The following is a 288,358-nucleotide window of genomic DNA, read 5'->3' as shown; positions in this document are numbered from 1 at the left end:
TGTTATTGGCTGACAGTTGGCCACAAACCTCCAACAGGAAGTGGCAAGACCACAGTTTTAATTGCGAGCAATTGCTGATGACCAGAAAATTTGAACCAAGGTTTCATATCAGTGACTCTTCATTGTTCCACTCTACAAGATAAAGCCTGACATGCTGAACATTTCCAGAACAATCTGTTTTATTACAATATTGTGTGGAGGCTGAACATTTGTTCTTGTATTAGCTCAGAATAGATATTGGACGAAATGTTTGTTAAGTGTAATCATTTTTGTTGTTGACTAGTATGAGATGCAGTGAATGCAATAAACATGCATTAAATGTAGTCATTATGAATGAGTTCTTGAATCCATGATGATGTAAGTAACACTTAAGTACACCATGCTCCCATAATGAACAATAATTAGTCGTAAGTTCAGTCCCTTAAAGCAATGGATCATTTAGGCAGTTTTTTTCTTTCTTATTTATGATAATTGCATGTTCAGAGTATTTTTAACTGAACATCAAAAGAAAACAACAGTGAACACTACTTACAAATGTTATCATTGAATATACAGTGCATTTTCTGATCTTTTCACCCCTTTGTACATTGGACTTGAGGTGCAGAATCTTAATGCTCAGAGAAGCATCTGTTTTATATGGTCAAAGAGTAGGGATAAAATGTATTGGCCAGTATATCCTGGATTACTTCATAATATGAAGTAAATTCTGCTCATTAAAGGATATTTGGCATAACAAGCAGTGTGTTTCCCTCCATTTTGATATAGTTCTCTCCCCTTCTCCCTACATCTACCTCGCATTTTGTGGTCTGCAACGCCCTTAACAGGCTTAAATTAATCATTTAAAGAACAGTGATTTATTGGCAGTGGTTAATAGATGAAAAAAAAATACACCCCTGTGAATTGGTGAAGGGGGAAAGATATACAGTTATGTACTTTCTGAAGAAAGGTCCCAACCTGAAACGTCAACTTTCCTATTCCTCTGATGCTGCCTGGCCTGCTGTGCTCCTCCAGCTCTACACTGTGTTATGCCTGACTCCAGCATTGGCAATTCTTACTATCTCTCAGTTATGTATAAGAACACTTCTGATAAGAAAGAAAAATTGTAAAAAAAGTTTTTAAAAAATCAACAGTGAGAGCTTTGTGGTGTGAGGTAATGTCCCTACCTTTGGATCAGAAGGTCCAAGTTCAAATACTACCTTTCCCAGAGGTTTGTCATAGCATATCAGAACAGGTCGCTCAAAAAAAACTTAAATTTAGAGAGTTATTGATAAATTAAGTGAATAGAAAAACTGTTGGATCGGTTGGTTTTCGACATAGGCCAAGTTGAAGTCATTCAGTGGACCTGAAAGATCTGGAACAGTGCACTTTCTAAATAATAAAAAAATTATAAGCCGTGGAGATTTAAACCCTCTTGATCCAGGTACTTTGATTATTAAAATGTCATGAAGAGGTACAGAAACTAATCAAAAAGGCAAATGGAATGCTGGCCTTTATTATGAAATGGCGAGAGTGCACGTGATAGGAGTTACATCTCAGCGTTTTTTTTAAAGCATAATCTTTTTCAGGATGCCAGATTACCCTGCCAGCTGGTCTTATTTTGTTTATCAGTCCTTCATCTTGCAGAAAGTAGCTGCCCTGCAGAAATATTATGCTTAGGGTAACATTAATGAATTCAGAGTGGGACTCCCACTCCCACCTGGGATGCTGTCCTGCCTTTGAGTGTCGCCGGCCAAACAGATTACTCCTGGCTGGTGGGCTGCCTAATGCTTTGCCTGTCCATCATAAATTGGGAGTCAGTCCCTGGGTGGGTATGAAGGTGGAGGCAAGCTACCTGTTTCACTTTACAAGCCTCAAACATTCAAATACACCAGGGGGCTGTTATAGGGATCAGTCCCCAGAAGACCAGTACCAGTTCTGGGTCTCATAACTTAGAAAGGATATTTTTAAGATAATACATTGTGGAGCTGGATGAACACAGCAGGCCAACAGCATCTCAGGAGCACAAAAGCTGACGTTTCGGGCCTAGGCCCTTCATCAGAGAGTTCTCTGAAGGATATTTTTAGCTTGGATGGAGTACAGCATCAATTTACTAGAATAGTACCTGGAATCCAAGGGCAAGGCCACCATTAAAATAGCAGACCTATCCATGTCAGGAGTAAAATTTGAAAACACTCCTTCATGCAAAGGGTGGTAAATGTTTGAAACTCTGTTCTGTGCATGGTAAGTTTTACTAAACAAACAGTGAGTCATAAAAGTGATAAATTCCTGTTATTTTCCCAAATTATTAAAGGATATGAGGCCTTTGGATGTATGTGGAGATAGGTTGCTAAATGACTATAATCTCACCAATTGAGAGAACAGATTCAAGGGGGTAAATGGGCTATTCGTGTTCTTGTGCCCCTACCAGAAGAAAGACTGAGCATTTAGTCATGTTCTGGAAACCTCAGAATGACAGGAGGCATCAATGGGCATCAAATAGTGTAACCTGGAATGAATCATGATTGCAAGAAATCATTTTAAGCAGTAATATGATTGAAAGTGATCACAACATGTTAAACGATTATGAGTGATCAAAAGTGATCACAGCTTGTCATATCTGTGTATCAGGCATACAGCCATCAAACACAGCTCCCTATAGCCTATGATAATAACAAAAGTAAACAAATCTTACTGAGCATTTTCAATTTTCATTGGCAGCAGGTTCTGTCACCCCTTCCATTTCCACTGAAAAAGTTACCCTTCTTTATGATCAATCTCCAGTGCCCATTGCCCACTCCATTAGGTTTATCACTGTACCCATACCACCAGAATGACCCCCACATTCCCACTCTTCCAAGATGACCAACTCCGAACAGAAAAGAAATACAAGGATACTTTGCTAGAGCAATAGGCCATACATAAATAGTCATCAAAATAAATGTGCCGAGGTTGGGGAGATAAGAGAGCAGAGGTATTAAATTTAACAGTATATGATGAAAAAATTAAAACCAGCAACTCATCAACTCGTCAAAACTCCTTCGACAGTATCTTCCCAAACCTTGACCCCCACCAGTCGAGTAGGACAAAGGCAGAAGATCCATGGGAAACACCAGCCACTCACCATCCATTCACATCAACATTCATTCGCTACTTGGCTTCTGTTCCCAGGTACCTGAACACTGAGATTCTGGAGCTCAGGGGCCAAGATAATCCAAGATGAGGATAGAGGCCCACTTAACTCCCACCACCTCAAGCTTGCCAGGCATAATGACAAGGAGGTTAATAAGCTGCTGCCAGGAGTCACCATAACCCAGAGTGTGGTCCTGCCCAATATCTAAGCTGTGCTACTGTCCAATAAAATCTAACTTCCAAGCAAAGCTTACACATAGAGGAGCATAGCAAGAAAGTGGTAAGAATACATTGTTAATAAAAAAGAAATTGTTAAGTCAAAGCTCTACCACCCAATGAAAGTCTCAGAACCACAATCTTACGGCTCTCCTCAACCTTCTAAATCTCTGCCAAACCCCTTTTCCAAAGTGCCAGGAGCCTAGACCATCAGACCACCCAAAACTCATGCTGGACCCCATAAGGTCTGCCAGGAATGTACTGGATTACACCTGAATGCCTAAACCCCCACCCAACAGCCCACAGGTCTAAGGGACACACCCACTGCCTCAGGTTCAGGGACACAAGCATTCCCTCTGCCAGTTTCAGGGTTAACAACTGTCCCCTTTCTCATGAGGGGGAAGAAAGGGGAAGGTGTATAGTCAAGAGAAAAGGGAGGGTAGAGAGGAGCATGGAGAGGGGATTGGAGTCAAAAAGAGAAGAGGATGGTAGGGGCAGCAATGGCATGGGGAGAGAGTAGTGTGTGGTGCTGGGAATAGAGGGCAGGCAGGGCACTGGAGGACACTGTATGGAATGGCATTGTTTGAGAGAAGTGTGGAATGGGTTCTGTTGGAGAAGGGATAACACGGAAGAGAAAGGAATTTGGGCAAAAGGGAACAGGCAGGAAGAGAGGTGAGGGGGATGGAGGTATGAGGACTATAACAAGATATATGACAACAGTATATTACAGTATAATGACAAATTGTAGTAATTACAACAACCACTATAACTAATACTCATATTGCTACAATGAACATTTTTGTGATTTGGCTCTGTTAAACCATCATCGTTGCAACCAGGGACTTCGCAAAATATTTCAGAGTTGTCTGAGTTCTTTCTTTCTTGTGAGACAATCCTAGTTTTTTGTAACATTCTTCTCCCTGCGTTTTTCCTACATTTGATGGTTTCTAAACCAATCAAGATTTTATTTCAACTTTCTTATTTTGCAGTTGATTTACAATGATTTCAATTGAACAATGGTGAGCAGAAGCAATGGTGGAAGAGAGAAACAGAGAGTGCTGGGAATAGAGGGGAGCAGATAGTACTGAAGAATCCAGGACCAAGTAGAGTAGGATGAGGCAAGGGTGTAAAGAAAGGGACTGAGGAGCAATTAAGTAGAATCCAACTCAGTTGAATACTGTTGAGAGTTTTAAAAGGAAATCAATGTTTGCAATTGATGAGCTTAGAGCACTACATGATTTAATTGCATGGGCATTAATTTAAATAGATCACTTCTAGACATCAAGCAATGACTTAATGAATATTTTGGATCACCACAATAAAATGTGACTAAACATTGTTGAGTCTGGAATGCTGTCATTTTTTTCTGAAAGGAGTGTCCCTACAACACTTAACTCCTTTCCTGAAGACATTGTCTTAGCCTGAAATATACTGAACATAGAACAGTATGGCACAGTACAGGCTCTTCAGCCCACAATATTATGCCAAACTTTTACCCTAAGCCTAAGGTCTATCTAACCTCCATGCTGACCTTTCATTATCATCCATATGCCTATCCAATAGACACCTAAATACCCCTAATGAGACCGACTCCACTATCCTCCCCGGGCAATGCATTCCATGCCCCTACCAATCTCTGAGTAAAGAACCTACCTCTGACGTCTCCCATATTTCTACCTCCACTCACTTTAAAACTATGCCCCTTCATAATAATTACCTCCACCCTAGGAAAAATATCTCTGGCTGTCTACTCTATCTATACATCTGATCATTTTGTACACCTCTAGCAAGTCACCTCTCATCCATCGTCATCCTAAAGAGAAAAGCCCTAGCTCTCTCAACCTTTCCTCATAAGACCTTTCCTCCATTCCAGGCAACATCGTGGTAAATCTCCTCTGCACCTTTTCCAACGTTTCCACATTTTTCCTGTAACGAGGTAACCAGAACTGGACACAATACTCCAGATGTGGCTGAACCACGCTTTTGCATAGTTGGAGCATAACTTCACAGCTCTTGAACTCAATCTCTCTGTTAATGAAAGCTAACACACCATATGCTTTCTTAACAACTCTATCCACCTAGGTGGCAGCTTTCAAGAACTGTGAACATGAACCACAAGAACCCTCTGCTCCTCCACACTGCCAGGTTAACCCTGTATTCCACTTTCAAGTTTGTCCTTCCAAAATTGATCACTTCACACTTTTCAGGGTTAAACTCCATCTGCCACTTCTCAGCCCAGCTCTGCAGCCTATCAATGTCCCATTGTAACCTAGAACAGCCCTCCGCATTATCCACAACTCGACCCACCTTCATATCATCTGCAAACTTACTAATCCACCCTTCCACTCCTTTATCCAAATCATTTATAAAAATCACAAACAGAAGAGGACCCAGAACAGATCATTGTGGTAAACCACTCATAACTGAGCACCATGTTAAATATTTTCTGTCATCTTCAACAAGTCAGCCAATTCTGAATCCAATCTGCCACATTTTCCCCTATACCATGCCTCCTTACTTTCTGAATGGCCCTTTTCCGTCCCTTGTTTCTCAAACCTTACATAAGCCTCCTTCTTCCCCTTAATCAGTCATTCAACCTCTCTTGAGAACCAAGGGCCCCTCACTTGACCGCATCTTCCCTGCCTGCTAGAGATGAACATATCGAGCACACACAGTATGCATTCCTTCAATAGTCCTCTTTCCTGATAGCATCTGTTCCCATGGGGAACCTTATCAAATGCCTTACTTAAATCCATGTATACCACATCGACTGCTCTACTGTCATCCACGTATTTGGTCACCTCTTCAAAGAATTCAATAAGGTTTGTGAGGCATGATCTACCCCTCACAAATCAATGCTGACTATCACAAATCAAACTGTGTCTGCCCAAGTGATCATACATCCTGTGTCTCAGAGTCCTTTCTAATAATTTGCCCACCACTGACATAAGACTAACTGGCCTATAATTTCCGGGATTATCCCTATTCCCTTTCTGAACAAGGGAATGATGTTTGCCTCTCTCTTCCAGCACTATACCCACGGACAGTGAAGACAAAAAGATCATTGGCAAAGGCTCTACGATCTCTTCCCTTGCTTCCCATAGAATCCTTGGATGAATCCCATCAGGCCTGAAGGATTTAGCTATCTTCAATTTCAACAAAATTCCTAGTACATCTTCCTTACTAACATCAACCTCCTCTAGCCTACCAGATTGTTTCACGATGTCCTCCTCTACAACCAGGTCCCTCTCAGTTGTGAATACCAAAGAAAAGTATTCATTAAGGACATTGCCTATCTCTTTAGTCTCCGTGCACAAACTCCTTTTACAATCCTTGATTGGCCCTACCCTTTCTCTGACCATTTTCTTATTCCTCACGTACGTGTAAAAAGATTTGGAGTTTTCCTTGATCCTATCTGCCAAGGTTTTCTCATGCCCTCTTATCGCTCTCCTAAGCCTTTTCTTCAGCTCTTTCCTGGCTAACTTGTAATCATCTAGAGCCTTTTCCGTCCCTTGTTTCTCAAACCTTACATAAGCCTCCTTCTTCCCCTTAATCAGTCGTTCAACCTCTCTTGAGAACCAAGGGCCCCTCACTTGACCACATCTTCCCTGCCTGCTAGAGATGAACATATCGAGCACACACAGTATGCATTCCTTAAACAATTGCTATACTTCAATAGTCCTCTTTCCTGATAGCATCTGTTCCCATTTTATGTTACCCAGTTCTTGCCTAACAGAATTGTAATTACTCTTCCCCCAATTATAAACCTTACCCTGCTGTACGTGCCTATCCTTTTCCATGACTATTGTAAAAGTAACAGAGTTAAGATCACTACTACCAAAGTGCTCTCCTACCAACAGGTCTAACACTTGGCCTGGTTCATTGCCAAGCACCAAATCCAAAGTGGCCTTTCCTCGTGTTGGTCTATCTACATACTGTGTCAGGGATCCTTCCTGAATGCACTGGGCAAAAGCAGCTCCAACTAAACTGTTACAACTAAAAATTTTCCAATCAATATTTAGAAAGCTGAAGTCACACATGATTGCAACCCTGCGACTTCTGCACCTTTCCAGTATCTGCCTCCCAATCTGCTCCTCCTCTTCTCTGCAACTATTAACGGGTCTGTAAAAGACCCCCAACAAAGTGACTGCTCCTTTCTTGACTTAAACCCAAACTGACTCTGTAGACATATCATTCTCGAGCTGCTTTCAGTAGCTGCTATACTAGCCCTGATTGACAACGTCAATCCCCCTCCTCTTTTACCACCATCCCTATTTCTTTTAAAGCATCTAAATCCCGGAACTTCCAACAACCATTCCTGACCCTGAGTTATCCAAGTTTCTGTAATAGCCACCCATGCTCTCAGTTCATCCGCCTTATTTCTTCTAGCATTGAAGTACACACATCTTAAACCATCCCTATGTCCACAATTACGCTCAATCGACCACACTTCTTTGTTAACAACCTCATTCCTTGTAGTGTCTGTTGGAAGGCTGAATGCTTCATCCTCTGAATTACAAATCCAGTTCCCCACCCCCTGCCAATCTAGTTTAAACCATCCCGTATAGCTCAAGCAAACCTCCCTCCCAGGATATTTGTGCCTTTCCAGCTCAGGTGCAACTCGTCCTTACTGTACAGGTCCCACCTTCCCCAGAACGTGCTCCAATTATCCATATAGTGGAAGCCCTCCATCCTACAGCAGCCCTGTAGCCATGTGTTTAGGTGCACTCTCTCCCTATTTCTTACCTCATTATCACCTGGCACTGGTAGTAATCCAGAGATAACTACCCTGTTTGTCCTGGACTTCAGCTTCCAATCTAACTCCCTGTACTCGTTTTTCACATTCTCAGTTCTTTTTCTACCTAGGTCACTGGTACCAATGTGTATCATGACTGCTGGCTGCTCACCCTATCCCTTAAAGATCTTGAAGATATGATCTAAGACATCGTGGAACCTGGCACCTGGGAGGCAACATACCATCCACTCGTCTCGTTCGCGTTCACAGAACCACCTGTTTGTGCCTCTAACTATTGAATCCCCCACTACAACTGCTCTCCTATTCTCCTCCATTCCCTTCTGTGCCACAGAGCCAGACTCAGTGCCAGAGACCTGTCCACTATGGCCTTCCCCTGGTAGGATGTCCTCCCCAACAGTATCTAAAAGGGTATACATATTATTGAGGGGAACAGCCACAGGGGATCCCCGCACTGTCTGCCTATTCCTTTTACCCCTCCTGACAGTCAGCCAGCTACCTTTTCTCCAGTACCTCGGGTGTGACCACCTCCTTATAACTCCTCTCTATCACCTCCTCAGCCTCCAGAATGTTCCGGAGTTCATCCAGCTGTAGCTCCAGTTCCCTAAAGCGGTTTGTGAGGAGCTGGAGTTGGGTGCACTTCTCGCAGGTGAAGTCAGAAGGGACACTAGTCATGACCCTTACCTCCCATATCCTACAACAGGAGCATGCAACCGCCTTAGCTTCCATTCCCTCTGCTCTAGATTTCCACAGGAATAAAAAAAAAGCCTGACCTTAGCGCCCCTCCACACAGCCTTTTTTTGATTTGAGGAGGAGGATGTGTGGGAGACACTACACGTGTAGTGTTTTGGATTTAGACAATGCCCAAATATATTAGATAATAAAGTGTGAAGCTGGATGAACACAGCAGGCCAAGCAGCATCTCAGGAGCACAAAAGCTGACGTATCGTGCCTAGACCTTTCATCAGTGCTCCTGAGATGCTGCTTGGCCTGCTGTGTTCATCCAGCTTCACACTTTATTATCTTGGATTCTCCAGCATTTGCAGTTCCCATTATCTCTAGCCCGAATATATTAGTTCCTTCCTGGCTCGCTTTTTGTACACACCCCCGCCGCTGAAAGCAAGAAGGCCACTACTGCACAAGGTACATCCTTATACAGAAAAAGCCTTACCTTCCTGACAGCACCTTGGCTCTTGTCCTCACCACTCCCGCCACTGAAAGCAAGAACTACTCATAGCTATCTCCCAATGTCTGCATCAGTAGCAATTTTTCACAATCTTAATGGTTACCAGATTATTGAACAATGTGGGCCTTGTGTTTTCAATAATCAACTGGAAATGCTCACTTCTGGTTAACTGTTGTATCAAGATTTGAAACAGACAAATTTCACTCTGTGAAGTTCATGAAACTTTATGTGAGTTCCCATATGTTTTATGGGTGAGAAAATTAAACACTACCAAGATCTTATTTCTTATTTCTTGGTCTAGATTGTTTAGAGTATTTGTAATTAATGTAAATTCCACAAAAACGATCATATGTGCATGCAAATTCAGAGCCAGTGTAGGTCATTAGGCTACTTGATCCTGCTCTTCCATCTTACAAGACCACTACTGAAGAATAAAATGTATTCAATCAAATTGCCTCTTGCTGTGCTGAATCCAGTGAATACAAACATAGACTATCCAATCTCTTCACTTAAGACAACTCACACCTTACAAATTGCAGTGTAGTAAATGTTCTCAATCAATTGCAATTACTACTTATTTATTTCCTTATTTAAATAAGAGGATTAATACTGCACACAGCATTCTAGAGCTGGTCTCACTCAGGACCAGGGGCAGAAATCAATTTCTAGCCCAGGCCCATGGAACTGGTGCATGTGGCTAATGTTGCAGCAAAAGTAATAGATGAATGCTTAAAACCAGCCAAGTTGACTTCTATCATGGATTTTAAAGAAACACATTTTTGAGAAAATAATTCACAAGACTAGTAGAGATCAAGAAGGTTATTCATCCATTTAGCCTAATTAGAAAAGAACTATACTGTTTCAAAATCCATTACTAATCATACTTTAGCAGCAGTTTCACATTTCTGTGATTCAATGAAAGGATCGTACTCTTGGAAAGTCATTACAAGATCACATAACTTGTGATTTTTCTATTAATCAAAATTGCAGCTTGTTGCACCCTCTGGCAGATTCCAAGATGATAACAGAGAATAGCACTGAGTCATAATGTGAAACTAACTTGATAACAGAAACAGTAAGATGGGATAAAATCAATGGTCTCAATTTTTGTTCAGGTCAGGCGCATTAATGTAGAAAAAGTCTGGTTCCACAAAGCCAAACTTTAAAATGAACATCTGTTCTTCCCATTTTCAGTTCTACAAGATGAGCGCTGGATTGGAATTCCAGCCAGTGACCTTGCAATAACAGAAGATTTTTTACTTACCGTACCAATATGCCTAGAATCTACCATGCCGTGATCTCAGGACCAAAGTTCTTCAGTGTATGATGATGAACTCACTATTTTTATTAAAATCTACTCTCAATAAAATCCTGGTCAACATATTTAAATTTCTTTAAACAAATATAAAAATAATCATTGGAATTCATTGTCTCATGGCGGTAAACCACATGGAGGAAAGGATGGTGTACTGGTAATATCACTAGACGAGTAAATTAGTAACACAGGCCAATGTTATAGGGATATGGCTTATATATTGAAATTTCTTTAAACAAATATAAAAATAATCATTGGAATTCATTGTCTCATGGCGGTAAACCACGTGGAGGAAAGGATGGTGTACTGGTAATTTCACTAGACGAGTAAATTAGTAACCCAGGCCAATGTTATAGGGATATGGCTTTAAATCCCACCATAGCAGATAGTACAAATTAAATTCAATGTATAAAATTTGGAGATTAAAGAAAGTAATCAGTGATGACCAAGATCATTGATTATTATAACAATTTTTTAAAAAGTATCTTCGGTAGTAATGTCGTCAACAGAAGGAAACCTTCATATTGGCTGATCAATACTGTGGTTGACTCTTAACTGTCCTCTGAAAAGTCTGGCAGGATGCTCATTTCAGGATAATTAGGACTGGACAACAAAAATTGACCTTGTCAATGATGCTCACTTCTTATGAAAGAAAAGAAGGCTTGGAACTGACAATGAAATTGACAGGCTCCCCGCTGTGATGTTGAAAGGCTGTGAAATCAGTCATGAGACAGCAATCCTGCCATAATGACCCTCAGGCTTACATAAGTAGACAGTGCAATAGCAAGCACCATTTTGTAAACTCTACACACAGTCTTACCAAATAATTAAACAACTGGAGTTTTTAATGTGTTTACAGGTATCTTTGATAACTGATAACAGTTCCTTTCAACAGACCCCTGCAATAGCTCCCTTTCCTGGCTCCACTTGACAATTCTGTTCAACAGCATTGTTGATAGCTCACTTAACAATTCTAGTGGCTTGACAGTTCCAGTGTGCTCATGTTTTCTGAATGCATGTTTATACCTACATTTAACATTTTCAAAAGGCATCTGACTTGTGTAACCCCAACTCCACAATAAAGTATTTGACTCTTAACCACCCTCTGAAATGGCCTGGCAGGTCATGTGGTTCAGGGACAATTAGGACTGGACAACAAATGTTGACCTTGCCAATGATGCCTACTTCACATGTTAATTGAACAAATTGTTGCAGTATTATGAATGTCTCATTGTACATAGGGGGCGGCATTGTGGTTCAGTGCTTAGCACTGCTACCTTACAGCACAAGGGACCCGTGTTCAATTCCACCTTTGGGCAACTTTGTGGAGTTTGTACATTCTCCCCACATCTACATTGATATCTGCTGGGTGCTCCAGTTTGCTCCCATACTCTAAAAATGTGCAGATTAAGTGGATTAGCCATGGGAATGCTAAGGTAGAGCAGTGTGTCTGTGGGGGATGCCTTCAGAGGGTCAGTGTAGACACATTGGGCTGAATGGCCTGCTTCCACATTCAAAGTGGTTTACCATCAACTTTAGGGGATTTTATGACTTCCCCGACAATGTACTGTGATGAGGGATGATCTCTCTGAAATGCTGCCCTACCTTGCCAAAGAATCTCAGCACCTTTAGAATTTTGTCTATTAGGTCTAAGGTGCACAAGTCATGTTTTAAATAGCTCATTAGCAAAGAAACACATGAGTGAGAGGCAGTATCTTAACATGTGCTGTTGGCTCTAATAACCATGGATGTGAAAATTAGAATCAGCCCCTAATTTCCCACATTCTTAGAAAATTGTAATGTTGAACAAAATTTATTCAGGGTTGGGACTCCCAGATTTATGCTTCCACCCACATTTACCAGCTAACAGAAAGGTTCACCACCTTTGTGAAGATCCATAGTGAATTATAATTTTGTGCCAAAATGGCATCGAAAGCACCAAAGCCAGAAATGATTTAGAAGCACATTTTTGTGGCTGTCGTTCCTTTTATGCCTACTCAGTAAATCACTGTTTGCTTTAGCAGATATCTTCTGATAGCTTCCCGAGGGAATATTGTAGTTCTTCATCGCTGATGGTAGGGTAACTCCTAATTGTATGCTTTTTCTTTTGGTGCCTCAATAATTTCTACTTCCTATCACTCCAGTTCTGTTTAAATGTTAAAGGACATACTGGAATGCCTTTAAAGATTTTGCACTATAATGTGTCATGAGAAAAAAATGGTAAAAAGAAAGTTTTGTTAGATTGTGTTAAAAAGTAACTTGTTGAATCAATTCCTGGCAGCACAGCTAAGGAAAGATACTGCCAGCAATGCCAAACTCACAGTCTCACCTTTGATTCAGAAGGTTTTGATTTAAAATTCAATTCCAAGGCTGACAAGTGTATTGGAGGACTGCCTCTGAGATGATGGCTCTAATATTCAAATGGCTGGCAATCGCCACTGGAGTACCACTCCATTCTTATGTTATTCCATTATGACCGAGCTCTACATTTCCATCAAGGAATTCTGGTCTTAGCTCCTTTGGAAATGTGGAATATAACTGAAATCAACCCCTATTGATCCCCTATTGTGCAGAATACTCAAGGGTGGTCAAACGAGAGCCGATTGTGAGACTTCAATGTTCTAGCAGCATGAGCAGACACTTTGAAAGCTGCTGTGAAAAGGTGAACATGTAAGGTGCATTTGGAATTAGTGGGGCATTATGTTAAGTATTTAGGGGGCTATGTAAGTAACACACGAGTTTCCAGATAAGCAGGGTGCTCGGTTGGTAGGGTGTCGAATACATTGAGGGCCAGTTAAACCACCTGACAGGCAGGTGGGTTACTAGGTAGGTAATGGAGAATTTGGGCTAGCACTAGGGCTCAGTATGTCAATGTCAGCTACAGCTGCGGGTATGTAGGGAACATCAGCAGGAGGGGCGTTGTGTCCCAGAGGTTCATGTTGGTGCTGAGATGTTGAGGGTGGGGTTTGGTGCCAGGTCCAAGGATTCAAGCTGGGGTATGAGTAAAGTATCCAGGCTGGCATTCAGCAGGGGGACATTGTCAGATCCTTGGGGGTTCGTGGTGGTGGAATGAGTGATGCTCCTTAGGGTTGCAATCGTAATCTGTAGGGGTTTCTAATCTGGAGGGGGAGCAGTGTGGTGTTGTTGTTAATGGTCTTAGAGGTGCCCTGGGTAAAGGGAGGTTTGGTTGGGGAATGTATGTTACGTTGATTGTCAACATATTCGTTACCTAGAGATTAGACAAGGTTATTAATTGTTTAATCTTTCCTGGGTAACTATTAATGAAAGTTGAACTTTTTGATGTCTGTGATGTTACAGTTTTTTGACGGTTCCAGACTCAATGGAATGGGCCATGAGAATGGGCAACTTTTGCTGAGTCTGGGATTCTGAGGGATCCCTTACATGCAATTACATTCTGTACTGTTCCAGCTGTCTGAACATTGGCGTAGCCAGGCCATTGTCTTACAAATGTGACAGTAAATCAAAGCCACATCTACCTGTTGGGTGGATATCACCAATCCAACTGCACTATTTTGGAGAAGATTCTTATGCCCTTTGTCCATTTATCCCACCATTTATCCCTCAGTCAAAAAATTTCAAACAGATCATCTGTTCATTATCAGATTGTTGTTAGTGAGAGTTTGCTGTGTGCAAACTGCTTGCTGCAGTTTCATGACAGCGAATAGATCAATGAAGAAGTCACTTTGAGACAAGTTGTGGGTGTGAAAAATACTACATAAATGCAAATCTTTGTTTGCTCACTAAATCTATAGCACAGAAACAGATTGTTTGCCATAACCATTCCATATCTATATACCTCACGAGTTTCTTGAGATGCTAATTACCGCTTCCTACTCTGCTCCAAATAAATCTGTCGGTGCCTCACACTTTCCTACAACTTCTTAATAGCATGTGATCTCATTCTTATAAATTAGAAGCCTATTCCAGTAACTCCTCCTCCCAAAATATCTTTATTGCTCTGGACAGGCAACTTATTGTAGGCGCAGTTACAAATGATTTGAGTATTTGGAGTGCTGGCAGTTTGACCTGTACTTCAGGCTTGAGTTTATTACAGCCATCAGGGCACACAACTGGGCTGCAAAATACTATCTGAAATTACCAGTGAAAACAGCTACCATGCATGAGCTGATCAACACTGTAAGGTGGCAATTCAGCCAGAGTTTGTGGAAATTCAATTCTGAGGATGCAGCCATTCCTTGATTTAACCAATCATGCAGGAAACGTGAAGTAAGTTAGAATTTTAGCACTGTTTTTGTTTTCATTGTCCTGACAGTTGTAGTTAAGTACCACTTTTACAGTGGGAATTGTTTCTGTCAGCATTCAGTTTAAACAGAATTGTATTCAGTGTTTTACAACAAGTCCAAATTAAACCCCAAATACCATACATCTACTTCAAAACCACAACATTGATTTTAGTCAGTCAAAACTTCAGGATTTTGAGCTCCTTGCTATCTAGTTTTAGTAACAACGGTAAATATTCTGTGGGTTACATTGGTTGTTTCTTTGAAGTGACAGGATTGGCTGAACACTGATGCTTATGTTTAGATTTCCGTCACTTCATCCTTAAAAGTTTCAAAACCATTCAAAAAAACTCTTTTTTGTTCCTCGGGTGAAATACTGTAGAGTTAGTCTCATAAAATTAATCTGCTATTGATCAATTTTTATCTAAAACTTTGTAGTTCTAAATCTTAGATAACAAAGTGTGGAGCTGGATGAACACAGCAGGCCAAGCAGCATCTCAGGAGCACAAAAGCTGACGTTTCGGGACTAGACCCTTCATCAGAGAGGGGGATGGGGGGAGGGTTCTGAAATAAATAGGGAGAGAGGGGGAGGCAGATCAAAGATGGATAGAGGAGAAGATAGGTGGAGAGGAGAGTATAGGTGGGGAGGTGGGGAGGGGATAGGTCAGCCTATGGAGGATGGACAGGTCAGGGGGGCGGGATGAGGTTCGTAGTTAGGAAATGGAGGTGCGGCTTGAGGTGGGAGGAGGGGATGGGTGAGAGGGAGAACAGGTTAGGGAGGCGGGGATGAGCTGGGCTAATTTTGGGATGCTGTAGGGGGAGGGGAGATTTTGAAGCTGGTGAAGTCCACATTGATACCACTGGGCTGCAGGGTTCCCAAGCGGAATATGAGTTGCTGCTCCTGCAACCTTTGGGCAACATCGTTGTGGCACTGCAGGAGGCCCAGGATGGGCAGGTCTAAGGAATGGGAGGGGGAGTTGAAATGGTTCGCGACTGGAAGGTGCAGTTGTTTATTGTGAACCGAGCGGAGGTGTTCTGCAAAGTAATCCCCAAGCCTCCGCTTGGTTTCCCAACGTAGAGGAGGCCACAACGGGTACAGTGGATGCAGTATACCACATTGGCAGATGTGCAGGTGAACATCTGCTTGATGTGGAAAGTCTTCTTGGGGCCTGGGATGGGGGTGAGGGAGGAGGTGTGGGTGCAAGTGTAGCACTTCCTGCAGTTGCAGGGGAAAGTGCCAGGTGTGGTGGGGTTTGAGGGGAGTGTGGACCAGACAAGGGAGTCACAGAGAGAGTGGTCTTTCCGGAAGGCAGACAACGGTGGGGATGGAAAAATGTCTTTGGTGGTGGGGTCGGATTGTAGATGGTGGAAGTGTCGGAGGATGATGTGTTGTATCTGGAGGTTGGTGGGGTGGTATGTGAGGACGAGGGGGATTCTGTTTTGGCAGTTATTGCGGGGGCAGGGTCTGAGGGATGAGTTGTGGGAAATGCGGGAGACACAGTCGAGGGCGTTCCCGAACACTGCGGGGATGAAGTTGCGGCCCTTGAAGAATGAGGACATCTGGGATCTTTGGGAGTGGAATACCTCATCCTGGGAGCAGATGTAGTGGAGGCGAAGGAATTGGGAATAGGGGTTGGAATTTTTGCAGGAAGGTAGTTGGGAGGAGACGTATTCTAGGTCGCGGTGGGAGTCGGTGGGCTTGAAATGGACATCGGTTTCTGTATGGTTGCCTGAGATGGAGACAGAGAGGTCCAGGAAGGTGAGGGATGTGTTGGAGATGGTCCAGGTGAACTTGAGGTATGGGTGGAAGGTGTTGGTGCATTGCTGGTTAGTTATACTTTATGTAAATTACAATATTGCATCTTTTATGATTGCACATAGGCCCATATCTTTACTAACAGGAAATAATTTTAGGTAAAATTTTTTTGACGAGTTTCAATTATTGGGAGGTAACTAGACTCACAGCAGGTAATAAACATGATTCAACATTCAATAAACACGTGAGCAAATATATAACATGTTTATAATAGTCTGTCTGATTAATAAATGACGTTATTTTGATAAATAAAGCTTTCAGTGTCCATTCAGAGTCACATGTATTACATAATCAAGTTAAAGAACTGAGGCAATGTTTAATATCAAAGTCTAATCTATTCCATAACCTGCTGTACAGGAGCCTGTTTATAAATTGTTTGCTCTGCAATTTATCACCAATGTTATTTGGTGAATTTCTAAGATTTTTTTATATAGATTATGTATTTCTACCTCTTTTTGTAAGAAAATCAATTATAACAGTACAATCAGGATGTATTTTATGTCTGTCTGCATGAGTAAATAGCAGCATTAAGCTCAACTCCTCTCCCCAGATAATTATCCTATTCTACTCTTTTGGTAAGCATCTTAAATTGGTAACAAAGACAGAAATTGCTGGAAAAGCTCAGCAAGTATGACTGCATCTGTGAACAGAAATCAAAGGTAACATTTTGTGTCCAGTGACCCTTCTTCAGAACCCTAAATTAGTGTTTCTGATTCTTGACATTCCATCAACAGAAACAGTTTCACCTTATCTACTCTATCTCCTTATTAAGTTAAAACTATCTAAGTTTTTGCATTAAATCTTGTGATTTAAATATAAGAGCTTGTTATTTTTATATGATCTCAGAATTTTAGTTTGCTTCTGTTCAGTGTCCAGCTGTTGTAATTTTAAAGTATAAAATGTAGAATGATCATTTGGTCCATTAAGCTTCCTCCTACTGTTTTCTGCATATACAACATTTGTAGGGAATGAAATACCAAAGTAAATTGAAGGAAATCTTTAGGATATCAGTGCTTCATTGCTTACAATCAGTTGTGTGTCACAGTTAAATGTTTTGTACCCTGCAGAATTGGAAGTATCAAACTTCAGAATATTTGACCATGAACTAGAGTTGACATCTGTGATTAAATTATTCCTGGAGGTTTGATCATATGATTTGCCTGCAGGCTGTAGTCAGTCTTCAGCTAAAACACCCACCTCATGGACACACTGCGTTCCCATGCCAATCGGAAGATGAAAAAAAGACCCGTGCCACAATTGGAAGATTTTTGACAGTCATCCAAGCAGCCTTTCTTTCTTATTTTTAGTAACTCGATATCTGATCTATGAAATGTTAAAAAGAAAATGATTCTAAAGAAATTCTTTTTTAATGTTTTGATGATTTCTATATTGCAAATTAATCTCCAACTCCTAGCGAGTGAAAGTGATTCCTAGAGTTTGGCAACTCCACCACCAATATCTCTTTCTAAGCTGACAGAGCCATTCATTTGTGCAGGTTCTGTTGAAAGACTCTCTCATTGCACCAGTCATCATTTTGTGAAATATGCAGTTTTCTCTCACCAATATTTTTCCATCTCCTGAGGGCACATCAATTCTATTTCACTGTTCACTTCTTGCTGCCTCAGTCAAGCAATGATTATTCATGCAGAGTTGTAAAGATTTACAGCACAGTAAAAAGGACCTTTAGCCCATGGTGCCTATGAAGGTCAAAAATAATGATCTGTCTATTCTATATCTCATCCCACTTTACAGCTCTTGGATCATAGCCTTGTATGGCTTGACATCACAAAGTGTAAAGCGAGCAGTTTCTGCATCACGTGCAAGCTACAAGATCCTGGAAGGTGACTGCTACTTTAGAAATAAGGGTGAATCTTTCCAGATTGCAATACAGTGCTTCCGCACTGCAGCCTTTATTGGCATTGATTCCTGATGCCACATTATGTGGTCAAGACTCTGTGGTGAAGAGGATTTATACTCCACACAGCTGGTGAATGCTTAAATTCACGTAGCATGTAGTGCCCACAGATGTCTTTCCGGTCTATGGTTTGGATTTGTGCGGTACTGCTGCCTGTTACAGGATGTCAAATTGCTTGACATTGAAGCCTCCTTGCTCCAGAATGAAACACTCTCCCTGATAACGAAGTGTGGAACTGGATGAACACAGCAGACCAAGCAGCATCTCAGGAGCACAAAAGCTGACGTTTCAGGCCTAGACCCTTCATCAGAGAGGGGGGTGGGGAGAGGGAACTGGAATAAATAGGGAGAGAGGGGGAGGCGGACCGAAGATTCGGTCCGCCTCCCCCTCTCTCCCTATTTATTCCAGTTCCCTCTCCCCACCCCCCTCTCTGATGAAGGGTCTAGGCCTGAAACATCAGCTTTTGTGCTCCTGAGATGCTGCTTGGCCTGCTGTGTTCATCCAGCCTCACACTTCGTTATCTTGGATTCTCCAGCATCTGCAGTTCCCATTATCACTGAAACACTCTCCCTGCCCACTCTAGATGTAGTGGCAGCCATTTTCAGCTCTGTTACACAATTGTTATTTGGGATGAATGGAAACTGTTGTGCTTCATGCAGTAAATCGCAGGCTCAGCCTTTTACCCTTGGTGAGCTTCCAAAAGTTGGTATCTGGTATTCTTTCTTGGTATTCCTCCCCACTGATATATAGAATCCCTACAGTGTGGGAACAGGTCATTTGTCCCAACAAGTGCACACCGACTTTCTGAGGAGCATCCCACACAGACTCGCTCCCTACTCTATCCCTTGCATTTCCCATGACTAATACAATTAACGTGCACATTGCTGGACACTATGGGCAATTTAGCATGGCACATCTTTGGACTGTGGGAAGAAACCAGAGCACACAGAAGAAACTGACACAGACACAAGGAGAATGTGCAAACTCCACACAGGCTGTCATCTGAAGGTGGAATTGAACCTGGGTCCCTGGCACAGTGAAGCAGCAGTGCTAACCACTGTGCCCCCCTGCCAATCCCATAGGTTTTCAACTTTCCCACCCGAGCTGGTTACCTTGCTCTTCATCTCCCTATTTAACTCCCCCAGCCCCAGGAATGTCGAATCAACGTACCAGGCATAGAAGCTCATTGTTCCGCTCCACCTCAATCAAGTCAAGAGCATGACCGCTGACGATACTTCTCCATCATCATTGCTTTCTCTTCAATGTTCTAACGTTCTCACCTCTTTCACAATCATCTCCCCTTCAGTATTCCAAAATGCTGCTTCCAATCCATACGATTAATAACCCGAGCTTCTCTCCTACAACAGTGGGCCTGATAACCACCTTTGACTTTTGTGGAGATAGATCCTGAGGACTGACCATAGTTCATACCCTTGACCATCTGGAAGGAAACCTTACACAATCTGATGGCTGGCCAGACTCCTCACTGGCTTGTGCATAGCTCCCTGACTGACTCATTGTGATTCCTCAGAACATTGTACTGGAGGTACAGGACAAACTACAACCCAATCCTGGGCCTCAAAGATATGGACTCCTGATCTGGAATCCCCAAAGTAGCCTACTCACTATACTCTAGCAATGGGCATAATTCCAAGGCCACTGAACTGGGACTCCAGACTGAAGGTTTTCTCCTTTGAGTTGACTGAGGATTGCTTCATGTAATCCTGTATGTGATTGTAGACATTCAAGTATGGCCATTTGTTTGAAGCACGATCAATGCGTTTGCTGCTTCAGCTGCTGGTGGGCGTAAGACAGGCATGGCATTGTGTCATAGAGCAACTTGTCCACCCCATTGAGTCATCATTGCTGCCAGTCATTGTGTCTGTACTAAAATGTAAGCGAGAAGTCCTGTGAGAATATAAACTCTGGTGGAGGTGGTAAATCATCAAGGCAAAGCAGAGATACTGTGAAAATCCAATTCGTGATGAAGTGAATAAGCTTTGAGAAAGCCTTGAGTTACACTCCAGTCAAATCCATGAGTTGGGTACCTGTCCTTGCGTGAAAAGTGTCCAATCAGCAACATTCGAATGGAAGGTTCTGGTGTACTCCAAAGTGCAGCAATAAAGTGCTAAACTTTACTGTAAGTGGGTTAGAGATGTATCATGAAGGTGCAGTGAGGCTGGTATGTGTCATATGTCAACATCTGTAGACATGGTGTTCATGCAGTTGTTAGGCAAGAAGTGTGCCCTGAGATGTTGGTGTCTTTTGTCCAAGATGTGGTGTGGGATAAATGTGGGGCAAGCTGGATTTGTCATGCATTCACACTGACATGCGTGTTAGGAATTGTTACTGCCTAGTTTCTTTCCAGCAAGGGAGACAATAGGAAGCGGTACATTAATGAGGTTAGATTCAGGGATAAGGAGATGTTAATGCATGTATTTTTAGGAGACCTGTAACCAGTAGTGTTCCACAGGGATCTGTGCTGGGACCACTATTGTTTGTGATATATGTAAATGATCTGGAGGAAGGTGTACGTGGTCTGATCAGCAAGTTTGCTGATGACACTAAGATTGGTGGAATAGCTGATAGTGAAGGGGATTGTCAGAAATTACAGCAGAATATAGATAGATTGGAGAGTTGGGCAGATAAATGGCAGATGGAGTTCAATCCGGGCAAATGCAAGGTGATGCATTTTGGAAGGTCAAATTCAAGGGCGAACTATACAGTAAATGGAAAAGTCCGAGGGAAAATTGATGAACAGAGAGATCTGGGTGTTCAGGTCCATTGTTCCCTGAAGGTGACAACGCAGGTCAACAAGGTGGTCAAGAAGGCATATGGCATGCTTTCCTTCATTGGGCGGGGTATTGAGTACAAGAGTTGGCAGGTCATGTTGCAGTTGTATAGGACTTTGGTTCGGCCACATTTGGAGTACTGTGTACAGTTCTGGTTGCCACATTACCAAAAGGATGTGGATGCTTTGGAGAGGGTGCAGAGGAGGTTCACCAGGATGTTGCCTGGTATGGAGGGTGCTAGTTATGAAGAGAGGTTGAGTAGATTAGGATTATTTTCATTAGAAAGATGGAGATTGAGGGGGGACCTGATTGAGGTCTACAAAAACATGAGGGGTATAGACAGGGTGGATAGCAAAAAGCTTTTTCCCAGAGTGGGGGAGTCAATTACTAGGGGTCATGAGTTCAAAGTGAGAGAGGAAAGTTTAAGGGAGATATGCGTGGAAAGTTCTTTACACAGAGGATGGTGGGTGCCTGGAACACGTTGCCAGCAGAGGTGGTAGACGCAGACACGTTAGCATCTTTTAAGATATATTTGGACAGGTACATGGATGGGCAGGGAGCAAATGGACACAGACCGTTAGAAAATAGATGACAGGTTAGACCGAGGATCTTGATCGGCGCAGGCTTGGAGGGCCGAAGGGCCTGTTCCTGTGCTGTAGGTTTCTTTGTTTCTTTGTTTAATACAAATATTCTTCCTATTGAATCTGAAAGAGAAGCATTTTGCTCTAATCAGACACTCACTGCAGGAACAGCCTCTCCAGAAATAAGCAGATAACAAATGCACAAGTGACCATAGTGTGCATGAGTACGATTCAAAGATCTTGATGCTTTAAAGAATATATATTAAATACATAGGCAGAGATTGATGAAAGTGGGAAAGTTTAGCATGAAGAGAGATAGTGGGAACTGCAGATGCTGGAGAATCCAAGATAACAAAGTGTGAAGCTGGATGAACACAGCAGGCCAAGCAGCATCTCAGGAGCACAAAAGCTGACATTTCGGGCCGAGACCAAATGTCAACTTTTGCGCTCCTGAGATGCTGCTTGGCCTGCTTGTTCATCCAACTCTACACTTTGTTATCTTAGTTTAGCATAAATACAACTTTTGTTTATATGTTATTTTTCCCTATATACCAAGTATTTTAGATAACGTGGCAGAGAATGGCAATGCATGGAAATTTTTGTTTCGGTTTGGAAAGGGGCATATTTGAAGAAATGCATTTGTAAGTGCATTGTACATAATGACTTGCCACATTTATGTGATCTCTCATGGAAATTCTTTCAGTTTTAGAGAAATAAACTTTAAAAGCCATCACACAAAGCAATTATAACTTACACCCATTGATCCATTGTCCATATATATGCACTTCTAACAGAGATTACAGGGTTGCCATCAGGATCAGGGAACCTAGCCGAACTCGTCCTCACCCTCAACAACTTCTCTTTCGATTCCCCCCACTTCCTACAGACAAAGGGGGTGGCCATGGGTACCCGCATGAGCCCAAGCTATGCCAGCCTCTTTGTAGGTTATGTGGAACAGTCCCTCTTCCGCACCTACACTGGCCCCAAACCACACCTCTTCCTCCATTACATTGATGACTGTATCGGTGCTGCCTCTTGCTCCCAAGAGGAGCTCGAACAGTTCATCCACTTCACCAACACCTTCCACCCCAACCTCAAGTTCACCTGGGCCATCTCCAGCACATCCCTCACCTTCCTGGACCTCTCTGTCTCCATCTCAGGCAACCAGCTAGAAACTGTTGTCCATTTCAAGCCCACCAACTCCCACAGCTATCTAGAATACACCTCCTCCCATCCACCCTCCTGCAAAAATTCCATCCCCTATTCCAAATTCCTTCGCCTCCGCCGCATCAGCTCCCAGGATGAGGCATTCCACTCCCGCTCATCCCAGATGTCCACGTTCTTCAAAAGCCGCAACTTTCCCCCCACAGTGGTGGAGAACGCCCTTGATCGTGTCTCCCGCATTTCCTGCAACACATCCCTGACACCCTGCACCCACCACAACCGCCCCAAGAGGATCACCCTCGTTCTCACATACCACCCCACCAACCTCTGGATACAACGCATCATCCTCCAACACTTCCGCCATCTACAATCCGACCCTACCACCCAAGCTATTTTTCCCACCCCACCCTTGTCTGCCTTCCGGAGAGACCACTCGCTGCATGACTCCCTTGTCTGCTCCACGTTCCCCTCCAACTTCACCACACCCGGCACCGTCCCCTGCAACCGCAGGAAGTGCTACAATTGCCCCCACATCTCTTCTCTCACCCCCATCCCAGGCTCCAAGATGACTTTCCATATCAAGCAGATGTTCACCTGCACATCTGCCAATGTGGTATTTTGTATCCACTGTACACGGTGTGGCTTCCTGTACAATGGGGAAACCAAGCGGAGGCTTGGGGACCGCTTTTTAGAACACTTCAGCTCGGTTCGCAATAAACAACTGCACCACCCAGTCACGAACCATTTTAACTCTCCCCCCACCGCCCCCCCCCCCGCCCCTCCCCCCCCCCCCCCCGCCCCCCCCACCGCCCACCCACCGCCCACCATTCCTTAGACGACATGTCCATCCTGGGCCTCCTGCAGTCCAACAATGATGCCACCCATAGGTTGCAGGAACGGCAACTCATATTCCACTTGGGAACCCTGCAGCCCAGTGGTATCAATGTGGACTTCACAAGCTTCAAAATCTCCCCTTCCACCACTGCATCCCAAAACCAGCCCAGTTCTTTCCCTCCCCCCACTGCATTCCTAAACAAGCCCAGCTCGTCCCCTCCACCCACTGCATCCCAAAGCCAGCCCAGTCTGTCTCTGCGTCCCTAACCTGTTCTTCCTCTCATCCATCCCTTCCTCCCACCCCAAGCCGCACCTCCATTTCCAACCTACTAACCTCATCCCACCTCCTTGACCAGTCCATCCTCCCCGGAATGACCTATCCCCTCCCGACCTCCCCACCTATACTCTCCTCTCCATCTATCTTCTTTTCTCTCCATCTTCAGTCCGCCTCCCCCTCTCTCCCTATTTATTCCAGAACCCTCACCCCATCCCCCTCTCTGATGAAGGGTCTAGGCCCGAAACGTCAGCTTTTGTGCTCCTGAGATGCTGCTTGCTGTGTTCATCCAGCTCCACACTTTATTATCTTGGATTCTCCAGCATCTGCAGTTCCCAGTATCACAGTTGCCTCAGGCTGGAATTGAACCCAGGTCCCTGCTGGTGTGGGGAAGCAGAGCCACTCACTAAACCACTGTGCTGCCGTCTCTGCACAGTGAGACATTCATAATACTGCAACAATTCACTCAATTAATCGCTGAAGTGGATATTAGGATAACGGCATTCCATATCGAGTCAGAAGATTGACAGAATAGTGAGGGAGTCTACCATCTTTACATCAGCTGGACATAAATTAGAACATAGAACATAGAAAAGTACAGCACAGTACAGGCCCTTCGGCCCATGATGTTGTGCGGGGAATAATCCTAATCCAAAAATAAAATAACCTAACCTACATTCCCCTCAATTCACTGCTGTCCATGTGCATGTCCAGCAGTCGCTTAAATGTCACTAATGACTCCGCTTCATTGACTATCACAGATAAACTATTCCAAGCGCTCACAACTCTCTGGGTGAAGAACCCCCATCTGACGTCTCCTCTATACCTTCCTCCTAACACCTTAAAACTATGACCCCTCGTGGCAGTCAATCCTGCCCTGGGGAAGAGTCTCTGGCTATCGACTCTATCCATGCCTCTCATTACCTTGTACACCTCGATCAGGTCACCCCTCTTCCTCCTTCGCTCCAGAGAGAAAAGTCCGAGCTCAGTCAACCTTTCCTCGTAAGACAAGCCCTCCGGTCCAGGCAGCATTCTGGTAAATTGTCATGATATTATTTGAGAATCTGCGCTTATCAATGTTCATTCAATACGTATCCCTGAAACAACATCATTGAAACAGGTTATCATTTCATAATCAATTTGCTGTTAGTGGGACCTTGCTGTTGCTCAACTTTCATGTTTCCCGGGACATATAATGACTGCATTCCAAAAGCATTTAATTGGTTGTAAATCACTTTGCAATAACCTGAAGTTTCGAAAGGTGCCAGATAAATGTAAGTATTTTTAAGCATCTTTTATTGAATGGAATTGACTTTTTTTTAATAGCTTTTGGTGTCTTGCCAATAACGGGAGTTTTGTACATTTTAATGTTCCTTGCACTTTATTTGATAGACCTTCAATACTACAGTTGAAAAAATCTGGATACTCCATGTAATTGAAAGCAACTTATCATTCTCATGGGAACATTACAATGTTTTAAACAATGATGGCCTTCGTCATCTAGGGTCTTCATGCAGTCTGAAAGTACAATATGTACTGCACTCACTGCTTTATTTAGTAAGGGCGGAGTCTGACACAAAAGTCAATCATCTGTACTCAAAAGGGTTTGTCTCTCTCAGACATGATGAACTGACACAGCAGAAATGGTGGGAAAGGAAACCCATTATTAAACTTCAAAACTCCACCAAACTATTTTAATCCCTGGCCAATTACATCATAGGTTCACAGGAAATTAGCAGCGAAACGTAAAAAAAAATGCATTGCGCAGATTATAAAAACAAGGTGTACGAGAACAAGAACAGCAGTATTCCTTTTGTGGGCATTTTCATCTCCTCTCTTGTCAGCACCTTATTTGATGTGGCCCAGACTTCTTGCAATGTGACCTCAGTTGCTATTGTATATTAACTGAGGCTGGCCACTTAAATCTAAAAATAAACTTTTATAATGCCAGATCAACAGTGATAAACATGGATATGGGACTTTTTCACTTAATAACCAAAGAACATATTACTAGTTTCAGTTTTATTTTTAAAATGGCTTTATTTCACATCATCCTGCATTTTGTTGCTTTTCTGATCCTGCTTGTTTGCAGTAACCACGGTACAATACTTCAAGGGATTAAAGTTGTGTCTTTGGATCTAGGCCAATAGTTCAATCAAAAAACCACTTAATATAAATACCTCGCTACAAGGCCAGAGTAAAAGCTTATCTGCTTTTGGTCTTAGCTAATTTAAAGCTCTATTCCACAAAATTAATTTTACTTTGTGTGAAATTCAGGAATTTGCTTGAATCAGAATACAAAATATTGAGTAGTCGGTATAGCTGGCTGCATTTAGCAAATAATAGTTTATTTTTATCGACTAAAGAGCACTTTTCCAGAATGCAAATACTTCAATGTATTGGTGATCAGATGGCGATCCATTGCTCCAGATATCACTCTTCCATCAACTGATGATGTGAAAAAGAATTCCATAAAAGGCACAAAATTCATGTTGCTCTTGTCATCTTTGGAATACTTGTTAGCCGACAAAAAACTTTTCTCTAAAATACTCCACAAGCAAAAGACTTAAAATGACAATGGTCAGTAACATCTTAAATTTGATATCTGTGCTAATCTAGCTAATCTCAGCCGAAGGGTTAGTATATAAAAAGCATCTGTCAGTTTACCTGTTTCTAATTAATATTGGCAAGAAATATGAGAAATTTCTTGACATCAGGAACAACCTGTTAAGTTTACAAGCAGAGTTTTAGGCATTGAGAGCAGTTTCTAGCCAGGAAGCAATGAGATGTCCATTGAAATGTATTATTGCTTATTGTTGGTCTCATTAATTGCAAATCACTCCTTACGCGTTTGCAGCTTTGTACCCTACTACCTACACAAGGAAACTAGACAATAACCACTCTCGACATCCAAGTCGAAATGGGCACCTGGTGACTTCAGCTTACCACTTGCTCCTCCGGACTGCCACCTTAGACACATGGCAGCCACATCTTAGGGCATGCTTCAGGGCATCATCTACACTCATCACTCCCCCAGACACAAGTGTCTGACACCAACCTCTCAGGACTCTCATGTCACCTTTTTGATCTGCTTGGAGGATGCCTTCACACTTCGAGGTTGCACTTTGGGGCATACTCTCAACTAGCATTGATTAACTGCTGCAAAGACATATTGAACACAAGGAAAGGTGCCCAGCTCATGGACTGGACCAGGCTGCATCTCAGGACTGTTCTCATTTACATTCTTAGCAATCAATCATTTTTAGCAGACCTGAATGCTCACAGCATACCCCTGCTCCCTGACAGAGCCACCAGGCTCACATTCCCCCCATCTTGCCTTGTCGTGTGGTGCAGACTCAATTCCCGGGAGATTACCATGGTTATCAGCCCTTGTCAAATCAAGGATGATAGCCTTTGGTTAGAGTGTTCTGACTCAGTAAGTCAAGGGCACCTTCCAGTATCCTTCCAGGGGCTTAGATATGGTCAATCAACAAATCAGAGTCAGAATAGTTTCCATGCAAGGGGAGAGGAGTCTTCAGTCAGTGTTCCAGCATAGTAAGTCACGGCAGCCTCCATTATCAGCCCATAGTCTTGGCCACTCAAAATGGTCAGGGTCAGGGTCCTCTCCTCAGGGGGTTGAAGAGCTGAATGTCAGGCAGCCTATAACCCCACCCTTGGCTCTTTCTGCTAAATTATTGGCTGGAATGAGAAAAATGGAGGGATTCAATGAGATGAAAATGAATGGTACAGCAGCTGTTAGTGCTGGTACTGTTGGAGGTAAAGTGCTAAAGTGAGTGAGCATGCAGCACAGAGGCCAGGCAGAGTTAGAAGAGAGGGGGATTAAGGTGGTTGAGAGTGAATGTGGTAGAGATTACCCACCATAGTTTTTGGTAGGAAGTGGCAGAAATAGAGTGAGGATAAGGGAGCAATAAAATAATTATGCACTTCCTTCACTGCTGGACACTCCTCCAGACGGCTGAGACTGCGATGACCTGGGCGGCAAACTTGGGCCAGGCTGGCAGGTTCTGATGAAGTGGTGCCCTTTTTCAGTCCTGGTGGAGGAGTAGATCTCTGCCCTGTACCACCTTATCCACCAGGCATCTGCAAAGCGGGGTATAAATTTCCCCTTATTTTCCACATTTGGGGCAAATACCATGAATCATGCATGGCAACGCAACTGACAATGTATGAGCAAAAGTGCAATGGCTTTTAAAGAACACATGGATAATAAGAATAATGGGTTATTCTAGGATATCCCAGCAGTGGTGAGTTCTTCCAAATACAACAGGTTTGTAGAATCCAGCTAGGATCAGACAAAAGGGATGCTGCAGGGACATGGTGGATAATTAATCAAGTGAGTTTAGAACAGTATGGTGGGTAATCCCTCTAGGCCTCAATAAGAAAAACCCTCCATGAAACCAGTGAAATTGAGACAAAACATTTACTCCGTATACACCGTGTAAGAATTTTGTACATTTCAATGAGATCACCTCTCACTCTTCAAAACTTGAAAGAATGCAGTACCGGTTACATCAATGTCAATTTGTTCTGTGGGAGGGTCACTGGAGCCAAAACATTAAATCTGACTTCTCTCCACAAATGCTGCCAGATCTGCTTGATTTTTTTTCCATCACATTTCTGTTCTTACTTCTAATTTCCAGCATTTACTGTCTTTTTAATGCACCAAAGTTTCCTGGGTGGAACTTTTTTTTTGTCTTTTTTTTAGGCATTATCTTGAGACTGGAGAAATGTTGCAGTGTCTTTTTTTTAATTGGAGGAGCCACGGACACGGTTTGAATGTTAATGCATTTAAAGTGTTGCTGACATGTCCTTTCCCTGCAGCTCAAAAGTTCAGCTCATTCAGTCTTGACGTTATGTCTGTAAAGAACCTGAAGTTGAACAACCACACATTGTCTGACAGCTCATTTGTCACTTTGTACTTTGTGACAATTTCAGGCATCAGATCTAAGAATCTTTGCAGGATGTTCCCTTGACTTAACTACATCACATCAACATGGGAGATTAGTTCACTATAGGCAGCATCTGGTTGTTGTGTAAGAATTTAAACAAATATTGCTGAAATGCACTTGCTTGAATCACGTTTACAATCTTAAACGCTTCCATTACAGGACTTTGCCATAACTTTACTCCTAATGGTGGTTTATACAGTGGCAATTGACAAAGGAGGGGAAATCAGGATAACTTCTGCAAAACTTTTGGACCAAGTATGGCTCATTCACCATCAGTTGCAGTGGAAACCAGATTATTGATTGGAATGTTTTTCTCAAGTACATACCTTTTGAATTTATTGTAGATATCCTCATCCAGTGTTCCATATTTAAGGGGCAAAAAAGTGAGAATATCTTTGTTATGTCCTTAAAACACTATGTGCACAAAAGCAATCAGCTGTGCTGTGTTGGCCATGTTGATGGCTTCTCGAACTGCAGTGCGAAAAATTATCACTGCTGTGTTTCTTTAATTACTTCACCATCTGGGAACGATTTGTTGAGTTTTGTCAGAAGATGGTAAATGCAAAACAATGCTTCAATGCCAATTTTACCTTCAGCTGCTGTTTTCAAAAAAGTGACTGTTGAGCTTTCAAAACTGCCTTCAACTCATCAACTTTCTGCATCTGAAAAATGCCGCTCATTGAAGACTTCCTTGAATTTATTGTGCATCACCGTGTGGTGTTGTTCCAAATTCCCCTTTTACCTTCTTGATGTACATTTGTGTCAAATGAGCCAAATTCTTTCACAGTTGTCAGCATAAATTCATTTTCCCATTCTGTGTAGAAGTTGTACATTTTTGATTTCCTTCTAGATTATTCGGTTCATCACTCATCACTGTTGCTTTACACTGCACTCTGTGACATCATTCTGCTGGCTGCGACTCGATGGGTAGGGCTCTTTATCTATGTCTCTGGGTCATTCAGAATGTTGCTAGCTGCCTTCAAGTGTGCATTTACAGGGCATCACTTCTGTGGTAATGAAATGTTTTCTAGGGTCTCTGGTCAGCTTGCATTACTTGGATATTAGATGTGGGGCATGGCAGCATTCCTGTTTCTTCATCCTGGAATGTTTGCAATATCAAAGATGCTATACGAATGCAAGTGTGAAAAATAGAGTTGGCAGGTTCTGGGGATGGAAATTAACCTGGTAAAAAAAACACTTTGAATATATAAGAACCACTACAAAGTATAGCTAGGAAATAAATTTACAAATTGAAACCAAATCATTTAGCTTATTCAAGCCTAGATGGGATTTATCCCTGCCCCTGGGCAAAGAAAGCAGTTAATGCTGAAATGTAAACATAGGGCTTGACCAATGTTCAGCAATAGTCCAAGTTTTGCTCCCAAGGCTCACAATAACATCTTAAAAATTGCTTAGAAATGTTGATCCCTATGTTGTCTGGAAGATAGCATGTGTTGCAGTTTTGTGCATATTCCATCCTCTCCTAAACAGATTTGGTTTCAATCCTTGCCAGCAATTTACTCTTATCTCAATTATACTTCCATTTTAGGCCACTCTTTTTGATTACCTGGTCTCATGTAGTGAATTCTAATTCAAGAGGGCAGACTGGCAATCAACTTCAAGCCTTTCATAAGTCGTCAACCGTTCTGTAATCAGCTGTTAGAGAGTTTGTGAGAACAACCGAAAGATGACTCACTTGCAGACTCTCATTTCTTCTTCGCTGTGGACACATACCTTCTGCAGACAGCATGGACAAGATCTGAGCTTCAGGATGTGGAGATAAATAGCAAACATCCATACTATCCCCCTGCTGTACCACGTCTTGAAATATCAGTATGCAACATATACCATACCAGCTGTTATCCAACTTCCATGACAACTTCTCCAAAAGGTACAATTCACATATCTCAATCTTCAATTCCAGTTAATAATTAATTATAGAAATTTCTATAATTAATACATGTGGTTCCAGGAGGTAGCATTAATTACAGAACCAAGATTTTAATGCCCAATTCTCTAATTCACAAATTCACACAAAAGGGTAAAGGTTGATGGCAACTCACTTGCCTTACTCAGAAGTATTAGAGTTCACTATCATTTATGACCCAAGGGCTTATCATTCTACTGGAAAATGTTGTTGAAATTACAACAACAATATCCTGCCTCTGATGTATTCTATTTATGTGATATGTATCTTTCAAACAACCTGTAGAGAACTGTTGCAACAGAAGCAAATGGGGTGTGAACCGAGGCCTCCCAACTCAGAGGCAGGGACACTACAATTACATGAACAGCTCTATCTCTAGCTATATATTTATACACAATTCATATTGAACTGTTTAAACTATGTGTAGTAGTGCACAAAACAGAAAATACTGCAGAAGTTCAGCAGGTCTGACGATGGAGAGAGAAACAGAGTTAACGTTTCAAGCCCAGTACAACACTTGAATCATTCTTAGATTGAAGCATTCTGCCTCCCGTAAAAAAAAGAGTCGGAAATGAAAAATTTCAAACAATTGAATGTTTAGCAAGCTCAATAGCTTGTTAATTAATATGTTTAAAATGGTTGGCAGACTTCTGATTCCTACAGTTACTCATTTCCCACAAAAGCTGAGACTCACATGTTAATGACAGCTTGCTGACCTGATTTCATCATGTCATATTATACTGTCAGGAAGGGAGTGGTGGGGGAGCCAGGCTGAACCAAGACCAGGTTTAATGCAAGTGTTTAATAAATAGAGCCTGCTTCTCACAGCTTCGTCTACATAAAGCTTGCTTTATCCTACCTGCTACATAATGTAAATTGTTTCTAGGAGAGCACAATACAATCATCTGGCTTCCAGCACATTTCAAATTGACATCTTAACAAATGACAATTTTGAAAAGATACTACAAATTAAAACAACAATCCAAGGAACAAGCTGTTCCAAGTAAATAAATTATGAATTATATCTATCATAATACTATGCATTTTAGTCTAAATATGAATTGAGTTCAACCAGGAACAAAACAAGATGCCCTATTCCATGATAATAAAATGTGAGGCTGGATGAACACAGCAGGCCAAGCAGCATCTCAGGAGCACAAAAGCTGACGTTTCGGGCCTAGACCCTTCATCAGAGAGGGGGATGGGGGGAGGGAACTGGAATAAATAGGGAGAGAGGGGGAGGCGGACCGAAGATGGAGAGTGAAGAAGATAGGTGGAGAGGGTGTAGGTGGGGAGGTAGGGAGGGGATAGGTCAGTCCAGGGAAGACGGACAGGTCAAGGAGGTGGGATGAGGTTAGTAGGTAGCTGGGGGTGCGGCTTGGGGTGGGAGGAAGGGATGGGTGAGAGGAAGAACCGGTTAGGGAGGCAGAGACAGGTTGGACTGGTTTTGGGATGCAGTGGGTGGGGGGGAAGAGCTGGGCTGGTTGTGTGGTGCAGTGGGGGGAGGGGATGAACTGGGCTGGTTGAGGGATGCAGTAGGGGAAGGGGAGATTTTGAAACTGGTGAAGTCCACATTGATACCATATGGCTGCAGGGTTCCCAGGCGGAATATGAGTTGCTGTTCCTGCAACCTTCGGGTGGCATCATTGTGGCAGTGCCCCAGGCGGAATATGAGTTGCTGTTCCCTATTCCACTGTTAATGTTATGAAATATAATTTAATGAAAACATGAAATTATTCTTGTGCTGATTGTGATTTAAAAATTCCCCCGAAATCAGTGTGATTCAAGAAAGGTAATCTGTTAGGTATTTAAATTCAAATTAGCAAAACACTGTGGTTCAAGTGCTAATGTCTCACCATTATCAACTCCTTAGGATCATGGTTAAAAGGATCTACTTAGATTTTGTGATGCACTTGGTCTTACTCTGCTTCTGTGCTAGATGGTTTTGGGTTCAAGGACTATTCTCAAAAGAATACCTCATCTATTGAGTAGGTGCTGCTCAATATTTCAGTCTGTTTTCTTTTTCTTTACTGACATAGTTTTTACTCACGTTATTTCTTTGTTCCTGCTTTCATCGTTGTTCATTATCCAACCATTTACATATTCTTGAGACAGATAATTTTATCGTTGTTTGTTTCTTTACCACTCATTTTGACCCAAGACCATCAATTTTTGTTACTTAATCTCCCTTGTATTTTGCTTGATCAGAGAGCTTTCTTTTTGTCCTTTTACCAGTCTCCCACCATTCTGTTGATCATTATCTATTTATAGCTTTGGTCAGTTCTTTTGAAGGACCATTGGCCTGAACCAATGACAATTGCTTTCTCTTCTCAGATGCTGCCTGACATAGCTGTGTATTTTCAGAATTTTCTGTTTCTTCTTCAGATTTTCATCATTTGCAGTGTATAAATAAGCAGTGTCATTTCCTATGTTACAATAGTGACCTCACGTCAAAATCGCTTCATTGGTTGTAACATACTTTGCAATATCCAGTGGTCATGTAAGGTAGTGTATAAATTAAAAGCCCTTCTTTTAGTTTTCAAGCTGGAAAATATAGCAACTGGAAAATGTACAGACATTGTATTGTTACACACTTTTCTAATTTATTGAACAAATCTAGTAGCAATTTCATGATGGAAATATCACCTACCTTTTTATTCACTAGTAGAACATGGGCATCACCGGCTGGTTAGTATTCAATGTCCATTCCCTTGTTGCCCTTGAGAATGTGGTGGTGAGCTGCCTTCTTGAACCATTGCAGCCCGCGTGCTGTAGGTTGACCAACAATGCGATTAGAAATGGAATCCAGGATTTTGACAGCAACAGCATAGGCTATATACAGCAAACTTTGTTTTAAGTGGCACCTAATGAAACAGCACTCTTGCTAAACTGGCAAAAATTATATATTTGAAATACCAGAGGTTTACTGCATTATTGTGGCTTCCATAATGTCCAAAGCATTACTTGGGGGTGTAAGCGAGAAAGCTGTCTACTGGTAAGTTTTATTTAAGGCAAAGTTGCATCACTATTTCAGTGATTTGTGCGATAAGTAAAATATAACAGTAATGTGCATATCCTCTGCATTATGTTTCTATTATTTAGTGTGCATTTTTCCATTGATTATGTGGATGTTTCGATTATTCAAAGTATTTGATCAACTAGTACACTCCTCGTCCCATACGTGCCAGGTAATGAAAAGTTTGCTATATTTCCAAGTCAGGATCGTGAATGGTTTCGAAAGGTACTGGCAGGTGGTGATGCTCCCATGTACCTGCATGTCTTGCCCTTCTAGGTGGAAGTGTTCATGGATTTGGAGGTGCTGGTGAATTTCTGTGATACCTGCTGCTGCCACTCTAGTAGTGGAGAGAGTGGCTGATTGTAGATGTGGTGCCAGTAAAGCAGGCTGCTTTGCCCTGGAGGGCATCAAGCTTTTCCAGTGTTGTTGGAATTCACTCATTTGGCAAATAGGGAGTAAAATGGTGGTCAAACATTTGGGTGTCAGGAGATGACTTACTGAAGTATTCCTAACCTCTGACCTGCTCTTGTAGCCACTGTTTATGTAGCCAATGATAATCTGATCAATGATAATCCCCAGGATGTTGACAGAGTGGGATTCAATGATGGTAACACACTGAATGGCGAAGGCCCATGTTTAGATTGTCTCTCATTGGAGATGGTATTTGTGTCATGTGGTTATTATTTGCCACTTGTTAATTGAAACCTGGGTATTGTCCAGATCTTGTCCTGGAGCTGAAATGACTGACCTCCAACAACCACAACCTTCTTCCTAAGTGCCAGCTATGACTCCACCAGTGGAGAGTTTGTCCCCTGACACCCAATTATTTCAGTTTTGCTAGGGCTCGTTGATGTCACTGTTGGTCAAATGTGGCCTCGACATCAAGTTTTTCACTCTTACCCCACTTCTGAAGTGCAGGTCTTTTGTCTGTGTTTGAATCAAGGCTGTAATGAGTACAGGAGCTAAGATGGTTTTCATCTAGGTCACATTAATAACCACTGTTCTAGTCCCACCTTACTAAGATACAGGCAAATAAATTATCTTGCTCACAGGGATTTTCTTTTAGTCATACATTGAGTATAGTTGTATCTGGCAAAGTCAATATTTGTGCCCACTCTTAGATGCCCTGTTGCCTTTTGTACTACTGCAGTTTTTGTGACAATGGCTTTTTTTTTTAAGGGAGAGTTCCAAGATTTGACTGAACTATAGTGAAGCAAAGGCAACTTATTTTCAAGTCATGATTGGAGAGGAGCTTATATGTTGTGGTGTTCCCATGCATCTGCTGTCCTTCTCCTTCCAGCCAACAAGGAGCCTTAGGTTTTGGAGATGCTATTGAAAGATCCTTTGCAAATTGACACAGTTTATCTTGTAGATGGTGCATACTGCTGCCACTATATTAAAAAAAAATTCCAATGGTAGAAGAAGTGAAATTCAAGGCAGTGGATGGGCTGCCAATAAATGGAATGTTTTGATTTAGATGGTGTCAAGATTCTGAAGTGTTGTTGAAGCTGCAATATTGCAGACATTTGGAGAATATTCCATCATACTCCTTATTCATGTCTTGAAGATGATGGACATGGTTTGGTAAGTTAGAAAATCATTCACTCCATGGTGAATTCCCAGCCTCTGAACTGATATTGTATCCTCCACTTCTTTGTGGCTGGTGCAGTTTAATTTTCTGGTTAATAAGGCACATAGGATTTTAATGATGAGAGAATTTAGCAATAGTTATGAAAGTCAATGTTAAAGGAGGATGGGTAGGTTCTCTCTTGTTGGCAATGGTCATTAATTGCTTTTTGTGCAGCACAGTTTACACTTTCCAGTTATGAGCTCAAGTCTGATATTGTCTGGGGCTTGCTACATGTGGGGATTGAGAGCAATTGAAGTAGCAAACATTAAATTGTCTAAGTTTGATAAAGCATGACAGTCATTGAGAAACACATTTTTTCCAAATGATAACTCATAAGACTATGTATATTTATCCAATATAGAATTAAGGATTAAAATTCCAATTTTGTCCTATAGTTCTACGCAAATTATTATGTCTCCTAATGACTGAGCTAATCTGAGGTCATATATTCTAAGGAAGTGTCACTTGACCCAAAAAATTAAGACTGAATTCTCTCTACAGATGCTGCCAGACTTGCTGAGCTTTTCCAGCAATTTCCGTTTTTGTTTCTGATTTAAAATATCCGCCGCTCTTTCAGTTTTTATTGTATGTTCTGTGTTTGGTCTATGCTAAATTAATTCTACCTGGGCTACAACTGGTATCAACGTCCTTGGGCTGGGAGAGAAATATGTATGTAAAATGAGTCCGTGTTACTGATTCTGTCTCACACCCTCGGAGAGTGTACGTAGATCTTGTCATGTAAGGATAGGATCAGGCTCAGCTGTGTTGGTGAAAAGCCCAGTAATACTCAGTGACATATATCATTAATATTCATATGGAAAAGGTACTGGAGCACCACTGACATCCATAGAGATGTACTTCTGCAGGATCCAGCACCTTTAGTTTATCAGAGACAAAATACTTGCCTGCCATTTTAAAAATGTCAAATTTATAGTAATTGCTGGAACTTGCCTAGCTTTATTGAATGGCTCTGCAAAAGAAATTTCTTAGCCTTTTAAAATATATTGCCTCTCTGTTCCAAATGATGGCATTCATTTCTATGATTTATTTTAATCATTCAATTTTATTACCAGTTTTAGAACTGTTTATCAAAGATTAGTACACAATATTTCAAGTGTCAAATGAGATTCATTACTCCATAAGTTCAAAGGGGTCAATCCCTTTTGGTTGCACGATGGCGTAACATCATCTCAATTAAAAGAAAAATTGGGCTAGAATGTATTAAATTCAGCTTTGATATTATGTAGTCGTCTTTGAGCCCTAAAGTAAAACTAACAGATTAATATTAATCTTCATTTTTTTGTTGACTTTGTAGACTGAGAAGGTGGAGTTGTTTCAGAAAATGTGTTGCTCTGATAAAAAGGCAACTCTTAATTTTTAGATAAAGATGGTTGTGTTTGCAAATTTACATATATTTCTGCATGTAGTGTGAAGATACAATACTTGAGCAGAGGCCATTCAATGGAGCATTAAATACTGCTTCTTCCAAATGATATCCGCTGTAAAACTGAGTTATTTTTGACATTTAATCATATTAATGTGATTAAGTAAGTTGGGATTATATTAACTTCTGTATAATTATCGTTATTTGGTGAACAGTTTCAGCAAAGAAGAAGACAAATGTCTTGGTCAAAAGAAAAGGCATTGGTTTATAACTAATTTGTCTTACGGCTCAGGCTAATGCACATTAGAGTAACATATGTGAGAATGTTTTCAGCAAAGCATGTTTTTATCCAAAGAATATCTATTTTCAAATGGTTCCAGTTTGTAATTTACAGTAAATATCAGGCCTAGAGTATTATTTTTTGTGTTTATATTTTATTTTAATTTGTTTTAATTTGTTTTGGGCACTAAAAGTCAATGTGTAGTCAGACATAGTTCCTGTCAAAGAGTCATTAAGCAGAGAAACAGGCCCTTCAGCCCACCATGTCTATGCTGACAACAAATACCAAACTCCATTTATCCCATTTACCTGAACTTGATCCAGAGCTGACAATGCCCTGCCATTTAGAATATACTCAAACAGATGCTTCTTCAATGTTGTAAGAATATCTGCCTCCACCTCCCCTTGGGCACTATACTGCATTTGTTCCTCACATTATGCTATGTGCTCTGGTCTTAGGCATGTCTGCTATGGGGAAGGGATTCTCACAATCTGCTTTGTTCATACCTGTCATAATTTTGTGTACCTCAATCAAATTCACCCTCAGCCTTCTCTCTTTCAAGGAAAACAAACACAACTGATCCAGCCGCTCCTCTTGACCGAGCTTTTTCATCCCAAGCAACCTCCTGGGGAAACTCCTTTGCACCCTCTCCAGTATAATCACATCCTTTCAATAATATGGGCACCAGAATGGCACAAAGTATTCCATAAGAGGCTGAACAAACATTTCATAAACTTGTCACAAGACTTTCTTGCTGCTACATTCTATGGCCGGGCTGATGAAGGCAAGCATCCCATATACCTTCTTCACCACCCTGTCTACCTGTGCTGACAACTTCAGGGTTTGTACACAAAGGTCCCTCTGTTCCTCAGTACTTCCTAGGGACCTACCATTCATTGTATATATTCTTCACTTATTAAACTCCCAAAATTGCCTCACCTCATACTTACCAGGATTAAATTTTGACTGCCATTGCTCTGCCCAATTTACCAGCTGATCAATATCAGATCATTGCCTCTGACTACTACTAATACTTTTGTATCATCTGCAAGCATAATTATACCTTCCTCATTCACATCCAAGTCTCTAACGGACATAACAAACAGCAAAGGTCCCAGCACTGAACCCTGTAGCACACCACTTGTCATGGGCTTTGAATCATAAAAGCAACCCTCCACCATCACACTTTGCCTCTTATTTGCAAACCAACTTGAGATCTAGTTTGTCAGCTTGCCTTGGATCCCATTGGCAGTTACTTCATAGATCATTCTGCCACGTGGATACCTTGTCAAAGGTCTGAGAAATGTCTCTGTAAACTACACCAACTGCACTACCCTCATCAACATATTTCATCACCTTTCCAAAAAACTCAACTAAATTAGTCAATTAATCAATCTAACTACTACTCTATGTTAACTACTCTTGATCAGTCTCTGGTTATGCAACTATTGATTAATCCTGTCCTTCAGAAATTTTTCCAATAATTTCCCTACCATCAATGTCAGATTAACTAGTTAAAAGATTTGGACGTATTTTGATGAATATTCCGATCTCCTGACTGGGATATTTGGGATGTTAGTTAATCACTAGGAAGAGTTACTACATAGTTTAGCAGATGCATTAAAAGTTCACCTATGTCCTAAGACCTTTGGAAAAGGTAAGATATGAGGGACAAACTGTTATAAAATGGACAATCTTTTGAAATTATTTGCATGTTAAAGAATAACTGAGATTGTTGGACATTATGCTAGCAAGCCAATCATTACATTTGAAGAAACCAGTCACAAATTAGGCACAAACAATCTAGCAATTCCAAAAGAACTCTTGCGGTTTAGTTATGGTTTCCCTACCTCTGACCCAGAAGGCTTGGATGTAAGTCCCACTGGCTCCAGAGATGTGTAACAATATCACTGAACAGATTGAATAGAAATTATCTGCCTTATCAATCCAAGATTGACCAGGAACTGACCATGTACCGATGAGCCAATTAGAGTTCCAGATTAATCATGCACAGGCAGTAATCAGTAATGCGACCAAAGCTTTAGTGGTTTTGATGCATGAGAAGGAAGGATAAAGACAGATGAAGGACTTCAGAGAATAGTACAGGGTAAAGAGCCGAAACAAAAACTGGAAGAACTGCGGATATTGTAAAGTAGCAACATGAACAGAAATTGCTGAAAAAGCTCAGCAGATCTGTAGGCACCTATGGAGAAATATCACAGTTAAGGTTTCAGGTTGAATGACCCTTCCTCAGAACTGGGATAGGAGAAAAAGAGCCTCTACCCAGTCAGCTGGTGTCACAGACTGATATCTGAACATGGATCAACTGCCAATGGCTGTTTTTATTGTGTCATTTCTTTTGTAATTTTTTTAATGGAAAGCTTAATTTCTGTCCAGTTTGGGAAAACATCTTTTTTTTACTTGGAATGGGTCCTTTTACCAATCTCAATTTCAGATTATGACTGCAAATGATTTATTTTACTTATTCACTTAAGGGAAGCAATTAATGACATCCTTTCACTTCAGTATATTTTGTAAACAATATCCCATATTGCAAAGATGATATACTCTTAGACATCAAGCCCTATGTTGCTACTTTAGGAGTGAAACTAATTTTGCCTGGTTCAACCATTATTTATCCAGCCATCTCCAGACAATCATGATCAAAGGGGATTTCTCTCCTTACTCCTGAACCAACACTTCTGAAGTTCCCATAATGATAAAAGCTTAGCCCCTTAATTTCCCATCTTTGATAATATTATCTGAAATCACAACATTGGGTTCCACATGTGGACTGATGACACCAGGCTGTCAAATGCTATATTATCACCAGTTCTGAAGAAGAATCATATAGGACTTGAAATGTTGACTCAGTTTTTCCCTCGGCCAGGGCTGCCAAACCTGCTGGGCTTCTCCAGCATTTGTGTGTTTGTTGCACTATCACCACTGCTGATCACTCCACTGCTTCTGATTTATCACACTGCTTGTCCAGCATCCTGTTTCGCCTGAGCAGAAATCTGTTCCAATCAAATGTTGGGAAAACCAAAGCAATTGTTTAAGTACCCTCAACAAACTCCCACTCTCTGGACCCCAAGTCCATCCACTTCTGAGATAATGGGAACTGCAGATGCCAGAGAATCCGAGATAACAAGATGTGGAGCTGGATGAACACAGTAGGCCAAGCAGCATTGTAGGAGCAGGAAAGCTGATGTTTCGGACCTAAACCCTTCATCAGAAATGATGAAGAATTTCTGATGAAGGGTCTAGGCCCGAAACGTCAGCTTTCCTGCTCCTAAGATGCTGCTTGGCCTGCTGTGTTCATCCAGCTCCATACTTCAGGTTGAAGCAAACCACTTGCATCCCTAAATCTGTTTGAACTTAGGTTGGATTTCAGACCACATATCCTCTCGATCATTTAGCTTACCTATCTCAAAATATTGCAGTTCACCCTGCATCAGCTAATTTACTCCTGAAATCTTTATCTATAATTTTACTACTTTTACACTCTTAAATTCTAAACATTTTCTTGCCAACCTCCCTACTTTCACTCTTCATAAACATAGGCTTATCTCAAACTCCTACCCCATCTCATATCAGGCCCTATATACTTATTTGTCCAGTGCTCACTGATCAACTAGGAACACTTCAAATTGCAAATTCTCAGTCAGTCACTTGTCATTCATCATGCCTGTCCTGCTCTGACCTTTCTCTCTTTCACCTATTACATTTTCCTAATTAATTTCATAGGAAGCTCCAGGAATAGCAACTTATCTTTCAGTTAGGCATTTTACAACTTTCTGGTCTGAACAGTAAATTCAACAATTTCATATCTTGCTTTTTTCACTTTCTTTCTACAGTAGTTGCTGCTAATGGCATTTTCAGCTTAGCTAAACTCATTTCTTGTTTCTGCTATTTTCTCAGTGTTGTCATCTCTGCCTTACACCATTATCATTGTCAACACAGTGTGGAGCTGGAGGAACACAGCAGGCCAGGCAACACCAGAGGAGCAGGAAAGTTGACGTTTTGGTTGGGACACTTCTTCAGAAATGGGGACGGGGAAGGGAGCTGGGAAATTAATAAAGGGAGGAGGGGTGGGGCTTGGGAAAGGTAGGTGGGATCGTGATAGGCGGATGCAGGTCGGAATTGGTGGGGATTGGTCAGTGAAATGTGTTTTTCACAATTTATGTTCGCTGCCTAAGTACTCGCTTAAAACCTATTATATGTGGTAGCCCTGATCAATGTCATATTTTGGATGTGTCACTTTCATCAAGTTTCCTGGAGGTTTTCTCTCAGCGAGGCCTGGTGCACTTTCTTATGCAATCATCTAAACTTGCCCCATTAACTACCTATTCCCTCGTAAGGCACCTATCTCACCTGATGCTAGCTGGATTGTACCATTCTAATCATTGGCCAGATATCCTAGGACAGACAGTCATTGTTGTCATATTTAAAAGGCTATTGTCAAGGTGGGATTCAAACCCATAAGCTTGAAGTCCCGGATTATTAGTTATAGCAGCACTGTCATTATGCTTAGGCCTCCCTATTGGTCATGATTGCCTACACCAATCTACTGTTGGTGCAATCCAATCTTTTTAACGTCCCTTCTTCCATGAAATCTTACGAAAAACAGCAATGATTTAAATCTTCATAACTTTGAATTGCAATTAATTTCTGTTAAAATAGTGCAGTTTTAAGAAGTCCCTATCTTTTACCCAGAACATAATTAATGTCTAAGATTACATGGTGTAGAGCTGGATGAACACAGCAAGCAAGCAGCATCAGAGGAGCAAGTAAGCTGACATTTTGGTACCAGATCCTTCTTCAGAAATGTCTAGTTATGTCTATTTTTAATAAACAGACAGCTTTAAGCAACAGGATTTTGCATGTTGGCCAATTAATTGTTGACTTGCATAAATATAATGAAGCCATTGCACATTCTATTCCACATGACAAAGAAAAACCAGTGAATCACCAGGTCATCATTTTTCAATGTTGTTTACCTAGTCATCTGGTGATTTTACTTGTGCAAATTCTAAATCCTGCTCACCCTTTACACAGATTAATTCCCAGTAGCTAGGATTTTTAACTTAAATTGAAGAAAATTTCAACAACGCACATGTAATTCATTTGTTTGAACTGTTTTAAATAGACGTAATCTATTTACTTTTCACATTACATAATTATTTAAATCCAAATTCAATTGAATCTGGCTGAACAATTTTCCAAATGAAGTTAGGAATATAATGTCTGGCTGGCAGTGAGCATAAAGATTCCGAACCAGTAATTCTTCAAAAGGGCAGGTATGAAATCTGAAGTTTGGACACCAGCCAAAGGCAAATGACATGTGTGATTACGTTATATTCTCTCAAACTCAGGGGCACTGGCTGCAGAAGTCCAATTAACACTGTAGCCTCCTTTGTCATTGTTTCAATTCTAGGAGCTATTAAAAACAGCCATTTAAAAATTCAGTTACATTTTATTTCCTCCAATAAATACTTGAACTGTACACCCAACCCATGTTTGAAATACTAAATTAGAGGTCCTAAACACATTCAATGAGGGGACAAAAACACTTTTCCTACTGCTAGTGATCCAATGGCTTCAACTGGATGTGCATGCATGCAGACATTACGCAAGGGTAGGGTTAGGAATTATTGTAATGTCTCCTCCCTAGCAATGTGACAATATGATAAATGCCAGATATATGCATAAATAATAGCCACTTGACAACAGCCCAGAAGTAAATGATACTTATGCAACCTAGGGAAACAAAAAACTCTGGCTGAAACCAGTGCTGCTGCCAGGAATGGAAAATGTGTTTAATATATTTTATTGCATCAAAAAGCAAAGGTCAAATTTCCAACATCAGTGTGAAAGGATTTGGGGAAAAGCAATAACAGGCTAGTGAGTTGGATAATCAGCCATGACAAAAATGAATTACAGAGCAGGCTTGAAGGGCTGAATGGCCTACTCTGGCTTTTATTTTCAATGTTTCTCATGAACAACGTATTAGTGAGATATTAGCATTTGAGAGTGACTGCCTTGGAGATGCCACACGTGCCTCCACAAGAAAAATCCAGTGGCACAGAATTCAGTGCCATTGTGTCTTTTAAAGCTCCAGCTATCAGATTGCCACAAGTTCATGAGGACATGATCTTCCTGAAGGAGCTGACATTGCTGAGCAAAGGAATCCCATGATATCCTCAGCTACCTCTGACATTTGCAGATAGTATATTAGGGTGGTGATAGAATGAAAGCATATTGAGTTTCCTGATGGCAATTGATGGGTGGGAACTTATTTTGAATGCATTAGCACATCATACACCTTCAGTAAAAAAAATTATGTCATTGGATTAAGTGAAACTTTATGATTAATCCTGCAGTAAACAAGAAACATAAGCTTTCAGATTCATGAGTGTTTAAAGATGGGGTGTACAGCAGGCATAGTGATTTTCCTGGTGGGTTTGGGCTTGATAGAAGCAGGATTTTTTCTTCACAGGCAGGTTTTTTTTTGGACTGTGGGTGAGTTGGGCGGCACAGTGACTCAGTGATTAACAATGCTGCCTCACAGCACCAGGGATCCGAGTTTGAATCCATTCTTGGGCGACTGTGTGCATGGAGTTTGCACATTATCCCCAAGTCTGTGTGGGTTTCATCCAGATGCTCCAGTTTCCTCCCACAATCTGAAGATGTGCAGGCTAGGTGGATTGGCCATGCTAAATTGCCCATAGAGTTCAGGGATATGTAGATTAGGTGGGTCAGAGAGGAATGATTCTGGGTGGGATGCCCTGAGGGTCAGTGTGGACTTATTGAGCCAAAGGGTCTGTTTCCACACTGTAGGGATTCTGTGATTTATTGTGATCAGGTAGTAGTAGTGCAAGAGAATCTGGCCCTGACTGAGCGAAGGAGTGAGCATGGAAAGGGAGAGTGCTGCCTACACAGGAGGATCAGAATATGGCTGACCAAGGGGGCGAACAGTGGTGCTGATTCTGGGGAGGGTGGGACCATTGATTGACAGTGGCGGGGATGTTGAGGTTGGGGGATTCAGTGCAGGTCTAAGATGAACAATAGTTGATCAATGGTGATGGTGGATGGGTTAGAGGTCAGAGCAAAGGTGATGGAGTGGGAGTGGAAGCTGAAGGAAGGAAACAATTTCAAAGTTATCAAAGGAAAGCAAGGTAATAGCTTCCAGTTTGAAGGCTATTATGGGAGTATCCAGAAATATAACTGCAACAGCAAGTGATTGTTTCAGGAAAATAGTCAAGGTTGAAAATATCCATTATCAGGTGTACAAAGACCAGGGTCAACACCATGGAATGGCTCACTTTTAGATCAGGAGGGGCGCATAGAGATTGTGTTGACTAGATTTTTGCCTGCACTGTCTACCATTCACCTCATCAACACTAAAAGACTCAAGTATGTTTAGTGGTTCTACTGGCTTTGGCATAGCAGCAGAGTAATCAGCTGAGTTTGGCCCAGGATCAGGCTCAATGGCAGTCAGATGCCAACAAGAGAACCGGCAGAAGATCCGACAGCTCAAGATGATAACAGCCAGGGGTCAGGGAGACACTGAGCAACAAAATATAACTAGACATACTGCAGGCAGTATAATTTCCTGCAAATGGCAGAGTGACAGTGTCAAAGGGAGCTGAGGATGTCATGGGATTCTATCACTTTCTGATGTCACCTCCTTCAGGAACACCATGTCCTTGTTGACTGGGAGACAATTCAATTGAAAAACTGGGACTGTAAAAGTCACAATGACATTGAATTCTGTGCATCTAGATTGTTTCTTTAGAGACATGTGTCAGGCCAGTCAGTCTCAAATGCATTAGGGGATCACCAATTATTGTTCGCGAGAAAATAGAAATTAGGAGCAGGAGTAAGCCATTTGGCCCTTCAAGCCCTCTCCGTCATTTACAATGCTCATGGCCGATCATCCAACTGAAAAGCCTGTTGATGTTGTTTCCCCTGTATCCCTTGACTCCTTTATCCATTTTGACCCCAAGTGCTATGTCCAACTCCATCCTGAAATTATACAGTGTTTTAGCCTTGAATGGTTTCTGTGATAGTAAATATCTGGGAGCAACAAAAATTCTCCTTAACCCAGTCTTAAATGGTACATGTACCCTTAAACTGTAAACCCTGCTTCTGCCCTCTCTCATGCTATTAGGAAAAACCTGCCCACATCTACCTCCTCCAGTTCTGTTAAAATTTTACAGGTTTCTGTGAAATTCCCCCCTCAGTATTCTTAACCTCAGCAAATATAATCCTAACTGATTCAACATCTTCTCATATGCCAACCCCACCATTCCAAGGAATCAGTCTGGTAAATTTCCACAATACTCCCTCTACAGCAGAACATCCTCCCTCTGTTAAAGAGACCAAAACTGCACACAATATTCCAGATATGGTTTCACCAAGATGGTCATAGCTGTAGTATCAGAGATAATGGGAACTGCAGATGCTGGAGAATCCAAGACAACAAAATGTGAGGCTGGATGAACACAGCAGGCCAAGCAGCATCTCAGGAGCACAAAAGCTGACGCTTCGGGCCTAGACCCTTCATCAGAGAGGGGGATGGGGTGAGGGTTCTGGAATAAATAGGGAGAGAGGGGGAAGCGGACCGAAGATGGAGAGAAAAGAAGATAGGTGGAGAGAGTATAGGTGGGGAGGTAGGGAGGGGATAGGTCAGTCCAGGGAAGACGGACAGGTCAAGGAGGTGGCATCCCACCTCCTTGACCTGTCCGTCTTCCCTGGACTGACCTATCCCCTCCCTACCTCCTCACCTATACTCTCTCCACCTATCTTCTTTTCTCTCCATCTTCGGTCCGCTTCCCCCTCTCTCCCTATTTATTCCAGAACCCTCACCCCATCCCCCTCTCTGATGAAGGGTCTAGGCCCGAAACGTCAGCTTTTGTGCTCCTGAGATGCTGCTTGGCCTGCTGTGTTCATCCAGCCTCACATTTCGTGGTCATAGCTGTAGCTTGCTCCTGTAATCAAATCCTCTCACTTGTCTTTTTTGCCACCTGCTGCGCCTGTCTGCTTACCAGTGACTGGTGCATGGGCAGCATGGTGTTTCAATGGTCAACACTGCTACCTCACAGTGCCAGGGAACTAAGTTCAACTCCAGCCTCGGGTGACTGACTGTGTGGAATGTGCATATTTTCCACATGACTGCATGGATTTCCTCCCACAGTCCAAAGACATGCAGGTGGGTGGATTAGCCATACTAAATTGCCCACGGTCTCCAGGGATGTGCAGGTTAGGGGGTTAGCTATGGGAAAAGCAGGGATAAGGGATGTGGATGGGTCTGGATGGCATGCTCTCCAGAGAATTGGTATGGATGAGATGGGCCAAATGGCCTGCTTCTCACTGTAGAGATTCTGTGATGACACTATCTGGCGTGCATCTGCCCAATCATTCAGCTTATCCAAATCACATTGAAACATCTCCTCATCCTCCAATCTAGCTTGAGTCATCTGCAAGTTTGGAGACATTATATTTACTGCCCTCAGCAATTTGGTAGCATATAATGTGAATACTGGGGTCCTAGTACTGATCCTTGCAGTACACACACACACACACACACACACACACACACACACACACACACACACACACACACACACACAATGCAAGTGGTCCAGCTTCCTCAAATGAAATGTCTTCTTTATACCCAGTCCACATGTTCTATCTGGAACTCAAGTTCCAGCCTGGTATTCCTCTCCATACACATACTTACATTGCTTGATTGCCACTTGGTATCCTTTCAAATTGCAGGGTGCTATTCACTCCTTTGTGACATTTCACCCAATTTTTCTTATGAGCCCATGGCTGCTAATCTCCACTGCAACCTCCATTCAGCTCATCTTGGTCTGTGGAGAACAGGACTTCCCAGAGCTCCCAAATAGGCATGGCTAAACCATGGAACCATTCTTCACCTGTGACACAGGACATTCCCCACGGCTTAAAAAAAAAGATGTTTACTTCCAGTGATCAGAATTGATAGTTTCGGGGTTTAAGGTTTATTTTCCTTTATTCATTCATGGGACGTTGGTGTTGGTGTTGCTGGCTGGACCAGCATTTATTTCCCATCCCTAATTGGCCAGAGGGCAGTTAAGAGTCAACCACATTGTTGTTGGTCTGGAGTCACATGTAGGCCAGACCAGAAGAGGATGGCAGTTTCCCTACCTAAAAGGGCACAAAGGAACCAGATGGGTTTTCCCCAACAAATCATGGCCATTGTTAGACCCTTATTTCCAGATTTTTGAATTCATGGCAGGATATAAACCCAGGTCCCCAGAACATTGGCTGAGCTTCTGGAATAATAGTCTTGTGATAATTCCACTAGGCTGTTGCCTCCCCATTGTGTTGGAGGGATCAGTGGATAACAGGAGTCCCTGGGATTCATTGGAGACAGTTGAATAATGGGAGTGGTGACAGCAGTTTCAGGGTTCAAGGTTGAACGATTGAGAAGGGAAGGGAAACAGAACAAGAACAATTATGATGTGAGCTTGCGGGGAGTAGTTACCTGTCTGGATGCCAGAAATGTAGATAAAATAGTCGAAATCCTAATCATCTGAAATTGCTGCTAGAGTGCACTCAAACTGAGGAAAAGTAATTGCTGTGAGTGTATCATTGCAAGGATGTAGCTGATATGATGATGTAATCAGCTACTCAAATGTTGCTTATGTCACAATTAATCAAGCTCCTGCATTGTACATTAATGCACAGACTCCCACATGCTTTTATGATTTTGTGAGAACAACAGATGTGATTAAGTGAATTCTTTTATCGTTTTTAACATGTTAATTGGAAAGTTAATAAAAGTAAATTTAATAGTTTCTTTCAAAAGCTAGTAGGATTTATATTTGAAAAAGAAAATATTCCTACGTTCTAAGGAAAGGGCTGAGGAGTGAGACTAAATGGAAACTTAATTCGAAGGACTGGCAGAGAAACAATGTGCCAAAAGGCCTCCTTGGGTAGTATAGTTCTACAATTTTAAAATTTGTGTATGTTTTTGCATTCACCTGCTTCAATGGTACTTTTTCTTAAGAGATTTCCTGTTAGATTATTGCCAGAAATTGGATCTCCCATTATTAACATGTTAAATTTTCTGTCTGATTCCACATAATATTAGTTTTCTGCAAAATCCTCCAGTTAGCTAAACCATCTTTGGTTCATGCAACAATATTCCAGATTTCATTCCTACTGTTGTGTTATGTTTCATAGTCAGTGTGTCACTATACTTAGAACATAGAACATAGAACAGTACAGCACAGAACAGGCCCTTCAGCCCACGATGTTGTGCCGACCATTGATCCTCATGTATGCACCCTCAAATTTCTGTGACCATATACATGTCCAGCAGTCTCTTAAATGACCCCAATGACCTTGCTTCCACAACTGCTGCTGGCAACGCATTCCATGCTCTCACAACTCTCTGCGTAAAGAACCTGCCTCTGACATCCCCTCTATACTTTCCACCAACCAGCTTAAAACTATGACCCCTCGTGCTAGCCATTTCTGCCCTGGGAAATAGTCTCTGGCTATCAACTCTATCTATGCCTCTCATTATCTTGTATACCTCAATTAGGTCCCCTCTCCTCCTCCTTTTCTCCAATGAAAAGAGACCAAGCTCAGTCAACCTCTCTTCATAAGATAACACCTCCAGTCCAGGCAGCATCCTGGTAAACCTCCTCTGAACCCTCTCCAAAGCATCCACATCTTTCCTATAATAGGGCGCCCAGAACTGGACGCAGTATTCCAAGTGCGGTCTAACCAAAGTTTTATAGAGCTGCAACAAGATCTCACGACTCTTAAACTCAATCCCCCTGCTAATGAAAGCCAAAACACCATATGCTTTCTTAACAACCCTGTCCACTTGGGTGGCCATTTTAAGGGATCTATGTATCTGCACACCAAGATCCCTCTGTTCCTCCACGCTGCCAAGAATCCTATCCTTAATCCTGTACTCAGCTTTCAAATTCGACCTTCCAAAATGCATCACCTCGCATTTATCCAGGTTGAACTCCATCTGCCACCTCTCAGCCCATCTCTGCATCCTGTCAATGTCCCGCTGCAGCCTACAACAGCCCTCTATACTGTCAACGACACCTCCGACCTTTGTGTCGTCTGCAAACTTGCTGACCCATCCTTCAATCCCCTCATCCAAGTCATTAATAAAAATTACAAACAGTAGAGGCCCAAGGACAGAGCCCTGTGGAACCCCACTCACCACTGACTTCCAGGCAGAATATTTTCCTTCTACTACCACTCGCTGTCTTCTGTCGGCCAGCCAATTCTGTATCCAAGCAGCTAAGTTCCCCTGTATCCCATTCCTCCTGACCTTCTGAATGAGCCTACCATGGGGAACCTTATCAAATGCCTTACTGAAGTCCATATACACCACATCCACAGCTCGACCCTCATCAACTTTTCTAGTCACATCCACAAAAAACTCGATAAGGTTTGTAAGGCATGCCCTACCCCTCACAAAGCCGTGTTGACTGTATTTGATCAAGCCATGCTCTTCCAGATGGTCATAAATCTTATCCCTCAAAATCCTTTCTAACACCTTGCAGACGACAGACGTGAGACTTACTGGTCTATAATTGCCGGGGATTTCCCTATTTCCTTTCTTGAAGAGAGGAATTACATTTGCCCCTCTCCAGTCCTCAGGTACGACTCCAGTGGAGAGCGAGGATGCAAAGATCTTCACAAGTGGCGAAGCAATTGCATTTCTCGCTTCCCAAAGCAGCCGAGGACAAATCTGGTCCGGGCCTAGCGACTTGTCAATCTTAATGTTTGACAAAATTTTCAGCACATCAGCTTCCTCTATCTCTATCCATTCCAGCATGCACACCTGCTCTTCAAAGGTTTCATTCACTACAAAGTTCGTTTCTTTTGTAAAGACAGAAGCAAAAAACTCATTTAGGGCTTCCCCTACCTCCTCAGGCTCCACACACAAGTTCCCTATGCTATCCCTGATCGGCCCTACTCTTTCTTTGACCATTCTCTTATTCCTCACATAAGTGTAAAATGCCTTTGTGTTTTCCCGGATTCCTTCTGCCAAGCCTTTCTCGTGCCCCCTCCTGGCTCTCCTCAGACCATTTTTGAGCTCCTTCCTTGCCTGCATGTAATCCTCTCTAGCTGAACTTGACCCTAGCTTCCTCCACCTTATGTAAGCTACCTTCTTCCTTTTCACAAGAAGCTCCACCGCTCTCGTCATCCAAGGTTCCTTTATCTTACCCCTTCTTGCCTGTCTCAGAGGGACATATTTACTCATCACTCCCAACAACTGTTCCTTAAACAGTCACCACATGTCTATAGTTCCCTTACCATGGAACAACTGCTCCCAGTCCATGCTTCCTAACTCATGTCTAATCGCATCATAGTTTCCTCTTCCCCAATTAAATATCCTCCCATTTTGCCTAATCCTCTCCTTCTCCATAGCTATGTAGAATGTGAGGCAGTTATGGTCACTATCACCAAAATGCTCTCCCACCACAAGATCTGATACCTGCCCTGGCTCGTTTCCGAGCACCAAGTCTAGAATGGCCTCTCCCCTCGTCGGCCTGTTAACGTACTGCGTTAGGAAACCCTCCTGAACACACCTTACAAAAACAGCTCCATTCAAATCTTCTGCTCGAAGGAGGTTCCAGTCACTTCTAAAAGACTTTTTCATGACATCGCCACTGCTTATGACCTGACGGTAAAAAAGTCTCAAACTATGTCTTAACTTGGGCCCCCAAAACATGACACACTAATGGAAGCATATTACTCTTTGTAGCTGAATAGCTTAATATTAGCTAGGCATATATGTACCTATAATATAACATTTGTATACATTAGAGTGATGTAACAAACATTTGTTGGATCTTCCAATCTTCCCATCCCATGTTACCCATCATCTACTTTCTTATATCTCAAAGGGTAACATCTGCATTGCCACAGAGAAACCCTGCTGTATTTAAAACACAAATCATTAAAAAGTCATTTGTCAATCTTACCTGGAGCTATACTAACAATGCAATATATTGCTATACAATAAGATAACTAGGTCAAGAAAATTAGCCACATGTCTACTCTGATCTCTAATCAGTGACTCCAGTTGAGGTATAAATGTTACAGCAAAGCAATGTATTCCTACCTGAAAATTGATATTGATTTTTCTTGCCTTGCTTTTACAAATAGCACAGTTATTATTTTCTCGTCTGGAATGAATGGCAGAATTCAGAGACACAGATATACTACCGAAAGCACACAGACTACAGCAATTCAAGAAGGCAGCTAAACACCAATCATCTCAAGGGCAATTATAGAGTCATACAGTATGCAAACATACCCTTCAATCTAAGAGTCAATGCTGACTATATTCCCAAACTGAACCTGTCCCACCTGCCTCTGTGATGGGCAATAATTCTGACACAGCCAGCAATGCCTAAATATCATAAATGAAAAACAACAAACTGGTAGGCACATTATATACCACTTAATGGTATTAAAGCTTTCAAAAATATCTATAACCTTTCAATTAAGACATTGAAACCTTTCAAAGTAATTGAAAATAAACTCTCAAGGAAGTTCTTAAATACATCAATTGAGATCAAATGCAATCAGAAACCTCTCAAGCTTAGTGATTAAATGAGTGTATTTGAATAGCTCCTTATTAAAACTGAGATAGGTGTGATTTCTTCACCAGAGCAGCCTTCAATGGAAATCTCCAATGTTCAAACCATCTCAAATGAACTCTCTTTCTGTCTTTTCTTTCCCTGCCTCTCTTGCTCTGCTTCTGTTTCCTACAATTTTCTCTTATCATTCCTTTCCTCGCTCTATTTCTCTCCTTTTCTTGCTCCTCTCTCTTTTTTCTTGGAATTTATTTCTTCTTTTTTTCCCTCTGTTGAGTATCCAGTTCTAATCTACCTGTTCAAATCTTAATTGATCAGTTTCACTGTCCTCCACTTCTATCTCTAGATATATCACTGCGCCTTTTAATATCTGTTTTCTGAATATCAGGTAGAACTCATCAGAGATCTTAGCTCCTATTTTAAATCTATTCCAAGAACAAGCTGTAAGTTTTGCATAAATTCTTTCATTCCAAATCAGTGAAAGCATTAAGATCAAGTGTTATCATTTGAAATAATTTGAAGTTTTACAAAGTCAATAAACCTTTTATTGCCACCTTTTTGATGTCAGCTTTTGTAGGAATAATTTATCTTCCCACTCTAATTCTGTTGTCCACCTATAGGAACTTACCAGCCAAGTTCCCAAATTTGTAACGATCAAGTGAGGAGGGGTCAACTGGTTTCCTTTTTATCAACTACCTCAGTTACTTACAACAATGTTTTTGAAGAGTACATATCTATCTCACTTCAATTAGAACTTAGCCCATTCAATCAAAGTGAAGACATTAAATACCAATGCTTTTTGAAAATGAATGGAAGAGGAATTTCATTACTACTAACACAGATATAAACTCTAAAAATAAGTGAATTCTGATACGAAGGTAACGTCACGAATGTGCAGTTTAAATAAAAAGATGTTAGATTACTTAAACTGTCAAATTTAACTTGAAAGGCTCTGTTTAAAGATGTTTTATTTCAGCAGTAGTGGAAACTGTAATAATCCTTGATGTTTCAGCAAATTGTTTCACCAATTTGCTTTATCACTGTGTCCAGGTTTTTGAGAGGCTTGAGGAAACAGGTAGGGAGGGTGAAAGTGAATCTCCCAGTTCTGATACAAATCCATTTTTTCCTTCTGGGCCTTCCTGCTCAAAAATAGCCACCGAAATGTGGTTTGCTTATATAATCCTAAATCTGACATGGTCTTTACAAGCTGAATATTAGTAACAAACTTAGGTATCTACCATGTGCAATTCTCGAACAAGTTTTGAATTAAAACAAGATGCTGATGCTGATTCGGTTGCCTAGTTTATTTATCTGTAGATAAAATGGTGATTTCAGTGTAGATGATTTTGTTTATTCCACATTGGTCTCTTGGACTTGCTTCAATCGGAGGCTAGATGATCATTTTACATCAGTAATTGTATTCTTTATTTTATGAAAATTTCATATAAGGGCTCAGATATTGAAAGCATGATAAAAGGTACAGTTGATTGATTTTTTTTTAAACTGCTAATATAACACAGCACCCACTGGAGATCCAAGACATAAACATCAAACGTAGAAACACTGAGCAGGTGACATTTTAGGAATGGACTATTCCTGAAAATTGTTGCAAATCAAAATATATTAATGAAAAAGTATTTTCATGTCTTTTCCGTAAATGCTCTCTGACCGGGTTGAAGATTTCTAAGTCTTATAAATTCTCAGAATTGCTATAGTACAGAAGATGGCAATCCAGCTCATCATGTCTATACTGGCTCTATTTATAATTGCCAATCTCCTGTCTTTTCCCCATATCCCTGCACACCATTCCTTTCCAAATAATCATCTAGTGCCCTCTCAAACACCCTCAACTGAACATATCTCCACCACGTTTTCATGTAATGCATTCCATACCTCTAATTACTTGCTGTGGAATGAAGTATTTCTTTCATACCCATGCTTCTTTTGTACATCTTTTTAAAACTATACCTAGTCATTCAATTTTCTTTAACAAGCAGAAAGTGCCTCATTCTAATTACTTTATCCCACCTGTTGATAATTTTGAAAACCTCTGTCAAATCTCATCTCAGCAGTCTTGAATCCAAGAGGAGCAATCCCAACTTTCTCAATCTATCCTAGTGCCTGGAAACATTCTTGTAAGTTGCTTCTGCACTCGCTCCGATGTATTCTCGTTTTTCCTATTACGTGGTGCTCACTCTGTACAGTGCAGCTGAGGTCTAAGAAGTGTGTTGTACAAGGTCAATGCCACTTCTTTGTTCTGGAATTCGATGCCTCTATTAACAAAGCCACGGACACTGTGGCTGTAGCTGATCTCTCCACCCGTCCAACCAACTTTGATGACCCGTGCACATTATCTGTGTTTATTACGTAAATGTCATTGTTCTTGAATAACATTTCCTTAAGCCGTAAGAATTAAGGCTTTAACACACTACAACAAGCTGCACAAGTTATCACAATGCTCACTCCATGGCTCTAGTGCAGAACAAATATATTTTAAATATAGTCGTTGCTCTTTCTAATAGATACTAATGATTGAATTTGGATGAGTAATTAGTTAATCATTTAAATCAATGGGGATGAAACCTCATTACTCAGAACCTGCTGATCTAGGTAACAATATTAGCAACAAGAACTTCATTCCAGAGAGATTCACTGCAACTGCTACAGAGAAAATCCGTAATATATGTTCAGTGAACTTCAAGCTATTTGTTTCCAGTTTGGCAGATGTGGAATTATGTGGCTGTGTGAGTAATGTCAAGGGCTTTACATCTGGAAGGCTGGAACTCCCAAGCTATCTTCTTCCTTTCTAAGCAACATTTTTGAGAAAATCATAACTCAGTAGTGGCTCAAATGAATGAATAAGGCAACCACATTGGAATACTTAAATTCTGTTACCGAGGCGTCATCAAACTTGTGTTTATACAGAAGTTTTAACATTCAGATCGCACTAAGATTTTGTGAAGCACACAGAAGATAATTCATTCACAGCAATTCCATCAGGTATTTTAGTTTCCAGGGTATTTTTTTTCCTGCACCCACGGAAGCATCAGTCGTTGGGATACAGTAAAAACAAAAAAAACTGTTTGAGAAACTCAGCAGATCTGGCAGCATTTGTGGAGAAAGAATCAGAATTAATATTTCATGTCTTGCAAAATGCATTTTCAGAAGTTGAATGAATGATTTATTGTCACAGATATTTAGGGAGATACAATGAAAAGTGTTCTGTCGCCACCAATCCAGCACCAGTTTGAAGTATGAAAGAATAAAAAGGAAGTACTTAAATAGAGTTTTAATCAGCCGGGGTCCCAAATATGGCTCAGGACTTCTGCAAGTTCCCTGTTCTGAGCCTGTAACAGCCAGGAGACCCTGTTCCAGGCACTGACATCACCACAGTTAACAACCTGCCACTGCCAGAAGAGTCCACGCTCCAGGTCTACTGCAGCCATGAGTCCCTGGTCTGCCATTGCTGCAGCCGATGCCTCGCTGATTCTAGGAGTCCATACATTGGGCCTGAGAGGCCAGGAATCCCAGCTTCAGTATTGCTACAGCCAAACCCTGGCCTTTTCCAGTTGTCCAAGCATCAGGCCTATGCAGCCAGCAGTCATCACCAACACACCAATCGGCCTCACCATAACTTCAGAAAGATGAAGAAAAAGACAAAGAAAGATGAAAAGAAGAGAGAGAAAAATAATGTGGCCATTCTGGAGCAGATGGACTCAGCCCAAGCTCGACCTATCGTGTCGGCGCCACCATCCTGAACCTTCAGTTTTATGAAATAACAAGGTGTGGAGCTGGATGAACACAGCAGGCCAAGAAGCATCAGAGGAACAGGAAAGCTGACATTTCGGGCCTAGACCCTTCTTCAGAAATGGGGGAGGGGAAGGGGGTTCTGAAATAAATAGGGAGAGAGGGGGATGCGGATCAAAGATGGATAGAGGAGAAGATAGGTGGAGAGGAGACAGATCGGTCAAAGAGGCGGGGATGGAGCCAGTAAAGGTGAGTGTACCTTCATTAAACCTTCACTTTTATGATTTTATTTGAGTTGTTGGGCTTCTGGTTTGATATAAAGGAGCTTTCCTGGTCTCATAGTATTTTGGAGTGGAAACTTTCTAAACCATATCCTCTAAAATCATTTTAAATTTATGGAAATTAATGAAACCACACAAAAGTGGATGTGATAGAGAAACAACTTGTAAATTGGACACTTTAACATTCAAGTGATAAACTAGGATTATTTTGTTTCTGTGAGTTATTTACATAAAGTACTCGGATTGGTATGTTATCTTTCAGCAGACTGGTGTCTCTTATTTATACCTTTTTAAAATTTAATACAGCTTTGAGTGTTTACAGAACATAGAACAGTACAGCACAGTACGGGCCCTTTGGCTCATGATGTTGTGCCAAACCATTATCCAAAACCTAACCGCCATCCCTACCTTATAGTATCATCTATATGCCTATCTAATAGCTGCTTAAAAGCCCTAATGAGCCCAACACCACTACTCTCTCTGGCAATGCATTCCATGCCCCTACCACTCTCTGACTAAAGAACTTACCTCTGACGTCTCCCCTATATCTACCTCCACTCACTTTAAAACTATGACCCCTCGTAATAGGTACCTTCACCCTAGGAAAAAGTCTCTGGCTGTCCACTCTATCTATACCTCTGATCATTTTATACACTGTTTGTGTGTTGAATCATCCAAATGATAAGCAATGAGATGACAGCAGAGACTAGAAAGAGGACATTTGGGAACTGATGGGGCTGAAGTAGATGGATATATAATAATGCATTTTTGTTGGCACCATCCAATTCATGACACTTTTCAGGAAGGCTAGGTCAGGGGAATCTTCCATTTATCAGGGAGGGCCACACATCATGGCCAAAACATGGCCAGCTAAACAAAGTGACCTCCCAGTGGAAGATGGATTATATTTCATATCACTATGGGCAGACCATCATCCTTCCACCCCTCCACCACCACACCCCAGCAGCAAATGTAATGCCTACTGGACATCAACTGAAATCACATGCAGTTCAGTGTTGGAGTGACCCCTTCACAATCATGGTTAAGCAGCTCTGCTCTCCAGAGGACACAGCTATTGTGAAATGCTGCTTTGTAGGTAATGGAAATCTCTGCCTTGTTTAGTGGGATTGCCAATAAGCCACTGTTGGAGGGCTTCTGCTTGTCTCAGGATCTGTCTGATCACCTTAGTTAACTGCACCTTCAGGTTGTACTACATTTATAAGACAAATTTTGTGCTGCCTCAGCTACCTGACTGTAACATTACTCTAGGTGTGGCCCAAGTTGCTGGCTGCCTGAGGAATCAGCCGGGGAGGACAACCAACATTCATTGATATAAAAGCGAAAGAACTGTGGATGCTACAAAACAGAACCAAAGCAGAAGTTGCTGGGAAAGCTCAACAGGCCAGGCAGCATCTGTGAAGAAAAATATCAATACGATATCGCCAGTTCTTTTACGGGGAGCTGTATTCTGTGGAAGGGAACTGCTGTAGATTGGTCGCACTGACACTGGCTTCATGTAAGTGCCAAACAAATGGAGCATCACAGAGGAGAGCTAGCTTCCAGGATAACCAATGCCATTAGGTAAGTAATTCCGGGATTTTTGTTCTTTATCAAGTCAGGGTGAGGAGTGGCCTGGAGGGAAGCTGCAACTGGTGGTGCGACCATGTACCTTCTGCCATAGTCTTTCTAGAATACGCTGGTTGTTAGTTTGTAAGGTACCTATGGAGCCTTCCTGAATTACCGTAGTGTAGTGTATCTTGTGGGTGATGCAAACTGCTGCTATTGTGTGTAATTCGGAGAGGGAATGAATGTTTATGGATACAGTAACAATCAAGTAGGCTGCACTCTACTGGTGGCATCAAGCTTACTCAGCATTGTTGGAGCTACACTGATCCAGACAAGTGGTGATTCACTCATCACTTGAGCCTTGTAAATGGTGGACAAGTTTTAGGGAGCAAACTTCTTTCTGCAGGATTACCTTTCTCTGACCTGCTTTTGTAACAATTGTATTTATAGGACTAGTCCAGTTCAACTTCTTCCTGTTTTCTTACATGATAAGCAAGCTTTCTATCACTTCCGTGGCCCACTAGTCCTGCAGTGGGGCTCAAACCCAGAGGCTCTGCCTCAGAGGCAGGGATTTTACAATCAAAATTAATCTTTAAATTATTAGCAGAAGGACATTTCACACTTTTTTATCTCACTCCAGACATCACATTACTGCATACATGGGCTAATAGTATACCTCATATATATTTAAAAATCGAGCAGCACTGTGATTAGAGACAGAAGAAGGGCAATCACCAAGACTCACCTTTATCCTTTGCCTATCTGTGGAGTCAAAACAGTGTGTTTTAAAAACATGTTTTAAAAAACTCTTGGTTTCTGCAATTGTCAAGTGTAGGCAAATGACAGCTTTGCGCAAGTTCTAAAAGAAAAATAAATATTTACTGTTCCATACCTAAATATGTGCAACTACACCTATGTTAATACTCACACACATACACACACTCAGCAAAAACTGCAACTACAAAGGTAGTATTCATAATCTCAAGTATTCTTTGTTATATTTGCTTTACTCGAGAGTGAAGCATTGAAACAATGCCTGCCTCTAACAGATTTTGGCAATTGAAGTAAAGCTCAGATAGTTTTGAAGAGTGAGTTCACTCTTTTATGTTTGCTTTAACAGATTGCTCCATACATCAGTCAAGGTATAATATCAGAACCCTGGTCTGGTTTCTCAGTGTGAAGTTAAAAGTTAATTCGAGCCACAGTCTAGATGCTGCTTACATGCTTATATTCTTAGACTAAGTCTTTTTCCTTCATTGGCTTGAATGTTTTTGCCTTGTTTGACTAAAATGTATTTTATAAAAATACTTAAATCAGAAATCTTGACTCTGACGTGACCAGAACATTTCTTCTTATTGTATTCATAAATTATTCCTGATGATTAATTAGTCGTTAGACAATGGAATGTGGATAGCATTCATCCACATACTGCCTTTGATAAGTTAGAGCTTTTCACACACCTTGTTTCTCGAATTCGAGTTTGGAATTGTACCAGCTGCAACACACCAGTAAACAGTTCATTAACATGAATTTCTTAGGTACCTATCAGCCCAATGTAATTTTTAAAAAACCCAGAAGGAAGCCCACAAAAGCTGCCTGAAATTTGGCACAACTGTCTGTAAAACTGGCAGCTCATTTGGCTTTCAAAAAAGTAGGTGTGTGTTTGGAGGCTACCTGGACTTACACAGAGTAGAGATGATTCGTGAGCCCTTCGAAAATGGCAGGAATTCTGATTCTGATTCTGGGATTGTATAATGCATGGACATGTTTTTTTCCATGCACAGAGCTCTCTGCATTTTGTTTAACACTGCTACCAATCATTGACAGCTGGCAAACAATCAGCGCACTCATATGGTACAAATATTGATTACCTTTACATTGGTATTTCTTGTAACTTGCCCTAATGAATCCAAAATAAAACACTTTCATGAATTGTGCATTTACTTTCATGAATATTCAAGTCTGTACTCTATGATCAAAACTCGTCCAATCGTGAAAACTAGTATAAACAAAACAGAAATTGCCTGAAAAACGTTCACTCTGCTTTCTCTCTACAGATGCTGCCAGACTTTCTTCAGCTATTTCTGTTTTTTATCAGGTTTCCAGCATCTGCAATTCTTTGTTTTATTTTAGTGAAAACTAGTTCAGCATCCTTAAAGTACCATATGTCCACAGGAAAACAAAACTGTCAATTGACTTCTCAACTTCATTGTGTGTCAAGTAAAGTTAGCATTTTAGGTTTATACTTCATAGTTATTTATAGTTTATAGGTTCATATTGTGAAAGCATGATACTGCTACCAAAAGAATCCACTAAACAATCAAAATTATTCACAGTTCTGTCACTTACATAAAATGCTCAATGATCTTAATTTACCAGAAGTACATATTTATCATGCCTTTCATAGTCCACTTCATTTTTGTATCTTAAGCATGGCATTTCCTGCCCAACTCCATTCCAAAGTTCTCATCTGCTAACAGGCAAGTAAGGTAATTGCACAATTATTTTGCTGCTGGGTTATTCTTTCATGCTATAATTAGGAAGCGTACCAATGTAACCTAGCTTAAGCTTTATACATTATTTCACCTAATTGTTACTTGAGAGAAGCAGTAGAAAAATCATGATATGTTAAACAAAAAAATTGAAACAGATTGGAGTAAATACAGCAGTACAATATATAATGGTAATTGAATTTCTTCTTTTTGAATTGAAAAGTGCTTCCTTTAAATCTTAACAACCTTTCGTTTATCATTTTTTCCTTTGCTCTCTCGAAGCCATTAAAATTGTGATGGCCATCGTAGGCAAAAGAATCCAAAGAATTCCTTCCTTACATGGCCAGTATTCCCATAGATCAGAAGACTGTGTGCTATTAATCTAACAGCTAGGTCTCATCCTAACCAGAGATCTGTTAACCTTTCCTTCCAGTCAATGACTATGGTCAATTTCTCCTTTTTAAGCCAGTTCTAATGTGAAGTGTAAGGCTTCAAACTTCGAGTTGGACTTGAAACCAGCTGTTGGTGACTCAAAAGGCACAGCAACATTTTATTTCCTTGTTTCTACTTTTTAAAACAAAAATCTTCCAGCAATATGACAGTTTGGTAATGGTAAATCCTCAGGAAGTGAAGACTTCAAGCTTCCTACAAAGATATTAAACAGAAACTTGAAGCATTTTGATAATGTCCTTTTTCTGAAGGAAGGTCTAGGCCCGAAACGTCAGCTTTCCTGCTCCTCTGATGATGCTGGGCCTGCTGTGTTCATCCAGCTCTACACCTTGTTATCTCAGCATTTTGACAATGTTGTGTTGAGTCTTGCAAGAAATATGCAGTATACCTTTAAGGGGCTTGCTTATGATGTCATCACTATATCATGACATGTGACCAAAAAGCATGAAGTTCTTCACTTCCATTTTACTGAGTCCTCTTGAGGCATGATACAATGGAAGCAGGAGGAAAGGCAAAGGGCAAAGGGCACTACTACACAACTGGGAATTGCTGAGTTGACGCCCAGTCATGTAACTGTCTGTGTTTGTAGAGAAGATATGTGGATTCCAGCAGCTGTAACAAAAGTTCATTGAATCTTTTAATATTACTGGTCTCACAAGTCACGTTTGCATTCTGGCAGCGAACATAAGACTGTATGATCATTGCAGATCATTGGTATATCTCACCGCCACAAATCAGTTAATTTAATTTCAAGTCAGGATTCTAAGTGAATTGGTAGCAAACTTGGAGATGATTGTATTTCAATGTAGCTGCTGTCCTTTCTCCCTCTTGGTGGTGGAAGCACAGAGTTTGGGTAGTCTAGCTGAACAGGTCTTGGTATTGTGCTGCAATGTTTCCTTGTAACTTAATTCACCATAGTCACTATACACTGTTGGAGTGAAAGGATGATAAGATATTGAATTCGGTGTTGTTCAAGCAAACTGCTTTGTCATGCTTTGATATTTAGTCAAGCAGTTTCTTTTTAAAATGCATTGAATATAAAATAATTTAAATGGAAAATATGTTGGCTCTGGAAGGAACCACATAATTCCGTATCAGTTTACCATGAATTGGATAGAATCCAAAGTAGAAGGAAGCAGGTCTGGTTAAAGCAGCAAGTTCATGCACCAACAAATACCACATAAATTAGAAAGCATCAAATATCAGCCATATAAAAAGATCAACTGGTTTGGTTAAATATTTTCAAAGAAAGCTTAAGCGTTTACTTTCATCCGGTAATGTAATACTTAATTCATCCATATAAAGTTCTTGAAACATAATACAATAACATAACTTAACTTGAGAAGATTCAATTAGTCTTTTATTAGACCAATTCTAAGGTTATAACCAGTCTTTACAGGGTCATAGGTTTTACAGAACGGGATGAGGCCTTCAGACCATCGTGTCCATGCCAGTCGTCAAGCAACTGTACAATCTAGTCCCATTTTCCAACTCTTGGTGTGTAGGCTTGTATGCTGTGGTACTTCAAGTAATCATGTAAATATAGAGTGATGATTCCAACTTTTGACTCTTTTTAGGTAGACCAACCAGCCTTTGCATGAAAAACAAAAATTAAATCTCCTTAAACCTCCTACTCCTTATCTTTAAATGGACCAAATGCAGGTAAATGGAATTAGTGTTGTGTGGTGTTTGTTAGTTAGCATATACATTGTGGGCCGAAGGGCTTGTTTCTATGTCTTGAAGGCTGGGTAGTTTGCTGCGAACAATGGTGTGTTTAAGGTTTGGTAGTTGCTTGAAGATGAGAAATAGAGGCGTGGGGAAGTTCTTGGCAAGATGCCCGTCGTCATTGGTGACATTTGAAGGCTGTGAAAATCAAAGCATTGTTGCTCTGCTTCGGGCAAGTACTAGATAATGAAGGTATTCTATCGGTTGTATCCTGAGGAGTTCATTGCGGTTTTTGGCTGTAGCACATCAAAACTGACAATCGAAGAGTCAATGTATCCCATTCTTATGAGGGCATCCTTCAAAACCTTTAAGTATCTGTCACTTTACTCCTCATCTGAGCTGATCCTATGTACGCACAGGGCTTGTCCAGAGGGGATGGCTTCTTTAATATGTTTAGTGTGAAAGCTGCAGAAGTGCAGCATCATGAGGTTATTTGTGGGCTTGTGGTATAGTGAAATACAAAGATGTCTGTCCCTGATGGAGACGCATGCATCCAAGAATGACACTGATTGACTCTAAAGAGTAGTCCATCGTAAGTCTGATGGTGGGATGAAACTTGTTAATATTGCTCTGCAGTTGTTTCAGTGATTCCTCACTGTGTCCAAAAGGAAGAAAATGTTGCCAATGCATCTGGTGTATAGCACTGGTCAGAGGTCCCATGAAGTAATGGAGTCTTGCTCGAGCTTGTGCATGAAAATGTCGGCATATTGGGGTGCTAATCTGGTCCCCATGGCTGTTCCATGTTTCTAGATGAAGAACTGGCTGTCAAAGGTGAATACGTTGTGGTTGAGGATGAAGCAGATGAGTTGTAGGATGGCGTCTGGAAATTGGCAGTTGTTGGTATTGAGTACTGAGGCTGTTGAAGCAATGCCATCGTTGTGGGGATTACTGGTGTACAGTGCCAAAACATCCAATGTGACAAGGAATGACCCTGTTCGACTGGTTTGTGGGTACTGAGTTTCTATAAAAAATCTGTGGCGTCGAGAGGGAAGCTGGTGGGTTCCTTGTACAATGGGTTTCAAGACTTGGCATAGCCAGAGAGGTTGTCACACAGGGTCCCATTGTCTGATATGATGGTAAGTCCAGGTATGTTGGGTTTGTGTATCTTTCGAATGCAGAACGAGAGGACACCTCTGTATCTCACTCTACCACAAGCCCATTGATAACCTCACCATGCTGCACTTCTCTAGTTTCCACCCTAAACGTATTAAAGAAACCCTTCCCTACGGACAAACCCTATGCATACACAGGATCTGCTCAGATGAGGCGGAATGCAATGTATACCTAAGGATTTTGAAAGACGCCTTAATAAGACTAGGATACGATGCTCAACCCACCGATTGCCAGTTCTGATGTACTGTAGCCAAAAACCATAACAACCACCTCAGAAGCCAGACACAGGAAACTACCGGTAGAGTGTGTTTTGTCATCCAATACTTCCCCGGAGCAGAGAAACTACACCACTTACTTTGCAGTTTTCATCATGTCATCTATGATGATAAGCATCTTGCCAAGATCTTCCCTGCACCTCCACTTCTCACCATCAAACAACCACCAAACCTTAAACAGGCCATATTTTGCAGCAAACTACCCAGCCTTCAGGGCAACATCAACCACAACACCACACAACCCCGCTATTGCAAATCTCTGCAAGACATGTCAAATTATCGACATGGATACTTACATCACTGGTGGGAACACCACTCAACATGCACATGGCAGATAATCATGTGACTCGGCCAACGTTGTCTATTTCATACACTGCAGACAAGGGTGCCCTGATGCATGGTATATTGGTGAGAAAATGCAGATGCTGTGACAATGAATGAATGAATACCATACAACAATCACCAGACAGGAACATTCCCTCCACTTCAGTGGTAAACGGCATTCAGCATCCGATCTTCAGGTAAGTGTCCTTCAAGGTGAATTTCGAGATACTCAACAACACAGAATCACCAAGCAGAGACTGATCGCCAATTTCTGTACCCATGAGGACAGCCCCAACCGAGATCTTGGGTCCATGTCACGCGGCGTGTGACCCCACCACACCGGTCTACTGTCCTTACTGTCCTGTTTTGATAGCATCACTTTGATAACTTGTTATGATTTATTTACCCAAATTAGTTTGTACAATTTTGAATTACTTATTACTTTGGTAGCCCTTTGGCATGTGACTCTTATACCAATCATGTTATTCCAGTCATTTAGTTTGCCTCCAGCACCACCTTCTTTTTAATTTTTTGTAACTATCTTCCTACCTCACCTAATCGATTACAGGTCAGCCCTTCATTGGCTATTCAGCAGTTGACACTTTACTCATTGTCTGACACTCTTGGTCACTTGCAGAGACTTATTATCTGACACTCCACTCATACCAGTTGTATGATCTTTTGATCTCTCAGCCCTCGATCTCTCTGCCTATAAACTCTGTGCCTGTGTGCCCTGCTCTCTCACTGCACCTGACAAAGGGGCTGTGCTCCGAAAGCTTGTGATATTCAAATAAACCTGTTAGACTATAACCTGGTGTTGTGTGACTTCTGACTTTGTTCACCCCAATCCAACACAAACACTTCCACATCACATCGAAACACTCGAGTGAGGACAGTTGCTTTAACTGCCTCTGAATGACATGAAATCACCTCCTCCGATAGAGTGATTTAATTAAGATTGATAAACACTTATTGTATGGAACGTTTCCATGATGAACTAGAGTTGAGGAGACACTGAACAAAGGCACACCTGCTCTAACTATTCTGCTGATATATAACTTTGTCAATTTTCAGATCAATAGGAGCAAAACAAGATATAATGCTGAGTTTCTGGTAGATTCTGTGCTGCAGTAATATTGTGTGTGTACTCATGAGATTTGCTTGTGATGCAGAGTTCAGCAAGATATTTGGCAGTAATCCTGTTTAAACACCAAGCCCAACACTTTAAACATTATTAATGTTTATTAGTCAAACACACCTTCCCAATGCAGAATGATATTCTCCCTGGAAGCTTGTGGGACTGATTCTTGTTAATTATGTTGTTCACAGCTTGAGGTGAAGTATCCAGTCCAGAGGTCAATTCAGATCATCACATTTCACACTTATTAAACTCTAGTTTATCACAAAAACCTAGAAATTGAGTAAAGCATCCCATGACAAATGCCATGAATTGGACTTTTACCTCATCCCTCAGATTGTATTATTTTTGTGTTACAAGTTTCTTAACATGTGCATTGAAAACCATTCAACATCTTCACCTGCTCATCTGATATTTCAAGACTGTCAGACCAAAGGCAACTCCTTAACGTATTCAATTTAACTGTAGAAAAGGAAACTCCTTAATTTAGTACATCTGTCCAGACGTACAAGTGTGAAAGACATGACAAGAGCATAAACTAGGTCATTAACAAGGCCCTTACAATATAAACTACTTGCAAAAATGTATTATAGAAGCAAATCAGGTAATTTTCTGGCACAGTGGACAGAAATCCAGCACGATAGTCTCATTTTCAGTTTTATTGAGGCCAGCAGCTGAGCAACAGAAATCATGAGCACGTTCAAACAAAATGGAACAAATAATATGACAAAAATCACAAAAATGTAATGCCAGAGAAGGATGCCATTCAGCTAATTGTCTGGTGAATTAGTAATAGGGAAATAATAGTTAGGAGCACAACTGTTCATGTTGTATATTAACAATCTGGACAAAGGAACTGGGAGCATTGTTATTATGTTTGCAGATGGCACAACGATGGGTGGAGGGTTAGGTAATGTTGAGAAAGCAGGGATGCTGCAGAAGGACTTGGACAAACCTGGTCAGTGGACAAATTAGTGGCAGATGGAATACGATGTGGGAACGTGAGAGGTCATGCACTTTCGGAGGAAGAATAGGGGCACAGACTTCTTTTTTTAAATGGGGAATAGCTTTGGAAATCTGAACCACAAAAGGACTTAGGAGTCCTAGTTCAGAACTCTTAAGGTTAGTATGCAGGTTCAGTTGATAGTTAGGAATGCAGACGCAATGTTAGTGTTATTTTAGAGGGCGAGATATTAAAAGCAAAAATGTAATGCTTGGGTTGAATAAGGCTCTGGTCAGACCACATTTGGAATATTGAGAGTAGAGCCCTGAATCTAAGCAAGGATATACTGCCCTTGGATATAGTCCAGAGGAGGTTTACAAGAATGATTCCAGAGATAAAGGGCTTGTCATTTGAGAAGCAGTCGAGGACTCTGAATCTATGGATGTCATTGCCACAGCAGACTGTGGAGGCCAAGTCACTGAGTGCATTTAAGACAGAAATATATTGGTTCTTAATTAAGAAGGGAATCAAAGTTTATGGGGAAAAGGCTGGAGAATAGGGTTGAGAACAAATCAGTCTTGGTTGAAAGGTGGAGCAGACTCATTGGGCTGAATGGCCTAATTCGGCTACTATGCGTTATGGCCCTTCTGTGTCTTCCACGGGCTCTCTGAGCATTTTAAGCCAATATCAATTGCCTTTTGTACTGCTGTACCCCAGACATTAAATGATCATTTAAACAGCAATAACGCCCCTCTGAATAGCTCAATTGATTCTGCCTCCAACAAACTTCCTGGTATTGTAGTCTGCACCCTAATTATTTGATATGGTAAAATACTTTTTCTTATCTCTCATTTGCAAATTGTTTTAAAACTGTGACCCACATAATTGATCGATTTACTAGTGGGGAAGGTTTCTTCCCATCCACTCTGTCTCATGATCGTGGAAATTTCCATCCAATCTCCTCTTAGTCTGCTTTTTTTCAAAAAAATCAGACCTGACTTCATCAATCTTTCTTCATATTTGAACTGCTGCATCCCTGGAAACAGGGGTGGCACGGCAGCACGGTGGCTCAGTGGTAAGCACTGCAGCCTCACAGTGCCAGGGACCCGGGTTCAATTCCAGCTTCAGGCAACTGTCTGCGTGGAGTTTGCACATTCTCTCTATGTCTGCATGGGTTTCCCCTGGTTTCCTCCCACAGTCCAACAATGTGCAGACTAGGTGGATCAGCCATGCTAAATTGCCCGTAGTGTTCTTGAGTGAGTGGATTATAGGGGGATGGGTCTGGGTGGCATGCTTCAAGGGGTGGTGTGGACTTATTGGGCCAAAGGGCATGTTTCTACACTGTAGGGAATCAAATCTAATCTAAAATTTTTCTGCACTACAATGCATTTGTATCCTTCCTAAAGTGCAGGGCTCAGAAATGTACATGATTGACTAGCTGAAGTCTAATATTATATCATAATATCCCTGCCCTTGTACCACAGGTGCCTACTCACACAAAATAAAATTTTCACTGTACTTAAGTACATGTGACAATAGTAAATAAAATCAAATAAAGAAAACACAATACACTGTTTTAACAGCTCTTTTGACTTGACCTGCCATCTTAAATGACTTACGTGCACATTTGCCTAGGTCTCTCTGCTCTAGCACACCTTTTAGGATGAAACCCTATATCTAATAATGTCTCTCCTTGTTCTTTGTACCAAAGTGCATCATCTCATGTTCCTCTGTGTTGAACTTCACCTGCCATCCATACCCCCATCCCCAAGTGTCAAAGTCCATTTGAAGTTCTACACTGTCTTCTTCACAGTTTACAATGTTCCCAAGTTTTTCCTCACATTTGAAATTATCCCCTGCGTACCAAAATATAGAACATTTATACATGAGGAAAAGGTTGGATTCGAAATCAACTAAATAAAAACCGAAAGAACTGCAGATCCTGTAAATCAGAAACACAAACAGAAATTGCTGGAAAAGTTCACAGGTCTGGTAGTCTATGTTAAGAGAAATCAGAGTTAACATTTCAGATCCATTTCTGGCTGCAAAAAAGATCCTGAACTTCCAGTTGCCTGCCACTTCAACACACCACCCTTTTCCCTGGTCAACATCTCTGTCTCAGGTTTGCTGCAGTGCTCCAGCGAAACCCAGCACAAGCAGGAGGAATAGCACCTCATTTTCCAATTGGGAACTCTTTGGCCTTCTGGACTCAATATTGAGTTCGACAGCTTTAGAGTTTGAACTCTCCCATGTTCTTACCCATACCCCCACACACCAGGCCCTGTTTATACATAGTCTGTTATTACACTTCACCCATTGTTAGCCACTAACAGTCCCTGCTGTTCACTCTTCTAGCCAGATTGTTATCACTCATTTGTCTGTCCAACTGTTTTTCTCTTCCTTTGGGCTCTATCCCCACCTATCATTTACTCTTTACCCCCTCCCCCACCCCTTCTTCCACATATAAACTGACATTTTCCTAGCTACCATCATCCTGAGGAAGGGTCACTGGACCCTTAACTCTGATTTCTCTTCACAGATGCTCTCAGATCTAATGAGAGACAATGGGAACTGCAGATGCTGGAGAATCCGAGATAACAAAGTGTGAAGCTGGATGAACACAGCAGGCCCAGCAGCATCTTAGGAGCACAAAAGCTGACATTTTGGGCCTAGACCCTTCAGATCTGCTGAGCTTTTCCAGCAATTTCTCTTTTGGTTCCAATACCAGCCCTTAGGGGATTCCAGGCTGAAAAACATTCATTATCCATCACACTCGATTTCCTATCCCTCAGACAATTTTGTACCAATGTTATCATTGTCCCTTTCATTATGTGACCAATAACTTGCTCATCCCTGTTCGTTGTCTCACACTGTATCAAACACCATTTGTAAGTATCTGTTACTTATATTTGCTTTTTACACACAAATAATCGCAGGCATTGTCAACTCAAGATTATTCTTCCGACAGTTTCTGGGTTAACATATAAAGTAAATTCAGTCCAGTGCAGTTCATACACACAGAATGCATTCTTAATTTCAAAATGCCCTTTGGCATTTCAGTGCTGCAATGTAAAACCACCATGTACTTATCCTCAATGTATAATTAAATATTCTCAAAAGAAAAACACCAAACAAACCCAAACCCAGCAACATAGGAATTAACACCCATGAAAAATATGTTTTCACAAGCACAAGACTTGGAACTGAGCTATAGCCACCTGACACTTCTAACACTTTTTTTTCTTTCACATCCCTTGTGACTACAACCTCCAGGGCTGTAGCAGTGGAAAACATACTCAAGGGACGGGAGTGGAGAAATTCCTCTAGCAACAGTTTTTAGCAAGCAGGTCACCATATGTATAAAACAAACATTCTTACAAGATATTTGACTGCAAGGATAAGAAAGAACACATAGTATGTGATGTAGGATTAAATCAGTTCTCTTTTTGAAAAACATCAAGCCTGTTTTTAAATACTAGAGATTACTAGCTCAGCACTAAGTTATGTGTGCTGATGTTTCGTAAAAGTATTTAGTCTTACTGAAAGTGAACATCATTTGTGTTGTGTGGGTCAGCTGTTATGCTGATATACATTACGTTAAAGTTCATTTACATCGTTAGACACACAAATTGAAAATTTATGTCCTTTTCATGTCAGTGCTGTGCTAGTGAATATAATGATTAGACATGGGCTAGTAGAATATTTTACTTTTCTAATAATTTGGAGGAAAAATATATGCAGGAATACCATATAATAAAGTGTGAAGCTGGATGAACACAGCAGGCCAAGCAGCATCTCAGGAGCACAAAAGCTGACGTTTCGGGCCTAGACCCTTCATTAGACCCTCATCAGGCCATATAGGCCCAAAACGTCAGCTTTTGTGCTCCTGAGATGCTGTTTGGCCTGTGTTCATCCAGCTTCACACTTTATTAAATTGGATTCTCCAACATCTGCAGTTCCCATTATCACTGCAGGAATACAATGACGTTTAATCCACCTTTCAGTTTGATCCCTGCTTTATGAGAAGAAGACACTGTTTACTGCATGCAATTTTCATTCACCTATGTTGTCCTGTGCCCACCAGAGGGTAATTTGGTAAATTCTTCATACTTTCACAACAATGGATTACAACCTGAGATCACCCATGGGGATAGCAAACTTTAATTAAAACATGGGTATTTTAGAAGTGGACTAATACAGCCAATGAAACTGTAGTTGTAAATTTAGTGGTTGTCAGGAAAGGATATCCTAAAATGTCACACCTGAAGATATGTCAAGGAAGTTTCAAAGAGATGGTCTTAAAAGGCAGAAATACATTTCTAGCTGAACTGTCATCTCCTTGAAATTGTCTCAGCCTGTGAACATAATGGGAGAGAAGATAGCAGTCTGGGTGAGAGACTTGTTTTGTGTCTTTCCCTTTCAAAGATATACAAGAACAGAGGTCAAATGTCAGTTCAACCATAGTCTGTGTGTGCTGATGGAAGAAGGTGAGCTCGTGGTCTGACATGTTCATGTGCACAAACCTACGTTCAAATGCTAGTGTGCAGTGAAAGTCACTGTAAAAAAAAAACACCCATTGCAAACTCTGGTAACTGTCTGTGCGGAGTCTGCACATTCTCCCCGTGTCTGCATGGGTTTCCTCTGGGTGCTCCGGTTTCCTCCCACAGTCCAAAGATGTGCAGGCTAGGTGGATCGGCCATGCTAAATTGCCCGTAGTGTTCAGGGGTGTGTGGGTAATAGGGGGATGGGTTTGGGTGGGATGATCCAAGGGATGGTGTGGACTTGTTGGGCCGAAGGGCTTGTTTCCACACTGTAGGGAATCTAATCTAATCTAATCTACTCTACTCTAATCAATACAGATAATGGGGCTCCCTCACTCAGAGTATTAGAAGCCAGGCAGTCAGTCAAAAGGACACAGTATAAAAGAATTGCAATCAATCTGTAAAACCACCAATCCCAAACTGAAGCGTTCAATTATTAAAATTCCATTATAGTCACACTTCCTGAATAACCCATAGAGACTGTCTTTGTTTTATACTCACTTTTCATTTATGGCCTCCTTGTAAGCATATTGTGTTATTATTGCTTCTGGATAAAAAAGTTCCCCTGTGAGCTTGTAACGTGGTGCCAGATTGGAGCTCAGATGGGGTGCAGAGGAGTTGTATAGAAGCATGGCTGCTAAAAAAAAAATGCAGGAATACTAAAATTTTCCAAGCTGGTAATAGCAAAAGCAAGTTCATCCCATCTCATCAGGAGCTTGACAATTTGAAATATCCTTTCTTAAAAGTAATGCTTTGGGCAACCTTGGCCAGATCTTCTTGTAATAAAGTAGTAAAGATCAAATCTGCATTCTCTAAATTAGCCCCCAAAGGACCAAATGAAAAATAGAAAAAGGGCCTAACATAGATAATCAATCTACATCAATTTAAGCAAAAAGTAAGATTTATAAACAATTTGGTTGCAACATCTGAAAGGAGATAATCATCAAAACTGTTGCAATGCTAAATCCAATTAGACTTTTAAGGCCACCAAGGCAATGCATGAGTCTGTACTCTGCATAGATCCACCAAACTAGGACTCCATTTCTAGTTTGGTGGATCTAAAAGAAGAAAACGGGAATGTTCTAAGCTGGTAAAAGCAAAAGCAAGTCATGGATGAGGAAGAAATAAGCAGTTGAAAACACTGGGTAAGCTTCAATGGCTTTCCTCTCCACTGTGATTTGAATTGGAAGGTGATAGAATCAACACAGGTAGCTTTTACTACTCTCAACAGCAAAATTACAAATTATGACAGATTTACTAATCTGACCAGAGAGTGGTAATTTATAATTAAATTTTTCTTACTGCGGGGGAGAGACTATTACAAAGTTTATTCCAAAGTTTACTGTTTCGAATGTCATCCTGGATAGTATCTTCTCAGAATAGACATGTGTGTAAAACCACTTCAAGGTGAAATGGCAGAAAGTAAACTTTCATTTTGATAAAACCTCCAAACTGTTGCCAGAGCCAAGCATTGGTGAGTCATTCAGGGCACAAACCTTCAATGCTATCAACAAGACCCAATCCAAGTGGCAACTTGGTTATTGGGTGTTGTAACTGTCACCTCTACTGTACACAGTAAAAATGAAAGACCAGATAAAATGTCACAAGTGCAGGCACATAGGCATGGCTGGAGAGGCTGTTGCTCACTAGCAGGCAGCCAATCAGGAAGGTGTGCACTCAACATCTGCACAAATCCGTGATCAGCCCCTGCATTCAACATTTTGCTAGTATGAAAATGAGATGTTTAGTATATAAAGACAATACAGTGCTAATGTATCTCCTGGCTTCTAGTCACATGTTGCCTACCATGAAGTACTCATTGCAGATGTTTAATAGCCAGTTCAAGTACAGACACTGCACTAACTAGGCCGTTGTCTCATGAGCTAATAATAAGCGCTCCCTGCTACAGATGCACCCCCTGCCCCCGACCCAGTAAAGGAACATCGCCCAGAGAGGCGGGCTGGCTGCAAAAGGCATTCTTGGTTTAAATTTTATTGTGTTGAAGACAGGGTGCTTTTGTTTATAAACACCATCTCTTTTGTTTACCTTCTATTGGAGTCTTCTGTTCTTCTCAAGCTGGAAGGACTTTGATTAGCCCTCTAGCTGTCTTTAGTTGAAAGCAAGTCCACCTTCTGCCTATTAATTGGTCTCCATGGGAAAATCACAATGAGTTATTGTTCTACTCACATATGTTTCTTACACACATTTCAGTCAAACAGTAGGGCTCAGAAGTCCACAAGTAAAATCTTGCCTCATTTGTTTTTAGTGCTGGACAAAAAATGCCGATATTATAATGTTTATGTAATTTAGATAGTACAGTAATTCTCCATAAGGCCAGCCTATGTTTCTCTCCATTGTGAAGGATCGTACTTGAAAAGTGTGATCAGAGATAATGGGAACTACAGATGCTGAAGAATCCGAGATAACAAAGCGTGGAGCTGGATGAACACAGCAGGCCAAGCAGCATCAGAGGAGCACAAAAGCTGATGTTTTGGGCCTAGACCGTTCATCAGAAAAGGCGGATGGGGAGAGGATTCTGAAATAAATAGGGAGAGGGGGGAAGGCGGACCGAAGATGGATAGAGGAGAAGATAGGTAGAGAGGAGAGTATAGGTGGGGAGGGGATAGGTCAGTCCAGGGAGGACGGACAGGTCAAGGGGGTGGGATGAGATTAGTAGGTAGGAAATGGAGGTGCGACTTGAGGTGGGAGGAGGGGATAGGTGAGAGGGAGAATGGGTTAGGGAGATGGGGACAAGCTGGGTTGGTGTTGGGATGCAGTGGGGGGGGGGGGGGGGGGGAGGGGAGATTTTGAATCTGGTGGAATCCACATTGATACCATTGGGCTGCAGAGTTCCCAAGCGGAATGAGTTGCTGTTCCTGCAACCTAGGGGTGGCAACATCATGGAACTGCAGGAGGCCCAGGATGGACATGTTGTCTAAGGATTGGGAGGGGGAGTTAAAATGGTTCGCAACTGGGAGGTGCAATTTCTTATTGCTAACTGAGTGTAGGTGTTCTGCAAAGTGGTCCCCAAGCCGCTGCTTGGTTTCCCCAGTGTACAGGAAGCCACAACAGGTTCAGCGGTTGCAGCATACCGCATTGGCAAATGTGCCGGTGAACATCTACTTGATGTTGAAAGTCATCTTAGGGCCTGGGATGGGGGTGAGGAAGGAGGTGTGGGGGCAAGTGTAGCACTTCCTGTGGGGTTGCAGGGGAAAGTGCTATTTGATTATCAGTTAAGCATGTTGAGATGTTCTGAGGTCATGAAAGGTATGCAAACATGAGACCTTTTTTGATCTTGGCTCTGTAAAATGGTAAAGGAGTGTCTTGAATCTGAATGATGCAGCTGGGAAAAAGAGTAAAAATAAGTAGGAAGTGAAAATGATATTTTATGAACCAAAGAAAACTACAATATACTTCAGTGAAAATTTGGGCATTAACATTAACCTCCCGCCAACAGAAATTTCAGTGCATCTTGGATGAATTGATTTACTTTGATACCTTTCAATTACTAGCCTTTCAACACAAATTAAACAAAAGAAATGGTGTCCCTTTAAATTCCAAACATGGAATGGATTTCAAGATTTAGGTCAGTTTTCACAAAGTTGGACAGGGCACTGCACTTTAAAGCAACTACTCCAAAGTATGCTCTATTAACAAGCCTTTCTGCATAAAAAAGTTAGTCCATACAGTATAGTGTTGCTCATAACTCTGACAGATTTTCAATACTATATATACACCAGTAGCACGTTGTTCATTAAATGCAAATACCACAGCTTGTAAAGCCATTGCTTTTACATGGATTACCTGCCCTACTTCCTGCTCTTATTTTTGGAAAGCAATCAACTTTATCTGTCCCCTCAGCACCTGGATAATTTCATGATCAGATTATTAGGGATCCCTGTCTTACTTTTGGCTAAACTTTTCCCCTTTAATTCACCATTTCTATGATCTACTTTGTAAAAGCCAGGGAAGCAGAGTTTTGAGAAGAACAACATCGACACATGCTTGATAGGAAAGCAAAATCACAATATATAAGCAATGATCTCTGAATACCATATAGACAGCTACTTTAAGATAGTTAATCATAAACTGAAGGCTGTTAATCCAATTGCATGTACAAAGCATTTTTGCTAAATAGTCAAGCAACAACCATGAAAAGCTAATTTTATTCCCGATTCCCTGCATACATTGTACATTTTGCAGGAAAATGGGTATGGTCTATAGGCATGTGAAGGAGCATGCTGAAAAAAAATTACAACCAGTGTATTATACCAGCATGTGAAGAATCCAAATCAGTAACTGGAAGGCCCTTGCCGAAAGTGCAAAAGAATTTGCACATCTCGTAAAAGAAAAAGAAAAAAAATAAGGCTGCAAAGTGGAAGAAAGGGCATATGCACACAAAAGACGGGATTTCAGACAGAGGTTGTACACTCTCTGAAAACAAGAGGGCAAGTGCACCTTTGCTGGCCTTGGAATTCATGACCATGTTTTATTTGTTTCAGGCAATTATTCACACCCTTCTGAGGCAGGATCTCCCACCTACAGGGACAAGCAGTCAATCAGTTGGCTGGTAGCTTATCATTTTTCAGTAGTTCCATTAAGAGTTTGTTCAATGAGGAGGCCTGAAGTAAAGGCAAGTGAGGTTGGGGCTTGCAGGGGCAAATTAATCAAGCCCCAGTCACTTGGATGGAACACAACTGGCTCTTAATCAATAGGCTATTGAATGTTTTCAACGGACTGTTCCTTCATAAGGCATGGAACATTATAAGAGGAATCCACATCTTATTCCAATGGAGAGGATATCAGGTTTTCCAGTTGGCAAGCTGCTCGCTGGCCCCTCTTATTTTATTAGCAACCATAGGAAGATTCCCTGAGCTGGCTATAATCTGCCCATTTATTAATTAGAGTCGGCCTAAGGTTGGATGGGCCACCCAGAACCAATCCTATCTTTGGTAAAATACTAAGGTGTGTGGAAGGTGGCAGCCAGTAACCCTTGGCATCTCAATTAATTTTACACCCACCCACTGCCTCCTAGTTCTCTTGTAAGAGTGCAGGAAATTCTGACCAAAAGATAGATTCAGGAAATAAAAATATGCAAAAGCATTGACATCACACAGAAACGTTTCAATTTCTGTATTATTCACCACTGTGAGTACATTTGTTACACTTAACCTAGGGTTCACTTTTGACCACGCGTTGCGTCTCAGTTTAACTCCCCTGACATAATATCTTCATGATGGAAATTTAAAAGCCTTAATTCTGGGATGCAACATGAAGTGGTTTGCCTTTCAAATGAAATTGATGCAATACAGCTTCCATCCGTTGTTTCCAAACCCTGTACACCATAGAAATCAAAATTTACTGGAGAAAGACAAGCTAGTTTTGGTGTCCTAGTTGTAATTGTTCCTTCAGGATTATGTTTGGGACATGATTATTTATTCAACATATATAATGTTTCAAACTTTTTTGTCATAGTATTTGTATTTTATAACATTAACTGAGGGCATTTTCCCCTATGAAGCTGGCTTCATTTTACAGAAAAGCAAAGTATGGGCCATGGGAAATAAAGGTTTCCACATTGCCTGTTCTTTTACTCATTAATCCACTATCATGGCAGAACACTATTAAGGTCATCCAAGATAAAGAAAGTCACAAGTATTCAATTAAAAGCAAAATGACTTGTAAGCTATTTTACCAGTTTAAAAAAAAAACAGAAATATGTTACAATGCAATTCAGATGCAGGCCAAAGTGGCTTAAGAACATTTTAAAAAAAATTGTAACTGAGTAAATGCTGCAGTAAAAGTGAGGTTGTCAGACAGCACAGCATATTTTCATAATGCAATGGTCTAAGGATTTTGGAAGACCTCCTCCATGTTTACACAATATGTACCGAACTCAGTCGTGCAGATCAGCTCCCATGTGAAATGAGCCATTATCATTTAATTAAATGTTCAAATGTGATGACTAAAGTAGGTATTGTAACAACTAAGGAATTCAATTTTAAGCCAACTCTGCTGATTTGTTGGGTCAGCTAACAAAAATTGGTGCCAGATAACGAGCTTCAAGTAAAACTAGATCTCCTTCAAAAGGGGATGCCAGCTGTTCACTGAGATGCTTCATCAGTACAATATGCTAACTGGGTGGACTACACCCTTAATCTGATCGTTTTTGACTCAAACAACCTGTTCTACTTTGATTGTCTTACCTACATCAATTTCTACTTGCAAAACCACCTCAATTATTCATACCTTGACAACATCTCAATTTTTTCTGTTATAGCCTTTGAAGCATTCATGTTGCTATCACTTCAACAAGAGACAATTTAACTGTCATTTCTTACCATTATCATCAGATCCCCCACACCAACAATCTGGGGTTTGTTGCTGACCTGAAGCTGGTCAACCCAGTCATATGAAGAAGGCCTAAGGCTCTGAAAGCTTGTGTTTTCAAATAAACCTATTAGGATATTACCAGGTGTTGTGTGATATCTGTCAAAGCCCACTTGGATAATGTCCACCACTCTGCCTTCATCAGTCTTCTTCTTCGCTACTTCAGAAAACTCAATCAAGTTAGAAAGATATCATTTCCAAACACAAAGCCATGTTGATGATTCTAAATCAGTCTTAGCCTTTCCAAATACATGTAAACCCTGTCCTTTAGATTCACCTCCAAAAACTTACCCACCATTGATAACAGGCTCACTGGTCTATAGTTTCCTGGCTTTTCCTTACCATTTTTCTTAAATATCATCAGAGACAAAGCAGCCTACTTGATTGGCATCTTATTAACCAATTTAAACAGTTATTGATGTACCATGGTAAAAGCCTGTACTATCTACAAGATGCCCTAAAGAAACCCACCAATCCTCTTTCAGCTGCACCTCCCAAACCCACAATCTATTTACCTGGAAGAACAAGGACAGCAGATGCATGCAAACACCACTATCTGCAAATTACTCTCCAAGTCATGCACTATTCTGACTTGGAACTAAATCATCACTTCTTCAAGTTTGAAGGATCTATATCCTGCAACTCCCCACTTAACTGCAGTTGGACCTCAATCATATACATTGCAGCAATTGATGGTGACAACTCACCATCATCTTCTCAAGTGCAAATTAGGAATGGAAAGCAAATGCTGGTGTACCCAGGGATGTTGATACCTATCAACGAATAAGACAATGCAGCCACATCCTGTTTTCCAATTTATATATTATTTTGCTTCCTCTATTGGTGCTTGTTTTCATCCACCAATTTCCAACGTGCTGTTTGATGAACAATCAAGTTCCCCAGATATCAAAAATGTGACCATTGTTTCTCCTGATGTGCATAAATGATCTACATCTCGATATGTAGAGGACAATTCCAAAGTTTGTGGATCACAGGATTATGAACTGAAAGTGTAGAAGTTCAAAAGGTCATTGCCAGATTGGTGAAGTCAGTTACTAGGTTGCAGATGACGTATCATGTGGAGAAGTGTGAGATGATGCACTTTAGTACAAAAAAAATTGAAAGGCAATATACCATAAAGGGTGTGCAGGAGCAGAAAAATCTGCCTGAATATGTGCATACATCATTAAAGGTGTCTGGACAGGTAGAAAGAGCTTTTAATAAAGCATGCAGTATTCTAGGCTTCATAGAGTACAAAAGCAGAAGTTATGTTGAACTTACAGTTCTGGGCACCACGTTATAGGAAGATGTGAATGCATTGGAGAAACTGCAGAAGAGATTTATAAACGTGCTTCCATGAATAAGGCACCAGAGCTCCGTGGAAACATTGAAGAATTTGAGACTGTTATCTTTGGAGACGAGAAGGCAAGAGGAGCTCTGATAAAGAACCAACTAGACTCGAAACGTTAGCTTGGTCTGTATCCATGATGTTGCCTGACCCGCCATGATTTCCAGCATTTTTTTTGTTTTTCAGTTCAAAGCTAAGAGGAGTTTTTTTTGAAGTTTTCAAAATCATGAGATCGCTGGACAGAAAAACTCTTCCTGCTCATAAACAAATCACGAACCAAAGGGAACAACTTTTAAGTGCTCTCACTTGCTTCTTTTGCAAAGATGAGACACAGTGAGTAATCAGGGTCTGGGCTGCACTGCTTAGAAGTGTAGTGAGTGCAAGTTCAGTTGAGGCATTCAAGAGTGTACTGAATGATAACTGAAATAGGAACAATATACAAGTTAAAGGGAAAAGGCAATAGATTGTCACCAATTTATAATGCTCATTCAGAGGACTGATGCAGACACAATGGATTAAATGGCCTCCTTCTTCCCTGAAAAATTTCTGGGATTCTGTGAAGTGTTTGTGTAATCTCATTTCTTGTATACTATGCTCTTTGCTGAGTAAGACTTACTGCAGTTTAACAGGAGTTTTAAATGTCCTAGAAAGCAAGATAAGGTGGGATGATGTACAATATATATGAGCAGATGATACAAGTTTCTTGAACTATAACTATAACCCCTGATCAAAGTCCAAAATTCAAAATAAAGATGTTCCATTCAAATTATGAATGGAGAAATAAAAATGTATACCATATGTGCTGAGTATTTGGCACCATTACACATTTGTTATGAACTTACAGGATATCAGACATAACACACCCAACTGAACAAGTGGACAATTAAACCACACTTTTTACACCATGGTCTGTGATGTATGTGCTATTTGGTGAACTGTTGAGAACAGAGACATTTTTTCAGCTTAAATTAAGTCAATTACCATCTGTGCTGTCTAGAGTAACAAGTCAGCACTGACTTCCCAGAAGTTAGATTTTACCAGGTTTGGAAGGGATTAATTGTTAGTTGTTTATTCTTCATTGTGGATAGGGTGCTGATCACGTGAATGGCATTTATTTAGGTATCCACTATGCCATGAAAAATTTGACTTGTGTTTAGTAGCTGAGGGACAGCTGTTTGGAACTAAGGAGGCAAGTTACTCACAACAGAGTTCTTTGGCACTGACCTCTATAGCCACACTATTTATTTGGATAATCCAATCAGTTTCCTGGTCATAGTATTTGAGGATGTTGTTTGATTGGAAATCAGCAAGACATATGCTTTTGACTGTCCAGAGAAACTGTTCAAATTCCCTTCTGTTCAGGATGGTCATTACCTGGTACTTGATTAGTATGAATATTAGTTGTTATTTTAGCCCAAGCCTGGATGTTATCCAGGTATTGTTGCATACTTATATAAACTGGTTCATTATCTGAGGAATTGCAAATGTAGTTGAAAATTTTGTAATTTTTAAGCATATATATCTTTGTTGGAGGGGAAAGCTATTGATGGAGTAGCTAAAGATGATTGGATCTCAGACATTGCCCGAAATGAATCCTGTCAAGATGTCCTTGGCCAGAAAATATTAGCCTCATATACTATAACTGCCAGCAATTACTCCATATCCCTACTGATTTCAATTTTAGTGAAGCTATTGGTGCCACACAATTAAGTGTTGTCTTAATGTCAAGGGCATTTATTCATCTCACCAGTTGAGAATTCAGGTCTTTAATCCATGTTTAGATTGTGTTCTGGAGCTAAGCAGCACTAATGGAACCTGAACTCTGCATTGGTGAGCAGATTGTTGCTGTTTTGGAATGTTGGTGATTAACTTTACTGATGGGTGGATGGTAATCTGCCAGATCACAATTATTCTGCTTTTTATGGGCAAGACAGTTATTTATTTTATTGGTTGGATTCCAATGTTGTAAATGTGCTGGTTTGATACAGAATGGGCTGGTTGTCTATTTCAGAAGGAAGTCGAGGGTCTTCAACAGTGCTTTGAGTCTAGAACCATATGTGGCAAGACTGAATAATGCTCTTTCAGAAAAGAATCCTGTTACCTTTAAAGAGCCACTTAGGTTGTTAAAAGACAATGCAATAGCATTGTAGGCACCATTACTAACACTAGATGTAGTAGACATAGTAGGAACTGCAAATGCTGGAGAATCTGAGATAACAAGGTGTAGAGCTGGATGAACACAATAGGCCAAGCAGCATCAGAGGAGCAGGAAAGCTGACGTTTCGGGCCTAAGGGTCTAGGCCCGAAATGTCAGCTTTCCTGCTCCTCGGCCTGCTGTGTTCATCCAGCTCTACGTCTTGTTATCCCATTAGCTGTTGTATTCTGGATTTATTTATTTATATGAATTCAAATTGAAAAATACCACTTTTTTTTAAACCTTTGGACTGCGCACTGAAAAGGGAGAAATATTTTTCATAATCCTTTTGAAGTGCAGAATGTGCAAGCAGTTGTTTGCAGCTTGGAAAAACAAATGAAGCTAACTAAGATGACAGGGTGTGGAGCTGGAAGAAAACAATCAGGCCAGACAGGCTCTGAAGAAGGGTCTTGACCCAAAACGTCAGCTTTCCTGCTCCTCTAATGATGCTGCCTGTCCTGCTGTGTTCCTCCATCTCCACACTGTGTTATCTCTGACTCCAGCATCAGCAGTTCTTACTATCTCTGAAGCTAACTGTTGCATATGAGACAATGTTAGTTTCTAGGGACAGTGTTCCCAGGCAAATTGGCACTGTTAGTTCAGGAGATCTCAGCATAGTAATAATCCTCTAACTGATCTGGCTGCAACATAACACAGCGAAAAACACAAACAAAAAACTCCAGAAGAGGGCTGCATCAATATCTCTGTCTCATTTCTCTGTAAAGTTGCTATCTTCAAATATTTGTTGAAAGAATAGGAAAATTAAATCACAGGTACTTAAACAAATAATTTCAATATCCAATGGAAAAGACCCTGCTTCCAATCAATCAACTAATGAATTGTGGGCTCATCATCATTGGACCTAGGATAGTGCACAACCATCTTCATCTGCTTCATCTTCAACGTTTCTTCCATCATGTAGTCAGGAGTGGAGATGTACACTTAATTCACAATGCTCAGCACTATTTCTGATTTCTCAGATACCAAAGCAATTTATGTTCAAATGCAGCAAATCTTGACCAAATCCAGGCTTAGGCTGACAAGTGGCAATTACATTCATGACATACAAATGTCATGCAAAAGATCATCTCCAATAAGAGAGAGAATCTAACTGCTGCCTTTGACATCCAATGGTGTTACCGTCACTGAATCCCTCACCATCAACATCCTTGGGGTTATCATTGATCAGAAAATCAACTGGACTTACCAAATAAAGTGTGGCTACAAGAGTAGCCCAGAGGTTTGGAATACTGCAACAAATAACTTACCTCCTGGCTCCCCCAAAGCCTGTCTATATGCTACAAGGCACTACTCTTTACTTGTCTGGATGGGTGCAGCTCCAACAACACACACAAAAGGTTGACACCAACCAGGACAAAGCAGCACACTTGATTGGCATCACAACCACAAGCATCCACTCACTCCACTACTGAAGTTCAGTAGCAGCAGTGTGTACTAGATACAAGAAGCACTGCAGAAATTCAAAGATCCTTAAACTGCAACTTCCAAACCCACAAACACTTCCATCTTGGACAAGGGCAGCAGATACCTAGGAACCCCATCACCTGCAAATTCCCCTCCAAGCCACTCACCATCCTAACTTGAAAATATATCATCATTCCATCACTGTCACTGGGACTAAATCCTGGTATACCCTCCCTAAAGGGTATTGTGGGTCAACCTATGTGAGTACACACTCCCAAGCAAATTGTGAAAAAAAAAAATTAGAAGCCTGCATGGTGGATCTTAAATTTACGTCTCTAGATTATTTGCCAAGCTTTCAGTAATGTAATTATGATGCTACAGTACTTACCAATGTTAAATGTCAGAGTGACAATAAACTATATTTTACAAAGCTCATCTGAAACACGGAGCTTTATATAAAAACAGATTATCATATTACACCAACACTATTTGAAAGAATCTACAGAATAGGCTTCATATGTAATTATGTTATCAAACCATACAGTACAAGATGTGGAGGTGCCTGTGTTAGACTGGGGTGGAAAACGTCAGAAGTCATACAACATCAGGTTACAGTCCCAGAGATAATGGGAACTGCAGATGCTGGAGATTCCAAGATAATAAAACGTGAGGCTGGATGAACACAGCAGGCCAAGCAGCATCTCAGGAGCACTCCTGAGATGCTGCTTGGCCTGCTGTGTTCATCCAGCCTCACATTTTATTATCAGGTTACAGTCCAACAGGTTTATGTGAAATCACAAGCTTTCATCAGGTGAAGTGACACCACCCATATGGCATAAAACAAAAACTCAAATCCATTTTGAGGGATACGACAGTCAAGTCCTACAACTTAACAACAAATATTTATATTACTTGACAAAAGAGTACCTTTAATCACCTTTGAAACATATCAAAGGAAATCCCAGGGAGCAAGCAAATTCATTGCAATCACATTGCTGGAGAGCATCAAATGTTGATCTTTGAATGCATTATTATGGACTTATTGCTTAGATACACTCATTCAATAGGGACCTTACTAATTTTATTAGAAGATTTGATGATATACATTCTAGTTCAATCAGTTTAAATGTAGGTTCACAAAACCTAGATTTTTTTTTTGAGGACAATACTTGCGCAGCTACTTGAAGGAAAATCAACAGCACAACAATTTCAGAGGGTTCAAATAGAAAATGGGGCAACAACAGGCCCAACATGTTCATTTTAGGACGTAGAAGCAACAAGCACAGATAACTTTGGATGTCTCGGAATATTCAGGACTGGCTAAGAAGGAAAAGAGATTCTTTGTCCCTTTGCACCTGCTAAAAGCAACAGAGGCCCTACTGGAGTGTAGAGAAAGTGGAGAGAGAGCTTAAAGAAGCAATTAGGAAAGCAATCTGCGAGCATTAGGAAAAACACTGAAATGTAAAGTTACGGAGAGTCCTAAGATATTCTATAATTATATTAAGGGGAAAGAGATAATCAGGGGCAGAGTAGGGTCTATTAGGTAGCAAGGGGGCAATGGAGTCAGAGGAATTGGTAGAACATTAAATGAGTAATTTACTCCATCTTCACCCAGGAAAAGGAGGATGTAGGTACAGAATTCAGAGGAGGAGGATGTAGGTACAGAATTCAGAGAACAGGACTGTGAGGTTCTTGAACAGTATGACAAAGGGAGTGAGGTGATATTGCAGAGTTTGTCAGGCTTAATAGTGGATAAATCCTCAGGTCTGGAACAGTTGTACCCAAGACTGCTCGGAGGCAAGGGAAGAAATTACAGGGGCCATGACCCAAAGTTTAGGTGGGCTAGACCCACTCATTTACACTCTCCTTATATCTCTGCATTTTCCACCTAGCCTGCATATCTCTGGACACTATTGACAATGCTAAATTGCTCACACACCTAGCCTGCACATCTTTGGACTGTGGGAGGAAGCTTGAGCACCCAAGGAAACTTATGCAGACACAGGAGACTGTTGGAAAATGTCACCAACACAGTCGCCTAAGGCTGGAATTGAGCCCAGGTCCCTGGTGCTGAGAGACGATAGTGCTAACTATACTGAGGCACTGTGTCGATTCCTCAACAGTACTCAATATTTAGTATTTATTGTGCAGCAAGAAACCTTGTTTGCCTGTGTGTTAGTGTTAAGCAGCCGTCTACAAAGGTAAACAAAGAAATTTGTCGGGCACCACGTTCCCTTAATATGAATGCTGTACTCAGGAAAATAGAACTGTTTGTTGGTAGAAGGAATTAATACTAGCATTCAAAAGAAAGTAGGCAAAGGAACAGTGGTCATTGACAGTCATGAATAGTAGCCCATAGTCATTGGCCACAAAGATTCAAATAATTGATTGACACAGCGTAAGCTTCTAGGAACTGGATACATCAACAAGCATTTAACAGCATAGAGCAGTCCTCACCACATGGTCCTAGCAGGCTGCAGCAGTTCTCAAAGGAATTATCACCTCTAGGTGGAAGATGTACCAGAAGAGGAAGCCAAATATATAGAGAAATGTTCCCACCATCTTCAATTGTCATGGTTGCGTATTGCCTTTGGGTAATGGGCTAAAATATTCAACCAAACTGCTGCTTCTTAACAATTCAACATACTATCTAAAAACTGTTTACAAATGATCTGCTGTTGCATTAGGTAACTGTGATCATGAACCCCCAAAATCAATAGACAGATATTGTGAAGAAAAGTAGTAAATTATTTGGCATAGACTTCCTAATCTGTCCTTCTCTTGTCGCTACTTGGTTAGTCCAATCCAGTTCAGTTTCTGGTCAATGGTAACTCAGCAGATATTGATAATAAGGGATTCAACAAAGGTAATACCGTTGAATGTTATGGGACATTGATTAATTTCTCTCTTGTTTAAGATGGTCAGTATGCTCTTGTAGCATGAAGCTTGTCTAATTCACATTGAACATAGTATTTGAAGGGCCACAAATTACGCTATTACTTGCAATCATCTTTGAACATCCCCACATCTGACTTCATGACAGATAGAAGGTTATTATGAAGCAGCTGAAGCTTGTTGGGTCTAGGAGGTCACCCATAAGATCTCCTGCAGTGATGTTCTTGGCCTGCTACGATTGGTTGTGATTGTTGGAATTTCCTTTATGCTATCTAAGAGTCCAGTGAGCAGAGTGTTTTTTTCCCCCAACTCCCACAACTCCAGTTTGGCTCAGATTCATGGGTGCTATGCTTGGTTAATTGCTGTCTTGGTGGCAACAACAATCACTTGCACCTCAATTTAACCTCACCTTAATTTTGATGTCCTTGTTTGGACCAAGACTGTAACGAGACTGGGATCCTAGTGATGGTACCCGAATGACAAAACGATAAAGAATTCCTTCAATCACTTAACTGAAAGACTGGCAGCAGACTGATCTCATCAATTGCATTTTGTTAGATTTGTCTTGCTTCTTGTGGACAAGTGATACCCGGATAATTTTCAATATTGCCAGGTAGGTGCCAGCATTGGAGCTGTACTGGAATAACTTGACATTGAGCCTGGTTAGTTTTGATGCCGAAGTCTTCACTGTAATTGTTGCAATGTTGTCAGGGCCTTTGTAGTATTCAGCGCCTTCAGCCATTTTGTTATATCACATTGGAATGAATTGCATTGGCTGAAACCTTACATCTATAATGCTGGAGCCCGCAGGAAGAAGCCAAGTCAAATCATCAACTCAGCATTTCTGGCTAAAGATGGATCCAAATACTTCAACTTTGCAATTTGTAAAGGGCTTCTCCAACTTTGAGGATGCAGATATTTGTGCAGACTCTTCCTCCTCTTTAAATGTTTAATTCTCGACCATTATTCACAATTGGAGGCACCAGGATTTCAAAACTTAAATTTATTTGTTAATCATCACATTACTTAGCCTTGTCAAATAATATATGCTGTTTGACATGCAAGTAACCTTGCTGTAGCTTTAACAGTTTGGCAAGAGTAGCCATCCAAGAGGGAGATAGAGATATTTTAGAACAGATCAGTTTTCACAAATAAGGGACTACAAATTCCATACTCTCACCCTTTGTGGAAGTCAAAGGTCATATAGAGTAGGAGAAGGCGATAAAAGGGAATTTTGTCAAATACGGATCTCTCTCTAGAGTGGAAAGTCTGAAGGGGGAAAGAGAATGCAGAGAAGAAATTAGAAAAGGAAGTTAGAAAAGCAAAAGAGAAGGTATGATTTAAAGAAAACTAAAAAAAATTAAGTACCTCAGGAGCATGAAGATAACTGACAGTAGGACCCATGAAAAATCCAAAAGAAAACTTGCGTCTGAAGGCAGAAGACAGAAGTATTTTTTTGACGAACAGACAGCATAGCTGTGCTCAAGAGTTTTTGAGTGATAACAAGAGGCAGACAAATAGTTTACATAGATTTTAGCTAGTGCTTTTTTTTTGAAAAACATACCAGGATAATTTGGTTAAAAAAGAGCACAACAGTATTTAACAAATTGGATCTAAATCTAAAAGTGGCAGGAAGCAACAAGTAATGGTCAAATGGTGTTTTCTATTGGGGTTTCACAGGCTCAGCATTTAGTCCCTTGCTGTGATTTAAACCCGATGATGAAGTATAATTTAAAAATATGCAGATAATGAAAACAATGGTCATGGCGTCTTGGTATATCTTGAGGAAGACAGTTGTATTCTGCAGGAAGACAAACGTCTGGTCAGATGGGTAGAAATATAGCAAATAGATTTTAATCCAGGTTGAATGTGACATAATGCATTTCGGAGAACAAACATAAGGCAAAGAAATACATAATAAATGCGAAGATTTTAAAGAGTACAGAGGAATAGGGGAGCGTTTGAATCAACAGGTCTATGAAGTTAGCAGGACAGGTAGTCAACTGGAGTACAGGGCACTCTAAGTAGTACGCATAGAAATGTAAAATTAGATAGATAATTTTAGAATTAAACATTAGGCCACAGAAAAATACAATATCAGTTCTGGTTGCCACTTTATAGGAATATTGTGATCGCATGAAAAAAATATTGCCAGGTTTGGAGAATTTTAGCAATAATGAATTATTTATTAGAAACAGAAGAACAGATATTTTCAACCAAGCAACATTTAGGCTATCACATCTAGGAATAAGAAAACTGAATATGGATTTCAACAAGTAAAATCAAAGGGCAGTTTTTACTTTGGCTTTATACAAAAACTGCCAGACACATGTTGAAGTGGGATTAGGGTAATGAGCAGCAGAAAGAAAATTCTTCTAAAGCTGAAAAGGGAAAACTAGATACAGAACAATACATTCAAAAATGAAAACAGCAGCACAGCCTAAATCAGAGATAATGGGAACTGCAGATGCTGGAGAATCCAAGACAACAAAATGTGAGGCTGGATGAACACAGCAGGCCAAGCAGCATCTCAGGAGCACAAAAGCTGACGTTTCAGGCCTAGACCCTTCATCAGCTCTGATGAAGGGTCTAGGCCCGAAACGTCAGCTTTTGTGCTCCTGAGATGCTGCTTGGCCTGCTGTGTTCATCCAGCCTCACATTTTGTTGTCACAGCCTAAATCATATGGCTTTGTTGTATTTGCTACCAGAAAATTAAGGGAGAGGACTTTTAACAGCTATTTGCTGGAGAAATTTGCCTGCAGTTCAGATCACAGAACTGGCACAAATTCTTGCCATTACATCAACAATGACTTGGGAGTCCTCTGACTGATTGTTTAACTTCCATAACATTAAAGCCACAATCAACTTTTTATACAACCTCCTTTCCCAGTATCTGTTGCTCCTTTCCTTCCTTCCACAAGTGTTTGGATGCAGACAGGAAGTCAATGTTTCCAACTTCAACCACAACTGTCAGACCTTCAAACACAATTCTTCAGAACAAAATAACCTTTTCTCTACAAAAATGCAAAGAAGAACAACAAAATAAAAAAATTTATACATCAGTTTTAAGTTACACTGGCTTCTTACATTTTTGCTTTCTTTTTAGAACCCCTCAGTTCATGGGTGTGTATGATCTGGACTCCAATATAAACATTGGGATATTCAGGGACATTTATATAACCCTTTCCAATAAATAAACAAAGACATTCAGCTTTAACTGATGTTCAAAATAAAACAAATTTTTGAAGAACACTGTTGTGAACTAATACGCCATGATTTTGACTCCCAATGCTGTATTTACATAATGTACAGGTCTCCTCCAGTGACAGTATGGTCCAATTTTAAACCATTTCAATATGCTAAAAGCAGCATGCAGATTCTCAGTTGTTACAAATCAGTTTCAGAAATTTGTTTCTATCATCATGTAATTCCAAGATGAAAAGCTTATGTAAAACAAAGCATCTTGCTACATGGCTCTATTCCTTGAACAGATAAGTTTCACAAAATATAAATCTGATCTCTTTTCTCAGTCTGACTTGTTGGAACATAAAAGAAATTCCTATCGCATTGAGTTGTCGCCTTCCCTTAACTTAAAAGGTACAAAACAAAAGATTTTGAAATTGCAGTTTGAGATGGGTTCATTGTTGCCCGAGTGATTTGAATGGAAAACTGACAATTTATTCAGAGTTGTATTTATTAAGTTCCAACATTCATATAAATATAAAGAATTTTTCCAATCAATGACAGCAATGCCACTAGTGCAGGTGGAAACACTTAACCAAAGACAAATCCAATAGAGATCATTCAATTCTTAAAACAAGTTATTAAAACAGATGGTGCACAAAGCTGTTGATCTTTAATGAACACTAAAGTGCATTTCCTGTAGCCACTGTACAAGTCAAAAACAGAAGATATTTACAGTGTCAGAATCAGTACAGTAAAATATTGACAACAGCCTTACTTAATCCAAAGGAAGTCCAGATGTAAGGTCACTGAAGATAGAAAATAGTTTGTAATAGCATCAATTACATTTTTCCTTTAAAACTGCAATGTCAGGCCAATTGGCTTGCTTTTGTTACTTTTCTGCAATGATGAGGTTTAATAATGACAAACTAAATTAAAGTGAATTGACCTAGTTTTTTGAATTATAGAAAACACTGGAAGTAAGTAAGCTTCTATAACCCGCAAGATATTGCACAGTCATTTGCAGGTCATAAATGGTCTTTATTTTTTTTAAAATGCCAGGGCATCGTCCACATTCAGACCATCTAGGTTTCAATTAATTTCAAATGTGAAAAGATGAACACAAGCTTCTGTGCTTTATACACAAGAAAATGTTTGTCTCAGTTGTTTGCACAAAAGTGCAGGGTTTCAATTTCTTTCAAACCTAAAGAAAGTCAGGGATAAAAAACATAGGAAACATCAAATGGACATTTACAAATATGTCAAGAATTTATAGACAGTGAGGTTGTAACTTAATTGCAGAAAAGTGGTGTAGGAAAATATAGCCAATCCACATCTTGTGTAAAGAACAATCCTCTCTTTACAATGCTGTTTTTCCTCAGGTGGTGAACTTTGGTTAAACATTTTTTTAAAAAAAAATTGCTCATCATCATCTCAGGACACACAGGCCTGAACTTTAAATGTTGAAAAATTAACAATAATCTAATTTTAAACAAATATATTGCTATCAGCATTCCAATGATCAAATTGGTATCACTTCTCTGAAATTTCAGAAAATTTACAAGTATATTTGTGATTTCATACTTGTAATATGAGGAACGTAGTCATAAGATAAAAAACAAACAGATGGCTTAACAGATTTAAATATTCTATAAATTCTTCTAGCATGTTCACATGCAGAATGACAAATTCTACAATAAATTACAGGTTGAGAAATGACCTGCTGTGATCTTGAATGCTGAGGAGAATAATCAACTAAAAAGGTTGCGCATGAATTTGGAATAACTTTGAATTTTTGCAGATCGGTGTAATCTGTACACACCCATCTAAATGACCCTAACTGGGAAAGCTAGGTTTGGGTTGCCAGCCAGTTGTCGTTTCATTAGAATGATACCATCCCTTTATGAGGCAGTAAACAAATACATTATTATTTGCAGCAAGAATGAACAGTTCTCAAATTCTTCTTGAGACCACTAGCCAAAGAGTGGCTACTTCCAAGCATTAATATATACAAAGATTTCACAACCTTTAAAAGAAAATGAAATATAACACGAGCTCCACACAGAGAAACTCATAAAAAGATGGCACCAAATGCTACAATTCATGGCAAAGCTTGCCTAAATAGCATTAACAGGAACATTTTATAGTTGGAAACATATGCAAACCTAAAGGTTTTAATTTTCTACCACATCTCAAGTCACAGCTTATATACGGTAAAGAGTCTACCTCCCAAATGTTAACACTGCTTAGAAATGAGGCTTTGCAGCAACTTTTAACGTGAATATCAGTAACAAGAACAAACTAACGTGATTGCTACATTCCTGTCTATTTAAAAAAAAGCTCTCAGTAGACAAAGTTCAAGGTCAGTTAAACACAGTGTTCCAGGTTTTCCCTCCTCTCTCCCCAGAGATCTCTAGTTCTGACACCACACATTTTCAACTGTTTTATTAAAAGAAACATGCTTGCCAACAACTCTAACACTACAGATAATATAGTTGGAGCATTTTGTGCCTTCTTCAATTCCAGTAGCATTTCATTTTAAATAGTCTCTAACCACTACCTGGCCAAAAGGTAAGAAACAGCAACGAACTATAGTCTGTGTCAGCCATTTTCTTCTCCATGTAATTTTGGTAGATATTTCCTGATTTGAAACAGTTTACATCCAAATATTTATAGTGTCCAATTTTGCCTAAAATATTTTAGAACTTGCTGTGCAGGTACCTTGTCTTGCAGGCCTCAAAAGTGGAACACATCACACACACACAGACACACACAAACAGGCATTAGAAACTTAATGAAAAAAGACAAAACACTACAGATTTGAATATATTTCGGTCTAATAATAAAGGATGCTGACAGTTTTATGCCAGTATAACTGCTCTCCATTCTTAATTATCATATCCACTTCCACTGTGATCCCACAAATAAGCTTGGCCTTAGATCTCACTAGACTCACATTTTCAACATAAATGTTGTCAAAAGGCTAAAGGTGTAATGACCAGTGTAGCAATATTTCAGCTTTTAAAAATACAAAGCATCTTCAACCTCTGTACATTCATCTCTTCTTTTTTTGCTGTTTCAACATTTTCCGCCTTTTAATGATCATTTCATAAAGTTTTTCCAGTCCCTCTCTAAGTCCATCTCCTATTATGGCACAGGTAGGTTGAAGGTGCCAGGGGGTGGAAGAACTTATTTCACTCAAAGCTAACAGTTTTTCCACTTCAGAGAGCGAGAGGCAATTCCTGAGATCTTGTTTGTTGGCAATCAAAAGTACCGGCACTCCTTGGTTCTCAGAGATCCTGGTTATTTTGTGCAATTCAGTTTTGGCTTCCTCCATTCTTTCCACATCTACCGAGTCCACCACAAAAATAATACCATCTGTGCAGCGTGTATAAGACTTCCACAGTGGTCTCAGTTTCTCTTGACCACCGACATCCCAGAAGTGGAAAGTCACTGCTTTCGAGTTACCCAAAGTCACTCTGATTTTTTCAGTATTAAATCCTTTTGTTGGAACAGTGTTGACAAATTCATTGAACTGTAATCTGTACAAAACTGTAGTTTTACCAGCACAGTCTAAACCCAGAATAACAATGTGGAGAGACTGAAAAGATGGAAAATTTGACAAAATAGGAGTTTGATCTGAAAGTCCATTACCCATCTTGGATTAGAGGCAAAACAGGAATGTAGTGATGTCCACACCGAAACACAGTTAATTCCAAACAATGCTGATCATTCCAGTCTGCAACGAGAATCCAGTGTATCTTAGATATTGATATCTAAATAAAAATAAAAAAATCTCAATACGTAACGTACTACAGCAGGAAAGTACATGAATACAACACAGATTGATTGGTTATATTTTAATACTAGGTCATATCTGATATAAGTAACGAATTCCAGCTTTCATTTTTAGGGCAAAAGATCCACTCAGGAAAACTTCCTAAAACGTGCCATGTAACATACTGAATTATCGCACGCAGTAAATTTTCTGTGGGTTGATTCAAGTCCTGAATAAAATTGCACACCAAATCTAGACCGACTCTGCGACCGTGACCAGGGTCGCCAGATTCAGTCTATCAATCGTACTACGGTGGGCGAAAACAGATCTCCATTTCAAAACAGAAAATTAGGATCTGAAAGAAAACGATAAAACGTTTACATTTAACAACAGCGTGTTAAATTGCTTCAAACGTCCGGCGTGACATGCCTGGCACACTGAAAAACCAAATCCCTGAATTACTTAGGGCGTTTACCAACTGACTAAAGTCACGAACGTACAAAACCACAACGTTGTAATATAAATAAACTCAATTCTTGTAAAGCATCTGCGCTTCCTAAGCTTTGCTCACATCCAGACAATTTTAGCTGCTTTAATTTCCTACAGCTGTCTAGTTACACTCAGCTCAGTCTGGCCGACTAACCCACAACACAAAAAAAAAGGATCCCCTTATGAAACCAATAATTCAATAGCAATAAATTCAGAGCAGGTTCTCACTCACTTTAGCTGAATTCAGGCTAGTCAAGTTAGCCACAAGCAGCAAACAAATGTTAACTTTATATTTTACCTTACGTACGTTCTCATATGGTATATTTACCTCCTTCTCACATTGAATCACGTCGTATAAAATTATCGCTGCAGTAACTCATTTGTGTCAAAACATTCTTCTTAAACTCACTTTCACAAATACACAATACAACCTGCAAGCCGACTGTTCAACAAGTCTTTAGGACAAACCTTGCAAACGTGCCGGTATGGCCATTACTATGAAGGTGAATGAGTTGCCAAGACCTTCAACCGCATGAGAAAGCTGGCCCATGCACCATCAGAAGAAGCAGAAACTATGCGGTTTGTTTGGTTTTTTTTGGGGGGGGGGGAAGAAAGACGCTTGCTAACTTTGGAGAGGACGAAAACCGCCAGCCACCATGCAGCTCCAGTTTGATTACTTGAGAGATTAAACACCCACCCCAAAAGCCGAGTGCATGGAGAAAGCTGGCTCCTCAATGTCAGTACTTATTTCTCTCACACACAAAAACAGACACTCGCTCCAACACGATCCACATGAACCACTGACTCCACTCAGTCTGAGAACGCGCGACTGGAACCCAGAAACGGCCGAACGCCGCGACGGCAGCAACATTCCATTTCGGACCCGCCCCTCAGCTCCTTCTCCTGGCCCATTGGCTGCTCCAGCCAACCCTCACAGTCCATGTCGAAGCCATGGCAGGCCCCGCCCCCGCACTCCATCTGGCCGCTGACACCCCACACCATGGAACCCGCCCTGTGCCCCATCACTAAGCCCCGCCTCTGCCGTCAGTCTCACAACCCCCTGCGGCAGGTGTACAATTTCAAAGAGTTCACCAAACACCCGCGAAGCCGTTTTATATCTCAATTTAAAAAGGAATACAAGAGGAGTTAAATCGAAATGGGCAATCGAGGCCACCGCCTTGCCCACGTAAGGAAAAAGAGAGTGAGCTGCTCACCTCAGGAAGCACAGCGGCAACTGCCTGTTTCTTCGCCAGCTCAGTTAACGGCTCTGCGGAGACCCCTGGCGGCTCCGCGTGCTGCCGCAGCCCCGCGCACTCGCCCTCTCCACTCTGATTGGCTGTTCGTTTACTGGTCACCAGGAGACCATAAACACAATCCGTTTGAAAAACAACAGCGACAGCCCGAGGTCGCAGTTCGTCTGAAAGAGCAGTGTATGAAATAACGAGGGGTACAGGCAGGAGTTACTGTGAAACAACAGTGTATGAAATAACGAGGGGTACAGGCAGGAGTTAGTGTGAAACAACAGTGTATGAAATAACGAGGGGTACAGGCAGGAGTTACTGTGAAACAACAGTGAATTAAATAACGAGGGGTATAGGCAGGAATTAGCGTGAAACAACGATGTATTAAATAATGAGGGGAACAGACAGGAGTTAGTGTGAAAACCAAATTCTCCGTGAAAGTGTTTGTGAGATTGTGGCCATGTCTGGGAGAGGAAAGAGCACTGGTGGGAAAGCTCGCTCCAAGACGAAGTCCAGGTCGTCCCGGACTGGCCTGCAGTTCCCGGTGGGCTGTGGTCACAGGTTCCTGAGAAAGGGTAACTATGCTGAATGTGTGGGTGCCGGAGCGCCGGTCTATCTGGCTGCGGTGCTCGAGGATCTGACGGCTGAAATCCTCGAGCTGGCTGTTAATGCGGCCCGGGACAACAAGAAAACCCGCATCATCCCCAGGCACCTCCAGCTGGCCGTGCGCAACGACGAGGAGCTCAGAAGCTGCTGGGAGGGGTGACCATCTGCTGGGTGACCAGCTGCTGGGAGGGGTGTGCTGCCTAATATCCAGGCTGTGCTGCTGCCCTAGAAAACCGCTGCTGGGCACGCCTCTAAAAAGTGAAGAGACCGTTCTTTAATCTGACAAATTGTATTAAATAATGAGGGGTACAGGCCGGAGTTAGTGTGAAATCACAGTATATGAAATAATGAGGAGTACTGGCAGTGTGAAACAACAGTATTAAATAATGAGGGGTAAAGGCAGGAGTTAGTGTGAAACAGCAGTGTGTTAAATAGTGAGGGGTACAGGCAGGAATGGTGAGAAATCACAGTGTATTAAATAATGAGGGGTACAGGTAGGAGTTAGTGTGAACCAGTGTATTAAATAATGAGGGGTACAGACAGGAGTTTGTGTGAAATGACAGCGTATTAAATAATGAGGGGTACAGACAGGAGTCAGTGTGAAATCACAATGTATTAAATAATGAGGGGTACAGGCAGGACTTTGTGTGAAACAACAGTGTATTAAACGATGAGGGGTACAGGCAGGAGTTAGTGTAAAATCACAGTGTATTAAATAATGAGGAGTACAGGCAGGAGTTCGTGCAAAATCACAGTGTATTAAATAATGAGGGGAACAGACAGGAGTTAGTGTAAAATCACAGTGTATTAAATAATGAGGGGTGCAGGCAGGAGTTTGTGCAAAATCACAGTGTATTAAATAATGAGCGGAACAGACAGGAGTTAGTGTGAAACAACAGTGCATTAAATAATGAGGCGTACAGGCAGGAATAGTGAAAAATCACAGTGTTTTAAATAATGAGATGTATAGACAGGAGTTAGTGTGAGGCAACAGTATATTTAATCACGAGTGGTACAGGCAGGTGTTATTGTGAAAAATTTGTGTATTAAATAATGAGGGGTACAGCAAAGAGTTCGTGTATTTAGTAATGAGAGATAGAGACAAGTTATTGTGAAAGGACACTGTATTTAATAATGAGGGTTGTGGATGTGTGTTACTGTATTTAATAATGAGAAGTACATATGAGAGTTTGTGTGAACTGAATGTGTATTTAATAATGATGGACACAGATTGGAGTTTGTTCGGAACAACTATTTACCTCATAATGATGTTTGCAGACAGGTGTTGGCGTATTTAATAATGCGAGTACAGGCAGTATACACAGAAAAGTCATACAAACTGATCAAGCACTGAACTTCAACAGTTACCACCCTAATACTCACAAACAAAAACACTATTTAAACAAGCAACAACACACTGTAGCAAACCAGAACTACACCAAAAATGAGAAGAATACCTCCACCAAATATTTAAAGACAATGGATACCCAAACAACTGGATCCAACGATGCCTATTACATGAACAACAACAGAAAGGTACTGCACCTTCAACACACTCATCTTGCTACCGTACATCAAGAACATACCCAAACTGATCACAAGACTCCTGTGACCATTGAGCATCAGAGTAGTACAAAAACCCATTGACAACCCTATGCCAACTGCTAACTTGAACCAAAGACCTCTTATTCACTTTGGACACAACCAATGTAATATACAAAATTCCATGCAAGGAATATGACAAACATTATATTGGCCAGACAGGAAGAAAATTGGCCATAGGGGTAAATGAACACCGACTAGCGAAAAAAAAAACTCAGCCAATATTCACTCATCTCCATTCACATGGATAAGGAGAACCACTAGTTCGACTGGGACAACATCAGGATCCTAGGATAGACCAAACAGAGACAAGCACGGGAATTCCTTGGAGTCTGGTTCTCCACCAAGAAGGCCATCAAAAAAATATAGAACTAGACCCCATATGTACACTACTGCGAAGGCAAACCGGAAACGAGGTATTCAAATCCAACAGACCCCAGAGTTTAAATACCAGGAGTTTAAATATCAGAGGCTGCACTGATGATGTTACCCAGCAGGGTAATGAAATATCTGTGGTCTACTGATCTAGCTCGGCGAGTGAATCAACCACAGCATCCACAACTCTAGCTAAAGATCTACTCAAAAACCTTAGACATTTCTTATCCTTCTTTTAATTTGTTACCATATCCTCTCCTCCCTCCATCCCATTTACTGTCCTTTCAAGTCTGGCAGGAGACACACCATTTTTCTGACATTCTCACATTCCAATCACATGGTCATAAATATCAACATTATTTCTCCACCAACACCCTGCATCCACTACCCTCGCAATCCCCAAACTATAGCAAAAATGCTGTTCCCTCCATACTTCACTTCAGCGCTGACAAAGAATAATCTAGACTTGAAATGTTAGCTTTGTCTCTCCATAATGCTGTCTGACACCATGTGATCGCCATCATTTGTTGTTTTCAGTACAGATTCCAGTATCTGCAGTAATTTTTTCCTACAGTATATTTAATAACGATGGCCACAGAATGGGATTAGTGTGAAATGGCAGTGGGTTTAAAAATGAGGGATACTCACAGGAGCTAGCGTGAAATGACAAAATATTTAATGTTGTGTGGTACGGTTAAGAGTTAGAATGAAACAACACTGAATGTAGGAATGAGGGGTAGAGTCAGGAGTTAGTGTGAAACAATTGTGCATTCAATAGTGAGGATGTACAGACAGGTGTTTCCTATTACCACAGACCTTACTCAAGGATAGTGTGTCCTATTCCTGGGATAGGACCATAGAGTTTACTGAACTGTAGTAGGGCATTCTGATGCGGGCAAATGTTGTGGTATGGTAGGGGGTTGTTGTGGAGGGTTAGAGCAGTCGGAGATGGTGCTTCACATTATAACCAACCACATAGGTAGAAAGAGAGATGGGGTTCTGTAACAAGAATTTAGGGAGCTCAGTAGAAGTTTCAAAAGCAGGACCCCAAAGACTGCAATCTCTGGATATAGTGATAATGGGAACTGCAGATGCTGGAGAATCCAAGATAACAAAGTGTGGAGCTGGATGAACACAGCAGGCCAAGCAGCATCTCAGGAGCACAAAAGCTGATGTTTCGGGCCTAGACCCTTCATCAGAGAGGGGGATGGGGAGAGGGTTCTGGAATAAATAGGGAGGGAGGGGGAGGCAGACCGAAGATGGAGAGAAAACAAGACGAGAGGAGAGGTGGGGAGGTAAGGAGGGGATAGGCCGGTCCAGGGAAGATGGACAGGTCAAGGAGGCGGGATGAGGTGGTAGGTAGGAAATGGAGGTGTGGCTTGAGGTGCGAGGAAGGGATGGGTAAGAGGAAGAACAAGTTAGGGAAGCAGAGACAGGCTGGGCCCAGCCCACACTTTGTGATCTCTGGATATAGTCCAGTGCCTAGTACTAATGAATATAGAAATAGGTGGAAAGAACAGATTAGTGCATGGTTGAGTGAAATAATAGTTAAATAATAGAATGAGATTTCAACCTCTCCAATATTAACCAGGATAGACAGCTTGACAAGTATGAAAAGCTTAGATGGGGCAGAATTCTTAAAATGTGTCCAGGATAGCTTTTTAAGATGGCATGTAAAATGCTGGACAGGAAAGGAGGCAGAGCTACACCCAATTTTAGGGGGAAAAAAGCCAGACGAGTAGTAGATGTGGGGAAACAATTCAGTGATCATGACCATAAGTAAGGATCAGCACAAAGATGGACCAGAAATAAAGGTTCTGAGTCGGGAAAACTAATTTTAAAGTGATAAGACAGGATCTGACCAAAGCAGACTGAGACCAGCTACTTGCTAGAAAGTTCATATTAGACCAGTAGGAGTCTTTCAAAAGTGTGATAGTGAGAATGCAGGACTGTCTTGTTCCCGTAAATGTGGAGGGTGGGATCAACAAGTCCAGAGAATCCTGGTTGTCAAGGGAAGTACAGAATTGAGTAAAGAAAATAAAGGGAAGCTTATAGCAGATACCAAAGGCTCAAAACAGCAGATGCGTTAGAAAAGTATAGAAAATGCAGAGGGTTACTGAAGAAATAAATTAAGCGGATGAAGAGGGAACATAAAAAATCACTTTCAGGTAAGGTTAAAGAAAATCCTTGGGATCCAGGGCAATTTGTCAATTGGTTCCGAAATTGACATAGCGGCAGGAAGCAGAGGGTCATGGTCAAAGTGTGCTTTTTTGTGACTGGAAGCCTGTGTCCAGTAGCATACCACAGGGTTTGGTGATGGGTCCCTTGATAAATCAGTGTGCATTAATGATCTAGGCATGAATATAGGAGGAATGATCAGTAGTTTACAGATGACACAAAAGTTGGTGGTGTGGTAATTAGCAAGGAGAAAGTCTTACACTACAGAATGATACAGACTGGGCTGGCTAAATAGGCTGAACAGTGACAAATAGAAATTAATCCTAAAAGTTGTCAATCGATATGTTTTGGGAGGACAGACATGATAAGAGGACCTTAGGAAATACAGAGAATCTGAGGAACTTTGGTGTGCATTTTCATAGATCCTTGAAGACAGCTTGACAGGTCAATGAGATGGTTGAGAAGGCATGTGGGATACCAGCCTTCATTCATCAAGTAATTGAATATGAGATTAGATTCCCTACAGTGTGGAAACAGGCCCTTCGACCCAACAAGTCCACACTGCCCATTGAAGCATCCCACCCAGACCCATCCCGCTGTAACCCACACACCTCTGAACACTACGGACAATTTAGCCTGGCCGATTCATCTAGCCTGCACATCTTTGGACTGTGGGAGGAAACCAGAGCACCTGGAGGAAACCCACGCAGACATGGGGAGAATATGCAAACTCCAGACAGGCAGTCATCCGAGGCTGGAATTGAACCCGGGTCCCTGGCGCTGTGAGGCTGCAGTGCTAACCACTGAGCCACCGTGCCGCTCAAAGAGATTATGATGGAGCTGTATGTAAAATTAGTTAGGCTATAGTTGGAACACTGTGTGCAGTTCCTGTCATTGGTAGAGGAGTGATATGATTACAAGAGACTGGCTAGGTTGGGACTGTTCTTCATAGAGCTGAGAAAGCTGAGAGGGAAACTAGCTGAGATGTGACGTGTTCTGAGGGGCATAGTTAGGAAAGACGTTTCTCCTAAGTAGACAGATGAATAACTAGAGGGCACAGTTTTAAGGAAAAGAGCAGGAGGTTTTGAGAAAAAAACATTTTTGCTAGGATGCCTAGAACTCAGTACTTGAAAGGATGGTGGAGGCAGAGACTGTCAAGACATGTAAGAAGGCTTTAAACAAACACTTTAAATGCTGTAGCATATAAAACTATGGGACAAGTGCTGGAAAATGGACTAGAATATATAAATGCTTGATGGCCAGTGTAGACATGGTTAGCTGAAGGGCTTTTTACTGTGCTGTACAAAATTTATCAAACCCCAATCAAAAAAAAAGCAATTAATCACCTCCCCAACACAACGTTTGGAACTGTCAGCTTTCCCTTCACAGAACCTACTCTAGCTACAGAGAATTTCCACAAACATCTCTTTTTCATGTTCACGTCCCTTCTAGGACTTTGGTAAAAGTGAAGCATTTCACCATCACTTTTCCAAAGCATTTCCGTGAATCTGATTCCAAAAATGAATTATAATATCAATGTTCTATTCACTTTCTAATCTTGTTTTCCTCACTTTAGGCACAGAAACAAATATGAACGTTTTTCAATATTTTAATTCGCTGAATGATTCTGTTGTGACTTAGCCTCTTACCCTGCCCGCATCCTCATCCTAAATTTCTGACTCTGAACAAAGTTGCAGGCTTTTCTGGAGAGGTTCGAGATATTTGTTATTGATCTAAGGAAATGTCAACTTCCTAGGCATCCACTCCATTGTTTATGTTAATGCAGGCTCTCTATAGAACAATCCAGTCGGTCCATTCTTTCAATGTTAATTGACAGCAGCTACAACCTCTTTATGGTATTGCAGAACACATAGCCTGCAGTGGTTCAAGAAGAAAGTTCACCATAACCTTTTCAAGGAAATTAGTGTTGAGTATCAAGTGGTAGCCTTATAGTAACGACTGCATCCTATAAAAGAATAAGAAATTTGACATTATTACCTTAAATAAACAAATGGTTAATCAGCATAAGAGATCCCCCCTCACTATATCTTCTAATAAGAGACAGATAAATTGTCATTCCCATTGGAACCTTGAAAAATATTCATATTTGTTTCTGTGCCTAAAGTGAAGAAACACAAGATTAGAAAGTGAATAAAACATTGATATTATAGTTCATTTTTGGAATTGGACATTCACGGAAATGCTTTGGAAAAGTGATGGTGAAATGCTTCACTGTCACCAATGGCCTAGAAGGGATGTGAACATGAAAATAGGCCTGGATTGTGAGTGGACAAATGTACACTCTTTGCAATGAATACAGCTTAAAATATTTTACAGGTTGTAGAATAGTTGTTGGAAAGCCATGGATAGAATTTATGTATTTTCTTTACTGCACATGAGCAGTGTGTGCTTAGCTGTTGTTCAATGAAAGATAGTCTTTTCAACCATTCAAAGGCTTTCAGTACGTGATGCTCCCACAGCGAACAACAAAATCTGATGCCATGCTGTGTGATAGAGAAAGCGTAGCATTCCCTTAGAAAGGGTTCAAACATGTTATGACACCAAGGATACATAGTCTGTGTAGTGCCATTCTTGTAACTGCAGTTACAATGGTAATCAAGCAGACAGGTAATGATATTAAGAAGCATTATATTTACAGATGTGAGATTCTATTTCCAATGAAAAGTCATCTGTGCCCTGATTTGCCCCAAGAAACATTTATTTTTCATTACCATCCCTTTACAAAGCGTACTGTGAAAGGCAATTACGGCTGGCAATGATAAACTAGGCATACAGTTGGGCTTTAAATAAAGCACTAGTGGTGTCAATCTGGTAGATCTTTGCAATGGTGAGTGCTTTAGCCACTGGTGAATTATTGATTGCATGAGTGAGGCACTGCAGAGGCATTGTGCATATATAGTGAGCTGTGAAATGTAAATTTGTGTGAGATAATTTGCTTGAGCTCATAGAGAAAAAAGCCCTACATGAAACGCCCGGAGATTGATACCTCATAGATGTTTGATAAAATTCAGCCTGTTGGTTTAGATGCTTCAGATACTTTAATATTTTTGTTCAAGTCTTCATTAAAATAATAAAGTTGAAGTTTCATAAGTAATGCCTGTAACATATGAATCTTTACAGCTTCCCAACAAGAAAATGGTCCATTTGTCTACTTTTGCATTTCTTTCTGTTAGTTAGCCAATTTTCTATTCATGCTAATATGTAACCATTTACTTCATGAGCTTTTAGTTTCCTCTAAAATTGGTGTGACATCTTATCAAATGGCTTCTGGAAATCTAAGGCTTTTCAGGGCTGTAGTGCAACCTGTTCAAAGACGCAGAAAAGTGTTTGTTCATATGTTCCACTTGAATTCAGATAGAGGATTTGGGATTTGTACCTTTTTTTCTCTTTTAGGGTTTCTTCATGAACATTGTTATTTGAAGCTTCAGAGTTTGATTTTGAATCAACTGTCCAGTAAGTTTCCATGTTGCTTTACATTGTCATGCCAGAATAGCCTGGTAATAAATAAGAGTGCTGTGCTGAAATTATAGCCAACAGGCAATGATAACTTTTAAAAAAAGCACATTTCCTATTATTTGTACCGTATTACATTAGGAAGTCACAGATGTCTTGTTTAAGCAGATACTTATATTTTTTTTCCCAATGGAATGTTGCCATCACACAAAAAAAAACATAAATGAATGGAATAAATTCCTATGATTTTACTACCAATGAACAATTTTCTCTTGTTCTTATATTCTTCTCCAACAGATTTGCCTGTAGAACACACCAATGGGAGTACAATTTTGGGCCACCGTAATGCCAACAGCGACACTTTGTGAAGTCCAAAATTTGGGAAATGATGAGTGCAGGCTGGCAACACCCTATATCATTGCTCTGGGGTAGGAGGTTCACAGAATTAAATTAATAAGCAGATTTGGTGCAAAATTCACTGCCAGTTGGTTATCAGACATTCATGACTGGAAATTAACTTTGCAATTGCCACACATCTGAACATTTCTAGAATCTGATAATGATGCATTTTTCTTAATTTCAGCTAAAATGTTTGTCAGATTTAAAAATGTTTGTCTCATCTATCTATTAGCTGGGCCATTATTTGTACTCCTTGATTGTAGTCTCTTGTTTTTATTGGCTTCAACTTCACACACCATTCTATTTTACAGGACTATTTTTATTATGCACCAACCGGGTAAAAGAAAATACATCAGATGGCTTGAGTATTCCCACTATTTTCTGATATAAACTGTAAAATTGCAGTCGGTTATGAGACTCAGCAGCAACAACTTTTTTAAAATGACCTGGGTATCACAGCAACATCTTCAGTGTTTGTTTGACCTTGTCAAACATTCATTTAGTAACTTCTACTGGCATTCCACCATGCGAACTGTTTCTGAGGTCAACATTCTCTAGATAATGTTATTATGTTATCAAGGTTTATTGTCTATCAATTCTGAATATCATTATTTGCACACTCCATGGGAATATGTAAATTTCAGACTACACGCGAAGTTACCTTGAAGGAATAGTTTTCATTTCAGTAATTTAAATGAGCACAACCAAATTCCACTTTCTTGACCCAGCTGTTATTAAATCAACTCATGAGGTCATTGATGGGCTTATCCATGATTGTCTTGATTTGATCAAAAATTAAGATATGCTCCAATATCATGTCTCCAGCCAATTGTATCAGTTTGTTTGCACGCATTTATTTGTTAAATTTATGAAATAACTTTATGTTCAGTTGTCCAGAAATATAGCAATCTACCAATTTGATGAATTTCAACTGTTTAACATTCTGGATATAGTCCAAAAGGTTTAATTTGATGAGAAGTTGTTTCAAGGTTCAGGAGATTAAAGCATTTATGCAAATAATTAGTTATACCATAGTTGAACCATTCGCTCTTATTATTGCTGCTACACAATACACGGGTGAATAAGTTAAACAATGCAAACAATACAGCCGAGCAATTACTGCTCACAATATTTGTGTGTGAACCCTTTACATAGTTTATAAAATTCATCTAGCTAATATTTCATGTAAGAGATGGGCTATTTATTTTGAACTAATTTATGTTTGCATTGACATAGACAAAAAAAATACAAATATTCTAATGCTTTTTTAAGATAACAAGGTGTGGGGCTGGATGAACACAGCAGGCCAAGCAACATCTTAGGAGCACAAAAGTTGATGTTTTGGGCCTAGACCCTTCATCAGAAAAGGGGGATGGGGAGAGGATTCTGAAATAAATAGGGAGAGACAAGCCTCAGGGGATCTCTCTCCCACTGCAACTCTCTTGTCTTCTCCTCTATCCACCTTTGATCTGCCTCCCCCTCTCTCCCTATTTATTTCCTCTCCCCGTTCTCCTCTTCTGATGAAGGGTCTAGGCCCGAAACGTCAGCTTTTGTGTTCCTAAGATGCTGCTTGGCCTGCTGTGTTCATCCAGCTCCACACTTTGTTATCTCGGATTGTCTAGTATCTGCAGTTCCCACTATCTCTGATACAATTTTAAGCTCTTTGCGAAGCCTCTTCCAGGGATGCCTAACCTGAAGAAGTTACCCTCCTCCCTCTGGATAAACCTCAAGGGATCTCTCTCCCACTGCAATTCTCTTGTCATTTCTCTATCCACCTACGATTCGCCTCCCCCTCTCTCCCTATATATTCTTCAGCCAGGCTTCTACAACCAATCTGACTTTTCCTGTTTTGTGCGAATTAAACAGCTTAAGGCCACCCATGAGTATTGTCATCCCTTTGTCACAAATACCCAATGCTTCTTCTTATATACTTAGATTACCCCGTTAGTGACTTTTTCCTCTTCTCTTAGTTGAACGATCAATAACAAGGGTGAACATGTTTAAGATGAAGCTTGGAAGGTTTAGAGTGGAAATTTTTTTCTTACCCAGATGTTGGTTGGGGTCTGGAATGCATTGCTTGGGAATGTTATTGATGGGGATAACCTCACAAACTTTAAAATGTAATTTAATGAACACTTGAAGTGTCATAACATCCAAGGCTATGGACCTAGCACTGGAAAATGGGACTGGTGTAAATTTGATGTATTTTTGGCAGTACATACTCAATGGGCTGAAGGACCCCTTCCATACTGCATGATTCCATGGTTGTATTCCTAGCCCCACCCACACTGATTCTGCATCCTGATTTCCTGAACTAAGACTGTCTCTGAATGTTTAACCATTTACATCCTTAATTAGCAGGGCCACCTCTCCAAATTTACCTAGTTGTCTATCCTTCTTGAATATCAGAAAGTTAAATCAGCATTACCCCTTAAAAACTCGGGTTGCAACAATGGAAACTTCCAGTAGGTCTTCAAATCTCTAGGACCTTCAAGGAGTCTGCTTTCCCAAAGTATAGTTTTGCCTTCACAAATACAGCTTTATAACCACTCTCAACCAGTATCCTTTGTTTTATAACATATACTTTTCAAGAATTAAGCTGATTACATTATAATTTAATACTTCAGACAGCACATCTTCATCACCATATCCCAGAGTTCCTTATGAAGGCGCAAAAAAGGAAAGGTTAGTTTATGGAAGTAACTGAATTTGGTAACATGAACATGTTTTTAGAAGACTTTTTTAAAGTTGGAAGACAGGAAACTACTTAAAGGGATTTAGGGGGAGAATATTTCAGGTGGTAAGATAATAATGGCCGAAGTCCTGAATCTGATGTTGGGTTTATGAAAGTAGGGAACAGAAGTATTGCACAGTTCATCAATAATCATGTGGAACTTAATGGTACAGGAGGTTCCAGAGGTAGGATTTAGAATTCAATGTGTAGGGTAATGTAGAATCATTCGAGATTGATAAGCATGCAATTAGATGTTAGTGTTGGGTTAGTGTGACAGGTTGCCAACAATGGAGGTTTGGAATAGTTTTTGTTAATACAGATCACAAAGTTGAAGAGGATAGTTTGAAAAGTTCAGTCTGTGGGTTTGGAAACATGTGGAAATGGTTTATGCATAGAGATATAAGGTAGCAGCAGGTGTTATACGGAGAGAAGTCAGCTGTCTTAGTAATACATAAGATGGGAAGCCTGGAGTATATTTCACAATCAAAGTAGATCCTGATGTTACATACTACTGGGTTCTGTTTGAGTAAACAAATTGACAGGTAATGCAGTACCCTTAAGACCCCAAGCATTTCTCTGGATGTTTTACAGCCTAAAAAGCATACATCCTATTAAAAGCTTTATGTGGAATTTATGTTATAGATAATTCAGAGGGTTTTTATTTAGCAATTGATTATGAAATGGCATTCTAGTTTTTCTTTACATTATCTGGCAACAAATTATACCAGAAAATGCTCATGGCATTCCTTCTATAATAAACTACTTTAAAAATATTAAACTGTGTATTATCTTGATCCAAGCCACTGCAAAATATGAACAACACCATGCCATAGTATTCAGTTTAAATCTAATGGAGAAGTTTATTTATAATCATTATAATTATACAATTCGTAAAATTGCCTGCAATACTTAAAAAGAGGCAATAGTTTAAATGATATCAAAAGTAAAAAGAAATGTTGGTGTCCTTTTGAAAACTATTTTTCTGAATTTATTCTTTAGATAATCTGGAGTGCCGCAACCACACCCGTTTTTAAGTAATGTGTTAATCACTTGGGCGGTATAGTACATTCACCGAGTTGGCTCAAGCTGAGACACTGTTGGAGCAGATAATACTGTTGCTGAAGATCCAGCTTTGCTGCTTGAATCAGACTGGTAGGGTCCTGCAGTGTATTCCATAGACAGTGTTGCATCATTGTGGCATGCTGTGTCCTGCACCAACTGGAGCAGGCAATGGCTGATGTTAGAACTGAGAGAATAGGAGAAGTCTTCCAAAGGGAAGGAGGAAATTGGAGAGGAGGAAGTTCTCCTTGTACATGACAGAGCTCAGCTGCTTTGTGACCATCTAGTCAAGCTGGACATCTTCCAGTAGTTGCAAGCTGAGTACAGCAGACCATCATGGACTGTAAAATACTCATTGGTAACCTGCTTTCTATTGTGGTGTGAACTGTAATCTCTATTCCTTTCATTTGTGTTGCTGAACATAAATAAAAGGTCTGGTTTAGAATTGTTTGACCTCTTGCCAGTGATATCCCTCAACTAGACAATAACAAGCTGCAGTTCTCCAGTGGGCACTGGGGATAGACTAATAGTGATATAGGTAACACATTTAGATGTTGAAATGGTTCGTGACTGGGAGGTGCAGTTGTTTAGTGCGAACCGCGTGTAGGTGTTCTGCAAAGTGGTCCCCAAGCCTCCGCTTGTTTTCCCCAATGTAGAGGATCCACAATGGGAACAGCGGTTACAGTATACCACATTAGCAGATTTTCAGGTGAACATCTGCTTGATGTGGAAAGTCTTCTTGGAGCCTGGGATGGAGGTAAGGGGGGAGGTGTAGGGGCAGGTGTAGCACTTCTTGCGATTGCAGGGTAAAGTGCCAGGTTAGGTGGGGTTGGAGGGGAATGTGGAGCAGACAAGGGAGTCCCAGAGAGAGTGGTCCCTCCAGAAAGCAGATAAGGATGGGGAGGGAAAAATGTCTTAGATAGTGGGGTCAGATTGTAGATGGCGGAAGTGTCGGAGGATGATGCGTTGGATCCGAAGGTTGATGGGGTGGTACGGGAAGATGAGGGGGGATTCTGTTTTGGGTGTTATTGCGGGGAGAGGGTGTGAAAGATGAGTTGTGGGAAATGCGGGAGACACAGTCAAAGGCGTTCTTGATCACTTGAGGGAGAGCATTGTGGTCCATGAAAAACGAGGACATCTGAGATGTACGGGAGTGGAATGCCTCTACCTGGGAGCAGATGCAGCAGAGATGAAGGAATTGGGAATCAGGGATGGCATTTTTGCAGGAAGGTGGGTGGGAGGAGGTGGTAGTCGGTGGGCTTGAAATGAATATTGGTTTCTGGGTGGTTGCCAGAGATGAAAACAGAATGGTCAAGAAAGGAGAGCGAGGTATCAGAGATGGTCCAGATGAACTTAAGATTGGGGTGGAAGGTGTTTGTGAAGTGGATGAACTGTTCGAGCTCCTTATGGGGGCACAAGGTGACGCTGATGCAGTCATCAATGTAATGGAGGAAAAGATGAGGTTTAGGGCCAGTGTAGCTACGGAAGAGGGTTTGTTGCATATAACCTTCCAAGAGGCAGGCATAGCTTGGGCCCATGCAGGTACCCACGGCCACCTCCTTTGTCTGTAGGAAGTGGGAGGAATCGAAAGAGAAGTTGTTGAGGTTGAGGAAGAGTTCGGCTAAGTGGATGAGGTGTCAGTGGAGGGGGACTGGTCGGGCCTGCAGGACAGGAAGAAGTGGAGGGCCTTTGGGCCATCTGCATGGGGAATGCAGGTGTTTAAGGACCGGATGCCCATGGTAAAGATGAGGTGTTGAGGACCGGGGAATTGGAAATTTTGGAGGAGGTGGAGGGCGTGGGTTGTGTCACAGATGTAGGTGGGGCGTTTCTGGACCAAGGGAGAGAAAATGGAGTCATGATAGGTGAGATAAGTTTGGTGGTGCAGGTGCAAGTGGAGACAATGGGTCAACCAGCGCAGTCAGGTTTGTGGATTTTGGGAAGGAGATAGAAGCGGGCGATGTAGGCGAGGCCAGGCGCCAACTCTCCAACACCTCCTCCTACTGCCCCCTTGATCATGACCCCACCCTCGACCACCAAACCATTATCTCCCAAACCATCCAAATCTCATCACCTCAGGTGATCTCCCACCCACAAGCCTCCAACCTCATCACTCCCCAACTCCGCACCGCCCACTTCTATCTCGTGGCTTAAATCCAACTTTCAGTGCAATTGGCACGTAGCCAAAAAAAATGAAAGCTGCAACCCAGCACTTTTTACTGTGTCACTAGTTTGCTGCCTTTTCATGAAGGTATAATTCTGATCATAAGAGTTCAGTAACATCAGCAAGATAGAATTTGAATCGAGACCAGATGTGCATTTTGTTGAAGCTCCTATGCTAGACATTATGAGTGCCAGAAGAAGCAAATAATCTGGCAAATATGCAGCAATGTATTAATACTCTTTCATTCTATGTATGTATATATAAAACACAGAAAATAGAAATTGTTTGCCAGTACGGTGAAGATTATATTTCCTAATTAGTTATTCAGCCTTAATTTAGATATTACATCTCCAGAAGCTATGGCCACTGATTGTGTTACCTTAATCTTAAATGAAATCTCAAGGAAATAGATAGGAGCAATATTTAAAACTTTAAAAATATATATTTAATAAGTTAGTGTAGATCAAAATAAGAAGTAAAACTTGTGTTTCTCTTATGATCTCTATAGTAGACCATGAGATATTTTATTGTCCTCTCCGAAGTGAATTTGGAGGCATGGGGTATTTATTCTGGCTAAAGCATTAGGTTTATGGAAAGAAGACCCATGGACTGCATTTCTACCCTGAGATCAAGGCAAGCCTATTTGTTGACAGTTAATAAGCCTGCTTAAGATCTTTAGCCTGGTGCTGCTGGTATTCAACTAGTAGTGGGCAGGGCACTTGACACAAAGAGAGCCAAAAAGGCAATCTCAGACACCATGAGCCTCCCTATTGTAAGGTATTTAGTGTCTGATTAAGGCTAGCTTCAGGAAGGAAGGACTCGTATTAACAGTCATCCTCTTGCATGTTCTTCTCATATGACTGCTTAAGTATCTTTTCCGTCTTTCCTGATACCTTCAGGAACCTGTGGATATGTGCTCCCAATACGAGCAAAATAATGTCTTTGGGAATAAAAAAAAGTTTTAAATTTGGTAGAAAAGAAAAAATTGAATTGTCTAAGAGTAACTTGAATTGTCATATAAAGCTTAATATTTAGCAGACATACATTGAACAAAATTTCCATTATTTTGGTTAAAAGAAACCTTTCCTTAATTTACAGGGAGGCATGTGAAAGAGGTTTTCTTTTGCAATTTGGCTCCTTTTCAAAAATTAGTAGTTCACAGTTTGTTAAATATGTACTGCAAGTTTTATATTAACAGGGAAGTTTGCATTTTGCTAACTCTCTTTTGGTATTTGAATGTAAAACCTGATTAATCATTTTCTGCTGTATAATGTAATCAGCAACATTTACCTCAAGGGCAAGCAATCTCCTGAAAGTACCTGTTTCTTTCTCAACAATTTTGCTCCTTGATATTCACATTTATAAGTTTTGGCATTGGTGAAAATTCATTTGGTGTAAATCCCCTGAAGGATGTGTTGATTGGCAAATCATTTGGGAAAGTAGGCAAGAGTGGACAACATTAGATTCTTGACATCTAATTCTCTAACCAAGACTCGAATAGTGAGATGACAATCTCTGCAATGAGCAGACAGTGGTCTATTTACAACCATTCACATGTAGTAACATTATTATTATCTCATTTCACTTTACTAATATGTAGTTTCCTGTTCTCTCACTTGCCAGATAGAATCTAAGTGGCAAGAATTCCTGATGTGAAAGTCAGAGCAAGTACCTGATGACTCCAGCTCATCACATATTCCTCCAAACGTCCATCTTGGACAACAGTGACCAATATCTCAGTGCACACTCCATGGGAAGTGACCACTCAGATCCCCTCTCCCTATATGCAAACCAAACATTCTACAGCTTCACGGCACAACTCTGAACCACTTATATTATAATTATACCTTCAATTCTGCACTTTGAAGTATTTGCACTCTGGAATGACCAGGGTACTTTTCTGGGCTCCCTGTATGTTTCCTTAGCACTCACTTACTTTGTGCCTACTTGGATGTATGTCTTACCTTGTTTTTTTTTGTGGTTTGCTCTCTCATCCAGAGAAAAATACTCACAGTTTTTTCTGTCTTGTTTAATGTAGACACAAACCCAAGCAGTTTATTGTAGTTATCAGCAGTGACTGGTTGAAGGAATAACATCACTGTGTGGCACCATGCTACGTCAATCTCAGATCTGTACCACTTGCCAGCAACCTATGCGGCAACTCACTGCATGTGCTTTAGTCAAATGGCTGTGTCTGTGAGTCTAAGGGTAATTAGTGCTCAGTCAGTTCAAGGGAGGCAGCCTTCAGTCAGGGTAAGTCATGAGCTACATCTGATACTAGTCTAATTGACTGCTTGAGGTATCCGGTCATGTAGTTTCCTGTTCTCCCACTTGCCAGATAGAATCTAAGTGGCAAGAATTCCTGATGTGAAAGTCAGAGCTCCATGTGCAAAGACTATACGGAATTAAACTGCTCTCGTGACTGTGTATGTATACAAGTTTTTTAATTGAATAATATATATTTTTTAAATTAAAAAAAGTAGAGTTCAGGCAGTAGAACAGGTCAGCACAACAGATCCACGACAACTCTGGGAAGTTAGTCAGAGACTGCAAGCGATTGGTCAGGGTCTGGTCACATATCCATCAGAAAAATAGGTGGAGTAAGTGTTTTTGTTTTCATCTGAGCAAGCAGGCTCTACTAGTGAGCAATCTGAGGCCCTGCAGGAGTCAATTACAATAATGAAGCATTTGTACAGTACCTAGTTTGGGACATCTGTGGTTTCAGAATTCTGCATGTGAAATACATGCAGTGAATAACTATGTGGAATACAAATCCTGGTCACAAGCAAAGGCCACAGGTCATTACAAGTTGATGGAAATCATCTCACTGAGGCAGATGTAATCACAGGTGATATTAAGCTGTGGGCCACAATTTACAAAGATGATTCAAGGTGTCATGAATTGCATAGGGTGCAGAGCTGATTCCCTCTAACGTAGAACTTTAAATATTTGATGGCATGAAATACTGCCTTTCTTGAGTAATGTTGGACTGGAGTTAGGGAGAAGAATGATTCAGGAGTCCTAACGCACTTACAATCTCTTGGGTAATGTGGTTTGTGCTGCATACATCAGAATAAGATCCACTATGTCAAAAGTCCATGTAGAGACCTTCATAGGCCGTATGATCATGATCTTCAACATCATAAAGTGCAACAGCATCTGGCACTAAAGGCCAGATGGGATTTGATTGACACCTGCTTCCAAATGATGAGTTGGGTGAAGCGATCATCCATTGACTGCAAATTTGTAATTTTTGGAAAGGCAAGGCAGCCCTTGTTTGTTGTCAGAAACAAGTGCAACATTTTTTTTATTCCACATTTTCTCATGTACAATAAGTTAATGTTTTCAGCTATTTGTAGGCTCCACAGCATGTGATACTCCCACATTAAACAATGATGTTATACTGTGCTTGGTGTTAGGGAAGGAATAGCACTCCTGCAGGCAGAGTTCTGACATGATTTAGCATTAGAAATGGGTAGCTTCTGTAGTTTTGCTCTGGTATCTGACGTAAAGAGGTAAGGCATTAATGAATGTGATATTCTATTTCCAATGAAATATCACTCTGTGTACTCTTAGAAGTTTTTCTTTTCATTTCCTTTCCACTATGTATACTGTGAAAGGCTGTTCCTGGCTGGCAGAGTTGGATTTGGTACACAGCTGGGCTTTAAATATGGCACTGGCAGTCCAAGTCCCAAAAGGTCCTGACAGCAGCAAGTACTTTGACTGCTGGTGAGAGCACAATAATGTGACAGCAGCATGGTAGGGATATGGTGCATACATAGTGAGGTGAGCAATGGAAAATTCCACGTGATTACTCAATAGAGATCACAGAGGGAAATCCTCCATGTCCTCAAAGTTGACACCTAGTTGATGTTTCCGAAAATTAAGCCCTTTGTTTCAGTTATCACAATTGTCTGAAAGAGGCACAATTAAAATTGTGCAGCGTAATCACTGTCCCTGGAAGTCAGCTTAACACACAACCGTGCTAAGAATGAAGGAAGCACAAGTAGGTCCTAGAGATTTGTGGGAAGCTATAGGTTCAGGTGCAGGGCTTTGCACAACACCTATTCATAATGTGAAAGCTCTTGCAGTTCAGTGAATTGAATGATATTTTTTCTCAATGGGATCATAGTTCATTAAATCCAGTGCACTTTGCATTCCAGCTGCAGCTTTAAGATTTTATTGTGTACCTAACTGTCTTCCTGCATTTCTAGAAAATGTACTTTATTTGGTAGTATAGCACTGACTATTGCTGAAAAATAAATACCTTATGACAAAGTTTTTGTCTTGCCCTCACTAGGTGCTTTCACAAGAATATCAATTCAAGGGGGAGAAACAATATTAACACTGCATGCAAGGAGAATGTTGATTTGCTGACAAGTGAACTCTGAGTGGTGATTGTATTGCCATGAAGAATACACCTATTAGTGCTAATTGACAATTAACAGCCAGGCTTTGTTTAAATTTTAATCCAGGGACGTTCACCCTGATTGGTCAGCGGATTGCCCTGAACATTGAACCAACAAATGTCTGTTAGCTATTCGTTAAGTTGAAACAGACGCAGTGCTGCATATGTTCTTTCTCTCTGCAAAGGACACGATATTGTGTATACATATATGTACACACAAGAGAGCCAAAGTCTGACTGACAATTCTATATTGGATGTCAGTGAAATTCCTTGCACATTCAAGATGAATGGCAATCCTAATCAAATCATTTCTCATGGTTTAGGAAAACAGAAGTCCAGCCAGTAGCTAGGAAAACCACCAGAGACTTTGGACCCCGCCAACCTGCCGGCATTTGTGTGCAATATCATAAAACTGATGATACTAGATCAACTGGTGAGTCTGCATCTCTTCCAAAATTGCATTACCTAATTTTTACTCCATTATTCCCCATCTTAATAAGAAGGATAATTATTCCCCTCCCCGTGTTAAACAAATGCAATGGCAAACTAAAAAAAACAATCACATGCCAGCTATCAATAATGAAACTTATTATTAATGAAACTTCTCAACAGCAAAATTAACTCAGGACACCTTGTGCTATGTATATTTGATTTCATAACGCTTCAGTAGGAAGGTTACTTCTTAAATAAATTACAGATAGCACAAGACAGGAGATCATAACATCTTCCAGTCAAACTAATTGTATAAACCGTTCCTTTGAAATCGATTACTCTAGGTTCACACTGAATGGATCAATTTGAAATAATCCATTAACATGAGTTTATGCAAGTTAGGGACCAAGTGAATGAATTTTAAGTTCGTTGTAACTTCAGAGGCAGAGCTGCGGAAACTGTGGAGCACTGATGCATACCGCCATCAACATTCAGCTTTCTAGTGTTCTGATTTACAATGAAAAATATATAATTCTCTTTTTTATGTGTAGATTTTTCTTTCTTGCAGGATGTAATATCATGATAAATGTGAGACTTTAAATTATTTGGCCTATTTTTGTTCATTGACTCCTTGTTGATAGCTGTATATCGTATATAGCTACTTGAATATGGATTGCAACCATTTTTCTTTCTCAACAGCTGCTTTATTATTTCAGTGCAATCACTGAATGGAAATATAACGTGACAAATTTTAATAGATTACAAATTAACAAAATCACACCAAAAGCATTAGAAAAACAACCGAAATATTTTCAAATTTGGAACTGAGCAGACATATTGTATTATTATTACTATGGCTACATATTTTTGAAGAACATTTGTGTTTTATTTTAAAGCAACAAACAATCAGCTGGTTGAACTCTATGACATTTTGAGTGAAGCCATAACTTTCTTCATGTTGTCTCCTGCCCATTTGTTTGGGTCCCAGGCGAGGAACCAACCTGTAAATGTTGGGGGCTCATACCCCTGTTTCATTATGACGATTGGAGTCCCTTTGTCCCTTCCAGATGGATCTGAATCAATGTAATGTTTTGCTGATAGGGGAAAGAAAACAGATCAATGTCATAGATTGTGCGGTAAACTGTGAATGTTTTATTAATATGCATTTTCCAAAAATAAGTAAGCACATCATTTTGAGAATGGAAGCTGGTTCTCTTTTAGTGCTTTGCAGTGACTGCCTTACTCAGCTCCAATAAATTCATGGAAGAGCCATAAAAATCCCATGAAATTACGTTATCAAATGCAAATCTCTAGAGATATCCTGATTAAAGTCAAACTCTAGAGTTTTGATAAACAGGCCCATGTTCAAAAATATGGAGAGTCATAACACTAAATACTACAACACAAAAGTTCTTCAATCTTCAAAACAAAAGATAGTTTCAGCGAAAAGTTGGGAAAGGCAGGAGCATACAAGCATGCAGTCTAGTAGCAGAAATAGGCCATCCAGCCCCTTGAGATTTCACTGAGATTTATAATGAAAGATCATGGTTTTTTTGGTTTGTGTTTCGAATTCCACATTACCACCTACCCCGGATCACCTCTGATTCAGTTGCCTAAAAAGAATGTGTCTGCTGTTGCCTTAAAAGTATTCAGTTACTCCACCTCCACCACCTTCTGAGGAAAAGTTCCAAATTCTGACAACCATCAGAGAGAAAAATCTCCTCATCTCTATCTTAAAAGCGAGGCCCTTAACATTTAAATAGTGCACCCGTAGTTCTGGTCTCATCCACAAGAGGAAGTGCCCTTTTGTCACCCTTCACTCTTCTAAATTCTAGTGGAAACAAGCCCAGCCTGTCCAATCTCGATCTTCACTAGAAAACTCACTGACTGCAGCATCAATCTAGTAAACCTCCAATGAAGCACCCCCAAGGCATTTACGTCCTTCCTTAAATGAAGACGTTAAAATTGTACACAATATTTGTGGTGTGGTCTCACCCCCATTACCCAATAAAACTGAAACAGATCATTCTTACTTCTTTGATAATAAAATGTGAGGCTGGATGAACACAGCAGGCCAAGCAGCATCTCAGGAGCACAAAAGCTGACGTTTCGGGCCTAGACCCTTCATCAGAGAGGGGGATGGGGGGAGGGAACTGGAATAAATAGGGAGAGAGGGGGAGGCGGACCGAAGATGGAGAGTAAAGAAGATAGGTGGAGAGGGTGTAGGTGGGGAGGTAGGGAGGGGATAGGTCAGTCCAGGGAAGACGGACAGGTCAAGGAGGTGGGATGAGGTTAGTAGGTAGCTGGGGGTGCGGCTTGGGGTGGGAGGAAGGGATGGGTGAGAGGAAGAACCGGTTAGGGAGGCAGAGACAGGTTGGACTGGTTTTGGGATGCAGTGGGTGGGGGGGAAGAGCTGGGCTGGTTGTGTGGTGCAGTGGGGGGAGGGGATGAACTGGGCTGGTTTAGTACTCTCTTGTAATCTCTTCGGCCTTGAAACTGCTCGACCATGTCCTGAAGCAAACCAGGTACCACAGCCACATCACCTTTCTCAGCACCTGCCTACGGAACCAGATCATCCCCAAGGGACTACAGTCCACATTTCAGCTTTCCCAATTTGGCCCCAACCGTGACCACCTCTACACCCAGAATATTCAGACCCTTCAGAAGCGGTTCTCCCTGCGAGTCCTGAAACAGACACTCGCAGCCATGCGCCGGCACCTCCAGGCACTGCAATCCAGCCTGCCCCAGCTCAGAGCCTCCCTCTCCCAGACCTGCAAAGGACCCCTGCTGTTTTTTATCCTCCGCAGGATCCACAGACTGAACACCCAGTTCCACTCAGCTTTACTGGACACCAAAAATCGTAAGTACAACCTACTCACTGGCCCCTGCCACCCACAAGAGGATTCCTGCGCCTCCCAAATCCCGACTCTGTCCCCGCCCCTCCCCCACCATACACCCGCCGCCATTGACCATGAGGACACGGCCGGAGACCCCACCGATGACGTCACATCGGCCTCCGCCGGCCACAGAACTTCCGGAACCGCTGCTGCAGTCACCACCTCCACGTCCAGGTACTACAGCCCACACACCACCCTCACCTCAGCTGCTGCCGCCCACCCCGATCCTCCCACCGCCGACGGAACCCCGCCCACGGTCGACGCCGACGGAACCCCGCCCACGGTCGACGCCGACGGAACCCCGCCCACGGCCGACGGAACCCCGCCCACGGCCGACGGAACCCCGCCCACGGCCGACGACATCATCGCTCCGCCCACAACCTCCACAGCCTGCAACCCCAGAGGAGACAGCCACACTGAGCCCTGCCGAATCTTCACCATCCCCCCAGACCTCCCACTGACTGAGGACGAACGGTCAGTCCTGAGCAAGGGGCTCACCTTTGTCTCCCTACAACCACACATCAACGAATACCAGTCACGGTCGGACATAGAGCAGTTTTTCCGCCGTCTTCGCCTGCATGCCTACTTCTTCAACCGGGAACCCAACCCTCCTTCCACTGACCCCTTCACCCGCTTCCAACACAAGTCCTCCTCCTGGACACCACCCCCAGGCCTCCTACCCTCCCTCGACCTCTTCATCTCCAACTGCCGTCGAGACATCAACCGCCTCAACCTCTCCACCCCTCTCACCCACTCCAACCTCTCCCCCGCAGAACGGGCAGCCCTCCGCTCCCTCCGCTCCAACCCCAACCTCACCATCAAACCCGCAGACAAGGGTGGCGCAGTGGTAGTATGGCACACTGACCTCTACATCGCCGAGGCCAGACGCCAACTCTCCGACACCACCTCCTACCGCCTCCTCGATCATGACCCCACACCCGAGCACCAAACCATCATCTCCAACACCATTCATGACCTCATCACCTCAGGGGACCTCCCACCCACAGCCTCCAACCTCATTGTTCCCCAACCCCGCACGGCCCGTTTCTATCTCCTTCCCAAAATCCACAAACCTGCCTGCCCTGGTCGACCCATCGTCTCAGTCTGCTCCTGCCCCACCGAACTCATCTCCACCAATCGGACTCCATTTTCTCCCCTTTGGTCCAGGAACTCCCCACCTATGTCCGTGACACCACCCACGCCCTCCACCTCCTCCAGGACTTCCAATTCCCTGGCCCCCAACACCTCATATTCACCATGGACGTCCAGTCCCTGTACACCTGCATTCCGCATGGAGATGGCCTCAAGGCCCTCCGCTTCTTCCTGTCCCGCAGGCCCGACCAGGCCCCCTCCACCGACACTCTCATCCGCCTAGCTGAACTCGTCCTCACACTCAACAACTTCTCTTTTGACTCCTCCCACTTCCTACAGACTAAGGGGGTGGCCATGGGCACCCGCATGGGCCCCAGCTATGCCTGCCTCTTTGTAGGTTACGTGGAACAGTCCATCTTCCGCACCTACACAGGCCCCAAACCCCACCTCTTCCTCCGGTACATTGATGACTGTATCGGCGCCGCCTCTTGCTCCCCAGAGGAGCTCGAACAGTTCATCCACTTCACCAACACCTTCCACCCCAACCTTCAGTTCACCTGGGCCATCTCCAGCACATCCCTCACCTTCCTGGACCTCTCAGTCTCCATCTCAGGCAACCAGCTTGTAACTGATGTCCATTTCAAGCCCACCGACTCCCACAGCTACCTAGAATACACCTCCTCCCACCCACCCTCCTGCAAAAATTCCATCCCCTATTCCCAATTCCTCCGCCTCCGCCGCATCTGCTCCCACGATAAGACATTCCACTCCCGCACATCCCAGATGTCCAAGTTCTTTAAGGACCGCAACTTCCCCCCCACGGTGATTGAGAACGCCCTTGACCGCGTCTCCCGCATTTCCCGCGACACATCCCTCACACCCCGCCCCCGCCACAACCGCCCCAAGAGGATCCCCCTCGTTCTCACACACCACCCTACCAACCTCCGGATACAACGCATTATCCTCCGACACTTCCGCCATTTACAATCCGACCCCACCACCCAAGACATTTTTCCATCCCCACCCCTGTCTGCTTTCCGGAGAGACCACTCTCTCCGTGACTCCCTTGTTCGCTCCACACTGCCCTCCAACCCCACCACACCCGGCACCTTCCCCTGCAACCGCAGGAAATGCTACACTTGTCCCCACACCTCCTCCCTCACCCCCATCCCAGGCCCCAAGATGACATTCCACATTAAGCAGAGGTTCACCTGCACATCTGCCAATGTGGTATACTGCATCCACTGTACCCGGTGCGGCTTTCTCTACATTGGGGAAACCAAGCGGAGGCTTGGGGACCGCTTTGCAGAACACCTCCGCTCAGTTCGCAACAAACAACTGCACCTCCCAGTCGCAAACCATTTCCACTCCCCCTCCCATTCTCTTGATGACATGTCCATCATGGGCCTCCTGCACTGCCACAATGATGCCACCCGAAGGTTGCAGGAACAGCAACTCATATTCCGCCTGGGAACCCTGCAGCCATATGGTATCAATGTGGACTTCACCAGTTTCAAAATCTCCCCTTCCCCCACTGCATCCCTAAACCAGCCCAGTTCATCCCCTCCCCCCACTGCACCACACAACCAGCCCAGCTCTTCCCCCCCCACCCACTGCATCCCAAAACCAGTCCAACCTGTCTCTGCCTCCCTAACCGGTTCTTCCTCTCACCCATCCCTTCCTCCCACCCCAAGCCGCACCCCCAGCTACCTACTAACCTCATCCCACCTCCTTGACCTGTCCGTCTTCCCTGGACTGACCTATCCCCTCCCTACCTCCCCACCTACACCCTCTCCACCTATCTTCTTTACTCTCCATCTTCGGTCCGCCTCCCCCTCTCTCCCTATTTATTCCAGTTCCCTCCCCCCATCCCCCTCTCTGATGAAGGGTCTAGGCCCGAAACGTCAGCTTTTGTGCTCCTGAGATGCTGCTTGGCCTGCTGTGTTCATCCAGCCTCACATTTTATTATCTTGGAATCTCCAGCATCTGCAGTTCCCATTATCTCTCATTCTTACTTCTTTGTTCAATTTCTCTCATAATGAAGGATAAAATTCCATTAACATTCTTAGTTACACATGGTACCTGCATACTTACCTTTTGAAAAGGTCTTTAAAGAGAAAATCTAAACAATTCACTAGAACAGCAAGGTGAGTGATGTCAAAATACTAGTTCCATTAAGGAGGTAACTAAAAAAAATGTTTGGTTGGTATTTTGGTAGCTGGGCATCTTGGGGCAAATGAATTATCTTAACAAAAGAAATAAAGATAAAATAGAATAAACCAAACACAATCACCATGTGGCACTATCACTGTGTTAAATGGGATCGTCTTCGACAAGGGCTAGCATCTCAAGACTTGGGATCCATGAGGCATTGTGGGCGATCAACAGCAGCAGGCTTATACTCCAACACAATCTGTAACCTCATGGCTCAGCATATCTCCCACTCAACCAATACCATTAAGCCAGGGGGTCAACCCTGGTTCAATAGATAATGCAGGAGGGCATGCCAGGAACAGCACCAGGCATAGCTTAAAATGAGCTGTCAACCTGGTGAAGCTAAACAGCAGGACTACTTGCATGCCAAACAGCATTAAGCAGCAAATATAGAGCTAAGCGATCCCACAATCAATGGATCAGATCTAAGCTCTGCAATCCTTCCATGTCCAGTCGTGAATAGTTATGGTCAATTAAACAGATCACTGGAAGAGGAGGGTCAACAAATATCCCCATCCTCACTGATGGAAGATCCCAGCATATCAGTGCAAAAGATAAGGCTGAAGCTCCAGCCAGAAGTGCCAAGTGGATGATCCATCGTGGCCTCCTCCAACAGTCCCCAGCATCACAGACAGCAGTCTTCAGCCAATTCCATTCACCCCAAATGATATCAAGAAATGGTTTGAGGCACTGGACATTGCAAAGGCAATGGGCCATGACGACATTCCAGCAATAGTACTGAGACTTGTGCTCCAGGACTTACTGTTTCCCTAGCCAAGCTCTTCCAGTACAGTTACAACACTGGCATCTATCCAACAAAGGGTAAAATTGCCCAGGTATATCCTGTACACAAATAGCAGGTCAAATCCAACCTGGCCAATTACTGCCCATCAGTCTACTCACAATTATCAGTAAATCAATGGGAAGTGTTATCAACACTTCTCAGCAATAACTGCTCAGTGACATCAAGATTGAGTTCTGCCAGAGGCCACTCAGCTTCTACCCATATTATAGCTTTGCTTCAAACATGGACAAAAATGCTGAATTCTGGAAATGAAGCAAGAGTGACAGCCCTCCTTCTGGGGCCTATTACATACCTGAATTCAAATATACTTTAAGTAACCTCTTCAATGGTTTATCCCACATTTCTGCTTTGGAACTAACTCTTAACCTTTACATGTACTTCTGCCATAACACTATAGTTGAGTTCTGAGGAAGGGTCACCGGACCCAGATGTTAACTCTGTTTTTTCCCTTCACAGATGCTGTCAGACCTGCTGGGCTTTTCCAGCAACTTTGTTTTTGAACACTGTAGTTGTGTTCTTGTGCACCCTCACACTATAGAAAATCATCATTAAAAAATAACATTATAGGGATATGGCTACAGAAAATTGCTATACTGTACAGTAGAAAGTTCATGTTATCCAAACAGGGTCCACTATTCATCAATTGTGTTACAGCCAATTCACATAATGAAACACATATTATAGCCAAACTACCTGTACTTTAGGGTAATCTAGTTACATGAAGAGTATCTTCTCAGGAGCACTGGTCTGTGTAGTCATATTCTCCAAAGGATTTCAATGACTTCTCCAAATTCAAAGTCAAGCCTAAAACCAACCCAGCCCCTCTCTCTCTGAATTATGGCTGTTTCCTTTAAGTTTATAAGAAGTTCTAGAAATCTCTATCAAACTCTGAGGCCTCATTACTTACTGTGATGTGTCAGAAAAACAACCAAATGTAGACAAATATCCATTGGTAATGCATGAAAACCCATTAATTCAAAGCTAGGCCTCCAATATGTTTCTTTAAAAAAAACCATGTTTGCAGAAATAGTCACAATTATTAACTTCTGACGATCAAAAAATCTACATTACTAAACCAAAACCAAAACTCACAATAAATGACATTAAATATATATAAATATTACATCATGCCATCTAACAAAAAACCTCCTGGGACATCCAGTGATCTGACATATTGACGTAGCTTACTTTCTGCCTGTAGACCATATGTGTGCCAAGCATGGCCTCCTGCAATTTGCATCTTCCTGCTGATCCCCTCTAGTTTATGATGCTATAGGTCTTTGTGCAGTGGGCTGTTACTATTCCAGTAGCTGCTACTTCTGTTATTACTGTTCCTCTTAGTCCTCATCTGAGGTCCAAAGCAATATAGCATAAGTGGGACACAAGCTCAGATAGATCAGAGCTTCAAAGTGTAGACCAGATATACAATCCTCCAAAGTGTAGGAGTTCTAAAGTCACCTGTTTACACAAATATTGTTAACGAAGCTTTTCACACAAGCTGACATGCCAACAGCTGTGAGGTGCCAGTATTTGTTATCGTATTTCTCTGTCATGTCTTCAATAGCAACAATTCCCGCTGTATTCTTGCCTGGCTTTCACTGGGAAGTGCCAAGCAATTTGGGACACCCATAGGTAGTAAATTGCAAAAAACAAAGTTAATATCGCTGTAATTGAGAGATTAATACATTGAAGTTGACAACTCACTTTTCCAGAGGATTTTACATATAATCAGCCTAATGCACTGATGTTCAGTGAGGAAGGTGGTGGGTTAGAGTCCTAATCGGGACATTTTTCAAGGACTTAATTCCCTCCCAAGCCCAAACCTACAAGTTCATCGATGTTAAAGTTCCTCTCAGGAATTTTACAGTGTCATTTTTACAGGCTGAGCGAAGAGGATCTAATGTGGTTCTTAAACGATAAATCTGAATTTTATGATGCTATTTTGATTGGCTACGGTTGTTGCAAAATGTTTTTAAAGAGCCGAGGGCTCCTAATTGTAAGAATGATACAGCTTTATGAACCTCAGATCATGACTTGTAAATATTTTATCCATTGCTTTCATTGTTTCAAAATTATTTGAGTAGGTACTTTGTATGTTGGCAGCTATATATAAAATACCTGCTCTAACATCTCTTCATAAGCTGGTCACTAGACAATGTGCCTTCTTATAGTTCAATGTTACTCTGATGAAATAATAACAGATCACACACAGGAAATGACACCAAAAAGATGTAATCATAAATTTCAGATTTATGCCTCTGTAACACCATAAACACTACACTCGAAGGGAAATGAATTACTTTTATCTTTTAATTTTTAAACATCAAACAAAATAATTGTACGTGTATCACCACTTCACAAAATTTTAGTTGCTAATTTAAGATAACTAAAAACAGGTGCAGAATCAAAAATTAAATCGGTAGTTGCTACAGTAGGAGAAACAGCCACAGCAAACACTGCTGTTCCATTTGGAGGAATTGCTTGCATCTCCATAGGAATTGATTGGAACAGACAGATTTCATTAGGAAATGGTGTATTAATATTGCACACAGCAGTATAAATGGCATTGTTAAATATGTTTGTGATATTGAAACTGAATGACAGTGCCAAAGTAGACTTTAACAAAGTGTGGAGCTGGATGAACACAGCAGGCCAAGCAGCATCTTAGGAGCATAAAAGCTGACGTTTCGGGCCTAGACCCTTCATCAGAATTCTAGGCCGAAAGGTCAGCTTTCATGCTCCTAAGATGCTGCTTGGTTTGCTGTGTTCATCCAGCTCTACACTTTGTTATCTCGGATTCTCCAGGACCTGCAGTTTCTATTATTGGCAAAGTAGACTTTTACCAGTTTACATTTATGCCAAGTTGTCTGATGCTGTTCATCAAGGCTGAAAAGGAACATTTTTAATGTGAATATTTGTGAGCTCCCCATGGCTTCACTGGTAAACCAACACAAAAGTGAATGATCACAGTTCAATCCGTGGCCTGTCCTGATTTGGCTGAACTCAGCTGGGATAGCAGTCATGGCCTCAGGATAATGTCCAATTCTTGTGAAATTGTATCCAAGCACAAGCCTGGACCTTTAGGAAGCGTTTAGGCAAAAACTGAGAGACAGATCAGACTGAAAGGAATTAGGGGAATGATTATGTTTACATTCTCTGGGTCAGGTGAACCCTTTTCTATTGATCATTCCTACTGTAGCTGAGCAAAAGTGATTCTGCTTTAATCCCTCCCTTTCGAAAATTGTAACGTGAGACATAAGGATAATTTACACTTACCTGATTTCACTGATTCAGTTTTCTCCACTTCATTGGCATCATTCCCAATCCAGACAAACACCTAAATATTAACAGATAATTGCTTTATGAACCTCAGATCATGACTGTAAATATTTTATCCATTGCTTTCATTGTTTCAAAATTATTTGAGTAGGTACTTTGTATGTTGGCAGCTATATATAAAATACCTGCTCTAACATCTCTTCATAAGCTGGTCACTAGACAATTAGAATTATGGATTAATTATGGTTACATTACATAAAATTACACAGAAATGCATTTAACTGATGCCATTTAAAAATAATTGTTTTTGGTTTTTTTAAACTTGAATTAGATCTATATCTCTGTATGGACTGAATGCCAATTGAAAGGCAGATCTTTTGAATCTGTGTCAATGTTACAAAGAAAAACAACATGAGGAAAATAATGGAAAATGCCCAAAACTAAGCACGGTGATCACCGAGCATGAGTAACACACTCTTGTTCATTGTGATACAGGTTGCATGAAATTCGCTCTGTCTGCTAATTTAAATAACAGTAGAATGCAACCTGATTCTCAACATGCTGTTGCATGTTTAACAGGAAAAAGCCCTAAGTTCATATAAGGTGAGACTACTTAAAGTCAGACACTAGCTCGTAAACATCGCAGCAGGCGGTGGGAGTGATTCGGGAAAAGAATTTCTAACCTGCAAGAAGAGTATAATACAAAAAAGCTAAGCGAACACTCCAAGACTATCAATGCAATGTTAGTGTTTTGGCGCAGGAGGTTGTCAGGAGGTGGAGAGCTCCCTGAACCATGGGGGACCAGGAGACCCTCGAGAAAAACATTGAGAAAGTAATAGGAGCAGGTAGCTAGAAAAATGGCTTTCCTGCCAGCGATTAATGCCAGCTTTTAGGATCTCAGTACAGTATTTCATGTAGTACAAAAAACAATCAGGGTCTTTGAATGTGGTTTCAAATGGTAAATCCCATCAAATGCAATATCGCCCAAAGTACTGCTCCTTTCATCAAACCTCCATTGTTGCGCACTGCCAACTATTTGACCAGTCAGCCATATCACCTCAACACATTGCACCACACTCACTCGCAGACTTCCCTTTCTCTTACGGTATGATATAATGCAGCACCTAATTAACAGTTGATCTGAGAGAAGTGATTATGCTGGCCATTGGCAGGCCTGAATCAGACTTTAGTGGCATTTTCATACCTAGTCATCATTTTGACATTGAATATCCACTTCATATTACAATGTCTTCAGTAAAAACTGAAAATGTTGTTAGTAGCATGTCCTGCTTTCTCCCCTCCCTCCCCTCAGTCCTCCTATGTTTGTGCTCTTTTTCTTTCAGACATTGAAAAAACTATTACACTTCCTGGATGTGGTAGGGAAGCATAAGAGTCCATGAGACCACAAGACATAGGAGTGGAAGTAAGGCCATTCGGCCCATCAAGTCCACCCCGCCATTTAAATCATGGCTGATGGGCATTTCAACTCCACTTCCCTGCACTCTCCCCGTAGCCCTTGATTCCTTCTGAGATCAAGAATTTGTCGATCTCTGCCTTGAAGGCCTTGAGTCCAAAAGGAACAACAGACAGATGCTAAAAAAGAACATCATAACTTGATCTCATACTTGCAATCACTAGCGATGTTGTAGCGTGCAACATACAGAGTGGCATAGAGATGGGATCTGCCTGTGGTGAGTCACTGGACGTGAGTGGCCTGCAGCTAGCACAGAGAAAATGGGTAATATGGGTGCTAGCTCTCCTGACGATATAAACACACACAGGTCTTGCTGCAGACGGCTCTGATAGGTAGCATATATGAAGAAGTTGATGGACATACAAAATGAAATACTAGATATGTTGACCAGCCTGTTGTAAAGCTTGCTGTCATTGTTAAAGAGCAATTTGGCACAGGGTTTTGCCCAGAGCTTGGGGCCCATCCTTTCTAGCAGTTAAGTGGATGAAAATTCCATGAAAAAATATGCAAACCCAAACATGATACTGAGACTGATGACTGATGTCTCAGGTTCCAATGGAATGTGGGGACAATTTCTGAGAATTTCCCAATATCCGAGTGTTGTTTTTGAAGCTGAGAGACTGTGCAACATCAGCTTGGTGCCATAAGTTATAAAGCAGAGGTTGGCCCTCCTCCCAGAACATTAACTGGCACTCTGGATTAATAGTCTAGTGATAATACCACAAAACCATTGCCTACCCTACCTTCAGACCTATCAACTTTTCCTGAAGTGATTTTAAAGGTCCTCTTACTTCATGTCCAAATATAAATACAAACGGAGTAAACTGAGTTGATTCATTTGTAGCATCTCTAATAAATGGGATTCCTTTATCCCAATCATTTGTGTAGCCCTGGCAATAAGCCCTCAGCATTATCTCTCCAGTCTGATGCCACCTTTCCAATGTTCACTGGGATTCAGGATGGTATGCACTTGATTTAAAGTGTTGTATATCTCAACTGCCCATGACATCTTTAAATAATTTGGTTGTAAAACTGGATCATTGGTCTGACTGAATCTGACTGGGTAAACTGTAATGGTAAAGAAAGCAAGCAACTCCTCCACCACCTTTTTTGATGTACATTCTGTAACGTAATTGCCTCCAGAAACCTGGTAATCTCTCCCTATTTATTCCAGAACCCTCACCCCACCCCCCTATCTGATGAAGGGTCTAGGCCCGAAACGTCAGCTTTTGTGCTCCTGAGATGCTGCTTGGCCTGCTGTGTTCATCCAGCTTCACACTTTTATTATCTTAGATTCTCCAGCGTCTGCAGTTCCCATTATCTCAGACACATCCACTATGGTTAGCAACTACTGGTTCCTATTTTTGGTTTTAGGAAAGGGACCTAAACACTCAATCATAACCCGCATGAACAGTTCTTCAAATGCGGGAATTGGAACAAAGGCACTAGTTTTATCACTGCCTGTGACTTTCCTACCATCTGGCAAGTATGGTGGGTACGGCAAAATTTGACCACATCTTTATCTAATCCAGACCAATAGAAATGCTTCTATATGTTAGCCTGAGTCTTCCTCATTCCTAGATGACCTCCTACAGGCCATCTGCTCCCCAGAATGTTTCCTGTCTGTATTCTACTGGCAACACAATCCAGTGAACTTCCGCCCAGTTCTAATCTGCACTAACCTGCCAAAGTTTCCATTTCCACCTTAAGATTTTATGCTTAAGGTAATAACATTCTAAAATTCATTCTGATTCCTATTCCAAGTAGGCTTTATGCTACAAATCATTTATCATTTCATTTTTGTTGTAACTCCATTAATCTGACTGAACTAAATACCTCTCTCTGCTTAGGTTTTTCCTTTACCATTTAATCAAACAGGGTGTCAGCTAAATGATCCTCAACTCCGTCATCCTTCTCCTTTGTTTTCCCTTCCTGTTTTAACTTATGGCTGTGGGATCTTGTCGCCAAACAGTCTGCAAAAAATCCAGGGTATTTTCCTTTAAACACCTCAGTTTCCTGTTTTTCTTTTGGCTTCTCCATCACTCCCACCTGTGATCCAGCTAAATTGTTTCTAAGAACAAACCATATTCCTGGAATAGCTAAATTTCCAATTATTCCCACAATCACTTCCCCTGTCTTGACTGGACTTCTAGCCTGATCTTAGAGAGGAGAACATTCATTCTCTCTCCATTTATTTCAAAGATTATCAGTTTCTCGGGCAATATTTCAGAAGGAGTGCATATACTTTCATCTCTTACTATTAGAGACTGACTATCTCAAATATCTGTCAATATTTTAACTTCTTTACCAACCCTCCGTTCTACCTGAATAAATCTTTTCCACACGGATGAAATCTTTGAAAAGATCGAGTGCAGTCTGTCCAGTCTGTGATTAGGCTGTGCACTCTCTTGCAGCTACTGGACTTCTAGAACTTCCTTCACTACCTCAACTAATCCTACTTGTTTAGCCTCTTTTACCACATCATCTTTCCCAATGTCTTTCTTAAACCACCAACACAGTGAACTTAGAAATAGTAAGAACTTCTGATGCTGGAGTCAGAGATAACATAGTGTAGAGCTGGAGGGACACAGCAGGCCGGGCAGCATCAGAGCAATAGGAACGCTGATGTTTCAATCCTTCCTCTCTCTATTTATTTCTGAGCTGGTCTTCCCCTCCCCACTTCTGAAGAAGTCGGCTTTCCTGCTCTTCTGATGCTGCATGGCCTGCTATGTTCGCACTGTGTTAGCATTCTGGACTTTGTGTGTCCTGGGGCTTTTCACCTCTTTTCAATCGTCTCGGGTTTCTTTTCTCACATGTAGTAAACTGTGTCCAGTGTGATTTATTTTTTGCTTTTCATTGAAGGATCTCCCTGTTTCCCAATTTCTAACCCTCACGGAATGAAATTGCTGTCAGAAGCTAGATTTCGTTTTATGCACTCATGCGTTTTCTGCAGCTCTTCTCACTGTTTTAACTTTCTGTTCCTCAACATGAGTTCTTATCACTTCTGGAAGTGAATTTTTGAACTCCTCTAGCAGAATAACATCTGTAAGATCCTCAAATGTCTTTTCTATCTTTAATGCTCTCATCCATCTCTTGAAATAGCTCTGTTTAATTCTTTCAAACTCGATGTCAGTCTGACCTGGTTCCTTCCTTGCATTTCTGAACCATTGTCTGTATGCTTATGGTACAAATTCATAGGCACGCAAACTAGCCCATTTTACTCCTTCATAGTTTCTTGACACCTTGTCTGACAGTGCTGTAAACACCTTACCAGCCCTGTCTATCAACTTGGTCTGAATTAACATTACCCACAGAGTCTGTGGCCAGTTCATCTGTTCAGCCAATTTCTCAAAGGAAATGAAAAAGGCTTCTACACCTTTTTCATCAAATTTTGGTAAAGTTTGAGCATATTTGTTTATATCCCTACCAGGCTGTTGGTGATGATGAGTATGCTCATCATTACGTCACCCTTGTACTTTTACTTCTGTCTTGTGAAGTCGTTTTGCTTCAAGTTCCAACTTCATCTTTTCCAATTCAAACATTCTTTCCCTTTCTTCTCTCTCTTTTTCCCTTTCTTTCTCTACAGCCTGGACTCTTATTTGCCTCTGCTAGCATCTTCTTTCTCTTTCTTTGTCCTCTAACTCCAATTGTCTAATTTATAATTTAGTATTTTTCTAACTCCACTGCACTTGACTGTTTCTCGAATATACCGAAATGCTTGGTTTACTCTGGTACAGTTTCAGCTTTCTTCTTATCCCTAGTTAAATCCCATTTTAGCATGTCTGCTAATTCAAAAAGTATCACCTTTCTCTGTTTTTCTAAACTTTTTTGGGAAATTTGGGATCCATCTTCAACCCCCAGAACCTCTTTAGCAATGTTGAGAGCCAATTTCCCCACTTTTGATTTAGCCATCAACAAGCAACAGAAATTAAACAGAGATTACAGTGTGGAGCTGGAGGAACACCGCAGGCCAGATAGCATCAGTGGAGCAGGAAAGTTGATGTTTTGGGTTAGGACCCTTCTTCAGAAATCGGGGAGGGGAAAGGGAACTCTGAAATAAACACAGAGAAGAGGGGTGGGGCTCAGGAAGGTAGGTGAGATGATGGTAGGGGAGTGCAGGTAGGCAATGGTGGGGGTTGGTCAGTGAGTTGGGAGGCGTGGATAAGTAGAAGAGAAGACGGACAGGTCAAGGAGGTGCGGATGAGAAGGAGGATTGGTCATGGATGAGGCCAGGGATGGGGAGATCTTGAAACTGGTAAAGTCTACATTTAGGCCATTAGGCTAAAAGGTCCCAAGGCGGAATATGAGATGCTGCTCCTCCAGTATCTGGGTGGTGTCATTGTGACACTGGAAGAAGCCCAGAGTGGACATATCGCCCAGGGAGTGGGAGGAGGTGGTGAAGTGGTTTGCGACTGGAAAGTGTTGTCGTTTGTCGTGAACAGGGAGCAGGTGCTCTACAACGCGGTCTCCGAACCTCTGCTTGATCTCACCAATGTAGAGAAGGCCACGTCGGGAGCAGCAGATGAGGTAGACCACACTGACAGATGTGCATGTGAAACTCCATCAGATGTGCAAGGTGTTTTTGGTTCTTTGGATGGGGGTGAGGGGAAGAGGTGTAGGAGCAGGTGTGGCACTTCTTGCAGTTGCAGGGAAAGCGCCGGGGCTGGTGGGGCTAGTGGGGACTGTGGGACGGACGAAGGAATCACGGACAGCGCAGTCCCTACGGAAGGCAGACGGGGTAGGGAGGGAAATATATCCTTGGTTGGGGGAACAGACTGCACGTGGAGGAAGTGGCGGAGAATGATATGTTGAATCCAGAGGTTAGTGGGGTGATACATGAGGACAAGGGGGATTCTATCTCTGTTTTTCTTGTGTGGAGGGGATGTGAGGGCAGATGTGCAAGAAACACAAGAAATGCAGTCAAGAGCATTTCTGACCACTGAAGGAGGGAAATTGCAGTCCTTGAAATAAGAGGACATCTGGGATGTTTGGGAATGGAATGCCTCATCTTGTGAGCAGACGCAGTGGAGGCGGAGAAATTGGGAGTAGGGGATTGCATTCTTGCAGGAAGATGGGTGAGAGGAGGTGTAGTCTAGTAGCTGTGGGAGTCGGTGGGCTTGAAATAGATATTGGTTTTGAGGTGGTCACCAGAGATGGATACAGAGAGGTCCAGGAAGGGTTAGAGAGGTATCAGAGATGGTCCAGGTGAACTTGAGGTTAGGGTGAAAGGTGTTACTAAAGTTGATGAACTGTTCAAGCTCCTTGTGGGAGTACAAGGCAGTGCTGATACAGTCATCGAAATAGTGGAGGAAGAGGTGAGGATACTGCCAGAGGGACTATTCCATGTATCCTATGAAGAAGCAGGCATAGGGTGGGCCCATGCGGGTTCCCATGGCCACCCCCTTAGTCTGTAGGAAGTGGGAGGAATTGAAGGAAAAGTTGTTAAGGGTAAAGAGGGGTTCAGTTAGGTGGATAAGGGTCTTGGTGGAGGGGGACTGGTTGGGCCTGTGGGAGAAGAAGAAGCTGAGGGCCTTTAGACCATCTGTGTGGGAAATGTAAGTATACAGGGACTGGATGTCCATGGTGAAGATGAGGTGTTGAGGGCCAACAAACTGGAAGTCTTGGAGGAGGTGGATGGCATGGGTGGTGTCCCAGATGTAGGTGGGTAGTTCCTAGATCAATGGGGAGGAAATGGAGTCGAGATAAGTGGAGATAAGTTCAATGGGGCAAGAGCAGGCAGAGACAATGGTTTGACCAGGAGTAGTCAGATTTGTGGATTTTCAGAAGGAGATAGAGGCAGGCGGTGCGGAGTTGGGAAATAATGGTCTGGGAGATGATGTTTTGGTGGTCAGGGGTGGGGTCATGATCGAGGGGGTGGTAGGAGGGGGTGTCAGAGAGTTGCTGCCTGGCCTCGGCGATGTAAAGGTCAGTGTGCCATACCAAATGCATTCAGATCCATCCAAATGCACTCAGATCCATCCAAGTGCATTCAGATCCATTGAGATCCTGGACACCTGCTGGTCAGATCCCAACCCGAAGCCCCAGTATGTTATAAAGCAGAGGTTGACCACCCCTGTGAGAACTAAAACTGAAATACCCAACGAAGAGCACCTTGCCCTATAACCTGTTAAAAAGGAGTGTGAATAATGATGTCACCTGCCTTTCAGCAACTTCTGGTGGTTAACTAAAAGAAATCCCTGACACTCACTTATATTCAAAAAGTAACAATTTATTTATCCAACTCTAACAGTGAACAAATTAATTAAACTGTGAACAAACCGAATAAACCCCTTTTAACTACTAACTATTCTTGAACTGAACAAAATTCTAATGGTATGCTGTTCCAGTAAATGCAAGTTCCACTTATGTAAAATAAAAATAAAAAATAATACATGGGGAAAGATTAAAAAAAAAGGGCACGTTAGCTCCACCTCTGCTACCACACAATAAATCAGGACATGTGTATCTCTTTTTTGCATTCATTACACACATTATCTTCTATCTTGAAGCCTCTTGGAATGATTCTAATCTTGGTGGCCTACCCAAAACCCCAGTCAAGATCAGGAACCTGCTCGATAAGGAATCACAGTTGTAACCCTCCGAGATAATATTAGGGTTGAGTTAATTCAGTTTAGTTTGGGCTTTAAATTTAATTGAACTGGCTCCAGCACATGAAACACATAAACAGGGTTAGAACAAATGAATTGGATGAGCCAAATTTAACAAATAAGTTGCTTAGCAAATAGTTCTGTCATTTACTTTTGTTGAAACTTAAATCATAGGAATTAAAGTCTGATTCCAAGTTTATCTGTGAAAACCAGCAAAAACCATAAATTATGTGGGAGTGGAATGGAATGAAGCTGAATTTTATGCTTGCATCACATTCATCGTACATATTAATTCTATGTACGGGTTTAAAAGACTTTTTTAACGGACCTGATCCCAAACATCCAATAACATGACATCATCTTCAGCTAAGTCATCCTGTGTAAACTCCCCGGGAACTTCCTCAATCTGAAAGGCAAAAAGTACTGTCATTGTCACATTACATACTAATATGTCATATAAAACAATACTTGTTAACATTATTGGTAAACTTATTTTGCAAAATGCTCATAATGCCAGCATTAGAAGCCAGCACTGTAATACATCAAGCTAGATTTATTATGTTTTAAGCAATACGATCATTGCAGACATGTTTGCATGGCTTGTCGCAGAAACTAAGTCAGCTCGAGTCATTTTACAAATAATAATCAAGTTGAAGTTTATATTTTAAAACATCTGAGGTACATGTGATATTTATGCCTGGATGATAAATAGATGACTGCCAAAAGATATCAAATGAAAGCAGATCATCCAATTTCAGAGAATCATAGCCATATTACAATCAGTGTAGCTGAGAAAATTCATAAACATGCAGTCCACGTGGAATTATTCAAATTTAATTTAAAGTAATGAGGCACAATTACCTTATCCCAGTGTTTCATGTCTCCACCAATATTGAAATGGCAGCCCGTATTAGAAATGGTGGATGAGACCTGATTCCAGGATTCTGGCCCCTTTCTTATTGTTTAGAATGTTTCTGCCCATGGTATAAGGGTTCAGGGAGTGTGCCTTTGCCAACAGAATTGTGTAAGTGAGTAGTTCAGATTGTCTACTAATTTCATGGAGTCTGGTCTGTTTTGGTAAATGGGCTTCATGTCACCTTGGAGGAGTCGGGAGCTATGGGGAACCTCCAATCCTAAGTGGGGAGCCAAGTAAAAGTCACCTGGTAACTGGAAGTCTTTTACTGACAGTCTTTGAAATACATAAAACACCTGACCTTAGTGGTTGAATATGTGCATTTTAAATTTTATGTACTTTAACTGCAATGATTAATTGAAAAGCTCTTTCCAGCAAAGGTAAGTCAACCATCAAATTAATGAAGATTATGTCAGAGTTGGCAAGCAATAGCATTCTTATTCCAAATAAGAAAGTGCCATAGTGCATTCAAAACTATAGAACATTGTATTGGGAAACTCTCCTGTCATGTTTTGAACTAAGATTTAAATATTTGATGATCTTTAGCCTTGAAAAAATTGTCTTGGTGTTGAACATTAACTAAATATGAGCATATGGTAGACTGACAGCCTGCATGCAAAGGAAACAAGATATCAACTGCACCTTATAAATGGGTCATAAAGGATTTCTGCTTCAATGGACTCCACTATTAATATTTTCCAGGAGTTGTTTTGATTGTTAATGCCCTTATGAATGATGGTTGATTTCCCAAGTGTGCAAAAACAGTTATCTTAATGGGAATGGATATGATGCTTTTTTCACATTTTTAATGGTTAGTATGGTTACATAGTTTTAAGAAGTTATTTAGGAATGTCTGTTGATGTGTTGAAAATAAACAGGTGTTTGTTCTTTTAACAGATTGATCATATTAGGTAGTGTTGTAGAACAGAGGGACCAAGGTGTTCAGTTACACAATTCTCTGAAGTTTGCATCACATAGAGACGAGATGGTTAAAAAGGCATTTGGTATGCCTGCCTTCATTGCTCAGTTCTTTGAGTACAGGAGTTGGGAAGTTATGTTGAGGTTGTGCAGGACATTGGTGAGGCCTCTTCTAGAATACAGTATAATAAAATGTGAGGCTGGATTAACACAGCGGGCCAAGCAGCATGGCCCGCTGTGTTCATCCAGCCTCACATTTTATTATCTTGGAATCTCCAGCATCTGCAGTTCCCATTATCTCTGATACTATCTAGAATACAGTGTGCGGTTCTGGTCATCCAGCCGCAGGAAGGATATTATTAAGCTGGTGAGGGTTCAGGAGAGATTTACCAGGATGTTGTTCGGTTTGAGTTATAGAGGAAGGCTGGATAGGCTGGGACTTTTTTCACTGGATCATAGGAGGTTGAGAAGCGACCTTATAGAAGTTTATAAAATAATGAAGAGTACAGATAGGGTGAATGGTGGCTGTCTTTTCCCTAGGATGGGGGAATTCAAGATAAGGGGGCACATTACTAAAGTGGCAGGAGAGAGATTTAAAAAAGACATGAGCGGCAACTTTTTTACACAGACGGTGGTTCGCAAGTGGAATAAACTTCCTGAGGAAGTGGTGGATGTGCGTAAAATTACAATGTTTAAAAGACATTTAAGTAAGTACATGAATAGGAAAGGTTTGGAGAGATATGGGCCAGGAGCAGGCAGGTGGGACTAGTTTAAGTTGGAATTAAGTTTGGCATGGACTAGTTGGACTAGAGGGTCTATTTCCATGCTGTATGACCTCATAACTCTATCTGAAAATGATGAATTTAATGAACTACAGAGAATCAGGCTGGAAAATGGGATGACCTGCTATGAAGAACGGTCAATGGACCTGAAATATTAATTGTGCTTTCTCTCCACAGATGCTGCCAGACCTGCTGCATTCTTCCAACAATTTCTGTTTCTGTTACCTCTTTCAGGAGCTGATACAGACACGATGGGTCAAATGGCCTTCTTTGGGACAGTAAAGTCAATGATTTTATCATGTCAGGGATTTACATTTTTTGAATGGGTTTCATGGAAGAGTTTATGCTTCTGAATAATGAAATACGAGTCTGAAAGTTCTATTGAATTGTTACTGTTTACTCTTAATGTGCATTTTAAAGATATCTCGAGCTTTGTTCTGAGTGGACACTAGGGTAAGTGACTATGATGGTCACATGCTGCAGCAGGGAGGCAACATGAAAATGCTATGTTGGCACCAGGGGTATTGAGGGGTATTTGGAGGTTGGGGGATGGATCGACAGCTGAAGCTTTTGGGGTATGATAGTCATCAATACAACTGGTTCCTCTACTTTGAGTTGGATAAATATCCATATTCAGCCAACATTTATAACAGTAAGGCTAGCTAAGTTACGAATGAACAGCTGAAATTGTAGTCCTGACAATGAAAACTATTAGATGGAAATAATTTAAAACATCGATATAGAAGATTTCAATTGATGGATATATCTCTATTCACTTTAGTAGTGTGTTCCATTGTGGGATTTTTATTTCGAAGGAAGATTGTTGATACATTGGAAACAAATAATCTCTGCAGTTGTGTGAATGATGATCTTGTGTTCTGCCATTGTTTGAGGGCACCAGTACATGTTTCTGTCAGTTATCAGCAGTCCATTCTATAGTTTTTAGAACATGTTCCATCTAACTAGGTCAAAGTCCCTGTCAGGAGAGGTGAGTATACTGATCTGCCAGCCTCCAGATGTGGTGAACCTGACTCAACATCAGTTTGCCTTCCCAGAACAATAATATGATGAGTAGGAGCCCTTTACAGGAGATGGCTCTGCTAGATCAGGAAGATACCAGCCTCCACTTTCCTGCCACCTCCACAAAAATCTGCTTCTGAAGTTTTTTTCCGGACCAATTTATTTGTCTGCACTAGGTCAATTTGTATTTCAGCACCACTCCAAAGGCACTGACAGTCTTTCTCACTCAAATGATAATTTCTCAAGGAGAAGCTGTATCAGTGAATCAGGCTTTCCATTCTTAGGTACATATTCTTTTGGCAGTTGGTTAATTTATTTTGCTGCATTTCTAGCCTGAGGATACCAAGGTAACTCAGCAAAAACTAAATAGGGATCCAATGATGATGGAAACTGCAGATGCTGGAGAATCCAAGATAACAAAGTGTGAAGCTGGATGAACACAGCAGGCCAAGCAGCATCTCAGGAGCACAAAAGCTGATGTTTCGGGCCTAGACCCTTCATCAGAGAGGGCTCCTGAGATGCTGCTTGGCCTGCTGTGTTCATCCAGCTTCACACTTTGTTATAGGGATCCAATGCCACTTCTTATGCATTTACTTCAGAATCACTGAGGACAGGCTTCAGGATAAACAGAGTTTTCACATTCACACTGCAAAAGGGAATGCGAAGAACTCCTGTAATGAACACTGTAGAACAGAATCTCTAAAAATGCTTTTAATTTGTAGAAACAATGTTGTACATTTAATTGGCACCTTACCTTTTACCTCAATAAGGTCGGTTTTCCAACATTCATTGTTACATAAAAAATCTAAGAATATACAAAACTTGGAAATGGGTAACTTTCCAGTCCCTCAATGGACATGGTTAAATGTGGCATAGAAAATGATGTAAAGTATTGAAACAATAAGATACTTTTTAGTATTGCTTTGTAAAGGTGACTTCAAGTGGATATTGCAATTGAGGATCAGTATGTATGTGCAAAATAGCAGAAATAGCTGCAGTGGGAAGTTGCTTTGACAATTCAATGGTAAATTTGTTGCATGGTACATTATAGAGCCCTGCAAGTCAAAAACTCGCAAATTGGATATTAATCTATAACGAAGTAGCCAGTCGAAACATTGCAGTCCAAACGCTACAGTCAGACTCACAGGGCATGAGTTTTGCCTGTTTATGTGAGGCAAGATCACATCACAAGATCTCAGATGACATCTTCCAGCAGCAAATCATTCATGAACTGCCATCCATAACATCAAGGGGCTATCCCTGCAGCCAGCCCAGTGTGTTGTGCACATACATTTCCAATCACTGCCAGGACTTGAACACTTTTGATAAAATTCTACCTCTTGTTCTTGAGCAAGGCCTCTCACTCTCTAACTATCTTAGGCCTCCTTCAATTTAATATTATGTGTTCACTGATACGAGGAACTAGTGAACACAGACTGAGCTACCACTCACAAGTCATTTGCTTATTGATTGCAGTGAGAAATAAAATAATTGTATTTCAGACATCAACGTGCTATAATTTCATGTACACACATTTATAAGACAGTAGAAAAAGGTAAAAAAATGAATGATTAGATACAAGAGCTTTCACTCTGGATTGACTTGAATACTAAACCAAAGGTATTTTAAAAAGAACTTACAATGAAGCATCCAGTCTTATTTGAACAAGCAAATAAACGCGGCTGAAAGTCATCTGCACTGCTTTGCAACAAAGCTGAGGTTTGATACTCTTTCTTGCCACCAAGTGCATTCCAAAACGCATCTGGTGAGGGAAACATTTTAAAAATATTCACAAATAATTTATATACAAAAACGTAAATTAATGTGCTTTATATCCTATTGGATTTCTTATGGGTAAATCTTACTTTTATTGGCAAAGTCTGATTTGTGTTGAATTATTTGGAGAGGTTTTTTTTGCTGTGAAACTTAGCAAGTTTGCTTGTCAGATCTTCCCAAACTTGCCCTCATTAATTACTTACCGGCCCGTACAGGATCTCTCGTGCCCGATTTCCCTTCCATCTTATCACTCTGCAGCTATCTGCTAGAACACCAATATCCTGTGCACCTGTTCATCATTAAAAGCCCTGAACAGTTCTAAAAAAGAGTCATATTGGACTTACAACATTAACTCTGTTTCTCACCCCACAGATACTGCCAGGCCTGCTGGATTTCTCCAATATATTCTGGTTTTTTTTGTTAAAAGCTCATTGTGCACCTGGATGAGAACTGTAACTGCCCTGTTTGTCAAAGAAAGGGAATATGGCACTGTGGTTCTCAAACAGGGACCTGGAGATTCTGGTGGATAGGATGGTCCAGAGAACAGGTGTCCTTTTCCTGGACCCTGCATCACCAGACTCTGCAAGCCTGTTCTGAGGTCACCATTCAGGTCGGGGCGATCTGTAGAGTGTGGAGGAATGGATAACAGTGCAGAAAGAATGTCAATGACCTTCAACAAGGTGAATGCCACTCGTCTTTTCATGCCTCAGACCTAGTCTATCTTTGCTCCTGCACTCATCTCCCACTAAATTTCAGGCTTTACCACGCACACTATTGTATGTAAAATATTCACAAACACACTCCTGTTTCCCCCTCCACACAATCTCCCATGTGATTAACCCTGCATGCCCCGTTCTAATTTCTCTCGTGGCCCCCTTTTGCTCATTATAGCAGAAGACAGCCCATAACAGGGCAGTGGGTGGGAGCACATACAGTGGGCTGGTATCTAACATGATGAGCAGGAGCCCTTTAAAGGAGCCATCTCCTTTAAAGGGGTCCTGCTCACCATCTGTGTACTCACCTCTAAAAGATGAAAATCCTGGTCCTTATAGGAGAAGTGAGAAAAATGCCACTTCTGACTAGATGCAGAAATATCCATGTTTCATCAACTGAGTAAATGCCACTGTCCATCCCACAGAAATGAACACATTAACCCTGTTGTCACTCTCACCAGTGCACACCACTTCTAACAACTGACCAGAATGTCTTCATGTCTCCTTAGTCTTGCAATTACTGCTGTCCTCTTCATGGCTCTCCCAGACGTGCCATTCTCAACCTCTGAGGATGAGGGCACGAAGGCTTCAGAGGAAGCATCAGCAAAGCTACCTCTTGCATTCCCCGCCCCCATGAGCCTAGGTACACAAACCTTGGTGTGAACGATTATGATCAAGAGTGATGGTGCAAGATGCTCTTGGTATTGAAATGAGCATTGCCAGGTATCTTGTCTGATTCTGCCACACATCTTACAAGTTGTTCAGATCCTGAAAAGATTTCATCCTCTGATATTTTACAAACAAAATGTTCATTCACAGATGGCAATCTTACCAGGTTCTTCCCCTTCACCAATCCTGGTTGTCTTGCATTGTAGGATAGATGTAAGATATTTAGCTCCATTCTCTTCCTCACTACTGGCTCCTTTTCCAATCCAAAGATATGCGTTGTTTGGTAGTTTTAACACAAAAGCATCATTAGAGTTCAGAGACTGAGCATCCACATCAACCTGATAGCAGAACAGACAAAAAAAGGCCATTGAATCTGTGCAGTCATCTTTCATTAGTTTGCATGTCAGGTAAACGTTACAGGTGGGTACCAGTGACCTATCGCTGAGAGATAAGCTGAAGTACAGTTTGCCATTTATAAATATAAACAAAATATCTACAATGGAAAAAATGCGAATGTTTAACCAATGAGTTAGCAACGTTATCTTGGATATCTTATTACGAGGATAAACTGTGTTAATTTTTATTTACTATGGTTGAGTTTGGAAGGAGAATGCTAAACAACAGTAATGGTGATATTCTTCTCAAATACAGGAGTGATTTCAGAAGACCTGAGCAATGCAAATAAAATGTCCCTTTTTAAAAAGGGACAGGCATGAACATAGCAACTGGCCGGTCAGCATAATATCAGAAGGAAAACAGTTAGAGCTCAATCTGACCATATTTTGAAAAGAATCATTTTAATTGAGTTACATGAAGGGTTTCTGTCCAGGCCGAGAAGGTTTTCTCATGAATAATCCCGCTGCCATCTCATTAATTACCTACCAAGCTCAATGGCACCCCTCTCTCTGATGTCAGCCTGATTCCACCACTTGCCACAACCGCAAGTACTTTGCACTTCAGGAATATCCTGAATATCCAATCTACAGCAAGAGCGCTACCTTTAGAAGGCCCAGTCAAGCACTGTCTGCCTGGATCTGCACTGCATGATGCATGGCATTTGTCCTGCTCATAGCAGTTAAAATGATATCAGTGACCTGTTTCCAGACAGGGGTTTGGAGGCCCCGGTGGATGGATTGCTGAGATGAGTGATGTCTACTTCCCACAGGAGGTCTCTACACCAGGCCTTGCCGGCCTGGTCTGCAGTTGTCGGTGCAGTCTCAGCTTTCCGGAGGTACACTCAGCTCTGTAGAAGAGGGTCAATGATATTCTCCACCCAACAGAGGTGTCATCACTTGTTCTCTGCTCTTTCCCACTTATTCTTGGTCTGCTAATGTTCACGCCTCCCACATCTACTCCCTTGCTCTATTGCATGGTAGATTTTCCCTCACTTGCTTGCCTTTATTGGTCAGTGCATTGAGTATAGGAGTTGGGAGGTCATGTTGCCGATGTACAGGACATTGGTTAGGCTGCTTTTAGAGTACTGAATGTAATTCTGGTCTCTCTGTTATAGGAAGGTTCATAGGGAAGGGCTCAGAAAAGATTTAGAAAACTGTTTCCAGGTTAGGAGGGTTTGAGCTATAGGGAAAGGTTGAATAGGCTGGCGCTGTTTTCCTTCGAGTGTCGGAGGATGAGGGGTGACGTTACAGAGGTTTATAGAATCATGAGAGGCATGGATAGGGTAAATAGATAAGATTCTTTCACTGGGGTGAGGGCAGCTAAAACAGGAGGGCATAGGTTTAAGGGGAAAAATTTAATTAGGATCTAAGGAGCAACATTTTCATGCAGAAGGCAGTGTGTGCATGGAATGAGCTGTCAGAGGAAATGTTGTCGGATGGTATAATTACAACTTTTAAAAGGCATCTGGATGGGTATACAGATAGAAAGGGTTTAGAAGGACATGGACCAAATGCTGGCAAATAGGAATAGATTTATTTCGGACATCTGGTTGACATGGATGAGTTGAACAGTATGGTCTTTTTTACATGCTGTATATCTGTTGGACACTAAGACTCCGAATTCCTCCACAAAATTTACTGGGTGAGGGGTGGGGGTCCTTTATGAGCAGTCACCATGTAGGAAGGACAAAATGAAATGTGTAGCAGGGCTGGTGGTCTGCATTGCCTTTAACATGATTTGCATGTAAATTAATCAACTGAAAATTATGAGTGATTTAATTGTGATGGTTCATTAATGAAAATTGCCACAGGTGATTTCACAGAATTATTGAATCCTACTGTGCAAAAAAAGGCCATTCAGCCCATTGAGTCCACACCAACCCTCCCATTCAGATCAGTCTCCCACTGTGTCTCCATAACCCTGCATTTTTCATATCTAATCCACCTCGTCTGCACAACGTTTGACACAATGCGGCAATTTAGCATGACCAATTCACCTAATCTGCACATCTGTGGGAGATCTGTGGGACTGTGGAAGGAAACTACAGCACCCGGAGGAACACAGGGAGAATGTACAACTCCACACACAGTTGTCTAAGGCTGGGATCGAACCGGAGTCCCTGGCACTGTGAGGCAGCAGTGCTAACTACTGCACCCCCATTTACCCTTTGCTGATGGGAAAAACCATTCGGTTGTGTATGGCAATAGTTCTAGATAGAGAGAAAATAAAACAGAAATAGAGCAGCCCGCTGAGAATAACTAATTTTCCTTTGCTATCGACCTTTCCTCTATTCTCCCATGACTTACACCCTGTTGCATTCATCCTCATCCTGGCCTGAATCCCTCACTGATCCTAAGTCTCTGGTGGAAGCTTACTAGAAGCTATCACTGTTCCCCAGGAAATAAGGATCAATGGTGTGAATCATCTACTATAGTCCAGGATGAGTTGTCAAACCTCCAAAGCATTCCATCAAGTTTGAAAGCTTAATCCTGTCAACTCTGTTATGCCTGTTTGCCTACTTACTGAAAATAATGTCATGGGACTATGTACAACCATAATTCCTCTTTGGGGTAAGTTTTTACCTTTGGGAATAGGGGGATGTTGTGTTATGATTCACGGTCAGAGATATGTTTATGATATCAACACTGAATCAAAGCACGTGACCTGAGAGTACAAAGGTCGCACACTCCATGTTAACTTGGATCACTTCAAAGACGACATTTTGATTGGGTTGGAGGGAGTGCATCGCTCTTTGTAACTGAATAGTTTCATATGAGTTTGGAAATGGATGTGTCCGTGAATGTAATATTAGTACAATTTAGTGAGGTGTAATGAACATCTATTGAATTCTCCAGTGACACCTCATCTAAGCCCTTTTTCCTCTGTTGTGACGTGCAACAGAGGAAGTGTTAAAAGATACCCTGCTGGAGGCAACCCCACCTCAACATCTCTCATTGGCAGGGATTCCCACTCTCAAGAGCTTCCAGTCATTGTAATTAGTTTTTAATTTCAAAAGTCCCTAGCAGTGCCAGAAGTCCCTAATGGACAAAGTTGAGACTGCAGGCTAGCCCATGAAGGAGGTCCAATGGATCCCAAATCCAGATAAACAGGAAGGCATCAGGCAAGAAGTAGTATTAAACAAACTAATAGGCCTAAAATGTAATAAGTCCCCTGGTCCTGATGGCTTGCATCCTGGGATCCTGAAAGAGTAGCTACAGAGTTAGTGGATGCATTGGTTGCAAGTTTCCAAAAATCTTTGGATTCTGGAGAAGTACCAGAGAATTGGAAAACTGCTGCTGTGATACCCCTATTCAAAACGGAAGAGAGACAAAAGTGGTGATTATAGGCTGTGTAGTTGTTATTGAAAAGGTATTGCTGAATATCTACAGTTGAAAAGCCTTTTTAAGGAAGCTTTTAGAACTTTTTTACAGAACTTTTAGAAAATCATAATCTAATCAAGCAGAGTCAGCATGGCTTCATGACAGGGAAATTATGTCTGACTAATTTATTAGACCATTTTTGAGGAAGTCTTAACCAATGTGGATACAGGGGAACCAGTAGATGGGCTTCCAGAAGACACTCAACAAGGTACCTCACGATAAGTCATAACAGCACGCGGTGTTGGAGGTGGCATATTGACATGGATAGAGAATTGACTGATGGGGAGGAAACAGCCAATGGGGATAAAAATTAATGGCTTGGAAGAAGGAAGTGAATGCACGCTAACCAAATTTGCGGACAAAAATAGGTGGAAAGGCAGGTTGCGCGAGGTATACTAACAGTTTACAGAGATATTGCTTGGTAAAGTAAATGAACAAAAAGTTGGCAAATGGAGTACAATTGGGGAAATGCGAAGTTGTTCATTTTGGAAGGGAGAACAAACAAATAGAACATTATTTAAATGGAGAAAACCTGCAGAAATCTCCAACACAAAGGCACTTGGATGTACTTTTGCATGAAACACAGAAAGCTAGCACACAGGTACAGCAGTTAATCAGAAGGCTAATGGAGCATGCATCTTTAGATGATACACGCATACTACTGAGTGTGAGTAGTGAAAGCAGTGATTGCATGTGGATGTGATGCCAATTAAATATTTTATTATACTCCTGACTTGTTCTGTGTAGATGGTGGGCAGGTTTTGGAGAATCAGGGGGTGAGTTACTCACAGCAATATTCCTAGCCTTAGACCTTTGTTTGTAACCATGATGTTAATGTGCTGAGTCCAGTTCAGTTTTTGGTCAATAGCAACTCCAAGGATGTTGGTAGTTGGGGATTCTATGATGGTGATATCATTAAAATCAAAGTACAATGTTAGATTCTCTCTTGTTGCAGATTGTCATTTCCTCACATTTATGAATGTTACATGTCACTTGTTAGGCCAAGCCTGGATACTGTCCAGATCCTGTTGTATTTGGACAAGGACTGCTTCAGTATCACATTGACAACTGAGTAATTAAAACAATGACTCCCATTAATGTCTGCACATCTTTGAATGACCTTCCTACCTCCACAATTCTGGTAATAGTAGCCAGATTCCTTCGGATTTGAAAGAGGCGCTTCGAAGGGACAGGGGATTGTCCTCCTTTCCGTGATGTTCCATCCTTATAAATAATAAGTGGCTTGTCTTTAAATAAGCTTAGCAGATGAGATGGTTCCTTCCCTTGTGTCACCCGAACCTTTAGAAGAAAGAAGAACAATAGCAAACTAATCCAAAGTGATAAATTCTGTGCTCTAAAATACTGAAGCAGTCACATTAATACTAATTTCTGCACTAGTACAATTAATGTCTTGCTCATCAATTATTTGGTTAAGCTACTGTGCAGTCATAAACAACCACCAGCATTCTTTTCATTACACTTACATTTCAATTTTTGCACAAAATTACTCATGGTTTCAGCATAGATACATGCAATCTCTTTGTTTATGCAACGAATACTTGCATCAGTCAAATGCATATCAAAACATAATCATAAAACAAATCAAATCTTTGGAATTTCAAGCAGGTCTAAATGATATTTGTTACTTTGATAAAAAAAGGTTCTTTGATTTGTATCATGCTTTATTGACTAACAGGTTACACACTGTAAAATCGTTGTCAAAAAATTGATCAGTATTATTTGATTGTTATTACATTTTATCCTTTACATGAGGTTTGCTATTGCCCTCACACAGCCTCCACTCAGGCTGCAGTGTTGTGATGTTAATGAGCAACTTAATAGTGCCAGGGAATTCGAATCCTTTTCTTTTTGTTTATCATATTTGGGTGTCGCTGGTAGGACCAGCATTTATTACCCATCCCTAATTGCCCTGCAGAAGATGATGGTGAACCGTCTTCTTGAACTACTGCAGTCCTTTGGGTGTAGGAACACCCATCATGTTGCTAAGGAGAAAGTTCTGGTATTTTGACGTAGCAACAGTAAGGAAATGGCGATCCAGTTCTAAGTCAGGACGGTTGTGGTTTTTAGGGGAACTTGAATTTCTTGTTGTTTCCATTCATCTGTTGCCCCTTTCCGCCTAAATGGCAAAAGCCACATATTTAGAAGCTGCTGTCAGAGGACCTTAGGTGAGTTACTATGCATCTTGGAAGGTGGGTACACAGTGTTGCTCCTGTGCATTGGTGGTGAAGGAAGTGATTATTGAAGATAATGGATGGGGTACCAGTCAAGTGGATTGCTTTGTCCTGGATAGTGTTGAGAGTATTGAGTATTGTTGAAGTTGCACTCATCCAATCAAGTGATGAATATTCTATTACACTCATGACTTGTGACTTAAAATTGTGGAACAGGTTTGTTCAGCCAGGGGATGAGTTATTCATTGCAGAATTCCTTGTTTCTGGCATGGTCTTGTCACCAGAGTAATTATGTGGCTCATCCAGTTCTGTTTCTAGTCAATGGTAAGCCCCAGAATGTCAATAGTAGGTGTTTCAGCATTAGAAATATCACTGATCGTGTTTGCACTATGGCCTTTCAAATGTTCTTCTCAGCAGTTTTTTAATGTCTTCACAGCCCCGACCTCTATCAACCTTTAAAGAAGTGAATCCCAGGTACACACTGCTCCTCAAATTCCCTTCAAACCTCCTGCTCTTTACCTTAAAAATCTGCCCCCGAATGATGACTCTTCCAAAAAGTGGAAATTTTTCCCCTCCTTACCCTATCTACACTCCTCACAACCTGTACACCTCAATCAGATACCCGCACCACCTTTTCTGCTCTGAGCAAAATACTCCAGCCTATCTAGTCTTTCTTCAAAGCTGAACTGCTCCAGCCCATCCTGGTCAATTTTTTCTGTACACTTTCTAGTTCAGTCCCATCCTTTTCGTGGAACGGTATCCAGTTGTGGATTACCCAATGTTAATCAACAGCTCTATTATAACCTCCTTGCTCTTGTATTCAATGTCTCAACTAATTAAAGGCAAGTATCCAATATGCGCTTTTAACCACTATAGCTAGCTGTTTTGTCATCTTAAAGGATCTCTGCACACTAAGGTCCTTTTGAACTTCTGTACTTCACTGTGCACTCTCTTGCCTTATTAGTCCTCCCAAAATGCACCTCACACCTTTCAGGATGAAATCATATTTTCCACGGTTTAGCCCATCTACATCATCATGTAGTCTAAGGCTCTCCGACTTGCAGCACCATAGAGTCATACAGTCAAAGAGCACAGAAACAGACCCTTCGGTCCAACCAGTCCATGCCAAACATAATCCCTAACTAAACCAGTCCCCCCTGCTCCTGGTCCATATCCCTCCAAGCCTTTCCTATTCATGTATCCACCCAAATGTCTTTTAAGGCTGTAACTGTACCCGCATCCACCACTTCCTCAGGAAGTTCATTCCACATGTGAACCACCCTCTGAGGAAAAAAATTGCCTCTTGAGTCATTTTCAAATTTCTCTCCTCTCACCTGAAAAATATTCCCCCAGAATTGAAATTCTCCATCTTTGGGAAAAGACAATTATCGTCAACTCTATCTATACCTCAGATTATTTTATAAACTTCTACGAGGTTGCTTCTCAACCTCCTTCACTCCAGTGACAAAAGTCCCAGACAATCCAGCCTTTCTTCATAAATCAAACCTTCCAGACCCAGCAACATCCTGGTAAATCTTTTCTCAACCCTCTCCAGCTTGATAATATCCTTCCTATAACTGGGTGACCAGATCTGGACACAGTATTCCAGAAGAGGCCTCACCAGTGTCCTGTACTACCTCAAAATAACACTTATCTACCAAAATGCAGTACGTTGCATTTATCCAGGTTGAACTCCACCTGCCATTTTTCAGCTAATTGATCCATTTGATCAAGATCACTTTGCAATATTGGAGAACCTTCTTCACTGTCTACAATGCCAACAATTTTGTTGTCATCCGCAAATGTACTAAGCGTGCTTTCTATATTCTTATCCAAATCATTGATATAAATGACAAACAAAAGAAGACCCAAAACCAATCCCTGTGGAACACTGCTGGTGACAAGCCTCCAGTCTGAGAAGCAACTCTCCACCATTACTCTCTATCTCCCACCATTAGGCCAATATCTACAAATTTACTGATCGTACCTATTACTTGTGTCAGGATAGTTAAAGCACTCTAAAACAATAAGAGGCCCAGCACTGAAATCTGGTACATCACTAGAAGCAGGCACCCAGTCACACAAAACACCCTTTAACCACCAAGTTCTGCTTCCTGCCACTAATCCAATTTTGGATCCTATTTGTACTAGTTTCCATTGAGCTCTTAGCTTCTTAGCCAGACTGCCACTTCAGCCCTTGTCAAAGACCTTACTGCAGTCCATGTAGACCCCATCAATTGCACCACACTCATCTACATACCTATCTATATATAATCTAATTGAAAAATTCAAATTTGTCAAAGATGATCTTTCCCTTTCAAAGTGATGTTGACTGTCCTTAATTAATCCTTGCCTCCCCAAGTGGAGATCAATTCTGTCTTTAGGGTTTTTTCCCAATAGACTCATTAGCCTGGTTTATCTGTACTACCCTTCATGAATAATCATACCACATCAGCTGTTATCCAGTTATCTGGCACCTCTCCTGTGGTCAGAGAAGATTTGATTCCTAGTAATGCAAAGTAATGAATTGAGGACTGTGAGTGCAAGGGTCATAGATAGGATGAAAATAAATATTTCTGAGTATTTTGTCAGTCAAGGAGGAGCGCTTTAGCTCCAGCTGCTCGTGGCCTCACCAAAAATGATGTGCTCTTTCCCAGTAAGTGAAACAAAACTGAAAAACTCTGGATGCTGGAAAACAGGGAAAAAAAGACAGTAATTGCTGGAGAAACTCAGCAGGTAAGTGGCATTTGTGGAGAGAAAGCAAAGTTAATGATTCAGGTCCTGTGATCCTGCTTCAGAACTGATTGTACTGAGTAAACAGTCGGTATGCATTTCCCATTTCCCTATTTCCCAGCCTGTGTTGTGACTGGCCTCTCAAGGTTACTAAAAGGACTACTAACTAGTTTGTTCACTCCCAGTTCAAACTGAGAGAATGTGTGCATCACAGGCTGTGGTCATTTGTGTCCACAAATTACAGATCATGTCTTATATACTGTAGGAGCAATCTTATAAAATTTTATTCCTGGCATAGAGTGGCTGCTTCGATTGTTACAGCATGTTTTTAAATAGCAAGTGAAGAAAATCCAAACACTTCAGTTTCTGATTTTCACTAGGTGGAAGTGATGACTTTGAAAATACATACTTACAACATGGTTTCCTTTAGGCTTGACTGCAATCCGAGCTGTAACCATTATATGATCTGTTGCCTTCTTACTAAAGCAACAAGATCATCTTAATATTTGGTAATCAGGTTTTATTTCTCTGGTAATGTTTGTAGTTCATTTGATGCTTATACAATGACAAATGATTTGTCACTAGTAATCTTTAGCATTGAGACAGACTGACCTACATTTTGCAGAAACAAAAACAGAAATTGTTGGAAAAACACAGCAAATCTAGCTGTATCTGTGAGAGAAATCAGAGTGAATGTTTCAGGTCCCGTAATCCTTCAGAACAGTTCTGAAGTAGGGTTATTAGATTCGAAGCGTTAACTCTATTTTCTCTCCACAGATGCTGCTAGACCTGCTGAGCTTTTCCAGCAATTTCAGCTTTTGTTGCTGAATTCCAGCATCTGCAATTCTTTTGTTTTTTTTTCTACATTTTACAGAGGCTGTTTTGCAACTATAATTGTCAATTCATCTCTACACTTTCCTTTAGAGCTTTATAATCTCATTAAGTCAGATTATTTTCTGAAATCCCATTCAGATATCTTTACAAGCATGAGAACCAGCCTCTTGTAATTATATTTCTTCTTTATATTGACAGGAGTTCTCAATGATACAACATTGACAATTGCTTATAACCAGAAGCACTTACTTGAACAGCTTGCCCACCGAGTGACTGATCGAGATTGACTGTGAGGAATGCTGACATGGTCAGTTCATCTTTAGTTGCGTGGGCTCCTTGCCTGAAATAAATCAAACTGATCTAATGAATTCTCTTTTCCTTCATAAATGAAGAGAATTTTTTTAAAGATAAAATTGGAGGGGATAGAAATACAGTATTTGACATCTACGTGAGGCCAATCTTTCAGTCACACGCAAACTGCTGCTTAGCTACCATGGGGTCATTTCCACTTTGGTCAATGATGATATTGAGCACCTGTATAGTGGCTGTAACAAGGCCAGTCAAAATATAAGTTCCTTGATTGGGGCTGTTAATCAGATCCAATCAGGGAGCCCTGGCTGACAATTATAATCAGGAGTGTCAGACATCTTGTTTACTCTGACACCTGGCACTAAGGGAGCTGGATTCGTGTCAGGAATTCTGTAAGTGTAAATAAAGGGTTATGGGATACTGGCCCCTGTGAAATTATTTCAGTGGCGATGAGAAAAGCATGGTCCTGAAGAAATTCATTCATCTTTGACATGGGCTAAGTATTTCTTGCATTACACCATTATTTGGAAAACTTGACTTGTTCGGTCCTGCTATTGAAGACTAAGCGCAGTACATGTGCAAATATTGCTCGAAGGTTTCAGGATGCCTTCTGAATATTACTTTTCTTGCCTATAAAAGACGAATGGGAGAAAAAGACAAAATTTAACTGTGCTCTGAACATTTTTAAAAATTCATTTACGTAAGTGGCTTCTTTCATTTTTCCCATATGTGGAAATTTACACTGTTTGTGACACGTAGCAACTCCAATTTGGAAGCAGTGCCAAAAATGATAATAGAACAGCATATACACTGAGTAGGGAACTTAAATATCCACCACCAACAGTAATTCAGCAAGTCCGTTACTGAATAAGCTGGCCAATTCCTCAAGGACTAGAATTCCTGAATTCGTGCTAGAGTGGACTTTTATAAAAGAGTAAGGGAATTTGCAGTAAAGAAATCCTTTACAACCTGTTAGTGACATATCTATACAAATGCACCTGTCAATAACAGAATTTGTAGGAGTGACCACTACAATGTCTTTGCAGAAATGAAATCCAGCCTGTACATCAAAGATACTCTGCCACAATTTGTATGGCACCACCACCATGTAAAGTGAGGCACTTTAGAGCAGAAGCCTTAGCATATGCAAACTTTTATGCAAAACATTGGAATCAAGCTACAGGAGATAGGGTTAAGTCATTCTACAATCAACACAGAACAGATCAAAGCTCTGCAATTCTGCCACATGCATCCATGAATGGTAGTGCACAATTAAGCAAACAAAGAGGAAGCAACCCCATAAATATTCCCATCCTCAATATTGTGCAGTAAAGCACAACATTGCAAAAGATGATGCTCAAGTATATCCATCAACATAAGCTAGAAGTGCCAAGAATATTGATCCAGCTTGGCCTCCTCTCGAGGACCCCAGCATCACACGTGTCAATCTTCAGCTGATTCAATGTAATTTACATAGCATCAAGAAATGCTGGACACACCAGCTACTGTCAAGGCTATAAGTTCTGAGACTATCCTGGCAGTAATTTTGAAGACTCCCGTTTCAGAAGTAGTCAATCCTCTAGTCAAGCTGTTTTAGTACTTTAACCTCTACCCAATAATGTGGAAAATTTCTTGAGTAATCTACTCCATAGAAAAAACATAGCAAATATAATCTAGCCAAGTGTTGTCCGATCAGTCTGCTCTCAATCATCAAAGTGACAGGACATGTTATTGATATTGTGATGAAGTCACACCACAAAAGCTGCTTACTGATGTTGAGTTGGATTCCACCAAACATTCCTTAGCTTCTTGTAGTGCTTAGTGGTATTGATCTGTATTTGATTCTATTGGCCTGTTCACTGATCTTTGTTATAGTGCCTCATTTACAAACCTCATTGAGATTTTGTGAGAAGGTGACCAAGCATGTGGATGAGGGTAGGGCAGTTGACGTGGTGTACATGGACTTCAGTAAAGCCTTTGATAAAGTTCCACATGGTCGGCTATTGGAGAAAATACAGAGGCATGGGATTGAGGGATATGTAGCACTTTGGATTAGAAACTGGCTTTCTGTAAGAAGGCAACGAGTGGTAGTTGATGGAAAATATTCAGCCTGGAGTTCGATTACTAGTGGTGTGCCTCAAGAATCCGTTTTGGGACTCCTGCTGTTTGTCATTTTTACAAATGACTTGGACGCAGGCATAGGTGGATGGGTTAGTAAGTTTGCAGATGACACGAAAGTCGGTGGAGTGGTGGGCAGTGTGGAAGAATGTTGCAGGTTGCAGGGAGACTTGGATATACTGCAGAATTGGGCTGCAAGGTGGCAAATGGAGTTCAAAGCAGATAAATGTGAGGTGATTCATTTTGGGAAGAATAATAGGAAGGCAGAATACTGGGTCAATGGAAAGATTCTTGGTAGTGCGGATGTGCAGAGGGATCTTGGTGTCCATGTACATAGATCCCTGGAAGTTGCCAGCCAGGTTGATAGTGCTGGTAAGAAGACTTACGGTGTGTTAGGTTTTATTGGTAGAGGGATTGAGTTATGGAGATGTGATATCATGCTGCAACTGTACAAAACACTAGTGTGGCCTCACTTGGAATATTGCGTGCAGTTCTGGTCGCCCCATTACAGGAAGGATGTGGAAACATTGGAAAAGGTACAGAGGAGATTTACCAGGATGCTGCCTGGTCTGGAGCGCAGGGCCTATGAAGAAAGGCTGAGGAACTTGGGTCTGTTCTCATTGGAGAAAAGAAGGCTAAGAGAGGATTTGATAGAGACATACAAGATGGTCAGAGGATTAGATAGGGTGGACAGTGAGAGTCTTGTTCCGAGGATGATGATGTTAGCTTGTACAAGGGGGCATAGCTACAAATTGAGGGATGATAAATTTAAGACAGATGTCAGAGGCAGGTTCTTTACTCAGAGAGTGGTAAGGGCGTGGAACGCCCTGCCTGCCAATGTAGTTAACTCAGCCACATTAGGGGCATTTAAACAGTCCTTGGATAAGCATATAGATGATGATGGGATAGCGTAGGAGGATGGGCTTAGATTAGTTCACAGGTCGGTGCAACATCGAGGGCCGAAGGGCCTTTTCTGCACTCTATTGTTCTATGTTCTATGTTCTATGCCTGAATGCTTAATCCTGTGGATATTGCTGGTGAGTCAAGGGTCAGGAATTGCAGTTCCATTTTATACTTCTGATAGTCAAAAGAGCCACTTAACAGAAAAAAGAAACAACCATGGACAACTAATGGGATAAGGGACAGCATAAAACTATACCCAATGCAATTTAATACAGCACAGAAATGCGCCCTTTGGCCCACTAATTAAAAAGAAGAACTCGTAAAAATTCAAAAAGCAACACAGGAACTGTAAAATGGGAAAAATGCAAAGACCAGGAAAGGCCTACAAAGCATCTTATGAGAGCTATTAAAAAGCATTATGAAAGGAACTTGCAAGGCACATCAAAATCAATAAGAATAATTTTAAAGTTATATAAAGGGAAAACTCGCGGTCAGGAGCAAATTTGACTGACCAAGGACTGAAAGAGGGGGCATTTTCAATGACTATAGAGAAAAGGCACTTGTGTTGAGTAATTACTTTGCCTCAGTATTTACAGTGGAAAAGAAGTCCTGAGAAAATTAATATCATGAACAAGGTCTAGATAAAATCAATGTAAGTGAAACATCAGTTATAAAGAATTGAAGAGTGCCAAATGCCCAGGACATGTTGGTTCCATTGAGGGTTTTAAAGGAAGTAGGGGATTATATTGTAGATGCCTTATAATAAACTTGCAAAATTCCCGTGGGGCAGTAGTTGTTTCTCTGGTTTGGAAAATTTCACATGTCACTCAGTTTTTTAAGAAGGGCAAAGGAGAAAAATCAAGGAATTCCAGGTCAGTTAGCTGAATAGCAGTGGGAGGGAAATTATTAGAGAGTATAATCCAGGAAGTAGTAAGAGCATACCTCAAAAATGTTTGGTTCAATGGGAGATCCAGCATAGATTCATGACAGGTAGGTCATGCTTGAGAAGTCTCGATGATTTTTTTTATAAGTAACTAAAGGAGTGGACAGGAGAATGCCTTTGAATGTTGTTTATATGGACCTTCACAAGGCATTTGATAAAGTCAAACATAAGAGACTGTTAACTAAGGTATATGCGTGTGGAATTGAGGGAAAATTACTAACATGGCTAAGAAATTGGTTGAGTGGCAGGTGACAGAAAGTTTCAATAATGGTCAGGTACTCAAGTAACTGGACGTGATGCTGGTGTCCCACAAGAATGTGTGTTACGGCCTCAATTATTCTGATTATTAATCAACAATTTGGTTAATGGCCTAGAAAGTCATATATTCAAATATGCTGATGACATACAAAGTTAGGCAGCATTGAGACAGTGTAGATAACATCATAAAATTACAAAGGGTTATTAGGTGAATGGTTAAATCTGTTGCAGATGGATTTCAACATAAGCAACAGTGAGGTTATCCATTTGGATCAATAAAAGATAGATGAGTGTACTTTCTAGATGTTATTAAGTTAAATATAGTGGATATCCAAAGAGGCTTGGGGGTTTGGGTGCATTGATCTTTACATTGCAAAGAACAGGTACAGAAAATAATCCAGAAATCCAGTGGACTGCTGGCCTTTAGATCTAGAGGTATCGAGTATAAGGACTCAGATGTTTCAAACATTTATACAAAACCCTAGTTAGACCCCCCTTTTAGAGTATTATAAGCAGACTTGGGTACCACATTTTAGGAAGGCTACATTGGCCTTGGAGTGAGTACAATGTAGGAATAAAAGAATGATACCTGGGCTTCAGGGGTTAAGTTATGAGGAGATATTAAGGCCATTAGACCATAAGATTTAGGAGCAGAGTTAGGCCATTTGGCTCAATAAGCCTTCACCAGTCGATCATGGCTGACATACTTCTCAATTCCATTCTCCTGCCTCCTGCCTCTAACCCTTGATCCCCTTATAAATCAAGAACCTATCCATCTCTGCCTTAAATACACCCAATGTCTTGGCTTCCACAGTCTTCTGTGGCAATAAGTTCCACAGATGTACCACCTTCTGGCTGAAGAAATTTCTTTTCATCTCAGTTCTAAAGGATTGTTCCTTCACTCTGAGGTTGTGCCCTCAGGACCTAGATGGACATCCTCTCCATGTCCATTCAATCTGGGCCTCTCAGTATTCCATTAGTTTTAATGAGATTCCCCTTTATCCATCTTAACTCCATTGACAACACACCCAGAGTCCTGGGGCGTGCTCCTCATATGACAAGCCCTTCATGGCAGGACCAATCTTGTAAACCTCCTCTGGATCTCCTCCAAGCCATCCTTCTTTAGATGCGGGGCCCAAAAGTGCTCACAATATTCCGAATGTGGTCTGGCCAAAGCTTTATACAACCTCATCAGTTCATCTCTGCTCTTGCATTCTAGCCATCTTGAAATGAATGCGAACATAGCATTTGCCGTCCTAACTATCAACTGAACCCACATGTGAATGATTTGTTTTTATTGTCATGTGTAATCAACAATGAGAAAAAACAGTAAAGTACACTGAAAAGCTTTTCAACAGTCGCCATGTTTTGAATCTCAGCCAGCTCATTATCAATGTTGTCTGCACCATTATCACTTCTCCACTACTATACCACCGCCTACCCCAGACCCACTAATGTCAGAGTCACATCTCTTGTCGCTGGGCCAATCTTGCTGATGGCGCTGTGTTGCCCTTCCACGCCACCAATGTTGGACCCAACGAACGATGAAGTCACTGATCCACAGAGGGCATCTTTCATCACTGGGCCTACCCTGCTGATGTCGTTTTTGCCGATGCCTGGTCCCACGTTCAACCCAGCAAAGTAAGTAAGGGCTCATTTGAATCTGCTCTGGGCTTACTTGCTACCACTACGAGCTCTGTGCTGGACCCACTTGCCACCAGTGCTGAAGCTGTCTGAGCTCAGAACGATAGGTACGTAAAGGAAAAAAGAGAAGAAAAAGAAACAAGAAATGGGAAAAGAAAGAACGGAATAGTGGTCGGAGCGGACGAGCCTCGGATCAGGAGGCCTTCTCCACCGTGATCTTATTAACCTTATTACACAAATAAGATCTGTTTTCTCCAGATTTTAGAAGGTTGGCAAGGGGGGGGGGGGGGAATCTGATTGAAGTCTTCAAGGCAATAACAGGAAAAGACAGGGAAGATAAAGATAAACTATTTTGGCAGATCCCAGAACTAGGGGGAACAGTCTAAACATTAGGGCCAGGCCATTCAGGGGAGATGTCAGAAAGCACTTCTATACACAAAAGGTGGTAGGGGTTTGAAACTTTCTTCCACAAATGACATTTGATGCCATTACTGTTAATTGTTAATTTGTTAACTTTAAATCTAAGATAGATACATTTTATTTAAGCAAAAGTACTAAGGCAGATAAGCCAAAGGCTGGTATTTGGAGTTAGGCCACAGATCTGTCATGGTCTCATTGAAAGGTGCACAGACTGCTCATATGTTCTTATGTTCATTGACGGAACCTTGTAACATGTAATTTCCACAACTTAGTGAACTAGGAAAGCAGGCACATTGGAATACTACCACCTGCAAGTTCTCTTTGATGCCACACACTATCCAGACTTGGAACTATATTGCCGCTCCTTTGTTATTGTTGGAAACTTCCTTCCGAACAGCACAGTGGAGGTACCTACAACACACAGACTTCGATGGTTCAAGTAGGCAACTTACCACCACCTTTGTAATGACAGTTAGCGATGGACAAGTTTGTCGAGGCTGCAATGCCCACATCTATGAAAGAACAATGACTTCTGTGTGGAATGTTATTTTTATTGTTTTGCCAAGTGTTTGCTTTTGTTTCCGTTCCAAGTGCTTTCTTCAGTTAAGTGCTCTAGGGCATGATGGAGGTCAATGTCAAAGTGATGAGCACTGCTCATTTCTTCACTGTCCGTCACTAGACAGTTGTATTAGACATGACAGACAACATCAAACTTCCCCAAGGAAGAAGCATTCCATCTGGTAGGCTCACTTCGAATTGACAAAACCCATTATAATATGGCTGTTGCATTTTATATTGCCAACCGTGGAACTGCAATCTTCTGCCACTGACTTTTGAAAACCCACATATTGATTGTTTGGTTTATGCTAACTTTTCTTTAATTGTATGAAATATTGATTCAAATCTGAACGATTCATTGAATTCCCACTAACTGGTTATAAATCGGTACTGCATTACATCATGTTGAGATCCTGTACAAAATTAACACTTGAAAGGACATTTTCAGTTTCTGTGCTTGATTCCCCACATACAGCAGTTTTAAAATGTGTTATCACGTGCCTGAGGTGCACACTGCTTGTAATAAATTTATCAGCATCCTACGGTGAAAAGAACTTGCATTGGCGTTCAAGCTGCCAGCAGAATAGCTTAATGAAACCTGGCTTGAAAGTAACATGGATCCTATTGGTTCAGTGGTAAGTACTCCCTTATGAAATCAGAATTGTTCCTTTGAATCTCACAAATTAAGTTTGGATTTCTATGGTCACAGGCTTCCTACCATGATGTTTTGCCAATTCATCTCCTCCCACAGTATTTGCCTCACCTGTTAAGCTGACAGCCTATGTTCAGTCACAACTACCAATATTCAGTTTGCAACAACTGGCCAGGGATTCACCTAGGTGTTTGGAGTAGACAGCTGGCTGATGCATGTAAATGAGGCCTGGTCGGTAAAAAACTTTGCAAGGAATTAAAATTTTCCTTTACATTTTTCACTCTCTCCATTTGTGAAGGCACTGATTCCATTTAATGTACAATTCTACAGGTAGTAAGTATTCATTCATATTTCACTCAATTTTTTTTTCAATTCTGAGCATAAGGTGGGTTTTCAATCTTGAAGCTGTCAAATCTGAGTCTGATCTCATCTTCACATGATGTGTACACTTCTCAGCTTCAATATCTACAGTGGAAACCGGAGATGGATTTTGCTCTCCCTAACCAAGAAACACTTAATGAGATGTTTTTAATCTCTTGTTGGACATGGGCATCACGGGCTGGCCAACATTTATTGTCTATGCCCTTGAGAAGGTGATGCTGAGCTGCCTTCGTGAACTGCTGCAGTTGACCCCCAGTGCCCTTAAGGAAGGGAATTCCAGGATTTTAACCTAGTGACAGTGAGTTAAGCAATAAATCACCTCTGCCGTCAGCTTCGCTAAACTCAACTTATCAGCACAACCCAGAAATCAAGTGTTTGTGTGAGTCTATCCAATATAGTCTTGCACTGGATTATGTATTTTCCAACTGAGCCATCTGTTGAGCCAAATATATTCATCATGCTGTGAGCACAAATGAATAAGAAAAACAAAAAAAAATACTATGATTATCTACTAATTTTTTCTGCAATGCTGATTTTCCGCAAATTAAATCAATTGCTGATATAATAAATTTCTTTTTTCTGAACTTCATTGAACTATTTCAGCTCTGTTAGTAATCTGTTCTTTCTTTCCAGATGTCAATGACTTGTTAGTCTTTTCAAGCTTTTTTTTCTTCTTACGTTTAAATTTTCTAACAGTAGTCCTCTTTTCCCTGACTGGCTATTGAGTATGCTGTTTTATTTTTATTTGGAATAATTGCATTCCAACATTTCTTTATGCTTATGCCTGCTATTCTTGTGCCAAATTACACACTGAAATTAACTTCTGTCTTTGTTAGTCATGTGCTTATCATCTGTATTTTGCTGTAAGAGCCTTCAGGGTGCAGAAAAGTACTGCAGTCCTACTTAAATTAAACATCAAAAGCCCAGCTGCATAACAGCAGAACCCCAGAGCCAATGCTTTCATGCCTTTCAATATAATAGTCTACTGGAAATAATAGTTAATTAATGCTTATTTACTATGGCTAATGATAACTTTATTTTCCAGCAATATGGCTTTCAGTTTATCTTATTTATATTATAAATTAGCACTATAATTACGTGAAACAATCTAATCAATTTTCTCTTAAATCAAGCCATTCTAATAAGCCAAGGATTCCTTTCTTCCCCTTGATATTGTACAAGTAAACATTTAAAGGGAAGCTTCTACTATCACCACTGGGTGAAAACATGACCATCTTGGCACCGAAATGGCAGGGAAAGCTAAATGATTTGTACCCCCTTCCACCTGAGCCCACAGCATTCTTAGGATGTGATAAAGTCAGCATTTATGACTTATTCTCACTGGGCTTAGAAAGGGTGGTGTTCAGCTAGCTTTCTGAACTGCCGATGTGTAAGCAGACACACAGTGTTGATAAGAAATAAATATCAAGATTTTGATTTAGCAACAATGATGGAACGGCAATATAGTTCCAAGTCAGAATGATGTATGACTTGAAAGGAACTTGCATTTAGTTGTATTTTCATGTGCCAGGCACTCTTGTACTTTTAGATAGCTACATATTTGGAAACTGCTGTCAAAGAATCCATGGTGCATTACTCTGGAAGGCCTACCACTGGGCATCGAACAAGGTTCATTAGGTAGGCCCTCTTATTTTGAGAAACTGCAAGAAACAGGATTGATCCTCTGTGTTTCGCAAATTTAATGTTCATCTTCTCCCTCCAGAAACGTCCCTTTTCCTTACCTCTCATTCTGCACCTATCTTGTTATTGGTTGGCATCTCCTCTGAGCCACGTAACTACACTATGATTGGAGATCAATGAGCAGCATTGATTTTCACTATTCATCAGAATGTTATCAATGAAATTTGACCTTGAACCTCTTGAACCTTGATCAGTGTCGATGCCCAAGACTTAGACAAAGATAACACGGTGTGAAGCTGGATGAACACAGCGTGCCAAGCAGAATCAGAGGAGCAGGAAAGCTTGACATTTCAGGACGGGACCCTTCTTCAGAAGAAGGCTCCCGGCTTTCCTGCTCCTCTGATGCTGCTTGGCCCGCTGTGCTCACCCAGCTTCACACCGTGTTATCTCAGATTCTCCAGCATTTACAGTGCCCAATATCTCTTAGACAAAGATGTTGGTTTTAAGAGACATACTAAAGGAAATAAATACACTAAGGAAGAAAGCTTTATGAAGGGGAGTCTGGAACATAGGGCCAGGACAGCTGAAAACACAGTTACCAGTACTGGAGGGATTAAAATCGAGGATATGTAAGAGAACAAAATTGGAGGAGCTCTGAAATTTAGAGAATGGTCAGGCTGAAGGAGATTACAGAGATAGAGAGTGGTGAGGCTATGGAAGGATTTAAAAATGTCTACGAAAATTTTAAAATTTATGTTGACAGACTGGGAGCCAAAGTAGGTCAAGAGGATTCATTTTGTTAATTTAGAATGTGGGTAGCAGAACTTTGGATAAGCTCAGATTGATAGTGGATGAAAAGAGGATTCTGTTTAAATTCACAGTTGGAATAATCCAAACCAATTCAGCCTCTTTGTTTAATGCCAAGGAACATTTGTAAATCTCACAATTATATCAAGCTTATCAAAATAAGAGATAAGATCGATATAAGAGTTGATAATACACACCAAGTATAAATGATCTGTCCCGTTCTATATGTGTAAAGAATGATGTAACAGTCTCCACCAAAGAACTGTCCGTAAGTACTGGGGTCAACAGGAATCCGACCATTGCTTTCAACTCGCCAAATCTAGAACAGAAGAGCAGTTCATCAATGCTTGCATTTACTTATATATTCTCAATAAAAGGCATCATAGAACTCAAAATAGTCTCAGTTTATCACATAGTTGATGAAATGTTTGTGAAGGATCCATACGATCTTCAACAAGATGTGATTTTGACATATGGAATAAGAAAATAGGAAAACTCACATTTGCAAAAACATGTTCCAAAATATTCCACATATAATGTATTAACATTGAGCTGCAATCACTGATATTTTATATATATAATGGTATGGTGGTTATGACAACAGCAATCCAGGTGCCCATGCTAATATTCTGAGCCTAAATTCCACCATGACATTTAGTGGAATTTAAATTTAATTAATTATTATATTCAGTTAATTTTTTAAAATTCTGGAATTGAAAAGTTAGAATTAGTAACAGTGATCATGAAACGATCATCACTTGTTGCAAAAATAGTCTGGTTCACTAATATTCTTCACAGAAGAAAATCTAGCATCCTTAACTGATCCGGTCTACGTGTGAATATGGACTCACAGCAATGTGGCTGTGTCTTAACTGCTCTCAAGGGCTACTGGTGATGAGCATCAAATGCTGACCTTGCCAGCAATGCCTACAACCCATGACATTATAAAGATTGATTCCCCATGTATTGTTTGGTAGCTGCTACCTGTGGGCAGGAAATGTTTAGCAATGATCTGTCCAATTTTGCTCACTACATTAGTTATTACGTGACTGCCATGGTATCAACCAGACAGATTACAGAGAACTCGTCTGTTGCTGTATAGTCACATTTTCACCCAACCGAGAAAAGGCTTGCCCTTACAGCAGAAGGGATAATCAGAATGACAACCAACTTTTGCTACTATCACGCATTCTTCAGCAAATTGTATGTTGCAACATTGAGAGAGTCCGAGGTAAGTTGTAATCAAGCCTTCCTGTCAAATTGTTAAACCACAAAGGGAGGAGCATATTTTAAAGAACTGGAATGCTAATTGCTCTTCACAATGTATTGAACAATATATTCAGCACCAACCTGGAGAGGTGGTAGCCCAGTTGTATTATCGCTGGACTGTTAATCCAGAAGCCCAGGTAATGTTCCGGGGACCTGAGTTCAAATCCTACTATGGCAGATGGTGGAAATTGAATTCAAGAAAAATCTGGAATTAACACTCTAATGATGGTTGTTCGAAAAAAAAAATCCATCTGGTTCACGAATGCCCTTTAGGGAAGGAGATCTGCCTACATGTGGTTGACTGTGTTAAACTGCTCCCTGGGCAATTAGAGATGGAGCAACAACTTGCCAGTGACACCCTCATCCTGTGAACGAATTTAAAAATAAAGCCACTTCCAATGTTATAGGTGGTACACCTCTCATATAATAGATTCAATAATCTAAAAATGATCAAAAACCACAATTGCAATAAAAGCATCTTAGATCATGATAATGCACTTAGGATGACCCTCACGTTAAATCGCCACCAGTCATTTCTCTCTCTCTAATGAGGGAGCAATCCTATGGTCCACTAGGACTAGGGTGATTTCACCTTTACACAAGACTTGTTTGTTTTAACATGGAGCCTTTTAATGCAGACATTCCAAAGAGCTTTGAGAACCCTATTTCAGATCCAGATCAGTTCATACATTACCCATTTGCACTTGCCTCGAGATGAATTATGTGCAGGAGATTCCTGGGGAGGGAGAGAGAGAGAGAGAGAGAGAGAGAGAGAGAAAGTATGTGTGTGTGTGTGTGTGTGTGTGTGTGTGTGTGTGTGTGTGTGTGTGTGTGTGTGTGTTAGGGGAGGGGCTTGCTGTTGCTACTGACTTTTCCACGAATCCACAGACACAGCAGTGAAGCTATCTTCGAAGAAACCATACCACATTTCACATCAGTCTGCGTGCTGTGTTTTGAAGTTTAATGTCCAGCAGCAAAACCAGCCATTCTGACAACTCCTTTAAAAGAGTAACTATGTAAGGCACATTACAGAATTGGGTGGGAGGTGGGTGGGAGTAAGGCAGAATTAAGGGTAGGCAGGGGCAGATAAATGAGGGGGCAGGGTGACAGGAATGAATGCAGAAGCTAGTTCAGAGAGAAAGGTTTGATTGGTGGTGAAGTAGGGTTGTGTCCAATAGGGTACAGGACTGGTGAAGTGGGCAGTCAATCCAGCAAGGAGTGAGGTGTGGGTCTAGTTGGGGAGGGTGGGTGTGGGATTGGGTTCGCAGGCACTGAGTAATGATGGGTCTGTGCGTAGTGCTTGTGGACCCTGTCTAGGAATTGCGTCAGGACAGCTGGGGAGATTGTGTGTCAAACACAATGAGGAGTTGGAGGTCTGTGAGTATCGGGGTGGGGGTAGAGGCTGTAGTTGGGGGATTTCAGCAGTGAGTCAGGGACTCAGTTTAATAGTTACCAAATGGTTTGAGTATATTTTTAATTCTCTAACATTCCCTGGTTAACTATCATTCTTAAGCAAGCCAGAACTCTCTTAAATCTCTGAATTCAAAGGACTTTCTCAAAGGGTTCCATACATAGGGGAATTACTATAAAGAAGAAGAACATAGAACACAGAACGGTACAGCACAGTACAGGTCCTTTGTCCCAAGATGTTGTGCTGACCTATTATCCTACTCTAAGATCAAACCATCCAGCAGACCTTACATTTTACTATCATCTATGTGCCTAACAGAGATGCTTAAATGTTTCTAATGTATCTGACTCCAGTAGCACCGCTGGCAGTGCATTCCATGTACCTACCACTCTCTGTGAGAAGAACCTACCTCTGAGATCTCCCCTATATCTTCCTCCAATCACCTTAACATTATGCCCCACTCGTAATAGTCATTTCCGCCCTGGGAAAAAGTCTCTGGATAGCCACTCTATCTATCCCTCTCATCATCCTGTACACCTCTATCAAGTCACCTCTCATCCTTCTTCGCTCCAATGAGAAAAGCCTCCCTCAACCTTTCCTCACAAGACCTGTCTTCCAGTACAGGCAGCATCCTGGTAAATCTCATCTGCACCCTCTCTAAAGCTTCCAGATCCCCCCTATAATGAGCTGAACAGAACTGAACACAATATTGCAAGTGTGGTCTAACCAGAGTTTTATAGAAGCAGCATAACCTCACAGCTCTCAAACTCAATTCCCCTGCCAATGAAAGCAAACACAACATACACCTTCTTTACAATCCTATCTACTTGGGTAGCAACTTTGAGGGATCTATGGACATGGACCCCAAGATCCTCTGTTCCTCCACACTGCCGAGAATCCTGCCGTTAACCCTGTATTCTACATTCAAGTTCAAACTTCTAAAATGAATGACTTCATATTTTCCCGGGATGAATTCCATCTGCCACTTCTTTACCCAGCTTCAGCATTCTAGGCAATTCCCACAGAGTCAGCTGTGTCCAGGACTCAACAGGGTGAAAACGCCTGACTCCAGACTCCACTGCTGCCATGTTGCTCTGGCCATTGGAGTATCCAGCTCAATGTCTTCTTCAATACATCAGTATGGAAAGCAAGGAGATACCCTTTACATGATGGATCTCATATAACAGCAGTGTTTATAAAGGGAATTCTATCAAAACTGAAGTTACAGCAAAGAGGAAAGGAATTGGATAGTGTGGGAGTGTGTGGTCAATTAACTGCTGTTTTTACCTTGTATCAAAAATACTGGTCAAAACTGCTGGTCCCCAGCAGTTCATGTTGAATATGGCCTGCATGATGGATTGATCCATGCAAACAGGAAAGGCCAATGAAATGGTATTGGCTGGCAGCAAAACTGCCCTCTGAGAAAGCGTACAGGCCATGAAATTGTAGACTGGACACTGTGATCAATGCTACCAACTGAGACAGGGTTTATTGCAGACAACCTCATTATACTCTGACAAGGGAAAGGACAAATTACCCAGCGTTTTCATTCTTGAGCACAATCCAACAATCCTGTTGGAAATACTTTTATGCGGACTCGATAAACACAAAATCAGATTTGGCTGAAATGACCATAAACTAAGCCGAAATGACTCCAGGTTGATTACGAAGATTGCAAGCATGAAGCATTCCCTCGGAACTGAAAATGTACTGTAAGCCAGCACTTTCAGGAAAGGATGGAGGAGGCGAGTGAGAACTGAACCTTTGGACCAAATCCAATCAGAATCTCTGAAACCAAATGGTACTATGAAGTAGGTCTTTAGGCCATCGCTATCCAAGTTTCATATGAGACAGCCATTTCTTTTAACACTGCACATGCATACATGTAATCACACACATTTTCTTTTCCTCTGTTCCACATGAGGATTGTGTTACCTCTGTCTTTCCTGAAGCATCATCCACCATGTTATGTTTTGCAGCCATCTGAGGAGAGGTATGCAGTTTTGAAGCATCAAATTCAATTTGCTTGATTTTTGCAATTCTCTCAGTGACATATACTTTTCCAAATCCCTCGCTTTGACCTTTGTCTTTCCAATTCTTAAAGAACTGCTTGAAGGTTGAGGGTTCTCCTCCTTCAGGAAGAACTTGAATCTATCATGGAAAGTAAAGCTTTAAAGTCAAGCTGAAGCAGATTTAAATACAGTAATTGCACAGCGTTAGCAGAAGTTGTGCAGGCCCCAATATCTTAGCAGCTTCTCAATATGCCCAATTTTCAAAGAGGCATTTTAGTGTTAACTTTTTGATTGTGCTTTATTGACTTCAGAAGTGACTTTTTTTAATTTTAACTGGAACCATATTAAATAACAAATTTTTCAAGGCAAGGACTATGGGTGAGTGGTCATATTCAGCATAAGGTAAACAATTGCAGGACACTTCTAAAAGCCAATTTCTGTAAGGTTCAAATTGATTTGAGCAATTTGGCTTATTCCTGTTTCTAAATTCAATGAACCTAGTATCATTTATTATTTTCAAACAAACAATGAACACATTCGAATCATTCTTTTAGTATATTCTGCTTATTATTTAATGAAATACTGCAGTTTCATTTTAAAGTATCTTACCTGGCTATTGGGTGGGTATTTCATTTGTTTTATAAAGTCCTCAGCAGTCTTCATAGCTGTCTTTCTCTCATTTGGGTTTGCATTTTTACCTAAACACCAAAAAATTCCATTTGCAAATCAGTAGAATGCAAAGTTATATCAGAGATAATGGGAACTGCAGATGCTGGAGAATCCGAGATAACAAAGTGTGGAGCTGGATGAACACAGCAGGCCCAGCATCATCTTAGGAGCACAAAAGCTCACATTTCGGGCTGAGGCCCTTCATCAAAAAAGGGTCTAGGCCCGAAGCATCAGCTTTTGTGCTCCTAAGATGCTGCTTGGCCTGCTGTGTTCATCCAGCTCCACACTTTGTTATCTTTGAATGGAAAGTTATGATTAGTACAGTTCATATAAGTTTGCATTCATTTTCTTTGGCATTTCAATATTATATTGCATCAAATTTATTATTTAAACCATTTTTATACAGGTTTTATCTTCATGATTGGGCAGCCTTGGGTCTTTTGCCACTCCAGAGAGCTTTTCAGACCAATGGAAGTCAACTATATTCAATGCACAAACACCTTAACTGTAAAGCTTTCACCTTGACTTGTATCAATCACAACCTAATGGATGATTGAACTGTGCTAGTCTTTTGAAACAAGGTAGTCCTACATTTTGTATATGTACATTATCTTCAAGAGAATTCATTTTTAAGGACTCCTTGTAGAATGTATATACAATGTTGTGACTGTACTTTGCTGCTAGTCTCCTTTGGGTTTATAACCTGTATACTGAAATTGAATGAATATCATATCTGTTTCATAAATTGCAACATATTGTTAATCAAGCTTCAAAATCTCTCCTCCCCCATGGCATCCCAAAACCAGCCCAGCTCGTCCCCTCCTTCCTAACCTGTCCTCCCACCTACCCACTCCTCCCACCTCAAGCCCCACCCCTCACCTCCTAACTACCAGCCTCATGCCGCTTCCTTGACCTGTCTGTCCTCTCTAGGCTGACCTATCTCCTCTCTACCTCCCCACCTACACTCACTTTTACTGGGTCCATCCCCACCCCTTTGACCTGTCTGTCTCCTCTCCACCTATCTCCTTCTTTATCCATCTTCTATCTGCCTCCTCCTCTCTCCCTATTTATTTCAGAATCCCCTTCCCCTCTGCCATTTCTGAAGAAAGGTCTAGACCTGAAACGTCAGCTTCCCTGCTCCTCTGATACTGCTTGGCCTGCTGTGTTCATCCAGCTCTACACCTTGTTATCTCTTGTTAATCAAAAAGCTGCCTTTTTAAACCACTGCAATACTTATGGTGTAGGAATACTCATAATACTATTAGGAAACTAGTTTCAAGGTTTTGACCTAGCAACAGCGAAAGATGCTGAATGGTGTGGAATAAAACGTGCAGGTTGTTGCTGTTGCCCTAGTCCTTTTATGAGATAGCAGTCATCAGTTAGGAAGATGGTGTCAGAGAAGCTTTAGTGAGTTGCCTATGGTACACACTGCGTGACTGTGATGAAGAGATGAATGTTGAAGCTGGTGGATGGTATGCCAATCAAGCATTCTGCTTTGCCCTGGATGCTGTCACATTTCTCACATGTTGTTGGAGCTGTACTCACCCAAGCTGGTGGGGAGTATCCCAATACACTCCTGACTTATGGGGCATTGCGGATGGGAGAGCTGTGTGTCACACAGTTGATCAGTCAACTTTATTTCCTTTGACACACTTCAACATGAAGATCCACCAGCGTTTTCTCACAGTAACTAAGAATGGGAGATAATTCATCTCCAGTGAGCAATTATTAGATTGTTACAATAACATAACAATAATGGAAAACATTGTGTTGCTGAGGCCTATTACACTCAGTCAGCAAGCAAGTTAGCATTATGGGTGTAAAACCTGATCAACAGTCTTAAATCATGCGAAATGAAAGGATGTAATTCTTTATGTCCTTATTTGTTGAAGCATCAGGGAGTGTTGAACAGGTTGCCAGTCAACAATAAATTCCCTACTGAGGTGCCAATTACACTCACTGAGAAAGGCAAATGATCAGGGCATGTGCTGGATTCATTGCAAGTAAGAGAAAGTGAAAGATATATTGTCAGAAAGTACAAGCTGTCCAGTTTCTTGTTGTTAAATATTTCAGAATTTGCTCAAATTTCTTTATCACAACGGGCTTTATTGAGAAAGGATGTGCATTTCACATGGCACAAGGACCACAGGCACCACTTGGAAATGGTGAAACAGTCACCATCGAAAGCATCAATTTGCAATTTTACAACCCTATGGAGGCAATTACCTGGGAGTTTATGCCTCTCAGAAAAGGTCTGAGAGCACATACACTACAAAAAGGCAAACTCTGGGTGTCACTCACCACTGATTTCACTTCAATGATACTATGGTGAACGGAAAGAATAGATACATCGGAAGTGCCAGCCCCCAGGTCAAGGATGAGAACATTGTGCTCTCCTCTTTCCATCTGGTTAGCACCGCCTCAGAGTTAAATGGAATGGCGAGTAGTACAGTTCTGTTCCAGTTTTCCAACTGCTTCCTGGGCCTGTTGCATCAGGTACAAGATCCCAACAACAAACAGCTACAACGGACAATACCGCTGATGACTGTGGGAAATCAAAGTTGTCTCCAGGCAGAATTATCACCACGAGATCTGGGTGTATCAGTAAACTACATGTGCATTATCGGGGTTCATAAGTTCACTCATCATTCAAAAATAATTACAATTTATTCTGGAAAGGCCATTGTTTGTGTATCTTCCCTTTAAGAAAATTTATCTTTAGAAACATCATGTGATGTATGTACACAATATTATAACTGCTTGCCAAATTGCTTTGGATTTGCATGCTGTAACTATATAAATCAGTTGACTTGCTGTAATGTCTGCCTCATAACTTGTCATCTTGCTGCTTTAAATAAACTAGCCCAGAGAGTTAATCATTGCTGATGAATGATAAATTATTAGAAAATTATCATTTACATAAATGTGATACCACTAAGAAGGCTAAGGACTGATATAATTCTAAATTCTCTCAACTGAATAGTGTTGTCACTATGAGGAAAATGTTTTTTTCCATGATCTCTCTGACAGTAACAGGCGTGATAACCCTTCAAAATGCTTGATTGAGAAACCAAACGTGCCTAATTGACTGAAATGCATCACAGATGTTTTCCACAGGGATAATATCCATCCATCTCGATCTCAAGCTTTTGGCAAAAGTCAAGGATTGTTGAATTCTCAACTGTGCATGAGGTTACAGCAATAATGCAACTCACCAACATTACATGCACTCACCAGCATGTGAAATGTTGCTCAATTGTCCAAAGATTGCGTGATGTTATCTCGCAGAAAGGAAACTCAATAAACCTACAAGCAACACCCTGTATCGTCCCACTTCAAGTGAAGATTGCAACTCCCTGTCTTTAATCCCTGAGCCATAGGACAGAGTCAATATCAACATTACCGTGACTTACTGCGGATTTGTATGACTTTGTTAACAGTGGTGGCGCTTGGCACAAAGGATCAACTCACTTCAAATGTATCCTTCATCAACAAGCCAGTTTTTTTTAAAGAAAATCAGTTTCACCTCAATGACCATGTAAATTTTCCCACCCCTCCCTCCAGTGGACAGTCAGAAGCTGGTTAATAAAGGACAAACAACTCTGAATTTCCTACTAGTTGCACCTCAGAAGCATCGTAATGAGCAGCTGAGCTTCCCGTAAAACTCGTGAGTGCTTGGAACCAGCTTCCTTCTCATCATGGCAGAAGAGCAGAGACCATCATTTGTTGTAGAGTGAGCTCCACCTACTGGAGACTGGAAGTTTTGGCACCAACCACTCCTCCCTTAACATCCAAAAATTAAGAATGGATGCACGTTCTCAGACACAAACATTCTGAGAAGCAGCAGTTGTCATCACCAGTTTAAGCTCCCTCACATATATACATATTAAATTTAGTGCCCTTGTATTTCAGAAGGTGCAGAACAATGTCCATGCAACAGCACCTTAAGTTTACATTGCATTGACATGATTAGATTAGATTAGGTTCCCTACAGTGTGGAAACAGGCCCTTCTGCCCAACAAGTCCACACCGTCCCTTGGAGCATCCCACCCAAACCCATCCCCCATATAACCCACACACCCTGAACACTACAGGCAATTTAACATGGCCAATCCACCTAACTTGCACATCTTTGAACTGTGGGAGGAAATCCACGCAAACACGGGGAGAATGTGCAAACTTCACACAGGCAGTTACCTGAGGCTGGAATCGAACCCAGATCCTTGGTGCTGTGAGGCTGCAAATGTCTTGAGTAATGTGAATGCAAAGACCAGGCTTAAAGACCAGAATCATATCTCCTGTAGCATTTAATTTGAGGGCAACTTTATTCTGAGTTTTTTTTCAAAACTCATTCAAGGGAGGTGGACATGAGACATTTCTAGCTAAGCCACCATTTATTGCCCTTCTTTAACTTCACTGGAGAAGGTGGTGATGAGCTAAACCACTGTAGCCCTTGTCATGCAGGAATACTCATAGTGCTTTTGCGAAGAGAATTTCAAGATTTTGATGCAGCTACAGATAAAGAAATGTACTGCCCTTCTGAGTCAGATGGTGAATGGTTTGGAATGAGCCTTGCAGGTTGTGGTATTTCTGTGTATGTCAAAGATTCATGGTGAGTTGTGGCAATGCACCTTGTTATTGGTACACACTGTTGCCACTGTGTGTCAGTGGTGAAGACAGTGAATATTGATGGTGGTGGATAATGTGCCACTCAAGCACATTGCTTTGCCTTGGATGTTGTCACATTCCTTATACTGGAGTTACACACATCCAGGTCATAGAGCATAGAACATAGAACAATACAGCGCAGAACAGGCCCTTTGGCCCTCGAAGTTGCACCGACCTGTGAACTAATCTAAGCTCCTCCCCCTACACTATCCCATCATTATCCATATGTCAGTGGGGAGCAATCCTGGCTTGTCCCTTCTGAAGGTAAATGAGGATGGGCAATAGATGCTAACCTCCCAGGCATGTCCACATTTCATTGATGAGTATTCTTGCTCCTTTTGGTCCCTCTGTCTTAAAGTGGCAACAATTGTTTCTAACATTATAATTAGCTCGGCAGTTACTATTCCATTTGTAGACAGTAATATTGATTATAAATAATGATCTGACACCAGAGAGTGCAGGTTTTGTTGGCTGTGGTGAAGTAAGAGCGATCCGAACGAGAGAATTAGCTAAAGATTAAAGGATCAAAGACATGTCATGGAACTGTTTCCAAACCAGCAACACCAAAAAAGGTCATTTGTCTGATGTGTTTGAGATCGATCCCATGCACTAGGCTCAAATTTATAATAATTTTTCTGCACTACAACCTAGTAAATAACACTTTAAAAAGTAGCTCATTGGATGTAAAAGATTTTTGGGGCATACTGAGAATGTATTAAAGCTCTATGCATTTGAAAGATTTTTATTTCTCGTTTGTTAACTCAAACTCAAGTGATTTTAATGTTAATGAGTCATATCTTTTGGTCTCGCAGCTTGCTATGTATCATTTTTATAACAACAGTGTTGTAAATAGGAAAACAAAAGGGCCTATAGTACCAATAATACCCTGTTGCTGGTGGTGTTGTCTACAAAAGCTTTTCCTAACATCCTGGCACAGATGGGTAAGACCCAATGGCTAACAGTGTGCAAAGTGAATGAAATTTATTACAGAGTCTAGTTTTCTCGAGGAGAATTAGGCTCTGTACTTAGGGAAAAAGGTCTATATCTAACCAAAACAATTCAATTATGTGCATAACATGTCTCAACAATACAGATGTGAGATGGCCTGTTTATATATTGGGAAACTTGCTCTCAATTTATAACCCCAAAAACTGGGAATCTGGAACAAAATTAACCTGGCAGTCACCCCGATTTATGGAATTTCATATTAATTATTCTCACAAAGTTGCAGAAACTGCACATAGATAGCTAAGACTTTCACACCTTTGTTTATCTTCATACAGCCAGCAATTACTTGTTATTTAAATATTAAAAGAGATCATTAGTTGTAGAACGAAAATATCTGCTGGAGAAAAATTCTATCCTTCTGACCAGCACACAACAACATCAGTTGCCTTTGAGCAACACAGGGTAAAAACCGATGGCGGTCTGAGTGAAGTGGTGGGCTATGGAGAGCTTCGTGGCATCAGCAGTTGCTCATCCATCTTTTATGCTTTTCACTAGGTGGGGGGAGTTTTGACTAGGCAGGGGGAGTCCTCACTAGGCAGGGGGAGTTCTCATTAGGCAGGGGGGGGTTCTCACTGAGCATAGGGGAGTTCTCACAAGGTGGGGGGAGTTCTCACTAGGCAGGGGGGAGTTCTCACAAGGTGGGGGGAGTTCTCACGAGGCGGGGGGAGTTCGCATGAGGCGGGGGGAGTTCTCATGAGGTGGGGGGAGTTCTCACTGGGCAGGGGGAGTTCTCATTAGGCAGGGGGGAGTTCTCACTGGGTGGGGGGAGTTCTCACTGGGCATGGGGGAATTCTCACAAGGTGGGGGGAGTTCTCACTAGGCAGGGGGGAGTTCTCACAAGGCGGGGGGATTTCTCACGAGGCAGGGGGGAGTTCGCATGAGGCAGGGGGGAGTTCTCATGAGGTGGGGGGAGTTCTCACTGGGCAGTGGTGAGTTCTCACTGCGTGGGCGGGAGTCTTCACTAGGCAGGGGGAGCACTCGCTAGGCTGGGGGGAGTTCTCGCTAGGCCGGGGGGAGTTCTCATTAGGCAGGGGGGAGTTCTGATTAGGCGGGGGGAGTTCTCACTAGGCCAGGGGGAGTTCTCACTAGGCATGGGGGAGTTCTCACTAGGCCAGGAGGAGTTCTCACTAGGCTGGGGGAGTTCTTACTAGGCATGGGGGGAATTCTCACTAAGCAGCAGTGAGTTCTCATGAGGCGGGGGAGTTCTCATGAGGCGGGGGAGTTCCGATTCAGCAGGAGAGAGTTCTCACTTGGCAGCCGCAAGTTGCCATTTAAGCAGAATCATTGCTTGTCAAATGTTTTGTTGATAGCCTCCCCCACCTCGTTAATATTCATCTTTCAATGTTACTAACTTGCCAAACAAGCTACGTGGCAAAAATTCTCCGGCAGATTCCACTTGCTGGTTACTCTTAACAATCTGCATGTTGTATATGACCAAAATGCAGCTCAGGATATGATCCATGGCCATCAGCGACTTTTAATTCTTATGCAGGGGCATTGGCATCCACTGGGTGACCGTCATGGCACCTCTCCATTACACTTGCAGGCCTCTCAGGTAGACTTGTATTGCAGGATAGAATGCACGCGCTGCAGCAGGGAGACTTTGTGCATATGAACAAGCAAACAGATCAAGGATTAGAGCACACTGCATTGCAACTGCTTGTCATCTTAGCGCCAACCTACATGCTTACAACTTCCAAGCCTTGCATTATCTTGCCTTGCTGAACCTGTTAACATGTTGGTGCTTCAGTCAATGCCAAAAAGCTAACTTTACTGCCATACTGAGGTGCTCCTTAGCACAGACACATAGACATGCTGCTGCTCTATTGGGATCTGTCCAACGTCAAAAATCACACGACATCAGGTTATAGTCCAACAGGTTTATTTGAAAACAAAAGCTTTCAGAGCTTTGCTCCTTCCTCAGGTGTGAGTGAGAGAAGTAGTATCCGACACAGAGTTTATAAATAAAAGAGCAAAGGGTGACATCACTGATGAGGGCATATTAAACAAACCTAAGATGCTGTTCGATCGTCAATTAGTTAGAAGGTGAATATGTAAATCCCCAAATTCCTTTCATCTCACAGTCCTGGCAGAAATGAAGGTTTTATCAGTGTAAAGAAGAGGTGACATTTAAGGTCAGACAATGCATGTTAGGTGTGAGGCCTTGTTTAGAATCTGTTTGTGCTTTGATTTAGAGTCAGACTGGTTTTATTTCTAAAGTAGGAATTTATTAAAAAACCGCATTGACTGACTGTCCATAAATTGCGTGCTTTTTGAACAAGATAGAATGTATCTGCAAATGCAAATTCACACCATAGATTTATGTGTGTATGCTTGTGTGGTTGTGAGAGATACAGAGAGAGAAGGTGTGAGAGTGTGTGTGTGTGAGAGTGTGTGTGTGTGAGAGTGTGTGTGTGTGTGTGTGTGTGTGTGTGTGTGTGTGTGTGTGTTCATGCGTGCATGTGTGTGTGTGCGTGTCTGTGTTTGTGTGTTTGTGAGGGAATGACAGAATGCGTGAATGTGTGAGGGAGAGAGAGAGAGTGCAAGTGTTTGAGACACAGTGGGTATATGAGAGAGAATATGTGTGTGTGTGTGTGTGTGTGTGTGTGTGTTTGTGTGACAGAGTGTTTTGCGTGGTGGGGTCACATGTAGTGCAACATGAACCCAAGATCCCAGGTAAGGCATATTCCATTCCTCATTGATCACCAGTTCTGACATGTCACAGCAAAAAAAACCATAATGGCCTCTTAGAAGACAGACAGGGAATACATCTGATAGGGTTCCCTTCATCATCCAGTACTTTCTGGGAGCAGAGAAACTACACCATGTTCTTCACAGCCTTCAACACATTATCAATGATGGCGAGCACCTTGCCAAAATCTTCTCCATGCCTCCACTTCTCATCTTTAAACAAGCACCAAACCTTAAAAGACCATTATTCGCAGCAAACTACCCAGCCTTCAGGACAACATCGACCACAACATCACACAATCCTGTCATAGCAACTTCTGCAAGGCATGTCAGATCATCGACGTGGACACTGCCATCACACGTGAGAACACACACCCACTGCATACATGGCAGATACTCGTGACTTGGCCAAAGTTGACTATCTCATAGGCAGTAGGCAAGGATGCCCCGAGGCATGGTATATTAGTGAAACCATGCAGTTGCTACGACAATGGATGGATGGACACTGCGCAATAATTACCAAACAGGGACAGTGAGATGAAAGGAATTCAGGGATTTACATATATATAATTAATCAATTATTACCTTCTAACTGACTGAAGATTTAACAGACTCTTAGGTTTGTTTAATACATCCTCATCAGTGGTGTTAACCTTTGATCTTTTACTTATAAATTCTGTTTTGGATACTAGCACTCTAAGTAACACTTGAACAAGGAGCGAAGCTCTGAAAGCTTGAGTTTTTAAATAAACCTGTTGGACTATAACCTAATGTTGTGTGATTTCTGACTTTGACGATCCTAATCCAACTCCGTGACCTCCACATCAGCGATCTATACAGTAGTGGGTGAGGGGACATGCTGACGAGCGGCACACCAGATGTTGAAATTTGGTCAGGACTAGCCCCCGGTCCAGTCAAGGAGGGGCCCTTTATTGGTCGGGGGTCAGTCATGAATGCAGTCCGCACACAGTCAAGGGTCTTTACTACATTGAGTTGTCAACTTGGGTTGCTCACAGTGGGGAGATCTGTCCAACTACAATTCAGGCACTGACCAGCAGCCCATTGTGTAGGGTCAGTATGAACAATCTGGGGAATCACATACCCTCCACTGGGGTTCAAATGGCCAGGCCTCTGCTCAGTCTTGTCTAGCAGCTGCTCAGGTCTGAGATGAATACAGTCCTCAGGGCTCATCATCAAACTTTCAAAAGTGCAAATTGGACAGTGGGGGAAATGACTGCCAGAAAGGGGGGACAGTCAAGGCTGGGAGGAAGAAAGGTGGTTGGTTGGTGGGCGGGCTGGGGTTGAGGAGCTTGCAGAGATGGGGAACCGCAGGGGGTTGAATAGGGGATGGAGTATGTGAACAGCATTGAAGAGCATGGCAACCAGTGGGAGGGGGTGTTAGTGCTGAGACCACCACTGTGACTGTCACAAGGAGAAGACAGAGGAGCAGGGTGGGCGCATCATTAAATGGGTAATGCCAGGGTTTATGGAACACGGAGACCAGTTGGTGGTGAAGTTCAATGTGATGGCTCTCCACATGGTGCAAAGTGGGTGGAAGTTTGCTGTTGGCATAGTGCAGGTCAAAGCAGCCATGAGAGTTTTGAGGGAGGTACCTGGTGACCAGGTAGAATTCGATACTGATGGTATATTACCTGCCATCGCTCAGAGCAAAGTACCCTGAAAAAATGGCTGCAACAGTGCCCGAGGTGGATGGAGTCAGTCTCAGTTTGATAAAACTGAATATTACAAAACACTACTGTGAGGAGTGTAAGGATATTGGGGAGAAATGACATTGTCCATGATAGAGCTCTGCTGCCTGGGCTGTTACAAATCAGACACAACCTCACTGACACCCCCTTCCAATAGCTGAGAACTGGGTACAGCAGATCATGGTGGCCTGCAAAATGATATTGACACTGAAATCTGGGTTTTCATTGCAGCAGTGAATTTCATCCTATATTTGTTTAGTTTGTGTTCGCATTTACTGTCTGTTAATAAAAGCTCTCATTCATTTTTGGTTTTTGACTCATCACCTGCCCGTATATGATATCAGCCGCCTGGACAAATGACAAGATGTGGGTCTACAGTGGGCATCGGGAACAGAGCCATGCTGACTTTGAGGGTGTCTAAGTGGATATAGACATGGATGAGCACAGTGTGTGTGATGGTTAAACAGCAATGAGGACAAGAGACTGGGGTTTCATATGTGAGGATTGTTAGCCATGCCATATGTGAAGTGAGCAGTATGGCTACTGTGCCATGATGTTGCCGATGAGGGACATTGCTGGATTGCCAACATGTGATCAGGTTCACAGCAGCCTTTCAAAGATGGTGCAGGCATCAGGGTTGCCAGTCTTTTGGTAGATACTCACTGAGTGGCCAATTGTTCCAGGTATGGTGCCTGGTAAAATGGAGTTGGAATTGGACATGACAGATGCCAGAGGGAAGTGGTGAGCAGTCAATATTGTGAGTTTTCTAGTATATAGTGAGAATCTTCCCTGGACCTCACAGCAGAAATCCCTCCAGGAAACTGTGTGCGACTTGGACTTGGCCAGAGAAAAAGAAAGATCCGGCCGAATGATTCTAAACTAAAAACTGGAAATATGCAAGTAATCAAGAGTCGACAAAGACAAAACAGCAGGTGGATCCTAATTCAGTAACATTCTTACCCTTCCAAACAAATATCTTCCTGTCTGCTCCATTGTCCAGTATAAAACACTCTTCAGTCAAGAGCAAGTCACATGAGAATGGGTTTACAGCTGATACCAATGACACTTTCATTGAACCACTGGCATCTGAGACCTGAAGGAAGAAATGGTATAAAAGTTAGAACTACCAGCACAGAGAAACGTGGGCATCTCTCTGTGCTGATTATCTAGGATTCTGACTCTATGGCATGGATACTTCATTGTGTTAGCCCAATTTGGCTATTAACTGTTGTGAGCCCTGACTCTTGATACATTACGTAACTGTGAAGGAAATCCAAGAAGAAAGCAATACCTTTCACATAAATTTTACTCCTACTGATGACCTTTCCAGTCAGAGACAGTAGACTACAACTGCAGCAGGAATCCCAACTGTTTTTAACCTTGTCATCTGAATTCCCGAACTCAGACTGCCATTTGGCTAAGGTCACTGAATTTAGCACAAATCTTCAATCTACTTCTGAATCTTCACAGTTGTGTAGCTCATGGTCACATATTGCATGCATTTTCTCATTAAACATGTTGTGGTATCTCCAATTACAGGGGAGGCCATAAAGATAGTGTTGCTGATAGTTTATTTATCAAGGAAGTTTCCTGATCCAACGATGAGACGTTACACCTCCCCCACTGCTGGTAAACAAAGTACACCATTTTTCAGTAACTATTTAAAAAAAAGCTCATTATTATAATCCTGTATAATACCCACTATCTGTATCACAATGTGCTTCAGTAAAAAGGCAGGAATGGGCTTGCTACAAAATAATCATTGGATACTTTCAATAAAGCTGTTCATGCTGAACTCTAACAGTCAGCAGGACTAACGTTTGCTCACACAGATACTAAAATTCACGTTCAAAACGTATTTTTTCTCTATCATTAATTAAAATTTAATTTAATTATATAATTAATTCCAAGTGGTTGGATGTCCAACTAATTAAGGAGTAATCCACTTATGTTTTGTTATCACAATGTATTATCATCAGATAAACACTGAATTTGGAAATGATTTGGTTTCTGGTGGCAACGTAAGTAAGTGATAATGATTTGGCAGTTTTACATCGACTGACCTCCATGGAAAGGAAAACTGGAAAGTTGAATGAGCTGGCAGTTCGTTATCAATGGTTCAGTGATGATGTAGAAGATGAATTTCGTTCTGAAATACTGCCACGATTCTGGGCTGGGAAGGAAGGGGTGGAATCAAGTGGTCTGGCATCTCTACTGGTAACCGTGTTGACAGTTCCTTCTAAGCTGTTTACATAATCATTCCTCTCTATTCACTCACACTGGGAGACTGAAATTTCTGATCTTAATATGTTGAATGTTATAATCACTAGTTCTCTTGCTGCTCACTGCAATCATTTGAAATATGTGTTTTGAAAATGGCTGTTCACCAAAATAACGATCAGGAACATTTTGATGAAACATTGTAAAGGTAAGAAAAAGCATTGCACTAAATGTAGAATACCATGTAAAGCTTTGCCATTTTTCTGTTCGATATATCTGCAACACGATCTTCATCATCATCATCTCCTACACTCAGTTCTGGCTTGCGACCAAGAACCTACAAGAGAGAAAGAAACACTATTTTTAACAAGAAATTTCTAAATTTAGAACAGTGTAGACTATCTACAGAATAATTGTTCCAAGAAAGTTAACTACAGGATGTGGGTTTCTTTTTCCTGAGGTATTACTCATAGAGGAGAGGTGGAATGCTAGTTAAAAATAAAACAACATCTGGCAGCCAACAGCCCACAAGTGGCCAGTTTGAGAGATAGAGAAATCTGAAGAATCTACCAATACAAGTTGGCAGTTGCAGCTTGGTCCTGGAAAAGGTGGTGATGAAATTGAACAGCTGGGGGATGAAATTGAAGGGTTGGGGGTGCACCTAGGCTGGCAGCAGCTTGTAGTTACTTCAAACTAGGAGGAGCATTGCAGCTCCTGGCTCCACAACAGTCTTACTTCAAGAATTTATTCCCAATTGGAGCTGTCAAGCAAACTGTGATCTGATAGAAACGCATATAATAATTGTTGTAAAATTAGTCCTGCAGCATATTTATAACCCTGAGGTACAAGTCCACAGACACAGTGCAATAGTCCAGGGTTCATTGACATTCGGAGTTTTAATTGAATTGGCAGCTTGACAGTTTCCTTTAAATGCTACTTTGACAGTTCTCTTGACAAGACCAATGCACTTAGCAGCTTCAGTACACCTTTTATACACACAAAGTATGCCCTTTAACCAAAAAGCATGACAAATCCAACGTCGCCAATTACCATCGCATCAGTCATCAGGAAAGTGAGGGAAGTATGTCATTAACAGTGCGATCAAGCAGCACTTGCTCAGCAACAATCTGCTCAGTGATGCCCAGTTTGGGTTCCGCCAGGGCCACTCTGCTCCTCTCATTACAGCCTTGGTTCAAACATGGAAAAAAGAGCTGAATTCCAAAGGTGCGGTGAGAGTGACAGCCCTTGATATCCAGGCTGCATTCACCTGAGTGTGGTATCAAGGAGCCCTAGCAAAACTGGAATCAATGATTATCTGAAGCAAACTCTCTGGTGGTTGGAGTCATACCTGATGGTCGTCGTTGTTGGATGTCGGTCATCTCAGCTCGAGAACATCTCTGCAGGAGTTCCTTAGGGTAGTGTTCTCAGCCCAACCATCTTCAGTGGCTTCATCAATAACCTTCCCTCCAACATAATTGGGGATGTTCACCGATGATTGCACAATGTTTAGCATCATTCATGTTTCCTCAGATACTGAAGCAATCCGTGTTCAAATACAACAAGATCTGGACAATATCCAGGCTTGGGCTGACTAGTGGCAAGTGACATTCACTCCACACAAATGCCAGGCTATGACCATCACCAATAAAAATCAATCTAACCACCTTCCCTTGACATTCAATGGCGTTACCACCACTGAATCCCCACCATCAACATCCTAGGGGTTACCATTGACCAGAAACTCAACTGGACTCACCACATAAACACAGTGGCTGCAACAACAAACCAGAAGTTAGGAATACTGCGGCGAGTAGCCCACCTCCTGACTCTTCAAAACCTGCCCACCATCTACAAGGCACAAGTCAGGAGTGTGATGGAACACTCCCCACTTGCCTCGGTGAATGAAGCCCCAACAACACTCAAGAAGCTTGACACCATTCAGGACAAAGCAGCCCGCTTGATTGGCATTACATCCACAAGCACACAATCTCTCTACCACCGACACTCAGTAGCAGCAGTGTGTACTATCTACAAGATGCACTGCAGACATTTATCAAAGACCCTTTTCCAGCACCTTCCAAACCCATGATCACTTCCATCTAGAAAGACAAGGGCAGCAGACATATGGGAAGGACATCACTTCCAAGTTCCCCTCCAAGCCGGGGTGGCACGGTGGTTCAGTGGTTAGCACTGCAGCCTCACAGCAGCAGAGACCTGGGTTCAATTCCCGGCTCGGGTGACTGTCCGTGCGGAGTTTGCACATTCTCCCTGTGTCTGGATTTCCTCCGGGTGCTCCGGTTTCCTCCCACAGTCCAAAGATGTGCAGGTTAGGTGGATTGGCCATGCTAAATTGCCCAGAGTGTTTAGGGGTGTGTGGGTTATAGGGGGATGGGTCTGGGTGGGATGCTTCAAGGGGCGGAGTGGACTTGTTGGGCCGAAGGGCCTGTTTCCACACTGTAGGGAATCTAATCTAATCTAAAAAAGCCACCCACCATCCTTACTTGGAAATATATTTCCATTCCTTCACTGGGTCAAGATCCTGGAATTCCGTCCTGAATGGCATTGTGGGTCAACCTATAGCAGATGCACTGCATGGTTCAAGAAGACAACTCACCACCACTTTCTCAAGGGCAGCTAGGAATGGGCATGAAATGTTAGCCAGCCAGTGACACCCACATCTCACAAATGAATAGAAAGAAAATTGTACAATTTCTTGCCAAAGGGTAACTTACCTCTCTGCAAGAATACCTCATCTCTCCCTCAGTTGTCCCAAGACCAGATCTAGAAAGAACATCTGACCTCCAAACAATTCTTGCAGCTTTAGCCCTACCATGTCCTACCAGATCTAAGGTGCACAAAGTTGTGTTTTTGACAACCAATTTGCGAAAATCAGATGACCTTTAGGCAATGCACATAAACACAGAAGTTGCTTTCATGAATCATGGATGCACAAATTAGATAGAACCTGCTCCTTTCTACTCTTACCCTGTGAAAATTGTAGATGCCCATGGATGGGACTTCCAGGTTGAAGCGTCTGTTGCTATTTTCATAATGATAGACAATCCGTCTAACTGCGTGACAAGTCAAGTCTAGCGATGTATGTCTGCTGTCACCTTTTATGCTTGGTTAAGGACCTTGAGAACATTCTTCCTCACTACTTGTAAAGTGATTAAAAACGCCTACATATCATTCCTCTTCCCCAGTTCACTGAAGTTCAGACACCTCTGAATCAGCTCCAAGTTGTAAAATGGTTTTCTATCTTTTGCATTTACTTTTTCCTTATATCTCTTGGCCGTTAAACACTAATCTAGATTATCAACTCATCAACATTTCCTGGATTCATGTTGTGTTAGCGATTCTTTACAACCGCTCACTTTTCTTTTTGATCTGAGAGCTGTCACACCATCTTAGTTTCTCAATTAAAAGAACATGAACTTCTGTCATAATCTCCTGCTAATGGTATGATTTTTGCTGGTATCCCTTTATTGTGGGAATGTAGACATGAGTCCATGTCTCTCCATAATGTTAAAGAGCATTACTTAGTACTAACATTCTGCACACCATCCTGTTCAGCAACATATTTTACAAGGGTGGTAACAGTTTTATAACACTTTTATTACATAAATTAAATAGAAGTCCAACATCCGCTTAATTCCATAACAGAATTATATGGTTATTGGCTCAGAGGTTTAAAAGACCACACACACAGGAAAGTACATCAAAGGATGCCTGCTACAGAAGTCTTTTTTAAGTGCAAGAACTATTATATTGATCTTCAGCAATGGGAGAACAAAGAGGAAAAAAATACCTTGCCTCAGGTGTTAATACGTCTATGTACCATCTTTTGCTCTGATCATTTTCAGTGATTTATGGTGTTTTATTGGACAGAGAGAACGTTCCTACTTGAATATCCAAATTCAAATCCAACCTGAGAACTTGATGGCCAATGAACATGTGCTATGATGAAGCAAACTTGTTGATTATGGGTCTGAAAATTCCTCTATTGCATGGATGGCAGATGATGAGAGCAAGATAGTCTCTGAGACAACCAGAATAACATGGTTGCTCCAGTGCAACAGCCTCCCCATGTCAGCAAAAACACCACATGCAGCCTCTTCCTATTGTTCTGAGGGAATACTCCATTCATCACATGTTTTCAATGAGATGAAAAAATAGTGTGGTGAATATTCTTCCTGGCAAAGAAAATTCAATGAAAAGTTCAGCGTAAATTGTTCTTCACTTGTGAACTATTCTTTATGAAAATAAATTAGATCACAATTTTCTTTTTCAACATTTCTCTGATACTAGAAATGAAATGTTTTTTCTAAGATTCCTATGATCTAGTTTTTAAACAACCATTCAGGTGGGCCTGTGTGGTTAAACACCATCATGGGATAACTCTTAGAGTGATTCCTCATTGGTATAAAAGGATCAGTTGATTCATATTTGATTTTTACAGTTTTGAAACTACATAATCTTTATTTTGACCAAACACTATAAACTAACTCCTTGTCACTTCCCATACATTTTTTAAAAAAATTCTCATCATTTACCTATTTTTCTATGCTGATGATAGGTGACACCTAAAACTTTGATTTTCTTTATCATTCACGGATGTTGACAGATATGCAGTGCACTTCTAGAATTTTCTGTTTAATGTTTCCAGTTTCTATCACAGGTGTTTGTATGTGTGATTTTTAAAATAACTAACACAGTGTGAATGATTGTTGGTGAATTGTCATCAATCATATCTATCTTTATTAGGCTTAGCTTACAAAGTACCTTGCTGAGAGTCTGCCAAAAAGTGTGAGACTGAATAAAGGGCCCTAAATCAAGTTATAAATATTAGTGCAGACAGCAGTATGCTTGCTAATCAACCAGTGAATTTCTAACAAACTAAGCAAACTCCTTTTTTGTTAAAAGATATGTGTAAAAATGGCATAAGAATATAGAAATGTTCACAAATGCTTTGAAAGTAATTCATTATAAGCGAGCAGATTGGAATCCTTTAAGCTATGTTAGTTATGCCCATCACCATTTTACACATTTCCCAATTTTAAATTAAATTTGGAACATAACAGAAAGCAATGGCATGTGACAAATGATGGAAGAATGAGACATTTAGGGAACTTATTGCAGATGAGGAAGCAATAATTTACATATTGCATAATAACTTGGTAAATTTGTGGCCTGAGTAATTTTGAAATATCTAATAGTCATATCTGCTGTTATCTCCTATGTGAATGATGTTAAGTGTTACCTGCACTATAGTGATAACATGCAGTGGAGATTTTAGTGTGGACTTTTTAGGCACGATAATAGTGTCCAACATTAAAAGATCACCTGTTAAGGAGGCTTTAGCTGTAAGCTACAAGTTGCATTCATGGCTAGTTCCAGATCTCCTAGGGTGCAGTTACAGGTGGGGGGGTTATAGAACAAGGACCTAATAAAGAACCAATGCCCCTAAGCACACAAGCACAGACACCACTATAAACTCATGGATATTGCAGGGAATTCCACACATCATAATGAGACACACTATATCAAAAGGGACTATATGGGAACAACTGATTGATTCAGATACCAATGATGTTTCTGTCTCGTTGTGTGCCCCATGAGGAGTCTATAACAATTGCACAATGACACCTTTTACATACGAGGTCCAAACATAGCTCATGACTAATAATGCATCAGATTTTCTGGAATATCTAAAACCTTCTTGTGGGATCTATGGCCACTCACCAGTACTACTTCCTCTAATGGAGAGATGAGGTGGAGAAGTGACACATAACAATAAAGCACATATGCACATTCGATGTGGAAGCATTCAAAACACAAAACCCATATTCAGAAGAGCAACAACTGATATTCACCCATTACCAATGTACAAAAACAGAAACTGCAATTGAAATTTAACAGGTCTGGCAGCATCTGTGGGGAGAAAGCAGAGTTAATGTTTTGAGTCTCGTGACTCTTGATCAGAAATGTTAGCAGCTAGGAAAATGTGGTATATATACTGAAGCCAAAGTACGGGGGAGGGAGGGGAGAGAGGAGAGCTGTTCAGTAGAGACAGAGCCCAGAGAGGGGGAGAGAGAGAGAGAGAGAGAGAGAGAGAGAGAGATGGAGAGATATAAAAGGGGTCAGTAAACAAGGAGATGATAGATAGCGAGCCAGGACCGAAGAAAAGCTGAATATGTGATATTACGAGCTAGGAGTGAGATAATGGGCTAGCTGTGCTGAATGGAACCCATATAATGTGATAATGGGCCAAGGATGATGTGGGAGTGGGTGACTGTGCTAAAAGCGACCCATGTCATAAATAGACCTGGTGAAGGGTGGTATTAAATGTCGAAGGATGGAATCAGGTTCTAAAGTTACTAATTATTCATGTACAACTTTATTCTCTGCACAACAATAAAAGAGCAGACTGAAAGTTAATGAAACCTAAAAGAATCATTTATAGTAATGGCTGTCTGAAAAGCAAAGTTGACAATGAAGATCGCTTGAAAATCATTATGAGAAAAATGTCTTGAAAAGTAGTTACCTTCACTGTCATGAGTCAGACATGTAGGATGATTGACTGCTGAACAGATATTTTTCTTCTTTTCTTCCAAAAAAGCAGGCCTATCACTGGATAGGCAAACATTTACTACCCATTCCCAAATGCCCTGGAGGAGTTGCTGGTGAAATACCTTCTTGAACTGCTGAAGCCCTTCTGGTGTAGAAACATCCTGAGAGATGCTAGCAAGGAAGTTCCAGGGATTTGACTCAGTGACAGTGAAGGAACTGTGATATTTTGCAAGTAACATTGGAATGTGGTTTGGAGTGGATTTTGAAGATGATGATGTTCTCCCTTCATGTCCTGCCTCTGTCCATCTGGGTGGTAGAGGCCAAGGGTTTGGAAGGTACTGTCAGAGGCACCTTCATGAGTTCCTGCAGTTTATCTTGTAGACAGTGAACACTGCTGCTGTTGCACATAGGTGGTGGAAGGGAATGAATGTCACATATGTTGGATGTATTAATGCTCTGTGTTGGATGCTGTAGCAATGCATTGACCTCAAATGTCCATGTAACAGCAGGATAAAATACAAGGCAACGTATCTTCTAGGTGACAGAAGTTGTGGGTCTGGAAGTTGCTATCTGAGGACCTTGGTGAGTCACTGTAATACATTTTGTAGATTGGTCACACTGCTGCCACTGTATGCCCACAGTGAAAGGGGCAAAAGCTGATAGTGCCAATCAAACGTGTTGTTTTGTCCTGGGTACTGTCAAGCTGCTTGGATTTTTTTTAAGAAGAGCTCTCAGCCAAGCAAGTGGGAAGTATTACATTATACGCCGGACTTTTGCCCTGTACATGGTGGGCTGGCTTTGGGGAGACCAGCGGTGCATTATTTGCTATAGCATTCTCTGACCTACATTTGCAGTGAAAATATTTGTATTATTTACAGAAACTGAAGTGGACTAATGATAACCACCAGTTTGTTAGTAGTTAGGACGTTGGGATTTCAGCAATTGTAATGCCATTGAACATCAAGAGAAGATGCTCACTTGTGGCAGATGGACACTGCCTGTCTCTTGTGTGGTATGCATTCTACTTTCAATTTATCTGTCCGAGCCTAGATGTTGTCCAGATCTTGCTTATTTGGACATGGGCTGCTTCAGTATCTGAGGCATTTTGAATGGCACAAAACATTGTGCAACCGTTGAACATCCCCACCTCTGACCTTATGACGGAGGGAAGGTCATTGATGAAGTAGCTGAAGAGGATGGGCCTAGGATAGTACCCTGCAGTGATGTCTTTCAACTGAGATGACTGACCTCTGACAACCACAACCACCTCCTTTCGTACTCAGTATAACTTCAGTCAGCACAGAGCTTCCTCCCTGATTCTAGTCCTGCTTGAGCTCCTTGATGTCACATTCCAAATGTGGCTTCAAAGTCAAGGGCAATTATTCTTTACCCCATCTCTGCAGTTCAGTTCTTTTGTCTGTGTTTGGACCCAGGCTGCAAGGAAATCAGGAACATGTTGTTTCTTAATACTGCCAATGACTTCCTCAATTTGATGACTGAGAGCACACAGATCGTTTAGCAACTTGCCAGGTTGGATTTATTCAACTTTTTGTAAACTGGACATATCTATCTAACCTTTCACATTGCCAGGCACATGCTAATGTTGTGGCTGTATTGGAACAGCTTGGCTAAAAATGCGGCACATTCCGGAGCACAAATCTTCAGTACTAATGCTGTCAGGCCCCGTTGCCTTTGTCGTATCGACTTTTTTTTGGGAACTTAGAGGCAAGAACAATTAACATTATAATTCATTATCAACCTTTGCTTGGAGTGAGGAAGCAGGGGATTAAAATGTGGGCAAACAAAAATGAAGGAGGAGGGATATCAGATTAGAAGCATGAAGCTGAACAAGATGAACATTATCTGATCTCTTTCACAGCAGCTGCAGAAGTGGCAGTTGTGCTTCATAGATGACTGCAAGGAGGTAAATGCCTTTGTGAAACTGAATTGATCCTTATGATGACTGAATATTCCAGTTCGGTGACAGCTATCAGTGTTCTTATAGTGGACCCGACTCCGGGCTTCTTCATGTCACTGTTGCAGCCTTAAGATTCTGAATATCTCTCATGATTGAGACTAACTGAGTGACACTGCTTACCCTGCATGCCTCCTTTCATTCACCATCATCATCAACACCTCAATCACAGTATCCTAGAGACTTCATAATATCTTGATAATTCTATCAGTTATCCTGTTCTACATTCCTTATGTGTAGAGGAGTGTCTACCAACATTAATTTTCTGTTGAAGATATGCCAAGTAACCTGCCTGTCTTTCTTTGATATATCCTCCTCTTCTTCCAAGCACATCAAGTGGGAGAATGCCTTTCATTAGGAAATTGGCAGTAATAAGGACAGAAATAATTGGCATGGAGACGTGAGACTGTTCAAATGTCAAAAAGTAATCAAAAATGTTCAGAAGTATGAGATAACAAGGTGTGGAGCTGGATGAACACAGCAGGCCAAACAGCATCAGAGGAGCAGGAAAGCTGACGTTTCGGGCCTACACTCTTCTTCAGAAGAGGCTGAAACGCAGATTCTCCAGCATCTGCAGTTCCTACTATCTCTGTTTAGGAGTATAGTTGTCTTTGCGTTAGTAGAGTTAATAAATTAACTACTGCCAACTTCGCAATCCTCAGAGAACATCGTTGCCTAGTTACCAGATGTGTAATTCTAAGAAATGCTCTCTATTGCTATTTCTGTACTTGATTTAAAGTCTTTTTTTTTGAAGAAGAGAAACACACCAATGTAGCTCATGATGTTCAATGCTTCGCAGAATTTTCTTTCCAGAATTTCACAATTTGCCGCACTCTATCCACGCTTGTTTTTGGCTAACATAACAGTACTTTTACTCATGTTTTTGGTTAAAATGAACAAACATGGGTATGTCAGTCCCGAAGTCATATTTCCTCAAAAACTTCTCATTCAGTTCCTCCCACTCCCTACAGACAAAGGGGGTGGCCATTTGTACCCACATGGGCCCAAGCTATGCCTGTCTCTTTGTTGGTTACGTGGAACAATCCCTCTTCCGTGTCTACACTAGCCCTAAATCCCACCTCTTCCTCTATTACATTGATGAATGTATCGGTGCCGCCTCATTCTCCCACAAGGAGCTCGAACAGTTCATCCACTTCACCAACACCTTACACCCCAACCTTAAGTTCACCTGTACCATCTGTAATACCTCTCTCTCCTTCCTGAACCTCTCTGTCTCTATCTCTAACAACCACCTAGAAACCAATATCCATTTCAAGCCCACTGACTCCCACAGCACCGTGGAATACACCTCCTCCCACGCATCTTCCTGCAAAAATGCCATCCTCTATTCCCAATTCCTTCAACTTCTGCCGCATCTGCTCCCAGGATAAGACATTCCACTCCCATACATCTCAGACGTCCTCACTTTTCGAAGACCACAACTTGCCCCCCTCAGTGGTCAAGAACACCCTCGACCGTGTCTCCTGCGTTTTCCACAACTCATCCTTAAAACCCCCTCCCCGCAATAACAACCCAAACAGAATCCCCCTCGTCCTCATGTACCACCACACCAACCCCCAATCCAACGCACTATCCTTCGACACTTCCGCCATCTGCAATCCAACCCAAACACCAAAGACATTTTTCCCTCCCTACCCTTGTCTGCCTTCCGGAAGGACTACTCTCTCTGTGACTGCCTTGTTCACTCCACACTCCCCTCCAGCCCCACCACCCCTAGCAGTTCCCCTGCAACCGCAGTAAGTGCTACACCTGCCCTTATACATCCTCCCTCACCCCCATCCCAGGCCTCAAGAAGACTTTCCACATCAAGCAGATGTTCACCTGAATATCTGCTAACGTGGTGCACTGCATCCGCTGTTCCTGTTGTGGCCTCCTCTACATCGGGGAAACCAAGCAGAGGCTTGGGGACCGCTTTGCAGAACACCTACACTCGGTTCGCAATAAACAACTGCACCTCCCAGTCGCAAACCATTTCAACTCCCCCTCCCATTTAGCAGACGACATGTCCATTCTGGGCCTCCTGCAATGCCACAACGATGTTACACGAAGGTTGCAGGAACAGCAGCTCATATTCCGCTTGGGAACCCTGCAGCCCAATGGTATAAATGTGGATTTCACAAGCTTCAAATTCTCCCCTCCCCCTACCACATCCCAAAACCAGCCCAGCCTCCCTCACCTTTTCTTCCTCCCACCTGTCCCCTCCTCCCACTTCAAGCCCCACCACATCTCCTACTTACTCACCTCATCCCGACCCCTTGCCCTGTTCGTCCTCCCTGGACTGACCTATCTCCTCCCTACCTCCCCCACCTACACGCACCTTTACTGGCTCCATCCCCGCCTCTTTGACCGGTCTGTCTCCTCTCCACCTATCTTCTCCTCTATCCATTTTCTAACCACTTCCCCCTCTCTCCCTATTTATTTCAGAACCCTCTTCTCCTCCCCCATTTCTGAAGAAGGACCTTAGCTTGAAACATCAGCCTTCCTGCCCTGCTGATGCTGCTTGGCCTGCTGTGTTCATCCAGCTGTACACCTTATTATCATCGATAATAAAGCATGAATTTAATTGCATCATTAGCCACTTTGACAGTCCTTTTTCGCTGTGGGCATTAATAACGTAAAATTAAAGCTGCTTTTCACATTTATTAATGAGTTACCTTAAAAAGCTTCAGAACTAATTGCTGCAAATATGTAGTCTGTACTTTCGTCATTGTATTATTATTTCTGGATACATTTTAACAGGATAAAGCAGTTTGGAGAAAAATACATGATAAGCAAGAATTGACAGTCTTTTTTGTGGTATTAAAGCCTAGTTCATTTCTGATTTATAATTAATGTATAGGTTTAATAAAAAAAAGGCAAATAATTACTCAATATGTTTGCATTCACTCCTCTAAAAGTAGTGTTTTGATGGCATATATTTCCCACTGATTTCCAATTGGGAAGTGTAACTTGCCACATTAATGTGTTAGTTTTGCTGAAGATTTCAGCCAGTGCATTGCTGACAGCATTCTGACAACAAAGATCTGTTCAGTGTAATCATAGGGTAGGATTTTCACCTTAATGCAGAGACTGCCCATTATGTTGAAAAAGGATATGTGCCGAAAAATGCATGTTCTGCCACCAAACAGAGCATTTTCCATTTTTGTAAGGTCGAAATGGTGTTGAGTCGGAATTTGCCAGAGCGGTGTTTAAAACAAAAACAGTTCTTGCCATTTCGCTCTGTTAAGAGAAGCTTCAGCGTTTCCACTCGTAGATATTGTTGTATGAATAATTTCATAACCATCACCAGAGGAGGGTGCCTGCCACTTCCCACTGTGATTGGCAGCTCCAAGTGACAATACACTTTTGATTTGATTTATTATCGTTACATGTACCGAGATACAGTGAGAAAGATTGTATTGCGTGCTAACCAGACAAATCATACCTTACTTAAGTATATTAGCGTAATGGTTTTCAAGCTTGTAATTTCAGTGTGGAAAGACCAGAAAGATTACTGGTTATATTTAATCCTACAATTTGAAGTAGTTAAATGCATTCCAAACCTTGGTCATATTAGGGAAATGTACACTTGAATAAAATGTTTGTTGCTCTGAGGCGTTATGTAATTGGAAGAATTAAATGCAATAAACTGGTTATCATGAATTACATTTTTCAATATAATGAATTCTGAAACAGGTAACTAAAGTTCCATGTCATCTTTGATCTTGTGATCTGTACATAATGGTATCTAGATAATTCAGCATAGTAGGTTTATGGGCAAAGGGTGGTGTGTGGGGAAGCATGGGCTTGCACTCAGTTGGCACGGGGCTACAGAGGGCTGTAAGAGGCGGGTAGACAGGCATACCTTGACATGCAGATATGAAGAACCACAGGTAGTTTGTACAGGGCATGAGCTGGCATGGATGTTTGTCAGGTAATGGGATATCAATACAGAATGGAGCATAAGGAGTTTGACAGGTGAGAGGGGATATGAAGGTGACTGCTGGAGAAATCTATTGTGTGTTCTATTTTTTTGTGTTTAAAACTGAAATACAATGCTGATACACAAAGGCAGGCCTTTGCACAGCCCACCTTTGTGTCCAGCATCTTGGTGCAGGATCACGACTCTAATGGAGTTTGCCCACTCTGCATGGAAATCTGCTGAACAGTCAGCCATTTTTAGATTTCATGGAATTGGGAATTCTCCTGTATCTACATGTGACTTATGGGCAAAAATCCAAGTCATAGTCTGTGCTTCTGCTTAATCTCTCTCCTTAATCCCTCTTCCTTTTGCTTTGCTTTTTCCAATACGCTTAGAAGACACCCTTGAAAATGGTTATATTTAAAAGAATATATGAGTGTTTATAGATGAAAGACTGTATGGGATCAAATATTCTGTCAGCCTTTATAAAAATCCAAAATTGGATTTTAAATGTTAATCGAGCTTTTGATAACACAAGTAGCATGAGCAATAGGAAAGCAATGAGGAAACACAAAATGAAGTATTTGACAACATTACATTGTGATACAATAACTAATCCCATTGTTAGATGTCTGGTAAAGTAAAGCTACTATTGTACAAGGTGGAAAATATCCCCATGTGGTACTTCAGGATACCATATCCATGTACATCAAGGTCAATTATCTTCAGAAAGAGTCATAAAGCAACATAACATGGAAACAGGCCTTTCGGCCCAAACTGGTCAATGCTGATCATGGTGCCCACTCAGCAAGTTCCAATTGCCTGCCTTTGGTCCATATCCCTCGAAACCCATTTTGTCCATACACCTATCCAAATGGCTTTTAAAGTTTGCTATTGTACCTGTCTCAACCAATTTTTCCTGCAGCCCATTCCATATATGCACCACTCTCTGTGTGAAGAAGTTTCCTCTTAGCTCCTTCGTAAATTTATCCCCTCTCACCTTAAACCTATGCCCTTGAGTTTTCAATTCTCCTTCCCTGGGAAAAAGACTATATGCATTCATCCTATCTATGCCCCTCATGACTTTATACACCTCAATAAGGTCACCCTTACCTTCCAAGTAGTAAAGTCCTACCCTGACTAACCTCTCCTTATAACTCAGGCCTACTAGTCCTAGCAACATCCTTGTAAATTTTCTTTGCACTCTTTCTAGTTTAACTATGTCTTTCCTAAAACAGGGTGGCCAAAACTGTACAAAATACTCCAAATGTGGCCTCACCAATGACTTATACCACTTTGACATAACATCCCAACTCTTATACTTAATGCGTCAATCGATGAAGGCCAGCATGCTAATTATGCCTTGTGTATTCACATCCAGATCATTTTTGTAAATAACAAATAACAAAGGCTCCAGCACCGACCCCTATGGCACATCACTAGTCACAGGCCTCCAGTCTGACAAACAACCTTCAACCATCATTCTCTGCTTCCTACTATCAAGCCAATTTCGAATCCAGTTAGCTAGCTCTCCATGGGTCCCACGTGACTTAACATTCATGACTAGCCTGCCATGTGGGACCTTGTTAAAGGCCTTACCAAAGTCTGTAGAGACCACATCCACTGCCCTACTCTCATCTATTCTCTTGGTTACCTCTTCAGAAGACTCTGAAAGATTTGTCAGACATGACTTCCCGCATACAAATCCATTTTGATTATCTCTAATCTGACCTTGACTATACAAATGTTGTTTGATCCTATGCCTCAGTATGCCCTCCAATAACTTGCCTACCACTGATGTCAGTGTCACTGGCCTGTGGTTCCCTGGCTTGTCTTTGCTACCTTCCTTAAACGATGGAACAACATTAGCTACCTTCCAATCTTCTGGAATTTCACCAGTGGCTAAATATGAAGCAAAAATCTCGCAAGGGCCCCTGCAATTTCTTCCCTAGCCTCCCACAATATCCAAGGATGGACTTGATCAGCCCAGGGGAGTTATCCAACATAATGTGCTTTAAGGCTGCTAACACCTCCTCTCTCGTAATATGTATGTGGTCCAAAGCATCCCCACTAGTTTCCCTTATTTACTTAGCATCCATGATTCTCACTGAGGAGAAATATTCATTAAAAATCTCCCCCATCTCCTGTGGCTCCACACATAGACAGCCATGCTGATCTTTTTGGGAATCTTTTCTCTCCCTAGCCACACCATTACTCCTAATATAGCTACAGAACCTCTTGGGCTTATGCTTAACCTTATCTGCTAGATCCATCTCGACCCTCTTTTTGCTCTTCTGAGTTCCTGTTGAGCGTGCACCTACAGGTTTTAGTGTCATCTAGGTGTTCACTTCAGCCTGATAGCTTAAACCCAATGTATGCCTTCTTCATTTTCCTGACTGGAGCCTCCATATCCCCTGTCATCCAGGGATCCCTAAACTTGGCAGCCTTTCCCTTCACCCTAACAGGGACATACCATCCCTGGACTCTGATATGGCACTTTTAAAAGCCATCCATTGCCAGTCATTCCTTTTTCTTCAAACAGATGAACCCAATCAAACTCTAATGATTCTACCTAATGGCCCCAAAATTGCCCCGGCTCCAGTTCAGCACCTTAACCTGTAGACCTGTCCTATATGTTTCCATAGCTATATTAAAACTAAGGGTTATGGTCACTGGACCCAAACTGTTTTCCAACTGACACTTCAGTCACTTGCCCAAACATATTTTCTAAGAGGAGGTCCAGTATGGAGGGCCATCTACGTATTTATTTAGGAAACCTTCTTGGACACACTTGACAAATTCCACCCCGTCCAGGCCTTTTACACTCGGGGTGGCCCAGTCAATACAGGGGCAATTAGAATCTCCAACCAAAATTCTCTATTGTTCCTACAGGTTTTTACAATCTCTCTGCTCTTTTATTGACCACTGACTATTTGGGCTCTATAATACAGTCCCAACAGAGTGACCAGCCCCTTCTTGTTACTAAATTCTAACCTTTTGGCCTCATTTGATGACTCCTTAAGAAGAGATGATAGACCTGCCTTTACAATCGGGGTTGTGTTTAAGTGCACACTCTTGAAAATTATCACCCAGATTTGCTCCATTCTCTGCCCAAATATTGTTTTACTGAAAATGATTGCTTCACTTATGAATTGCTAATTAACATATGCCACTCATGACAGTGTGGGATGATTCAGCAGAACAAACACGTAACACATGTCCACGGGTTCAATAATGTTGCTGGTTATTTACAGGTCATGCTGCAGCAGATGATATCACTCTGCAAAGCCTTTCTTTAAAGTACAGGCAATACAAAAAGGCTTCTACTAAGATGTCTGAATGCCAACGGTAGAATGAGGAAGGGCAGATGACAACTTGGTGGAAGTGATTGGTGACAATGAAAGGTGAGGTTGCGAACATAGCACCGTATGGATCATTGTTCCCGATGTGAATTTACCTCCTTCATCAAAGACATTCAGCATGTTTTGAAACTGGCAAACAAGTTCCATGGGCAGTATTTTTTTTGCCCCAGGATGGTGAGCTGGGAAACTACAGATGCTGTGAAAATCATAGGGAGTAGTTGTGGAACAGTCACCAACATGTTTGCCAGGGTTGGCCAGCAGATGGTTTCAAAAGGTGCAGAAATCCAACTCTTATGTTAGGTTTTCTGAATTTGGACCTTACATTATTTTAAGACGTATCGCTATTCAAAACAATTCAATCTACCCTGAGCTGCAAGTACAAATTACTACCTGGAATTATGGCATGGCTGCACATTCCTGGTTACTGAGTATTCAAGACCAAAAGCAGAAAAGGGAGAGGTGACACTATTGATTAAGATGGTGGTACAGTTATAAGTAGAAAGCATGTATTGGACGGTTTGTAGACTGAAATGGTTTGGCTTGAGTCGAAGGCAAAATGAGGATTTGTCAGAATGTAGGGAGCATTTTTCACAGCATTCCCAGTAATGAGATGGAGACTGATGAGCAAATTTGTCAGTCACTTTTAAAGGCATTTGGCAAAGCTAGCTTAGGCACTATTAGCATATTTTAATTGCCTGTAATTTGGCATTTGAAAAGCATTGTCTTAAAGGCAAGTGACAGAAACAGGAGAATTTTCTCTACTAGTATTTTCTTTGCAGAAGGAACAAAATAATTGCATTGTCACTTGAAAACATTTGATGCATTTTTGGATTACTAACTAAATAAATTAGTTAATACCACCCACAATAAGTTGACAAGATTTACTGGTATAAAAGTGTAACACGTCAGAGGCACACAGCTCTGTATCCAATCATTAATGAAATGAAGTAAGCAAATGGCTGTCTTACAATAATTTACGATAAAAGATTAATAGGAAACATTAAATTGACCCTTAAACATTTATTGCATATACAAATGATCAAAAGTTCAGAACAGGATTGAATAAGAGGAGAATGTTAACAGTCTCAACAACAAAAACAAAGTTGCTGGAAAAGCTCAGCAGGTCTGGCAGCATCAGAACTGAGGAAGGGTCACCACAGCCAAAACGTTAACTCTGTTTTCTCCTTCACAGATGCCGCCAGACCTGCTGAGCTTTTCCAGCGACTTTGTTTTTGTTGTTGAGATAATAGGAACTGCAGATGCTAGAGAATCCGAGATAACAAAGTGTGGAGCTGGATGAATGCAGCAGGCCAAGCAGCATTGAGACTGGGGCAGTGGCAGCAGTGGAATTAGTGGTGAGAATAGAGCTTGAAGTTAGGACCAATGGTGAGTTGGAAAAACTTGAAGAAGGTACGTAAATACAATTTATATTTAACAACTGGGTTACATGGAAACTTGTTGTCAGTGAGGATGCTACTGACAGAAATGAATCATATCTGATGATCATTTATCAGGCTTTCTGGTTTCAGAACATACATTTTACCACAAATCTCCATTCCTGCAGCCACATCTTCTTTTGTGAATTTTAACAGAGGCTGTGCTAGGACAAAGCACGAAGCAACTGTCCTTCTTCTTTACCCTAGAACTTGTTTCTCATGACCAATGCAAGAAGCAGATGTACTTAACCTGAAGAAAATACTTGCACCAAATTCCTTTGCCTTTTTTCTTTTGTCTTTTTTAAAATCAAGCCACTAACAGTAATAACGACAAGTAAAATAGTTACTGGAGCTCATTAATATGTTCACATGCTAATATCATACATCATTACCATATCCTTTAATTATAAACTGTAAGGAGGAATTACGGCTTATTTTCCCACCTTAATAATACTAGCTGTGATTGGCTATCAGAGCATAGGAGAGTGACGAAACTTGGGCCTGACCTGCTCTATTTATTTCAGAAGCACGTTATGTTACGAATGCCACAAATTAGGTAGTTAAATTCATCTTTACAAAATTGAGGCAAACATTTTTAAATACAAACTTTATTCATATGTGGATTGTGGACTGCTTCTAATTTCATCTCCATGAACAATATTTTTTCAGAACATCTCTTCTCAGTTTTTCTTGCGCCTTCATGAAATACAACACTCTTTGGAAATGAAATTGATTTGGGCTATTGCACGAGATGAGTAGTGAATAAGCTGCCCATTACATACTCTGCCAATTTTCTTTTAAACCATTGACTTTAGTACATGATGTGGCATGGGAAATTTCACCCTGTTTAACTCAAACAGCATCATTAATTTGTCATTGATTGAAATGCATTCTTATATCCTTAAGCCTTAAAAGTTTGCTACTGATGGACTACATGGTATAGTATTTTGTACTGACATTTCCTCTTTCCCATGTTGAATCAACATTGTTTCAATGCATCACTGTCACTCAATAATACCAGTTTGATCCAATGTTCTGTTTGTTTAATTCTAATCATATCGTGATAACGACATACAAACTGGTAATTCTACTAGCCTTTGTTAAACAAAATTTCAGCTTATCCTGCTCAAGCTTCTTTACACATAGATCAAATATTAACCACTAATGCCTGTGGCTTTGTTCTGAATACTGTTTCAAATTTCATGCAAGCTCACAGACTGATCGCTATTTAAAGACAAACTGCTCCATGATTTGTCTTCTTTTTCAAAAATTAATTCATATTAACATTACTTTCAGTTGAACCTTTTTGTCCTCAAGGACATTCTGTTGGAGTTACAGCAATTAGTCCAGAACTCTGAGCAGGATCAGAAATCCTATTTTTGATGGTAGTCAGACAAAAATAAAATGTCATTTTACCTTCCTTGTATCTTTCAATGGAGGATCTTTCAGAGCCCACTTAATAAAGAAATTCTCACAGGGAGCAATCCAGAGAATGGCATTGGGCCTCCCCTTTTTGTTGGATGGCTTGCTGTATTGCAATTCATAAAACATAACTGTCACAGAATTCTCTCTATGTTTGTGTGAATGTATGAATGAATGTGGAGTTGTCTGAGTATGGTGAGTCAATAGGCAAGAAGTAAGGTGCCAGCTGGCAAGGATGGCTGGATGGAAGGGTGGCAACATGCCAATTGGACTGGGTGAGGGTGGGTAGGATAGTGAGACTGTTTGGGTTGGAATCTTGAGTCAGCATGGTTGGCGGAGGGTCGAGAAATAGTCAGAGGGTCCGAGGAGGCAGGATGAATATTAGGGGCATGTGTAGTTGTCTTGAAGAATCTAGGAACTATAATTGGTTTCAATCAGTCTAACATTTTTGGGAAAACTATCCAGGTAAATGAGTAAGAATACTTGGAAGTCTCTGACATTAACTCAAAGTTGGAGACATTTCTGGAGTCTGGGATCAATAAGTTTAACCACAAGATTGAGCATCACAGGTTAAAATTTCCAGGCAATTTACACATGATCATTACATTCAGACATCAAAGTAATCTCCAACTATCCAGTGACTGGATAGTTAGGTTGGTAAACTGTTCACTCATGTATTCAAGTTCTGCAAAGTTAGCAGCAAGTGTTCATGATAGAAAGCTGTTGCTAAACCTGTTGCTATCACCCTGGAATGAAACACATAGGCATATGGGGGTTCCAATAATAACTTTCATTCGAAATTGCATTGTTATAAAACTGAAAAGCCAATTCATGTAATCAACAATAAAACCCTCACCTTAATGATATCACTTGGCTCCTGATCTTCATCAACCACAATAAGTTGTGCTCTTCCATTTCTTTCATTGTCCCGAATGCCGGCAGCGACATGGGCGGCTTTTATACGCTCATATTTATTGGACTTGGAGCCACACCACTGATAAATAATCTGTTGAGCAGATTGTAAAAATATTAAGTTAATGTTTTTGAAGACTGTCATCTCAGTTACTTCAATAAATGCTGCACTTGCCATCAGAATTGCTCAAACTATTGCAAATTCCATCGTTTGCTGCACTCAACAGTACATGAACAACAAAGGTTCGGGCAGGCTCCTGGTTATTTGAATAATTTAATTTATGGAGTCACATAGATTTGATTTCGTGAAGAGGGTTGTGGGTCGGAGCTATAAATGTGGATAGTCTCCAATTTCTCTCCAACACATGGCTGACCAGGTTTCACTCCCACTCTTGATGCTTGCCATTGGCACGTATTGGGAGGATTTACAAGCTGATACACAATCTGTTTGACAAAATTATGCACACAGCTTCCTGGTCTGTCAAGTCTGTGGCATTATGTACAATTATGCAAATCTATGAGTCACATCATGGCAACTAGTCAAAGGGTAAATTGGATGTCTAAATAAATACAAATCAATTGCCATCACTAAGGCAATATTATTCAGTGAGATTTATATGACAGAATGAAATGAGATAATAAGATGTAATTTTACAAGAATATGTTTATATGAATAAATTGCATGGAATAATACATTTACAAAAGGACTTCTACAATTAGTTTACACTCATACAAGCAAGGCAAAAAAAAGTCATTTCTCTTTCACTTGTACTCTTAGTTTTATGCTGGGACAGGAGTTCAGTTAGCTCAGTTGGGTTGGTCAGCTAGTTTGAATGCAAAGTAATGCCAACAACGTGGGTTCATTTTCTGAAGCATGATTTTATGGCATTATGGTGGCATGACAACATGGCACGAGACCTCAGCTGATCTGCATAAATAAACACCCAGTGCGAAACAATGTAGCAACATTTAAATGCTGAGGATTGTACCTGAAGCCACTTAGTTAGGTAGTAATTGGTGTAGTCTGATGGTCAATTTTCATTTTTCTAATGTTTTCAGAATGCATTATTTTTGAATTACAGAGCGGAAGCAGTGGGATGAATTTTATGCAGTGGATGGGAGATCAGGAGTGTAAATACCAACAGCAAGCAGGCAAGAGTATGGCATAGCTTGAAGCGGGACTTCTAACCCATTTGGAACAATTAAATGGTTTACTGCTCTCCTGTTCCTGCAGCACAAGTAGGAACATACAAGTCCACAGTTACATCTGGATAAAGTAATGGGCTTTAATCTGCATAGTTTGGTGCTCAAAGGAACAGCCCGCAAAAGAAATGTGCCAATATAACATCCAAAACATGGGAATAAAAGAGGAGAATCGGACCATCTTCTCTAAAATCGGTTGTTACTGTACATTATATTATATAAACATGGTGAGCCACTGCCAAAGTTATCACTATTTACCAAGCTATTCTGAGTTCAAAGATTTCCTCAATTAAGTTTTTTTTATATATCTGCAGCAAAAATCGATAACATGTTGAGGAAACTCCGAGAAATATTTATCCAACACAAGGGAGCCAACTAAACAAGAACACAAACAGCAAAGTTCAATGGATTTTGCCTAATTTAATAGGGACGCATACTTCAAGAATTTAGGCTTCATTTTCCTTTCCAAACAATTTTTTCAAAATTGAAGATCTAGGCTTCAAGGCCCAGTCTCATGACCTAAGCACATAATGTCAGGCGAAAATTCAGTGCAGTACTCAAGGAAGCTTGCACTATTGGTAAGTCTGTAAAGTGAGCCAATCCTGCAATCTGATCTTCCTACTATTTTCCTCCACAGCACTCCTTAAACCAACAAACTCTGCAGTTTCACTCATTCCTTTCTCCACTATCCTCATCTGTACAGCCAAAACTTATACTCACCCTCATCTCATCCGATCTCACATTATTACCACACATTCATCTTCAACAAATGGTGTCCTTCTTTCCTCTTCACATAGCCTATTCCTCACATGTATTATTGCACGGCAATCCAATGTAACCTTTCTTGAATCCTGGGAATTTTAAAATACTAACAACACACCTACATAGAACATTAACAACTTCTTAAAAGACCCCATGACGAAATCTATCTGGACCCACAGTCTTGACAGTCCACAGATTCTTCACAAACAAAAACAGAAGTTGCTGGAAAAGCTCAGCAGGTCTGACAACATCTGAAGAAAAAAATCAAAGTTAACATTTCAGGTCCGGTGACCCTTCCTCAGAACTGGTCCACTGAACCACAAATCCTTCAGTTTGCTTAGATTCATTTCCTTTATGATTGTAATTTCACCAAAGTTCCTTTCTGTCTATTTCCTGCTATTTACAGCTATTAATTGACTTTTTTTGTTTCTTCTGCAGTGAAGACAGAATCAAAATATTTGTTATCAGAGATAATGGGAACTGCAGATGCTGGAGAATCCAAGATAACAAAGTGTGAAGCTGGATGAACACAGCAGGCCAAGCAGCATCTTAGGAGCAATTGTGCTCCTAAGATGCTGCTTGGCCTGCTGTGTTCATCCAGCTTCACACTTTGTTATCAAAATATTTGTTTACTTGATTCATTATCTCTTTATTCTCTACTATTTACCAACCATTCATGTTCTCCAAAGGACCAATACTCACATAACTTAATCTTTCCCTTTTCAAACAGCTATCAAAATTCTTAGAATATAGTTTCATGTTCCTAGCTATTCATCTCATAGACTATTTTCTCCCTCCTTATTAACCTTTTAGTTATTTTTCTGCTGTTCTTCATATTCTGACAAATAGTCTAACTTTCTACTCATCTTTGTGAAGTAAAAAGCTTTTATCCTTACATTTGGTGTTTACTCTAACCTCTTTAGTTAACCAGGAATGGTGGGTTCTCCTTTCAGAAATTTTCTGTATAAGTCCTTTGACCTTGCTTTATGCTTGAAACATAGCCGATTTCATTATAGCATTAGTTGCACTTCCTTGTTCCCTCTGAATACATGAATGTCCATATTAGGGGTAGGAGTAAAATCTTCCTGGTGAAAACTGATGGGTATCATCAGAAATGTCCACGCAAATGAAGCACATCTTCAGCAACAAAAAAGCTGATTAATCTGTTCAAGGGATGACCTTGTCCTTCTGCGGCTCCAATTGTACCTTGTCTGCATTTGAACAGTTGAGAGCCTCACATTTTAAATTTGCCACTTCCTTGGAGGGTGTCCCTTATCTCCAAAAAAAATCATCCACTAACTCTGCCTGGAGGTATGAAGGTCTATGGGAGATGGGATTGGCATAGAAGAAGACATCATTGCAGGTATTTTGCATAATAACCTTGTGGTGGTGACATATTGTTTGAACATTAAAGGACTTCACTCCGTTCTAAATAATGAACATATAAAGTGATCTACTTACCTCATTTGGGTAGTCAATGACTACCTGGGTCTGTGGGAATGCACCCCCTGTGTAATACATCCAAAAACCTGTCTGATCAGAGTGGACGTAAGTCTCAGCTTTGGTCAAGTACATGTTTAAGGTGTTTACAATTATGCATCATCTTTCACTGCAAGAATTGGGGAGAATGTGACCAACTATTTAGCAATGTATGCTAGCTTGAACTGTAGCTGCGAAGCTTGCAGCAGTTCCAAAGATACAAGTAAAATGAAGCACACATGTGTGCCATGAATCTTCATCAACACAGCATTGGTAAAGCAGTGATTGAGGATGTGGTGTAACAATGTTTTAGGTTTGTGGTACTTCATCGTATTTTGGATTTTGAGGATGTATTCAGTGATCATGACTACTGATGAGGGTCCCTGAATCTCTTCCAATACTGCATTCAGTTGGTCAGGACATTGATGCTAACTGCAATGATTATCAATTCCCACTCACTTCTGAACATGTGTGTGGACAGCCTCGTGGCCCTCTTCTGGTACAGGACATCTCCCTGTTTTCCACCTTCACCAACAATGCCTCCTGTGAAATGAAAAATCTGAAGTGCAGTGTCCCAGAATTGAGAACCCTATCTCGCCCATGTGCTAACAAACTCCACTGTTTTGAAGGCCAGATTCAGTTCCCAAAAGCAACTGCTCTAACCACTACGCTCTTCACCTTTTAAAGTTGCAGGTTAGCTTTAGGAAATTCAGACATTAAGAGCAACAAGCCTCTTAATGATATCTGGTGCATCTAGCAATAAATTGAAAGCTCTCCAATAAGCAGACAGCACAAAGTCGGCAAGCTGTCTGCAATATATTCACTGAACGTGTTGAACAAGCATTGTGATTCCTGTAGCTGTTTGTTGTTACTATCAAATCTAATCTCTGATGCCTCTTCTATAATGCCTCTTCTTGTGAAATTACAGTGAAGTGTAATCTCTGCAGAAAGCAAACGTTTACTCTGGATAAAAGTTCCTACTTCTTCCCTTCAAAAATGTCTGAGTCATGAAGCATAAGGTGCACAACATCCTATTATAAATGTTTCATGGAAACCTATCGTGTATTTAAATGGTAAATAAAATGCTAATGTAAATAACTGTAACAGCTCCCAGCATATAATCTTTCTGTGAGGGTGTAGAGGACAGGGTAGACAAGAGAAATCATAATTCATAAGAAGAATTGCCCTTGAGAGGTCCACCCTGAGGAATCACTAGCCAAGTGTGGAGCAGGTAGCCCTTACTCCTGAGTGGCCAACCTCGGGTTCGATGTGGTGACTCAAAAATGGCAGGAACAGCTGACAAGCAGGAGAAAAACATCATGACCGCTGCTGGGGTAGTAGCAATTCATCACCAATGTATTTCAGTGAATGGAACTGTTTAAGGCAGAGCCATTTGTTTACAACCAATGATACCATGAATCATTCGGAAGGAATTATATTGGCAAAGTAACATGCCCTCTCCTCTTGCTCCTCTCTTCTTAGGCAGGAGGCTATGAAACTCTTCACAAAGCACAGAAAGTCTTTGTGATCGTGTGGAAGCAATGATAGTTATAAACTGAGGCATGTTGGCAATGTCCATCATTTGTAGCATGGAATGATCCTCAGGTAGCCTTGTTGGATATTGACAATGCCATCCTCTCCCTGCTCAATGCCTGAGGGTCCACTTTAAGGAGGTGGTGCAATGCTGTAAACACTCTCTGCCTGGCCGAAGTGCAGGGAAGAGAAGCTCTTTCAAGAAATAACAGCTCAACCAGACCTTCGGCTAGGAAAATAAAAGACCTACAGCTGATCTGCCTCCCTTTGCATTTGTATTCTTCCTTCTCAGGCATCTGTTTCCATGTCCATGTCATCGTGCAGTCTGAGGGGATCTGCAACAATTTCCCACACAATCCCTTCCAAAGTTTCCCTTCTGACTCACAAACTATCAACTCCTTCAAAGAACTAAAGACAAAGAAAATTACAGCACAGGAACAGGCCCTTCGGCCCTCCAAGCCTGCACCGACATGCTGCCCGTTGCAACTAAAACCCCTTATCCTTCAGGGGACCCGCATCCCTCTATTTCCATCTTATTCCGTATTTGTCAAGAAGCCTTTCAAAACTATCTGCTTCCACAATCTCCCCTGGCAGCAAGTTCCAGGCACCCGCCACCCTCTGCGTAAAAAAACCTTGCCTCATACATCAGCTTTAAACCTTTCCCCTTGCACCTTACAACTATGGACCCCAGACACACTCTTCCACCCTGCGACAAAGTTTCTGACTGTGCACTCTGTCCATGATCTTCATAATCTTGTAGACCTCAATCAGGTCACACCCGCCACCCACCCACCTCAGTTGTTCCAGTGAGAACAACCTAAGTTTCTCCAACCTCTCCTCATAGATAATGCACTCAAAACTGAGCAACATCCTGGTAAATCTTTTCTCTACCCTCTCCAAAGTCACTACCTACTTCAGGTAGTGCAGCGACCAGAATTGAACACATTATTCCAAAAGCGGCCTAACTAAGGTTCTATAAAGCTGCAACATTATCTGTCAATTTTTAAACTCAATGTCCCAGCCGATGAAGGCAAGCATGCCATATGCCTTGTTGATGACCTTTTCCGCCTGTGTTGCCACTTTCAGTGATCTGTCTACCTGTATACCCAGATCCCTCTGCCTATCAGTACTGTTAGGAGTTCTGCGGTTTACTCTATCTTTTCCATCTGGATTAGACCTTCCAAAATGTATTACCTCAGATTTTTCTGGATTAAACTCTATCCACCATCTTTCTGCCCAAGTCACCAGCCGATCTGTATCCTTTGATGGTCCTCATCATTATCCACAATTCCACCAACCTTTGAGTCATCGACAAACTTACTAATCAGACCAGTTACATTCTCCTCCAAATTATTTATATGTATTACAAACAGGAAGGGACCCAACATTGATCCTTGAGGAATGCCACTAGTCATAGCCCTCCATTCAGAAACGCACCTTTTCACTGCCATACTGTCTTCTATGGCCGAGCCAGTTTTTTATCCATCTTGCAAACTCACGTCTGACCCCATGCGACATTTCCCTCTGTATCAGCCTGCCATGACATACCTTATCAAAGGCCTTACTGAAGACCATGTATGTAACATCCACTGCCCGAGCCTCATCAAACAACTTAGTCATTTGCTCAAAAAACTCAACCAAATTAGTGTCATGACCTCCCCTTCACAAAACTATGTTGCCCCTCACTAATATGCCCACTTATTCAAAGTGGGAGTAAATCCTGTCTCGAAGAATCCTCTCAAATAATTTCCCTACTACTGACATTAGGCTCACTGGCCTGTAATTTGCTGCATTATCCTTGCCACACTTCTTAAATAAACAAACAACACTAGCTTCTCTCCAATCGTTTGGGACCTCCCTTGTAGCTAGTGAGGATACAAGAATTTCCATCAAGGCCCCAGGAATTTCCTCCCTTGCCTCTCTCAGTATTCTGGGGTATATCCCATCAGGCCATGGGGACTTGTCTACCTTAATGTTTTTGAAGACTCCTAATACCTCCTCCCTTTTGATCTCAACATGACCCAAACTATCTACACACCCTTCCCCAGACTCATCACCCACCAAGTCCTTCTCTATGGTGAATACTGACAAAGTACTCATTTAATACTTTGCCCATTTCCTCAGGCTCCAGGCATAAATTCCCTTCCCTGCCTTTCAGTGGGTCTATCCTCTCCCTGGCTACCCTCTTGCTCTTTATAAATGTATATAAAGCCTTGAGTTTTCCTTAATCCTGTTAGGCAATGGCTTTTCATGACTCCTTTTAGCCCTTCTGACTCCTTGCTTAAGTTTCTCTCGACTGTCATTGTATCCACCCTTGCTTTGTGTGTTCCCAGCGTCCTAGTCTTGATAAATGCTTCCTTTCTCTTTTTGATAAGACTAACAATATCTCTTGTTATCCAAGATTCCCTAAAGTTGCCATACTTATCCCTCATCCTTCTCGGAATGTGCTGGTCCTGAGTTCTCAGCAACTTACACTTGAAAGCCTCCCACATACCATATGTTAATTTGCCCTGAAACATCTGCCTCCAATCTACGTTCTTCAGTTCCAGCCTAATATTGTTGTAATTAGCCTTCCCCCAATTTAACAATTTTAATACCTTCACCTGACAACCACTCCTGTCTTTATCCATCAGTATTTTAAAGTTTACTGAATTGTGATCACTGTTCCTGAGCTGCTCCCCTACTGGTGACATCAACCAGTTCACCAGGTTCATTCCTCAATTCTAAGTCCAGTATGGCCCCTTTCCTAGTTGGACTATCTACATCCTGTTCCAAGAAGCCCTCCTGGATGCTCTATACAAACGCTGCCCCATCCGCACATCAAGCACTGAGTCAGTCTCAGTCAATACATGGAAAGTTAAAATCACCCATGACAACAACCCCTGTACTCTTACATCTTGCCAAAATTTGTCTATATATCTGCTCTTCTATCTCCTCTGACTGTTAAGAGGCCTATAGTAAACCCCAAACATTGTGACAGCATCCTCTGTAACAGTACAGAATAATTCCACTAACTCTGCAAAATTGAGAAATAATAACTCCCTCAGCAGAGCATTTGAGATCTCTCATGCAGCTATTTACTAAGGTGGAAGTAAAGGATCCTATAGTACAACTTGAGGAAGAGCAGTGGAGTTCTCCCCAATGTCCTGACCAAAACTTACCTTCTATTCAATATCGCAAACAAAAGCAAATGATCTAGTCATTATAACAAGGTATAGAGCTGGATGAACACAGCTGGCCAAGCAGCATCAGAGGAGCAGGAAGGCTGACGTTTCGAGCCTAGACCCTTCTTCAGAAGGCCTTTCTGAAGAAGGGTCTAGACCTGAAACGTCAGCTTTCCTGTTCCTCTGATGCTGACTGGCCTGCTGTGTTCATCCAGCTCTACACCTTGTCATCTCTGGTTCTGGAGCATCTGCAGTTCCTACTATCACTATCTAGTCATTATCATGTTGTTTGCAAGATCTGTGACTGTCACATTTCCTGCTTTACAACAGTTACTTGGGGCCAAGAAAAACTTCACTGTTTGCAAAATATCTTGCAATATTCTATAATTCTTATATTTATTGCAAACTAAGGCAGTCTGGAAGCAGTGAGGGCAGTTTTATGTTTCATTTTATTTTTCATTCAAACTTTGATACTGTGCTGGACTACTGAGGCAAGTCTTCGGCTTAAGTTGCCTCTGTACCTGGCAGACTCTGTAAATCATTCCAGGGTCACCGGGACTGATTTCCAGAAAACCCAACCACAATGGACTGAAAATTCTGAGATACTTTCTCCAAAGTCAGTTTTATGATGATGAGACACATTCTAATTCTGCTCTCCTAACCTGCAAGTTCATCACTTTGCATTCACATCGCAACTTGATTTCCTACTTATCTTTGTGTTATCAGCAAATTTAGTTGTCTTACATTCAGTTAATTTATCAAAATCATTAATATGGATGGTAAATAGTTACAACCCAGCACTTATCCCAGGGGCACTTCAATGGGTATAATTTGCTCGCCGAAAACTAAGCAATTTCTTGTGGCTTTTTGCCTTCAGTTATATAACCATTCCTTTATCCATGCAAATATGATCCCTTGAGAGATAATGGGAACTGCAGATGCTGGAGAATTCCAAGATAATAAAATGCGAGGCTGGATGAACACAGCAGGCCAAGCAGCATCTCAGAAGCACAAAAGCTGACGTTTCGGGCCTAGACCCTTCATCATCAGATGAAGGGTCTAGGCCCGAAACGTCAGCTTTTGTGCTCCTGAGATGCTGCTTGGCCTGCTGTGTTCATCCAGCCTCACATTTTATTATCTTGAAATATGATCCCTTCTTTTTTTTTGAAAATGCATGTTACGACTGCAATTTTCCAATCTTCTAGGTAATTTCCAAATTCCAGAGAGTTTTAAAATATGACAATCAATTCTGTGCTTCTTCTTTTAACAGACTTGCATGCAGGGTATGAGGTCTAGGAGACTCATGATCTCGTGGATTCAATAGCTTTGATGTTTTACCAAGTTAATGCGTGTGTCAGGGAGAGCAAAGTTACAGATTTGCTACTGCAAATAAATACTTCAATATTATACCCACATTCATGCCTTTGTTCATATAGGTTACACGTGAAAGATCAAAGAGATTATTTCCAAACTGAAGCGGTTATTTCTGACATATCAATTTGAAAGAACGTTTTTAAAGATCTTTTAAGCTACCATCTAGTGTAATGAATATCAAATGTTAATATTTTAAGAGGAATAGAACATGTTAAAGCTGCTGAATAAAGAGATTAAATCTAGGGCAAGAATAAAGCAATGAAAAAATTATAATTCGGGATTTGACAATATCCAATGTATCCAGTGTCTGCAGAATTGCGCAAGATGAAGCATGTTCCGCTCACCCCATTAGTTAAACTATCATTCACCAATATAAATGCTCTCTGTTCTTCTATGGTGTGTCAGCTAATGAATTAATATTCTTTCATCTGTTTCTTCCTTAATCAATGCTGGCAGTGACATCAAGGAAAAGTAACATATTATTGCTATAATTATTGTCAACACTAAATAGTATTTCACAGGTGTCCGGAAGTTCCCACAATACAACTTCATTCCAATGTAAAAGGTAAATTAAATGTTCACAGTTACACATTTGAAGAAGATGAACAGATTACAAATTTATTACTCCAACTGAAGACAAAGCAATTTTTTCCAAATGTAAAATTTTAAATCTAAAAAACACTTTAATTTCAATAAGAAGGATAAGAAGAAGCACAGGTTGATACCACGCTAAAATCAGAGTGAGGAAAAAGCAAATGCATCGCAAAAAGCTGCAGAGGTGAATGTAGTAACTTTATAAACAGATGAGAAGAGTTTAACTTAATGGCTATAGTCATTAAGTTTGGCATGGAACTATAGAACTGTTGAAAATACAACTTCATTCAGTAACTTACCTTGAGTTACATTCAGTTTATTGCATGGTTTCATCTATGATATTACTCTTCAATCTTTATTACTCTAATAAAATTGGCAAGCTAAAACATTCTGAATAGATCACGGAGGAAATGATAATGGAGTAATTTAATCAAGCAATTATAGTAAGGTTCTAATGACTGAAATGAAACTTGAACAGTCTACAAGAGTCATTATGTCAATATTTTTACTTTCTGTTCTCTTTGCAATAAAGACCAAATTCCATTTGCTTTCCCCATCACTTCTATACCTGCATGTTCGCTTTTTGTGATTCATTTACCAGGACACTCAAATCGCTGTGTAACAGGTTTTTGTAGTCTCTCTCCATTTAAATAATGTCCCACCTTTCTACTATTTATTCCAAAGGAACTTAACATGCTGATTATACTGCATCTGCAATTTTTTTTTATTTGCTCACATAACTTGTCTCTGTCTTGTTGCAGACTCTTTGGCCTGGATTTTCACAGCTCAAAGTACTTAGAAATCCTTTAAAGTTCAATATGAATGCCAATTTTTGTTTATAAAGGATTGTATGCTTGAATTGAATTAATAAAAATTCTGCAGTGGAAGTAAATTGGGCAATAATAATGAAAAAAATGTCAGGAAAATGTGGCAGAAAGGTCTGCACAGCCCTGCCTATGATTTCTCTCCCAGATCTTCCATCAGTACCTAAATTGCCTATTCCTTCCATGGTGGCAAAAGCGTGAGTGGGTCTACCACTTACAAGAATGAAGTTTGGAAACTGATAAAACACTGCCACCGCACAGTGCCTAAGAAACTTAAACAATACTTAAGAATAAATGAAGCCACTTAACTGGTAGCCAGTATACTTCTGTAAAGATTCATTCTTTCCAGTCCAGTCCCGTGGCTGCAGTATGTAATACTATAAGATGAACTGCAGCAACTCTTTTTGACAACTCCTTTCAAACCCATAACTCCCAGAGATGCTCAAGGGCAAAAGGTGTATGGGAACACAATCAATGCCAGGTTCCCCTTCAAATCATACACAATCTTGACTAGGAATTGTATTGCCAATTTTTCATCATATTGGATTCACGTACTGAAATTTTTACTCGATTGTCAGAATACAGTAGGTTAACTAAGGAAAAGTCACCATTGTCCTGTCTCCACTGGAATTTTAAACCAACAGAGAGAGACAGAGAGAACTGGTGATGAGTTTAACCTGAAAGTCAGTGTGTCTCAGGCAAGGAACAAGATAGAAAGTAGGGCCTTCATGGTAGCTTCAGTCAGTAGCAGGAAATGAACCCATGCTATTAGCATTACTCTGTCTCACAAGCCAGTCAGCTCACTAACACAGACAATTGTGGTTTAGGAAAAAAAGGTATATTGACATCTATTCAAGAGAGCTAGATGTCATCTCCACAAATGTCAACCACATTCTCATGACAGAACATTTGTCCCATTAACAGTTAGTGTCACTCCCAAGATTATACTAGGCTGAAAGCAGAAAACAAATAATTTAATAAAATCTCTGATACATTCCAAAGAAGAATCTATTTATCCTGCCTTTAGATGAAAAATTGTGATAATGGACTTAACACTAAGCTTCTTCAAATTTTTGAGAGCACAGTATTGATAGTCAAGTACACTTTAATTCTAAATCTTAATAGCTGTGAGTTGTTAAGCTGTAATGGTTGCCAACTGAGAGTAACTGTCAACAAAATATCAAAATATGCTAGCTTATTAAGAACGGAGAATTCCAAAAACACATTAATAGTAGACTGAATTGCAGCCAAACTTTTACATTTTCTACTGTTGGATTTGTGATAGCATTAGATTCATGATCCAAGATGCATATGATTAACATACAGTTGGGAAAAAGTAGCTGCTGCATAAAACTAAGTAACACAGATTATAACACAAAAATATACTAAACCTCCTAACTACACAATATGGTAAGTGCCAGAAAAGTGTGGCTTATTTATCACAAATAGAGCTATTCATAAGCAGCTGCACTTTACTTCCTCACAGCACAGGAATAAAAACATGCACAAATGTCTCTGACGTGTTGAAACCACAACCCACGTCCAATGAGGCCACTATGAAAGCTACTTTTATTATCATGGTCTCTAGTATAAACTGCCTTGTTTTCAAATGACTAAATGTATTCCTGCTTTATCAAAATGAAGTTTTAGAATATTATGAACTAATTTTAGCTTCTACCAACTGACAGTAAAGTGGAACTTGCTGGTCAGTCATTCATTAAATACGCAGCTCCAGTTCCTTTTCTGTTGATTTTAATTGATGTCAGTCAGGTAGGGTATGTAACTCAATCTTCCTGTTACAATCAGTCCCGTAGTTTAAATTCAGAGACTGTAGTGTTATTTAAAGTATTTCAACCTTAAACATTACTGGGAAAAGTAACAGAGCTGCACAACATTCCAATACTTGCAAAATCAACTGATTTGTAATTTCTAAGGAAAACCACTGTCAAGTGCAAATATCAATTTGAATTTCATCATCCAGTGTGCAGTTAATTGAGAAGCATAGTTAAGGAAAGAATTCTTAGGTTTTCAAATATGAAGTCAGTATGCAGCAGCATATAATGGATCCAAATATGCATAGAGGGCTTACACGTCAACACTGTGCTCCAGAAGTGAAACTTCCACTCAACAATCACCTGCTATGTTGGCATTAACATTTGGAATGAGTTGTGGCTCACTTTCATTTCTCAGTCAGAAGCTTGTAGGTTCCAGCCTCAAAGCTTGAGCATGAAATCCAGCCTGACACTGTGGTAATGTGGAGTGGAACTGAATTCCCTCCTTACGGTTTGTTTGGTGACGGTGCGGGAATCAATTCAGGCAGGAAAGTAACAGGTGAACACTACGCCACTTACAAGATTTGGATATTATTTTTGAATCAACCCGCTCAGATTTGGTACTGTATTCCTCCATAGAAGCTGGGGCTTGAACCTCGGCCTTTTGCCTTAAAGGGTAGGGCCAGTACCACTGTCTCATAAGAATCCTACCACCAGAACTTAGTTTGGCACTCCAAATCTCTCTCAATCAATTGCCAATTCAGATCCTTAAATGTTTAGTACGGACTTGTCCTGTCTCCACTGGAATTTTAAACCAACAGCAGGTGGGTTTGTCAGCAGGCAGCAAGCACAGCAAAGAAATGCTGGAGGTAGTAGGGGCTATCATTGTCAGACATCCAGCAACTACTTGAGCAGTCCAGATGTGAGGAAGGGGTCCAAGAAAGAGTTGCAGCATTGTACAGATCTTCCAACCCCTCTGTCGTGGCCTATTGTCCTGTTGTCACTCGTCTGTTGATCTGGGATCTAGCACTGGTCCCAGCACCATCAGTAGCCACTACATGACCTCCCTGGAATTGTTAACCATTGAAGTGCCTCTGCTTGACACCAGGAAAGGCCCACCACTGACCACTTCAGGTGGTAGGTTTTCTCCAAGAGACAACGTCTGGCTTTCATCTGCTCAGCAGCCCCAAGGTGAGACCTCCATTAAATACCACCCTGTAGTATTACATTACCAGAAATACCATTTTTCTGCTGGGATTTGAAACAACAACTGTGCCTGCCTTCTCAGATGGACTTAAACATCCCATACATCTATTCTGAAGAAAAGCAGAGGTTTACTTCATAATCCATATTTATCTCTCAAATAACAACATGACAAGGAAAATCTGAGCATGACCACATTGCTGTTTGTAGAACCTTGTTGAAAACAAAATGATTGCCACATTTCCTACATCTCAACCTTGACTGAGTTTCAAATGTATTTAGAAACACAAGCAGAAGTTGCTGGAACAGCTCAGCAGGTCCGGCAGCATCTATGGAAAAAAAATCAGAGGACCCAATACGTTAACTCTGATTTTTTTTTCTTCCAGATGCTGCCAGACCTGCTGAGCTTTTCCAGCAACTTCTGTTTTTGTTCCTGATTTACAGCATTCACAGTTCTTTCAATTTTTTTTCAAATGTATTTAAATGACTAATGCAATGAAAAGGATTACTTCAATGCAAGTCTTTATTTCTTTATAAAAGGTGTAGAGTCAACTCACTTAATTATCTTCTGTATTTCTGTAGTGCAACATCTGAACAATAGGATGAGTTATCAAATCTAAAAGGTGTTACTTTGAAGTTTGAAATTTTAATCTTATTAACTCTGTTTTGTCAATAACATGTGGCTATGTACAACACATCTGGGATATTTTTATCTCTGGAAACAGCGGGATGTTGCATGTTTCATGGTCAGTATACCTTTAAAAGACATGCTCATTATATCATCACTATTATAACATATGAACTGAGGATATATATGTTTGATTCCATCTTATCTCAGGTCACTTGAAGCATAAAAATGCTAAGAGCATGTTGCTCCTTGTAACTGAATAGCTTACTGCTAGACCAGACACTTCCACGCCTGTATATATAATGAGCTGCAAGAAACATTTCAAATTTGTCAAGACCATGTCATGCTCACTTAATTTCTTGCTTTATGAGAGATAAAATCAGCATTGCCACATCAGATAATGTACCCAACCAAAGGCAAAAATCAATATTACAATTAGCAAAAGGCACAAGCAAAAATAGTATTAATAATGCCCAAAACTGATAGGCACTGGTCTTCTGATTTTCAAGGGATTTGGGAGATGATACCATTCTGCACACCACTGCTGGGTTTTTCAATAGGCTGTGAACAATTTATAGACCTGAAAGTACAATCAAATCAAGAAAGATCACACAGAAAGATCAAACAAACTTTACTTTTGAGGATCACAGGAGTTAATTCTAGCAATAGATAATGTTGCTATCATTCTCACACAGCGCATCCTCTAATCAATTATAAGCATTGCCAACAAAGATCTTTAAATCCACACCAGGCATCTTAGAGAAAGGGTTTATCTTCCCGAATGAATGTAAGAGATTGCAAGTTTGTGTCTACTAATAAACATCAACAACAAACCTGGGGCAACAACCTGTAAGTTTTACTACGAGGCATAATTTACTCTGACTGTGTTGGAAAATGAAATGTATGCAACTTTAAAATTACTGTCCTGTCTCAGAAGACAATTTAATTTCCTTAAATTTTCTCCTATTCATTTTCATGTTGAATTAACTCTCAAGAAATGGCCTCTCATTTGGGCTGAAAAACATACCTGTTCAGTGATGCAGCACTGTTGAGATTGTCATATAATGGCAGAATAAACTTGCTTAATGCTATGCACTAGAATGGTGTTGCAACTCTTTGAGAACAATAATGGAGTTGTTGACTCTGAAGTGTCAGGTTATCAAATTCGTGTGATGACAATGAAAAAGGAAATCCAGAAATCAAAAAAACCTATTTACCTAATCTTTGAGCTCAGCATGTGATATTGTACTGTACATGGCAATGAATATGTGATAAAATGTGTCGAAGTGGCAGAACACAGCCTTTTCCTTTTACAATTTAGGTAATTTTAATGTTTTTTTTCAGAACTGCTTTGATACAATATATCAATTCATTTTGCTGTAAGTCAGAGCTGAATGATGTGGTTCCCTTTGACCTGACAATATTACATACTGGTACTTAGTTTTGTTGTTTATCACAACGAGCAGAAGACAACTGTATAACATGATAGTGAACTTGACAATTGAGACATCAGATATGGAGTTAATAATTGTGTTTAAGTTTCAAGGGATAAGTCCTGGGACTGTTGTAATTTAGTGCATCTTCCAGTAATCTAGTTTTGGATGTGATAATGATTAACATATTGGTTAAACATTTATACACATAACCCTATTCACTTTCTACACTAATAAGCAACTCTCAACTACTACTCAATGTTTGCCCAAAGCTGCTACGTCTGCTGGTAAGAAGAGATCAGCTCAATGGTCACAAATCATTGGAAGCTATAAAATAAATTTGCTTGGCAAGGAACACGATCAACCTTTCTCAGGCGTGTGCCCAAAGTTAGTATAAAGGTTTTAAAAGTGCAACCACTGCTGCAGTGTAAACAATTTGTGAGAGTCCAAGGTAGAGTACTCCGAATCTGAGTCTGGAAACCCAACAGTACACTTCCATTCTCAATCTTATTTACAAATGCATGTAATCAGCTTTTGAGACATAGTATTCTAAAAATGTTTCATTGCGTTGCTAGGGGAAAACCATTCTACTAATTGCACTGAACCTGGACATAGATTAGATTTCCTACAGTGTGGAAACAGGCCCTTCGGCCCAACAAGTCTACACCACCCTTTGAAACATCCCACCCAGACTCATCCCCCTATAACCCACATACCCCTGAATGCTACGGGCAATTTAACATGGCCAATCCACCTAGCCTGCACATCTTTGGACTGTGGGAGGAAATCGGAGCACCCGGAGGAACCCCACGCAGACATGGGGAGAATGTGCAAACTCCACACAGACCCGAGGCTGGAATCGAACCCAGGTCCCTGGCGCTGTGAGACTGCAGTGTTAACCTCTGAGCTACCGTGCCACTTTATAGTGCAATTCGCTGCCAGTGAACAATGATGTGAAAGTAAACAGTGTCAGTGATGCATTACTTTCCTTTATGACTGGTTTATCACCATACAGAGGTATAATGACTTAGACAAACGGCTGTTTTGTATCATTTAAGTTTGTTCATGACACAATGATTCATGGAATATTGAAGAATGTTGATGGGGTTGTAATTTATCAATGTTTCTTTACAATTTTGAGTGAATTTAAAACTACAGCAGAAGAATCTCAAGACAGGCAAGTGTGAGGGCATTCCTTCAGGCCAATAGACAATAGATCAGAGTTTTACTTTAAGAAAAAATAAGTGTAAGGTTGAAGGTCTTAGGGTTTAGGAAGTCATGTACATGAATAAAACTTAGTGGGCAGGTGGAAAGTGTTGTTTAAGAAAAAGGGCTAATGAAATACTAGTCTTTAAAACTGGAGAGCAAGAATATAAGAGACAGTATTTAAGCAATGCCTTCAACACAATGAAAAGATCCCCAAAAGCATTGCAAACGAACATTCAGAAACCAAGTGTGACACTGCAGCACTCAGGAAAAATGTTAGGATAGATGAGCAAAAGCTTGTTCGAAGTAGTACCTTCTAAGAAATGCCTTCAGAGAGGAAGCGAGAGTGAGGTTTAAGGAAAGATTCTGATGTTAGGGCTAGGCAGCTGAAGGTAAGGACACAAATAAAGTAATTAAAATTGGGGGAGGGTGGGGAGGGGGGGGGGAATGTTCCAGAGGCCAGAATTAGAATCTCAAATATTTTGGATTATTTTCGGGCTGGAGGAGTTTACAAAAGATAAAAGGCTGGTCCGAATTGGGATTAGAAAATAAGGCTGAAGAGATTTTAACAATGGATACATTGTTTCTGGAATTCGATGTAGGTCAGTGAGTAGAGGGCAACTGTCAAAGATAAGAATACTTACAAGGAGGTCTTGTAGTGCATGTCTCCGAACCAGAAGCACTGTGTTCCAGTGCCATTATAGAACTTGATGACCGAGTAAGGCAGGTTCATAATATGGCCAGAGAGGGTAAATATTAATGTCTAAGTCCTTTCAACTGGAGACAGTAAAAGCAAGAGACAAAGTTGCTGGAAAAGCTCAGCAGGTCTGGCAGCATCTGTGAAGGAGAAAACAGAGTTACTGTTTCGGGTCCAGTGACCTTTCCTCAAAACTGATGGTGGCTGGGAAAACATCAGTTTGTATGCAGAAAATAGGGAGGTGGGAGGGGTGCATGCTACCGTGCCAATACAGACTCCAGTGGGATTGGATTGATGACAAAAGCCCATGTTTCAAGCTCTTTTCTGGCTGAAGTAGATTCAGCCCTATATCCTTGCCGGAGGTCACAGGGCGAAAGGTAAAGACTGGCTTCAGGCAAAGAAGGGAAGAACATTTCTTTTTATTATTCATCCAGGGGATGTGGGAATATGTAGTTGCTCTTAAGAAAACAACCTTCCTCTTTGAATTGCTACAGTCCATGTGCCCTTAGGGTGGAAATTGCAGGATTTTGACCCAGTAACAGTCAAGGAACAGCGATATATTTCCAAGTCAGGAAGGTGAGAGGTTTGGAGGGGAACTTGTAGGTCATGCTGTTCCCATATGTCTACCGCTCTTGTCCTTCTAAACATTGCCGGTCAAAGGTTTGGAAGGTGCTGTCTAAAGTTCTGAGGAAGGGTCCCCGCACCCGAAACATTAACTCTGATTTTTTTCTTTGCAGATGCTGCCAGACCTGCCTAGCTTTTCCAGCAGCTTCCTTTTTTTGTCCCTGGTTTACAGCACCCGCACTTCTTTCGGTTTTAACTTGTGTCAGGTCTGATTCCACCAGCAGACAGTTTTATTTTCTTAATTCCCATTGACACTAATTTTGCTCGGATTCCATGGTGGCACATTTGGCCAAATGCGCCTTGATGTCAAAGGCAATCCCTCTCCCCTCTATGTTTGACCAAGGCTGTAATAAGGTTAGGAGCTGAGACGTCTTAGTGGAACCTAAACTTAGCATTAGTGAGCAGGTCACTGTGATGCAAGTGTTGCTTGAAAGCACTGTTTATGACTTTTTCCTTTACATTACTGATGATCAAGAGCAGACTGATGGGCCAGCATTTAGTTGGATTGGACTTTTCCTACTTTTGCAAAAGGGATATACTTGGGCTTAATTTCAGCTTTGTCAGATAGATGCCAGTATTGCACCTGCAACAGAACAGGTTTGCTAGGATCATAGCTAGTTCTGTAATATTGTATAAGTCTGTAATATTGTGTCAGAACATTATCAGAGCCCATAGTCTTCGCAGGATTCAGTGCCTTCAGCTGTTTCTTGATAATTTATAGAGTGAATCGAATGGGCTGCAATTGACATCTAGGATGTTGGGGCCTTCAGAGGAAGCTGAGATGGATCATCCTCTCAGCACTTCTGGTTGAAGACTTTTGTAAATGGTTAAATCTTATATTTTGAATGGATGTGCTCTGCTCCCCCATCACTTGAGGATCGGAATGTTTGTGCAGCCACCTCTTTCATTAGGTTGTTTGTCTGCATGTGGCAGGACAACAGAATTTAGATCTTACCGTTCAGTTATGGAATCACTCAGCTCTGTCCATTACTTGCTGCTTAGGCTGCAAGTAGTCCTGTTTTACAGCTTCTTCAGGATGAGACAGCATGTTGAGGTATGTCTGCTGCTGCTCCTGGTTTTTCTGTCTCCAGTTTTCATTGGAACAGGCCTGATCCCTTGGCGTGATGATAATGATAGAATGAGGGGTATGCTAGGCTTTCAGATTGCAGGTTGTGTCTGAGTACAAATCTGTTGGTGCCGATAGCTCACAGTGCCTCTTGGATGTCCAATTTGAGTTCTTAGGTCTGTCTGAAGTCTATCTGTTGCAGCACAATGGTAATGCTACACAACTTGAGAGAGGGTATTCTCAATATGAAGATAGGTCTCTTGTGTGGTGGACAATCTTACTCATACAATCATGGACAGGTTCATCTATGGCAAGCAGATTGATGACGACAAGGTCAAATATATTTTTTCTCTATCATTAGGTTCCATCACTACCTGCTGCAGATTCAATACAGCAGCTATGTACTTTAGACCTTAACCAGCTCAGTCAATAGAGGTAATGCCAGCCTGGTCTTGGTTTTTGACATTGAAATCCCCCACTTAGAGTACATTCTGTGCTCTTGTTGCCTGCAGTGCTTCCTTCTAGGGGTGCTCAGCCTGCCACAGATCCATCAGCTGACAAGGAGGCAGAACATGGCAATCAGCAGAAGATTTCCTTGCCCATTTTTGACCTGACACCATGAGACTTCAGGAGATCCACTGTCAATGCTAAGGACTCTGAGGGCAACTCCCTCCCAACTGTATACCACAGTGTGCCACCACCTCTACTCAATGTGTCTTACCGTGAGGCAGAGCATAGCCAGAGATGGTGATGGTTTATGCTCAGAAGTACCCACCAAACAAAATTACAACAAATAGACTTGACATTTGCCAGAACAATTTATACAGTATCAGAATTCCATGGGCCAAAGAATTATGTCTTAAAAATTGTGCAACAAACCTGTATTTTTCTCAGCCAGTGGGGTAGATATTGATTTTGTGTGATAGTGTATGTCAGTAGAAATGAGCAATCAACTTGTTTAACATTATTCCTCACCTTTTAACTCCATCGACTTCAATGCAAATAGAAAATTGAGAGCAATGTAAAATTGTGTACCCATTCATTATCACTGGTTTTAAACTATTGCACGAAATCAAACATGATCAGAATGAATGGCATCCCATTGAGAAAGTGTAGAAGTGGTTTCTTTGAATACATTAAAAGAACTTTTGTTAAAAAGGAGAGGGAGACTATCCTTGTTCCCTTTTTTTGTGGTTTGGGTAAGTTGGCATAAAGTTTGCTGTTATTTGAAACAACAGTTAGTTTTTGAATGCTTCAATTAAAGAATCCTGCATCAAAGGCAACATTAAGCATTAAAAAAAGGTAGGAGTTACAACGCTATTGGGTTTTACTCAGAAAATGATAACTTTTTTAAAAAGATTATAAGTCCCTGCTTGGGCTGCTGACATTTAGAGTCATTTTCACTTTATATTTGATGAAAATTATAAGGATTATGACTGCTTATTGCATCAGGTCTGTCATAAGAATGACAAGGTATTGAAATTTTCAGGTTTATGTAATGCAGTACTCAGCTGAGAGCTGAATCTTCCCATACTACCCTGCCTGTAAATGGGAGGGATGGTAACAGAATTGAGGAGAAGAAAGGGAAAGGAAAAGGTGAAAAAAAATGTTCAACAGGTCAGTTAAACAGCATCTTAATTTTCCACATAAACAGTCAGCCTACAAGGGCTGTTTAGGCCTTCCGGCCCATGGCCTGCATTTTCCACTTTCTTCCCTACATGAGGCTGTCCCCAGCATCCCTCCCCTGCCACCACTGTCAAGCCACTGTGAGCCACTGGGACATTCCTTTCTGACCTTGGTCAAATGAAGTCTTTGAATTAGGATTCCACTTGCTCATACCAGCCATTGTTGGAGCTTGTGTATTTGAAGCTTGTTTCTGAGATCTGTGAAGTAACTCTGCAGAGGACAGTATCCCTTCACCAAGTCACCCTTTATTTACACATGGAGAGTCCTCGACACCGATCCAGCTTCCTCAGAGCCAGCTATCAGAGTAAACAGAACCCCCTAGAATCATACAGATGTGACCCACTGACACTCTCCTTGAGTGGACCAAACTAACACCCCAAACAGGAGCTCCTATTCAGTGAGGTCCACCTAGCTGACCTCACCACTACCATCTGAAGTGTTTTCCATCTGCCTCAGCGCTAACTTTCATGACTCCTATACTGAAGTAAATTCCATGCTTCAGTTTTGTTTCTGTTGCACGGTTAACATGCACAGCTTGCATTTTACATGGCTGTGGTTTGCATACAAGCTGCAATCATTCTGGTTTTACTCCTGTAAATGACTGATTCACCATTGTGACAAGACTAAATACTTTAAAAATAGGTTTTTTTGACCATCTATGTGAGAACAATGAAGATTGTTCAAAAGAAGTTTATTCAGCATATCATTTATAAATGATCGTGTTAGATATGAAATGCACGCGTAACCAAATGTGCCCTGCAATCGAATGCGTTGGATTGTATCTGGTACAGTGAATGTGAATGCTGAATCAATTATTTCAGTAAAGGCTGGGTTGTTCACTATAAAAATAACTATCCACTTCATCTCCCTAAAACCATGAAGAGTCCAAAAGTGTCCAACGGGCATTAGGTCTAGCAGGACTATGATATTTTAAAGTCCTGGATTTCTTCATTTGTTTAAAGTAGATAGAATTGAATGGCATTTACCAATTTGATTGGACTTTTCTCTTCATATTTCATTTCAGCATATGTCAACCTCAGTCCCAAATGAGAGATGCTAATTTAGGAGAAATTTCCATTGGGGAAAACTTGCATCTTGACCACCATATTGATAGACAAAGCTCTGTGCTGGGACTGTAACCTTATTTTTTTTAAAGCCGATGTGTATCTGCTATTTAAAACATTACTAGCTAATAAACTAAAGAAAGGGGTCATACTTTTCTAAGGGGCTACAACTTGTGACCAGATTGGGAGTGGCTAAGTGGTTTCCCATCTGTATCGATTTTCATTGCCTAAGAAACTGCAGTTTATAGTCCAGCCTATAGTTTCTTGTCATGTCCCCAAGATATCCCAAATGATCACACATCCAAATAGTTGATTCTGAAATTGCAATCCTGTAATTTAGGGAAGTAAGGTGAGCATTTCTCAGTAAATGAGGCACATTGCCAATTGGTTTGTTTTCAGTAGTAATGATTTAGTGTGGAATTGTTGGCAGGGCAACAGAAGAAGTCTACATTTCCTTTGAAATATGTCATGGTATCTGTTATGTCTACCTGAGCAGACAGACAAGACTCGAATTCAACATTTCATAAAAAGTATGAAACCAATGTAAATGCAGCCTCTGGTATTAAAACATCATTCTGAATTATTTGCTTAATTTAGGAAGCATAACGTATTACATCTCAGTCAGAAAATTACAGTTATCAACTGAATCAAACTAATACTTAGTCACAATTATATCATGCCTATTTTTTTTTCAGTGCTCACATCATCACAGTGCAGTCTCTGGAGTAGCATAGTTACGTTACATAACAATTTTAGCAGAAGAAATTTACACTATGCTCTAATACAGCAGATGATCACTAATATTGGACCATCACATGCAGGACACATCACGGCCTAGATTTTCCACTAGCCAGACAGTCATTATTCCAGCGTACATGTGAGTTGAACATGGGGTCTCAGCAGTATCCCCATCATAACACATTCCAAAGAAATTGCCTGGAAATTAGAATTTTCTGCTATATGTCTGGATCTCTCTGAAACTTTCCACTTAAATTTGAGACTCTGGAGGATTCCGGAGAAATTAAATAAACAATTACTCAGGAAAATTTAAACAAATAAATAAACAGTTTAACACCTGAGTAACAATTCAACAGTAATAACTCATGCACACCTCATACACCTCCAAACCTCTTACAACCCCAAGACCTGGTCCCAACACTAACCAGGGACCTAATCCTCCCCATTCCCCCCATCCCTGCTGGACTGGACTTGAAGCTCACCCCCTTCTGGGCTTGACATGACCCGGCACTAATGCCCCAGATTGACTCAACCCAACCTTACCCAATGGATGTAACCCCTACCACTGAACTGTACTGGACACAGCATCCCCCTCCCAGTTGCCCACTAAGCCTGGCCTAGCCTTATTTATACGACATCACTTAGCTTGCCATTTTGAACTCTGGCACCCTAGCCATTTGATCCTACCTGCTTGACACTTTACCAACTAGCATCCTACTTACCCTTCCCCCTAACCATCTTGCACCCTACTCTTGGCACACTACCCCTTCTCCATATAGTTGTCATTCCCAGCTGACTACCCTCCCAGTAGACTGACACCACATTTCCTTATGTGGCTGGGATCTATAAATGTCAGCCACAGCCAATTGGTGTGAAATGGACTGTCAGAATGGGAGTACAGCTCCCCATTTCTGAGGAAGCCCTGTGTAGAATCTTCTCTCAGAAATGCAAAGTTCCTTTTCCTCATGGAAAAAAAAACATAGGGCCAAGGTGGCAAGTTGAGCGAGATTGCCACTTCCCTAAAAATCCAATGTCTGCCACAAAATTGATACGTGAGATTAAAAAAAATGAAGAGCATGATTCCAATATGAGACTAAAATGAAGGTCAAAATGATTTTAGATTTGCCCTTATGATTCATGAAATTACCGTAATTGTCTAGATCAAAGTTCATTTTCATGAACCACCCAAAGTCTGTGTTTTCCTTTTGCAACCTGGATGTTGGATTTTGGATAGTCATTTATATGTTGAGCTAGCTCTATTCATGATGGTATCTATTCATGATGGTGACTATTGTGATCTTCTGATTTTAACAACAAGCAGACGGCCAACCTTTATATTGTTTACATATTTGTTTTAGTTTTAAGTCTGAGGCTTCAGTCTGTGAGTAAGACAAAATCTAATTGTTATATCTGTAAATATGGTATTGTTTGCTATTATAACAAGATACCTAGCACATCACTCAAAACACAAAACTACCTTCCTACTAACTTACTGCAATGTGAAAAGGAAATGGAGAACGATAGAACAATTGATCATTTGAGGTCAGAGCGGACTTTGCCCAAGACTGAAAACATGATAATTTTAGTAGCACTGTGTTTCCTTTACATGTCCGGCTGACAGAAATACTTTCTTCACCTCACCCCAAAATTTATTCCTGGTAGCCAATCAGATAAAACTCAAAAAACACATAGTAGAGAGATGAGGAGATTACATTTACAACAAAAGGACTGTTTTCAAAATTAAAAACCACAAAATAGCAAACTACGGTAGAATGCATCATGTGTGATACTTAACATTCTATTTTTGTTTCCTAAGTGTAATTCTACATATATTGAATTGTGAAAGTGCACTGCTGCATTGTCAACTACTATATTATCTTTATTTTTTTCCAGACAAATTGCATTCAGCTTTCTTGGGATTATGTTTTACTTCAAGAATATGTTGTCTTATAGTTCATTCTGAGTAAAATAATGGCATTGAGCAATGTCAAAAAATCACACTCAGAAGCTAGTGCTCAGATATGGTAAGTAGTCAATCTCCAGCACTGTTGTATCGAGATAATGGGAATTGCAAATGCTGGAGAATCTGAGATAATAAAATGTGAAGCTGGATGAACACAGCAGGCCCAGCAGCATCTCAGGAGCACAAAAGCTGACGTTTCGGGCCTAGACCCTTCATCAGAGAGGGGGTTGGGGTGAGGGTTCTGGAATAAATAGGGAGAGAGGGGGAGGTGGGTGAAGATGGATAGAGGAGAAGATAGGTGGAGAGGAGACTATAGGTGGGGAGGTAGGGAGGGGATAGGTCCGTCCGTCTGTTTAATCCTCCATTTAGCAACAGTAAACGAAGTGAAAGATACAGCAGAGATGAAAGACATTAAGTAGACTAGATGACATTTTTGTGAATTGTATTATGAAGCAAGGTTTCCTCTCAACTTACCTTCCCCAAATCTATAATGAAACAATCTCCTTTATTAAAGCTGGCCCAGCTGAAAGGAACTTCTGTCGCTCTGACAACCCGCCTGCCTTTAATATGCAGCAGTCTCTTTGCAGAGAGGTCATTTGTAACAACGTGTGTAAAACCAGAAGCGACACCACCGGCCTAAGGTAGCAAAAGAAACAAACAAAAGAGAATTATTTTATTATTTGTCATTGGCTATGCAAATATGAGAAGCCATTAAGAAGAAACCCATTTAGGAAAACAATTTACTAAAAACAACAGGCATTAAGTGATTTTTTTTAATGTTTCTACATAAATGTCAACTCATATCTGTCTGGTTATGTATCACCCAACCTCTGCTCACAGAACAGTGAGAACCAAACAGCTCTTCTGAAACAGAGGCAGTAGGAACTGCTGATGCTGGAGAATCCAGCATGTTTGCTCCTGGTGGAAATTTGCAGTCCAATAAGATACAGTGTTACTGCAATGTCACTTCAGGCAGTTATGCTTTGTTGATGCAAAATTTGCCAAGTTGTTACAAAATTGCCTGCTCTTGCTGAATGTTAAATCATCAATGTACCTTTACTCAACATTGATCAGACAATGACAACAGATACTTAAATACTTGAAAGTTATAGTCCAGTAAACAGTTTATAAGAAAACTGGTTACAGATACAAAATATTTTGACAAGATCAATAAATACACATGGGCAGTAGAGCAGTAGATACAGGGTGCTGGAAAGAGTTGAGTAGGGTTGACTGGAGAAGTCCCCAACTCTTCAGTTTGGAATATGTAAAGGACCTAAATAAGTTAAATTAAAAGCTTCTATGCTAAGTTTTACAGATTATCTTCTGCTTTTGAACAACTTCTCCTTTAACTTGTCTCACTTTGTCCAAGTCAAAGATCCTCCCCATTGACACCCTCAATCTTATCTAACCCATCCTCCAGCACTTCTGCCCACACCCCTTCCTCTCCCTCCCAGAGCAATGATAACGCTCCCTTTGTCCTCACTTTCCACGCCATTAGTCTCCACATTTAAAGGAGCACCCTCTGACAATTCTGACTTCTCTATCAGGAGGAACACATCCCCTCCTAACCTTCATTTTTCAGCATTCTGCAGGGACTGCTCCCTCCCGATATCCTGGTCCATTCGTCAACCACTCCAAACGCTTCCTCAATCTCCCATGGCAACTTCCCATACAATTTCCGAATATGTAACTCCTGCTCATTCCTCTTCCTTCATCACCATCCAAGGTCCCAAACAAACCTTCCAGAGAAGCAATATTTTACTTGTACTTCTTTCCAATCTACTGGAATCTAGTCACCTATATTCACTGTTCACAATGTAGTCACCTTTCCAGTGGCATGGCCAAATGCAGTGCGCAACAGCTTTGCAGAATACCATCATTTGTTTCTTCCAGTGGCTCCAACCTTCCAACTGCTTGTCATTTCAATGAACCGCCTTGCTCCCATGATAGCATTTTCATTTTTGGCCTGTTCTATTTTACCAAAGAAGCTCAATGCAAGCTGCATGAACAATACCTTATCCTCCTTTTAGGCACTTTGCAATCTCTAGGAATCAGCAATGAGTTCCTCAACTTCAGCCTATGACTTTTGTCCTTCTTTTTACACATCCCCAACTCTGGCCATGTCTTCTTTGTATCTAATAGGCTTTGCTCTCATCAGAGCAAATGTATTTTCTTCTTCTCACAGCTAACATTTACACATATTTTACATAGCTATCATTCCCTACTGCTTTCATCACTGCCTTTGTCTTTTGCTGTGAACATTTTCACAATCCATTTCCTTGCTCTCCTACACAGTCAAAAGCTTAAAACCACCATTTCCCACTACCTTTTAGTTCCAAAGAAGTGTCATTCTAGACTCAAAACATTAACACTACTTAAGCTTTTCAGCAGAACTGTAGCTTGGAGTGTGGATGCTGTGGTTGGTTCACTCGCTGAGTTGGTTCATTAGTGCAAACAGGTGACAGTCAACTGTTTGAATGGCTGCTTCCAGTGGGATCACTCAAGGCTCATGCTAGGTCTCTTGCTGTCTGTGGCATGGACCAATGATTTAGATATATTTGCAAGAGAGATGAGCAAAACATCTTCTGATGAGTGACTGTCATTGACTGCAACAAAGAAACTGTAGACTGCAGGACATTACTAATGGACTCTTCAAGTGAGCAGGAAAAAGCAAATGGAATACAGTCAGAGAAAGGTGAGGTAATGCCTTTGGGGAAGACAAACAAGGGAATAAATTGGAAGAATGCTGAAAGTGCAGAGAAGCAGAAGGATTTTGGGGTCTATAGATTTCTTGGAAATAGGACATGTAAATAGGATACTTAAGATACACACAAAAAATTTTCTTTTATTGACTAAAGCAAAAGCATAAAACAAAGTGTTCATGCGAAAATTTAATCAAAGCTAGTTGCACCACAGCTAGAGTTCTATATTCCATTCTGATCATCACAGGACAGGAAGGGAGTATTCAGTTTAGAAAGATTACAGAAGAGGTTACAATTATGTTGAAAAGCAAGAAAATTTTAGCTTGGAGGAAAGAATGGATAAGCAAAAGCTTTTTTTCCCCATGAAACAGAATAAGCTGACAGCAGATTAAATTGAGTTGTATAAAATTATGAGAGACCTTGATCAAGTGTATAGGAAGCATTTTTTGTTCTTAGCAGGGAGATCAATAGATTGAGATTTAAAGTAATCAGTAGAGGGTTCAGAGGGAATTAAACATGAAATTTTCACCCTGAGGTTGGTAGGATTCTGGAATTTAAAAACTTGGAAACACACTTTAATGCTGTAATCTACAAGGTAACAGATCTGAGAGGGATTATTAGGCAGCATCACTCTTTCTTGGCCACCAAAACTATGATGGGTCAAATGGTTGCTTGAGTAGTAAGTATTATTTGATGCTGTTATGAGATTGTTTGATACCTTTGAATCATTAAGTGGTAAAATAAGCATGCAATAAAGTTTACTTTTAACAGAACAGGTTATAATCTATTACATATTAATTTGCATTCCCTGGTCACATAATTACTTTACAATTACGTTACTTTTAAAATATTACTCCAGTTAATAATAATCATTGGCTTATGTTCTGTAACTGCACACAAAAACTGCTTTGAATGCTCTGTTATCACATGATCTTACAGGATTTCTCACTAAAGCACATTTACACCGCAGCCAGACAGTATCTTATTGGTAACATAAAGCTTGGCATTGCAATTTATGTCTTTGAACCTGCACTTTTGTGAAGCGGACAAACTTATACCACTCAGGTACAATTAACTGGGCAATGTGATTAGCATGTTTGAAACTCCTCCACTATTTTGCGCTCCAGCAAGATCTAGGGGCATTGCCATAACAGAGTTATGCCGGCGAGTTTTGAGAAGATTTGTAGCTCAGGTTGAGGTTCTGGATGTGAGTTTGCTCACTGAGCTGGAAGGTTCGTTTTCAGACGTTTCGTCACCATTCTAGGTAACATCATCAGTGAGCCTCCGACGATGCACTGGTGTTACGTCCCGCTTTCTATTTATCTGAAATAGAAAGCTAGCCACCCGGATACATGAACATCAACTAGCCACAAAACGACATGACCCACTATCACTCGTATCCTTACATGCAGATGAGGAAGGACACCACTTTGATTGGGACAACACATCCATCCTAGGACAAGCCAAACAGAGAGACACACGAGAATTCCTAGAAGCATGGCATTCCAACCGGAACTCCAACAACAAACACATTGATTTGGAGCCAATCTACCATCCCCTGAGAAAAAGAACAGGAAATGACATCACCAACCCAAGGAAACCTAACCAGATAAATAGAAAGCAGGACATAATACCAGTGCTTCGTCGGAGGCTCACTGAAGAGTTATGCCACTATTGCAAATGTTATTCTTCAATGCTCTGATTTATGCTACATCAGCTATCAGGCCTACACTTTGATGCTGAGTATCGATTTGTTCTATGCTTTATGGCCTCTTTCACCTTGGCGATGGTTCGCTGATGAGTATCCTGACAGGCCCAGACTTAGGATGGAAAGGTGTCCACATTGAGGGTGTTATAAATGATTAGCCAATCAATTTTTCAGACAGTGAAAGTTTCACTTTGGATTTTGCCCCTTGGTTCAGCCTTCAGTTGTGTGCAAAGTTATTTACAATCAAATTTATCAAAGCAATTTTTAATTATTGCATTGTGTGGTAGCACCTTTTGATCTCTATGTTGAGGCTGGTTGGCTTGCTAAGCTGGTTTTTTGTTCCACAGACATTTCGTTACCATGCTTGGTAACATCCTCAGGAAATCCTGGATCACTGCAGATTACATCAATAGTTGATAGGCTTTCAATTGATTGCAAAACAGTTGAAGCCTGTTGCAAGCTTTGTTGGGGCAGCTGACCAAAATTTCTGACAAATAAATAATGTCATCACCAGCACCTTGTTTAGGAATGTTAGGCATAACTATTCCACTGGGTGGATTCACCACCAGGATTCCAGAGAATGCACGTGTCTATTAGTTTGGTGCTACAGTGTTTTGAAGCATGTTTCATCACCAAAAGTGTTATTCCCACCAACCATACTGACTTTAGCGCTGTCAGGGACAGAAGATGCATTAGAAAAGGGAAAATGTACGTAATGGACACATACACACGGAGAAGCTGAGGAAGAATTGAGTGAAGACATTCATAAGATATCTCCTTTGCATTTGATGACAGATAGCAGTGTTCATTATTTGGTTTTTGCCTACTATTCGAGGTTTTTGTCTGCCTTTTGCAAGTCACCTAGTAATGATTTCCACGTCAATATTAGCACACAGTAGGGAGTTTATGTTGGTTGGTCCATAGTTAAATTAACTAGCTCCCTGACCAGATTCATCCATAAGAAACCATGAGTATAGTCGTACCACTCTACTAACCACAACACAGATATACATTATGTACAGCTGGACGAACACAGCAGGCCAAGCAGCATCAGAGGAGCAGGAGAGCTGACGTTTTGGGTCTAGACCCTTCTTCAGAAAAAGAGTCCGGACCTGAAACATTAGCTCTCCTGCTCATCTGATGCTGCATGGCCTGCTGTTTTCACCCAGCTCTACACCTTGTTATCTCAGATTCTCCAGCATCGGCAGTTCCTACTATCTCTGTCACAGATATACATTGTTTCTCAGTCAATGGTAGCCTGGCTATAAAGGTTTCTTCAGCTCTATACCCACCAACTTCTAGCTTTAATTGAGGTTAGACAGGCAATTGATTCAGTCTAAGGAGGTCAGTCAATTGATACTATTGATATTAATTTAAGAAGACTGCAAGCCTTCATTTCAACAAACTATTTTTTTGGCCCAATTTTCCAGTCTCAAAAACCCTGACAATTATAACGGAGAGATATGCTAAATGGACAAATTTAGAACTTTAATAGCACTGCTTATGAAAGAAGTACAGATTCTGAGGATTGTGTCTTTATTCCCCAATAAGCTACTCTGTTAATTTGTCACAATCTGTCCAATTTACCACATCTATGATTTCCAACCTCTTGCAGTCTGCCTGCTCACTGCTACCCCACAACCAAAACCCCAGTGAAAGTTATCTCTTTCTCACCCTGACCACCATCTTCATGACCAACAGCTGCTCCACGCTCTCCCTGACCACCTTCTGCGTACTGTCTTCCCCAGTCGAACACCTTCAGCCACCTAAAACTTGTAGGTTGTAGTTGTTGGACATCAGTCATCTCAGCTCCAGAACATCTCTGCAGGAGTACCTCAGGGTAGTGTACTTTGCCCAACCATCTTCAGCAGCTTTATCAATGATCATCCTTCCAGTATAAAGCCAATTTGGGGATGTTTGCTGATGATTGAATGGTATTCATCGCTATTCATGACTCGTCCATGTTCAAATGGAACAAGATCTGGACAATATCCATGCTTAGGCTGACAAGTAATATTGTACCACATATGCCAGTCAAAGACCATCTCCAATTAGACAAAATCAAACCACCACCCATGACATTCAATGGTGCTACCGTCACTGAATCCCATATTATCCACATCCTGGAAGAGGCTATTGACCAGAAACTCAGCTGGACTCACCACCTAAAGGCAATGGGTACAAGAGCAGGACACAAGACACAAGTCAGACATGTGATTGAATACACCCCACTTGCCTGGATGGTTGCATCTCCAATAAAACTCAAGCACCTTGGCATGATCCAAGAAACAGCAGCCTATTTGATTGGCACCACATCCACAAGTGTACACTCACTCCACCACCAACACTCTGCAGTAGCAATGTTTACTGTCTACAAGATGCACTGTAGAAATTCACCAAAGATCCTTCGAGTGCATCTTGCAAACTCCCAGTAACTTCCATCTAGAAGGACAAGGACAGCAGATACATGTGAATACCCCCATCTGCTGATGCCCTTCCAAGCTACTGACCTTCCTGATTTGGAAATATATCACTATTCTTTCAGTGTCGTTGGTCAAAATCCTGAAAGTCCCTCCGTAAAGACATGGTGGGTCAACTTACAGCACACGGACTGCATGATTCAATTCAGCAGCTCACCACCATCTTCTCAAGGGCAACTAGGGACAGACAATAAATGCTGACCAGACAGTGATGCCCACATCCCTTGAGTAAATATTAAAACATCTAGAAACCTATCAATGTCTTTCTTGAACTTATTAATTACGGAGTTTTTAACCACCAAATTCCACACTCTGAATGAAAAAGGTCCTCCTCATCACAGTCCCAAATGGTTTGATTTTTACTTTGAGACTTTATCCTTTAGTTTTAGACTCCTCTGCCAGGGGAAGATTGTTTGCATCTACTCTGTCTACTCATTTAAGAATTTTGTAAATTTCTTTGAAACCAGCTCTCATTCTTCTAAACTCCAAAGAATACTGGCCTCAATCTTTCTTCATAGGTCAGTCCCTCCATTCCAGGAATCAGTCTGGTGAATAATCACACTACTCTTTCCACTGAAAAGTGTATCCTTTTGTAGATAAGGAACCAGACTTGTGCACAAGTGTTCTATAAAATGAAGCAAGATTTCAGTGCTCCTGCATTCAAATCCTCTTATGTTAGAGGCTAACATATCACTTGCTTTCTGAATTTTTTGCTGCACTGCAAATTAGTAACTAATACATTCTGTTCAATATTTTAAGGTTAAAATAGCAAGCACAAAAATTTAATTACATCTTGTTGTATTCATAAGTGTCATCACAGACCGCCAAAGGGACTCAATTATAAAGAATTAAATAGAGGAAGAGCAGACAATAGCTTCAACACTTGTTTTATGTTCTTTAATGGGAAGTAGGTGTCTGTTGGCATTTGTTACGCATTGCTGAATGTCGTTGAAGCATGTAATTTGTCAGGCCATTTTGGAGGACAGATAAGAATCAACCACACGGCTGTGTGCCTGGAGTCACATGTAGGCCAGTCTGAATATGAAATTCAGTTTTCTCATATAATGGACATTTGTAAGCCTCATGGGTTTTTACAACAACCACTGATAGTTGTAATGGTCACCATTATTGGGACAGTTGCAGATTTGTTATTGATTTAATTTAGGCTCAACCAATTGCTGTGGGGAATTAGTTTAGTGCCTGTAAATTACTAGCCCAATGACATTACTGGTACACTACCTTCTCCCAATACATGCTAAGTAATTACCTGTTAGCAATGCAGTGATATTCATACTACTGCACTTCGACATAAATTATTTTCATCCATGGCAAAGGTTGCCAAATACTTTTTTCAATGTGTACATTGCTTTTTAAAAAAATTTATCGTATTAAAGCTAAATGAAAAGAAATGCTAACTTAATGTACAAAGCTGGCTAGAAATGGCTGCCCCGAGCAGACACTATGTGCACTATTCTACGCTGAGTTACTTCATCAACAGTCAGGAAGCAGTGCGATCTCTTGCCCTTGCTCATCTTGTTCCTGGAATGTGGAGTGGAAATAATCAGATGGACATCCATCTCTTTACCATGCATTATCCAGTCATGTTTGTTTGGAGATGCTGAGACGATTTTAAACTCTTCACTTCCACCTTTATGAAAATTGAAGGATTTGTTGGGATCCTGAATTCATCAGTTACTAAAGGAGTTGAATGAGATTGAAACAACAGTCAACATTAGAGCTCTCTGATGAAGGGTCTAGGCCCGAAACGTCAGCTTTTGTGCTCCTGAGATGCTGCTTGGCCTGCTGTGTTCATCCAGCCTCACATTTTGTTGTCTTGGATTCTCCAGCATCTGCAGTTCCCATTATCTCTAACATTAGAGTACTGGAGACTGACTGGACATAGCCCAAGAGACTGACAAAAGGATGTCCAGGACACTGACCAGTGATTCTTTAGCAGACAGTCAATCAGACTGACTGGAGACTGTCCACAAGGCTAAACAGAAACATTCCTGAAGAACAACACACAGATGTTGATGTGTTACTAGCCTATTAGCCTCTCAATTCAGATAAACTGGTCAAATTCTCATTTCTGAGTTGCAATACTAATTGGGATTATAACAACCTCTATCTATAAAACGTTTATGTTGCACTATTAAAAGACAAATGGATTCTGAAGTCTGTGCTCTCCGTTGTTCTTATTACTCATTACTCTATCATATAAAATCACAATACCTATGGATATGACAGAGGAAGATGTTTAGGTTTGATGTACTGACAAATAACGAATCAAGTAACTGTCCTGACAGGCTTGAAAAATGACTACACGTATGAAATAAAATTAGGTGTAATGGGAGGAAATGGAAATTAATACTTTACCCAGCTGAGCTAACTTGATGCAACTGACAGCAATTATGAGCTGCCCATTCATAACTTGTTCTGTCATGACTTATATGTTTTGTTTAAATGATTTTATGGCGCGCAACATATAACCAAACTGATTCCATGCAGTTTAGCACAAAATGATTCATGCTGAAACACGATGAACAACAAAACAAATTAATGTCCTGCGGTAATGCCCAGTGTAGATGGGACTAATCTCCTCAAACTTTATTTACCTTGTATTTAAGTCCGCCCTTGAAATAACTAAGAAAAGTATTGGACTCGTAATCTTGCAGCTCTCGGTACTGAACGGGTTTCCCTCCCAGACAGTCATCCATTTGCACCGTAAAAATCGCAGCGGCGCTACTTTCATCCTGAGAGCACTCTTTGCCTACGGGGAAATAAAGCACATTAAAATGATTGTCGTGGAATTTCGTAAGCAAGCCTGAGTTTCCCCATACATTGTAACGCAGCCTCACCTAACCAGTAATGCAGATTGTAAGTGAAATTGTTCCCTCTCATTCTGGTTTGCAGTACCAGGTATGCATCCCCGACATAGAAGCTGCCGTGCAAACTTTGTGGGACTGGCGATAGCTCCAAACGCTCCACTCTCCAGACCTGGATCCCTTCCTGCTTCCCAGCATTTTCAAACTCTTTGTGGTACAGCACCATTCTCTCTCTCCCGGGGGGGGCTGCTGGGCGAGGAGCCGAAAACGTTCGAAATCTTTCTCCAACTAAACAAAACTTCGCTGCAAAGCTCAGCGACTCTGCAAGACTGACTTTTAAAAGAACCGAGGGGGCGTGTGAGAGCAAGTGATGTCAGAGCCTGTGAAATACGGAACTGGACTGTTGGGAAATAAGACTGTCAACGATTATTAAGGAATCCTCAGTGGAAAGCGATTGGTACCCGACATGCAGTCTGAGTCACCAATATTGAAGTCAAGTTTGACAAATTCTTCTGAAACTACGATTACCAGCACCCCACCCCGAATCCTGTGGCACTTTTTTTTCCGGATCCGAGAAGAATATGCAGTCAGGGTGGTGAGAGGAACAGGTTCGTGTGGAAAGTAAACAAGGACACAGATGAATTGGGCGGATTGACTTGTTTGTGTGCAGTACGCTCTTTATAAACTCTATTTTAGGACGTTGTTGCACCAATACCTTTTTTCTGGGCATTCAGCTGAAAAGAACTGCATAACTCCATCTTCGGTCCGCCTCCCCCTCTCTCCCTATTTATTCCTGAACCCTCACCCCATCCCCCTCTCTGATGAAGGGTCTAGGCCCGAAACGTCAGCTTTTGTGCTCCTGAGATGCTGCTTGGCCTGCTGTGTTCATCCAGCTTCAAATTTTATTATCTCTAACTCCAGAGTCTGTTCCCTTGTCACTCAAGGCTGGCAGCTGTGACAGGTCCCCTGAGGGGGTCTGCCTGAGTCCCTCGGGATAGACAACTGGTGGCCCCAGGGTAACATCAAGTCAGGTTAACAATGTTGTTCAAGGTGCTTCATAACTAACTTAATGTTTCGACAACACATACAAATGCCAATTGCCTTCTCAAAACACGAAACAAACTGGATCCGAGCTTTGTAACGGGCATGAATGTCGATATAACGACAATATTCCACTGGGTCTCCCGAGTGAGGTAGAGCAGAGTGGATGGCTGCTTCAGATATAGTCCTACAGAATATAAGCAGCGGATCTATAGCGAAACGCCTTGGCAATTTCCGAACGCAGATCTGGTTAACAAATGATTTAACCATATATGAGTAGCCATATAATGACATAAAAATGTTTTATTTGTAATTTTTATTGCCTGCTTGCACTGATTAGTTCTATTTTAAACGGGTGGAGAAAAAGGCTGAGTGTCTCCAAACTGAGTCAGAGATCATTTGAAACGTTTGGAGATATTTCCAAGCAAAATTGACAAGCTTAGTTGTGCAGTCCCCTCCCCCCACACAGGCCGAGGCTTGAATAGATGTGACCACATCTTGTTGAAGAATTGTAACAGGCAAAAATACTGCACGACCTAGGACGCTACAGAAAGCGAACCTTCAGCTAGGATGTGTCCGTAATTTTAATTATTTCTGTGAGCGATAGATACTGAAAGTCGTCTTCATTTTTTTTCTCTCACATGATCAGTTTTTAGTTTAGTTTTTAGTTGTGCCTGCCTCGCTGGAATAGCGCTGATGGGTGCTTTACAAACATTTTTTCTTCCATTCATTGACAGGATGTGGCTTTTGCTGGCTGGATGTGCATTCAATGCCCATTCCTCATTGCCCTGGAGAAGATGGTGGTGATATTTCACAATGTCATTAGTTAGGGAGTTCCAGGAGTTTGACTTAACAACGCTAAAGGAAGGGCAATATAATCTAAGACAGGATGTCCAGTGGTTTGGAATGGAACTTGCAGGTGATGGTGTTCTCATGTAATTTGCATTGTCTTTCTAGACACAGTTTTGGAACATACTATCTAAGGAGCAGTACATCTTGAAAATGATACACACTTCTACTGACGTTGAGGGAGTGAAGTGGTGCAAATAGGAATAGGATTAGGCTATTCAGCCCTCAGATGTACTCTGCCATTCGGTGAGATCATGGCTGATCAGTAACCTAACTCTATAAGCTCCCTTTGCTGACATCCCTTAATACCTTTACAAAACAGATTTAAAATTTACAACTGACCTTGCATCAATTTGCATTTTTGGAAGAGAATTCAAAACATCTATCACACTTTATATGTAGAAGTGCTTCCTAAAATTTCTTCTGAGTGGTCTGGCCCTAATTTTTAGACAATTCCCTCTACTTATCAAATCTCTAATCAGTGGAAATTGTTTATCTATTCTGACTTGTCCTGGTAACATCTTAAAACTTTGATCAGATCATCCCCTAACCTTCTGAATTCTGGAGAAAACAAGCCTAATTTGTCTAACAAAGTTTAGAACTGGATGAACACAGCAGGCCAAGCAGCATCAGAGAAGCAGGAAAGCTGACGTTTCGGGTCGAGAGAAGGGTCTCGGCCCGAAATGTCAGCTTTCCTGCTCCAGTGATGCTGTTTGGCCTGCTGTGTTCATCCAGCTCTCCAACTTGTTCTCTCAGATTCTCCAGCATCTGTAGTTCCTATTATCTCTGATGTAAAACAGTTTTGCTGAGATAAATTTAGACATGTTTCACACCTTAGCCAAAACTGGTGGTAAACCTCTGATAAATGTTAAGCTGAGATCTGGCTTCCTTGATAAATATTTGTTGGCATGTCTATTTCAGTAGCCTTACCATATTTGCATATTTTGGGTTATGCAGACAGAACATAAACTGTTATGTACATGCTCAGTCACTTTGAATGCTTGATAATTCTTAGAAATGTACAAAGGAACATTTCTGTAAAGATGGCAAGAGGATTTTTAATGAATTTTTCAAATTTATGTAGTTTTCACAGATTGCTTAACCTTCTCCTGGTTTTCTGTGGAAAGATTAGACAAACTTCTGTCAAATCGATTCCATATAATTTTCCCAAATTTGATACAGATAACATCACACACAAATTACATGATATGGTGTCAAGTAAAACAATACTCTAATTGCTCTATGAAGCAAAACTGACCCTTTAGACATTCTGCAATTCACATCTTACAAACCATGCTACAGACTTGTATTTTTATTTGAGCTGCCCATCAGGAACCTTATTGAGTGTACAGGTGAGGATCCACAAGGCGAACAGTGAAAATGAGATTAATAAAGTTTGAACAGAGGTATGACCAATTGTTCTAATTGGCATGAGGAGTGGAGATTTAGCCAGAACAAATGAATGTTAGCTCAGGAAGTTGGCATCTGAACAGGTGCAAATTCAATGGCTGTAGTTATGCACACAGATGACTTCAAGATGCTAGGACCCAGAACTGATGATGACCCAATAATAGTAGGTTAATGTTAGTTCTCCAACACAAACTTGAAGCAAGATCACGAGGATAAAAGAACTGATCTGACAAAGTGGAATGCAGAGAAGGTTATTTCCTCATAGCCATGAGAATGAGGAAGAAAAGCCGATGTTTATCAGTAATAGAGAAGTACAATTAATTCCTGTTATGATCTTATTACTGTTATGGAAAGTGTGAAAGATCACCTCAATGTATTTCTATTTAGAAAAATACAGGATTATAGTACATTAATATTTTCTCATCAATAAATAGGAGGGATTAAGAAATATCACCACCATTTCCCCTTTCGCACTGTGCCTATTTATATTATCAATGTATGCTTTGTATAATTAATAGAAGAAAGTGAAGTCCATTCATTTCAACATAATAAGACATATTAATTCCATAAATGTATCAAAATACAGGATCATTGAATGTTGCAGCAGTTACAGAAGGGAGTTAATTGCCTTTTTGTGTCCTTGCTCGCTCTCTGGAAGCGCATTACGGTTCGCCCACTCACTGACCATTTCTGTGAAGGCCTTTTTTTTGTTTTAGCTTCAGGTAATAATCCAATTTGCTTTGAATGCCTCAATTGAATCTTTGTCCATCACAACCTCAGAAAATACTTCCAGATTCCATGTGACATACTGATAAAACTCCTGTGCGCACTTTCTAAAGGATTGAAACCCCTCCTAAACTCAGTTGCTCTGAATAATATGCAGTATTCCAACTGAGGCTGAAACAATGATTTGGAAAAAATTTCCATGACTTCCTTGGCTTTGAATTCAATATTTACGAAGTTGTCTATTCCAAACACCTCTTAACCATCTTACCAACTTATCTGCTACCTTCAAAGATTTGGAAAATCAGCCATAGGTCCTTCTACTGTGTGTTGCCCTCTTTGTAATACCATTTATTTTGTATGCATGAAGTACACTGGACGTTGGGGCACCTACAACAAATTTGGAAAATGCAAGTTAGCAAGTCTGCTGAAAAGAAGGAAAATAGAGTTAACTTTTCATTACCTGTTGAAAAGTCATAAGCCTGAATTAATACTATTTTGATTCTATTGCCGGTACATGTTGTTCCTCTCAGCCGCATAATTGCACACTGATACACATGAAATTGTCTCTGCCTGTTTCACCAGACTGCCACATCTCCCTGATGGCTGCTATTATGCTGATCACTATTTACTACATTGTCACACTTAATTTCACTCATTGACATTAAATCTGTAGTCCCCTTACCATCATTCAGCTTATGTACCCATAGCAAGAAAAACAATGATCCTCATACTTCCTTACGAAGAGTCAAGCACTCAACTACATACTTCTATTCTTTACACACTGCATGACATCCATAAGCCAATTACAGTCTAATGTCTCATTAATTTCATGTGGAACTGATTTACAAATACGTTTTTTGAAGGTCAGTATATATAATACCTACTGCACTAACCTTCTTAATTCCTCCCTGCTACATTATCTCAGTGCTCAGTCAGGCCAATCAGACATGATTTGTCTTTAAGAAATCTACACTAATTGACTCTTATTAATCAATGAGTCTCCCAGTCAGAATTACTTTCATCCTTAGTAGCAGTTTTCTCTTCGCAAACTTTAAACTCATTGTTACCAGATTGTTAGACATGGTTTGATATTTGCAAAACTCCAGTTTTCTGACATCAATCCCATGCCCAAAGGAAATGGAATAGTTATGATCAGGGTTTCTATATTTCTAGTTTGTCTTGATCAACCTAAAATACATCCAATAAGTACTGGGTAATCCGTTATCCTTGAGTGCTGTGAATATATCTATGACATTGTTTCAATCCGTTTTTATCTTCCAGTCCAATATCTTTGCTACTTTTCCTTCACTTTGAAATTAACCTCATCTTCCCTTCCGAAGAGCATTGCTTCAATCATTCCCTCTGCCTCCACAAAATTCCTTTTGGTGCCTTAAGTTGCCCAGTGCTTCCTTTAACTAACTTTACATTCCAAAAGATTTTTGGATTCCTTTTATGTCTTCCAGAATCTCCACTCATACTTTATTTTTGTCCATCTTTGGTTCATTTTTTTAAATTTTACCCAGGACCCTTTATTCTGCCTTGTTTTCTTATATAGTCTGTCTTTGACATTTATTATGAACATCTCTATGCTTTACTTTAACCCTTATTTTGTCTGTTTTTCAGTGAAATTAAACATTGAATTATCGATTTTTATTCCTTACGAAACATTGAATCATAAAATAATGCAGCATTGAAGGAGGCCATTTAACTAGTTACGTCTAAATTTACACTTTGAAAGAACTGTCAAATTTGTTCCATTGCTAGTTCTGGCGTACTTCTTTTCTTCTCATAACTTATCACTTCCCTTTTGATTAGCTATTGAACCTGCTTTCACTAACCTTTCTGGCAATGCATTCAAAATGTTAACAATTCATGTCACCCACGGTTCTTTTATCACTCATCTTAAATCTGTAACTTCAAGCTGCCGGCCATTCATTAAAATTCAGCCTGTTCAGACTTGGTTATGGAGGGGTGGGACTTGAACCTCGGACTTCTGGACCCTTCCACTGTGTCACAGGATCATTTGAAGAATATTCCTCACCTACTGTATCAAAATGCGCAATGGATTTGACAACTATCAGACTTGGTTCAACATTTTCTTTTCAAGGTGAAAGAATCACCAATTTTCCAGCCTAATCCTGTTTGATTGGTACATTCAAGTAAATTGCTTTTGTACCCTCTCTAAGGACTTAACATCCTTCCTAAATGTAGTGAGGAATGAACCCAATAAAACCTTATCAAGGTATAGGAAGACTTTGTTTTTGACAGCTGCAGCTGTTTTGGTAACCTTGCCTTTGAGTCACATGGTTCTGGGATTAAAATTCCTCCAAGACATGAGCGCAAAAAAAAACTCTGCTCATGCTTTAGTTCAGTATTAAAAATGGGCTGCTCCGTTGAAAGTGCCATTGTTAGAATCACACAATAAACAGAAATCTTGTGTGCCCTTTCAAGTGGCATATACATTCCCACAGCACTACCTGAAGCAAAACAGTGTGTCCTGGAATCCTGTCTAATATTTATCTCTCAAGTTTCGTCATAATCATCAGAATATATGATTATTCCTGGTTAGTAAGGGGATCAAGAGTTATGGGGATGGGATTGAGAATCTTATTAGCCATGGTTGAACGGTGGAGAAAACCCAATGGGGTGAATGGCCTAATTCTGCTCCTATATCGTGTGGTCTTATGGTCTTGTAATTGCTGCATTTTGTACTTTACAATAGTGACTACTCTTAAAGAACACTTCATATTATGTAATGCTCTGTGATGTAATTTTAAGATCGAGTGGCCGTGAAAAGCACTGCATAATTCCAGCTCTTTCTTTGGTACAATATGCCTCTCTTAATTATTTATTGCTGACCCAGCTTTAGTTGAGAATATTGACAAAAGGAGGGTTGGGAACTAGCTTTAGTTGATTCTGGTAATGCTGTTCCAGTGAAACTAGCCTGAAATAGCCGAGTGAGTGAGACTCCAGATTTAATTATGCCCTCAACAGTAGGGGTATTTCAAGTGTTAACAAAGCAAGCTGCTGTGTAATGATTCTGTGGCAAGTCAGATGTGGATGAATTAGGATAAATGCTATTAGCAAGAGGTACAGCCCTCCCAAACAAGTGTGTGTGTGTGTGTGTGTGTGTGTGTGTGTGTGTGCGCGTGCGTGCGTGCGTGCGTGTGCGTGTGTGTGTGTGTGTGTGTGTGTCTTTAAGAAGGAGGGACATTGAGGAGCAATTGGTGGGACAGGGAGGAATCAGATGTGGAGCACCTGGAGGTGAAAGAGAGCGAATTAGACTAAAGGTTGGACACTTGGGTAGAATCATACACCCGAAGAGAAGCAATGATTGTAGAGAGATGGAAAGGGCATTGTGGAAAAGATCAAAGAGATGGTTAGGGTTTTGGGGGCAGTAAGGTGCCTCATAAGGAGGGTGGGGCAGATCAGAAGAGTGCAAAGTGCCTGTCCAAGGTCACCAGACTCGAAACGTTAACTCTGTTTTTGACTTCACAGAAACAGCCAGACCTGCTGAGCTTTTCCAGGAACTTTGTTTTTGTGCCTGTTCACGGGGGTTGGTCAGCAAGGCATGCCGGATTCATTCAATAAGTGGAAAGACATCTTGCCTAAATGTCAGTGCTACTTTTACTGAGGCTTGGGGAACTGTTAATTTTTAAACAGGGATTGACAACAAAGCTCACAGTCTCAATATAACGTTTAACTTGCCAACCCACTATCTTGGCGTAGGCTGGTTGCTTGTCTTTCATTCTGCTGCTGTTAACGTCAGAAGTGGGCAAATTTTGGTTGGGACTCAGGTTTTGAACAAATTAACCTCCTTTCCCCACAAAATACTCTTGTTTTTTACGGATAGATTTCCCTCCAATGTGCGAGTGTAAACAAAGCACTTTGTAATGACATGGTAAACAGAACAAAAGGTTAATTGAAGACTGTCAAATTTTAGTGGCTACTTTCTGAGCTGTAATGGCACTACAGGTGAGCTATGACTTCACCCTGGAACATGCTATCATTCTGGTAGACAGAAAGTGACCTACCTGCTCTAGTGTTAGTGTATGACCATTTAAAGGCCGTCTCAGAATTCCACTTGCATTTTACCAATCGGGGCATGTGTCCATGCCATATGGCGAGGCTGCGGGCAGGGGTGGACCCTTATGTTTGGGTGCCCTGTTTCCAATGGAGGTGTCCATGGTGGTGACCCTGCCCTGCTTATAACCCAACCACCCTCCCTCTAGTATCTTCCCCATCTCTCTCCACTGGGATCTTCCAGATCAGCATCTATAAAACCCTACTGCCACCTCCACAGTGACATTGCTTTCTGACTGCAGTATTAATCATCCTTGCTAGCTATGTGAAGCCCCAACAATGGCTTTGCCTGTGTCTGGGCTTTAAAAGATAATGGCCATTCGATTCTCCAGCAGCTGTTCAGACAGATGCAGATGTCTTGACCTGAGTCAATTAATGTCCTAATGACTACTCAGGACTTTCTGGCCACACAGAAGCTGAGCTCACCCAACTTTTAGGCAAGACTAAATACAATGTATCTGCTTAGATTTCTGCTGTGTAAACCCATGACTAAACTGATTCAATGAAAATACTAAGACAACAAAATGTGGAGCTGGATGAACACAGCAGGCCAAGCAGCATCTCAGGAGCACAAAAGCTGACGTTTCGGGCCTAGACCCTTCATCAGAGAGGGGGATGGGGTGAGGGTTCTGGAATAAATAGGGAGAGAGGGGGAGGCGGACCGAAGATGGAGAGAAAAGAAGATAGGTAGAGAGGAGAGTATAGGTGGGGAGGTAGGGAGGGGATAGGTCAGTCCAGGGAAGACGGACAGGTCAAGAGGGTGGGATGAGGTGGTAGGTAGGAAATGGAGGTGCGGCTTGAGGTGGGAGGAAGGGATGGGTGAGAGGAAGAACAGGTTAGGGAAGCAGAGACAGTCTGGGCTGGGCTTCCCAAAATCTACAAACCTGCCTGCCCTGGTCGACCCATTGTCTCAGCCTGTTCCTGCCCCACCGAATCTATCTCCACCTATCTGGACTCCATTGTCTCCCCTTAGGTCCAGGAACTCCCCACCTACGTCCGTGACACCACCCATGCCCTCCACCTCCTCCAGGACTTCCAATTCCCCGGCCCCCAACACCTCATTTTCACCATGGACGTCCAGTCCCTATACACCTGTATTCCTCATGCAGATGGCCTCAAGGCCCTCCCCTTCTTCCTGTCCCGCAGGCCCGACGAATCCCTCTCCACCGACACCCTCATCCACCTAGCCGAACTCGTCCTCACCCTCAACAACTTCTCTTTCGAGTCCTCCCACTTCCTACAGACAAAGGGGGTGGCCATGGGTACCCGCATGGGCCCAAGCTATGCCTGTCTCTTTGTAGGTTACATGAAACAGTCCCTCTTCCGCACCAACACAGGCCCCAAACCCCACCTCTTCCTCCGTTACATTGATGACTGTATCAGTGCCGCCTCTTGCTCCCCAGAGGAGCTCGAACAGTTCATCCACTTTACCAACACCTTCCACCCCAACCTCAAGTTCACCTAGCCATCTCCAACACATCCCTCACCTTCCTGGACCTCTCAGTCTCCATCTCAGGTAACCAGCTAGAAACTGATGTGCATTTCAATCCCACTGACTCCCACAGCTACCTAGAACACACCTCCTCCCACCCACCCTCCTGCAAAAATTCCATCCCCTAGTCCCAATTCCTCCGCCTCCACCGCATCTGCTCACAGGATGAGGCATTCCACTCCTGCACATCCCAGATGTCCACGTTCTTCCAGGACCGCAAATTTCCCCCCGCAGTGGTCAAGATCGCCCTTGACCGCGTCTCCCATATTTCCCGCAACACATCCCTCACACCCCGCCCCCACCACAGCCGCCCCCAGAGGATCCCCCTCGTCCTCAAATACCACCCCATCAACCTCCGGATACAACGTATCACCCTCCGACACTTCCGCCATCTACAATCCGACCCCACCACCCAAGCCATTTTTCCATCCCCGCCCTTGTCTGCCTTCCGGAGAGACCACTCTCTTCGCGACTCCCTTGTCCGCTCCACACTGCCCTCCAAACCCACCACACCAGGCACCTTCCCCTGCAACCGCAGGAAGTGCTACACCTGCCCCCACAACTCCTCCCTCACCCCTATCCCAGGCCCCAGATTGACCTTCCATATCAAACAGATGTTCACCTGCACATCTGCCAATGTGGTATATTGTATATATTGCACCCGGTGCGGCTACCTCTACATTGGGGAAACCAAGCGGAGGCTTGGGGACCGCTTTGCAGAACACCTCCGCTCGGTTCGCAACAAACAACTGCACCTCCCAGTCGCGAACCATTTCCACTCCCTCTCCCATTCCTCAGATGACATGTCCATCATGGGCCTCCTGCAGTGCCACAATGATGCCACCCGAAGGTTGCAGGAACAGCAACTCATATTCTGCTTGGGAACCCTGCAGCCCAATGATATCAATGTGGACTTCACAAGCTTCAAAATGTCCCCTTCCCCCACTGTATCCCAAAACCAGCCCGGTTCTTCCCCTCCCCCCACTGCATCACAAAACCAGCCCAGCCTGTCTCTGCTTCCCTAACCTGTTCTTCCTCTCTCCCATCCCTTCCTCCCACCTCAAGCCGCACCTCCATTTCCTACCTACCACCTCATCCCGCTTCCTTGACCTGTCCGTCCTCCCTGGACTGGCCTGTCCCCTCCCTACTTCCCTACCTATACTCTCCTCTCTACCTATCTTGTTTTCTTTCCATCTTCAGTCCACGTCCCCCTCTCTGCCTATTTATATCAGTTCCCTCTCCCCATCCCCCTCACTGATGAAGAGTCTAGGCCCGAAACATCAGCTTTTGTGCTCCTGAGATGCTGCTTGGCCTGCTGTGTTCATCCAGCTCCACACTTTATTGTCTTGGATTCTCCAGCATCTGCAGTTCCCATTATCACTGATCCAATGAAAGTACTACCTATGATCTAATGCACTTTATTTTATTCAAAAAGGGGTCTGGACAGCATTTTGCAGATATAGCTGAACCTGATAATCAAGATGATCTAGTTCTACAGCTTGTTATAATTTATCTTGCAGCCTGAATTAAAGAAGTGCTGAAAAGCATCAAAGACACAATAATACCTAGAAATACAAGAACAGAACAGAATAAAATAGAATAAGCTTTATTGTCACATGTACTCAGATGAGTACAGTGAAAAGTTTACGAGTTGCCACTTACAGTGTTATCTTAGGTACAAAGGAACCTAGGTATAGTTTCTTAAGAACAAATTCTTAGAGAAAAAAAGGAAAATAAAAAAAATGTCCAGTATTACAGGTGTGAGGAATAAATTAGAAAATTAAAGAAGTAATAAGCTCAGAATAACACTCCTTCTAACCCAGTCCACACTGGCACCTGGTCTCTAGTCTGCACCAGGCCTTGATTCCAGACTGTTCCAGGCTTCGCCTTAGGGCTCTCAAGGCTCGGAAACCTGTCTGGAGGTCTTGAGGCTGAAGTCCATGCTCAGTTGCAAAACTGCCACATCAGGCTGGAAGACAGTCACACTGTGCCGAGAGATCGCCATGCTGGGTTCACACTGAGGCTGAGAGTCTGAGTCCACGCTGAGGCCAGGAGACCAAGTCCATTCTGAGGCTGGGAGTTTAGGACATCGCTGAGAAGAAAGAAGGGAAAGATAAAGCATAAAAGAGAAGAAAAGGAAAATAAATGGGCGGAGCAGACGAGCTCCAGTTGAGGAGACTTCCTCTGCTACGAACTTGGATATGTATATTTATGATTTAAACTTATAAATAATGGATATATCATTTTTGACTGAATTAACCATCACTCGTACTTAAAAGTAGGAAAACCTAAACTTCTAACAAGTAAAAAAGAAATTTATGTGAAAAGTCATGGTTCAACACAAATCTTCTGATTCAGCTCTCTGATCAACATACTGGTTTTTCTTTATTCCCAGACTGTAAAGACAGAATGTAGAAGTAATCTGGAGTAATAGATAACATCAGGAGCATAAATCTCTCATACAAAACCAAAAATTGCTGGAGAAACTCAGTAGGCCTGACAACATCTGTGGAGACACTGCAAATTTAACATCTCCGGTCCAGTGACACTCCTTCAGAGCTGATATTAGCGAGGAAAGGAAAGAATACACACTGAAGACAGGGGTGGGGGTATGTGGTGGAAGGAGTGAGCAAGAGTGAAGAATGATAGGGTCCCCGGTCCTCATTTTCTACCCCACCAACCTCCACATCCAAAGGGTTATAAGCTGCCATTTGCACTACTTCCAGTGGGATGCCACCACCAAATGCCTATCCTTTCCCTCCTTTGTCACCAATGTAGATATTAATTGGTTTGTAAACCATCCATGCGCTTAAAATCAAATAGCAAGCTCAGTTTTACTAGAATACAATCATAAAGGATAACTTTATTAGTTAAAAGAATGTAAATGAATTGTACAATAGTGTTTGAGGTTTTAGGAATATTCTGATTAATCAAATTTGCAATAATTATTTAAAGTTATCCACGGAGTCGTAGCATTGTTATAGCACGGAAAGAGGCCAGTTGGTACATTCTGTTTGTGCCAGTTCTACTACCAAGTACCAATTTCCTGCCCCTTCCCCATATTCCTGCACATGTTACTATCCAAGTAATCATCCAATGCATAAGACCATAAGACATAGGAGTGGAAGTAAGGCCAGTCGGCCCATCAAGTCCACTCCGCCATTTAAATCATGGCTGATGGGCATTTCAACTCCACTTCCCTGCACTCTCCCCATAGCCCTGGATTCCTTCTGAGATCAAGAATTTGTTGATCTCTGCCTTGAAGGCATCCAATGTCCCGGCCTCCACTGTACTCTGTGGCAATGAATTCCACAAGCCCACCACTCTCTGGCTGAAGAAATGTCGTCTCATTTCAGTTTTAAATTTACCCCCTCTAATTTTAGGGCTGTGCCCACGGGTCCTAGTCTCCCCGTCTAATGGAAACAACTTCCTAGCGTCCACCCCTTCTAAACCAGACATTATCTTCTAAGTTTCTATTAGATCTCCCCTCAACCTTCTAAACTCTCATGAGGACAATCCCAGGATCCTTAGCCGTTCATCATAAGTTAAACCTACCATTCCAGGGATCATCCATGTGAATCTCCGCTGGACACGCTCCAGGGCTAGTATGTCCTTCCTGAGGTGTGGGGCCCAAAATTGGACACATCTTGAATGTCTTGATTGAACTTGCCTCCAACACATTTCCAGGTAATACATTCCATAATAAAACCATCTGCTGTTTGTTAGTGTTTATTTCTCACATCACCTTCATTTGCACATCATGTTAAATCGAGGCCCTGTTATGATTTTGTTTTCCTTTAGGAGTGAAAAAGACCCCTCCCTATCTACTCCTTTCAGCCTATTCATGATTTTGAAGACTTTGATTGAATCTCCTCCTAGCCTTTTTCCCTCCATGGAAAAGGGCCCAACTTCTTCAATTTATTCTCATCACTGAAATTTCTATTCCTGGAACTATTCTAATAAATCATGTTTGCATCCCCTCTGATGCATTCACATCTTTCCAATAATGTTGTACCTGAAATTATACACAATACTCCTGTATTGGCATCACAAGTGACTTGTACAAGTCCATTGTCTCATAAAAATTGAAAGAACTACAGATGCTGTAAATCAGAAACAAAAGCAGAAATTGCCAGAAAAACTCAGCAGGCCTGGCAGCATCTGTGGAGAGAAATCAGAGTTATTGTATTGGGTCAAATAACCCTTCCTCAGAAGGTCCAAAATCTCATCCTTGCTGTCATGCCCTCTGCTCGTATTAATAAAACTGAGAACACTGTATCCTTTATTAACTGCACTTTCTGCCTGTCCGGCTACCGTTAGTTATCTGTGCACATATATTCCCAGATGCCTTTGCTCCTGTAACACCTTTAGAATTGTATCCCCTACTTTGAAGTGTCTTGCAATATTCTTCCAACCAACGTACATTACCTCACATTCTCTGCCTTGAACCTTATCTACCATCTATCCATCCAATCTACCAATTTGACAGTGTTCTTTTGGAGACCCACACTGTCCATTTCCGAGTTAACAATTCTTCCAGGTTTAGTGTCATCTGTAAACTTTGAAATTGTTCCCCGCACACCAAATTCCAGATGATTTATATTTTACATAAACACAAGCATATTAGGAAAAGCAAGGGTGCCAATGTGGACTCCTGGAGAATTCCTCTATAAACTGTCCTCCATCTGAAAAAATACCCATTGCCATTACCTTCTGTTTCCTGTCACTCAGCCTATTTTGTGCCCATTTTGCCACAATGTCTTTTATGGTATGATTTTTTTTCACAACTCAATTGTAAGGCTTTGTATCAAATGGCGTCTGGAAATGTGTGTATACTACATCATCAGCATTGCCCTTATCACACATTTCTATGACCACTTTGACAATTATAGCAAATTATTTAAACACAATTTCCCCTTTAGAACTCTGTTCTAACTCTTCTGAATCAACCACGTTTTTCCATGTGGCTAATGATTCTATCGCAAATAATTGCTTCTTGATGTTTCCCCACCCTGTTGAATTGGCAACTTAACTGGCATGTAATTGTTGAGATTAACCTTACAATCTTTCTTGAACAAGACTGTAATCTTCACAATTGTGCAGCATCTGGCGCCTCCCAGGGAAGACTAAAAGTCATGGCCAGTGCCCCCATAACGTCACTGCATCTGCTCCCACGATGAGGCATTCCACTCCCGCACATCCCAGATGTCCAAGTTCTGCAAGGGCTGCAACATTCCCCCCACAGTGGTCGAGAACGCCCTTGACCACGTCTCCCGCATTTCTCGCAACACATCCCTCACACCCCGCCCCCGCCACAACCGCCCAAAGAGGATCCTCCTCGTTCTCACACACCGCCCCACCAACTTCCGGATACAATGCATCATCCTGCGACACTTCCGCCATCTACAATCCCACGCCACCACCCAAGACATTTTTCCATCTCCACCCTTGTCTGCTTTCCGGAGAGACCATTCTCTCCGTGACTCCCTTGTTCACTCCACACTGCCCTCCAACCCCACCACACCTGGCAGGAAATGCTACACTTGCCCCCACACCTCCTCCCTCACCCCTATCCCAGGCCCCAAGATGACTTTCCATATTAAGCAGAGGTTCACCTGCACATCTGCCAATGTGGTATACTGCATCCACTGTACCCGGTGTGTCTTCCTCTACTTTGGGGAAACCAAGCGGAGGCTTGGGGACCGCTTTGCAGAACACCTCCACTCGGTTCGCAATAAACAACTGCACCTCCCAGTCGCAAACCATTTCCACTCCCCCTCCCATTCTTTAGATGACATGTCCATCATGGGCCTCCCGCAGTGCAACAATGATGCCACCCGAAGGTTGCAGGAATAGCAACTCATATTCCGCTTGGGAACCCTGCAGCCCAATGGTATCAATGTGGACTTCACCAGCTTCAAAATCTCCCCTTCCCCCCCGCATCCCAAAACCAGCCCAGTTCGTCCCCTCCCCCCACTGCACCACACAACCAGCCCAGCTCTTCCCCTCCACCCACTGCATCCCAGAACCAGTCCAACCTATCTCTGCCTCCCTAACCTGTTCTTCCTCTCACCCATCCCTTCCTCCCACCCCAAGCCGCACCTCCATCTCCTACCTACTAACCTCATCCCACCTCCTTGACCTGTCCGTCTTCCCTGGACTGACCTATCCCCTCCCTACCTCCCCACCTATACTCTCTCCACCTATCTTCTTTTCTCTCCATCTTCGGTCTGCCTCCCCCTCTCTCCCTATTTATTCCAGAACCCTCTCCCCATCCCCCTCTCTGATGAAGGGTCTAGGCCCGAAACATCAGCTTTTGTGCTCCTGAGATGCTGCTGGGCCTGCTGTGTTCATCCAGCCTCACATTTTATTGTCTCCATAACTTCTATTCTCATTTCCTTTTGGTCTCAGCACCTTGTCAACTTTAAGCAACAATAACCTGTCCAAGACTTCTTCCTTCTTAATTTTGAACTCTTTTAGTGACTGTTTCCTCCTTTGTTTCCTTGGCCAGGGCAGCATCCTCTTCTTTAGTAAAAACAGATGCAAAGTATTCTTTTAGCACCCTAACCATATCCCCTCCCTACATGTAATCCCCCGAACAACTTCCAACAGAATGCTTGCTAAATCCACTGCCCTTGATTTTCTGAATCAAATTGTTTCAATGCAAGTTGATCAAGGCTAATACATTTGAATTCATGAACCCTTTTAATCATAGTTACTTTATTTCTTTTGTGAGCTGAAAGACAAACTGTGCAAGTAGCGTCAGTATCCTTTTTATTCTTTTCATTCCTCATTTTATACTGTCTCTCTGTGGTGGTGCCAATTTGATTCTCCTCAACTCACTGCCTGATCATAACAATTGTACAGAATTAATTTCCTCTCATGAATATTCAGTCAGTATCTTTAAATTCTGCTCAAAATAAGTTGTGTGAGTAACTTCTAAAACATTTCTGCTGGACTGTGTAGAATCTTGCTGCAGTTCAATAGAACTGCTCTGCCAATTTAGCCTTTTAAAGAGTTGGCAAAGGCATTTTTAAAAAAATGTCACTGCTGCACTTTCTTTTCAGAGTTCAAACATGTTTGCATTGCAACAAATAAGTCGTAGGTTTCCAGGATGGATAAAATCAATCCCCAATCCCTACACCTTGGAGAAACTGACAGCCGATTGGTTCTTCATGCCAGAACTTAGGAAAATGCTCCCTTCATTTGAATAAGGCCACTGGTTACATGAAAAAAATGAGCATAAATGCTGTCGGACACCAGCTCAAAGCCCAGCCAGCCAGCAGCTCTTAAAAGGCAACTGTTGTTCCTTAAAGAGGGGACGATATCTGGTTCGACTGTATGCACGCAACAAATTATTGTCATTACAATTTGTGTGGTGAGGTGTAAGCTGCAGAAGAGGAGGTAGAAAACAAGCGTGACATTTTATTGCATTTAGTGAAATGTTGAGTTTTTGCATACAAGCTTTTTGCTCATCTATAAAATTGAAATGTTACTAATGCAAATATTTTCTTCCTGTCTACTTTCCAGATGGCCTGTTATTAAAAGTTAGCATGGAGATGCATCAAACAATTAGGAAGTTTAGTGTTGTGTGAGCATTCATGTCTTGTTGCATGTGTACACAGCCTATAAACCTCGCCTTCAGATTTGTGCGCAGTTTTGTGCACAGAGAAGGATATGCTTGCCATGGAAGGATTTCAGTGGAGATTCACCAGATTAACATGTGGGAAAGGTAGGATTGTCTTGTAATGAAAGGTAGTGGAAACTGAGTTTGTATTCCCTAGAGTTTCAAAGAATGAGAGGTGATCTAATTGAAACTTGTAACATTTTTTACATTGGCTGACAAGGTCGCTATGGACAGGAAAGAGAAAACAAAGAACTGCAGATGCTGGAAATTAGAAACACAAACAGAAATTGCTGGAAAATTGCAGCAGGTCTGGCAGCATCTGTGGAGATAAAGCAGAGTTAATATTTTGGGCCCAGTGACCCTACTTCAGAACTAAAGAACAGCTTTGTTTCAGTTTGTCTCTGTGGAAGTAAATGGGATTTTGCCCCCGCCCACCTCGGTGACTGTAGAACCGGGGACATAATTACAAGCTGTGGCGTTGTGCAAAGAAGGTTTATGACATATTGCGGGGATAAAGGAACTGCAGATGCTGGAGAAGCCAAGATAATAAAATGTGAGGCTGGATGAACACAGCAGGCCAAGCAGCATCTCAGGACCACAAAAGCTGACGTTTCGGGCCTAGACCCTTCATCAGAGAAGGGGATGGGGTGAGGGTTCTGGAATAAATAGGGAGAGAGGGGGAGGCAGACCGAAGATGGAGAGTAAAGAAGATAGGTGGAGAGGAGAGTATAGGTGGGGAGGTAGGGAGGGGATAGGTCAGCCCAGGGAAGACGGACAGGTCAAGGAGGTGGGATGAGGTTAGTAGGTAGGAGATGGAGGGGCGGCTTGGGATGGGAGGAAGGGATGGGTGAGAGGAAGAACAGGTTAGGGAGGCAGAGACAGGTTGGACTGGTTTTGGGATGCAGTGGGTGGAGTGGAAGAGCTGGGCTGGTTGTGTGGTGCAGTGGGGGGAGGGGACGAACTGGGCTGGTTTAGGGATGAAGTTGGGGAAGGGGAGATTTTGAAACTGGTGAAATCCACATTGATACCATTAGGCTGCAGGGTTCCCAGGCGGAATATGAGTTGCTGTTCCTGCAACCTTCAGTTGGCATCATTGTGGCACTGCAGGAGGCCCATGATGGACATGTCATCTAAAGAATGGGAGGGGGAGTGGAAATGGTTTGCGACCGGGAGGTGCAGTTGTTTGTTGCGAACTGAGCGGAAGTGTTCTGCAAATCATCTGCCAATGTGGTATACTGCATCCACTGTACATCTGCCAATGTGGTATACTGCATCCACTGTACCCGGTGTGGCTTCCTCTACATTGGGGAAACCAAGCGGAGGCTTGGAGACCGCTTTGCAGAACACCTCCGCTCAGTTCGCAACAAACAACTGCACCTTCCAGTCGCAAACCATTTCCACTCCCCCTCCCATTCTTTAGATGACATGTCCATCATGGGCCTCCTGCAGTGCCTCATGATGCCACCCGGAGGTTGCAGGAACAGCAACTCATATTCCGCTTGGGAACCCTGCAGCCCAATGGTATCAATGTGGACTTCACCAGCTTCAAAATCTCCCCTTCCCCAACTGCATCCCTAAACCAGCCCAGTTCGTCCCCTCCCCCCACTGCACCACACAACCAGCCCAGCTCTTCCCGTCCACCCACTGCATCCCAGAACCAGTCCAACCTGTCGCTGCCTCCCTAACCTGTTCTTCCTCTCACCCATCCCTTCCTCCCACCCCAAGCTGCACCCCCATCTACCTACTAACCTCATCCCACCTCCTTGACCTCTCCGTCTTCCCTGGACTGACCTATCCCCTCCCTACCTCCCCACCTATACTCTCTCCACCTATCTTCTTTTCTTTCCATCTTCGGTCTGCCTCCCCCTCTCTCCCTATTTATTCCAGAACCCTCACCCCATCCCCCTCTCTGATGAAGGGTCTAGGCCCGAACCGTCAGCTTTTGTGCTCCTGAAATGCTGCTTGGCCTGCTGTGTTCATCCAGCCTCACATTTTATTATCTTTATAACATATTGCTATCATTTGTGAACTTAAATTCTGAAGTAGAGGCAAGTGGGTTTCTAGTTTTTAATTGTGTGACAATTTTTTTTAGAGTCAGGAACTTTTTGTTGAATACCTGATTGAAACAAGAAATTAGTGCTATCTAAGTTGAGCTTTTAGGACCCAAAGAAAGAGAGGACAGATTAAATTCAGAAGAAAAAACAATTATTGTCAGCAGAAGGTAAGTTTTATTTTGGCAATCTGTTGCTCATTAGGGCTGGAAAGAAGTCTTAAACTATTTCAGGAGTATATATTTCTGAAAATAGTCCTGAGCTTTTCTTGGAGCTCACCATGGATAAACTATTGCAATGCATTAGCCTGTGTCCATGTGTCTCAGGGAAAGGCAATAATAGACAGAATGACATCTAGTGAATGTGTAGAAATTCACCAACAGTAAACGTTTGCATTTGGAAGTTGAGTAAGAAATTTTAAAGTGAAGGCAAGAGTAATTTTTCACTGGAGTTGAGTGTCTGTAGAGTGTCTGTGATGGATAAAAGGGCTAAATTATTCTTTTTGCAGATTGTAATAAGATCTTTTCCAATTGTATGAGGTATATGTCTTTGCTTCTCTAGTCTTCATGCCAGAAATCACTTGTCCAACAGGTTTATTTGAAAATGCAAGCTTTCAGAGTCTTACTCCTTCTTCAAGTGTTAGTGAGAGAGGTTAGTATGAGACACAGAATTTATAAATAAAAGACCAAAGGGTCACACCACAGATGAGAATGTATGAAACAAACCTACGATGCTGTGTTCATCCAGCCTCACATTTTATTATCTAAGATTCTCCATCTGCAGTTCCCATTATCACTGTTAAATCTTTAATCATTTAGAAGGTTTCAAATGATTAATATGTATATGTAAATCCCCAAATTTCTTTGAAGTCACTGTCCTGAGAAAACAGTGTTGTCAGTGTAAAGAAGAGGTGACAGTTTACCTCAGATAATGCATGTTAATTGTGAGGCCTTGTTTAGAATCTGTTTCTATTTTAGTTTGGAGTCAGACTGATTTTATTTCTAATGTAGGAACTTATAAAATGCCATATTGACAGACTGTCTATAAAATATGGAGCTGGATGAAAAGGTCTAGGCCCGAAACATCAGCTTTTGTGCTCCTAAGATGCTGCTTGGCCTGCTGTCTTCATCCAGCTCCACACTTTGTTATCTCGGATTGTCCAGCATCTGCAGTTCCCATTATCTCTGTCTATAAATTGTGTGGTTTTTGAACAAAACAGAATGTATCTGCAAATACAAATTCACCCCATAGTTTCACACGTTATGTGTGTGTGAGGGTGTGTGTGAGGGAGAGTGTGTGTCTATGTATGTCTGTGTGAGTGTGTGTGAGTAAGAGACACCCACTGTGTGTATGAGAGAGATCTGTTAAAACCTTCTTACTTAAAGATTTAACAGCATCTTAGGTTTGTTTAGCACATCCTCATCAGTGGCGCAACCCTTTGATGTTACGCTTACAAATTCAGTGTCTGATACTACCTCTCTCAGCTGAAGAAGGAGTAAGACTCCAAAAGCTTGTGTTTTCAAATAAACCAACTGGACTATAACCTGGTGTCGTGTGATTTCTGACCTTGTCCACCCCATTTCCACACCGGCACCACCACATCATGCCGATCTTTATGTTACACGCTTGTGTTCTTTTATTAAAAGTATATTCACAACCAAATTGCAAAAATATAATTATGGTCTATTGAAACAGGCTTCACTCAGCAATCTAAGATCACAAAAGCGTGAAGCTGGCTGAACATAGCAGGTCAAGCAGCATCTCAGGAGCACAAAAGCTGATTTTTTCGGGCCTAGACCCTTCGTCGTCAGCTTTTGTGCTCCTGAGATGCTGCTTGGCCTGCTGTGTTCATCCAGCTTCACACTTTATTATCTTGGATTCTCCAGCATTTGCAGTTCCCATTATCTCTCACTCTGCAATCTGACTTCTCCAGTATTCCAATCACCCTGGATTGAAGAGGTAAAATGGAGAGAGGTGATAATGTTAGTCCAGAAGCTTCACTGTCTTTACTTGATGATTTATTCTGACTGATGTGTTCCAAAGATGAATGCAAGGTACAATCACCTATCTCTGCATTAAATTAAGGGAGTGCCTGAGACTTGATGCCATCCACAAGGCAAAGGCTAAAAGTCACATGATTTGCAGCAGCCATCTCAACAGGCTGTTGGTGTCAATTTTTTTGAAAATGTATTGACTTCAATATACTGAGCATGATAATATAAAATAATAATGAGACTTTGAGAAAATATAAAACATATAAGCATGGTGAAAGAATGACTTAAGATTGATCATGGATTATGGAGATTGATGGTATGGCTGGCAAGGTAAATAAATATTAAGCAATGTCTGGCACCCGATTTTAAAATAGAGATATTACTTCACTGGGATACACAGACCCCAAAAGTCATAGAGTCATACAGCACAGAAACAGACGCTTCGGCCCAACTGGTCCATACTACCAGGTCTTCTAAATTAAACTAGTACCATTTGCCTGCACTTGGACCATATACCTCCAAACTTTTCCTCATCGTGTACCTGTCTAAGTGCTATTCAAATGCCTCTACCACTTCCTCTGGCAGCTTGCTCCATATGTGCACAACCCTCGGTATGAAAAAATTGCCACTCAGATCCCTTTTAAATCGTATCAGTGAGAACAAAGGTGATGTGTGAATAGAACTTCGTGCAGATATTCACAGCAGAATTTTGGCTGACCCCAAGTTTACACCGTTTGGAACGTGGAAGGTTGTTTCAGAACAGTCAGACTGAGAGGGAGTGAAGGTATTAATGCAATTGAAGCCGCAGCTGCATTAAAGCATGCAGGTTAGCAATATTATGGAGACAAAAGGAGGAGACATGAGTAATAGAGTGAACCTGTGGTCAGAAGCTCGACTAAGGCTCAAATATAGAACCAAGTTTCAGAATGATCTGACCAAACCTCAAGTAGCAGCTGGAAAATAGATTGTGGCTGTGGAAAACAGTTCATAATCGGAACTAATGATAATAGATTTGATAGCCCGAATATTTAGTTAGAGGAAATTTCTGCTTATCTAGACCTAAGTGTGAAATAAGAATTTGATAAACCAGAGACATCTGATATAGAATTTCTTCATTCCTCCCAACTGCTTGGCCCTGCAGTGGGCTGAGACATAGTTGAGAGGACATAAAATCAGGTAGAATGGAACGCAGTGCCATTCACAGCAACTGCTTGCCTCACTGGTATTTTACCAGCGACAGGATAGACGGTAGGTAGATAGCCCATCTTAGATCGATTAAGTTTAGTGACCAACTAAGGGCCTCTTTCCACTGTCACTGGCATTTTTCCAGCAGTGAAAATAGCAGGAGAAATGGATGAGCATGTGCCGAGACTACTAAGTGAACATTGAAGACTCGGGAGAGGTCCTTTCCTGCCCAGCCATCCTTCGCCCCACTGACACCCTCTGTTCTCTTTTCATCTTTAGTGCAAGAAATTCCTTACTCTATGCTGCCTGCCCAATTAGTTCCTTTGCATTGTCCTTTCAAAATGAGAAGTAGCATTCGCTCATGTCGTCAATATTCAAGGCCTTCCTACCTTTGTAGAAATTAGGAGAAACATTTTCGACAGATCTTGTTAAGATTTGGAACACAATGACTGAAAGGGTGGTGAAATCATGTACCATTAGAACTTTTAGTTAATAGATTAACTGGAAAATGACTGAGTTCAGAGTTGTGGCAGGAAACAGAGATTCAATGAGACTAAAAGAGTCAGAATAGCACAATGATTTGTCACTACAAGAAAAATGATTTATAAGATTTACTAATTAATAATTATCATTACTCAGCTCAAAATTCTAATTTACGTCACCCAACAGGTTTTTCTTTGCTTTAAAGTACCACTTGCCTAAGTCATTTTGTTTTCGACAAATGGTAGATTTGTTTAATCAACATGTTCAGATATATCATGGTAATACGTTGAAACTGGTAGGGACTTGAACCCAAGACTTCTAGCCTCGAGCTAAGGACGCTACCAGTGCTCCAAAAGAGTGTTTTTCCTAAGCTCTTTGCTTTTCTTAGTTGCGCCAGTTGACTTAATCAAAGCTGTTATGAATCATCAGCAGACCACATACACTGCCAAGCCAATCATTCTTGCCAAGTTTTGCATGGAACAGTACTGAAATTTCGATGACATTTGCATTCATTTCCAGAATTTAAAAACAAACAAGAAGACATATTTAGTACTTTTATTATCTTCTATGTCCCATTTTAAAAGTAAATTGAATGAAATTTGCATACCAAAAGAACAATGGAAAGTGTGTACTTGGTTGGATGTTGAAATTTTGTGCCATTTTACATTCAAGTCACATCATTAAAACCCTATTGTTAATGGACACCAGAATTTTCATTTGCTAAACTGGTTATTGCATTCTTAATTTCTTTTCTCTTAATATGCAATTACATCTGTGGACCTATCTCCTGTAACTTAACAGTCGCACTGTGTGACATTACCAAATTGAAGCAATTTGCGAACAACTTCAATTAAAATAATTGATATTTATAAAAGCATTGGAATATTCCAAAACACGATGGAAGTGTACCCTGGACACCAAGCAGCAAGTAAAGGAAGTTAGTGAGAGTGATCAAAAAGCATAATTCTGCTTGTTTTAGCAGTTCTTAGAAACAATATCTCAGGATGTGCTGATATTGTAGAGAAGATGGTTTGGGTACAGTTTAGGTGCATTCCCACGAAGAGGAAAGGTGTGACAAACTAAGCTAGGGCTCACTGGATGATACAAAAGATACATAAGACGAGACAGAAGAAAGCTACATAGGATAGATATCAGGTAGATTACACAATTGTGACCCAACCTGCATATAGAAGGTTCAAAGCGATGCTTTTTTCTAAAAAGAGAAGCAAAGGGGGATTATGGGAAGAGACTAGAAACTATAATACAAATATATTAAAAGATTTTCCACAGACACATAAATAGTTAAAGGCTGTAAAAGCTCACAGGCGAAGCAGGTATTCAGGAAAGTGAATGGAATATAGACTCGTAGAATCCCTACAGTGCAAAAGAGGCCATTTGGCCCATCAAGTCTGAAGAACATTCCACCCAGAACCATCCCATACCCTATATTTTAACCCTACCTCACACTGCATTTACTGTGGCTAAGCTAGCTAGCCCACACATACCCTCAACACTATGGGGCACTTTAGAATGGTCAGTCCACGTAGCCTACAGATCGTGTGGGAAGTGACCAGAGTACCCAGCAGAAACCGACACACACAGGGGAAACATACAAGCTCTACACAGTCACCTGAGGCTAGAATCAAACCTGGGTCCTTGGAGGTGTGAGGCGTCAGTGTTAACCACTGAGCCCTCAAATGACACTTATTTGAAGGGGTTTGGCATATAAATGCAAGGAAGTCTTCCTGCAACTGAACAAAGTGCTGGTGAGACCACAGCTGGAGTACTGTGAGTGGTTTTGGTCCCTTTTTTTAAGGAAAAATATAATTTCCTTTGAAGTAGTTTGGAGCATGCTCACCAGGATGATTCCTGGTAGAAATGATTGTCTCATGAGCAAAGGCTAAACAAGCTGGGACTCTACTCACTGGAGTTTGAAAGAATGACAGGTGATCTCATTGAAATATGAAGGATCCTTTTGGAGCTTGGCAAGTTAAATGCTGAGAGGATGCTTCCCTTCATGGGAGAGTCTAGTATCAGACAGTATCAGCTCAGAATGAAGGAGTACTGATTTAAGACTGAGATGAGGAGAAATTTCATCTCTTAGAGGGTTTGAATCTTTGGAACTGCGTGCCACAAAGAGCTGTGGGAACAGAGTCCTAGTGTATATTTAAGACTGGGATGTAGATAGATAGATGGATAGATGGAGAGATAGAGAGAGAGAGAGAGATAGACGGATAGATAGAGAGATAGATAGAGTTAGATAGAGAGATGGTTAGATAGAGAGATAGATAGACAGACGGATGTTTGCTCAGTAGGGGAATCAAGGTATACTGGGACAAGGCAGGAAAGTGAATGTGAGAACAGTCTTATCAGCCATGATCCAGTTGAACAATGAAGCAGGTTCAAGACACCAAGTGGCTTACTCGAGTGATGAGAAAGACCAGAAAATAGTGAATACTGTTCTCCCAGCCTGCGCAAGCATTTCCCAACGATTAGTGGGCACATTATTAATACTCAGGATTTGAATACCTGGGTATAAAAGACATGATTCAAGACTTTGCAGTTAACACAAACTTGGAAAATGTTGTGAACTCTAAGGTGGATACGGATACACTTCATAAAGAGATATACAGGTTGGTGGAAAGACAGGCACATGAGATTTAATGCAGAGCAGTATGAAATAATTTAGCTTGGCTATAAGAATGGGACGGGCAATATAAAATAAAGGGTACAGCCCTGAAAGATGCAGGAATAAAGAGATTTGAGGGACAATGTGCTCAAACTAACGAATTTGGCAGGACTGGTTGAGAAAGCAGTGAATAAGATATACAGGATCCGATACATTTTCTTTACTTTCACAGGATGTGTGTGTCACTGACAATGCTGGCGTTTATTGTCCATCTCTAATCACCCTCCAGAAGGTATTAGTGGTAATCCACCTCCTTGAATGATTGTGATTCATTTGACTCAGGAATATCCATAATGGTGAATGAGATGCCACTTATGTGGACTTCTTTGGCCTGGCTGGTGTTGAACTTCAGGAGAATTGTTGGAGTTGCACCCATTTGGGCAAGTGGGGAATATTACATCATACTCCTGCCTTGTGACTTGCAGATGACAGACAAAACTTAGTGGAGCTTGACTACAATTGCCAGCTTCTGACTTAATTTAAATTAGTACATGATTTGTATGGTATGTTCAATCAGTTTATGGTCTGTAACTAAATGGTGCTAGTAGTGGAAAATTTAGCAACTATCATGCAATGGAATATCAAGGGAAATGTAAGATTCTACCTTTTTGGAGATGTTCATTGCCTGATACTCATGTGGGACAAAATTATTGGCCATTTCTCAGCCCAAGTCTGGTCCTGCTGCAGAACACAAATTATTCCAGTACCTGAGGAACTGCAAATTGAACTGAACTTCATGCAAATACTAGCAAGCATCTCCACTTCTGATCTTATAATGTCAGGAAGGTCATTGACGAAACACCTAAAGATACTTGGATCTAGGACACGTCCGAAAAGAACAGGTGAGCCATTGCCCTGGAACTGAAATGATTGGTCTTTAACAACCACAATCATTTTCGTTAATGTTAGGTTCACCTTCCAGCAGAAGAGAGTTTCCCCCATTGTTCCCACTTACTTCAATTTTGCTGAGAAACCTTCCTGCCCAATTTTAGAATTTTCTGCCAGGAAATATTTTACTTGCATCTAACCTGTCTCTCCCTTTAAGTATTTTGTAGGTTCCAATGAAATTATCTGTCATTCTTCAAAACTCAAGAAAATACAGCTCTGTTTTCCCCAATCTCTTTTCATGGCACAGTCCTACCATCCCAAGAATGAGCCTGGATCATTCTACTTCAACCTTGTCTTTTGCACTGAAGTGCTGGATCTAAATTGAGGTTTTAATGCGCTCGGGTATGCTTCAAATCCCATCATGACAACTGGTGGCATTGAAGTTTGATCATTGGAATCTGCAATTATAAACAATTCTCAGTAATGAAGACCATTAAACTTTTGTTAATTGTTGTAAGAGCAAGTGGATATATTTGTGAAACCCCCTAGTAATTTTATTGTCCATCATGATTCTTGATTGGATATGGCAGCAAAGCAGAGCCAAGATCTGATCCATTTATTGTTGGATTTCTTTGCTCTGTGATGTCAAATATTGCTTCTACTGTTTGGCACATCAGTGATCCTGTATTGTATCTTCACCATGTTGACAGCCCACTTTTAGGTATGCCGCAAACTATTCCTGCCAAGCACACCTGCACTTTTCTTTGAAATAAGGTTCGTCCCTTAGCTTCATGGCAATAACAGAGTGAAGGATATGTCAGGCCACGGTATTAAAGATTATGGTCGTAAGTAATTTTGCTTCTGCCAATGGTCCACAGAGCCTCACAAGTGCCCAGTTTTGAATTGCTGCATCTGTTCCGAATCTATCCTAATTAGAATGATAGTGCCGTATCGCATGATGGGGAATATGTATGTTCAGTGTAAAGATTGGATTTTATCTCCACAAGAAATGTGCAGTGCTTGATTCTACAAATATTTCCATTGGCAGTTGCATCTCAAAGGGTAATTTAGCGAGGACACCGTTTAGTATAATTTTCTGAAGCAGCTTATGCACCCACAAGCTCTTCAGACCCAATGCTTTCTTTGCTAAAGAATGTGAGTCACCCAGATAGGCTTTTACAATAATCACTGGTAGATTCATCATAGCATTATGTAACTAGCTTTGATTCCATGGGATGTTTGTGTTGCTGGTTGACATCAATATTTTTGCCTGCTTTTTTCTTGCCTTGCAGAAGGTTGTGATGAACTGCGTTCATGAACTGCTAAAGTCTTTGAGATGTTGCTGTTAGGAAGGGAGTTCCAGCAGTTTGATCCAGTGACAGGGGAGGAACAGTGAAATTAGGATGTTGCATGATCCTTCGTAGAGTTAGGGGTTAACAGATTTGGAACATATTGGTAAAGGATCCTTGGTGAGGTCCTGCAACGAATCTTGTAGATGGTACATATTTCTACCCCCATGCATCAGTAGTGAAGGGAAGGAATATTGAAAGTAGGGGATAAGGTGGTAATCAAGCAGATTGCTTTGTCCTGGATGCTTCCTTAGCACTGCTGGAGCTGCTCAGTCAGACAAGGTGGTGTATTCCCAAACACTCCTGACCTGTGCCTTTTAAATGCTAAACAGACTCTGGGGACACGTGAAATAAGTTACTTAGTTCAGTTTATGTTCACTAGTGATCCCCAAGGTGTTGATTGTAACAAATTCACCAACGATAATGCAATTGAATGTCAAGGAGTGATGGATAGATTTCCTTTGATTAGAAGTGGTCTTTGTCTGGCCATTGTGTGGGCCAACTGTTACTTGCCATTTATTAGCCTAAGCCTAAGGGTAGTTGCTGGTTGGTTCACTGAGCTGAATGGTTTATGTGCAAACATTTCATCCCTCTTCGAGGTGACATCTTCAGCCTCCGTTGAAGCACTGCTGTTCTGTTCTGTTCAGAATTTATATGGTCCAGCCTGTTATGTTGGATAGTTCTGTTTCTGGCTTTGCTCCACAGTGGTCTGTAGATGGGGTCTATTTCAACACGTTTGTTTATGCCACCAGTGGTTGAAAACAAGACTTCCAGCATATCTCGTTGCGAGAATTTGTTTTGCTTGTCCTAATACTGTTATGCTGTCCAACTTAAACTGATGTCCTCATTTGTTGAAGTGAATAGAAATGAAGTAGACTTGGTCCTGCCGTTTTGCTGTGAGTTGATGATCATGTTTCGACAGCTAATGAAAAACAAAAGAATAAGGGAAGAGAATTTTGGTCCTTCACAGCCTGAGGATATAATAATTGGAAATAAGAAAATAATGGATGAATTGAGCCGGTATTTTGATTGACTTCACTGTTGAGGATACATATGACATTCTAGGAAAAATTGCAAATCAAGATGTGAAAGGCAAGGAGGATCTGAAACATATGCAGGGAATTCTGGAGAAACTTAAAGATCTGGCAGCACGTATGGAGAGAAAAACAGTTAATGTTCTGATTCTGACATTATACTGATTCTAGTCCCAGGAAAAAGTGAATGAGAAAATTATTAGATCCAAAGCTGATGAGTTCTTGTGTCTTAATGGATTTCATTCCCAGGTGTTGAAAGAAGTAGTGAGAGTTTAGAAGCATGGTCCAGTCAGCTTGGAAAATCACAAATGTATCTCCTCTATGCAAGTAAGGAGGGAGCAGGAATTTACAGGCCAGTTAGCTTAACATCTGTCATACAGAAAATACCAAAATCTATAATTAAGGATGTTATAGCAGGACATTTTGCGGTAGGAAAGATGAAACAGTTTGTTGATGATATGCATGTTGTTAGGAAAGTAGGTTGTGTGGAGAAAATAAGACTCAAAGGGATATTAAAAGACTGAAAAAATTTGTTAAAAAATGGCAAATGGATTATAACTTGGAAGCTATGTATTCTTTTTGGGGGGAGAAAAGGAGTATAGTATTTCAACGGAGAAAAGTTGCAAAACTCTGTGTTACACTGCGATCTCGGTGTTCTGATACATGAATCGCACAAATTGATTTGTAGACACAGCATGAGAGTAGGAAGGCAAATGGAATATTGTTATTTATCAAAAGAGAATTGGAATATGAAGATGAGAATGTTTTGCTTCAGTTCTGCAGAGTATTGGTGAAATCATAGCTAGTTTTGTTTTTTTTGTTTAAGAAAGGACATGTTCAGGAATAGCTTGTTTCTAGCTGTTATCAGACTGTTGGATAGACTCTAGCCTGAAATAATGTAACTTGCAATGTAACCTGTGTGTCTCTATGTCTTTTTCACTGTATATCCTTTGATTACTGTGATCTGCCTGTACCACTCGTGAACAAAGCATTTCACTGTATTTTGGTACGCGTGACAATGAAATGAATCAAACATACCTGCTTTAGAAGCAATTCCAAGAAAAATCACTTGATTGAGTCCTGGGATAGGGATTATTTTATGAGGAAACATGAGACAAGGTGAGCCTGTTTCCAGTAGGGTTTAGAAAAATGAGAGGTGACCTTATTGGATTGAATCTTATAGGGGCCTGAAAGATGTGGGTTATGGCATGAAATGTGGGCATAATCATGTGAGAAGAGAGACCTACCTCAACACTGGAAACAACTTGCTGCAACTTTTCGATAGGTTTCAGGTGTCAACACAATATTGTCACCAGGCAACAGTAAATTGTGTTTTAAGGGAAATTATTGCTTATTAAGGACCTTAATATCTGCAAATGTTCTTTAATTAATATCCAGCTTTTTATTGTAACACCCACAATGAGCAAATGAGATGTCAAGATTACTCCACAGGAAGGCATCTGGCAACTTCAGCTCGCTGCTGGTTATGAAGAGCCTCCATGTTGGTAACCATGCAACAGCATCTCAGGGCATGATCCATAGGCACCAGCTACACACACACTCATTACACATGTTCGTTGGTATCTGATAATTGCCATACTATCTGTATCCTCATGGCACCTCTCCAATCTACTTGCGGTGTGATTAAGAAGTACAGACGTGCATTCCAGGCTGCACCAGTAACTAAAAGTGCAAGGCAGCTGCAAGGATACTCTGCACACTGGAACAAACACCCAGCTCAGGGATGCTCGCTTGCACTCACTCACTTGAGATCTACCTGAATGCTAATGGCCTGATCAGCTGTCCTTAGTTGAGAAGGCAGACAGCTTAATAAAACCTGAAAGAACTGCGGATGCCGTAAATCAGGGACAAAAACAGAAGTTGCTGGAAAAGCTCGGCAGGTCTGGCAGCATCTATGAAGAAAGAAATCACAGTTAACTTTTCAGGCCCGGTGACCCATCCTCAGAACTGATGGTGGCCAGGAAAATGTCAGTTTACATGCAGAAAATAGGGAGGGGGTGGGGTAGGGAGTAAATGAGAGGATAGAGCCCAAAGAGAGGGAGAGAGAAGAGCAGTTGGATAGACAAAGGAGTTGATAAAGATCTGGCTAGGAGGGTGAATAGTTGTTAATGGGGATTCCAACAGCACTAGAGAATCTCTTTGTGAGAATACCAGTCCTAGTTCTGTTAAAATGTAACCTGTCCAGCTTGTACAGATCCCTTTGGAAAGGATCTCAATGACTCAGGAATCTAATGCCTTTCCTCCTACACTAATTCTCCAGCCACGTGCCTGCTACAGTTTGAGCAATGCAAGTGGTGGTAGTTAAAGCCAAGTGGGGATACTTTATTTAGGGAGAAATGTCATTTCTCTTCAACAAGGTTTCCGTCAACACCATGTCATTGAAGTACTCTTTCCTTTATAAATTCATGAATAACAAAGGCCTATTCCACAAGTAAATGGACATTCTTGTTGAAAATGCACATTGAGGTGACAGGAGTCCATCCAGTGCCAAAAACCGAAGGGTCAGCTGTGGACTATGAGTTGGAAAGGGAAGGCATTGGTAAAATTGCTACTCAGCTGGTGTTTTGGGCAGGAAGGCCCATGAGAGCGTGAGGCAGAGCAAATGTTGTTGTTGATTATAGTGAAGGAATAGCAAGTGTCTCGATGCCTTCTCATTTGAATACACAGAGGGGTTTCTGTAGATTTCTTGATGAGGTCACACCAAGGAAAGACAGCAGGAACAGTGGAGCACAAGAACTAGGAGCAGGAGTCGGCAATTCAGCCCCTCAAGCCTGCTCCACTGTTTAATATGATCATAGTTTAATTAATTTTAGCATCAATTCTACTTTCTGGTTTACTCACCATAACCTCTCAACTCATTACTAATTGAAAGTCTGTCTGCCTTCTCCTTAAAACTTACTCAGTGTCCGGGTATCCACTGCATTCTGATTCCATAGATTTATGAGAGAAGTCATTTCTCCTCATCCAAGTCTTAAACCTGCTACCCCTCATCACAGAACTATGATCTCTCATTCTAGATTGCCCACATGAGAAAACATCTGCTCTATATTGACTTTATCAACCCCCCTTTAGCATTTTATATACCTTAATTTGATATTGTCTCATTCTTTTAAGAGTGTAGGCTAAAAATGCTCAATGTTTCTTCAAAAAATAAATCCCTCATCATTGATGTCGATCTAATACAGTGCCTCTGACCTTTTCCCAATGTAGCTACATTTCTCACAAGTAGGGTGATCAAAATTGTATGCATTACTCTGGTTGCAACCTCACTAACATTTTGTACAGTTGCAGCTACACTTCCACCTTTTGTATTCCATTCCTTTTGTATTCTATTCCTTTTGTAATGTATGCCCAAATTCCATTTGCCTTCCTTATTACCTGCTATTGAGGTTGAGGATCTCTGAAGGTTTGGAGTAGAGCATTGGAAGAGTTGAAAGAGTGAAAGGGAGGGAAGGTATGACAACAAAAGAAAGGTTTTAAAGGGATAGAAAAGAAGTTATAAATAAAAAAAAGTGGGAATTGGAATTATAGAGTCGAGTTTGGAGTTGTCAACAAAACATGCATACGATTGGGCAGGAGCTTAGCTAAATTATGAAAATCTGGTTATGAAATGATTACTCAAATGCATAAAACCAGATAATAAATGGGAACTTGATAAGAGACAAAGGGGTGCAGTTCAGTTTTAAAATTAACAATCCCCTTTGAATTTCTTAGCCAAATGGGTGCAACTCTTCCATTTGAATAGAGTTTGGTTGTGCAACCTAGTGGAATGGAAAGAGAAATTGGGCATTGTGGTCAACCTACCAGAGCGGTTTTCTGCCTGGTGCTGACATTAAGTGATCTTTGATGTATGAAATTTTTTTCACCTTCACTGCTTGGGCCTACAATGTTTGGAGCAAATTTCACATCATTTGGGACTTCCCAGAATGACACACACTTATTTGGAATTGAAATTGGGAAACTTCATTACAGATTGATAAACCATTCCACCAACTTACTATTCAAGGTGAAAATGTCTCCCTTTGGATTGAATTTGTTTTTAATCATTTCGTGCTAACTTGGACCTGTAGTCGAAACACCCCACATACAACATTTGCCTTAGTTAAGTCTCTACAAACAAGGTCTATTTGGTCAATAAATAAAGCTAATACAATATCCATAAATGCTTTCCAAAACACTAACAAATGTCAGAGCAGCAACATCTGTAACTTGTTTTCATGCTGGTAACAGAAATTCATTTGGACCCATGCCTTAATACTATTTCCACTGCACAGTAAATAAGGCTAAACCCAATTATATGAAGGAAATTTTTCCAAAAGAAGCAGTTTGAGACTAACATGTTAAAGTTAATTGCATGCATGCAAATATGTACAATGTAACATTTATCTAAAAGCAATACAAAATGCAAAATGCAATGTAACAATTCAAAATACATTTAAATACAAAGGAACAGAATACATCCCTAAATGTCAACATGAAAAGCTGAAAGAGAAATACAAGAACTGGAAAGAGCCGTGTAAGAACCATAAAGTTCTCTTGCCAAGTTGAATTTGAGCTGTACAAAATGAAACCTGTCTTCAGATAACAACAGCCAATTTTTTTCCCATTCTCATGCTTCCTACGGAAACATGGAAAGAGGAGGGTTTAAACTAGTTTGGCAGGGGGGCTGGGACTTTGAATAAGGCAGGGGTCAACGAGAAGTCAGGGGAAGATGATTAGCCATCAAGAGCTAATTTATTATTCAGGATAGCCAGGGGTAGAGTAAAGGGAGGGAAAAGACTTCTGGCTTAAAATGCATTTATTGCAACACAGGAGGCCTGACTAGTAAGGCAAATAAACTCAGAGCATAGACTGGCTCTGGCGACTAGGATTTTAATAGCCTGAGAGATGGGCAGGACTGGCAGCTCAATATTCCAGGATACAGAAACTACAGAGGTGACAGAAGTACAAGTAAGTGAGGATGGGGAATTGCCCTTTTGTTAAGGGAGGACATAACAATGTAGTGCTTAGAGAGGATATTCTTAAGGTGTCATCAAATGAGGCCAAATGGTTATAACTTAGAATCAAGAAGGGGATGGTCACACTGTTGGGACTGTATTATAGACACCCAAATAGCCAGTCGGTACCAGAGGACCAGAGAGATTGCAGATATCCGAAGGAAAAATAGAGACGTGTTGGTTGGAGATTTTAATTCCCTCCATTTGCTGAAGCTTTTTCTATTTTGTTTTCTTCTTAGTTCCTCGCATTGTCTATGAGCAGTTGTCAAAATAGCAACTAATATTTGCACGGTGGCATTTATGTAATAACATACCCCTTTGTGGGCTCACTGGGGCACTCAGCTATGACACTGATCCACTTTAAGAAATATTGGCCTGAATTTTCCAATGGTCAGATAGCCATGTCTGCAGCATAGATGGACTTGTGTATCAGGGTCCTGTGGAATTCCCAACTCACCAGATTCTGAAGCAATTGCCCATGAAATTGAAGATCCCAATTACCCTGTGTTTGGAACTCTCTGACACTATCCATTTAAGTTGGGGAATTTGAAAATTTCTACTTCAGTTAAGTAAATATTTACTTGGGAAATGTTAGGCAATGAAAGAATAGACTGACTGCTGGGTATCTACTAAACTGCCCCTCGTGACAACTGCCATACTACCACATATATCTTCAATGACACTGCCTGATCCTTTAGTCTTCCCAGATCCTGACCCAAAATCCCGTCTCAACCCCTGCTACCCAACGTCTCTCTCCGTGCCCTGGCACCCAACATTACGTGCCCCCGATCTAGAACCTGACATACTCCTCTCCTCCCAGACCCCTGCACCCACCCTCTCCCTGGACTCTGGACTGGAGACTCGCACTCTATCTCTTTCCTTCTGTCCGCCCCAACCCTGAGACTCAATAAGCAACTTCTCCTCCAGGGACCCAACTCCTCCTGAATCTCCAGTCTCTGGGACCTAGAAGCCTCCTGCACCCAGGACACAATTCCCCAGCTCTCTCATACAACCCTCTGCTTCCTACTGTGGCTGACCCAGACAGCTCATCTTCCCCAGGATCTGAAAGCCCCCCCGAACTAGGGCGTGACATCCGTCTCTTCTCCTGGAAACCTACACCCATCACTGCACCTGGAACCTGCCTGTCCTGCAATTGGATCCAACACGCATTATTCCCAGGGACACAATAGCCCCTCCCCTGCCACTGGCCTCAACACCCAGCGTGCAGCTGGAATCTACACCCCTCATGCCACTGCCACCCCCACTCCCGCTACCAGATCAGACACCCCTGCCCACTTGGCAAGCACAATACCAACCCATCCCTCCATCAGGTCCAATGTCTCTGTTCACCCCAACTTACTCTAGACACTCCATTGCTCACCTGAGACTTCTCTCCGTATCTCAGTATTCTGCAACAAGTCTTGATTCAGATCTTATATTGTTTTCTATTCTTCAAAGCTCACAGATCCAAATTTTCCCACCTCTTCCTTCTGCCAAAGTTTTACCCATTCCACTCCATCTGCTTGTGTTGCCTTAATTCGGATTTCTATTCTCATAGTTTGTTTCTCCCCCTGAAATCCTCTCTCTTTCATCTTTATACTTTTTCATATTTCTCTCTTTCCCTTTCTTCTCTCTTTCTTTCATTTCCATCTCTCTTCCTTTTTCTTATCTCTCTCTCTTTCCTGTTCTCTTTTTCTCAAAATTCTCACCCACTCTAATTTTTTTGTTTTGTCTGTCTTCAAATCCCAGTCGAGACTCCATTTTTATTTAATGGCTGGCGCCCATGCAATCTTTCCCTATTTGATTTTATTTGATTTATCATTGTCACATATACTCAAGTACAATGAAAAAATTTTGTTTTGCATACAGAAAGGCCGATCATAGCGTGCAAAGACACAAAGATCATAGGTGATTGAACATAGCAAGGAATACAAAGTTACAGCTGCAAAGAAGGTGTACAAATGCAAGATCAATGTTAGATTTGAAATTTGAGTTGCAGATGGGACATCTCAAAATGTTAGATTCCAAGTTGAGGACGGGTGACCTGACATTTCTTATTCATTCATGTGTCCCCATCAGAACAAGTTTAATTTCAAAAGGATCCTTCCCTTGTGGATACCTTTCTCCCAGACCCAAATGAACTTAACATTTCAAAAGGAGACTATTTAACCTGCTTTTACTGAATTAACAAATGAAGACAGTTTATTAAATGCTAAACATGAGCAGAAACAGTGACACAACAAACATACACCGAGATTCAAAATGAGTTGAGTCCAAAAAGATAAAAGTTGAGAAGAATGTGAATATGCCTCTGAATTGTTCATAAAGAGCAGAAAATTGAATGTTGCAGCCATTGCTGTGGAGGTCGTTGGTAGCGTTGACATGGGTATTTGAACAATCAAGTTTGAGACAAATGACTTTGCAGGTCAGTTGAAAATCTTTTGACTTAATTTGCTTTGACAATGGCTGACTGGCAGCATTCAGAGTATGAGAGTGTGTTTTTCTTGACCTGCAGAGAAAGGGTGCTAAAATGGCTCTTCTCAGAGTTGTGACCACACACACACAACTCCCTGCTTTCTATAGATCTGGAAGGCCAAAATGAAAAACAAATCTGTAACACGTGGCTGTCTGCTGAAGGGAGACCATACATCAACCCCTTCATTATCTCTTTCTGTTACATTTCTCTCTCTGTTTAAATCTCCCCTCACACACTATAGTGTGACATTCCATGAGTACCACATAGGACATTGCTAGACAGCAGGTAAACTTACATCTGCAGTCATATTTTGACTGTGGCAGACTTCTCTTGTAAAATATGTTTTTACAAGTTAATACTGTCCATGTTATTTTGGGGTTCTGATCAATTGTGATAACACAGATAGTTTATATATGTAAATAGTTACGGCCACAGTACTGATCTCTGTTGCACTCCTCCAGTTGTAGCTTGTCTACCTGTCATCCCTATTCTGCACTTCCTGTTGACTAATCAATCCTTCATCCATATCGACATGCTACCCCCTATACTATGAGCTTTTATTTTGAGTTTTAACTTCGATCTGACACCACATGAAATGATTTTTCTCGAAATCCAGATGTCTCATATCTACATGCCCCTTTGACTACATTGTTTGTTACTGCCTCAAAAATCTCCTTTTTTTTTTCAAATCTGGTTTTGTCTTTGCACAAGACCTGTCTGATGAGCATCAACAAGATAAAAAAGCACAACTTTAAAATTCTGAATTGGCAACCTCTCTAACTACAGAGCATCAGCAGCTAAATAATTTAACTAAAATATCCTGGCATCCATGCTAATTTAGTCACACTGAGAGAGTGCAGCACTAAACTTATTAAAATTGTAGATAATAATTTTAGAACTAAAATTATTTTACAGCACTCAATAATATGTTCCAAATGTACATGATTATGTGCTATGTGTTCAGCGCTCCTCAAGGTACCATCAAAACAAAAATCTACATAATTGACATGTACAATACTATTAGACCTACTCTAATATGCTTACATAATACCCATTTGCAACAGAAATGTTTCATAATCAAAGTACTTTCAACAAGCTAGTCACAGTGTATAGCTTTTGTAGACATCGGAAATAGATTAGCACACAGAAGCCAGAGATGGTTTTATCTATCTTGTGTGCAATCTTTCAAGTTGCTAACGGATTTGATTTGCAAAGAAAAATTATTTGTTTAGAAAGGTAAAGCATTATTACTAACTTAGTCATGAGGTACTGGTGTCATTCAAAGACTTATAGCATGATACCCATAAATTTCCTAAGTAAAATATCAGAAGTGACTGTTAGAACAGAACTTTTTGAAACAATGATGGGATAAAATGATGAAGCAACAAAATGTTGGTAACAAGAATATACGTATAAAAAAGCAAAGAAACAGAATGGCATGGATTAAAAGGGATCAATCGCATAATGGTTGTATATGTAGTGAAAAGGACCTGAAGGCTTAAAATGTGGTCAAACTGCTGATATCAGTAAAATGTACATAATCTTAACCTTTGGGTATTTCAAGCACTAGCATCAGGAAAACAAGATATAAATGACATATTACGTGTTGACGAAAGAGCTTAATTATACAAATAAATATGTAATGGAACTATTAAAGAACATGAAAGAATAAGTACTATTAATACATAAAGAATAAAATAAAAATTAAGACAAGGCCACTAAAGAATAAGCAAGACAATATCCTAGGAGAATGATAAGAATGTCATTACAAGAGTTAGGAAATAAAGAATGAACATGTTAGACACACCAGCCAAATACATGGAGGATGAAAAGTCCCGCTCCAAAATCCTGCAGCGCACTCCTTTTCCCATAGTGAGTGCTACTAAACCAAATGAACTGCAATGGTTCAAAAAAGATAGCTCACCACCACCTTCTCAATGCTGAATAAGGATGAGCAATAAATATTGGCTAAGCCAGCAATGCACAGATCCCATGAATGAATATCAAAACACTCACAAATACACTTGTTTCTCCCTTACAGGACATGTTAATGAACAACCAAGGACAGCAATGCATGTAAAGATCAGGAGTTGGCACATGTTATCACCCTATTGAGGTCATGATTCTATAAATCATTGGTGGTGATTGTATCTCAGGGCAAGGCCATAATTAGTACTTAAATTATTGAAGATGATAGTCTGTTTCTAACTAATCCATCTCATCACTTCCCACTGCCTTCATCATTTCAAAGTTCCTTCTGATCCCCAAACTATAAATAGTAGAAGCACACAGCTCCAATTTTTTGTTATTTTTATTTGCTGGGTTCTATGTACGCAGGTGCCAAAGCCTTGGGCAGACAATGAAGTAAGAAGGAAAACTCCTGAGGAGCAAGTTACTGATCATGAAGGAAAACCATTGGTTTATTACGCACTCATCAGCACTACTGTTAGAGAATAGCAGAGAGAGAGGAAAGAATTGTGGTATACCATTGGTAAAAGAGGTCTGCAGGCAAACCAAAAGGAAAGGGAAACCTGGGTAAAAATTCCCTGGAAGGTGAGATTGCATATGCTGGACTCCAATGAGGATTTTGGTAGGGCACTGTAGATTGAAATGATGGCAAAAATACTCAGTGTATTGGTAAACCTGTCAGAACAGTTACAAGCCTAACCATGTTTTGTGCCTGTTGGCAACCATCTTAGATTCTGTAACAACACAACTAGAAAACACCCAACAACTGAAAGCCGCAGTGAAAGCGCAGGTGAATGTCATCTCATTTTATTGTTTTGTGGCTCAGACTGCTATGTTGAAGACTAGATACCAAAGCGTCTTGCAGAGTGTCATAACAGAGTGAAAGTCATCTGGCAGGTTACTCAAATTGCCAAAGCCCAGTCCTACGGGAGTGGAAAGTGCTTCCTAGAGCATAAATCTGTGGTCTTCTCCCAGTATGGCATCTGCCACTCCCCCAGTACCTTGCACAGACTGTTCCCACCCATGTTGAAGTAGTGCAAACTGAAGATGGATCTGCTCAAGGTTGTCATTGCAAGACAATCTGCAGTCACCTCCTCTGAAGATTACCAGCCTTCCACCAGCCACGATGCAGCCTTTGAGGTAGTACTGGGCTGGGTAAAGTCATCCAGAAGACAGTCACCAAGGCAATTCACAAGGGGAATAAGTTAAATATCATATGGAATATCAGATATTTTGATGGATAAAATTAGTGTAACATGGTTGCTTTTCTGATGTCTTTTTTTCTGGTATTTTGGCTAAAAAGAAGCTCTGATGATCTGGTGGGAGTCTAAGTTTGTAGTCACAGGATCTGTGCTGAAATGATGCACTTATAGAAAGCCTGTCTGAAAAATGTAGGAATGAGCTGTCTCCTGACTTTCTTCTCTTCCTTCTGCTGCTCCTCCTCTTTCTACATCTGTTCTTGAGGCTGTAGTCTGCTTAAGAAGACGAGAGAGATTAGAGTATGATGGTAAACTGGTAAGAAATATATAAACTAAATGTAAAAGCTTTCACAATTACACAAATAGACAGAGTAGCTAAAGTGAATGTTGGTCTTTCAGTGCTTTAATATGAGGAGTTCATAACAGGGAGCAAGTAAATGGCAGAGAGTTTTAACAAGGATTTTGTATTTGTCTTAATGGTAGAAAAATGAATAACAAAGAAATCACATAGCAAATGGGAAGGATGAGCACGAATCAATCACTATCCATAGAGAAAAGCTATTTGGAAAACTAGTGGAAATGTAGGTTGACCAGACCCTTGCCCTCTGATGACCTGAATCGGAGCGTTTTAAAAGAGGTTGTGATAGTAGCTGCAGCACTGCACACAGAATGGCCTCCTTAGTTGAGACACAATATACTCGAATTAGAAGCAGTTCAAAGAATGTTCACTGAGGAATGTTACAGGCAGGGGAGAGATGATAAAATGGTTCCACTCTTTTTTCCACACCTTAAGTGACCAGAGACTGATATGTCTGGAAAAGGGAAAAAAAAAGTCTTAATTCCCTGAGTACTGTAACTTTTGACAGTAGATAAAAGATAAGGGGCATTCAAAATAAAGGATGAAGTTTATTCCCAACACCTGATGTACTCACAACAGCAATTAAATCATACATGCACATACATGCAAAATCACAAGAAAAAGTAATTTGAAAAGAGTTATCATTCATTTTGGTTTTAAGAGTCTAAACATTCACTGCCACCCTTGATTCTCTTAGTATGTATTCTGAAACATGGCAAAGAGTCCATTCTCCATTTAGTTTTATAAGTAAATTGTCCATTTCCCAGCAATCTAACATTATGTTCATGTGAGAATGACAAGATGAAAGACCTATTTTATCAGGAAATCTTGAACACATTTGATCTTTGCTTATTGGAGTTGAGGAGAATGAGAGATGATTTTATTCAAAAAATGCTTGACAGTAGATGTTAGAAGGTTGTTTCCCCTTAAGTGGGAATCTGGAAATAGGTGAATGGGTCTCACATTTGCGAATAAGATGACAAGAATTGTTCTTATTTTCTTTCAAATTTTTCTGGATATTCCACTCCATAGTCCAAAAATGTACAGGGTAGGTGGTTTGGCCGTGCTAAGTTGCCCGTGGTGCCCAGGGATATGTAGGCTAAGTGGATTAACCATGAGAAATGCAGAGTTACCAGGTTGGAGGAAGGGGATGGATCCAGGTGGGATGCTCATTGGAGGATTAGTGTGAACTCAATTGTCCAAATTACTGCTTCCACACTGTAGGGATTTTGTGATTCTACCCTATGATTCATATGGAGTGGAGATTGGCTCATCAAATCTCAGGCTAAGTTCGATTTTGTGATATCAATCTTGTTTGCTGCATTTGTAAGACAAGAGGCTGAACATTAATAAGGTAATTTGTACCATTAATAAGGCATTTAACAAGTTATATTCCCCTTTATTGGCAACTCACCCCTGTCGGGTGACAAGCTCACCACACTGCTCAGTAAAAACATAAAAGATTGAACTAGAAACTTGATGTTGAGATCAAAGCAATGGACCTGTCAACAGAATGTGCCAATAATCTTGCCATGGCTCATGTCACTCAAACTCCTGTAACATTCTGAAATTTTGAATTAAGGCAAGTACTATGAAATAATCTCTTGCAAGTATGTGGTGTTTTATCATATACAATGGATAAATGATTGGAGTCCAAAATGAAAGAGTTGGGGTAGAAATTAGATTTGGTGACACCACTTTTTCAGAGGTCATAACTCTTATGAAGCTTAGCTATGTGTTTAAATCTCCTGATCTGTATGTTACAGGCAGGACCTGAGTAAGGTTATCGACATTATAATGGTTCCAGTAGTTTACCCTAATTTGACAAGGTTCCAGATTAGGAGGGAGGAAGGAGCCCCCCTTCTTTATTCATCAGCCTTATTGGTTAGGTACAATAAGTTGAATTTAAAAAGAAGCCCTTCCCTTGTGGATATGTACCTCCCAGATCAAATGAATGTATGTTTCAAAATAAGCCAATTCAGCAGGCTTCCTTGAGTTAATAAAAATCTGAATTTATTAGTAATTAAATGCAAGGAGAAATAATAATGCAACATGTTTATACAGAGATTAGAAATAGGAAGATATTCCAGGAAAAAATTAACAGAAGAGCCTTTGGGTTATTCATAACAAGAAAGTGAAATGTTGATATTAAGCTGTTGACTGTGAGATTTTTGACTTTACAGATAGATTGAAAATTCCTGTTTCTTTTTGATAGTGGCTGGCTAGCAGCATTCAGAGTGAGAGAATCCTTTACCTTCAATGCAAGGTTGACTAATGATTGACTCTGCAGCTATAACTTCATTGTATACTCGGATTCAAACCCAGACTAGCTCATCTGAGTACCTGCAACCACTTGCACCTATCTCAGCTCATTAGATTAGAGTTGAGCAAGCTTTTAGCCCCTGTTCTTATGTGTTTTTGAAAGGCGAAGACACAAAATGTGCGTCTTTCCCCGCAGGCCCGACCAGTCCCCCTCCACCGACACTCTCATCCGCCTAGCTGAACTCGTCCTCACACTCAACAACTTCTCTTTTGACTCCTCCCACTTCCTACAGACTAAGGGGGTGGCCATGGGCACCCGCATGGGCCCCAGCTATGCCTGCCTCTTTGTAGGTTACGTGGAACAGTCCCTCTTCCGCACCTACACAGGCCCCAAACCCCACCTCTTCCTCCGGTACATTGATGGCCGTATCGGCGCCGCCTCTTGCTCCCCAGAGGAGCTCGAACAGTTCATCCACTTCACCAACACCTTCCACCCCAACCTTCAGTTCACCTGGGCCATCTCCAGCACATCCCTCACCTTCCTGGACCTCTCAGTCTCCATCTCAGGCAACCAGCTTGTAACTGATGTCCATTTCAAGCCCACCGACTCCCACAGCTACCTAGAATACACCTCCTCCCACCCACCCTCCTGCAAAAATTCCATCCCCTATTCCCAATTCCTCCGCCTCCGCCGCATCTACTCCCACGATAAGACATTCCACTCCCGCACATCCCAGATGTCCAAGTTCTTTAAGGACTGCAACTTTCCCCCCACAGTGATCGAGAACGCCCTTGACCGCGTCTCCCGTATTCCCCGCAACACATCCCTCACACCCCGCCCCCCCCCACAACCGCCCCAAGAGGATCTCCCTCGTTCTCACACACCACCCTACCAACCTCCGGATACAACACATTATCCTCCGACACTTCCGCCATTTACAATCCGACCCCACCACCCAAGACATTTTTCCATCCCCTCCCCTGTCTGCTTTCCGGAGAGACCACTCTCTCCGTGACTCCCTTGTTCACTCCACACTGCCCTCCAACCCCACCACACCCGGCACCTTCCCCTGCAACCGCAGGAAATGCTACACTTGTCCCCACACCTCCTCTCCAACCCCCATCCCAGGCCCCAAGATGACATTCCACATTAAGCAGAGGTTCACCTGCACATCTGCCAATGTGATATACTGCATCCACTGTACCCGGTGCGGCTCCCTCTACATTGGGGAAACCAAGCGGAGGCTTGGGGACCGCTTTGCAGAACACCTCCGCTCAGTTCGCAACAAACAACTGCACCTCCCAGTCGCAAACCATTTCCACTCCCCCTCCCATTCTCTAGATGACATGTCCATCATGGGCCTCCTGCACTGCCACAATGATGCCACCCGAAGGTTGCAGGAACAGCAACTCATATTCCGCCTGGGAACCCTGCAGCCATATGGTATCAATGTGGACTTCACCAGTTTCAAAATCTCCCCTTCCCCTACTGCATCCCTAAACCAGCCCAGTTCGTCCCTCCTCCCAGTGCACCACACAACCAGCCCAGCTCTTCCCCCCCACCCACTGCATCCCAAAACCAGTCCAACCTGTCTCTGCCTCCCTAACCTGTTCTTCCTCTCACCCATCCCTTCCTCCCACCCCAAGCCGCACCCCCAGCTACCTACTAACCTCATCCCACCTCCTTGACCTGTCCGTCTTCCCTGGACTGACCTATCCCCTCCCTACCTCCCCACCTACACTCTCTCCACCTATCTTCTTTACTCTCCATCTTCGGTCCGCCTCCCCCTCTCTCCCTATTTATTCCAGTTCCCTCTCCCCATCCCCCTCTCTGATGAAGGGTCTAGGCCCGAAACGTCAGCTTTTGTGCTCCTGAGATGCTGCTTGGCCTGCTGTGTTCATCCAGCCTCACATTTTATTATCTTGTCTTTCCCAGGCTGTTGCGTTTTCTCCTAATATGTTCAAAATGTGAAATAACCCCCAGGAAATTATCATTCAGTTTTTAATGGGTGTGTCATTTTAAATTCAACCCTTTGAAGCTTTCTTAACACCTCATTAGGTGTGATATTCTAAACTCCCTCTCTCTTTCTCCCTCCCCAGACAGGCATTGAATTTGTACCAACAGTCTTTTGTTTGGCTGTAGCTGTCCTCTTATATAAAAAAAAACACATGCTTGAACTAAATGTTCGAAATGTTCATCAGTGATCTCGAGTAGTGACACGCACAAATTCAGATGCATGTTACAGTTACAATTTGTGAATTAATTTGAGTTGTCAAATAGAGAGAATTCAGAACTCAAGCCTATTGTCTCAGCTTCCTCCTATGTCGCAAATGAAAGTGTTTCCACTTAACTGCCTCTATTCACCCTTATGTTTCTGAACGATCGTGTAAGTATAAAACTTGGGCTCCAGATAGGATTCTTGTGAACAAGTGAGAACCAACAAGTTCAGAACAGAAAACTGCTCTGCTGTTGTAACTAGGACTCTGCCAGCTTACCTAACAGACAGCGGGGGACTCTTGAAAGGGCCAGAACTTTTCAGGGATCAGATACACAGGCTTTATTAGATATGTAATATCAGTAGTTTTGCTTCAGGATGTTTACCACCACATTCTGATTCCTGCCTCCCGCTGTCCTTCAATGGCATTGGGAAGCCAGTAACTGATAACCCATTAGAACATATAGCCTCTCTCTCTCAGTGCTTAGGTAGGAAATGGGTAAAAGTGAGACCAACAGGCTAAAAGGAATTCTGTTTGGGGTGGTAAGCTTAGATGGATTCTCTACACATTTCCTTCTGTCACTTCAGTCCAGATTTTGGAAGAATACTTCCGTGTACTTTATAATGAAATCTATTTGCTTTCTGCAGCTCATTGAAATTTTGCTTTCTAAAGCAAATAATAATTGTTGTCATAGGGTTAAAGATAATTTAAATAAGAAAGTTGATGTGATTTGGTTATCCTAACCAGCAGGGCATTTGGTAAGACTGTTTGCCATTGTCTTAAGTTGCTTAGCAACAAGAGTGGTAGTTAGGTAGTTACCAAACTAAGGATATGAGAGTTTAATGATTTTAATTAAATCATTTTAATTTGAAGATTTGGAACAGGGAATGTTGGAAACAGCTGGTAAATGATTCAGCATTTGCAGGAGTCAGGCATGTTAATACTTCAGGAGTTACTGCAAACTCCTTGCATGGAGTTTCAGAAAAGATAAAGTAGACTCAACATTGTTGATAAAAATGAGTTTGGAGTTCATCTCTGTTGTTGACTCAGACATCAGCATGAATATCCATTTCCACTTTGGATGTTCCAGCATTTTCCTTTTTAAATCCTCATCATTTAGGTAATTTTAACTTTGGACAATAATGAAATTCAAGGGGTACCATTCCAGTCAGTAGGAAGGAAAATAGGGGCAATATATCAAGAGATGACCAATCCTCTATTCCCCACTTTTCACAAATGCCAGACTGAGAAATACTGGTAATGACGCTGTGTGAGCCAATTAAAATAAATAAGTCAAAACTTGCATTAAGATATTTTCCTGTCTATTCAGAGATTTTTCTACACTTTGCTCAAGATTTATTTTCACTCATTTAGATTATTAGTCTTGGTGAGTTCACACTTGCTGAATCTTCAAAAAACTCTACATGAGCTATATTGCTGCAGTAAGATGTTCAATAATGCATCAGGGACAGTAAACAGACACTCTGACCTGCTGATTACTTTTAAGCTACTGGAGTTATCTTTGTGCGTCAACTGGCTCTACCTCCAGGCTATTTAGTACTTCATGTTCTTTTAAAATATTAAGCTGACATATGAAATCAGAATGAACAATTGAAAATATAACAAGAACTTCCAAGGTCAGGAAATCTAACACAAATTGCCATTCTGCTCCTTTTAATGGAATGATAAAGCTTCACATTTCAGGCAGGAAGTTCTAATCAGACCACATGCATTTGGGTCTGTTCAAGCTCATTATCTTTTCCGAGATATAGTCGTGGCCCGGGCTTACTCCTTGTGGACCCCTCCATCACTCATTCCCTTGGAGTGTGGCTGGTGGCCAACACAAGATGCAGATGAGGAGAAAAGACGGAGGAATAATTAAATGGCACTCCAAAGTCACAAGGTGCTTGCGTCATTAGAACTATTATATTAAAGATGCTGAAAAATATCAAGGGCATGTTGGTGAATTTGTAATTAAAACCTGCCATTGCCCTTAACAGCTCGCCTTTAAGAGCACTCAGCTTGACTGGAGAAAGTGCAGAGTTTGGCTCTGGAGGATTGTCCCATTGGTGGAGTAAATAGCCTGCCATAGAAGGACCTGTTCTCTTGTATTTCGGTGATCTATACAGCAGCTGTCAGGCTTTTTAAAAACAATGAGTTAGTCTCTGAACTGAGAACAGTTCATTCCATCATCTCCATGCCATCCTGCTATGGCAGCTGGTGGGGATAATGCCATAGCAGTTTTGAGCCTGGAAGTTTGGGAACTATTTAGAAGATAGAAGATATAAATGTACGGCACAGGAAAGGGTCCTTCATCCCATGATGTTGTTCCGAACATGATACTAAATTAAACTAATCCCGTCTGCCTGCCCTTTGTCCATATCCCTCCATTCCGTGCATTTTCATGTGCTTATGTAAAAGTCCATTAAACACCCCTATTGTGTCAGCTTCCACTAACAGCCTGGCAGTGTGTTCCACACTCCTACCACTCTCTGTGTAAAAAAGCTCGCCCCTCACATCTCCTTTGAACTTTCCCCATCTCATCTTAAATGCAGGCCCCCTAGTATTAGACATTTCAACTCTGATAAAAAAAATTCTGATTGTCAACCCCATCTGTGCATCTCATAGTTTTATAGACATCTATCAAGTCTCCCCTCAGCCTCTGATGCTCCACAGAAAACAAACTGAGTTTTTTCTAGCCTCTCCTTATAGCTCGTACCCTCTAATTTGGATAGCATCTTGGTAATCCTCTTCTGCACTCTATCCAAAGCCTCCACATCGTTCCTCGAATGTGGCAGCCAGAATTGAAAGCAATACTCTAAGTATGGCCTGACCAAAGCCCTACAGTTGCAACATGACATCCTGACTCTTGTACTCAATTCCCCAGCCAATAAAGACAGGCATGCTATATACCATATCTACCACCTTATCAACTTGAGTGGCCACTTTCAGGGAGCTGTGGATTTGAATGCCAACATCCCTTTGTACAACAGTCCTGTCATTAAATGTATACTTTTCCTTAACATTTGACCTCCCAAAGTGCATATTCTCACACTTGCATGGACTAAACTCCATCTGCCATTTCTCTGTCCATATCTGTAACTGATCTACATCTCGCTGTATCTTTTGACAACCTCTTTCACTATCAACAACTTCACCGATCTTTGTTTGTCTGCAAACTTACTAACTCACCCACCTACACTTTCAATCAAACCATTACTTGGTTCAATGTGAGTTAGAATAATTATCATCTCATGGATGGGAGGAGTGTAGGTGGGGCTTGCATTTGGGCACTGAACTCTTGAGCTGGACTGGTCAATGGGGCACAGGGTCCTCAACCACTTGCATTGATCTGATCAGAGCTTGACCGACAGAGTCCATGGTCTGTGGAGGTCATGTTGCAGCAGGAGCCAGAATAAAAGAAAGCTTGTTATTGTCTTCTTACCTGGATACTGCATGCTGAACTGAAGCAAGAAATCAATGTTGCACTTGAAATCAGTTCCAATCACACAGCTGACACTGCATGCAGACCAGGAGTTACTCCTGGAGTTGGCTATGAGGAACTGCAACTATGCAATTTTTTGCCTCGAGATGACGGATCATGATTGTGACCTCCTGCACAAGTGGAGAACCCAAAGTCCATGGTATTACAGCTGAATAAAGGAAAATACAGAGGTATGAGGGAGGAGCTGGGCAGAATTGACTGGAAGAGGAGCCGAGCAGGAAAGACAGTGGAACAGCAATGGCAGGCATTTCTGGGAGTAATTCAGGAGACGCAGCAAAAATTCATCCCTAGGAGAAAGAAACATGGTACAGGGAGCATGAGGCAACCATGGTGAACTGAGGAAGTCAGGGATAGCATAACAGCAAAAGAGAAAACATATAATGTGGCAACGGGCAGTGGGAAACCAGAGGATTGGGAAGCTTACAAAGAGGCCACAAAAAAAAGAAATAAGGAGGACGAAGATTAAATATGAGGGTAAGCTAGCCAGTAACACAAATGAAGACTGTAAGAGATTTTGTAGATATATGAAGGGCAAAAGAGAGGCAAAAGTGGACATTGGACCACTGGAAAATGACACTGGAAGGATAGTAGTGGGGAACAAGGAAATGGCTAAGGAACTGAATAATTACTTCATGTCCATCTTCATGGTGTAAGACATGAGTAATATCCCAAAAATTCAAAGAGTCAGGGGGCAGAGCTGAGTACGGTGGCCATCACCAAGGAAAAGGTCTTGTAAAGCCGATTGGCCTGAAGGCGGATAAATCACTTGGACTACACCCCAGAGTTCTAAAGGAGATAGATAAAGAGATAGTGGAAGCGTTGGTGGTGATCTTTCAGAAATCACTAGAGTCAGGGAGGGTCACGGAGGTCTGTAAAATCGCTAACATGGCACGCCTGTTTGAAAAGGGAGTAAGGCAAAAATTGGAAAATTACAGGCCAATTAGCCTAAACTTGTGGGTAAGAATTTGGAGCCTATTTGAAGGATGAGATTTCTGAATATTTGGAAGTGTATGGTAAAATAGGACAAAGTCAGCATGGTTTCAGGCGAGGTGATGCCTGACAAATCAGCTCGAATTATTTGAGGAAGTAACGAGCAGGGTAGACAAAGGAGAGCTAATGGATGTTATCTACCTGGACTTCAAGAAGGCCTTTGACATGGTGCAGCACAGGAGGCTGCTGAGTAAGATAAGGGCCCATGGTGTTACAGGCAAGGTGCTAGAATGGACAGAAGATTGGCTGTCTGGCAGAAAGCAGAGAGTGGGGATAAAAGGGTCTTTCTCAGGATGGCAGCCGTTGACAAGTGGTATTCCACAAGGGTCAGTGCTGGGACCACAACTTTTCACTTAATACATTAATGATCTAGATGAAGGAACTGAGGGCATTCTGGCTAAGTTTGCAGATGATACAAAGATAGGTGGAGGGACAAGTAGCATTGAGGAGACAGGGAGGCTGCAGAAGGATTTGGACAGGTTAGGAGAGTGGGCAAAGAAGTGGCAGGTGGAGTATAGCATGGGAAAGTGTGAGGTCATGCACTTTGGTCAGAAGAATAAAAGCATGGACTATTTTCTAAATGGGGAAAAAATTGAGAAGTCCATAGGGCAAAGAGACTTGGGAGTTCTAGGCCAGGATTTACTCAAGGTAAACCTGCAGGTTGAGACAGTAGCCAGGAAGGCAAATGCAATGTTGGCATTTATTTGGAGAGGATTTGAATATAAAGCAGGGATGTGCTACTGAGGCTTTATAAGGCCCTGGCCAGGCCACATTTGCAGTATTGTGTGCAGTTTTGGGCCCCATATCTCAAGAAGGATGCACTGGCCCTGGAGCAGGTTCAGAGGTGGTTCATGAGAATGGTCCCAGGAATGAAAAGCTTAATATACGAGAAATATTTGAAAACTCTGGGACGATACTCATTGGAGTTTAGATGGATGAGCGGTGATCTGATTCAAAATTTACAGAATACTGTATGGCCTGGACAAAGCGAATGTTGGGAAGATGCTTCCATTGGTAGGAGAGACCAGGACCCAAGGGCACAGCCTTAGAGTAAAGGGAAGACCTTTTAAAACGGAGATAAGGAGAAACTTCTTCAGCCAGAGAGTGGTGAATCTATGGAATTCACTGCCACAAAAGCCTGTGGAGGCCAGGTCATTGAGTATGTTTAACACCAAGATAGATCAGTTTTTGATTATCACTGGGATCAAGGGTTACGGGGAAAAAGCGGGAGAATGGGGCTGAGGAACTTATCAGCCATGATTGAATGGCAGAGCAGACTCGATGGGCCAAATTGCCTAATTTCTGCTCCTATGTCTTATGGTCTTATGCCAAATACAGGCCCTGCCTATACTCCTCCCATCAATTAGAAGATAATTATTCTCACTCACATTGAACCAAGTAACGGTTTGTGAAGCACCTCTACATAGGTGGGCTCAGGAGAATATTCTCTCAACTGTCCTCTAGCTCCAAAGCATGCCGACTGTGCCCACGTACTTTCTACAAACTTTTCCTGGCTGGACGTCTGAGACTAGTCGTGTTCCTCAGGGATCCATATGTAGGATGAAAATGTAGATGGCTGTGTTAGTAAGTTTGCAGATCATACAAAGGTCAGTGGAGTTGTGGATAGTGTAGAAGGTTCTCTTAGGCTCATGGTTCAGGGCCTCTGCCATCTGCACGATGATCTTCTTTTCTATCTTATTCATTTTGAGTCCTGGATGCCTTTCCTACAACTTAGGTTCAACCAGCTTTGTTGGGAGTTTTAATCACACTTTCCACTGCTACACCCCTTCCCTCTAAAAAATAGAGAAACATGGAAAATAAAAGCAGGAGCAGGCCATTCAGCCCTTCAAGCCTGCTCTCCCATACAGTATGATCTTGCTTGATCATCCAACTCAGTACCCTCTTCCTGCCTTCTCTCCATACCCTTTGATCCTTTTAGTCCCAACAACTATTTCTATCTTCTTGAACTTTCAATGCTTTGGCCTCAATTACTTTCTGTGGCAGAGCATTCCATCGGCTCACCACTTACTGGCTGAAGAAATTTCTCCTCAATTCAGTCTTAAATAGCTTATTCCATATCCTTTGATTGTGATACCTAGCACTGGCCTCCTTGGACCATCAGGAACATCCTTCCTGCATTTACTCCACCCGGTCATTAGCATTTTATAAGTTTCTTTGAAATTAATTCTCATCCGTCAAAACTCCGAACCACAAGAATAGGGGAAGGGGATGATGGGATGTTGCAGCAGAGAATGATATGATTGGCCACTTACAAATGTTAAAGGTAGGAATTGTCAGCAACATAATGTACCATGACTTGAGCCTGAAGCAGCAGAAAGCTAAACAACAGTGACAGGAGGACTGTAATGGAAGCACATGATAAACCAAGTGTATCTTTGTACATTTAAATCGATCTATCTGTTCCTGGCAATGCCTGCTGAATAAGCAGTAGCTGCCTGCAGCAAAATGAAGCTCAGAGGTATATGCTCCATTGCATATTTCCCTAATTATGTGGTTTCATCTGGGGTTGTGACATTTTCTTTCCTTGTGATCCAATTTCTCTAACTTGCATGCACCAATAATTTACACTTATGATTGTGCAAGAGAAAAAGATTAAAGTAACTTGTCAATTTAAAAAGCTAGAATCTCCCCACTCGCAGAGGTTACCACAGAATGCCTGGTGAATGTGAGTGTAAATGCACACAGCCAAGATTGAAACAAGGTGTGAGATCATTATAATGACTGTGTAGTACCTTCATTGTTTTGTTAATGATACTGACAAAGAAAGGAGCATCAATCCATCGCAGATAACTACCAATATATATGAGTACACGAAGATAGCACCGTGTAAACGATCATTGGTATTTCCTTAAACCTTCGTTTTGCAATAACATGTAAAAGACAACAATGGGTATGTGGCTCTGATATATTTGAATTAACAGCGTAACACTGCAGTCAGGAAAGAAGAGTGAATGAGGGTTGGGGTGGCACTGGAACTGTGAAGAATTGGAGTGAATGGTCAGGATCTGTGAAGACAAGGAGTCATGGATAACACATGGGGATGTGGAGAATTCGGAGAACACAGGAATTTGGAGGTAGTGAGGAGTTAGGATTGCAGGAGCTGTGTGTGTGGGTATCCTGGAGGGAATGGGCTTTGAGATCGGGTATATGGGGCAGGAGGAGTGGCAGTAGCTGTGGGAGGTGGGGTGTTGAGTTTAGGGATTGTGAGAACGGCGAGAGGTGGGGACAGAAACTGTAACGCAGTCACGACGTACAAGAAATTCTGATGAATCGTCTTGGCCTGAAGTGTTGACTTTCCTGCTCCTCTGATGCTGCCTGACCTATTGTATTCCTCCAACACCACGCTGTACAAGAGCTGTCTTATAATAAAACTAAACACAAATAAGTTGATGAACATGGCACTCAAATTCATATTATACACAAACATGCATGATGACATGAACAGGCTAATTGTGGTTTAAAATAGAACCATCTGATTCCACACTGCAAAGTCACATAAATGATTGGTGCCAGATTTCTGTAAATAGAATGACTAGTATTATGCTTGCCTCTGATACAATTCCCTGAAAAGTGAAAATATGTCTCTCCCAGTCTGGTGTCTATCTTTTAACATCATCTTCATTGTCTCAGATGCTCTCAGGAGATTTCAAGTTCAATTTGTTTTGCATTTATTCCATTTGGAACTTCTTTGACACCATATCAAGTGGGAGACTTCACCAGAGTATCTCTCCCCAGCCAGCCACTGAATTTAAATCTACAGTCAACCTCTGGCAGTTTCTCCTTTTCAAAAACGTAAATGGTATAATTGAAGCCTGACATATCCATCAATGATCATCTCAAGGGCAGTTTTTATGCTGATACCTGTGAAGCATAGCAACATTCAGGGTGATAAACATATTCTTATCCACCTAAAACCAAAAGTCAACAATTTAGCAAAAATCATGATATTTAGGAACAAAACTTTCCAAAACAAATGCAAGCCTTCCTTCTCTCACAGACTTTGCTATGCACTTTTCCTGAAGATTTGTTTCTTAGGCTAGTCACCTGTGTTATATTTCAGAAAGCTTCCTTGACCTCTACTTTAGAATTCACAAGAGCCAATGCCTCACAATTTGTAAAATGCATAACCAATTTTTAGACAAAGTGCATGAACTAAATCTATTCCAAACATATAATCTCCACACGTGTCAATTTTTCTTCAGCTCATTCTGGGTAATCCAAAATGGAGGACAGGAAAAAATTGTGACTTGCCACTTTTTTCAGGTATTTTCGTGTTGGAGCTTATTTCTTCAAATTCTAGAAGCAGTAGTTACTGTATTATAAGCTGCCGCAATGTTTTGGAACTTTGCCTAAAAATAATCAAAACAGTGGGACTTTAAAAAAGAGGAAGACAGACAAAGGTAGTGACCACATGGGCATTGAATCAAACAGAGAAATAAATCTGCACTGCTGTCTGACCCAGAGGTCAATCTGCATAGTTGACTGTTCTGTTGTTTGATCTCAATTTCCTGGACTTCAAAGTTCATTAAAAAAACCAAACAGTGAAATTCACAGCTGACCTTGGAGAATAGGAGATCTCACAGCAAGGGAGCAGCTGAATGGTTTTTTTAAAATTGTAACTTTACTGCTTTTTTATATAAATTTCTGGTAGTGAGTAGAGTGAGTTCTTCTTTGACTGTATGTTTTATTGGGACCGATCTCTTGATTAAAATGTTATAGAGGTTTATAAAATCATGAAGGGTAGAGTAATTGGACAAAGTCTTTTCCCTGGGGTGGGAGAGTCCAAATCTAGAAGACATAGGTTTAAGGTGAGAGGGGAAAGACTTACATGGGACCTAAAGGGCAACTTTTTCACGCAGAGGGTGGTACACTTATAGAATGAGCTGCTAGAAGAAATGGTGGAGGCTGGCACAGTTCCAACATTTAAAAGGCAGCTGGATGGGTATAAGAACAGTAAGGGCCAGAGGTATCTGGACCAAGTACTGGCAAATGAGACTAGATTTATTTTAGATATCTGGTCAGCATGGACAAGTTGGACTGAAGGATCTGCTTCCATAATGTACATCTATTTGACTCTTCAGGTCAACTAGGTGCCATGTACTGTCAGATCACACTTGGTGAAAACATAGCTGTTTCTACTTTTTCTCACATACTGCAGTGTCCTCATCTGTCCATGTTAAACTTCAGTCAATGTTGAAAGATTCTGTAAATTTCTGCCCAATTTCGGATTGTCATTCAACAATGGCTGAGTCTGCTTACAAATGCTTCAGAAGGTCACTGCTATATTCCGTGCAAATGACCAACATATGCCTACTTCAGCAACAATAACTGCCCACAGCTCAGTTTCAGGCTTATCATGCATCATATAATCTCTACAGTATGGAGATAGACCAGTCAACAAATCCACACGGACTGTCCGAAGAGCATCCCACCCAGACACACTTCTGCATTTCCTGTTGCTAGCCAGCTAATTAACACCTCCCTGCACACTATGGGAAATTTAGCATTGCCAATCTACCTAACCTGTACATCTCTGGACCATGGGGAGAATGTGCAAACTTCACACAATTCCCAAGGCTGGAATTGGACCAGGGTCCCTGGCACCGTGAGGCAACAGTGCTAACTACTGAGGCACCATGGCGCTGTTTGTTTTTGTGTCTTTGCTTCCAGCAGAGAGTTCCCACCTGATTCCAATATCCATAGCTATCTTACTTTGGTCTTTAGACTTTAAATAAATTACAATGTGCTAATGGCACATCTGATAGAACTTTACAGAGCCAGTCAGTAGAGGGGAATGAGGAGGAAGGAAAGCATGAAGCAGCACATTATCTTTTACCTTCACTGTAAGGCAAATCCATTGCTTCTCTGGCATTAAATTGATAATCTTAATTCCAGCCCATCAGAATAAAAACAACTGCAATGAAACATAGAGAAAGTGAACTGAAACAGACGCCACAATGGGATAAGTGTAGAAAATTTATACGGCGAGAGAAACAGCTGGAAAAAAAACTGAACATGAAGGATTGAGCATTCAGTGGGAATAGCGAATGGGAAGAAATTACAGGAATAATTAAAGGACATATCATCTTCCCCAATTAAGATTAATTTGTCTTTTGATATTTTCAGATGTACATTTGATTCCATTATTACATTTGCATTGCTAACTTTTCCGTGGATACCATCATTGTTTCACTATGTTCATTTGCTTCTTTTTGTTCACTAAAATATCATCATTCCCTTCTTTCATTTAGCCTTGTTTAACATTTAGACTTTCAGGCAGATCAAGGATGACTGTGTATGTTAAGTTCAAACTCCTATAGCCCTTTGCTAAAACAAATTCGAAAGCTACTCAAATATAAGGGTGACAGCAGGCTAGTCAGCATCAGAGCAGCAGGAAAGCTGATGTTTCGGGTCAGAAAAGTGATGGGTCCTGACCCAAAACATCAGCTTTCCACTGCTCTGATGCTGCCTGGCCTGCTGTGTTCCTTCAGCTCTGCACTGTGTTGTTTCTGACTCCAGCATCGGCAGTTCTTAACTATCTCCAAAAATAAAGGTCACCTTTCACATTGTGTAATATTCATTTAATATAACACAAATAAATAATTGAAATGCAATTTTACATTTTTCAATAATGAAATACAATGCGAGGTTATTTTGTTTAGAAGATGAAAAGATGGTACTGTAGTCAGATATGCTATTTGAAAAGAACAAGCCAATTAAGGAATTACAATCGCTAAAATTAAAACCACTCTTAGTTCAAAAGACTGCAAAAAAAGCACACAGAGGAAGAAATAAATTGTATCAGTGATAATGGGAACTGCAGATGCTGGAGAATCCAAGATAACAAAGGGTGGAGCTGGATGAACACAGCAGGCCAAGCAGCATCTCAGGAGCACAAAAGCTGACGTTTCGGGCCTAGACCCTTCATCAGAAAACGGGGATGGGGAGTGGGAACTGGAATAAATAGGCAGAGAGGGGGAGGCGGACCGAAGATGGAGAGAAAACAAGATGGGTAGAGAGGAGTGTATAGGCGGGGAGGTAGGGAGGGGACAGGCCAGTCCAGGGAAGACAGACAGGTCAAGGAGGCGAGATGAGGTGGTAGGTAGGAAATGGAGGTGCGGCTTGAGGTGGGAGGAAAGGATGGGTGAGAGGAAGAACAGGTTAGGGAGGCAGAGACAGGTTGGACTGGTTTTGGGATGCAGTGGGGGGAGGGGACGAGCTGGGCTGGTTTTGTGGTGCAGTGGGGGGAGGGGAAGAACTGGGCTGGTTTTGGGATGCAGTGGGGGAAGGGGAGATTTTGAAGCTTGTGAAGTCCACATTGATACCATTGGGCTGCAGGGTTCCCAAGCGGAATGGATACAATATTCCACATTGGCAGATGTGCAGGTGAACATCTGCTTAGGATGGAAGGTCATCTTGGGGCCTGGAATAGGGGTGAGGGAGGAGCTGTGGGGGCAAGTGTAGCACCCCATCAACCTCCGGATACAACGCATCATCCTCCGACACTTCCGCCTTCTACAATCCGACCCCACCACCCAAGCCATTTTTCCATCCCCACCCTTGTCTGCCTTCCGGAGAGACCACTCTCTCCGCGACTCCCTTGTCCGCTCCACACTCCTCTCCAACCCCACCACACCAGGCACCTTCCCCTGTAACCGCAGGAAATGCTACACTTGACCCCACACCTCCTCCCTCACCCCCATTCCAGGCCCCAAGATGACGTTCCATATCAAGCAGATGTTCACCTGTACATCTGCCAATGTGGTATATTGTATCCATTGTACCCGGTGTGGCTTCCTGTACATTGGAGAAACCAAGCGGAGGCTTGGGGACCGCTTTGCAGAACACCTCCGCTCGGTTCGCAACAAACAACTGCACCTCCCAGTCGCGAACCATTTCAACTCCCCCTCCCATTCCTCAGACGACATGTCCATCCTGGGCCTCCTGCAGTGCCAAAATGATGCCACCTGAAGGTTGCAAGAACAGCAATTCATATTCCACTTGGGAACCCTGCAGCCCAATGGTATCAATGTGGACTTCACAAGCTTCAAAATTTCCCCTTCCCCCACTGCATCCCAAAACCAGCCCAGCCTGTCTCTGCTTCCCTAATCTGTTCTTCCTCTCACCCATGCCTTCCTCCCACCCCAAGCCGCACCCCCATCCACCTACTAACCTCATCCCACCTCCTTGACCTGCCCGTCTTCCCTGGACTCACCTATCCCCTCCCTACCTCCCCACCTATACTCTCTCCACCTATCTTCTTTTCTCTCCATCTTCGGTCCACCTCCCCCTCTCTCCTTATTTATTCCAGTTCCCTCTCCCCATCCCCCTCTCTGATGAAGGATCTAGGCCCGAAACGTCACCTTTTGTGCTCCTGAGACGCTGCTGGGCCTGTTGTGTTCATCCAACTCCACACTTTGTTGTCAATGAAGAAATAAAGCATGCTTTCGTACATTTGTAGAGGTCAAGTAGTTTGGGTCTGTATTGACCTTATTGAAACATGCAAGTTTCTTAGGGGAAATAATGGAGAGGCAGTTTTCCCTGTTGGAGAGACCAGGACTGGAGGGTTTAATTTCAGATTAAGGAATAATCCATCCAAAACAGAGATAAGGAGGAATTGCTTCTCTCATTGGGCAGTCAATCTGTGGAATGCTTTGCCATAAAGGGCTGTCAAGACTGGGTTGTTAAATATATTCATGCCAGAGCTAGACAGATTTTTCATCTGTAAGGGAATTGAGAATTATTGCGACAAGACAAGAAAGTGAAGTTGAACGTAGTCAGATTGTACATATTCTCATTGTGTGTGATGGCACTCTTGAGGAGTTAAGTGGGGTGCTTTGCTACTTTGCTTTATGACCGTAGAAGAGCTCAGAAGTTTATCTCATAGATAAGATCAAATGTAGCTCAAAGGAATAATCTTATCACAATCCCTAATCAAGCAAGAACCAAAACTGACTGACACTGAACCCTGAGTTGAGATGTAAATTAGGGACAAATTGATTAGCTGAATTATACTGACAGTGATCCTGAAAGTACCTTTTATAACATAATTGTTTATGGGATGTGTGTGTGGGTGACGAGCCCTGCATTTATTATCCTTGAAAATATAGCGCTGAGCTTTCTTCTTGCACTGCTGCAGTCTATGTGATGGGTAAACCCACAACA

At 41.3% G+C, this 288,358-nt stretch overlaps 3 protein-coding genes and 1 long non-coding RNA gene across 9 annotated transcripts; 2 read left to right on the top strand and 2 right to left on the bottom strand.

The window, feature by feature from the left end:
• Window positions 1-88,579: 88,579 nt before the first annotated feature.
• arl4aa (ADP-ribosylation factor-like 4aa) lies at window positions 88,580-93,657 on the bottom strand. 4 transcript variants are annotated; one of them, XM_048561699.1, is made up of 2 exons: window positions 93,568-93,657; window positions 88,580-91,862 (listed from the first exon to the last, which is right to left on the bottom strand). In XM_048561699.1, the coding sequence occupies exon 2, from the start codon at window positions 91,742-91,744 to the stop codon at window positions 91,142-91,144; it is 603 nt and encodes a 200-aa protein (XP_048417656.1). In that variant the 5' UTR covers window positions 91,745-91,862; window positions 93,568-93,657; the 3' UTR covers window positions 88,580-91,141. The 4 variants fall into 4 exon arrangements, with proteins under 4 accessions (XP_048417656.1, XP_048417646.1, XP_048417675.1 ...); XM_048561689.2 differs by lacking the exon at window positions 93,568-93,657 and adding an exon at window positions 93,051-93,247; XM_048561718.2 differs by lacking the exon at window positions 93,568-93,657 and adding an exon at window positions 92,822-93,041.
• Window positions 93,658-93,764: 107 nt separating this feature from the next.
• LOC125464122 (histone H2AX-like) lies at window positions 93,765-103,071 on the top strand. 2 transcript variants are annotated; one of them, XR_007249968.2, is made up of 4 exons: window positions 97,647-98,345; window positions 101,770-101,829; window positions 102,127-102,257; window positions 102,540-103,071. XR_007249968.2 is itself a non-coding variant. In XM_048556233.2 (3 exons), exons 1-3 carry the CDS (start codon window positions 94,055-94,057, stop codon window positions 102,195-102,197), a joined length of 246 nt encoding a protein of 81 aa, XP_048412190.1. In that variant the 5' UTR covers window positions 93,765-94,054; the 3' UTR covers window positions 102,198-102,357. The 2 variants fall into 2 exon arrangements, 1 of the variants encoding a protein (XP_048412190.1); XM_048556233.2 differs by lacking the exons at window positions 97,647-98,345; window positions 102,540-103,071 and adding an exon at window positions 93,765-94,169 and having other exon boundaries at window positions 102,127-102,357.
• A 2,971-nt stretch (window positions 103,072-106,042) lies between these two features.
• On the top strand, window positions 106,043-134,597 carry LOC132210950 (uncharacterized). The gene is made up of 3 exons (XR_009447204.1): window positions 106,043-106,114; window positions 112,914-113,023; window positions 134,182-134,597. It is a non-coding gene; the product is annotated as an uncharacterized LOC132210950 (long non-coding RNA).
• Window positions 113,705-230,773, bottom strand: scin (scinderin). 2 transcript variants are annotated; one of them, XM_048556190.2, is made up of 16 exons: window positions 230,372-230,773; window positions 230,129-230,283; window positions 221,095-221,256; window positions 195,552-195,701; window positions 176,250-176,345; window positions 174,749-174,881; window positions 163,653-163,741; window positions 162,967-163,182; window positions 158,549-158,670; window positions 147,967-148,057; window positions 143,087-143,257; window positions 138,346-138,520; window positions 136,665-136,786; window positions 131,720-131,797; window positions 123,307-123,367; window positions 113,705-114,116 (listed from the first exon to the last, which is right to left on the bottom strand). In XM_048556190.2, the coding sequence occupies exons 1-16, from the start codon at window positions 230,562-230,564 to the stop codon at window positions 113,944-113,946; spliced, it is 2,187 nt and encodes a 728-aa protein (XP_048412147.1). In that variant the 5' UTR covers window positions 230,565-230,773; the 3' UTR covers window positions 113,705-113,943. The 2 variants fall into 2 exon arrangements, with proteins under 2 accessions (XP_048412147.1, XP_048412156.1); XM_048556199.2 differs by lacking the exons at window positions 221,095-221,256; window positions 230,129-230,283; window positions 230,372-230,773 and adding an exon at window positions 195,783-195,911.
• Window positions 230,774-288,358: the final 57,585 nt, after the last annotated feature.

Source organism: Stegostoma tigrinum, chromosome 2 (assembly GCF_030684315.1).
Source record: "Stegostoma tigrinum isolate sSteTig4 chromosome 2, sSteTig4.hap1, whole genome shotgun sequence".
Lineage (NCBI taxonomy): Eukaryota > Metazoa > Chordata > Chondrichthyes > Orectolobiformes > Stegostomatidae > Stegostoma > Stegostoma tigrinum.
This window is presented reverse-complemented; position numbering and strand designations above follow the sequence as displayed.

Bases quoted from the DNA above. Each gene is read 5' to 3' on its own strand.
- arl4aa (XM_048561699.1), bottom strand. From the start codon at position 91,744: ATGGGTAATGGACTTTCAGATCAAACTCCTATTTTGTCAAATTTTCCA.
- LOC125464122 (XM_048556233.2), top strand. From the start codon at position 94,055: ATGTCTGGGAGAGGAAAGAGCACTGGTGGGAAAGCTCGCTCCAAGACG. The intron at 94,170-101,769 runs GTAACTATGCTG...TTTCTCTTTTAG, and splicing joins TCACAGGTTCCTGAGAAAGG to GGTTTCTTCATGAACATTGT. The intron at 101,830-102,126 runs GTAAGTTTCCAT...CTTCTCCAACAG, and splicing joins GATTTTGAATCAACTGTCCA to ATTTGCCTGTAGAACACACC.
- scin (XM_048556190.2), bottom strand. From the start codon at position 230,564: ATGGTGCTGTACCACAAAGAGTTTGAAAATGCTGGGAAGCAGGAAGGG. The intron at 195,702-221,094 runs GTAAGTTGAGAG...TCTGCTCAACAG, and splicing joins TCATTATAGATTTGGGGAAG to ATTATTTATCAGTGGTGTGG. The intron at 138,521-143,086 runs GTAGGAAGGTCA...TTCTGCTATCAG, and splicing joins CTATTACCAGAATTGTGGAG to GTTGATGTGGATGCTCAGTC.